Source organism: Oncorhynchus mykiss, chromosome 30 (genome assembly GCF_013265735.2).
Source record: "Oncorhynchus mykiss isolate Arlee chromosome 30, USDA_OmykA_1.1, whole genome shotgun sequence".
In the NCBI taxonomy this organism is placed as follows: domain Eukaryota; kingdom Metazoa; phylum Chordata; class Actinopteri; order Salmoniformes; family Salmonidae; genus Oncorhynchus; species Oncorhynchus mykiss.
In genome coordinates this window covers 31,731,651-31,944,991 of record NC_050570.1, presented here as the reverse complement: position 1 = coordinate 31,944,991, position 213,341 = coordinate 31,731,651, and the positions used below count along the sequence as shown (strand labels likewise).

At 41.9% G+C, this 213,341-nt stretch overlaps 4 protein-coding genes across 11 annotated transcripts; 3 read left to right on the top strand and 1 right to left on the bottom strand.

Moving 5' to 3' along the window:
- The first annotated feature begins 8,860 nt into the window (after nt 1-8,860).
- LOC110521720 (divergent protein kinase domain 1A) lies at nt 8,861-33,458 on the top strand. The gene is made up of 7 exons (XM_021599523.2): nt 8,861-9,538; nt 9,669-9,752; nt 27,873-28,007; nt 28,218-28,325; nt 31,430-31,606; nt 31,926-32,141; nt 32,375-33,458. The coding sequence occupies exons 1-7, from the start codon at nt 9,524-9,526 to the stop codon at nt 32,969-32,971; spliced, it is 1,332 nt and encodes a 443-aa protein (XP_021455198.1). The 5' UTR covers nt 8,861-9,523; the 3' UTR covers nt 32,972-33,458.
- Nucleotides 33,459-42,454: 8,996 nt separating this feature from the next.
- Nucleotides 42,455-47,971, bottom strand: LOC110521719 (60S ribosomal protein L5). The gene is made up of 8 exons (XM_021599522.2): nt 47,832-47,971; nt 47,132-47,201; nt 46,863-46,978; nt 46,344-46,478; nt 45,484-45,686; nt 44,461-44,638; nt 42,975-43,063; nt 42,455-42,618 (listed from the first exon to the last, which is right to left on the bottom strand). Exons 1-8 carry the CDS (start codon nt 47,832-47,834, stop codon nt 42,516-42,518), a joined length of 897 nt encoding a protein of 298 aa, XP_021455197.1. The 5' UTR covers nt 47,835-47,971; the 3' UTR covers nt 42,455-42,515.
- A 2,193-nt stretch (nt 47,972-50,164) lies between these two features.
- LOC110521718 (ecotropic viral integration site 5 protein homolog) lies at nt 50,165-145,209 on the top strand. Of its 7 annotated transcripts, none has more exons than XM_021599519.2 (20): nt 50,165-50,188; nt 78,186-78,445; nt 92,646-92,835; nt 100,202-100,423; nt 101,647-101,721; nt 102,199-102,324; nt 103,251-103,394; nt 103,741-103,830; nt 104,148-104,245; nt 104,444-104,504; nt 104,735-104,788; nt 106,218-106,250; nt 106,672-106,818; nt 109,771-109,902; nt 114,331-114,471; nt 114,667-114,825; nt 116,994-117,140; nt 117,773-117,868; nt 139,735-139,830; nt 142,361-145,209. In XM_021599519.2, exons 2-20 carry the CDS (start codon nt 78,267-78,269, stop codon nt 142,667-142,669), a joined length of 2,499 nt encoding a protein of 832 aa, XP_021455194.1. In that variant the 5' UTR covers nt 50,165-50,188; nt 78,186-78,266; the 3' UTR covers nt 142,670-145,209. The 7 variants fall into 7 exon arrangements, with proteins under 7 accessions (XP_021455194.1, XP_021455192.1, XP_036825279.1 ...); XM_021599517.2 differs by lacking the exon at nt 50,165-50,188 and adding an exon at nt 50,496-50,865; XM_036969384.1 differs by lacking the exon at nt 50,165-50,188 and adding an exon at nt 70,144-70,338.
- Nucleotides 145,210-148,706: 3,497 nt separating this feature from the next.
- gfi1ab (growth factor independent 1A transcription repressor b) lies at nt 148,707-160,660 on the top strand. Of its 2 annotated transcripts, none has more exons than XM_021599513.2 (7): nt 148,707-149,040; nt 157,426-157,638; nt 158,174-158,365; nt 158,700-159,109; nt 159,268-159,405; nt 159,517-159,682; nt 159,899-160,660. In XM_021599513.2, exons 2-7 carry the CDS (start codon nt 157,527-157,529, stop codon nt 160,084-160,086), a joined length of 1,206 nt encoding a protein of 401 aa, XP_021455188.1. In that variant the 5' UTR covers nt 148,707-149,040; nt 157,426-157,526; the 3' UTR covers nt 160,087-160,660. The 2 variants fall into 2 exon arrangements, with proteins under 2 accessions (XP_021455188.1, XP_021455189.1); XM_021599514.2 differs by having other exon boundaries at nt 148,707-149,073.
- Nucleotides 160,661-213,341: the final 52,681 nt, after the last annotated feature.

Genomic DNA, 213,341 nt, shown 5'->3' with positions numbered 1-213,341 from the left:
TACTGTCCGTAGTAACATGTCAAACGATGTATGGAATCAATCTTTAGGATGTTTTTAACATTAAACTTCAATAATATTCCAACCGGAGAATTCCTTTGTTTTCAGAAAAGTAAAGGAACGGGAGATACCTCTCATGTGAAATGTGCGTGACCAGCGCGTGACTGCTTGCAGACGTCTGACTCATTCCTCTCTCATTCAGTCCCACTTCACAGTAGAATCATCAAACAAGTTTCTAAAGACGGTTGACATCTAGTGGAAGCCTTATGAAGTGCAACATAACCAATATCCCACTGTGTATTCAATAGGGGCTGGGTTGAAAATCGACCAACCTCAGATTTCCAACTTCCTGTTTGGATTTCTTCTCAGGTTTTTGCCTGCCATATGAGTTATGTTATACTCAGACATCATTCAAACAGTTTTAGAAACTTCAGAGTGTTTTCTATCCAATACTAATAATAATATGCATATATTAGCAACTGGGACTGAGGAGCAGGCAGTCTACTCTGGGCACCTTTTCATCCAAGCTACTCAATACTGCCCCTGCAGCCATAAGAAGTTAGGACTAGTGGTACCCTCTATACATATCTTTGTTAAGTTTTATTATATATTTAGATTTTTTTATACAAATTCATTTAAAATTGACTTACCGAAATCAGTTGCCGTCCCTCAATTGTTCATGGATGATGGGTCTCCTCCTGGGCAGCTCACAGTAAAGGTCTGGCCTGGGTGGGTCTCGTCGTCTTTTGGTCAGATGAGAATTTCCCTCACGCTCCTTAAAATGTGCCACCAATTTTCCTCACAGACCCCAACTGGAAAGCTCCGCAGGCAGAATCAATCATCCTGTTCATTGACGCCAAATTGTTGTGGAAATGAATTTATAGAGATACAGGAACTCAATCTTAAATTAATCATTGTTTATTGTCAGCCCGCTGGAGAGGTTCCAACAAACTCAATGCACCAAGTACAAATGTCGATTAGGAGCTCTAACGGGGCAGTCCCGTTAGTTCCTTATATACTTAGTTACAGTGGGGCAAAAAAGTATTTAGTCAGCCACCAATTGTTCAAGTTCTCCCACTTAAAAAGATGAGAGGCCTGCAATTTTCATCATAGGTACACTTCAACTATGACAGACAAAATGAGAAGAAAAAAAATCCAGAAAATCACATTGTAGGATTTTTTATGAATTTATTTGCAAATTATGGTGGAAAATAAGGATTTGGTCAATAACAAAAGTTTATCTCAATACTTTGTTATATACCCTTTGTTAGCAATGACAGAGGTCAAACGTTTTCTGTAAGTCTTCACAAGGTTTTCACACACTGTTGCTGGTATTTTGGCCCATTCCCCAATGCAGATCTCCTCTAGAGCAGTGATGTTTTGGAGCTGTTGCTGGGCAACACGGACTTTCAACTCCCTCCAAAGATTTTCTATGGGGTTGAGATCTGGAGACTGGCTAGGCCACTCCAGGACCTTGAAATGCTTCTTACGAAGCCACTCCTTCGTTGCCCGGGCGGTGTGTTTGGGATCATTGTCATGCTGAAAGACCCAGCCACGTTTCATCTTCAATGCCCTTGCTGATGGAAGGAGGTTTTCACTCAAAATATCACGATACATGGCCCCATTCATTCTTTCCTTTACACGGATCAGTCGTCCTGGTCCCTTTGCAGAAAAATAGCCCCAAAGCATGATGTTTCCACCCCCATGCTTCACAGTAGGTACAGTGTTCTTTGGATGAAACTCAGCATTCTTTTTCCTCCAAACACGACGAGTTGAGTTTTTACCAAAAAGTTATATTTTGGTTTCATCTGACCATGACATTCTCCCAATCTTCTTCTGGATCATCCAAATGCTCTCTAGCAAACTTCAGACGGGCCTGGACATGTACTGGCTTAAGCTGGGGGACACGTCTGGCACTGCAGGATTTGAGTCCCTGGCGGCGTAGTGTGTTACTGATGGTAGGCTTTGTTACTTTGGTCCCAGCTCTCTGCAGGTCATTCACTAGGTCCCCCCGTGTGGATCTGGGATTTTTGCTCACCGTTCTTGTGATCATTTTGACCCCACGGGGTGAGATCTTGCGTGGAGCCCCAGATTGAGGGAGATTATCAGTGGTCTTGTATGTCTTCCATTTCCTAATAATTGCTCCCACAGTTGATTTCTTCAAACCAAGCTGCTTACCTATTGCAGATTCAGTCTTCCCAGCCTGGTGCAGGTCTACAATTTTGTTTCTGGTGTCCTTTGACAGCTCTTTGGTCTTGGCCATAGTGGAGTTTGGAGTGTGACTGTTTGAGGTTGAGGACAGGTGTCTTTTACACTGATAACAAGTTCAAACAGGTGCCATTAATACAGGTAACGAGTGGAGGACAGAGGAGCCTCTTAAAGAAGAAGTTACAGGTCTGTGAGAGCCAGAAATCTTGCTTGTTTGTAGGTGACCAAATACTTATTTTCCACCATAATTTGCAAATAAATTCATTACAAATCCTACAATGTGGAATTGTACAATTTTCTGGATTTTTTTTCTTCTCATTTTGTCTGTCATAGTTGAAGTGTACCTATGATGAAAATTACAGGCCTCTCTCATCTTTTTAAGTGGGAGAACTTGCACAATTGGTGGCTGACTAAATACTTTTTTGCCCCACTGTATATTTGCATGATTTAGCTTATTCATCATTCATAATTAATATTTGCTTCCTTCATGTGATGACCAATACTGGGTCATGCATGTGACAGACCAATACCTCACAAGGCTTCTTCTCTCTAAGCTGAGACCTTGAAACGGAGATATCCCTTTGTCTAAACAAGATTCTGGGCTTACTGCCAAATTGCAGATACTGATAGTGAGGATTCGTTCAATCAGTCACTTGCATGAACACAGAAATTGGTTAATAGAAAAGCACAAACAAAAATGTCCATCACACAAATACAGATGCCTTTAAAATAAAAAAAACACCAACTGGAACACGCAGTCGTACATGTCGATCCACAGCATCCCAAACATGCTCAATGGGTGACATACATGTCTGGTGAATATGTGGGCCATGGAAGAATTGGGACAATTTCAGCTTCCAGAAATTGTGTACAGATCCTTGGGACATGGGGCTGTGCATTATCAAGCTGAAACATGAGGTGATGGCGTCGGATGAAAGGCATGACAATGGGCCTCAGGATCTCACCACGGTGTGCATTCAAATTGCAATCGATAAAGTGCAATTGTATTCGTTGTCCATAGCTTATGCCTGCCCATACCATAACCCCACCGCCACTATGGGTCACTCTGTTCACAACGTTGACGTCAGCAATCCGCCACATGACGCCATACACGCTGTCTGCCATCTGCCCGGTACAGTTGAAACCAGGATGCATCCGTGAAGAGCACACTTCTTCAGCATGCCAGTGGCCATCAAAGGTGAGCATTTGCTGAACTGCAGTCAGATCAAGACCCTGGTGAGAACAACGAGCATGCAGATGACCTTCCATGAGACGGTTTCTGACAGTTTGTGCAGAAATTCTTTGATTGTGGGTTTGCACAGTTTCATCAGCTGTCTGTGTGGCTGATCTCAGACTATCCCGCAGGTGAAGAAGCCGGATGTTGAGGTCCTGGCTAGCGTGGTTACATGTTGTCTGGGGCTGTGTGAGCAGTTGGGACGTACTGCCAAATTCTCTAAACCAACATTGACTTGTGGTAGAGAAATTAACAATTATCTGGCAACAGCTCTGGTAGACATTCCTGCATTCAGCATGCCAATTGCACACTCCCTTAAAACTTTAGATATCTGTGGCATTGTACATTTTAGAGTGGCCTTTTATTGTCCCCAGTATAACGTTGCTGGGTTTTTCACGCTCAACAGTTTCCCGTGTGCATCAACAATGGTCCACCACCCAAAAGAATCAACATGGGTCAGCATTCCCATGGAACGCTTTCGACACCTTGTTGAGTCCAAGCCCTGACGAATTGAGGCTGATCTGAGGGCAAAAGTGAAAGGGTGCAACTCAACATTAGGAAGGTGTTCTTAATGTTTTGGACACTGTATTGCGGGGAATTATTAATGATTTACACAATGAAACAATGAGAGTGCAAGAATTGGCAGCAGTCAGTGCGCTTTCATGGAGAAAGGTGCCTAGCGCGTCTTCTCCACACAACACAAATTGTAAGCAAGCTAGTTACAGTTCCTCCTAAGGACATGATTGCCATTGGGAAAAGAGGGTGTGCTATCAGCTGATAACATCCACAGTTTTTATATGACTAAAGTCATACCATGACAGCTGTGATGGTAACAGGTAGTTTTGGTTCAATTTTATACATCCCGACAGATAATTTGTTCATTTGACCTGGTGGGATTTTTTTGTGTCTGTAAAATTAATTATGCAAGAAATGGCGGTGGAAATGCTTTTGTGCGGAAATATTGATTTCTATAACCATCATATTGAAGTAAACTTGGAGTCAAGCGATGACATGGTATGTGTTCCTCCGACTACGACTTGGTAAACCGTGCAGTTTATTAGGCTACAGATGAAATAAATGATGATCAAAGTGCGATAAATATCGAGAGTCTTATTCTGGTGACATGGTGATCGATGCCGTTTGGACAAATAAAAACACTTGCTCTTATCCATCATCTCATCATGTAGACTAGCCTACCCGCACTGTATCTGCGAGCTGTTGGCTAGAGGGCATGTGCCAAGACCAGAGTAGGAACATTTGCTATTTAACTCAGCAGTTGTGACAAAAACAAAATACGCTGGAAACACACTGAACCTTCTGTTTTTATTTGGTACATGAAAACTCAAGCGAAAAAGTACATTTTGTATGCACTACGCCGTCACACACTGATTTCAATCTGCAACAAGTCCGTTTGGTGGAAACACACCACTGGTGGGACAACGCACATATATTTTAGAATATTGGCATGAAATTTTGATGGAAACCTAGCTATTGATGTAAATCTGCTAGTTTAGCTAGCTCAATTTAGTTCCATAACTTGGTTTCCATTCAATTTGTAACACATTTTCATGCCAATATTCTAAAGTCTGCATAAAACAACATGCACATTTTCCCAACAGAGATGCGTTTGTATCAAAACAGACTTTCTGCAGATAAAAGGCTTTGCGTGATGACGTAGTGGACATAAAAATTACTTTTGCGGTTGAATTGACATGTACCGAATACAGGTTAGATGGATTTCCATCGCATTTTCAGCTCTACTGATGGTTTTGTCACAAAAACTGTTGCGTTATATAGTAAACTCTGGTCTTGGTACATGCGCTCTAGCCAACAGCTCGCACATACAGTGGGGGTAGACAACCTACATTATGAGTTTATTATGGATAAGAGCGATATTATTTGTATTTCTCAAACGGCAGCCAAGCATCGATCATCATGTCAACAGAATAATATCCTCCATATTTATTGGAAAGGCACATCAAGCTCATCACCTTGTACATTTATCAGCTGTGAAGTTCATAATTGATTTAAACTGTCGCCAAATAGAGCCCCACAGTGGAGGTGTCATAATACCCTTAAAACCTAGCAGTCAAACAGGGAAATGTGTCCAATCACTTTTCCACCAGTTATTTTTCCCATAGCCCTTATTTTAAGTGTTTGTAAAATTCCCTATGGGAAAAATTACTGGTGGAAAAACGATTGGAACCATTTCCTTGTTTGACCGCAAGGTTTTATTGGTATTATGACTCATATTGTGGTACCCAATAACTACATGGTTTCCCCAAGTCGTAGTGGGAGGACCACACAACATATCATTGCCTGACTCCAAGTTTACTTTGATATGATGGTTATTCTATCAATATTTGCACATAAAGGCGTTTCCGCCGCCATTTGTCGCATAATTAATTTTATATACATAAAAAGATCCCACTGTGTCGGACGAACAAATTGTCTACATATATAAAATTGTACAGGCATTTCATGTTTCCATCAGCCCAGTCGTGACTTTTTCCACACATCAATAATTAATCTGCATGAAATGGTTGGATGGAAACGTGATTTATGATTGTGATTTAACTCGCTATCTTTCTGCTGCACGTATCAGCCAACCAGACCCAATATTGATGATTATGTAGGCTAAATCAAGTGTTATCAAATGTAATGCTGCTGTGGCCATACTGTTTATATACAGTACATTTGGAAAGTAGTCAGACCAAATCAAATCAAATGTATTTGTCACATACACATGGTTAGCAGATGTTAATGCGAGTGTAGCGAAATGCTTGTGCTTCTAGTTCCGACAATGCAGTAATAACCTACGAGTAATCTAACCTAACAATTCCAAAACTACTACCTTATACACACAAGTGTAAAGGCATAAAGAATATGTACATAAAGATATATGAATGAGTGATTGTACAGAATGGCATAGGCAAGATGCAGTAGATGGTATCGAGTACAGTATATACATATGAGATGAGTAATGTAGGGTATGTAAACAAAGTGGCATAGTTTAAAGTGGCTAGTGATACATGTATTACATAAAGATGCAGTAGATGATAGAGTACAGTATATACATATACAGTGCCTTGCGAAAGTATTCGGCCCCCTTGAACTTTGCGACCTTTTGCCACATTTCAGGCTTCAAACATAAAGATATAAAACTGTATTTTTTTGTGAAGAATCAACAACAAGTGGGACACAATCATGAAGTGGAACGGCATTTATTGGATATTTCAAACTTTTTTAACAAATCAAAAACTGAAAAATTGGGCGGTAGTCGTTTAGCTCAGTTACCTTAGCTTTCTTGGGAACAGGAACAATGGTGGCCCTCTTGAAGCATGTGGGAACAGCAGACTGGGATAAGGATTGATTGAATATGTCCGTAAACACACCAGCCAGCTGGTCTGCGCATGCTCTGAGGGCGCAGCTGGAGATGCCGTCTGGGCCTGCAGCCTTGTGAGGGTTAACACGTTTAAATGTTTTACTCACATCGGCTGCAGTGAAAGAGAGTCCGTATGTTTTGGTAGCCGGCCGTGTCAGTGGCACTGTATTGTCTTCAAAGCGGGTAAAAAAGTTATTTAGTCTGCCTGGGAGCAAGACATCCTGGTCCGTGACGGGGCTGGTTTTCTTTTTGTAATCTGTGATTGACTGTAGACCCTGCCACATACCTCTTGTGTCTGAGCCGTTGAATTGCGACTCTACTTTGTCTCTATACTGACGCTTAGCTTGTTTGATTGCCTTGCGGAGGGACCATGACTTTTTGTTACGTCACAGCCTTATTCTTAAATAAAATACATTATTTTTTACCCTCATCAATCTACACATAATACCCCATAATGACAAAACGAAAACAGGTTTTTAGAAAACGTTGCACCAAAAAATTATAAACTGAAATACCTTCAGACCCTTTGCTATGAGACTGGATTGTGTCGAGGCACAGATCTGGGGAAGGGTACCAAAAAATGTCTGCAGCATTGAAGGTCCCCAAGAACACAGTGGCATCCTTTAATCTTAAATTGAAGAAGTTTGGATTCATCAAGACTCTTCCTAGAGCTGGCCACCCGGCCAAACTGAGCAATCGGGGGAGAAGGTCCTTGGTCAGGGAAGTGACCAAAAACCTGATGGTAACTCTGACAGAGCTCCAGATGTAATTTGTGGAGATGGGAGAACCTTCCAGAAGGATAACCATCTCTGCAGCACTCCACCAATCAGGCCTTTATGGTAGAGTGGCCAGACGGAAGCCACTACTCAGTAAAAAGGTACATGACAGCCCGCTTGGAATTTGCCATAAGGTACCTAAAGGACTCAGGCCATGAGAAACAAGATTCTCTGGTCTGATGAAACCAAGATTGAACTCTTTGGCCTAAATGCCAAGTGTCACATCTGGAAGAAACCTGGCACCATCCCTACAATGAAGCATGGTGGTGGCAGTATCATGCTGTGGGGATGTTTTTCAGATGCAGGGACTGGGAGACTAGTCAGGATCGAAGGAACGATGAATGAAGCAAAGTACAGAGAGATCCTTGAAAAAAACCTGTTCCAGAGCGCTCAAGACCTCAGGACTGGGGCAAAGGTTCACCTTCCAACAGGACAACAACCCTAAGCACACAGGCAAGACAACGCAGGAGTGGCTTCAAGACAAGTCTCTGAATGTCCTTGAGTGGCCCAGCCAGGAGTCCAGACTTGAACCATCTCTGGAGAGACCTGAAAATAGCTGTACAGCGAAGCTCCCCATCCAATCTGACAGAATTTGAGAGAATCTGCAGAGAATGGGAGAAACTCCCCAAATACAGGCGTGCCAAGCTTGTAGCATCATACCCAAAAAGAGTCGAGCTTTAATCACTGCCAAAGGTGCTTCAACAAAGTACTGTGCAAAGGGTCTGAATAGTTATGCAAATGTAATAGTTCATTTTTTTGTATGTATACATTTTCTTAAAACCTGTTTTTGCTTTGTCATTATGGGGTATTGTGTGTAGATTTATCAGTGGGAAACAATTTAATCAATTTTAGAATAAGGCTGTAAAGTAACAAAATATGGAAAAAGTCCTTCCACAAGATATTAACCCGACACAAATCTAGGGTTGCTACCAAGCCGGCTGGTCCTTCATTCTATTGGTCCGGTTGCTAGAGAAGTGACCCAGTTGTTCAGGTTTTTTTTGTTCTCCGTCTATGGATGCGACCCAGTCGTTCGTTCTAAATGTTCCATTTTCATACTGGCTGGCAACATTCTTTTTGCTTGCTAGCTAGCCAACTATGTCTAATTTACAGTCACGTCAAAAAGTGCAGCCAGAACATCAGCTGCATTTAAATTTGTTTAAGTTGTTTTACAGAGACACTTATTTGAATGCATCCATAACAATGAGGCATAGAATGTGTGCTCACTCGTCAGGACACTGTTGTTCAGAGGAGCTAGCCAACAACACCGCTAACACAGTCGCTTCAAACTGTAGCTGGAAAGACTGCAAACTATCTGCACTTTGTTTCGTTTTGACGCCGGCGGATTCATGATTGACTGGCTGAGAAACGCTTTTATCCTGTAAATTTAGATTATTTGCTAGGGGGCAGTTGATTAGTTTGGCTACTTCATAGATGTATGTACTGCTCTTACCTGTTTGGTCAATGGACATTGTGGAGTTTGACATAATCAAGTCTAAATAACATCCGTGTGAACAGTCGATGACCAAGCTCACCTGCCACTCACTTCACACTTCTAAGGGGTTGTGTTGTTTACAACATGAAAGGGGTGCAGGGTTCTGTGTTCTGGTTGTTTGACGTAAAGTAACAGAACGCGCGTGTTACTTTAACTTTTTAAACAATTTTGTCTGGGTTCTCCACGACTCACTATTTAAATGCTGAATTTCAGGTATATGTGGTAGTCTACCGAACAACAGCCTTTTGCTAACATTTGTGACAGTACTGCAATTGTATGCACCATTATCAATGAGCCCTTTTCCCATACAATCCCCTCCCACTCTGTCTAACCGTGTACCAAGACAACTGCGGCGCGCTGATAGCGTTCACGTGGATGCTGTTTGCAGCATCAGAGGCGCACTTCCCAAGACCTAGTTTATTTGACCGGGGATGATACATGATTTGGTAAAACGGACTATTATTTGTTAAGCACTGTGGTTAATTATTGCTACACCAGAAGGCAGAATAATTGTGCAGAATATACGATAATATGTATTTGTTCGCTTCTTATGGGGTTTTCTTTTCCCTCCGGCAGGTTAGTGGTGTGAGATGTTCATTATTTGCCATGGCAAGAGGTCTGTTTTCATGGGTCTGGCTGAGGAAGCCTATCTACATACAGGTAAGCCAATGGAAAATCTTTCCTATACTTTCGCGAGGATGGACCATCACCTATTCACTATTGGACGGTTGATTTATTCATGATACAGTATGGCACTTTCAACATTATATTTATATTTTGGACACAATTGAATGTACATTCATTTGCAATATTTACATTTTGGTAGACTATACTTTGTGGCTTTATATTATTGTCATTGCCATCATTAATGCTTGTGTGGTTGTTGCATCTGATACAAATGTTTCCTTTAAATTAAGTATCATCATCATCATTGATCATATTTGCAATATGGCACTTAATGCTTTGTGGTGCCCAAGAGCAGCAGTCATTGGTCAAATTCAGTAGGCTACTCACCGTTGCTGTAGCAACAGGGCTGATCATCCAGTGTTCACACAGGACAGGACACAAGGTTTTTTTTCCTCCCATGAATGCATTCAATCGTTGGTTCTTCTAGCTAAAAATATGTTTTGCTATCTTAGGTTGTAAGCCCTCTTATTTGCATTGTCCGAGTATGAGCTCCTGGTGCTGCTCTCGCTCATATTTACCTCCCATCAAAAATACTGTCTTTATGTTATACTCAACCCCATTCCCTTTACAGTGCACTACTTTGACCAGAGCCCTATATTTTGACCAGGGCCCATAGGGCTCTGGTCAAAAGTATTGCATTATAGGGAATAGGGTGCCATTTGGGACACATTCAATATGAGTATTAGGTCAACTTGCTACAGGCCTACAGGCCTATAATAACTGGTCAATGGTTTGCACATTTTTACAATTCTAGACAAATTCAGTAGATGATCTTAACTGTACAAGCAAACTAAGAATCATGACTAATTTACATATTCTTGGATTTCCCTTACCCCCCCAAAGTTAGGCACATTTTTCTCACAAGTTACTCGAGACCATGCAGGAGATCCAACCTTTACAAGGCAGATGGTGTTTTCTGTAAATTACAGAGCCCAAGCCTTATGTTGTTTATTTACATATGGTTCATGTTTGTAGTTATTTCCCCCCCAGTGATTAATGTATTTCTGTTAAATAGCACCCTGGTATTTTATTCCATAGCCTGAAACCCTGGCTTTATCATCTTATCTGTCTGCTGAGCTGTTCAGCCAGGAGTCCCACTGTGAGCTGCATTTGTTTTGCTCTCTGTGTGTGTGTGCGTGCTTGCGTGCGGCGTGTGTGCGTCTGCCACCTCAGTCTCATGGACCGTTTTCTAGGCCATTTTGCTTCTTCCTAATGAGGGCATAGATTGACTGGAACAGCTTCACTCGCCGGTTGGTAACTCCATAGGAAAAGCGATTTTCATTCAAACGTATATAAAACCCCAAGCAGGCATGTTGAATTCTTACTAGGATATATCGATTCCTTGTAATTATGTTTATCTATGCACCTCACCGTTTAATAAATGCGCTCCCCAGTAGCCTACAGAATTTCCAAGAATGTCACAAATAATTTAATCTCAGCAACCCGGAACCAATGTAAACGGCCACGAGTGATTACAAATCATTCAACAAATCCTTAGCATTCAAATGATTGCCTATGGTTGAGTCTGTTGTCTGACTTACTCCTCATAATAGTATCAGACATTGCACTGCATGCCGCTGAAGTTATCACCGTCATCCTGCTGTACATTTCACCTCCACATAGGCTACACACTGTGGAAGGCCATGGTTGTCAGGATCCAGAAAGCTCAGTGGTCCAGCCAAGTATTCCTAAAACTGCTCCATGGAGCCTGTCTGTCTGCCAGGAGACAGGGGTAATCCTGCCATGCTGGCTCCAGTTTACTGTGCTCAGTCATCCAGATCTGATATCCAATGCTCCTTGAGTCCTTGACGCTCAGAGTTAGACTCTGGGAATGACGCATAGGCTGCGTTCCAAATGGCGAAGTGGATATCACCGAACACGTAGCCCTGGCTGCGTGTCTCCTGTGATTTGTCACCTATCTGGCACAGTGTGAACGTGTGATCAAGCACTGCTCTATTTTTGTACGGCTATTAGGAATTAAAACAACAGATGCCCATTGCCCACCCACCAGTTTTATCCCTATGGAGTAAGAGAGAACCAGGTCTGATATACCCTTGTGGCCCGAGCCTACATGAATATGATTGAGGAACTGTGTCAGTATGAAAGTTTAAACGTTAAATGGATGGGTATATAAATAGGACATAGACGAAGGCACAAGACAACAAACATTAGAGAGGGTTATGATCATGACATTTGATGTTGGCACAGTTTAACAGTACTAACTAAAACACACGTACACAAGACAGAGAAAATGGTTCAAAATGCTAAATTGCCTGTTTTTGGAAGAATTTGGGTTACCAACACATTAGTCAGTTCTTCAATTGCAGTTGAACTCAAAGAGATGTGGGGGAGGTTTAAGGAAGAGCTGTCTGTCACGTCTAATCTTTCCACTGCTCTCTCTCCTCAGGGGAACACCTGCGTGCTCCCATTTCTCAATCTGCTCTTCTTTCCATTCTCTGCAGTGCATGACTCTATCAGCATTTGTTCACGAACCAATACAATGTCTGGGGTCTAAGCTTTTCCAGGTGGACTTGGTGGGAGCCTAAAGAAATCAATATTACTTAAGATGCAACATTTTGCTGTTATGACAACTATTTTGCTATTCTGTGCATGCATGCTTGTGAGTGTTTGCGTGCCTGTGTGCCTGCGTGAGAGATGAAGAGAGAGCTAGTATGTGTATTATAGCATGCATGTACTGTATGTGAGAAGACTGTAATGTACATATTCCATGTTCGTGGCCTGTTGAACCAACTACTCAGTATGTAAGTGAAAAGTGAACAACTGGCCGAAAACCTGTCGCATTGTTGAGTCAGTTTGCGGATGGGGGTGTGTCCGCATCCAGGAGGGGGTGATGGGGTCTTTCTTATTGCCTGCTGTCTGTCTCGGACTGGGATGAGTCAGATCACCCAGGAAGTGCATAGCTCCTTCACACAGCACCGACAGAGAGAGTGTTACATCTCCCAGAGCCTGCACCGTGCACACCGAGACTGTGTGATTCCCAAATGGAACCGTATCCCCTATATAGTGCAGTGCTTTGACGAGAGAGAGTCCATCCAGTACAAGTCAAGGGTTTTTCCTTTTCTTTAATTTTTTAAGTGTTAAACAAATCAAAATATATTTTAGATTCTTCAAAGTAGCCACCCTTTGCCTTGATGACAGCTTAGCCCACTCTTGGCATTCTCTCAACCAGCTTCACCTGAAATGCTTTTCCAACAGTCTTTAAGGAGTTCCCACATATGCTGAGCACTTTTTGGGTGCTTTTTCTTCACTCTATGGTCCAACTCGTCCCAAACCATCTCAATTGGGTTGAGGTTGGGTGATTGTGGAGGTCAGGTCATCTGATGCCACACTCCATCACTCTCCTTCTTGGTCAAATAGCCCTTACACATCTAAGAGGTGTATTGGGTCATTGTCCTGTTGAAAAACAAATGATAGTCCCAATAAGCCCAAGCCAGATGGGATGGTGTATCGCTGCAGAATGCTGTGGTAGCCATGCTGGTTAAGTGTGCCTTGAATTCTAAGTAAATCACTGACAGTGTCACCAGCAAAGCACCCCCACACATCACACCTCCTCCCCCATGCTTCACGGTGGGAACCACACATGCGGAGATCATTTGTTCACCTACTCTGCATCTCACAAAGACACGGTGGTTGGAACAAAAATCTCAAATTTAGAATCATTAGACTAAAGGAAGATTTCCACCAATCTAATGTCCATTGCTCGCTTTTCTTGGCCCAAGCAAGTCTCTTCATCTTTTTCCTGTCCTTTAATAGTGGGTTCTTTGCCTCAATTGACCATAAAGGCCTGATTCACACAGTCTCCTCTGAACAGTTAATGTTGAGATGTGTCTGTTACTTGAACTCCGTGAAACATTTATTTGGGCTGCAATTTCAGAGGCTGGTAACTCTAATGAACTTATCCTCTGGAGCAGAGGTAACTCTGGGCCTTCCTTTCCTGTGGTGGTCCTCATAAGAGCCAGTTTCATCATAGCGCTTGATGGTTTTTGTGACTGCACATTTTCCGTATTGACTGACCTTCAAGGGTTTTACCAAATAGGGCTATCTTCTGTATACCACCCCTACCTTGTCACAACACAACTGATTGGCTCAAATGCATTAAAAAGTAAAGAAATTCCACAAATTAACTTTTAACAAGGCACACCTGTTAATTGAAATGCATGCCAGCTGGTTGAGAGAATGCCAAGAGTGTGCAAAGCTGTCATCAAGGCAAAGGGTGGCTACTTTAAAGAATCTAAAATCTAAAATATTTTTTGATTTGTTTAACACTTTATTGGTTACTACATGATTCCATATGGTTTATTTCACAGCTTTGATGTCTTCACTATTATTCTACAATGTAGAAAATTGTAAAATAAAGAAAAACCCTTGAATCAGTAGGTGTGTCCAAACCTTTGACTGGTACTGTATATACTGTGTTCTATTCTACTGTATTTTAGTCAATGCCACTCCGACATTGCTCGTCCTAATATTTATATATTTCTTAATTCCATTATTTTACTTTTAGATTTGTATTGTTGTGATTTGTTAGATATTACTGCACCGTTGGAGCTAGGAACACAAGCATTTAGCTTATTACACCCGCAATAACATCTGCTAAATATGTGTATGTGACCAATAACATTTGATTTGATAAACCCCAAGGCCCAATGTAATGCATGAAAGTCAGTATTTAGAGGACAAGCAGCGTTCCAAAAGGCACCCTACTCCCTATAAAGTGTATTTTTTTGACCAGGGACAGTTAATGCACGATACAAGGGAATGGAGAGCCATTTGGGATGCACACTTGCTCTTTCCCCACTAGCAGTCTATGGGATCCTGTATAGGAGAGAGAAATGCATCATCAGAGTTGAAATTATAGCCCTCAAAACAGTGAGTTTTAAAGGCCAACCACATACAGTTGAAGTCGGAAGTTTACATACACCTTAGTCAAATACAATTAAACTCAGTTTTTCACAATTCCTGAAATTTTATCCTAGTAAAAATTAATTGTCTTAGTTCAGTTAGGATCACCACTTTATTTTAAGAATGTGAAATATCAGAATAATAGTAGAGAGAATTATTTATTTAAGCTTTTAATTTTTTCATCACATTCCCAGTGGGTCAGAAATTTACATACACTCAATTAGTATTTGGTAGGATTGCCTTTAAATTGTTTAACTTGGGTCAAACATTTCGGGTGGCCTTCCACAAGCCTCCCTCAATAAGTTGGGTGAATTTTGGCCCATTCCTCCTGCCAGAGCTGGTGTAACTGAGTCAGGTTTGTAGGCCTCATTGCTCGCACACGCTTTTTCAGTTCTGCCCCCAAATCTTCTATAGGATTGAGGTCAGGGCTTTGTGATGCCCACTCCAATAATTTGACTTTGTTATCCTTAAGCCATTTTGCCACAACTTTGGAAGTATGCTTGGGGTCATTGTCCATTTGGAAGACCCAATTGCGACCAAGCTTTAACTTCCTGACTGATGTCTTGAGATGTTGCTTCAATAATGCCATTATCGATCTACTGAGACCATTTATAGAGACCATGTATAATCATTATTAATCAGGAAGGAAGTGTTAAAAAAAGGCAATAACAATTTAGAGTGTGTCAGAAAGATACACACTCAGTGTACAAACATTAGGAACACCTGCTCTTTCCAAGACATAGACTGACCAGGTGAATCCAGGTGAAAGCTATGATCCCTTATTGATGTCACTTGTTAAATCCACTTCAATTGGTGTAGATTACGGGGAAGAGACAGGTTACAGAAGGATTTTTAAGCTTGAAGTAAATTCCAATTAAATCAAATTTTATTGGTCACATACACATGGTTAGCAGATGTTTTTGTGAGTGTAGCGAAATGCTTGTAATTTAGACATTGGTTGTGTGTGTGTGCCATTCAGAGGGTGAATGGGCAAGACAAAATATTTAAGTGACTTTGAATGGGGTACGGTAGTAGGTGCCAGGTTTGAGTGTGTCAAGAAATGCACCGCTACTGGGTTTTTCCACGCTCAACAGTTTCCTGTGTGTATCAAGAATGGTCTACCACCCAAAATAAATCCAGCCAACTTGACACAACTGTGGAAAGCATTGGAGTCAACATGGGCCAGCATCCCTGTGGAATGCTTTCAACACCTTGTAGAGTCCAAGCCCTGACGATTTGAGGGCAAAGGGGGGTTCAACTAAATATTTGGAAGGTGTTCCTAATGTTTTTTACACTCAGTGTAGATTGTACAGTACTGTAACTGTCTCTCTGTACCTAACCATGTGTTACCACGGAGAGCCATTGGGTTGTTGATTACTAAAGTAAGTATTCCAATTCCAAATTCTATGGGTAGAACACTCTGAGGATGTGCAAAAGACAGAGAAGATTGTTCCGTAGATATGGGGTCAAATTAAATTATATAATTGATTCAATGCTGGCTCATACAGAATACATAGATAATCTATCTCTCCCCTCATTCTATGGCCCTCTTCACCTTTGTCCAGTGATTTATTGTTCTCTCTGTCACAATGGTAAAGTAATCTGGGAAGAATGAGTCACCTGGCCTGTTCTCACAGATGGTAGCTTGACTAAAACAAACAGAGATGCAAGACCAACAGAGACTGGGAACATGGAGGAAGTCCTCTGAGTCTCCTCCCTCCCTGGTCTGTCACTGGCTACATCCCAAATGACAACCTATTCCCTATATAGTGCACCTATTCCTTATATAGCCCTATGGGCCCTGGTCAAAAGTAGTGCACTGGGCTCTGGTCAAAATATGTGCACTATATAGGGAATAGGGTGCCATTTTGGCCTGTATTCATGGATGCCATGGGATGCCAGGCTTCCCCAACAAAATTTACCAAGAAAAAAACATTTCAAATAATTCATCTTTTGTCTCTCTGTGTTTCATAATTTCCCTTCAATTCGCAAAAAGCTGAATGTATCTCAGTGGAGAAAGCAGCCAAGTGAGCGAACCAGCGCCCCTTTCTCTCTGTATGTGTAGGCCATCTATCTGATGCTGTCTGGTCCAAAAGAGTATGACATTGTTGCTGCCTGTAGCATTGAATACAGGGGAAGCCAAACAGTGTTGAGCTCAACTGTGCATGGTCCTGGTGTACTTAAAAAAAAGTGTCAAGGGAAGCCAGTTTGGATTTGACTTCCTCCCAATCACATCGCATCGAGAGCATACTTGTTGTGTGTCTCATTGAGTTGTTTTCTTCCGGTGGCTAGCTAGCTAGCTAAAACTGTCCCTTTCCTAAATTAGCCATGGGATGGAGATAGGCATTTGGACTTGTGGTTTTAGGCTACATAATTCTCCGTAATGGCCAACGATTTTATCCAACCATAAATTCATACATTGTTCCCCTGGCCTGAGAGGATGGAAGTTCAATATGTAGCTAAATATAGAAGGCTAATGATTAACCTCAGTGTCCCTATACCTGGATGGTTGTTGCTAACTTGCGCTTATGTGACTAGAATGACGTTGTAAGTAACAGACAACTTTTCAGGACATAGACGTGTCTTATATGGGCAGAAAGCTTAAATTATTGTTAATCTAACTGCACTGTCCAATTTACAGTAGCTATTGCAGTTAAAAAATACAATGCTATTGTTTGAGGAGAGTGCAACAACAACAAAACTTATCACTCCAGCTGGTTTGATACATTCATCTCTGAAGGTAAATAATGTACTTATATTCAGTAATCTTGCTCTGATTTGTCATCCTAAGGGTCCCAGAGATAAAATGTAGCATAGTTTTGTTTGATCAAATACATTTTTATATTCAAAAGTAGGAACTGGGTTTTACAGTTTGAACCCCTGCTGGGTCTTGAGCTACAGGCAGTCAGATTTGGGTATGTCATTTTAGGCGAAAATTGAAAAAAAAGGGTCCGATCCTTACTAAAGCTGCCCATAAAAGGAAGTTAGGCTAGCGAGCAAGCATTTTCGCCAGTAGCCTAGAACAACAAAAAATGTAAGTGTGTACTGTATGACAGAGTGGTAGAGTGTTTCGTCAACATGAAAGAGAGGAGGATGGCATTGGCGTTTCTCTACAATTAGGGTGAGTGAACATGTTTTTTCTACTTGCACAAACACACACGCACAAACACAAACAAATCAGAACCATGTACAGCCATATCATATTTAGCTTACTTTGATTGGACTAAATTGTTCTTGGTATCTTTTAGCATTGGTGATTTGATGATGTTAAAATGTTGAAGTTGAAATGGTGCTGGAATAGTGGAAGCAGCTCCTGTTTTCTTTGCGACTTGCGGAAACTCTGTGGTTTTAAATCATTAGTTGTTTAGTAGTCCGAAAATGTCAGAAACATTAACTTGCTTGACCATGCTGTAGGTCATGTAACTGTTTGTTACATGCAATATGCTTTGTGTAGTTCACCGGACAGATGTTGCTCTCCGGTTTTGTGATGAAACAAAGGTGTGGTTGAATTTATTCTGCCACTGTATCTTCTTATTGTCTCGGCCTTAGGCCTATATAACAATGTCGCAAGGCATATGAACTAACAGGTTATAACGCATACAATGCAATTATCTCAAAAACATAGGTTGTAATATGGAATTTTTTTCTGTCTGCGCTTCCCCAGGGATTTTATCCACGCACTGCTATTGTATGGGACACAGCCTTTGTCAGTAAACAGGTCTGTATTGACTCCCAGTCCCCAAACACACTCTGTTTCTCTCTCTTTCTCCCCTCTCTCCCTCTCTCTCCATCTTGCTCTCCCTCAATAAGAGGAGTTATCACTCCTTTCACATACATTTGATCATTTTTATAAGAACACCCAGCTCTTCTGGATATGAATAATACAGTAAGCAGGTCTAGGATGTCTGTTTGCTGTTAGTTCCTGAGGAACATGTCGAAAGGTTGGATTTTCTAGGAAGATCAAAATTCTATATTTATTTCCCCAAATGCATTTAGCAAACTGACTCAAATTTAGGAAGTGTTGTTTTGAATCATTTTCTTTTTCTATGAATCTCACGTTTCACAGCCTGACCAAACGACGTGTGTGTTATCTGTCTCTCACCTCATCTATTTTGCATAATTGTTATCATACTTAATCTTGCTTAAACTTGCATATTTCATGATGCCCCCCCCCCCCCCCCCCCAGTGATGGAGCTATTTATATCCATTCATTCATTCATTGGAAAACTAGACTACTGGTACTAGACCAGCCTCTCTTGCTTTCAACATTCCAAAATGCTACTGATCTTAAGTATTCACAAAATACTATTTCTAGTCATGTCTTCTGTAAAGATTTGTGCCATATTTCTCAACTTCACATTCGTACTTCCTTGGTAATATGATTTATCCTTATTGCAACATAAAGGTGGGGCAATACTTAGTCTACATATCCAAAATTTTCGGCATTTTATGATATTTACTCGTCTGTGCATGTTCAAATATGATCTAGATCAGGGCCAACTAAACTGGGGCTCAATATTCCCAGGCCCGCGATGATGATTCGTTTGGCCTGCCCCCCCCCCCCCCCCCCCCCCAAATATATATTTTTAGTTTAAGAAGTGGGGTCTCAACTTACTGTTGAGAGACTGCATAGTACACGGTTCCCCAACTGGCATTCCATGGGCCGAATTTGGCCCGCGGGTGGTTTTATTTGGGCCCCTAAGTTTTCTGAGCTAAAATTAATTGTATATCAAATATCATATGAACATGGCATACATAAGCCATGGCAACATGTGTAGAACTGCAGGAATTTGCATTTAAACTGCACAACGCTATTGAGGCGTGTCACGCCCTGGCCATAGAGAGGCTTTTTATTCTCTATTCTCTATTTTGGTTAGGCCAGGGTGTGACTAGGGTGGGCATTCTATGTCCTTTTTTCTATGTTTTGTATTTCTATGTCTTGGCCTGGTATGGTTCTCAATCAGGGACAGCTGTCTATCGCTGTCTCTGATTGAGAACCATACTTAGGTACCCTTTTCCCCCACCTGTTTTGTGGGAAGTTAACTTTGACTTTGTTCAGGGCACATCGCCCAAAGCTTCACGTTTTGGTTTTGTTCTTTGTTTTGTCTGCGTCTTTTTTAATAAAGAGAAAATGTATGCTTACCATGCATGGTCCAGTCCTTCAGCCAGCCGTGACAAGGCACATATCAAGTTATAAAAAATCTAATTTTTATTGGCCACCTACACATATTTTGCAGATGTTATCGCAAATGCAGCAAAATGCCTGTGTTCCTAGCTCCAACAATGCAGTAATACATGCAAATCCAAAAAAAGGAACTAAGAAATTAGAAATATCAGATTGAGGTTTTAAAGCTCCTTTTCTTGCAATTCTATACATTTTGCTTTGTCTAATGGGTATTCATGTGATAATTGAGTGACTCAAACATCACAACAAAGTCTATGGTCTAAAAAACCTAGCAAAAAAATTTTAGCTTACATGGGCAAGTTGATAAGGATATTTCAGACAAGTTATAAATAGTTCTCTCAGGTATGCAGTGACTGACATGACAAGAAAACTGATGATGCCCTATCCAAATTTTGAAATTGCACATTGTGGATTCTACTATTACAACTGTCAAAAGTAAGTTGGAAGACGGACTGAGTTCATTTAAAAAAAATATATATATATATATATATATATGGGGCTAGAGGAGGCGCATCCCACTGTTTGTGAACCGCTGCATTCCAATATTGATTTTGACAGACCATTTACATGTCTGGAAGTGTTCCAAAAGGATTTTGTTCATTCACTCAGCAGTGATTGCACGTTTATTTCTCTTGCTTGGTTAAAATACAATAGTCTAAAACCTCTGATTGGTTGAAAACAGACTCATTTAATCACGAAGTAAACCATGTAAGCAAGCATTACATTTTCTTTTGACTGCACGCTGCTGAGACATACCATTGTGATATGTTATGTTTCGTATGATATGTATCGATTTGTGCATGTTCATAATCCATTTTGCATATGTTACAAATTACAATTCATATGATGTTACAAATTGCAATTCGTGTGATATTTTACGAATTTCAATTCGTACAATATGTTGTGAATTTCCAATATCCATGATATGTTACACATTCCAATTTGTTGTGACTAACGTTAGCTAGGCTAGGGGTTAAGGTTAGGTGAAGGGGTTAAGGTTTGGGTTAATGTTAAAGGGTTAAGGTTAGGTTTAGGGGAAGGGTTAGCTAGCATGCTAAGTAGTTGCAAAGGAGCAAAAAAGTGGTAAGTAGTTGCAAAGTTGGTAATTAGCTCAAATGCCCATCCTTCCACCCCGACCAACCACCCTTGAGTAACCTTCTGTCTTATGCAACCATACCAAACCTAACATAGGATACTAATTTCAGTGTCTCGGATTTACATTTACTATGTTACGCCTAGTGTATGAGACCAGGCTGGCACACAGCAAGTTGTGATTTTTCCCTGGTGCACCCTGTTTTACCGCCGGACTACTTTTTACTTGTGGATGATGACTTCAGAAATGTAACTTGACATTGTGTTGATCAGTCTGCACAAATTTGGATTATAAGAATGTCAAGATGGCAGGAGAGAGAGCATATGCCAGAGCCAGGGCTGTTACATGACCATATTACCTCTACACCGGTGGTCACGAGTCATGACCGCAGTCAAATTCCACTCTGACCTTTTAATCACGGTGTCCCTGGCTTAATGTCCCTGGCTTCTCCAAGTTCTGATGCTGCTGATGGTCATTAGTAGCCTACCAAACTTGCTAACTGCCTGGTGCTCAGCACTCTATTGTCCCTCTAATCACTCTGACATGAATGCAAATATAAACAAAAATCTTCATGAACTCATGTTGCGCAACATTTCTATAGGCTATGCAATTGCGTGATGGCGTCTATTAAAGAGAGGACGATCCCATCAGCTAGGCCTACTATATTTATTCCTCAACTTTCCCACTAATAAGCACACTGCTTTGCTTTACAACAGAAGTATAGCCTATCTGGCTGGCATGAAAATGAACCACAGGAAAAGCATCCTCCATTCGCTATTTAAGTGCATAGATGACATGTCTTTTTTCCCCGGCTGCCCCTGTTCCGAGACAGGTAAATGATAATGGTCCATTCTAAATCAAAACTCATTTCACACATATATTATTTAGTATGTGTAAAAGATAAGATTAAATTAAGAATAGTCTGATGGGTGACAATATTAGTATTAATGAATGACATTATCACTTGTGAATGATTTCCTGCATGTGCAGTAAGGCAAGAAACAGCGCTTGTATTATTATAATATATTTTTTTGTATAGTCACACACCTCATGTAGCCTAGTCCTTTATAATAAAGCATTACCTGCATAATCACATTTGCGGTCACTTTGGAGAATGGTGTTTTCCATCTAATTGATTGCATTTTGGAACATTCACACTGCTGTGTGCTCATTGCTGTGCTCATAATGTAGAGAAATAAACTAATAGTTTATCAACATTTTAAGCTGAACGTTCTGTTTTGTTGCATCAATCTCTTTGGTGTTTTTTGGGGGAATATTTCTTTCTCGCACAGAATAGGTCCAGTTTTGTACTATGGGGGACAGTATATTGACAAAAGCTAGTGTTTTTGCTGTTTATTAGAAATACTCATCTTGTTGGCTGACGAAAAGTAAATGTGGACAGTTCCAGCATCTTCAATATGAGCCACGGAATTCGATAAGAAGCCGATGTTTCTGTCTTGATGTGTAGCCTACTGAGAGCTGAGATGCCTGTGAGAAGGACCCAATCACGTGACCGGCATTAGCTAATAAGAATTGAGATATCTGAGAGAGCCATGTGAGTGAGAGGTGCTTTAGAGCAAGGCGATTGGCAACAGGGAGAAGATAATTATAATTATTATATTCAGCCCAAGGGCACTGTGAGGTAAATTTTATGTTTATGTATCAAATCAATGCTACTTTCTAATAACTAATTAGATAGGATCAAACAGGTGACTGACTGATTATGGAGGAATCCTAATGTAACAGTACAAATTTAGACCGTCCCCTCGCCCATACCCGGGCGCGAACTAGGGACCTTCTGCACACATCAACAGTCACCCTCGAAGCATCGAAGCATCGAAGCATCGAAGCATCGACCCATCGCGCCACAAAAGCCGCGGCCCTTGCAGAGCAAGGGGAACTACTACTTCAAGGTCTCAGAGCAAGTGACGTCACTGATTGAAACGCTATTTAGCGCCCACGCTAACTAAGCTAGCCATTTCACATCCGTTACACCCTTTTGACCTCCCTCCTTTTTCCGCAGCAACCCGGGTCAACAGCATCAATGTAACAGTATAATTTTAGACCGTCCCCTCGCCCATACCCGGGCGCGAACCAGGGACCTTCTGCACACATCAACAGTCACCCTCGAAGCATCGTTACCCATCACTCCACAAAAGCCACGGCCCTTGCAGAGCAAGGGGAACTACTACTTCAAGGTCTCAGAGCAAGTGACGTCACTGATTGAAACGCTATTTAGCACCCACGCTAACTAAGCTAGCCGTTTCACATCCGTTACACTAACAATCACTGATCCTCAACTTGGCAGTAAGCCCAGAATATTGCTATGGGAACAACCGAGGTACCTCAGTTTCAAGGTCTCAACTTGGAGAGAGAAGGCCTTGTGAGGTATTGGTCAGTCACATGTGCGAGCCACTGGTAGTGATGAATTAATTATGTTAAATCATGCAAATATAACTTGCCTGTGTATAGCCGTATAGAAGACAACTGCAGGGACCACACCAGTAGAGTTTCTGATGGACCTGTATGGTGTGCAGAGTTTGTAACCTCTCCAGCTTGCTGATAATAAATAGGGAATCATTTTAAGATTGGCTTTAGGTGTCCCTGGTGTTGAATTTCCACCACAGCACAATGGCCACTGGCATGGATTTTTTTCAGTGGTGTAAAATACTTAAGTAAAAATACTTTAAAGTACTACTTAAGTAGTCTTTTGGGGTATCTGTAGTTTACTTTACTATTTTTACTTTACTACATTTTACTCCATACATTTTACTTGATACCCAAAAGTACTCGTTAAGTACTCATTATGCTTAGCAGGACAGAAAAATAGTCAAATTCACGCACTTATCAACCGAACATCACGGTCATCTCTTCTGCCTCTGATCTGGCAGACTCACTAAACACACATGCTTACTTTGTAAATGATGTCTGAATGTTGGAGTGTGCCCCTGGCTTTCCGTAAATAAATAAAAAACAATAAAATGGTGCCATCTGGTTTGCTTAATATAAGGAATTTGAAATGATTTATACTTATGTATATTTTTAACCAAATACTTTGACTTTTACTCAAGTATAATTTTACTGGGTTACTTTTACTTTTACTTTTACTTGAGTCATTTTCTATTAAGGTATTTTTTACTTTGACTTAAGTACGACAGTTAAGTCTGACAGTACTTTTTCCACCACTGGATTTTTTAGGGGGCATTATGGCCACACAAGGGGGATGCCGCCTGGAAATTCGAGGCATTGTTGTCAAATTGAGAATGAGAGACTGGGTGGCGCAGTGGTTAAGGGCGCTGTACTGCAGCGCCAGCTGTGCCATCAGAGTCCCTGGGTTCGTGCCCAGGCTCTGTTGTAACCGGCCGCGACTGGGAGGTCCGTGGGGCGACGCACAATTGGCCTAGCGTCGCCCGGGTTAGGGAGGGCTTGGTCGGTAGGGGTGTCCTTGTCTCATCGCGCACCAGCGACTCCTGTGGCGGGCTGGGCGCAGTGTGCGCTAACCAAGGTGGCCAGGTGCACAGTGTTTCCTCCGACGCATTGGTGCGGCTGGCTTCCGGGTTGGATGCGCGCTGTGTTAAGAAGCAGTGCGGCTTGGTTGGGTTGTGTAGCGGAGGACGCATGACTTTCAACCTTCGTCTCTCCCGAGCCCGTACGGGAGTTGTAGCGATGAGACAAGATAGTAGCTACTACAACAATTGGATACCACGAAATTGGAGAGAAAAAGGGGTAAAATTCACACAAAAAAAAAGAGAATGAGAGACTGATGAAGTGTGCAGCCTGCATAAAAAGAAAGAGCTCAGGCTCATGGAACTTTTTTCAAATCATCATTAGAGTCGCATCATGCAGTGTTCATGTTTTTGTTGTTCACACAATGTTCGCGGGTCGCGGGTCTGATGGACCCACAACATTATTGGGTTTTTAAAACAATACAGCGATAAAAATGTACATACAATTTCCGTACATCTCACTCAGTCATATACAGTATATATATATATATATATATATATATATATATATATATATATATATATATATATATATATATAGTTACAGCAGGCCAGAGTAGGAGAATCAGACACACACACATGCACAACATCACTCACACTTACTTGGGATATGTTGCCTCCTCTGGAATTGAGGTCTTACCAATGCCTTGCCCAGCTCCTCAAGAAAGAGCCGTCTCCTCTGAAGCTTTCTTCTGTTTTAATCTGGGTTCAACGCCATCCAGATGACAAACGCGTTGTATGCCGAGATGTCCAAGATGTTGAAGAGTATCACAAGTGGCCAGCGTAGGGTTCTTATTTTGCAGCTGTAGCCAGTCATTATCTTGTCTAAATTGTCCATCGCTCTTTTTGTGGCATTGTAATCCATTGTGATTTCTGGTTTTGATGTTCCTGGCCACAGATTCTTCCATCCCTATGCAGCATACTCATGAGTACCACATTTTTGTCTGGAACTAGAGACGTGTCGGCCGTGAACACAAACTTAGATTTATTGATAGGCCTGTTCCGTGTACTCAACAGCTGAGGTGGGAGCTCTGGCTTGTTCTTTTGTACTGTTCCTACCATCGTCAGCTTCCTCTTGAGAAGCTCCTGTCCCAGCTTGTGCAAATTTAAAAAGTTATCGCATGTGATGTTGTGGCCACGGAGTCCCTGTGTCACGTCCCGGACAACCCGCATCCCTTGGTTCTTCTCAGGGGCTCCTCCATCTGGCTTCCCCGTATACACTTGCAAGATCCACACATATTGTGAAACAGCATCACAGGCAGTCCAGATCTTGATTCTATATTTTGCGGGTTTAGACGGTATATGCTGCCTGAAGGGGCAGAGGCCCCTAAATGGCATAAGCTGCTCATCAACAGTAACATTGGGCCCAGGGTTGTAATACAGGGGAAGGTGGTCCACCAACCTGATTCCAGCTTGTCTTTCTGCCGCCGAGCTTGTCTGGTGTCTCGGTTACAGAAGCGGATAATCCTGAAAGTAATGTGGAAGTTCTCCAGATACATTGTTGCACTGAAAAGTTATCTACCAGTTTCTGCATCCCACAGGGATTCTGTGGATTCCCCAGGATCTGAAAACACCAGCAAAGATAAGAAACCCAAAGTATGCAGGTTAATGCGTTTGGTCCATCTCCTTCCATCTCTCTCACAAAACACACCTTCCCTCCGCCATTTTGCCACAACTTTGGAAGTATGCTTGTGGTCATTGTCCATTTGAAAGACCCATTTGCGGCCAAGCTTTAACTTCCTGACTGGTGTCTTGAGATGTTGCTTCAATATATCCACATGCCTCATGATGCTATTTTGTGAAGTGCACCTGTCCCTCCTGCAGCAAAGCACCCCCACAACATGATGCTGCCACCCCCATGCTTCACGGTTGGGATGGTGTTCTTTGACTTGCAAGCCTCCCCCTTTTTCCTCCAAACATAACGATGGTCATTATGGCCAAACAGTTCTATTTTTGTTTCACCAGACCAGAGGACATTTCTCCAAAGTGTACGATCTTTGTCCCCATGTTCAGATGCAAACCGTAGTCTGGCATTTTTATGGCGGTTTTGGAACTGTGGCTTCTTCCTTGCTGAGCGGCCTTTCAGGTTATGTCAATATAGGACTCGTTTTAATGTGGATATAGATACTTGTGTACCTGTTTCCTCCAGCATCTTCACAAGGTATTTTGCTGTTGTTCTGGGATTGATTTGCACTTTTCTCACCAAAGTATGTTCATCTCTAGGAGACAGAATGCGTCTCCTTCCTGAGCGGTATGACAACTGCGTGGTCCCATGGTGTTTATACTTGCGTGCTATTGTTTGTACAGATAAACATGGTATCTTCAGGCATTTGGAAATAGCTCTCAAGGATGATCTAGCCTTGTGGAGGTCTACAACTTTTTTTCTGAGGTCTTCTTCTGATTTTCCCATGATGTCAAGCAAAGAGGCCCTGAGTTTGAAGGTAGGCCTTGAAATACATCCACAGGTACACCTCCAGTTGACTCAAATGATGTCAATTAGCCTATCAGAAGCTTCTAAAGCCATTACATAATTTTCTGGAATTTTCCAAGCTGTTTAAAGGCACAGTCAACTTAGTGTATGTAAACTTCTGACCCACTGGAATTGTGATACAGTGAATTATAAATGAAATAATTTGTCTGTATACAATTGTTGGTAAAATTACTTGTGTCATGCAGAAAGTAGATGTCCTAAATGACTTGCCAAAACTGTAGTTTGTTAACAAGAAATTTGTGGAGTGGTTGAATAACGAGTTGTAATGACTCCAACCTAAGTGTATGTAAACTTCCGACTTCAACTGTACATAGGGCAACAGTCTCTAGGGTGCAGGGTAGAGTACCGGGTGGTAGCCGTCTGGTAACACTGGCTATGGTTCATGGCAGGGTACTGGTGACCATTAAACAGTCCTTATTAGCCTTATGAACATAGAAGATTGGTTGCAGGTTCTATACTAGAATGGTAAAATGTAATACATATTTTAATACAGGTAATCAGAATGTGTTGCTCGGTGTCAAGTTATATATATATATATATGGCTAAGTGTAATTTTATGATTACTTTGAAAAAAAGCTATTGTTTCAACAGCGCCTATTGTTTACCTTTTATATTTCTAAATAAATAATGTCTATTTGTTCAGTACGAAGGCCATCACTCAGATTATATTTTGTCCCACCGAACCCAAAAGTGTGAGCACCCCTGATCTAGATGCTGTTAACGTTTGTCTTCAGTCTTACTGTATCTGGGTCATGTTCAGTTGTATTATCATAAGATAATCACCCTAACTTCAAATAGGAATGTATTCAGATCATGATCTTATTATGTGATGAAGGTCATCACAGCTCTCTCTCCCCCTTCTCTCTCCTTTCTCTTTCTCCCCCCCTTCCCCCAGGCCCGATTCTCTTACCTGCACATGAAGTATATGTTCTTCTCGTGGCTGGCAGTGTTTGTGGGTAGCTGGGTGGTGTATGTGGAGTACTCATCCTACTCAGAGCTGTGCCGTGGACAAGCATGCAAGAATGCCATAGTAAGTTCTCTATTTCCTTATATGAAATTAGTAAATTGATAGAGCCACCTACTGGTTAAAAAAAGACTCATCCTTCAAATACAATATTCCATTGTCAGCTTCTATATTGTGTTGAAACCATCCTGCGAGTTACTATACAAAACAAACACTTTCTGTGTGTCTATTAGTTAGTTACCGTATTCAAACCCACACCATATCTATCTATTTCAGTGTGACAAGTACAGGAAAGGATTGATCGACGGCTCGGCCTGCACCAGCCTGTGTGAGAAAGACACGCTGTACCTGGGGAAGTGTCTCTCATCCAAGCCTAACAACCAGGTCAGATCTGCCTCTGATCCTTTGTCTGTTCCGGCACTAGCTGATATTAGTTCTATGGTAAATCTCAAACGTCTTTCTGTGATTTATCACGTCCTCTCTCCTCGCCTCCTTTCCCAAATGAGAGGGAAGGAGAAAATCTGAGGATCTTCTCCTCCAATCCACATGCATCTCCTCACTTCTTTCTGACATTGGGGAGGTGGTGAGGAGAGAGGACACGAGGAATCAATAAATTACCTTTAAGATTCACCCCTATTGTTTAGCACTACAGGGCCAATTGCAACCATCTATGGTCAGCAGATTATCGACAGCTGATCTCTCATCAAGGATCAGACCTTTTTTTTTTAAATGTTCACCTAAAATGACATACCCAAATCTAACTGCCTGTAGCTCAGGACCTGAAGCAAGGATATACATATTATTGATACCATTTGAAAGGAAACACTTTGAAGTTTGTGGAAATGTGAAATTAATGTAGGAGAATAACACATTAGATCTAGTAAAAGATAATCCAAACAAACAACACTTGTTTTCATTTTTTTTAAATCCTCTTTGAAATACAAGAGAAAAGCTATTAAATCACATTGGAGTTTGGGCGCAATTTAGAGTTTGGCCACAAGATTGCAGCAGTGTATGTGCAACATTTCATACTGATCCAATGAAGCATTGCATTACTGCACAAAAGTTTGTATGATGTCTGCCCAAATGTGCCAAATTGGTCAATTGATACATTTTCAAGTACATAACTATAGAGAACATACAACAATTATATGGTAATACAAAATTTAAGTTTACACACTCCCAGGAATGTCATAAATTATGGATAATTAGCTTCTCTACAGAAAAGACAGTAACCTTCATACATCTAGATGGCCGTGGGAGTGGGGCCAGACACAGCAGTGGTTCAAACTGTAGAACCAGGTTCCTCCATTTGATTATAAAAATCTAACGAAACTATGCTACATTTTATCTCTGGGACCCTCAGGATGACCTATCAGAGCAAGATTACTGAATGTAAGTACATTATTTACCTTCAGAGGTGAATGTATCAAACCAGTTGCCGTGATAAAAGTTTGTTGTTGTGCACTCTCAAACAATAGCATTGTATTTTTCACAGTAATAGCTACTTGGACCCTTCAGTTAGATTAACACAAATTTGAGCTTTCTGGCCATATAATACATGTCTGTGTCCTGGAAAGTTGGCTGGAACAACACCATTCTATTCACATTAGTGCACGTTAGCAACAACCATCCCGGTATAGAGACACTGATCCCGTAAAGGTTAAAAATCACCCACACAGCTGATCTCAATTGCAAACATCAATGGCCACCGATTTACCGCTCCACAACGCGGATGTCAGTGTTATCTTTTAGTCCCATAGAGAATGATAGAGGCCTCTAGTGGCCTAAAGGTCGTATTAGCATGGGCAGCGCCATTGAGGGCATCCACCATTTTAATGTAGTCAACTGGGTGGGACTTCCAACTTCATTGGCTGATCCCCCCTGGTGACCGTGTTGGAGTTATGTCCACCCGGTACAACAGGAGGGATGAGCCAATCGTTTAGGAAAAAAATGGACTACTTCAAAATGAAGAATGCCTCTGGCAGTGCCCATGCTGTCACAGACGCTAAAATGGTACCACGGCTCAAGAGAAGACCCAGAGGCAGGCAGTTTCGAGGTAACAAAAGTTTATTACAATAACAGGGATGCAGGCAAACAACAGGTCAAGGGCAGGCACAGGTCAGTAATCCAGAACAGAGTCCAAAAGATACAGAATGTTAGGCAGGCTTAGGCTAGGCAGAGTTCAGTAATCCAAGGCGGTGTCACAAGGTACAGAACGGCAGGCAGTATCAGGGTCAGGGCAGGCAGAATGGTCAAAACTGGAACTAGAGAAAAACAGGAGAATGGGGGAAACCGCTGGTAGGCTTGACAAGACGAACTGGCAACAGACAAGCGGAGAACACAACTCTAAATACCCTGGGGAAGATGGGCGACACCTGGAGGGGGGTGGAGACGAGCACAAAGACAGGTGAAACAGATCAGGGTGTGACAAATGCCACAGATACAAAAATCAGTCCTCTATTTAGCTATGTGTTTAGTCCTGAATGCAACCAAAACATTTAAGATGATTTCGCCCTCTGGTGGGTATTATCATCGTAACAATTTAATCCTAAAGTTGATTTATCTATTTGATAATCATTCCGTACAACTGAAAAAGTATTTCATTTATTTGTTTACCATGGCAAATCTACTATGGCAATATAGCCTCCCCTACACATTTTATGGATGGAAAAATCATGGTGCAGGATACATCTTTCATTTCCAATTTATGAAATCTATTAATGATTTGATTGTCTTAATAAAATATGGCCATTTCTGTTCGAGGGGAAAAGCAAATATTCCTTAACTGTAGGCTACAAATTGGACATATGGAAGGAAGTAAATCATGATTGAATTGTGGGACATTTTTTAAACAATTTGACAATCATTAATTACAATTGAAATAAAGGATTTCCTTGTTTATCTTGCCACAGCAGTGCCTTAGACTGCTGCGCCACTCGGGAGGCCCTTACTGTGACAATCCTACACATTTTATGTTTCCAACATATGTAATCCATTCATTACGATTTGTCTTTAAAAAATATAGTTATTTCTTATCAAGACCATGGGTCGGAAATATCCCTGCGCTGTCCATATTTGTGTAACTAAATCAAGTCAGTCGTGATGGGTTATAAAATCTATAACTTTTATCAAATTATATGTGTGCCATTTTAAAGTTATTTAAAATGGCACACATATACTATTTTGCAATTTGAGGTGATAGGTTTGAATGAAGTATAGGCCTACAACTCCTATATTCTTATAATAAGTATTTTATATTTATCAGCCTTACGGTTTCAGATGCTCCTGATAGGTTGTTATTTAATTGGGGGTGGGAATAAAGAATCTAGACAATGAGAGTTACAGCTTTTAAAGAATTTAAAGAAAACCAGCACTAACACAGTGCTCCATGGGAAGTTCTGCATCTTCCTTGCTATCCACCCAGAGTGACTCTGTGTCTGATAACAAACACCAGCCTGTTGTGGCTCTGTGTGCGTCTCTCTCAGGTGTACTCTGGTGGCTGGGGGGACCTGGAGGGGGTGGTTAAGTGCCAGATGGAGGAGGTTCCTCGTTATGACCCGGGAGCTGAGATGGAGCACAGGAAGGAGGCTTCGCCCTTCAACAAGCCCACCAAGGGAACCTCTGTGGAGAAGTTCAAAGCGATAGTCCTCAGCCACCTAAAGGTCAGAGCACTGTCATCTCATCCCAGTGTGATTCATTAGCCTTCCTGCTTTTCCACTTTATAAATGGTTTCATGTCGGCAACACTTATTTGAAGGCTAGTAACATAGGGACTTCATAACACATTCATAATTCATACATACTGCCTTCATAATCAGGGCTTCATGGCCGCAAGTTGATACTTTCGTTACATCACAGTATTCACATTCATGTAACTTATTGCAACCTTTTGTACGTGTGTTATGACTTAAGTGTCTAGTGTGTTCATTAATGCAGTTCTGTTATGAAGGTATCTCTTACCCTTATTCCTCTTCCTCTCCAGACCAAGGTGGGTGAACAGGCCAACCTTCAAGACCTGGTGAGCCTGGTTCTTTTCGTGGCCGACTACAATAAAGACGGCCTCATCTCCCTACCCGAGGCCCGTTCCATGTGGGCCCTGCTCCAGCTCAATGAGTTCCTTCTAGCGGTGGTCCTGCAGGACAGGGAGCATGCCCCCAGGCTCCTGGGCTTCTGTGGGGACCTGTACGTGATGGAGAAGGTAATCCAATAGGAACACCCATTTATGGATTCTAATAATGTTTTTGGGATAAAAATGTTCTCACACAACACAAAAATGAACACTAACAAATGGATTCCAATCATGAGCTTATTTATGTGATGAAAGTCATCACAGCTCTCTCCCTCCTTCTTCTCCTCACCCTCCTTCTTATACCCCGTCTCTCTCGCTCCCTCTCTACCCCTCTTTCTCTGTACCTGTATGTGATGGAGAAGGTGCCCTACGCTCCCCTGTACGGCATCAGCCTGCCATGGGTAGTGGAGCTGTGGATACCCGCGGGGTTACGACGCAGCATGGACCAGTGGTTCACGCCCTCCTGGCCCCGCAAGGCCAAGATCTCCATTGGCCTCTTGGAGCTTGTAGAGGACGTCTTCCACGGCACCTTTGGCTCCTTCCTCATGTGTGACGTGAGTGCAGCCGACTTTGGCTACAACGACCGCCACGACCTGAAGGTGATGGACGCTCGTCACATCGTCCCTGAGGCCACTTTCCAGGAAGCCATGAGGGAGCGGCGGTGCAACGTGGACGAGGACTGTCTGTACGGGACCGACTGTCGCACTTCCTGTGACCTCACCAAGCACCGGTGTACGCCAGAGGTGACACGGCCCAACCTGGCCAAGGCGTGCAGCTCGCTGAAGGAATATCTCCTGCGTGGGGCGCCGTCTGACATTCAGGATGAGCTGGAGAAACAGCTGTATGCTTGTATAGCGTTGAAGGGCTCGGCGGAGCAAATGGAGATGGAACACTCGCTTATACTGAACAACCTGAAGACCTTGTTGTGGAAGAAAATATCGCACACCAAGGACTCCTAATGAGGCGAAAATATAGGTACTGTACATCCCGACTTTCCACCCTTCTCCCAAAGTGTGCACTAGAACACTCCCGGTCATGTATTTGAAAGCATTGGTTGGAAACAAGTTTTCGTCATTGTAAATCCAGTACGGAGAGTGGTTAAAAGGGTGGAGAATCAGTACACATATGAGCACTACCGCTGCCTCTCTGTTAAACCGTCTGGTTTCACAATGCCTCAGAACTGGACTTGACTGGGAGTCTATGGCAGGAGTGGATGAAACAACCGCTGGTTTTAATTGGCAATTCTGTCTCTCACCATCTAGTATAACCCTTAGAACCTTCCCCTACTTTGTGGACTTGTGGAGTTCAAAGTGCAAGTAGCGCAAATGATTTAAACAAGTGAGAGAGTTTGGAAAATGTGCATGTACTCATCTAGAAATACACTGCTCAAAAAAATAAAGGGAACACTAAAATAATACATCCTAGATCTGAATGAATGAAATATTCTTATTAAATACTTTTTTCTTTACATAGTTGAATGTGCTGACAACAAAATCACACAAATTATCAATGGCAATCAAATTTATCAACCCATGGAGGTCTGGATTTGGAGTCACACTCAAAATCAAAGTGGAAAACCACACTACAGGCTGATCCAACTTTGATGTAATGTCCTTTAAACAAGTCAAAATGAGGCTCAGTAGTGTGTGTGGCCTCCACGTGGCTGTATGACCTCCCTACAACACCTGGGCATGCTCCTGATGAGGTGGCGGATGGTCTCCTGAGGGATCTCCTCCCGGACCTGGACTAAAGCATCCGCCAACTCCTGGACAGTCTGTGGTGCAACGTGGCGTTGGTGGATGGAGCGAGACATGATGTCCCAGATGTGCTCAATTGGATTCAGGTCTGGGGAACGGGCGGGCCAGTCCATAGCATCAATGCCTTCCTCTTGCAGGAACTGCTGACACACTCCAGCCACATGAGGTCTAGCATTGTCTTGCAGTAGGAGGAACCCAGGGCCAACCACACCAACATATGGTCTCACAAGGGGTCTGAGGATCTCATCTCGGTACCTAATGGCAGTCAGGCTACCTCTGGCGAGCACATGGAGGGCTGTGCGGCCCCCCAAAGAAATGCCACCCCACACCATGACTGACCCACTGACAAACCGGTCATGCTGGAGGATGTTGCAGGCAGCAGAACGTTCTCCACGGCGTCTCCTGACTGTCACGTCTGTCACATGTGCCTGGTGTGAACCTGCTTTCATCTGTGAAGAGCACAGGGCACCAGTGGCGAATTTGCCAATCTTGGTGTTCTCTGGCAAATGCCAAACGTCCTGCACGGTGTTGGGCTGTAAGCACAACCCCCACCTGTCAGGCCCTCATACCACCCTCATGGAGTCTGTTTCTGACCGTTTGAGCAGACACATGCACATTTGTGGCCTGCTGGAGGTCATTTTGCAGGGCTCTGGCAGTGCTCCTCCTTGCACAAAGGCGGAGGAAGCGGTCCTGCTGCTGGGTTGTTGCCCTCCTACGGCCTCCTCCACGTCTCCTGATATACTGGCCTGTCTCCTGGTAGCGCCTCCATGCTCTGGACACTACGCTGACAGACACAGCAAACCTTCTTGCCACATCTAGCATTGATGTGCCATCCTGGATGAGCTGTACTACCTGAGCCACTTGTGTGGGTTGTAGACTCCGTGTCATGCTACCACTAGAGTGAAAGCACCGTGTAGTTTTCACATATTAACTTTATATTTCTGAACTCAGAATAAGTTGAGCATCCCAAAAATAATATGATCAATGTGATAGAACATTTATTTTAATTTGGCGATTTTCACCAAGTCCCATCTAATAGAGCTCCACAGTGGAGGTGTCATAATACCCATAAATCCTTGCGGTCAAACAGAGAAATGGTTCCAATTGTTTTGACATCACTCATTTTTCCCATAGGGGATTTTAGAAACACTTCAAAATAAGGGCTGTGTTTCGTGATAACCATATAAATCTCTCTCGAACAAGGTGACTTTTATCAATATATTCGGCTGTATTTACACTAGGCTACCTGGGGCAGCAGTAATTGGAAGGTTGCTGGATAAAATACCAGAGCTGGCAAGGTAAAACTTTATCATTCTGCCCCCGAGCAAGGCAGTTAACCCACTGTTCCCCGGGCGTCGAATACACGGATGTCGTTTATGGCAGCCCCCTGCACTTCTCTGATTCAGAGGGGTTGGGTTAAATGTGGAAGACACATTTCAGTTGAAGGCATTCAGTTGTATAACTGACTAGGTATCCCCCTTTCTCTTCCCTTTCAGATTCTAAAATGCTAATTAGCATCAATGTAGACATCAAATTTTATTGGTCACATGCACATGGTTAGCAGATGTTATTTCGAGTGTAGCGAAATGCTTGTGCTTCTAGTTCCGACAGGGCAGCAATATCTAACATGTAATCTAACAATTCAACAACTACCTAATACATACAAATCTAAGTAAAGGAATTGAATAAGAATATATACATATACATATATGGTTGTACAATCATGGAGTGGCATAGGCAAGATGCAATAGATGGTATAAAATACAGTATATACATATGAGATGAGTTATGCAAGATATGTAAACGTTATTAAAATGGCATTATTAAAGTGACTAGTGGTCCATTTATTAAAGTGGCCAATGATTTCAAGCCTGTATGTAGGCAGCAGCTTGTCTGTGTTAGTGATGGCTGTTTAACAGTCTGATGGCCTTGAAGAAGCTGTTTTCAGTCTCTCGGTCCCAGCTTTGATGCACCCGTACTGAACTCGCCTTCTGGATGGTAGCGGGGTGAACAGGTAGTGTCTCGGGTGGTTGTTGTCCTTTGATCTTTTTGGCCATCCTGTGACATCGGGTGCTGTAGGTGTCCTGGAGGGCAGGTAGTTTGCCCCCGGTGATGTGTTGAGCACGCACCCTTGTGGGGGATCAGCGAAGTGGAGGTGTTATTTCCTATCTTCACCACCCATCAGGAAGTCCAGGACCCAATTGCACAGGGCAGGGTTGAGACTCAGGGCCTCAAGCTTAATGATGAGCTTGGAGGGTACTATGGTGTTGAATGCTGAGCTCTAGACAATGAACAGCATTCTTACATAGGTATTCCTCTTGTCCAGATGGGATAGAGCAGTGGGCAGTGTGATGGCGATTGCATCGTCTGTGGACCTATTGGGGTGGTAAACAAATGGAAGTGGGTCTAAGGCAGGGGTGGGCCGACTTTTTTGGCTCGAGGGCCACATCGGGATTTTGAAATTCAACAGAGGGCCACATTTTTGGGGGGGACCAATTGTTTGTTAAAATCAATTAGCCATCGCAGTGCTAGCTGTGCCACCAGAGACTCTGGGTTCGCGCCCAGGCTCTGTCACAGCCGGCCGCGACCGGGAGGTCCATGGGGCGACGCACAATTGGCCTAGCGTCGTCCGGGTTAGGGAGGGTTTGGCCGGTAGGGATATCCTTGTCTCATCGTGCACTAGCAACTCCTGTAGCTGCCGGGCGCAGTGCACGCCAACCAGGTCGCCAGGTGCACAGTGTTTCCTCCGACACATTGGTGCGGCTGGCTTCCGGGTTGGATGTGCGCTGTCTTTAGAAGCAGCGCGGCTTGGTTGGGTTGTGTTTCGGAGGACGCATGGCTTTCGACCTTCGTCTCTCCCGAGCCCGTACGGGAGTTGTAGCGATGAGAAAAGATAGGAACTACTAATTTTTGGGGAGAAAAGGGGGTCTTTTTTTTTTGTTTAAACACAAAAAATAATACTTTAAAAAAATCAATTAGCGGTGGCCTCCCAAGTGGCAAAGCGGTCTACGGTGCTTGAGGTGTCACTACAGACCTTGGTTCGATCCCGGGCTGTGTCCCAGATGGCCGTGACCAGATGGCCCATGAGGTGGCGCACAATTGGCCCAGCGTCGTCCAGGTTAGGGGAGGATTTGGCAGGCCGAGATTTCCTTGTCCCATCGTGCTCTAGTAACTCCTGTGGCGGGCCGGGCGCATGCATGCTGACACGGGCGAAATGTGTATGGTGTTTCCTCTGACACATTGGTGTGGTTGGCTTCCGGCTTAGGCCAGCATTGTGTCAAGAAGCAGTGTGGCTTGGCTGGGTCGTGTTTCAGAGGACGCACGGCTCTCGACCTTCGCCTTTTCCGAGTCGGTATGGGAGTTGCAGCCATGGGACAAGACTGTAACTATCAATTGGACACCATGAAATTGGGGAGAAAAAAATCGAGACATTCATAAAAAATATATATATAATATGTCTCGTGGGCTGGCTTGAAGTGCCCGGCGTGCTGGATACGGCTTGCAGGCTGTGCTTTCCCCCCCCCTTGGTCTAGGGTGACAGGTAAGGTGCAGGTGATATGATCCTTGACTCTCAAAGCACTTCATGATGACAGAAGGGAGTGTCCCCACAAGCCATCTTGAAGCATGTGGGGACAGCAGACTGGGATAGGGAGAGATTGAATATGTCCATAAACACACCAATTAGCTGGTCTGTGCATGCTCTAAGGACGCGGCTAGTGATGACGTCTGGGCCGGCAGCCTTGTGAAGGTTAACGCGTTTAAATGTCTTAGTCACGTTGGCCACGGAGAAGGAGATTCCACAGTCCTTGATAGTGGGCCGCGTCGGTGGCACTGTATTATCCTCAAAGCGGGCAAAGAAGGTGTTTAGTTTGTCTGGAAGCAAGATGTCGGTGTCTGTGACGTGGCTGGTTTTCCTTTTGTAGTCTGTGATTGTCTGTAGACCCAGCCACATACGTCTCATGTCTGAGCCGTAGAATTGCGACCACTTTGTCTCTATACTGACATTTCGCTTGTTTGATTGCCTTGCCGAGGAAATAACTACACTGTTTGTATTCAGCCATATTCCCTGTCACCTTTCCATGGTTAAAAGGGGTGGTTCGCGCTTTCAGTTTTGTGCGAATGCCACCATCTTTCCACTTTTTCTGGTTAGGGTAGGTTTTAATAGTCACAGTAGGTACAACATCCCCAATACACTTCCTGAAAAACTCACTCACTAAATCAGCGTATACGTCAATATTATTCTCTGAAGCTACCTGGAACATGTCCCAGTCTGTGTGATCAAAACAATCTTAAAGCGTGGATTCCAAATGGTCAGACCAGCGTTGAATAGCCCTTAGCAAGGGGAAATCCTGTTTGAGTTTCTGCCTATAGAAAGGGAGGAGCAAATTGGAGTCGTGGTCAGATTTGCCGAATGGAGGGCGATGTATGCATTGGGGAAGTTAGAGTAGTAGTGATCCAGTGTTTTTCCAGTGCGAGTGCTACAGTCAATATGCTAATAGAATTTAGGTAGCCTTGTTCTCACATTTGCTTTGTTAAAATCCCCAGTTACAATAAATGCAGCCTCAAGATATATGGTTTCCAGTTTGCATAAAGTCCAGTAAAGTTCCTTGAGGGCCGTCGTGGTATCGACTTGAGGGGGGATATACACGGCTGTGACCGAGGAGAATTCTCTTGGGAGATAATACGGTTGGCATTTGATTGTGAGGAATTCTAGGTCAGGTGAACAAAAGGACTTGAGTTCCTGTATGTTGTTATGATTACACCATGAGATGTTAATCATGTAACATACACCCCTGCCCTTTTTCTTCTAGGTGGCTGTACCGACTCCAACAGCATATCCCAAGAGACACATTTTCAGTTAAACAGAGTATGTTACAATCCCTGATGTCTCTCTGGAAAGCAACCCTTGCCCTTATCCAGAGACTGGACATTAGCGAGTAATATACTCGGAAGCTGTGGGTGGTGTGCGCGCCTCCGAAGTCTGACCAGAAGACCACTCCGTCTGCCTTGCCTCTTCTCCAGTGGCGTTGTTTTGGGTCAGCCTCTGGAATCAGTTCAAATACCCTGGGTGGTTCGGCGAAAGGATCCGCATTGGGAAAGGGGTATTCCTGATCGTAGTGCTGGTAAATTGACGTCTCGCTGATATCCAATAGTTCTTCCCGGCTGTATGTTAAAACACTTGAGATTTTTTGGGCTAACAAGGTAAGAAATAATACATAAAAAAACTAAATACTGCAAAGTTTCCTAAGGACTAGAAGCGAGGCAGCCCCCCCTGTCGGCGCCATTACTAGTTAATCATGCAAAACTACAAATCCCTGCAAGCTCCTGAACCTCTCTAGCTGACACCTTTGCAAACAGGTGGTCTCAATAAAAACTTGCACAACACAGTTCACAGTGTTGTCAATTTAAAGAAATGTAGCTAATTTATGAATTACTACATTTAGGTAACATTAAATGGTTAATCCAGAGATTCTTACCTTTGTCTCGATTCGGGAGTAATTGGAACCATTTCCCTGTTTGACTGCTGGGTTTTATGGGTATTAGGGCTGTGGTAGTCTATGCAGTTGTAACAGGCTCGCTCCCTGTCCCGCCTCGATTTTAACCACACCCCTTTTCAACTCCCAATTTGTTGAACAATGTTACCAGAACAGATAAAACGATGAGCCAGATGTTTCACCGGATGTAAAAATCTGAAGCATCCGGTTGACCTTTCCACTCTCCACCAAATATGGTGAAGAGAGGAAGCCCAGTGGCCGGCAGAGCGATAAGATGGAGCGAGAGATTTTGACCGACATTCTGCTCATTTTCTCATCAATGGAACATTTGATCTCAATACAGTTGGTTAATCAAACTGTGACTGTCAGGTATAAACAATTATTTACAATCGAGGGGGAGGGGGTAATTTTAGCATTTTCTCTTCATGTGTATAATGTTTAGATTAGATTTTATTAGATTTACTGTACATTTCTAGAAAACAATGTCATTGTCAACTTCTCCCTCAGCATCTTTATTTACATCAGCATTGACGTTTAACATTTATGGAAGTTGGTCAAATTTTGAATTTGAATTTTGACAATCATATTTTCTAGAATCCAAAGGCATGATAAATGTGCACATTAAAGACCCAGTGCAGTCAAATGTGATTATCCTGTGTTTTATACACTACCGGTCAAAAGTTGACACACCTACTCATTCAAAGGTTTTTCTTTATTTTACTATTTTCTACACTGTACTATTAAATAACACACATGGAATCCTTTAGTGACCAAAAAAGTGTCAAACAAATCTAAATATATTTTAGATCCTTCAAAGTAGCCACCCTTTTGCCTTGATGACAGCTTTGCACACTCTTGGCATTCTCTCAACCAGCTTCATGAGGAATGCTTTTCCAACAACCTTGAAGGAGTTCTCACATAAACTGAGCACTTGTTGGCTGCTTTTCCTTCACTCTGTGGTCCAACTCATCCCAAACCATTTCAATTGGGTTGAGGTTGGGTGATTGTGGAAGCCAGGTCATCTGAGGCAGCACTCCATAACACTCCTTCTTGGTCAGATAGCCATTACACATTCTGAAGGTGTGTTTTGGGTCATTGTCCTGTTGAAAAACAAATTGTAGTCCCACTAAGTGCAAACCAGATGGGATGACATATCGCTGCAGAATGCTGTGGTAGCCATCCTGGTTCAGTGTGCCACGAATTCTAAATAAATCAATGTCACCAGCAAAGCACCCCCACACCATCACACACCCTCCATGTTTCACGGTGGAAACCACACATGCAGAGATCATCCGTTCATCTACTACGCATCTCATAAAGACATGGCGGTTGGAACCAAAAGTCTCAAATTTGGGCTCATCAGACCAAAGGACAGATTTCCACTGGTCTATTGTCCATTGCTCGTGTTTCTTGGCTCAAGCTAGTCTCTTATTATTGGTGTCCTTTAGTAGTGTTTTTTTTGCAGCTATTCGACTATGAAGGCCTGATTCACGCAGTTTCCTCTGAACAGTTGTTGAGATATGTCTGTTAATTGAACTCCGTGAAGTATTTATTTGGGCTGCAATCTGAGGTGCAGTTCACTCTAATGAACTTATCCTGTGCAGCAGAGGTAACTCTGGGTCTTCCTTTCCTGTGGCGGTCCTCATGAGAGCCAGTTTCATCATAGCTCTTGATGGTTTTTGTGACTGCACTTGAAGAAATTTCCTGATTGACTGACCTTCATGTCTTAAAGTAATGATGGACTGTCATTTGTCTTTGCTTATTTGAGCTGTTCTTGCCATAATATGGACTTGGTCTTTTACCAAGTAGGGCTATCTTCTGTATACCACCCCTAACTCTTCACAACACAATTGATTGGCTCAAGAAGGAAAGAAATTCCAAATTAACAAGGCACATTAATTTAAATGCATTCCAGGTGACTACCCCATGAAGCTGGTTGGGAGAATGCCACTTAAAATGAGTACTGGAGCCTATTTCAGTCCAAGTAAAGCACTGACAATGGATTAGTTAAAATAGACCAATAACAGATAGTTTTCCCCTCCCCACTCAGACTCCCAGACCATCCTAGCAAAATTTTTAGCTTGAGAATTTGCAGCTAAGAAGCTATTGTTGTCTTTTTGACTGAAAACAATCATAGTAAGGTTACACAGAAATGATTTGAGTGAGATAAAAATGGCTACATTCGCCTTCAATATAAATCAAATCTCTTTCATTGCAAGCCCCCAGAGACCCTTTAGATCTGATGAGGTTAATATCAACCAATATATGATTTAATTCCTAAACCAGTAGGCCCAGGGTTATGAACACATGTTCATGGTCTATGGCAGGGGTATTGAAATCCGAGATGTCTGGAGAACCAGAGGAAGGCGTATGGAACGCCGTTTGGAACATAAAGCACATGGTCAAAACGCAATATTTTTTTTAGTGCTACGTAGGTGCGGGCACTAAATTAATACATGCTTTATGACCCAAACGGCATTCCATAAATTGCGCCTGTCACACGCATCTGCCCTCTCATTGGCTAGAATGAACACGCCTGCTTTGGACCGTTGAGGTCTTGCATTGCCATTGTTAGAGCGTTCACTCGAATAGATTGTCAATGTAGATAAGTAGGGCAAACAGCAGTCCCAGGTCAAAAACGGTCCCCAAATCGAAGGGACGAATGAAAAGCGGCAGTGGAACTGGTGACGAGATCCATATTTGAACACCACAAACAATTCAATTTAAACGGCAAAGTTCATGGCATAGTTGCTGGATAATAGCCAAAGTATTTGTATTTTTTAAACTCTGCAGCATGACAAAGTGTAGAATTGCAGTTTATTTGCTTTAAAACAGCAACATTCTCTCCGATGCCAAGAGATGTACCTTTAAAATGTTCCTTCTCAGGGCCCTAGACTTGGTTCGTTCGGCCATCCACATTCTGATTGAAGGGAACCCTAATGAATTTGCTATCACAAAAGGCGTCTCCGGCCTAAAAAAGAAGCTCGAGAACCCTAATATATATTTTAGGGTTCTCAATGTAACTTTCAAGTTACCCATACTGTTTTAAAAGTGGTTGAGATTGTATAGAATATATATATATTCTATACAATCTCAACCACTTTTAAAACAGTATGGGTAACTTGAAAGTCATTTTTATACTTTCATCGAAGCGTCTATAAATAAACATGCACAAATAACAGAGGCTGCATTATTTTCCAATATATTTATTATAACAAAGCATTGTTGCTCCATCATTTAGACCAGAGAGTTTAGCTGTCGGCAGCCTCCTGTTCCTGAGCCCGGAGGAAGCTGGCCTTCTTCTGGGCAACGCGGTCTTTCCTCTGGGCCAGAGAGAGCTTGGCACGGTTCCACCTGGTGACCAAACAGGGAGGATGGATTTCAGAATTACATGTTAACAATTCGATTTTTACAGTGTCAGGAAATATGAAGGGGGTGGCTGTCACATCAGTGAACTGCTTTAAAATACTGAAGGAAAATGACTAGGGGGGGGGGTTATAATTTGATTTCCATTCAGTAAGTAAACAATGTCAAAGGTAGAGTGGAAACGGAATTTGTTTACTTCCAGAATTAAATAGAATTGACACCGATTAGGTTCGTGATCATCTAGGCAAGTTTGCTATCAGGTTATAGATGTATAACATGAATAGCAACAATGCAGTGGCACTGCATTTCCAATAGAAAATAGCCAAAACTGCTCATCAACTCACCTCTTCTTCTTGACTTCTTTCTTAGGTTTCTTTTCATGGACTGGGTTCTCACGAATGCCAGCGTGTGCCTTTTTGTACATTTCCTCAACCTGCAGGACAAGTGTGGCAAACAAATTAGTATAATGTGGGTAAATGCCAATTCCAGCAATCAAATACACACAACTGTAAAGGCTCCTACTGAATAGCCAAAAATCTACTTCCCATTTTTAATACTAAACCATGCAAGTTTAACTCAGTATAGTTTATACTCTACCCTTAGTTTAAATATTTATACATCCAAATGATAGAAATGAGGTGATGACATTTTGTATTTTCAGTTGCATTTTTATTCTAGCACATGTATGACAAACTAATGAACTGTGCTGCTCTCAGCCCCGTCTTGAAACGTTGATTACATCAACCTGGGCAAATGAAGGACCAACTACAATTCGCTCAGCATCAAATGTTTCATCATCAAGCAGCACAGTTCCTACTCTGAAATCCAAATCGACCGCTAGTCACTTCTGTAGATCAGAGAGCAGTGGATAGTTGGGCGCAATATGGTGACAGTTTAAGTAAACGCTTAACCCCAAACCAGGGACCAACTCGCTGTTGGTGCACTCAGTTGTCACACGTGGCTGACAACACCAAGGGCAACTTCCAAAGTGATGAGGATTAAATTAACCCATTACTTCAGGACACACCTGACTTGAATTATGCAATTCATGTTCCACGTTTAAATAAAACAAGCATTCAATTCAAATTAACACATTTCTCCTGTTATTTTACATTCAAATGTTTATTTGGTGGGCACTTCATTTGATAGGCTTGTCAAGCCTCGAAAAAGGCCGGCCATGCATGTAACATAATTAGGCACACCCCATTCCTTCACATGAAATTGCACAAACTCCAAACATCTCAGTGAGTGTTGGCATAGGACTTTGCTCTCAACCTGGCAGCCTTGCTGGCTTTGTTGAAGCCACCATTGGAGGCTCATGTTGGCCCCTACAATTACTCCTCCCTTTGGGACACTTTTGCATATGGCAGAGGCCCCCCGTAAATGGAGAGCCGAGGGGAAGGGAACTGTTTTGGGATTCAGCATAACATTCCCTTCAGAATTTATTTGTGGAGAAGCTGATATGACCCCCCAGTATGCTTACAAGCATGAGGCCTAACAATTTAACAGAACAGTAGTTACTACCCACTCAGGTTCAGTGAAAACCAGATACCATCTAGCAGTGGTGTGAAGCAGTTTCCCAACTCCAGTCCTTAAGTACCGCTAACACACGTTCCTGTTGTAGCCCCAAACAAGCACAGCTGATTCAATTTGTCAACTAATCAAGCCTTCAGTTGAATCAGGAGTTTGTCCGATTGCTAAAACAAAATGTGTACTGTCGGGGGTACTGGGGTTCAGAAACACTTGTGTAAGGGAACTAATAGAGCCAGGTATTGGCAGGAATCTCCCCATTCATCACCACAATGGGTTCAGGGTGAACTTTGAACTTACCTTGTCAGGGACAACGCCATTCTTGATGAAGCGGGAGAACTGCTTCTTGTATGCATCCTCATCTTCCTCCATCAGGTAGCTCATATACTCTGACACATTGACGCCCATGATGTGCTTGCGGTGAACCTCCGCATTGAACTCTTTGCTCTCAGCATCATACCCAGGAAAGCGCTTAGTGCTGGGGGGGCAAACAATATCAGACTGAAAGAGGCTATCGAACAACCAGGCTCATTCAATATTATCAATGGCGCTTTTCCTGAAGATTGTCAGCACCAAGGCCGAATAGTTCCACTAAAGCCATATAAAAATGACTTCTTGCAGAATTCCAAGGAAATAACCACACTTAGACATTGGCACAATTGCATCTTTCCTATTACGGCGTAAAAGCATGGGCATCTCCATTTTGAGGTAGTCAATTTACCTTTTACTGAGTTGGCAAACAAACCGAAAGGGTGCACACTGCCACCTAGAATGTGTTGTTTGAACAGGTAAAAAGCTAAGGTTGCCAATTTACTGCCACCTGCAGTTATAGAACGTTTCCTCACAAGTATAATTCCTCACGGATCCCTCCTGGTGATGGAATTGTGTGATCCTTCCTTAACCCATAGGAAGTCAAAAGCCCTCAATGGCACTACCCATGCTAATACAGACACTAGAGCCCTCAATCTCTGTGCATTTAACACATTTGGATGGTAAACCAATGAATCATATTGCTCTGAGCAACATCTTGAAACAGGACATTTTACATCAAAATGAAGGAACTTCAATTTGCTCAGTCTTGAGTGTATCAAACAAAATATTGATCCTGATAACTTCCCGAAATACTAGCCTGGTCACAGATCTGTTTGTGATGTACATAAAAATGGCACAAACCAACCTGGGACCTGTGGCAGTATGCATCAAGAGTAAGAACACTAATCTATGATCAGTTTTGCCTTTTAAAATCACAATGAATAAGATTATGGACAGCACATGTACTCCTGGCTACAGCAATGTGTTCCTAACGCACAGAAGTGTAATTACCTGTGAGGGATGGACAGGCCTCCATCCACAGCCCCCTTCAGGGCCCCGAACACCTTGTTGCCAGTGCTGGTTCTGGCGAGCCCTGCATCTAGATAGCAGGTGAACGCACCTGGCTGACCATCAATACTCTCTACGTTGAACTCATCTCCAGTCACCTCTACCTGGCCCTCGTACACCTTGTCCAGGCCAAACTTGTTCAGCAGCTAGAGTGGAAAGACAAAAGGGATTAGAGAAATCTGTTGTATTATTAAAACAAGCTGACTACATGGTTTCTTGCTGAGCGAAAACTCTACCACAGGTGGCTAAAGAGGCAAGGCACCCACTCATGTCGCAGTCATAAGTCCATTTTAAACAAATCTGCTGCACTGACAAACCACAAAGTAAATACAAAAGCTGATTCTGAAGCAACACATTAAACAAGTGAAAATAAAACTGACAGACTGCTTTTTGACTGACCAACTGCCAATTGTTTACAGTGAGAAAACAGAAGAAAAGCAGGGTCGCCTTCAAAAGGATTGTTTGATAATTCAGATTTAGAACAGACATGCTTCTTTCTCTCATGTCTTACACAAAATCATGTAATCTCTAATACACAACAATTTTGTGCAAGCGAGAACACAACTCAGTTCTTTCAATAGCTTAGCAATTTGAGCACAAACTGTTCATACAGCATCCATCATACTTCAAGGCATTGAAGACTAAATGAGGTTTGAGGAAAGGGTACTCAAGAGAAATTATGACTTTTCACAAACTCCAACAGGGTAGAAACATAGAATACGCATTAGCTAATAAGACCCAGTCCTGAAAACTAAAGCAGCCGCCATCAGGTCAAAGTGGAGGTGTATGAGAGCTAATCTTACCCTGCGGGCCAGCAGCAGACCAGTGCAGTAGGCTGCTGCGTAGTTAGTTAGTCCTACGGCGATCCCGTACTTGGGTAGCTCGTGGGAGTAGGCGGCGCACACGATCATGTCCCCCTCAATCTTGGCGTAGGCAATCTAGAGCAAATACACAAGCAAGCATGAGAAAATCAAGGCATAATCGCATGGCCCATCAGTCAATCCCTCATGGCATGGGACATTTCCCATTACCTCCTTGATCATTGTTACCACATGGGTCATGTGGGAATGATAGGGACAATATAGCTGAAGTTGAGACTGCCGGTCCAACTGGACTAAAGCATAGTACTCAGGTGGCAACAGAGTTGTGGGTTTGACTAACATGGGCCACATTAATAATTGTCAAAAATAAAATGTTTCGGCTAAAAGCTCCTGCTAAATTATTAGCTACGTATCTGGGATTGGAGAAGGAGTATGTGGCCATAAGTTCTTTGTCCATTGTGGTAATTCCAGCTATATTTTCTCATGTGAATCCCATCTTACCTGGCAGACGATATCCCGGTTGGAGAAGCGGACGATCATCCTGTACTTGGGTGTGTTGTACTTGTTCTTATCTTGGATGACCAGGCGCTTACGGGCAAAGTAGTCGGTCTTTCCCTCTAAGCACAACAAGGATACCCAAGTCAGTCAGGTGGCGGTGCATCAGTGGAATGAATATGGTCTTTAGTGTGAAATTAAAGATCAAGACAGTCATGGAATTTTCAAGTTTAGACTCTTTCTACTTGAATCTTAAGTCCTAAAACCAGTCTTACCTCTCCTCCTCCTGAATTTGACCTGGTATCTCTTGAAGTACGACTTATTCTTCACCACTTTCACAAAACCCTATGGGAGAAGACAGTTTAGCTTATTTTTTATTTAAATAGTTAAGTTCAGAAGACATTCTTATTTACAATGACGGCCTACCGGGGCAGAGTGGGTTAACTGCCTTGTTCAGGGGAAGAACGACAGATTTTTACCTTGTCAGGTCGAGGATTCGAGCAAGCAACCTTTCGCTTACTGACCCAACGCTCTAACCACTAGCCTACCTGCCGCCCAAGGTAGCTTGCATGTGTCAACTAGCCAGCTACTTGTCAACACACGACGTATCCCTAACATTACACATGCTGCACTTAAAAGTATACTTTGTGGCCAAAGCGATCAGACATTATGTTGCACTGAATATTGGGCCTGTCATCGCTGATAGTAACAGCTAACTAGCCTAACAATGTTAGCCAGCCGTGCCTTTGCAGTAACACATAGGTAAGAATATCTCCACAGCGCTACAAGAAACATTAAATCGTGAAGGCGGCCATTAGGCCACGTTTGATAGACCCCGGTGAACAGTAGCCGGGCAGCCGGACAGAATCCATCTTCATCCAAGGAGTTTCAAAACCATAAAAACATGTGATTGCAGACAACACACGTTGATGTCTAACACATGTATGTAGGAATGTATTTTGGCAATTTACTAACCATTTTGCAGCCTTTTCTGTCTCCTTAGCCAGGAGCCTGGAGTCAAAGACTGGGGATTTCACTCCGCTGCACTAGAAAAAAGGAAGTTTGCAATGCGCATGTTCCGTAAATAGCGCGTCGCCGGATGTAGAAGAAAAGTAGGGAAAATTCTGCACTGCCCTCTACTGTACAAAACGAACAACGACAAGACCAGCTGATAAAATGGCTCAAACAAGAAAGAGTACGTGATCAAAAATTTGTATCACTATGTGATTTTTCTTTGTGGGGTTGTAATAAACCTTCCTACAACACAAATGACATCATTTTGTGACTGTACCATGCTGTGTGTGCATGCCTTCAGAAAGTATTCACACCCCTTGACTTTTTGGGCATTTTGTTGTGTTAAAACGTGGGATTAAATGGATTTCAATGTATTTTTTTTGCCAACGATCTACACAAAATACTACTCTTAGTTGAAGAAACATTTTAACATTTGTAAAATATAAATATCTTGATTAGATAAGTATTCAACCCCCTGAGTCAATACATGTGAGAATCACATTTGGAAGTGATTACAGCTATGAGTCTTTCTGGGTAAGTCTCTAAGAGCTTTCCACACCTGGATTGTGCAAAATTGGCCCATTATTGTTAAAAAAAATAATTCAAGCTCTATCAAATTGGTTGTTGATCATCGCTAGACAACCACTTTCAGGTCTTGCCATAGATTTTCAAGCAGATTTAAGTCAAAATTGTAACTCTACCACTCAGGAACTTCTTAGTAAGCAACTCCATTGTAGATTTTGCCATTTGTTTTAGGTAATTGTCCTGCTGAAAGATGAAATCATCTCCCAGTGTGGTGGAAAGCAGACTGAACCAGGTTTTCCTGTAGGATTTTGCCTGTGCTCAGCTCCATTCCATTTATTTTTTATCCTGAAAACCTCCCCCGTCCTTAACGATTACAAGCATAACCATAACATGATGCAGCCACCACTATGCTTGGAAATATGAAGAGTGGTACTCAGTAATGTGTTGTATTGGATTTGCCCCAAACATAACACTTTGTATTCAGGACAAAAGGTTAATTGCTTTGCCACATTTTTTGCAGTATTACTTTAGTGTGTTGTTGCAAACAGGATGCAAATATTCTTAACAAGCTTCCTTCTTTTCATTCTGTCAATTTGGTTAGTATTGTGGAGTAACTACAATGTTGTTGAACCATCCTCAGTTTTTTCCTATCACAGCCATTAAACTCCGTACCTGTTTTAAAGTCACCATTGGCCTCATGGTGAAATCCCTGAGCGAGTTCCTTCCTCTCCAGCACCTGTGTTAGGAAGGATGCCTGTATCTTTAAAGTGCCTAGGTGTATTGATACACCATCCAAAGTGTAATTAATAACTTCATCGTGCTCAAAGGGATATACATTTAAAAAAATGTACCCATCTACCAATAAGTGCTCTTCTTTGTGAGGCATCCAAAAACCTCCCTGGTCTATGTGGTTGAATCTGTGTTTGAAATTCACTGCTCGTCTGAGGGGCCTTATAGATAATTGTATGTGTGGGGTACAGAGATGAGGGAGTCATTCAAAAATCATGTTAAACACTCTTATTGCACATAGAGTGAGTCCATGCAACTTATTATGTGAATTGTTAAGCAAATATTTACTCCTGAACTTATTTAGGCTTACCATAACAAAGGGGTTGAATACTTATTGACTTAAGACATTTCAGCTTTTCATTTTTAACCAATTTTAAATTCAGGCTGTAACGTAACAAAATGTGGAAAAAGTCAAGGGGTGTGAATACTTTCTAATGGCACAATTTACTGAATTTTGTTTTCCTTATTGTAAGGTATCTACGTTTTGAGATAGGAACATTTTAATAAACCCAAAGGGTTTTTGTACAGAACATACAAGTGTCGTCAAATGGGTGTTTTTTCTGTTATAGTATGTGGTTTGTACTGTATCTATTGTCAGTCCATAACAGACATACTGTGCATGTATGGCGTAGGCAAGAGTCATACGTCAGACATTTTTTTTTAGGACAGACAAGGGTGTGGCTAACATAAGAAATATGATATTTATGTAAGTACTTCCACGTAAAACCAGAAAAGTTTGTTTGATGACATTTTGTTCAAGTGTGGATCAAAAAAAGTCAGCTCTGCCATTCACCTCATTCTCACCTGTCTTAGAAAAGGCTTAAGTGCTTCTTTAGTCTGAGCTGGACAGCTGATCGTGAACCTTTATATTGACATTTTCTGATTGACATTGTCTCTCTGTCACCCACTCTGAGTGTGGGATGTTTGCTGTGATCTACTCCGGGCAGCAAAATTCCAAAACGTCCTGTGGAATTGATACTGTTGTCAGAGACAGTTAGCCTCAGGTGAGTTTGTGCTGTAGTGATTGGCTTCCAGTTCTTTGTAGTTACTCTTGACTTTAGTAGACTACAGCTAATAGGAACATACTGTTTTACAGAGCAAATATATGTTAAGAAAACTTTTTATGAGATTAAAACTGATACAGAATTATCCAATGGGTCTACTATATTATCTGATAGTGTTTTAGCTTGTGTGCTGATAAGAAATGGCTGACATGAACTTGCATCATTTTTCAAAAACCTATAGGGCTAGCTAATGGAGTTTATGAAGAGGCCAAAAAGCTAACGAAGTTTATGTAGCTAAGTGTAGGGCAATACAATAAACAGTAGATAGCAGTAGTGTACTATTTTTTTCAGTTGTTAGGTTTTTGAGGTCGACTGACGTGACGCATGCTCTGTACAGTGGATGTAAACATTGGAGCTGCCCTTTTGTTGGCACGAGCGGGCTGTGGATTTGTGTAGGTTACACGTATTCGGCTCGATGGGCTGGACGGTGGAGCTGTTGCCTGGTGGTGAAATCAGCTAGCGGCAGCTAACAAGCAAACTAACACTCGGCATTAAATCAAATCTGAAACCTGGCTGTTGAACTCCTTACAGTTCAATTGCGCAAGACTGTGCAGTTGTACTTTGGTCCATGGAAAGTTCATATTGATCTCTGAGGATTGAAAAGGCTTCCAGGCAAGGTAAGTACGGTTCCGTTTTTTTTTGTGAGAGCAAGGAGCTGTTGCTAGCTAACGTTAATAGTTGTCAAGCTACTTTTCCTCTCCAGCCGGATAGGTTTCATGTTAGCTAGCTAGCTACAGTGTTTGGAAATAGTCTGGAGTTAATCATGCGTCTGGTACTGTAGGTCGCTTGAGACGGTTCTGTAATTCAGTTAGCTTTTTATGTCACTAAATAACGTTAGTTAGCTAACTTGCTGGCTAATCATGTAAACTGCATTAGCTAACTGGTTAGCTACCTAGCTTAGCTAACTAACTAGCAACTTCCATAGCTAATAAGCTGTTTGTTCATGAACTCATAATACATCGCTAGTTAGCTAAACTGCATGCAAACTATTTCCTGTAGCCAGCCAAGGAACTTCAGAAAGTAACGGTTACGTATGTGGACAGCAAACAAAACTCACACCTCATCAGATACTTCAAACAACACCCGTTATAAACACTTCAGTTACTGTTGCTTGTTACATGTTGTTACTGTAGCTAGTTACATTTGTAGTCACAATGGTTGAAGGAGAACCGTTTTTTTGCTTATCGTTTTAAGTTACTTTCAAGATAGCTGATGTAGTTTTAAATTAATCTGTTTCAAGTCCAGCACCAGTCAGTTTCCAGGTGAGTTCTTCAAATGAACAGTACCTGGCTGATCTGATCCGTTTACTTACAGCTGCACTAGGTTCGGACGAGCCCAATATTGGACGAAAGGAGCCTAACATTACTCCTTAGTCCCTTGCATGTTCTGTTTAAAGGGCGAATTGACTCTGGAAGCTATAACAGCCAAATACTCCATCTAAACGTGAATTGATTCTGAATTGCGGTACTGTTCTATAAACATAAATCCCTCTACTCCGTCCAGGTTTCAATCAATCAAGGCAGGAAAGCCATTTTTTTTTCATGTGCTACAGAAACATTGCTAACCAAACAACAGTGCTAGGTGCCTGGGTACATGAATTAAAGGGTAACTACACACACACAAAAAATCCTAGGTTTTTCCCAGACCTCAAAAGTGGTCTCCTAGTGGTTTTTAATTAAGTGTTCTTATGGACTTAACATCATATTTTGTTATTGTTCTATTAGTTTGACTTTAAAAAACATTAAAAAGGGGTGAAATCTGAAACCTGTGAATTGCTGAGTTGACAGCTTCATTTATCTGTTTCCATAGTAGAACTACAATTAGCCTACTTGCAGTACAGATTGTGTAAAAGTATTGCTTCTATCCCAACCTGGGATAGAGCCAGGGACCCTCTGAACACATCCACAACTGAAGCAGTCTTTGTAGAGCTAGTAAAACAACCACTTCAATGTCTCAGACCGAGTGACATCACCGATTGAAACACTACTAGTGCACACTGCTAACTAGTTAGCCCTTTCACACCAGTTAGCCTGATTGTGTGAAAGATCAATATGGGATCAATATGTCACTGTTTGTCATCTTTCACACAAGGCGCCTTTCTTATTTATTCATATTTTTTATTAACCAATCCACCCCACCCCCCCTCTTCGGGGGACACATATCTTGTTTGTTTTTTACAGCATTTATTCTACATATACAGTTGAAGTCGGAAGTTTACATACACCTTAGCCAACTACATTTCAACTCAGTATTTCACAATTCCTGACATTTAATCCTAGTAAAAATTCCCTGTCTTAGGTCAGTTAGGATCACCACTTTATTTTAAGAATGTGAAATGTCAGAATTATAGTCGAGAGTGATTTATTTAAGCTTTTATTTATTTCATCATTCCCAGTGTGTCAGAAGTTTACATACACTCAATTGGTATTTGGTAGCATTGTCTTTAAATTGTTTAACTTGGGTCAAATGTTTTGGGTAGCCTTCCACAAGCTTTCCAAAATAAGTTGAGTCAAATTTGTACTGTGTTGTTTTACATACATTTTTTACATTTTCTAATTATATAATATCCACAGATTGTGAGCTAAAGATAAACCTTTCTTACAAGTATTATTATATTATTTATTGACTGACTATGGCTTTCCAAATCACCCAACACTGCTATTTGTAAGGTTAATTTTAAGTGCATGTTGCGATTTTATTTAAACATTTTATAAACTGTTCCTGGACCTGTGACCAGAAACAAGCTACATAGGGGCAATACCAGAATATATGATCTAGTTATTCTGTTTCTTCACAGCAAAATCTAAAGAGCTGAGATTTTATATCTCTTTAGATTTTACTTATATATATATATATATATATATATATATACAGTGCCTTGCGAAAGTATTCGGCCCCCTTGAACTTTGCGACCTTTTGCCACATTTCAGGCTTCAAACATAAATATATAAAACTGTATTTTTTTGTGAAGAATCAACAACAAGTGGGACACAATCATGAAGTGGAACGACATTTATTGGATATTTCAAACTTTTTTTTAAAATCAAAAACTGAAAAATTGGGCGTGCAAAATTATTCAGCCCCTTTACTTTCAGTGCAGCAAACTCTCTCCAGAAGTTCAGTGAGGATCTCTGAATGATCCAATGTTGACCTAAATGACTAATGATGATAAATACAATCCACCTGTGTGTAATCAAGTCTCCGTATAAATGCACCTGCACTGTGATAGTCTCAGAGGTCCGTTAAAAGCGCAGAGAGCATCATGAAGAACAAGGAACACACCAGGCAGGTCCGAGATACTGTTGTGAAGAAGTTTAAAGCCGGATTTGGATACAAAAAGATTTCCCAAGCTTTAAACATCCCAAGGAGCACTGTGCAAGCGATAATATTGAAATGGAAGGAGTATCAGACCACTGCAAATCTACCAAGACCTGGCCGTCCCTCTAAACTTTCAGCTCATACAAGGAGAAGACTGATCAGAGATGCAGCCAAGAGGCCCATGATCACTCTGGATGAACTGCAGAGATCTACAGCTGAGGTGGGAGACTCTGTCCATAGGACAACAATCAGTCGTATATTGCACAAATCTGGCCTTTATGGAAGAGTGGCAAGAAGAAAGCCATTTCTTAAAGATATCCATAAAAAGTGTTGGTTAAAGTTTGCCACAAGCCACCTGGGAGACACACCAAACATGTGGAAGAAGGTGCTCTGGTCAGATGAAACCAAAATTGAACTTTTTGGCAACAATGCAAAACGTTATGTTTGGCGTAAAAGCAACACAGCTGAACACACCATCCCCACTGTCAAACATGGTGGTGGCAGCATCATGGTTTGGGCCTGCTTTTCTTCAGCAGGGACAGGGAAGATGGTTAAAATTGATGGGAAGATGGATGGAGCCAAATACAGGACCATTCTGGAAGAAAACCTGATGGAGTCTGCAAAAGACCTGAGACTGGGACGGAGGTTTGTCTTCCAACAAGACAATGATCCAAAACATAAAGCAAAATCTACAATGGAATGGTTAAAAAATAAACATATCCAGGTGTTAGAATGGCCAAGTCAAAGTCCAGACCTGAATCCAATTGAGAACCTGTGGAAAGAACTGAAAACTGCTGTTCACAAATGCTCTCCATCCAACCTCACTGAGCTCGAGCTGTTTTGCAAGGAGGAATGGGAAAAAATGTCAGTCTCTCGATGTGCAAAACTGATAGACATACCCCAAGCGACTTACAGCTGTAATCGCAGCAAAAGGTGGCGCTACAAAGTATTAACTTAAGGGGGCTGAATAATTTTGCACGCCCAATTTTTCAGTTTTTGATTTGTTAAAAAAGTTTGAAATATCCAATAAATGTCGTTCCACTTCATGATTGTGTCCCACTTGTTGTTGATTCTTCACAAAAAAAATACAGTTTTATATCTTTATGTTTGAAGCCTGAAATGTGGCAAAAGGTCGCAAAGTTCAAGGGGGCCGAATACTTTCGCAAGGCACTGTGTATATATATATATATATATATATAATTATGTTAGTGGCAAGAATTGTGTATATAATAATTTAAATGGAAAGACTCAGTGTTGAATCAAGTCTAGTTTTTTGTACCAGTTCATTAACCATGTGCCATAGAATCATTACTTTGAAAATCTCTTCCCATCTATTTTGCAACCTGTATGACGCAGCTGTCAACATTTTTGTCCTCAAATGAAACTGGTGTATCTATCTCTATACATGCCAATTATTTTAAGCCAATTTGTATATTTAATATATGGCAGGCAAACAAGTTCCCTACCTTCTCATTTTTCCACTTGCCTCCATTTTTGTGGTAATGCTGCAGTTGGTTTTAAGGTTGGCTTGTTTAGAAATCAAAAAGATTAAAAACAAGTGTCAATGTATGCGATGACTAGTTTTTTCTTAAGTCTGTAATCTGGATACCTATACAGTCTCATTGAAGATCTTGATCACTTTTCTAGCCTAGCTGGACTAAAACCTAATTATGACAAGTATACCATATTACGTATTGGATTGTTTAAAAGACAATGTCAAATCAAATTTTATTTGTCACATACACATGGTTAGCAGATGTTAATGCGAGTGTAGCGAAATGCTTGTGCTTCTAGTTCCGACAATGCAGTAATAACAAGTAATCTAACTAACAATTCCAAAACTACTGTCTTGTACACAGTGTAAGGGGATAAAGAATATGTACATAAGGATATATGAATGAGTGATGGTACAGAGCAGCATAGGCAAGATACAGTAGATGGTATCGAGTACAGTATGTACAAATGAGATGAGTATGTAAACAAAGTGGCATAGTTTAAAGTGGCTAGTGATACATGTATTACATAAGGATACAGTCGATGATATAGAGTACAGTATATACGTATGCATATGAGATGCATATGAGATGAATAATGTAGGGTAAGTTAACACTACCTTGTAGTTTACCAATAAAATGGGCGGATGGTGAAGTAGACATACCTGGTATTCACATCTCAAAAATATAAGGTTCACTCATACATAAATTATACGTAAACCCTAAATGGATAGGGATTTTCACTTTTTGATAAATAGCGTGCCCAATTTCAACTTCCTGCTACTCATCCCCAGAATATAAGATATGCATATTATTTGGATAGAAAACACTGAAGTTTCTAAAACTGTTTGAATCATGTCTGTGAGTATAACATAACTTATGTAGCAGGCAAAACCCTGAGGACAAATCATTCAGAATTTTTTTGAGGTCACTGTCTATTCAATGAGTTTTCATTGGGAAACTAGATTTCTAAGGGACTTGTTTGCAGTTCCTTCCGCTTCCACTGGATGTCACCAGTCTTTAGAAATTGGTTCAGGTTATTCCTTTGTGTAATGAAGTAGTACGGCCATCTTGAATGACTGTCACGTTATGTGTACTGTTTGAGAGTTGCGCAAGACCAGAAAGGTTGCGTTAGTTTGTTGTCTTCCTGTATTGAACACAGATAGTCCCGTATACAATTTGATCGATTATTAACGTTTAAAAATACCTACAGTTGTATTACAAAAGTAGTTTGAAATGTTTTGCAAAGTCACTACAAAATATCTCTAAAGTTACCTGTAAACATTGCGCAAATTGGAAGCTGTGTTTTTCTGGATCAAACGCGCCAAGTAAATGGACATTTTGGATATATATCGACTGAATTAATCGAACAAAAGGACCATTTGTGATGTTTATGGGACATATTGGAGTGCCAACAAAAGAAGCTCGTCAAAGGTAAGGCATGATTTATATTTTATTTCTGCGTTTTGTGTAGCGCCTGCAGGGTTGAAATATGCTTTCTCTCTTTGTTTACTGTTGTGCTATCATCAGATAATAGCATCTTATGCTTTCGCCAAAAAGCCTTTTTGAAATCTGACATGTTGGCTGGATTCACAACAAGTGTAGCTTTAATTTGGTATATTCAATGTGTGATTTCAAAGTTGAATTTTTATAGTAATTTATTTGAATTTGGCGCTCTGCATTTTCACTGGGTGTTGGCCAGGTGGGACGCTACCGTCCCACATATCCCAGAGAGGTTAACCAATGTTATTGCGGGTGTAGTGAAATGCTTGTGCTTCTAGTTCTGACAGTGCAGTAATATCTAACAAATTAAACAACATATACCCAATACACACATCTAAGTATGAATGAATTAAGACTATGTACATATGGACGAGCGATGGCATAGCGGAACGGACTAAGATACAGTAGAATAGTTTTGAAAAACAGTATATACATATGAGATGAGTAATGCAAGATATCTAAGCATTAAGTGAATGAGATACCGTAAAATAGTATAGAAAACAGTATATACACATGAGATGAGTAATGCCAGATATGTAAACATTAAGTGACTAAGATACCATAGAATACAGTATATAAATGAGATGTGTGTGTGTGTGTGTGTGTGTGTGTGTGTGTGTGTGTGTATATATATTATATATATATATTATATATATATATATAATATATATATATTATATATATATATTATATATATATATAATGTGTGTATGTAAACATTATTAAAGTGACTAGTGTTCCATTCCTTAAAGTGACCAGTGATTCCTAGTCTATGCATATAAGCAGCAGCCTTTCTATGTTAGTGATGGCTGTTTAACAGTCTGATGGCCTTGAGATAGAAGCTGTTTTTCAGTCTCTCTGCCCCAGCTTTGATGCATCTGTACTGACTTTGCCTTCTGGATGATAGCGGGGTGAACATGAACAGGTGGTTGTTGTCCTTTGATCTTTTTGGCCTTAGTGTGACATCGGGAGCTGTAGGTGTCCTGGAGGGCGAGTAGTTTGCCCCCGGTGATGCGTTGGTTGGACCGCACCACCCTCTGGAGAGCCTTGTGGTTGCGTGCTGTGCAGTTGCCCTACCACACGGTTATATAGCCTGACAGAATGCTTTAAATTGTTCATCTGTAAAAATGTACAGACAAAATCTATTTGGTCTCCTGAGGTTGAAGAGGCTCTGTTGCGCCTTCATCACCGCGCTGTCTGTGTGGGTGGCCCATTGTGGGGCCCCAGTGTTGAGGATCAGCGGAGTGGAGGTGATGTTTCCTACCTGGGGGCCCAGTTGCACAGGGTGGGGGTAGGACCCAGGGCCTCAAGCTTAATGATGAGTTTGGAGGGTACTATGGTGTTGAATGCTGAGCTATAGTCACTAAACAGCATTCTTACATAAGTATTTCTCTTGTCCAGATGGGATAGGGCAGTGTGATGGCAATTTCATCGTCTGTGGAACTATTGGAGCGGTAAGAAAATTGAAGTGGGTCTAGGGTGACAGGTAAGGTGGAGGTGATATAATCCTTTACTAGTCTCTCAAAGCATGATTACAGCACTGAGTTCTACAGAGCGATAGTCATTAAATCCAGTTACCTTTGTTTTCTTGGGTACAGGAACAATGGTGGCCATCTTGAAGCATGTGGGGACAGCAGACTTTGATAGGGAGATTGAATATGCCCGTAAACACACCAGCCAGCTGGTCTGCGGATGCTCTGAGGAGACGGCTAGGGATGCCGTCTGGACTAGAGGTCGACCGATTAATCGGCATTGGCCGATTTAATTAGGGCCGATTTCAAGTTTTCATATCAATCGGTAATCAGCATTTTTGGATGCCGATGACATTGCACTCCACGAGGAGACTGCGTGGCAGGCTGACCACCTGTTACGCGAATGCAGCAAGGAGCCAAGGTAAGTTGCTAGCTAGCATTAAACTTATAAAAAACAATCAATCTTCACATAATCACCAGTTAACTACACATGGTTGATATTACTAGTTTAACTAGCTTGTCCTGCGTTGCAATCAATGCGGTGCCTGTTCATTTATCATCGAATCACACCCTAATTTACCAAACGGGTGATGATTTAACAAGCACATTCGTGAAAAAAGCATTGTCGTTGCACCAATGTACCTAACCATAAACATCAATGCCTTTCTTAAAATCAATACACAAGGATATTTTTTTTAAACGTGCATATTTAGAAATTCATGTTAGCAGGCAATATTAACTAGGGAAATTGTCACTTCTCTTGCGTTCTGTGCAAGCAGAATCGGGGTATATGCAGCAGTTTCGGCCGCCTGGCTCGTTGCGAACTGTGTGAAGACCATTTTTTCCTAACAAAGACCGTAAGTAATTTGCCAGAATTGTACAGAATTATGACGTAACATTGAAGGTTGTGCAATGTAACAGCAATAGTTAGACTTATGGATGCCACCCGTTCGATAAAATACGGAACGGTTCTGTATTTCACTGAAATAATAAATGTTTTGTTTTCTAAATGATAGTTTCCGGATTTGACCATATTACTGACCAAAGGCTCATATTTCTGTGTTTAGTATATTATAATTGAGTCTACGATTTGATAGAGCGGTGGTAGGCAGCAGCAGGCTTATAAGCATTCATTCAAACAGCACTTTCCTGCGCTTGCCAGCAGCTCTTCGCAATGCTTGAAGCACAGCGCTGTTTATGACTTCAAGCCTAGCAAACTCCGGAGATTAGGCTGGCAATACTAAATTGCCTATAAGAACATCCAGAAGTCAAAGGTATATGAAATACAAATGGTATAGAGAGAAATAGTCCTATAATAACTACAACCTAAAATTCTTAACTGGGTATATTGACGAACTGGGAATATTGAACCACCAGCTTTCATATGAATTTAAACGTTAGCTTTTTTTTACATGGCACATATTGCACTTTTACTTTCTTCTCCAACACTGTTTTTGCATTATTTAAACCAAATTAAACATGTTTCATTATTTATTTGAGACAATGTATTTATGTATTACATAAAGTTAAAATAAGTGTTCATTCAGTATTGTTGTAATTGTCATTATTACAAATATATGTAAAAAGTGGCCGATTTAAAAAAAAAAATATTATATATATATATATATATATATATATATATATATATATTTATTTTTTAAAATTTATTATTTTTTTTAAAGAAATTGGTATCTGCTTTTTTTGGTCCTCCAATAATCGGTTATGGCGTTGAAAAATCATAATCTTTCGACCTCTTGTCTGGACCGGCAGCCTTGCAAGGGTTAACATGTTTCAATGTTTGACTCACGTCGGCCACGGAGGAGAGCCCACAGCCCTTGGTAGCAGGCCGTGTCGGTGGCACTGTGTTAACCTCAAAGCGTGCAAAGAATGTGTTTAGCCTTTCCGGAAGCAAAACGTCGGCCTCGGTGACGTGGCTGGTTTTCCTTTTGTAGTCCGTGATTGTCTGTAGTCTCGTGTCTTAGCCGTTGAATTGTGACTCCACTTTGTCTATACTGAAGTATAGAGTTGATATAGTGAGAGCTCAATGATTCTGAGTTGGGGCTTGCCTTATCTAGCCCAACGTTGTTACATTTCCTTAATCCACCATAAATGTCTCAATGTGTCGAACCTAACCAATATCTACAGGATGAGGTGGCCAAATATCCTGTTCTCTTGTGAGTACTAAGAACTGTTTGTTCTTAGAATAGAGGTTAAGGAGATACTTTTTTGAACCGGAGATACCTCGTTCCGAACATGCAAATTTCAGAGTACAGAGGGTGGGGGCAAGAACACAAGACCCGTGGTGGATTAGGCACAGAGTTGGGTGAAAACAGCAATTTACGCAACCAGAGTACAGGATTGTACATACCTATAATTTAAAGTAATGCTAATATACATTTTTTGCCCCCACACGCCGGCTCTGCTGTGTCTTAATATACACAGCAATGCTGTCCGACCCTAGTGCAGCTGTAAGCAAGCGGGTTAGATCTGCTGGCTACTGGCTGACAAACTCCTGTCATTGGCTGAGAGAGAGAACAATAGCTAACGTTTGCCGCCTCTACAGTACAACCATCCAGTTCTTTGACTGTTATTTCTCACTGTACACAATGTAGGTAGGGCCAGCCGAGGGCATAAGATTTTCCGTTCTCCTCCTCTTAGCTTGTTTACTTTTCATTGAAAGTAAGCACACCAAGGACTTTTCATCATAGGATGAAATCCCTGCTGAAATGTTTCCATAAACCCCACCATTTCCATCTGATCCTTGGAAGTAATCATCATCTAGCTGCACTCTCACTGTGCAGGAATCCTCCTCAACCCGAACCCAGCTCTATGGCTCCGTCCCAAATAGCACCCTATTCCCTATATTATGGTACACGATTTTTGACCCCAGAGCCTTATGCCAAAAGTAGTGTACTATAGGGAATAGGGTGCCATTTGGAACGCAGAAGTGTTGAAGATCCCCTTTCAACTTCATCCACTTAACTGCTGATCCAGGTGTGCAGTCATCTGTTGCTATAATGGGTGTTGGCTAGTAATGCTGTAGCTAGCTGACACTCACATTTCTCTTTCTCTTCCTGTACCATGAACAACTTCAGACTAAAAATGGCTCCCTATTATCTTAGACCTACCTAGCCTAGTTGATAACACTAGGAAACTACTGCCTTAGCACTGGACTCCTCATAGGCACACCTGTTTTAGACATTTGCGCTTTGTAATAGAGTCACATGCCGGGTCTGCTCTTCCGTCTCACAGTCCTGGCCAGACATTCCTGCCATGTAACCTCTTGGTGTTTTCTTGGATCGTTTGTTGGCTAGGAGGAGAAGTGTGACTTCAGATTCGAATCACACCACTGAGAGAGACTGGGCTTGTGGAGGACTGGCTTGTCTGTACTTGCCCTCTGTCAGACACTTTGGTTGTTTTTATGACAGAGCGCTTCCCCTTCATAATTGTCTAACCATATAGAGTAGACTATAGGTATGGCAGGCTCCACGTGAATCCTATGGAGTGATTTAGCAGGGCAACATTCCACCACCTGCCCATTCAGTTTCTGTGGCGTTTTTATTTGCTTAAGAACATCATAGTGTGTGGATATTTGTTGTCATAAAACCAGTTGAGTCACCACCATTGATAATGTATTCAGTGCTGTGTGTATTTGTATGTGTTTCTTGAAAGTTGTAAGGAGGTGCCCTCTTCCACGGTGTCAACATGGGAATACTGTTGTAGGCCACATGTAAATGATCTAGCCTAGGTTTTCCATTTGAGTCCCAGCTAACCGTATAACTCTTATTGCATTGTCCATTGAGGAAAGACGCTCAAGAAGGCCATTGATAATGCTGAATGTACACTGCACCAATCTGAGATGTCTTCTGTGTGTGAACTGAAAAGCCTTTATTCTCACGCCTGACAGACTGTGTGCCCTTTCTGGCAGCCCTCCTTTCTCATAGTCTCTCAGACAACAGCAAATGGAATGTATGTTCTTGTTCTCTGAAGGTGGCCCACATTAACATTCTGTTTTCTAATCTCCCTGCTGTGCCATGCTGTGATTTGAGTTCTTATCGTGTGGAGAGAATGTTTATGTGCAGGTGCAAGATAAATCATATTCCAGTTCTGTTGCTGATGCAATTGTACTTTTCTCACCCAGAAGTGACAGCAATGGATTAAAAGATTTGATTTTCCTCATGCCTACATATTGGAAAAAAAGTTACCATAATTCACAGGATATAACAAATTAGGAAAATAGTCTAATTGATAGCTGGATTTGGCTTATCCTAGTTGAGTTAGTCGTGCTACATTCCCCGAGGTTTGTCTATTCAGCTGCACTGCACTGAGATGCATTGCTCTTGACTGCTGCTGGCCTTGGTGAGTTTCAGTTTGCTGATCTCACCGGCAACGCTGTTTTGCTAAGAAGCACTTTTATTCAGACTTCACAATCTTGCCTTGCTGTGCCTTTCATTAGCCATGCAGAATGCTTCTCTCGCTGCATCCAAAATGGCACCCTATTCCCTATATAGTGCAATGCTTTTGACCTGAGCCCCATGGGCCCTGGTCAAAAGTAGTGCACTATATAGGGAATAGGGTGCCATTTGGGATGCAACCCCCCATTCATTCACCACTCTGTTCCTTGGCTTAACAAAAGAGAGAATGATTATAGACTGCACCCAACCAGGATTTATGTAGGGGGGACCCAGACTAGGCATAGGCCTAGCTGCTGAGAAGAATGTCAGTATGGGTAGCCTACCACCTGTGCACTAGTAGAAACCCTTTCATCAGGTTTTTAACCACATAGGCTTAAGGCGTCAGCATGCTTCAGTTCTGCTGCCACCAAACGGAATGAGTGTGCTCACATACTCCCTTAAAAGACCTTCGCTTGAAAAACGATAAAGCCGCAATAGTCCTTTTTGAGTTGTCCTTTTTGAGACGCCAAAGCCTGTATACACTCCCTCAAAATAGTCATAATTAATCTAAGAAACTCATGAAATCTATCGTTAATTTTGAGGGTTTTACCGGAGAGATCTTAGTCGGTCAATTTTACATCTAATTAAGTTTGGTGCAGTAATTTTCAGTGAAAATAAAAAATGTGCATGACAAGTCCTCTCTCATTCATCTCATAACAAAGACTTTATTGAAGAATCCCTACTGTTGACCAATCACGGACGAAAGGGCGTGGCTGCGGCTCCCTCACCGAAGTCCGAAACGAACAGAAACGTCACAATATATGGACTAACTGTACCAAACTATTTCGGCTGGGAAGCATGCAGACGCCTTTACTCCTGGAGTAGGTCCTGTGCCCGAGTGAGTTGCCTGCTAGAAGAATAGGCCTACTCCTCTTTTTGTGACAGGTCTATAGATTTTAGACAGTAAATCTTACATAATCTCAGTGGACCAGTTGTTCCTAGTATTAAAACACTGTATGCGAGATCATGTTCTAATTGTGTTCCCCTCCGCTGTTATGTCCCAGTGCACAGACACACCTCCACGACAGTCAGAATGTTTTTGATTTAGGTGCTCAGCAGAGAGACATAAGAGTGAGGTTCTCGCTGTACAGTACTACAATATGTGTTTGTTAACCCGGCACAAACGATCTGAAGCATTAATCCCTGGAACAGGCTGCTCTCTCTCTCTCTCATCTTCCTTCCCTTTCTATGTCAATCTCAGAGTAATCTTTTCTCCTACCGGTTAGTTCTGCCTGGCATAACACATTGGGGATGTGTTGAGGGAGCTTATCTTGCACCCTTGCATCCCCCTCTTGGCTCCCAGAGGGAGGCTGCCTCTTCTAACACTCTGTCCAAAATGGCACTCTATTCCCTACATAGTGAACTCTTTTGACCATAGCCCCATTGGCCTCTGGTCAAAAGCAGTGCACTAATTGTGTAGGGAATAGGGTGCCATTTTGGACAGAGTGTTAGAAGACCCTGGCTGGGTTCAAATAAAATGTTATTTGTCACATGCTTTGTAAAGAACAGGTGTAGACTAACAGTGAAATGCATATTTACGGGTCCTTCCCAACAATGCAACAATTGAGGTAGATATGTCCATATAGGTAGGGTTAAAGTGACTAAGCAACAGAATAGATAACCAGTAACATCAGCGAATGTCAGTGTTTTCCAACCTTGGTCCTCGCGTACCCCCAACAGTACACGTTTTTATTGTAACCCTGGACAAGCACACCTGCACTGAGTTGAATAAGGTGTGTTGTGAAGGACTACAACAAAACTGTACTGTTGGGGGTACTCGAGAAGCAGGGTTGGGCAACACTGGCGTATCTGATGAGTCAAGATTTAGTGCAAAAAAGGTCAATGCGGATAGTCCGGGTAGCTAGTTGTTAGCTAATTAGCAGTCTTACACGGAACCCAAACCGGCTGCGCACGTGCGCCATCGTGCATGAATTTATTTTGTCCCCCTACACCAAACGCGATCACGACACGCAGGTTAAAATATCAAAACTAATTCTGAACCAATGACATTAATTTGGGGACAGGTCGAAAAGCATTAAACATGTATGGCAATTTAGCTAGTTAGCTTGCACTTGCTAGCTAATTTGTCCAATTTAGCTAGCTTGCTGTTACTAGCTAATTTGTCCTGGGATATAAACATTGAGTTGTTATTTTACCTGAAATGCACAAGGTCCTCTACTCCAACCCCATCAAAGTTGCCAATCCCTAGACATACTCATTTTAAAGCCACTGATAAGGATAGGAATTGCCAGGGACCTCACCGTACGATATTATCACTATACTTAGGTGCCGATTCTATATGTATTGCGATTCGATACTGTGATTTTATTGCGTTTTGATTCCAAACATATTGCTCACTATATGTCTGTTGCAGAGAGATGAGACAGCAAGATGGAGAACAAGCTATAGAATGAAAAATAATGGTGTTCTAGCGCACGAACAGCCAGCTTGCGCTTTTTACATATTGATACTTGGATTCAAAGTATTAGTATAATTTTGTCCCAAAAAATAATAGCGTGTTTGTTTTGTAACTGTGTAAAAAAAGAGGTTTCTCTCCCCATCACTACTTACAAAACTATCTTGACCCATGAATTTCACACATGCTTGTATTTTTGAACATAAGAGTAATGAATCTAGTTTCCTGCAAGGTCAGAAGGGAGATTTAAAATATATATATTTTAGGCAGGTCAGGGATAGGGTGTAGCACTAAAAACAGTGGTGGTCGGTCTTGTTTCCTGTTTTTCAGTGCAAGGCAGGATAGAGGGCCTAGTACCGAGCTGGCACTACTGTACTGACTGGTCAGCTAAAATAACTATTTCTGTCTACTAGACTAGAGCCTGAGGGCTGTTTTAGACTAATTGTACAGTGGAGTTCACAAGCCTTTTAGCCAAGTCTAAAGTATCAGATGGCCAAGGAGAATGCCAGCCACATTGACTAATTTTCATCCCACAGAGAGAAGCAACATGTCAGAGCAAAGTCTGGTGACAGACCTTGGTGTCAGGTGTGGGTCACAGCTAGCACTGGCTTCCTGTTTTTAGACTGGAGAGGGACTCAACACTTGCCCAAAACTTTTGCAGACACAAACAGGAACTAGAATACACCGATAAATATCTGTCTGTTTTTGACCTTGGAAATACCACTGCCAGTTATAGGCTAGCACTTTACATAGCATGAATTAATAGGCTCAGGGAGTTTCAACTAACATGCATCTCTGGGCCCAACATCCCATGACTAACTGGACCTATTCATTGGATCATATAGGCCATTGACAAATGTCCTCCCACCATTCTATAAGACAGCCCAAACAGCTGTTTATTATTAAAGTAATGTATAGTATTTCATTGACCCTGACCTAGTTTAGTGATGCAGTGAGAGTCAGAGGAATACTTTCAATTGCATACTCAAGTCCTCCCCTCCACAAAACCCATTTGAGTAAGTCAGAGGTGAGGGACCTCCTGGCTTTCTCATCCGATGGGTTTTGAGAAGTGAGGAGAAAGGACTTGAGGAGTATGCAATTCAGATTCTCCCACACTATAGGGGTGCTATAGGCCTAAACCTGATGCTTGCACATGTCTGACAATGTCAGGACACTGAAGCACTTAAAGACCATGCTGTTGTTTTAATTAATAAACTAGCCCAATGACCTAGCGGATGAGAAAGAAATCAAACATCATCTGAGGCCCATTACAGTGGCTTGCAAAAGTATTCACCCCCCTTGGCATTTTTTGTATTTTGTTGCCTTACATCCTGGAGTTAAAATAGATTTTGGGGGGTTTGTATCATTTGATTTACACAACATGCCTACCACTTTGAAGATGCAAAATATGTTTTATTGTGTAACAAAACAACAAATAAGACAAAAAACAACTTGAGTGTGCATAACTATTCACCCCCCATAGTCAATATTTTGTAGAGCCACCTTTTGCAGTAATTACAGCTGGCACATAAGCTTGGCACATCTAGCCACTGAGATTTTTGCCCATTCTTCAAGGCAAACTGTTCCGGCTCCTTCAAGTTGGATGGGTTCCGCTGGTGTACAGCAATCTTTAAGTAATACCACAGATTCTCAATTGGATTGAGGTCTGGGCTTTGACTAGGCCATTCCAATACATTTAAATGTTTCCCCTTAAACCACTCGAGTGTTGCTTCAGCTTAGGGTCATTGTCCTGCTGGAAGGTGACCCTCCACCCCAGTCTCAAATCTCTGTAAGACTGAAACAGGTTTCCCTCAAGAATTTCCCTGTATTTAGCACCATCCTTCCTTCCTTCGATTCTGACCTGTCTCTCCCAGTCCCTGCTGATGAAAAACAACCCCACAACATGATGCTGCCACCACCACGCTTCACTGTGGGAATGGTGTTCTCGGGGTGATAAGGTGTTGGGTTTGCCCCAGAGATAGTGTTTTCCTTGATGTCCAAAAAGCTAAATTTTAGTCTCATCTGACCAGAGTACCTTCTTCCATATGTTTGGCGAGTCTCCCACATGCCTTTTGGCAAACACCAAACGTGCTTATTTTTTTCTTTAAGCAATAGCTTTTTTCTGGGCACTCTTCCATAAAGCCCAGCTCTGGAGTGTACGACTTAGTGGTCCCATGGACAGATACTCTGATCTCCGCTGTGGGGTTTTGCAGCTCCTTCCGGGTTGTCTTTGGTCTCTTTGTTGCCTTTCTGATTAATGCCCTCCTTGCCTGGTCTGTGAGTTTTGGTGGGCGGCCCTCTCTTGGCAGGTTTGTTGTGGTGCCATATTCTTTCAATTGTTTTATAATGGAGTTAATGGTGCTCCGTGAGACATTCAGTTTCATAACCCAATCCTGATCTATACTTCTCACAACTTTGCCCTGACCTGTTTGGAGAGCTCCTTGGTCTTCACAGTGCGTGCTGCTTGCTTGGTAGTGCACCTTGCTTAGTGGTGTTGCAGACTCTGGATCCTTACAGAACAGGTGTATGTTTACTGAGATCATGTGACACTTAGATTGCACACAGGTGGACTTTATTTAACTAATTATGTGACTTCTGAAGGGAATTGGTTGCACCAGATCTTATTTAGGGGCTTCATAGCAAAGAGGGTGAATACATATGCGCACACCATTTTTCTGTGTTGTTTTTTAAAATATTTTTTTGAAACAGTTTTTTTTACTAAAACCTATTTGGACTATTTATGTCCATTTCATGAAATCCAAATAAAAATATATTTAAAGTACAGGTTGTAATGCAACAAAATAGAAAAACGCCAATGGAGGTGAATACTTTTGCAAGGCACTGTATGTGACGGAGCTCCAGCTCTATATCCTTCCTCATTAAGCGACATCAAAATGCATGAGGTGTATGTAGGTGAATGTCTGCTCGGCTTCAGCTCGGCTCTGGCCTTCTCAGAACGCAGCAAATTGCCTCTACATAAATGATGGAGGTGGTCAGGGAAGAAAAGGAGTATGTAGGGATGTTAACCGTTCATCAGTTAGCCACCAAAAATACATTTGACCAGTCATGCATGTCGGTCTAGAGGTTAATTTTCATAATTTTGTGAAATTAAATTGGCGCACATATATTTTCGTTAGTCATCATGCATTTTATATTCCACGCGCACAGCATACAGAGCCTCGTTTGAGAAGCGGAACGGTTGACGGCGCGAGAGTAGCTCCGCAAAAAGTCTGTGGGGTACTGGAGTGGAACCTGCTTTTGTAAACTGTCATTGCGCAACAATTCTAAATGCAATTGCATGTTAACTTTGGCGACGGTTAATTGGAGCTATTTTCATTTCTCAATTTGTAATTAAAGCACGCCTCCAATTCGGATGCATCGGCTATAGCCTGTCTGTCTACCTGTGACTATCAGCGCGTCACCCACCACGTTGCAATGTGAGTTTGAGGTTGTATAGTTATTTGAAACCTGAATGTTTTACTTCACTTCAAATAATGAGACGTCTTACCTTGCTTCAGTGTAGCCTGGCGAAAATCCATCCATAGAAACGTGGAGGCAATTATTTAATAAAGACTTCCTCATGCCATTAACCAGCTTTTAATCACCTGTTCTATTGGTTTTCATAACTTTTATTTCGTTGTCCAGAAGGCAATCCTCATATTAGCAACCTATCATAATTGTTGCTATTCGATTCCCCTTAGAGATGTTTTACAATTTTATTTTATTTCTGTCACAAATGCTCGCATTAGGTGCACTGTTTGAGAATTGCATTTTGGGCGAATGTTTTGGATATTACGTTTAATTAGCTGCTTCATTACAGGAGTTGCATGTTCAATAATAGGTGATAGCCCTTCGACTGTAAGACGATAGACTTGCTATTGTTGCATGTTTCCATTTTAAGCTGTAAATGAAAAAATGTCCGCTCCTTGTATGCATCAGAGACGTTTACATGTGAGTCATTCAGCAGATGCTCTTATCCAGAGCTATTTACAGTAGTGAATGTACACGGTTTCATTCGTACTGGTCCCCTGTGGGAATCGAGCCCACAACCCTGGCGTTGCAAGTGCCATGCTCTACCAACTGAGCCACACGGGACCCAGAAGCGAGAGGTTTCAATCTCGCCAAAATAATCACAATGGCTCAAAATCGTAAACTTGTCACCTGCCTTCCCGCCTTGGGACGACTCCTATTGTTGGGGCAGAAACATAAGCATTTCGTCATTATATACAGATCTCTGATAGCATTTTCTGTTAGTCAAGTCATTTTACAATTTAGATTCTAATTTTTTTTTACAGTAAATTGAGGTTAGCCTTTTTTTGTAGATTTTTTTTAGAGATGTCAGTCTGGCCTCCTTACTACTGCGGATCAAAATGACAGGATATGGTTAGTGTCAAAACGTGACTCTTTGTGTCAATCTCATTGTGGCTGAATGTCCGCCTACGTATACAATTAACCTCTATTTGAGTCACTTGACAGTCAAATTTGCGTAACTCCCTAGAATGGGACCCTCCACAGCACTAGGTAGAAACTTGTTGCAGTGCAGCTGGGGATTGTAGGCATCGTCTCTCCAGAGGAACAGCTGTCTGTATTTTCATTCCAGCAGAATGGTAACAGCAGCTGCTTTTGATACATTTTGTGTCATGGGATAGGGTAGAGCCATGGGCTTTATTTTAATTTTATATATATATGAGAGAGAGAGGGATGCCGACTAATTAGTTGTTCTAAACACAACAATATTAGACTTAAAGCTAGTGGAAACTGAGTACAGTAGCTTTCGCTGTGTCTGTCTGTGTCTCTGTCTGTGTCTGTCTCTCTGTATCTGTCTCTGTGTGTCTGTATGTCTGTATCTGTCTGTGTCTCTCTGTCTTCGTCTCTCTGTCTGTGTGTTTGTCTCTCTGTCTCTGTCTGTGTGTTTGTCTCTTTTCTGTGCGTGCGTCTGTCTGTCTCTTTCTGCGTCTGTCTGTCTCTTTCTGCGTCTGTCTGTCTCTTTCTGCGTCTGTCTGTCTCTTTCTGCGTCTGTCTGTCTCTTTCTGCGTCTATCTGTGTGTGTCTGTCTCTCTGTGTGTGTCTTTCTGTGTGTGTGTGTCTGTCTGTCTGTCTCTGTCTGTCTGTGTGTTCATGCGTGCATACATTTTGAGTATCTCAGGAGGAGGAACAGCACTTTGACCCTGCCTGCCTTGAGTGTGATCAGCATATGACTCTGCAAAGTACCTTAAGACACACAGCGAATCTGCTTTGAGACTATTGTTCAGAAAACTGGAGACAAACTTAGAAGTTTGTCTCAATTCCCTGGAGTGTTACTGATCTTGTCTTTTCTGCCTGAAGTTCTTATCTAATGTTGGGCGTTTTCTCAAACCTGTTTTCCTTTTTGTTGATACTGACTGGATTTCTGCATTGATTGTAAAAACCTTTGGAATAGTAACACTCTTGACAGGTAGGAGTATCTGAGAAGATTTTAATAGTGTCATTTATTTTTATAACTGGGTCATTCCACCCCCAAAAAGCCCAAGAAAGAGGATTTTGACACCCACCATCTCAGATTGTTCTGAAGTCGTTTCTGTAGTTAGTAACAGATACGATTAGCATTCCTGAAACAGACAAAACATCTTCAGATTCACAGGGAATACATTACGTGGTATGGAGAAGCAAATCTACAGCTTCATACTACTTGTCAAACATAGGGAACTGATACTTTACAGTTGTTATGGTTTGTGGAGGGATCCGTGGGTGGCTTTTGATTTTTTTTTTTGTTGGTATTCCTTCATGTCTTACTCATTGGTAGGAAGAGTGCAAATCAGATGTTGGGTCCTACATTTATTTAATATTATCTGAATCCTGTAGACCTAAATCAAATTGGCCAATTTGAGTGTAGTTCTCCAAGATCAAATAAAGAATGCCAATCTCACCTGTTTCTAACTACAGAAACTATTTCAAAACATTCTGAGATGGTGGGTGTCATGGCTTACTGTATTGACATGGACCGACTCTGCTTCCTTGGTTCCATACTGTATAGTGTGCGATAGCCAACTTCTGTCGTTGTCAAGCCGAAGGCTACATAGATGGTGTTAAAAAGCGCACTGCTGTGCTCCGAGCACGCAAATTGGAGCATGGGAGGGTCGGCGTGTGAGTCCAAATCAAAGTTTGCGAAATCGAGAGCACTTCTTCAATGTGTACTCTGTTTGTACATATTTTGAAGCGTGCATCGACGTAAGCTTCAACAAAGTATGCAAATAAATATGACACAACCACGTAAAGAACGTTTCTTGAAATCGAAGGTGTCAGTTATTTGAGTTGAAGTGACAGAAAATACTCTCCGACTGCGAGATGATATGTTGCCTAGTCACATCTCATATGTTGCCTGACTAGAGTATTTTATCTTGATACATTAATAAATACATGCTGCGGTAATTTTGGCATTGTTACCTGCCTATAATACCCACTGTAGTTGTTTTGTATGTTGTAAGTCAATAGGGCTAGCTACTACTGTTAGCTAACTAGCCAGATAGCCAAGAATAATTGTTAGCTAGCTACCCACAAAGAATTGACATCTACCTGAGAAAATATTGTTTTTAAGTCATTTTGCCGGTTATAGTATTTGGTTAGCTACATTATTACAGTTCACATATAGCTAGCTGATAGTTATTAAGTAAAATGTTTGCTTTGTCTATATCTTGTTTCATCTCTCATGCCATTGTCCTGGCTAGAAGAAGCAAGGTTCAGTGAAAGGGTAAGTCAATAGGGCTAGCTAGCTAGCCACAAAGAATTGTTAGCTAGCTACCCATGAAGAATTGACAACTACCTTGCATAACATTAGTTTTCGATCATTTTGGGCTGTTTAACTAACGAGCTAGATTACGATTCGCTTAAGCTCAGCAAAAAAAAGAAACATCTCTTTTTCAGGACCCTGTCATTCAAAGATAATTTGTAAAAATCCAATTAACTTCACAGTTCTTCATCGTTAAGGAGGCATGAGGACTGCAGATGTGGCCAGGTCAATACATTGCAATGTCCGTACTGTGAGATTCCTAAGACCGCACTACAGGGAGCTGATCGTCCTCGCAGTGGCAAACCACGTGTAACAACGCCTACACAGGATCGGTACACCCAAACATTTGGGGGCAGAACTGCAAAAGCATGTGCGAGCAAGGAGGCCTACAAACCTGACTCAGTTACTCCAGCTCTGTCAGGAGGAATGGGCAAACATTCACCCAACTTATTGTGGGAAACTTGTGGAAGGCTACCCAAAATATTTGACCCAAGTTAAACAATTTAAAGGCAATGCTACCAAATGCTAAATGTGTATGTAAACTGCAGACCCACTGGGAATGTGATGAAAGAAATAAAAGCTGAAATAAATCATTCTTTCTACTATTATTCAGACATTTCACATTCTTAAAATAAAGTGGTGATCCTAACTGACCTAAGAGCGGGGCGGCAATGTAGCCTAGTGGTTAGAGCATTGGACAAGTAACCGAAAGGTTACAAGTTTGAATCCCCGAGCTGACGAGGTTCAAATCTGTCGTTCTGCCCCTGAACAAGGCAGTTAACCCACTGTTCCTAGGCCGTCATTGAAAATAAGAATTTGTTCTTAACTGACTTGCCTAGTTACAATATATGTGTGTATGTGTATATATGTGTGTGTGTATATATGTGTGTGTGTGTGTGTGTGTGTGTGTGTGTGTGTGTGTGTGTGTGTGTGTGTATAGATATACATACATACATACATACATACATACATGCATACATACAGTGAGGCAAATAAGTATTTAGTCAGCCACCAATTGTGCAAGTTCTCCCACTTAAAAAGATGAGAGAGGCCTGTAATTTTCATCATAGGTACACTTCAACTATGAGAGACAAAATGAGGGGGAAAAAATCCAGAAAATCACATTGTAGGATTTTTAATGAATTTATTTGCAAAGTATGGTGGAAAATAAGTATTTGGTCAATAACAAAAGTTTATCACAATACTTTGTTATATACCCTTTGTTGGCAATGACAGAGGTCTATCGTTTTCTGTAAGTCTTCACACACTGTTGCTGGTATTTTGGCCCATTCCTCCATGCAAATCTCCTCTAGAGCAGTGATGTTTTGGGGCTGTTGCTGGGCAACATGGACTTTCAACTACCTCCAAATATTTTCTATGGGGTTGAGATCTGGAGACTGGCTAGGCCACTCCAGGACCTTGAAATGCTTCTTACGAAGCCACTCCTTCGTTGCCCGGGCGGTGTGTTTGGAATCATTGTCATGCTGAAAGACCCAGCCACGTTTCATCTTCAATGCCCTTGCTGATTGAAGGAGGTTTTCACTCAAAATCTCACGATACATGGCCCCACTCATTCTTTCCTTTACACGGATCAGTCGTCCTGGTCCCTTTGCAGAAAAACATCCCCAAAGCATGATGTTTCCACCCCCATGCTTCACAGTAGGTATGGTGTTCTTTGGATGCAACTCAGCATTCTTTGTCCTCCAAACACAACAAGTTGAGTTTTTACCAAAAAGTTATATTTTGGTTTCATCTGACCATATGACATTCTCCCAATCTTATTCTGGATCATCCAAATGCTCTCTAGCAAACTTCATATGGGCCTGGACATGTAATGGCTTAAGCAGGGGGACACGTCTGAGTAGGTGAACTGATGATCTCTGCATGTGTGGTTCCCACCGTGAAGCATGGAGGTGTGGTGGTGCTTTGCTGGTGACGTAGTCTGGGATTTATTTAGAATTCAAGGCACATTTAACCAGCATGGCCACCACAGCGATACACTATCCCACCTGTTTAAAAAAATCTATTTAATTTATTTAACCTTTTATTTAACCTGGTAGGCTAGTTGAGAACAAGTTCTAATTTACAACTGCGATAAAGCAAAGCAGTTCGACACATACAACAACACAGAGTTATTTTTTAATATATACAGTGTATGCAAATTAGGTAAGATAAGGGAGGTAAGGCAATAAATAGGCCATGGTGGCGAAGTAATTACAATATAGCAATTAAACACTGGAATGTGCAGAAGATGAATGTGAAAGTAGAGATACTGGGGTGCAAAGGAGCAAGATAAATAAGTACAGTGGGGATGAGGTAGTTGGATGGGCTATTTACAGATGGGCTGTGTACAGGTGCAGTGATCTGTGAGCTGCTCTGGCAGCTGGTGCTTAAAGCTAGTGAGGGAGATATGAGTCTCCAGCTTCAGTGATTTTTGCAGTTCGTTCCAGTCATTGGCAGCAGAGAACTGGAAGGAAAGGCGGCCAAAGGAGAAATTGGCTTTGGGTTTGACCAGTGAGATATACCTGCTGTGGCACGTGCTACGGGTGAGTGCTGCTATGGTGACCAGTGAGCTGAGATAATGTAGATGGTTTGCGCTTAGTGGGAATATCATTTGTTTTTCAACAGGTCAGTGACCCAAAACACCTCCAGTCTGTGTAATTTTAAATGTTTTAAATGTAAAATGTATTTAACTAGGCAAGTCAGTTAAGAAAAGATTCACGGCTTACCGGGGATCAGTGGGTTGTTCATGGGAAGAACAACAGATTTGTACCATGTCAGCTCGGGGATTCAATCCAGCAACCTTTCGGTTACTGGCCCAACGCTCTAAACACTAGGCTACCTGCCGCCCCAAATGGCTATTTGACCACGAAGGAGAATGATGGAGTGCTGCATCAGATGATGGCCTCCATAATCCCCCGACCTCAACCCATCTGAGATGAGTTGGACCGCAGAGTGAAGGGAAAGCAGTTTCAAGTGCCTAGCTAATGTGGGAACTCCTCTAAGACTGTTGGAAAAGCATTCCAGGTGAAGCTGGTTGAGTGAATGCCAAGAGTGTGCAAAGCTGTCATCAAGGCAAATGGTGGCTACTTTCAGGAATCTCAAATATAAATATATTTTTAATGAACATGTTTTTGGTTACTACATGATTCCATATGTGTTATTTCATAGTTTTGATGTTTTCACTATTATTGTACAATGTAAATAATTGTTTTAAAAAAATTTTTGTAGGTGTGTCCAAACTTTTGACTGGTTTCATTAATTCATTCGGAACGCCTTCCTAATATTGAGTTGCACCCCCAGGGCAGCAGGGTAGAGTACCGGGTGGTAGCTGGCTAGTAACAGTGACTAAAGTTCAGGGCAGGGTACTGGGCGTATGCTTGCTAGTGGTGACTGTACAACAGTCTGATGGCCTGTAAGGTATTTTGCCCCTTTCTAATTTCCTCTATTTTTGCATATTTTTGATACTGAATGTTATCAGACCTTCAACCAAACCTGGTATTAGTTAAAGGGAACCTGGATTTACAAATAACACACACAAAGATTACATGGGTTCCATTTTTATTCCTGGCGAAAACCAAACACTGTATTCTACAGTAAGAACCTCATACCAACGGTCAAGTATGGTGGTGGTTCTGTGATGTTTTGGGAATGCTTTGCTGCCTCAGGACCTGGATGACTTGTCTTAATAGAAGGAACCATGAAATATGCTTTGTATAAGAGAATTCTACAGGAGAATGTCAGGCCATCTGTCTGTGAGCTGAAGCACAGCTGGGTCATGCAGCAAGACGATGATCAAAAACACAATCAAGTCTACCTGAAAATGGCTAAAAAGCAACCCATTTGAAGTTTTGGAATGGCCTCGTCAAAGTCCAGACCTAATCCCAATTGAAATGTTGCGGCAGGACATAAAACGAGCAGTAAATGCTTGAAAGCCCTAAAATTGTTGGGTGTAAGTGAGCAATTACTTTTTCACACATGGGCATTGGGTTTTGCATAAATTTGTTTATTCAGTTAATGAGATAAGAATGTAATTGTTATTTGTTCACTAATCTAATATTAGTTTTTGTTATTATAAAAAAAATATATCAGAAAGTAGAGAATTAGAAAGGGCTTTGATGGTCTCCGAGATGGTTACCATACTAGGGGTTGCAAACCCATGTGGGGACGACTGATATGAAAACGTGGTCCCGGGAGAATTTCCAAAATCCTGAGAAATAATAAATGATATATATCAGCAAAAGTTGAAACGTCCTCTCACTGTCAATTGTGTTTATTTTCAGCAAACTTAACATGTGTATGAACATAAGATTCAATAATTGAGACATAAACTGAACAGGTGCTACAGACGTGACTAACAGAAATTGAATAATGTGTCCCTGAACAAGAGGGGGGTCAAAATCAAAAGTAACAGTCAGTATCTGTTGTGGCCATCAGCTGCATTAAGTACTGCAGTGCATCTCTTCCTCATGGACTGCACCAGATTTTCCAGTTCTTGCTGTGAGATGTTACCCCACTCTTCCACCAATTTAGTGGAATTAAATTGGCGCGTGTACAGTATATTCGTTTGTCACACGTACAGCATATAGAGCCTTTGAGTGGAAAATCAGCTACTGCTGCAGCATCTTGTGGTGCTTTCAAGACAACTGGGAACTTAGAACAAATACAAGCTCAAATCAGGACTTCAGTGATCTTCAGGTCGGAAAGTCGTAGCTCAAGAACAGCGGTTCCCAACCTCTTTTGTTTACTGTACCACCAACTGAATTTTGCTCTGCCCGGAGTGCCCCCTCGTGTCTTTTACCAGTAGGCCTATGGTCTCATAAGTCTTCTCAAGTACCCCCTGTGTATAGTCCAAGTACCCTCAGGGGTCCTAGTACCCCTGGTTGGGAATCACCGCTCTAGAAAGACGCCGGTGTTTGCAAGTTTTTGAAATTCCGAGTTGGATGACTGTTTTTTTCCCCCCCAGTTGTCTTGAACACACTGAAGTCGGAGGTTTCCGAGTTCCCAGTTGTTTTGAATAAGCAGCATCAAACCTTCAAACCTTAAATTGCTTCAAAATAGCCTATTAGATCTTATCTCTTTCTACATTTCTAAAGGATATTTTCATCACATGAAACTACTTGCATGTGTATTGCCCTTTTGACAACTGTTTTCCCGCTTAAATGCATTATGGAATGAACATTCACACGCAGCCTACTGCCTTGTGTGCATTTCTGTGCTAATAATGTGAATAAATAATAGTTTTAACATTTTAAAGCTAAATGTTCTGATCTGTTGCATCATTCATTGCTTTTTAATAGTTTTTTTTAATGTATCCTAGGCCTACTGGTTGTATGAATTTGGGATCTATCGTCCCAGAGTCTGTTTTGGAATAGCCTCTTTCTTTCTCGACAAGCTGACCAATAGAGTAGGTAGCCTAAACGTTTCTATAATAGTAGATTTAGATAGGCTAGTGATTTTGCTGTTTGTTACTCGTCTTGTTGGCCGAGGAAAAGTAAACGTGGGCAGTTATTCTAACAGCTTCAAAGTGCACTTCAGAATTCGGTAAGAAAGACTGTACATCGTTGCATCCTCGACTTGAATGTTCTGTTAATATAAATAACCATATTCTAAATGTTATTTCTGTCATTCTGAGAATCGTGGGTGGATGCCCTAATGAGGTTGCACACCCAATGCATGTGGGTCCGTTAAATTATTCAAATGTAAATTCAAATGTTGCAGGTCAAATGTCCGCCGCCACATTTTCCTAACGGAAACCCTGCCTCACCACCTGAGGGCTGCCCGGCATGGAGTCCAGGATCCAGATGCAGATGGAGGTGTTCAGTCCCAGGGTCCTTAGCTTAGTGATGAGCTTGGAGGGCACTATGGGTTTGAACTCTGAGCTGTAGTCAATGAACAGCATTCTCATATAGGTGTTCCTTTTGTCCAGGTGGTAAAGGGCAGTGTGGAGTGCAATAGAGATTGCATCATCTGTGGATCTGTTGGGGTGAAATGGAGTGGGTCCAGGGTTTTTGGGATGATGGTGTTGATGAGCCATGACCAGCCTTTGAAAGCATTTCATGGCAACAGATGTGAGTGCTATGGGGCGGTAGTCAATTAGACCGGTTACCTTGGTGTTCTTGGGCACAGGGACTATGGTGGTTTGCTTGAAACATAGGTATTACAGACTGGGTCATGGAGAGGTTGAAAATGTCAGTGAAGACACTTTCCAGCTGTACAGCGCATACTCTGAGTAAGCATCCTAGTAATCCTTCTGGTCCTGTGGTGTTGTGAATGTTAACGTCTTTGGGTCTTACTCACATCGGCTACGGAGCGCATGATGAAACTACACACTAACACAGTCACACATCAGTGTGGTTTTCAATAGTCCTTTTTGTTCTCTGGCTATCCAGTGTCCATAACTAAAGCATTACCAAAAAGCCCAAAATCCATGAAACAGACAAGGAAGGAAGTTAAATTGTAAAGGCCTCCTCCAGTCCTCCTACAGCTCACATGAGTCCTTATCTCCTCCACAGGTGGCGACTGAAAAGGTTGCAGGCAAGCTGAGTTCTACACTCTCATGGGTGAAGAACTCAGTGTCACACACGGTCAGTCAGATGGCTAGCCAGGTGGCCACGCCGTCTAGCCAGGTGGCAACGGTGCCCTCGTCCCTGCAGACCACCACAGCCACCTCGTCCTCCACCTCCCTCTCCTCCTCGTCCCCCACTTCGGCATCGCCTGCAAAGCTCAGCCCAGATGAACTGGAGCTGCTGGCCAAGCTGGAGGAGCAGAACAGGTGAGGGGATCATGTCAAACAATCAATCACTCAATAACTGCCAAGTGTCAACATCATTCATGTTTCTGTTATGTCAGTCTTGACAGTAACTTAATTAGCACATCTCAGGTAACATTGTTTAGATTGGGAAGTTAGTCTGGCCAGCTATCTAAACTTGTAATAATCGTGGTCGAGTTACCGACCGGGGGTCCCCATGATTTTGTTAGTTACGCTCACTCAGATATCATATTAAAAATGGCTAAATCTTCTCTTATCCACATGGCAAAATGTGTAGAAATGTAGCAAACTTGCTTTAAAACTACAACATGTATCTATGCTCCATGGCAAAATGTGTAGAAATGTAACAAACTTGCTTTAAAACTACAACATGTACAGTGCCTTGCGAAAGTATTCGGCCCCCTTGAACTTTGCGACCTTTTGCCACATTTCAGGCGTCAAACAGAAAGATATAAAACTGTATTTTTTTGTGAAGAATCAACAACAAGTGGGACACAATCATGAAGTGGAACGACATTTATTGGATATTTCAAACTTTTTTAACAAATCAAAAACTGAAAAATTAGGCATGCAAAATTATTCAGCCCCTTTACTTTCAGTGCAGCAAACTCTCTCCAGAAGTTCAGTGAGGATCTCTGAATGATCCAATGTTGACCTAAATGACTAATGATGATAAATACAATCCACCTGTGTGTAATCAAGTCTCCGTATAAATGCACCTGCACTGTGATAGTCTCAGAGGTCCGTTAAAAGCGCAGAGAGCATCATGAAGAACAAGGAACACACCAGGCAGGTCCGAGATACTGTTGTGAAGAAGTTTAAAGCCGGATTTGGATACAAAAAGATTTCCCAAGCTTTAAACATCCCAAGGAGCACTGTGCAAGCGATAATATTGAAATGGAAGGAGTATCAGACCACTGCAAATCTACCAAGACCTGGCCGTCCCTCTAAACTTTCAGCTCATACAAGGAGAAGACTGATCAGAGATGCAGCCAAGAGGCCCATGATCACTCTGGATGAACTGCAGAGATCTACAGCTGAGGTGGGAGACTCTGTCCATAGGACAACAATCAGTCGTATATTGCACAAATCTGGCCTTTATGGAAGAGTGGCAAGAAGAAAGCCATTTCTTAAAGATATCCATAAAAAGTGTTGGTTAAAGTTTTCCACAAGCCACCTGGGAGACACACCAAACATGTGGAAGAAGGTGCTCTGGTCAGATGAAACCAAAATTGAACTTTTTGGCAACAATGCAAAACGTTATGTTTGGCGTAAAAGCAACACAGCTGAACACACCATCCCCACTGTCAAACATGGTGGTGGCAGCATCATGGTTTGGGCCTGCTTTTCTTCAGCAGGGACAGGGAAGATGGTTAAAATTGATGGGAAGATGGATGGAGCCAAATACATGACCATTCTGGAAGAAAACCTGATGGAGTCTGCAAAAGACCTGAGACTGGGACGGAGATTTGTCTTCCAACAAGACAATGATCCAAAACATAAAGCAAAATCTACAATGGAATGGTTCAAAAATAAACATATCCAGGTGTTAGAATGGCCAAGTCAAAGTCCAGACCTGAATCCAATCGAGAATCTGTGGAAAGAACTGAAAACTGCTGTTCACAAATGCTCTCCATCCAACCTCACTGAGCTCGAGCTGTTTTGCAAGGAGGAATGGGAAAAAATGTCAGTCTCTCAATGTGCAAAACTGATAGAGAGACACCCCAAGCGATTTACAGCTGTAATCGCAGCAAAAGGTGGCGCTACAAAGTATTAACTTAAGGGGGCTGAATAATTTTGCACACCCAATTTTTCAGTTTTTGATTTGTTAAAAAAGTTTGAAATATCCAATAAATGTCGTTCCACTTCATGATTGTGTCCCACTTGTTGTTGATTCTTCACAAAAAAATACAGTTTTATATCTTTATGTTTGAAGCCTGAAATGTGGCAAAAGGTCGCAAAGTTCAAGGGGGCCGAATACTTTCGCAAGGCACTGTATCTATGCTCCATGGAAAAATGTGTAGAACTCTTAAATGTAAATCTCACCGCTGTCTTGTGTGTGGGGGGGGGGGGGGGGGGGCTAAAATGTCTTGCTCTTCTTGATGAGTTCAGATTTTTTTGTGGCCCCCACCCGCTTCAAAGGTGCCCATCCCTGTTGTAGACCATTGGCAAAGCCATTGGTTATGTAATGTTAATTGTCCATCTAGCAATAGAATTGCATGACACCCAACAACAGTGAGTATAATATTAACTCTGGTTGTGAAGGCATGGCACAGTCATCTTAGTAAGAACAGCCAGCCACACTCTGTCACCTGAAGTTTTCATTAGCTGAAACAAGATTAGTGTGCATTTAGTCCCCACTGCTGTCGCTCCACTCTCTCTATTTCTCCCTTTTCTCCCACCACTCTCTCCTTCTGTCCCTCCTATGGCTCTCACCCTGCTTTTATAAGAAGTCTCAGTGTTGACATGGAAACGATGATAACTGGGAAGTGCAGCCGGTTGCTTGGGTTTATACTCACTGCTGTGTAAAGCCTTCTCAAGTATCTCAAGTGAAGAATACTGTATTCCGAGCCCTGTGAGATGTAGCCTTGGCTTTTACAGACCGAATGAAGGGTGGGTGAACTGATCTGTTTCAAGTGTGAGAGCGATGCTCAAAGTGGGGCTGAGACAAACTGTAGTAGGACACATCTGAAGGTGAAAATATCTGCACAATCTGCTGTGTTAGATGAGCAGGAAGTGAGAGTGATATTTGAAAATGTTTTTTCCCCCATGCTCTGTAAAGCTTGGCTATAGATTGAGAGAGAGACTTCTGCTTTCACTAGTGATGGATGATTCTTATCCTCTTCTAGCTCCTTTTGGCATCAGTCTCTCACTCCATGGACTGTACCACAAGGATGTCTCACTATATTTTATTATTCAACTTTTCCTTTTCATTGTCCTGGGCAGACCTCTAAGCACCTTCTTGAACAAAGGGTGGACAGAAGGTGTGGTGATGTAGAGGGGACTTCTGGGCTATTTGATCTTTGACCCAGATCTCAACCCCTGCAAGCAGGGCCACAGCTGGCCTCTTTCACGAGGCACATGTCCCTGCTGCCCCTCCCTTTTCTTCCCTCTTCCATCCCTCCCTCCTTCCCTGTGACTGACAACAATACCCTATCATCTGCCACAGCCCACAAAGACCCTCATGTCACCCTGATAAAATGTAGAGTGCTTGTTGCCCCCTTAGAAAAGGCTGTGTCAGGTAGGAAGCACGATTTTAAGCATCATTGTTACTGTGGACCGAAAAATGTCGTTGCTCATTAATGTTTTCAACAACAAACAAAAAAAGTTTTAATTGACATCCTTCCATTGAAAATAGTCATCTTTGAAGAAGGAAAAAGCAAATAATATTAACTGCATGAAGACTCATTCAGGCGTATGATATCCCACTGATATTGATGTTGAGATTTCTTGTTCCTCCCCTAATGAATGCCAAGATGAAAAACAGAAATGTACAGTGCATTCGTAACGTATTCAGACCCCTTCCCTTTTCCCACATTTTGTTACGTTACTGTCTTATTATAACATTTATTAAATAAACAATTTCCCTCATCAATCTACACACAATGCAAAGCGAAAACAGATTTTTAGAAATTGTTGCAAATGTATTTCAAAAAGAACAACACAGAAATACGTTATTCAGACTCGAGGCTGTAGTTTGCTGCAAAAGGTGCTTCAACAAAGTACTGAGTAAAAGGTCTAAATATGTATGTAAATGTGATATTTCTGTTTTATATACACACGCACACACATTTGGTAAAATGTATAACCTGTTTTTGCTTGGTCATTATGGGGTGTTGTGGGTAGATTGATGAGGAAAATTTTTATTTAATCCATTTTAGAATAAGGCTGTAATGTAACAAAATGTGGAAAAAGGGAAGGGGTCTGAATACTTTCTGAATGCTCTGTACATGCCTAGCTATCCTCTCTCTCTTTCTGACTGAGCAGGCAGGCACTGATGTGCAGCAAAAACTAGGCTATTATCTGTGGGAACTGACAGATTACTTTTGTATTTTGAAATCCATGTTTGGAGAAGGCCTTTGTACCGTGTAGAGTAGATAAGAGGTGTGTGTGTGTATGTGACAGGGACAAGAGTCCCAGACTCAGTTCAGCCAGTTCACCAGGCTGGTAGCTTCTCTGGATCTTCTACATAACAAAGACATAAAGAAAGCACCATGAGTCTGTCTTGGTAAGCAACACAAGGATTGTTACTTCTCTTTCTAGATCACATGGCTCTTTTCTTGTTACCAAGAGGCCACAACGGAAGACGGTGTAACTGACATGGATTATTTGGCAACAAACCACATCGACTCGTTTAAATAGTTCCTAGGAATCTTTGTGATTTCTGTCTCTTATTCTGGTTATGCTAAATGTAATGGAGCCTGTACTTAAACTTTTCAGTAAATCTCAATGGTTTGATGTATTTTGTTTTGAGCCGTCTGTGAGAACCCAGTATGACCTGTTTGTGTACTGGTGAATTATTAGCTGAGGAGCAGCGACTAGGCTACATTTGGAACTCCGCTTTCCTGTCTGCCACAGTGTATGTGCCAACTTACACTGTTCATTCTATCAACATTTGTGATGTATTTCTGAAAATAACATTGCATGAAATCTTCCATGGAGAGAGAAATTCTGCAGCATTGAAGGTCCCCAAGAACACAGTGGCCTCCATCATTCTTCAATGGAAGAACTTTGGAACCACCAAGACTCTTCCTAGAGCTGGTCGAACAAACTTTATGGTGGAGTGGCCAGACGGAAGCCACTCCTCATGCATCATGTTGTGGTGATGTTTTCCAGTGGCAGGGACTGGGAGACCAGTCAGGATCGAGGGAAAGATGAATGGAGCAAAGTACAGAGAGATCCTTGATGAAACCTGCTCCAGAGCACTCAGGACCTCCGACTGGGGTGAAGGTTTACCTTCCAACAGGACAATGACCCTTAGCACACAACCAAGACAATGCAGGAGTGGCTTTGGGACAAGTCTCTGAATGTCCTTGAGTGGCCTTGACTTAAACCCGATAGAACATGTCTGGAAAGACCTGAAAATAGCTATGCAGCTCCCCATCCGACCTGACAGAGCTTGAGAGGATCTGCAGAGAAGAATGGAAGAAACTCCCCAAATACAGGTGTGCCAAGCTTGAAGCATCATACCCAAGACTGCTGTTCTTTCTGCCAAAGGTGCTTCAGGAAAGTACTGAGTAAAGGGTGTGAGTGAATGCTTATGTAAATGTGACATTTCAGTTTTCTATTCGTAATAAATTAGCAAAAAAATCTAAAAACCTGTGTTTGCTATGTCATTATGGGGTGTTGTGTGTAGACTGAGGTGAAATAAGGCTATAACGTAACAAAAAGTCAAGAGTTCTGAATACCTTCCGAAGGCACTGTGCCACCGGTATGATGCAAAACTACTTGTTTACTGTTCTAGTTATGTATGGCATATGGCCAATGTAGGGAAAATGGAAAAGAAAACGCTGCACACTGCTGCTCCTGTTCCCAGGTGATATTTATTTACAACAACGTTTCGACCCTTAGGTCTTCAATTGGCATCCATATCCCAGGTGGGGGTGGAAGGTCCTATGTACCTAATATATAGGGGCAGTACTCATCTCATCACTTCCTGAAACAGGAGGTAAAAAAAAATGTATATCATAGTTTCACAATATTAACATTCAATGGGGCGGCAGGTAGCCTAGTGGTTTGAGGCTTGCGTCAGTAACTGAAAGGCAGTTTTTAAATTTATTTTACGTATATTTTACTAGGCAAGGCAGTTAAGAACAGCGGGTTAACTGCCTGTTCAGGGGCAGAACGACAGATTTGTACCTTGTCAGCTCAGGGATTTGAACTTGCAACCGTCCGGTTACTAGTCCAATGCTCTAACCACGAGGCTACCCTGCCGCCCCACTGTTCCCAGATAGCCAAGCCAGTTAAGACAACCTATCAAATAAAAATATATATATTAACATTCAATGATCTATATAAACGCTGGTGCTGACTAGGGGAGTAGAACACTTAAATGAGAGCCGCACACTCTAGGAGCTCAGATGCAAAAATGTAATGTCCAACGCTTCGACAGACAAGCTGTCTTCATCAGGGTATAATGAGGTGACGCGTTTATATAGTGTCCAAAGACACACTGGTGTCTGTAAACATGGCTGGGTGTGGCCTGATATTGGTTAATTCTCATATATTAAAATAGCATACAAAAAACATGAATGGATAGCGTACGGTCATGGATACAATTTGGCTACATAAGCCTACAAACATTTACAATGCATAGCAAAACCACAATAATCACAAGAATGGCTTCAGATCAAAGTCCACGTTGAGGCCGAAGGCAGCAAGGGTCTTTATATTAAAGATCCAGGCAGCCTCTCATTTTAACAATAAATTGTCGATGTAATCAGATTTAACCACTATCGCTCACGTACGGGGGTCTTTTAAAAACCATACGTGGGGGATATTTAAAAATGGGTTTCAATTGTGGGTCAGTATCAATAATGTATCAGTGCTTCCTGATAATGGCCTTAAATGCCTTCTCCAATGGTGAGTTTTGGGTAAAGCATGATGGAACTTTGACTTTTGGTTGAAGGCTTTAGACATTCAAAACAATCCTTGGCATGTTTTACCCAATTGTCTTTGTACCCCGTTTCCTTAAATCTTTGAGTGAGGTCCTTGGTCTGTTTCTGATAAGATGCATCAGAGCTGCATATTCTTCTGATACGACTGAATTGACTTATAGGGAGACTTTTAATAAGTGGACGTGGATGAAAGCTGTTACCTCTAAGGAGAGTATTTCTGCCCGTGGGTTTCCAATAGAGATCTGCAGAGAGGGAGGTTTTGTCGTTAATAACCATCACACCAAGAAAACTGATTTGTGATAGGTCATAGTTAATGGTGACGTGAAGGTGTTCATTCATGGAGTTAAGGTAAGCATGGAATTCCAAAAGATCTTCCTGGATAGATCAAGAAAATTCAAATATCTCAGAATTAGGAGAATATTGGAGAGAAAGGGGTTAAGGTCTGGATTCAGCACCACCTGTTTTTTAAACATTCCTAGATATAGGTTAGCATGATTAGGAGCATTAGTGCTCCTCATCGCTGCCCCTTTTAGTCTGGAGGAAAAAGTCTCCTCTGAAGAGAAAATAGTTGGAGGTTAGTACCAGTTCAGCCAAGTCCACAATACAATTAGTGCTGGGAATAGCATTAGAGGGACATTCATTGAGGTAGAACATGAGGGCCTCTAGGCCGCCCTGATGGGGGATGTTAGTATATAGACTGGTAACATCGAGTACACAGAATAGAATTTTCAGGTATATGGTCCACAGATTTTTTCATTTATTTTTTAAATCATAGTCTCTAGTAGACATGGGAAGGGAGATCACCCAGGGTTTCACAAAATGGTCTACAAAGGTAGCGATATTCTCTGTCAGAGATCCATTACTACTCACAATGGGCCTGCCTGGTATAGGTAGTGTCATGCGCTTGTGAATTTTGGGTAGAGCGTATATGACCGCTGTGGTTGGGCAGTCAACTTTCATAACCTCATATTCGGTCTTTGTAATTTCCCCTTCATTCAAAAATGTTGACAATTTATCATGGATCAGAGACTTGATTAGTAGGGTCCTATGGGAGTCTTTTGTCAAATTCATCATCACTAAGTTGTCTCAGTATTTCATTTTCATAGCCTGCTGTATTTAGTATCGCTATTGCACCAACCTTTGTCGGCAGGTTTTATAATCATACTGGAGTAATATTTCAGTTCCATAAGAGATTCTTTCTCTGCTTTGGACATATTGTGGAATACCTTATATATATATTTTTTTTCTTAGCCAGGAGATTATGTACATCTTTCTCAACTAGGCGGCAACATATTTCTCATGAGAAGGATTTATTTTAGGTGGTAACAATTAGAGGTCGACCGATTTTATGATTTTTTTCAACGCCGATACCGATTATTGGAGGAACAAAAAAAAACGATACCAATTAATCGAACAATTTAAAAAATATATATATATTTGTAATAATGACAATTACAACAATACTGCATGAACACTTAACGCACGAAAGTGCTGTTTGAATGAATACTTACGAGCCTGCTGGTGCTTACCATCGCTCAGTTAGACTGCTCTATCAAATCATAGACTTAATTATAACATAGGCTCGTATTTCTGTGTTACTAAGGTCATTAATATGGTCGAATCCGGAAACTATCACCTCGAAAACAAAACATTTATTCTTTCAGTGAAATATGGAACCGTTCCGTATTTTATCTAAGGGGTGGCATCCATTAGTCTAAATATTCCTGTTACATTGTACAACCTTCAATGTTATGTCATAATTACGTAAAATTCTGGCAAATTAGTTCGCAAAGAGCCAGGCGGCCCAAACTGTTGCATATACCCTGACTCCACGTGCAATGAACGCAAGAGAAGTGACACAATTTCACCTGGTTAATATTGCCTACTAACCTTCTTTTAGCTAAATTTGCAAGTTTTTAGAATATATATACTTCTGTTTATTGATTTTAAGAAAGACATTGATGTTTATGGTTAGGTACACGTTGGAGCAACGATAGTCCTTTTTCGCGAATCGATTATATGCAACACAGGACACGCTAGATAAACTAGTAATATCATCAACCATGTGTAGTAATAACTAGTGATTATGATTGATTGATTGTTTTTTATAAGATAAGTTTAATGCTAGCTAGCAACTTACCTTGGCTTCTTACTGCATTCGCGTAACAGGCGGGCTCCTCGTGAGGCAGGTGGTTAGAGCGTTGGACTAGTTAACTGTAAGGTTGCAAGATTGAATCCCCGAGCTGACAAAGTAAAAATCTGTCGTTCTGCCCCTGAACAAGGCAGTTAACCCACGGTTCCTAGGCCGTCATTGAAAATAAGAATGTGTTCTTAACTGACTTGCCTAGTTAAATAAAGGTGTAAAGACTTTTTTTATAATAATCTGCAAAATCAGCATCCAAAAATACCAATTTCCAATTGTTATGAAAACTTGAAATCGGCCCTAATTAATCGGTCGACCTGAAGTAACAATGTGATTTTCCTTTTTAAAATATGTATTTTCCCTTATCATGTCCTCAGGGCTGGAGTCAAGTTCATTGTCATTCAGGTGGTTATCCATGGGAAAAACATAAGCACGGTTTCCTGTCTGGTTACTAATATTGTTAAATAGATTAACATTGGCAGGTGCATAGGGAGCAACCCCATTACCAAAAAAGTTTTGGAAGTCTATAACTGTATCAAATTCCTTGGCCTGTGATGTTGGTACAAATGATAGTCCCTTACCTAGGGCAGATGTATCAGATCTACCAAGAACATGTATCTTACCTAGAACATGTATCAGATCTAGACCTGCTGGACAGGTTTATTACCGTGTCTTGCTCCGTGTGTCGAGCGGGGATTTTGGGTGTTGCCAAGATGTGTTGTGCCTAAGAACAGCCTTTAGCCATGGTATATTGGCCATATACCACACCCCCTCGGCCCTTATTGGTTAGGTGTATTCCCTCACACCCCCGTACAGCTGTGATGACATAGGGCTCTGCATTCAGCAACAGCCTTCTCACTTAATAGGCCTCTCGTATGATACTGTACCTGGTCTGGCATCTAGCTTACTGTTTTCCAGATTAGTTGCCATTGAAAGTGAGGTTATGTTTTAATTAAAGTAAACATTTTGTTTTTTACAACCACATCTTTCTTTTTTAATGTAAATGGGATGTTGTAGAAGGGTGCAGACACTTTTTGTTGTTGTTGTGATTTCACGTTTTTGAGAAATTTACCCCAAACAGCAAAGCACTTCCTCAGTATGGTGGCGCTGAAAAAAAAACATGAACAAAGGCTGCATAAAGACTCAAATACATCCCTTTTTTTAGAACTAACAAAGCTCTCACTATAGTGATGCAGGTCTTTTAGATGTTGCACACATGAAATTGTATCTATCTATGTATCTATCTATTGTATTCTGAACTTTACCCGCAATTTTATTTTCCCTTTTTGTGCGACTCGAGGGCAATAAAAAGCTATCCAGCTATTCCATTCTCCCTGTAGCCTGCTGCTACAGGTAACTGGCAAAATAATGGAAACGCAAACAAATCAAATGTATTTATATAGCCCTTCGTACATCAGCTGATATCTCAAAGTGCTGTACAGAAACCCAGCCTAAAACCCAAAACAGAAAGCAATGCAGGTTTTGAAGCACGTTGGCTAGGAAAAACTCCCTAGAAAGGCCAAAACCTAGGAAGAAACCTAGAGAGGAACCAGGCCAAGAGGGGTGGCCAGTCCTCTTCTGACTGTGCCGGGTGGAGATTATAACAGAACATGGCCAAGATGTTCAAATGTTCATAAATGACCAGCATGGTCAAATAATAGGTCTGGGACAGGTAGCACGTCCGGGGAACAGGTCAGAATTCCATAGCCGCAGACAGAACAGTTGAAACTGGAGCAGCAGCAGCACAGCCAGGTGGACTGGGGACAGCAAGGAGTCATCATGCCAGGTAGTCCTGAGGCATGGTCCTAGGGCTCAGGTCCTCCGAGAGAGAGAAAGAAAGAGAGAATTAGAGAGAGCATACTTAAATTCACACAGGACACCGGATAAGACAGGAGAAGTACTCCAGATATAACAAACTGACCCTAGCCCCCCGACACAAACTACTGCAGCATAAATACTGGAGGCTGAGACAAGAGGGGTCAGGAGACACCGGCCCCATCCGATGATACCCCCGGACAGGGCCAAACAGGAAGGATATAACCCCACCCACTTTGCCAAAGCACAGCCCCCACACCACTAGAGGGATATCTACAACCACCAACTTACCATCCTGAGACAAGGCCGAGTATAGCCCACAAAGATCTCCGCCACGGCACAACCCAAGAGGGGGCGCCAACCCAGACAGGAAGATCACATCAGTGACTCAACCCACTCAAGTGACGCACCCCTCCTAGGGACGGCATAAAGGAGCACCAGTAAGCTAGTGACTCAGCCCCTGTAATAGGGTTAGAGGCAGAGAATCCCAGTAGAGAGAGGGGAACCGGCCAGGCAGATCAGCAAGGGCGGTTCGTTGCTCCAGAGCCTTTCCGTTCACCTTCCCACTCCTGCGCCAGACTACACTCAATCATATGACCCACTGAAGAGATGAGTCTTCAGTAAAGACTTAAAGGTTGAGACCGAGTTTGCGTCTCTCACATGGGTTTGCAGACCATTCCATAAAAATTGAGCTTTATAGGAGAAAGCCCTGCCTCCAGCTGTTTGCTTAGACATTCTAGGGACAAATAGGAGGCCTGTGTCTTGTGACCATAGCGTACGTGTAGGTATGTACGGCAGGACCAAATCAGAGAGATAGGTAGGAGCAAGCCCATGTAATGCTTTGTAGGTTAGCAGTAAAACCTTGAAATCAGCCCTTGCCTTGACAGGAAGCCAGTGTAAGGAGGCTAGCACTGGAGTAATATGATAAAATTTTGGGGTTCTAGTCAGGATTCTAGCAGCCGTATTTAGCACTAATTGAAGTTTATTTAGTGCTTTATCCGGGTAGCCGGAAAGTAGAGCATTGCAGTAGTCTAACCTAGAAGTAACAAAAGCATGGATGAATTTTTCTGCATCATTTTTGGACAGAAAGTTTCTGATTTTTGTAATGTTACGTAGATGGAAAAAAGTGTCTTAAGGCTTTGGGCCACCACGGGCTGCCAGAACAGCTTCAATGTGACTTGGCATAGATTCTACAAGTGTCTGCAACTTCCTGTGTGGATGCACCCCATGCTTTCAATATACTTTGTGTCCCTCATTTACTCAAGTGTTTCCTTTTATTTTGATACCTGTAGAATGGACAGAGAGGTATTGCTCGAGTCGCTACAAAATGGAATATAACTTTGCTGATAATGTTTGGAATGAGACCAGTTCATGTGTACAATATCTACAGACCTGCATCACAATCTACACAACGAGGATGCAGAAGTGAATTGCTGTTCTGGGTATGTTTCTCAAACATGTAAAACCACAAACTGTAAAACCCTTGCTGGTGCCGTTCTAGCTGTGACAGTAACCCAGGCCTACCCTGACCCCCTCTCTCCTGACCCAAATATGGCTGTAACCCTACCCAGTCTGTGAGCTCTCCCAGTGACGTCACCATGCACCCGAGAGGCCCAGGCCCTTTTTCCGAGATCAGATTTATGGGCCTTTGTGTCGTAGGCCCAGACATAGCCTCTTCCCAACTGGCACCCTATTCCCTATGTAGTGCACTACTTTTGACCATAGCCCTTGTGTAAGGTAGTGCACTACAGGAGAATAGGTTGCAATTTGGGACGCACCCAAGGGCTCGTCCGCAGTGCACTGTATAGGATGATAGGCATGGTTCCCTCTCACAGGCCAGGGGCCTGTTCAGTGTTTCCTCTGCAATCATTTAACTGTGGCGCTGCGCCACGGCAAAATCATTCCCGCCACGCCAAAAAAAGATGTGACACATTTACTTTCCCTCTGCAAACAAAACGAGTAATGAATAGAAAAACCAGACAACCCCATAGTAGAATAGTTTGTCTATTTACTTAGTCATCTTGTTGTGCGTTCTAAGCGAGATAAATATTTATTTCAAGGCGCATTCAACCTGCAAGTGCCATGGTGAGGGAAACGTGCATTTTGACAAGCAGTCAATGCAATACAATTCCTAATGTAATGTGGGAAACCGCTGTTTTAATGGCCTTTTGTTAAAAAGAGCGCATTCCAGCTTAATATACGCAAACTGCACCGTTTTAAACCTGTACATTTTAGCATTGGCATGGTTAAGCACGTTCTGAAATGAGATTTTTTTTAAGTGGTCATGTTTTGTTCAAAATTAGGATCACATTGAAGTAATAGGTAAACAATTGTGCAAGTCCACTTTGTTTTCTGTCACCTGGGACCTTAATGCAAGTTAAAGGTTCATTTTAAATATCAGCCTGACTGAAAAATGTGTTTGGAGTGGACTGTAAAAATGCAATGTCAACCTTTGTCCTATAGTGATTATGTACCCATAAAAATGGTGATATATGACGCTATGGCCCCAAATCAGCTTAACTCACAGTTGGGCTATAGCCTGGGCAGATGCTAAGTGCAGGCAGTGGCAAATATTTTCAAATATTCCTTTCTGGTGGAGGAGCAGAACAGGTTTGTGTCTCTGTCTGCGACGCTTACATGTTGGAGCAGTGACTGTGGGATGAGGAATTACTGCAGTGAGCTAGTTTATAGGTCCACATCATGGGCTGGATAGAAGCAGTCCACCATCTTCTACCAACTGGATAATTGCTTTATTTAGCTAGCAAATAGATCCAAGTTGGCCAGAATTGAAATATATAGATCAGCTGGCTGCTGGCTACTCACTACTGCGTTGTTTTGTGCTTGAGACCTGTGTACATTTTCTGTAATGCCTGCTACAAGAAGTGAGTCATTATTGGTGAATCGCGATGTTGTCACCATGGGCGATAGACTATGCTGTCGTAATATCGCCCGACCCTAGTATTGACCCTGATGAAGTGATCATGGTGGTTGTTCAAGGCTTTACTATCTATGTTCATTGCATTTTTGGTTGAGGAAACAAGCAGAAGTGCCGTGACGGGATGTGTTGTCCTGTCCACCTTTTTGAAGAGATGCACTATAAGCCTTACTGTCTGTAACCCCATCGACCCTACATCCAGGGCTCAGAGCTGTGGCGGCAGCAGGCTTTGCTCCTATCATCGCTGGGGCTGCTGTTAGGCTTCTCCTTGGCTGTGGCTCTGCTGTCATAAAGCGGTACTACACCTCACTGCAATTTCTACCTTCTTAAATGAGCTTATCTGTTTTTAGCGCTGCTCTAGAAGTGCCAGCATGCTTTGGATAAATGTTCCGCAACAATTATTGGGTTACTTGCGTCAAGCGTTTACTCAATGTCCAGTAAACCCACTCTGCTTTCACTGCCCATATCAAATTATTGGCACCAATGAAAGGTTTCAGATTGACAGGGACATTGGCAGTTACGCTACATTGTTACCTGTGTCTATAATTTTGTATTTGAGCTGCGTTCACTTCCGAACATAGAATGAAATGTTCCCTCATTCAGTCCGAGTCTCTCATTGCAGATCTTGTAGGCCTAAGTTGAACGGTCAAAAGAGGAAAGAAATGCTTAAGCCTGTTGTGCTTGTCTCTTTAGGTTGCTGGAGACGGACAGTAAGTCCCTCCGCTCTGTGAACGGATCCAGACGTAACAGCGTCTCCAGCCTCGTGTCCAGCTCCTCGGCTTCCTCCAACCTGTCTCACCTGGAGGAGGACTCCTGGATCCTCTGGGGACGCATAGTCAATGAGTGGGAGGAGGTCCGAAAGAAGAAGGAGAAGCAGCTCAAGGTGAGACACTACTAGGCTATAGGTTCCTCTGGAAGAGTTACATGAAACTCTTTCGACCTGGGGAAGCTGATCCCAAGTGGCTCCCTCCCTCCTTTCCCTTGGGCTTAACCCTGGCCTTCTGTAAGGTGGAGGCAATATGGTGGATGTTCCCCATGACACAGGTGACCAACGGTTGTCTATGAGCCAATGTATGCTTCGGACTAACTGCTAACCTTGTGCATTAGTCGTACCATAATGAGATCCTGTTACTGTTATAAGACTGTAATGGCAAGCTAGTAACAAGTAACTAACACAAGTATTTGTAATCAATGAAGTTAGTCGACTTAGAAGCTGTTGTACAGTGCGGGCTATGTTTCATGTTGTAGATACTTTATTGTTCAGGTCTAATTCCAAAGGCCAGGTACGTCCCTCAGTGACCCCTACTGTGGCTGTTTTGTCATTGAACTTACGGTGTCAGTTCTGGTCTAGTTTTTTGTTCTCAGTGCCCCCTGCAAACTGATCGTGTGTAGTGCCCCTTTGCACTGAAACCATATCTATTCTACTATAGTTGCTACAGCAGTGGTTTCCACTAGTGCTGGCTGTCGGCACTTTTTCCACTTAAATTAACTAGGCTACTTTTCAATTCACTAGTCAGAAAAAAGTCTGCTGAGCCCTCCATCTTCTAGCAATCTATTGATAGGACGGGCGCCTGTCAGTCACAAAGTGAGCGATAACAGGGAACCACTGCTGATCCTGTCTTTGGTGCGTGTGTGTGTATGTGTTGTGATTGCAGTCAAATTTCTACATGAAGGGAGAGAGCATGAAATTGAAGACCACACCTAAATTACATTCTATTTGTTTTTGAGCAATATGATTGGCCATGCATTCAAGCACCACCATGCTCCCGCGAATCACTTCTCGAGCAGTACATGAGTTGATGCCTTTACACAGCACATGGGAGCTGTCCAGAGCAAAAAGAAGTGGCCATCAATCTACTCGCTGAGCTTATTTATTTGGGGGAAAGAGATTTACAAAAGTAAACCTTGAATAGTGAACATACAAGCACATACAGTTGAAGTTGGAGGTTTACATATATCTTAGCCAAATACATTTAAACTCAGTTTTTCACAATTCCTGACATTTAATCCTAGTTAAAATTCCCTGTCTTAGGTCAGGTTTGTAGGCCTCCTTGCTCGCACACACTTTTTCAGCTCTGCCCACAAATTTTCTGTATGATTGAGGTCAGGGCTTTGTGATGGCCACTCCCATAGCTTGACTTTGTTGTCCTTAAGCCATTTTGCCACAACATTGGAAGTATGCTTGGGGTCGTTGTCCATTTGGAAGACCCATTTGTGACCAAGCTTTAACTTCCTGACTGATGTCTTGAGATGTTGCTTCAACGTATCCAAATATTTTTTTCTTTCTTCATGATGCCATCTATTTTGTGAAGTGCACCAGTCCCTCCTGCAGCAAAGCACCCCCACAACATGATGCTGCCACCCCCGTGCTTCACGGTTGGGATGGTGGTCTTCGATTTGCAAGCCTCCCCCTTTTTCCTCCAAACATAACGATGGTCATTATGGCCAAACAGTTATATTATTGTTTCATCAGACCAGAGGTCATTTCTCCAAAAGTAGGATCGTTGTCCCCATGTGCAGTTGCAAACCATAGTCTGGCTTTTTTATGGTGGTTTTGGAGCAGTGGCTTCTTCCTTGCTGAGCGGCCTATCAGGTTATGTCGATATAGGACTCGTTTTACTGTGGATATAGATACTTTTGTACCTGTTTCCTCCAGCATCTTCACAAGGTCCTTTGCTGTTGTTCTGGGATTGATTTGCACTTTTCGCACCAAAGTACATTCATCTCTAGGAGACAGAACGCGTCTCCTTCCTGAGCGGTATGACGGCTGCGTGGTCCCATTGTGTTTATGCTTGCGTACTATTGTTTGTACAGATGAACGTGGTACCTTCAGGTGTTTGGAAATTGCTCCCAAGGATGAACCAAACTTGTGAAGGTCTACAATTTTGCTGATTTCCTTTTATTTTCCCATGATGTCAAGCAAAGAGGCACTGAGTTTGACGGTAGGCCTTGAAATGCATCCACAGGTACACCTGTATTTGACTGAAATTATGTCAATTAGCCTATCAGAAGCTTCTAAAGCCATGACATCGTTTCCTGGAATTTTCCAAACTGTTTAAAGGCACAGTCAACTTAGCGTATGTAAACTTCTGACCCACTGGAATTGTGATACAATCTGTCTGTAAGCAATTGCTTGAGAAATGACTTGTGTCATGCACTTGCCAAAGGTCCTAACTGACTTGCCAAACGATTGTTTGTTAACAAGAAATGTGTGGAGTGGTTGAAAAAAGAGCTTTAATGACTCCAACCTAAGTGTATGTAAACTTACGACTTCAACTGTACAAGCTGCCTACTATTGATAGTTTACATAAGAAAGCTACAAAAATACCTAGCATTAGTCTTGGCTAGCCTACTGTATCTCTTTTGGAGCGTTTTTTCTTAAAGGGGCTTCTCAAAATTACATACTTTAAAAACAAAAATGAATGCAACTAAAGCAATACAATTTTAAAGAATAGAGTAATGGCTTGCATTGCTAAATTATATTACACAGCTTTTTAATACGTATCATAATAACCAAATGTAGCCTATTAACAGCTGAATATAGAGAGAAAGCATGCCAACCTACAGGTCTCGCATGACCCCAATGCATTTAAGAACTACACCATGTTCGGCCCAGTAGATTTTTGGCCAATTGGCCTGACTGGGACAGTGAAGGGGAAAAAAGTGAATTTGATCAGTGTCATTTCCTGATAGTTGCTGGTTGAAAATACAATCTTGCATGAGAATGTACCAGAGGCCACTAAAATAAAGCTTGTTCGGCAAAATAAATCTTAACATTCCACCCCCAGCCTGGGGGAGCCTGGCTGGCTACTTGTGCTGCAGTGATGGTTGTCCTTCTGGAAGGTTCTCCCATCTCCACAGAGGAACTCTGGAGCTCTGGCAGAGTGACCATTGGGTTTTTGGCCACCTCCCTGACCCTTCTCCCCCGATTGCTCAGTTTGGCCTAGCGGCCAGCTCTAGGAAGAGTCTTGGTGGTTCCAAACTTCTTCCATATAAGAATGAGGGAGGCCACTGTGTTATTGGGGACCTTCAATGCTGCAGACATTTTTGTACCCTTCCCCAGATCTGTGCCTCGACACAATCCTGTCCCAAAGCTCTAAGGACGATTCCTTCGACCTCATGGCTTGGTTTTTGCTTTGACATACACTGTCCACTGTGGGACCTTATCGACAGGTGTGTGCCTTTCCAAATCATGTCCAATCATTTGAATTGACCACAGGTGGACTCCAAGTTGTAGAAACATCTCAAGGATGAACAATGGAAGCAGGATGCACCTGAGCTCAAATACGAATCTCATAGCGAAGGGTCTGAATACTTATGTAAATAAGGTATTTCTGTTTTGAAATTATAATACAAAACAAAACATTTCTAAACCTGTTTTCGCTTGTTATTATGGGCTATTGTGTGTAGATTGAGGAAAAATATTTATTCAATTTTAGATTAAGGCTGTAACGTAGAAAAATCTGAAAAGAGGGAAGGGGTATGAATACTTTCTGAATGCTCTGTATCTGCCATATGGGGCTAGTGTAGAAGTGGTAGAGAATCCTCATCAGTCATAACTGGGCCGTACCAACATGACTTTGGTATTTCACAATTTCCAGAGAAGAGGCCTAAGCTACAACACCTCCATGTGACCAGAGGTATTGTAAGACGTTGTCTAACTCATTTTAATCATCACATTGGGGCGGCAGGTAGCCTCGTGGTTAGAGCGTTGGACTAGTAACCAAAAGGTTGTAAGATCGAATCCCAAGCTGACAAGGTAAAAATCTGTCGTTCTGCCCCTGAACTAGGCAGTTAACCCACTGTTCCTAGGCCGTCATTGAAAATAAGAATTTGTTCTTAACTGACTTGCCTAGTTAAATAAAGGTTTAAAAAAAGTGATTCAACAAAGAGATTGATCAATTGACATTGCTATCTCCTCTGTTGACCAAGTTGAGTGTGAGCATACTACTTTTCTGTTGTGTCAACAAAACTGATATTCTCAATTTGTGACCTCTTTTCTGTCCTATCTTGCAAAATTTGAAATTGTGTTTTACATTGGATAAAAGTACAAAATGGCATCGTTTACTGCAGTTGAGGAACAATGGAAAAGTAATTCTGGTTTGAAAGTTGATAAACTTGTAACCCCACTTTTGAGAGAATTTCTAGTGAATGTGTTGATACACCTACTGCAGAACTCATCTTTGTCTACACCCATTCAGCATTGTTCACACCCTCTTAATCCTTAGCCCCACCCATCTCTTTAAGGATTCACATGCGAGGCCATGCGCTAAACGGAGCAATTAAGGTAGTGTAGTTCACATGTTCACGAAATACAATAGATGGCCGTAATCACACCCAGACACACCTGATTAACTTGATGGGTCATGTAATCATCTGGTGAAGTGGAGTCTTGTTTAGTTGTTTTGTTTAGACATGTAGCTAGCTAGCTAAACAATTAACCATAATCCCAACCCATACAGTACTAGAAATACAAACAGATTGTCATAGCTAGCCACCGTGCATGAAATGCTGTAGTATGAATCTACAGATGGCTAAAGCTAACCAACCAGGTATAATAGTAACTAGCTAGCTAGCATTAGGCTATAACCAGCAATGGAAATTGATTTTTGAGAGAGAAATAATATTACCACAGATAGCTAGCTAGCTAAACAGTACGCTTTATCCTGCTGCAATGAAAATACTTTCTGCTAAATTCAGGGCAGCAGTGTTAAGACCAGTAGCAACACTTTTGCAGTTCTCCATTGCTACTATATTTTTCAAAAAGCTTCGGTAGCAAGGATTATCTACACATACAGAGCTGCTCATGTTATAGACTGAAGCGTGGCTTCATTCCGAACTGACCTACGTGGCAGATCAATCTGAACTCATGTCTCTGCATGTCCAGCCCATCCATTATCTCAGCCAATCATGGCTAGCGGGAAGGTTCGTGTCTTTCTGTGGCTAAGCCAACTAGGCTCGTAATTTAACAATTATATTCGTATTTTCAGATGGCATGCAAGTTTGTTATTAAGACACATGAAAGTTAACATGTTCCAGAAAGCATTTCTGCAAATTAAAAAAAATGTTTCAATCAAATGCCTCTCCTGGGAAGCACTTGCGATATGTACCTAGCTTCCTGAAATAGGTCTCATTTAACCTAGTAGCGATGAATTCAATCTTATTACCTCTGATCCTGTTTTCCAAGAGTGCTCCAGACAATGACACAAATGGTACACTATGCCCTACGTAGTGCACTACTTTTGACCAGACCTCTATGGGCTGTGGTCAAGAAGAGTGCACTCGGTGGGGAGTAGGGTGCCATTTGGGACACACTGCTGAGTGAACATCAACCGGAGTCAGAGGAGCTTGCACCGTAATGTAGTGACAGGTTGAGCAATGGGTAGAGGTAGTTTTCCAGACGTATTAACAGCTGTATGCATTATTCATGAGTTTCCTCTTGCATCTGTGTGTGAGAGTAATCCAGTGGAGGCTTGGTGGGTGTGTGTCAGGGTTCCGTTAGGAAAATGTGGCGCCTTTTTAATTTACCGGACATTTGAGAAATTTACTGGCCCCATATGCAACCTGATTAGGGCATCCACCCACGGTGCTCAGAATGACAGAAATCACATTTAGAATATGGTAATTCATATCAACACAACATTCAAGTCGAGGATGCAACGATGTGCAGTCTTTCTTACCGAATTCTGAAGTCCACTTTGAAGCTGTTAGAATAACTGTCCACATTTCATTTTCCTCGGTCAATCTACTATCCCCCATAGTAGAAAAGTTTACATCTATTGGTCAGCTTGTTGAGAAATTGTCTATTCCAAACAGACTACGGGACAGTTGTGGGAGGATTGATCCCAAATTCACAAGGGGAGATCTAATATGCAACAACTAGCATGGGTTACTAATATGACTAAGATTGTGCCTTTGGCTACTAGACAATGAAAGAGTTTATATAAAATAATTGTCTCCACAGATACGGTCTAGATTTTGGCTAGGCTGCTTTGAAGCAAGGTAAGACATGCCTCATAATATGTAGTAAAACGTTCAGGTTTCGAACCATTAAGTATATGTTTTCAAAATGCATACTGCCTCCAGCTCATTGCAAAGTGGTGTGTGATGCACTGATGAAGCCTGCATTCTGTTGCCTTTGCATTTGCTGTTTGATATGCTGTAGCAACAGCTCTCGCGGTGTTTGACAGATTTTCCACTCAAAGCATCTGTATGCTGTATGCATTTCATAAATAAAGGTAAAAAATAAAAAGGTAATTATGATACATAACGAATATACTGTAGACTACACACGCACCAATTTAATTACACAAATAGACCGATAAGCATGACCAGTCAAATGTATTTACATCAATGAATAGGCTAAAAAGCATTATTTCGCAATGGGACTTTTTCTTCTTCTTCCAGACAATTGGCCGACAACCCAGGCAATTACCAGCTAATGGAAACCCTGGAGTGTGTGTGTGTGTGTGTGTGTGTGTGTGTGTGTGTGTGTGTGTGTGTGTGTGTGTTAATGCAGTGGTGGGATAGGGAGATGGAACGCAGAGGTGGAATGAATGAGCTGAGAACCACAAAGCAGGCTACATCTTTTCCTTCTAGGAACGTACAATAGGCTTACTGTAAGAGTCTATTGTTTCCATTACAAGGCTGGGACTGTCCAGGATGACCTCAGAGAAAGGGAGAGATCCCATGACCACACACACACACACACACTAAGAAGCAACTCATGCCAGTGTTCCCTGTCTGCAGAGGAAAGGTCCTAATCGAGTCACATCAGCAGTAATATGCAAGAACAACATTTCACTCTGCACAAGGCCTTGCTGACTAGATTATATTTAGTGGTGGAAAATTGTATTAAGATGACTGAGACTGACTGGGTTACATGCTGTGCTGTGGAGAAAAACACATCGGAGCATAGCACCACACAGAGAGACAAATTATTTAGTTTGTTCTGAGCACCGTCATAAGAAGTCTCATTCTATGTGGATACCAGTACATTACTTTGTATATAAAAACATGAAGAAAACAAGGCCTACATGTTTTCCTTCAAAAGGCTGTTCTCATGTTACATCAATGATTAGAGAAAGTCCGCAAAAACATTTGTATATATATATTTTGAAAGCGATCTATTGACAAGGTCGGATAAACTGCAAACCACACTTTGGTTTAGTTACTGCCACCAATTGGTAATATTAGCATTTTTGGACCAAAGCCAACATTGATTTATATGTTTCATCTCCCCCCAACAGGATCTGGTCAGAAAAGGGATCCCCCACCACTTCCGGGCGATAGTATGGCAGTTGCTATGCAATGCCCAGAACATGCCTATCAAAGACCAGTACTCTGAGCTGCTGAAAATGACGTCACCTTGCGAGAAGCTGATTCGCCGGGACATCGCCCGGACCTACCCTGAGCACGAGTTCTTTAAGGAGGACAGCTTGGGACAGGAAGTACTCTTCAATGTCATGAAGGTGAATGATTTATAGGTTTTTTTTTAAAAAAGGATTTCTAGAATCAAGGAGTAAGCTATGAGGGAATCCTCTAACCTGGAACTCTTCAACAGGGATAAAAAAAAATAATTTGGAGAAAGTGACTGGAATTTTGCAACCCTTGTTTTGTTTCAAACCAATACGCGCAACTGATTGCTTTACAGTGTGGTCTGGAATTGGTTTAGCGGTTAGCTCCTGCGCCTTCAGCACTAAGACACTGAGTATACCAAACATTACGAACACCTTTCTAATATTGAGTTGCACCCCCCCACCTACCTTTTTGCCCTCAGACCTGCCTCAATTCATCAGGGGCATGGACTCTACAAGTTGTCGGAAGCGTTCCACAGGGATGCTAGCCCATGTTCACAGTTGTCAAGTTGGCTGGATTTCCTTTAGGTGGTGCACCATTGTTGATACACACGGGAAACTGTTGAGCGTAAAAAAGCTGCAGCGTTGCAGTTCTTGACACAAACACGCCTCCCCCAATTGTCTCAAGCCTTAAAAATCCTTATTTAACCTGTCTCCTCCCCTTCATCTAAACTGATTTTAAGTGGATTTAAAACACATTACATCAATAATGGATCACAACGTTCACCTGGTCATGGAAAGAACATGTGTTCTTAATGTTTTGTATACTCAGTGTATAATCGTAACTGGAATGAATCCTGGACCATCTTTCGACAAATCTTTCCTGTCCGTCTCCAATTATCTGTCCTATCAGCCTGATCCCATATCCATTTGTGCTCTTGGCAGGATAGCACCAACAGACTGGCAATCAGCCGACTGTCCTATCAATAGAAGACGAAGAAGAATGCGTTAGAGTACTGGTTTTATTCTTCTCATGCGCCAGAGCCAGAATTGTTCTAGAAAAGCTGTTTCTCAACCCAATGGAGTAGTAATTCATTAGGTTTTAATGGGAGCCAGTAGCCCTGCTTCGTGCTGAATTGCTTGAACACAGGGCAGAAAGTGTTGAGTCCACAGTTACACCTTGACCCTGAAAAACCTTAGCTGGGACAGTTTCTCATAGACCCAGACTTGCATGCCAAGTGGCACTATATTCCTCTATAAAGTGCACTACTTTTGGTCAAAAGGAATGCTCCATGTAGGGGATAGTGTGCCATTTGGGATGCACACGCAGAGTGCTTAGCTCTCCTCATGACCATGGCTGAAGACTGATCCGAGGTCACTTCCTGTTGTTGTTGTAGGCCTACTCTCTGGTGGACCGGGAGGTCGGTTACTGTCAGGGAAGTGCTTTCATCGTTGGACTGCTGCTCATGCAGGTAATAATGGGACTAGAACACACACACACGATGTGCTATGGTCACATGTAACCTTCCACTACACACATCGACAGACTCATTATATTGACCAGAGTACATTTTCTTGAGAACTGTGTACTAGGAGTTGTGTGTTTTTCATGACCACTGGTAAATTGTGTGGTGGTGATTAACTTGTATTATAATGTCTGATTTTGTATTGTGTGAAGTTTGTATTTTTTTTAATTAAAGGTTTAATTACGTTGTGAGGTCTCTTAAAGGCTGGTTTCCCAGACACAGATTAAGCCTAGTCCTGGACTGAAAAACATTGTCAATGAAGAATCTCCATTGAAGGTATATTTTAGTCCAGGACTTGGCTTAATCTCTCTTTCTGTCTCTCTGTGTTTGTGTGGTTTAGATGGTGTATGAGGAGGTCTTTTGTTTTGCTAAAGGAAACTGTTTGTTGATCTTTGTGTTTGTTTGGTGGTGTCCCCTCACCAGATGCCTGAGGAGGAGGCGTTCTGTGTGTTTGTGAAGCTGATGCAGGACTACAGACTGAGAGAACTGTTCAAACCCAGTATGGCTGAGCTGGGACTCTGCATGTACCAATTTGAGTTTATGATCCAGGTAAGACCCGATATGGGTTCGATACATGAAAGAATTGCAAATCTTTTACAGAGCAATATCGACTTACAACAGCACGCTCCAAGACTCCTTACATGCTGAATAGACCGGGCGCGGGCTTGCTTCCGCGTGCGCCATCGGGCGCATGTTGATTTTGGCCATCCATCACAGACGCGATCGGGACACACAGGTTGAAATATCAAAACTAAATCATAACCAACTATATTAATTTGGGGACAGGTCGAAAAGCATTAAACATTCATGGCAATTTAGCTAGCTAGCGTGCTGTTGCTAGCTAATTTTTCCTGGGATATAAACATTGGTTTGTTATTTTACCTGAAATGCACAAGGTCCTCTACTCCGACAATTATTAAACAGATAAAAGGGTAAACCAAGTTTAGTTTCTAGTAATCTCTCCTCCTTCAGTCTTCTTCTTTGGGCTTTATTATGGCGGGTTGGCAACCAACTTTAAGGTGCATCACCACCACCAACTGGACTGGAGTGTGGACCTCAGTTCATCTTTCAATCACCCACGTGCGTATATGCTCCTAAAAACCAATAAGGAGATGGGAGAGGCAGGACTTGCAGCGTGTCAAGCGTCACAAATAGAACCTAGTTTTATTTTAGCACCTGACTACGGAGACACTCATTGAGACGCGAGCAGTTCGGATGCAATGATTGAATAACATGTATGTGTACATTTATTTTGCAACGCTCGCACATGTAGCGCGGTAAGCATGTCAGAATGTTAATTTATTATAACAATATGAATACAAATTATATAGTAATCATTTAGCAGACGCTCTTATCCAGAGCGACTTACAATTAGTCAATGTGTCATGATAATGTGACATCTTTATTCAAGATCATGTTTTATTCTATTCATATCTCCCTCTATCTCCGACCCACCGTTTCACCCCCTCCTTTAGGAACTTCTCCCAGACCTCCATATCCACTTCCAGGCCCAAAGTTTCCACACTTCAATGTACGCCTCCTCCTGGTTCCTCACCATTTTCCTCACCTCCTTCCCTCTCCCTGTTGCTACCAGGATCTTTGACATCTTCATGTTAGAGGTGAGTCCAGTTAAAGGTGCAATCCACGTCGCCCAACTGTATGCCAAAATTGGCTGCAGGGCTGCCATTTTGCTGATAAACTAAACCCAGATTGTCGCTTTTAAAGAACGTCTGATTTACTCATGTTTGACAGTCTACTTCTAGTCAAGTGAGTCCAGAATATTTTTTATTACAGCCAACACAAGGGTCTGTGAGGAAATGCAAGCAATTAGCGCCCACCGGTGGCCTTGGCATAAAGGACGCATTGGAATATCTTATGGACTAAACTTCAATTTCACCTTGGTAACGCAGTGTTCTGTGCGGTACTAGATAATGGAATGTTATGATAATGGAATGTTTGTCTCAGGGTCTGGAGATAGTGTTCCGTGTGGGACTGGCCATCCTACAATTGAACCAGGCAGAACTCATACAGCTGGACATGGAGGGAATGTTACAGGTATGACTGAGCAGCCATAACCATTACAATTACAACCCTGTCGGAGTTTTAATGCACACAATTATGCATTCAATTCAAACTTTTTTCATCCCAGAGGGGCAATTATTGCCGGCAGGCACAAGATATAGTCTGGTCCCAGATCTGTTTGTTCTGTTTGTGACAATGGCCGTAGGCATTGACAAGATGGCACAAACTGATCTGGGACCAGGCTATAGGATACAGATTGAAAGACAATAAACATACACTTGAAGTTTCTTTGTGTGAGCATGTCTGTCTCGTACTCACCCAATCGTTACGTCTCGCCTGCTCTGCTGTAGCACTTTCAGAAGGTCATTCCCCACCAGCTGGAAAGTGGACCAGACAAGGTCATCCTCGCTGCTTATAACGTCAAGTACAACGCCAAGAAGATGAAGAAGTAAGTACTACGCTTCTGCTCGCTCCTTGGACTCTAGGCCTGGTTACTGTAAAAGCACGTCTGTGGCTGCAGATGTAATCGATGTGTTCCTTGAGCTGTCATGGCAATGGTAGTTACAGTGTGATGGAGATGGGTGCTTGTCTCAAGTACACGTGTTGCAAGTGCGCTGTATTGATGCCGTATGACCCCTGTTTTCAGGTTAGAAAAGGAATACACTACAATCAAAACTAAGGAGATGGAGGAGCAGGTGGAGATTAAGGTGAGTGGTGAAGCAGTAGGCTATGTGTTTAGTTTGAAACATGTTTTAAACTTACCAGGGTATCAGTCAAGGCAGTGGTATTTTTCACTCTTATAGACATCAGTACGGGTCAATTTGATCACTATTAGCAGTTGATCACTATAACCGCGCTCCATACGCTGAGTTCACTGTACTTAAAACCCCAGGTATGTATGATCTTTTTCTTTGTGTTCTGTGTCCTTGTGTTGCAGAGGTTGCGCACAGAGAACAGACTGCTGAAACAGAGGCTAGACACACTGGAGAAAGTGAGTGACAAGAAGGAGGTGGAGGAGGGTGGTAAACCGGTTGAACCATGGCTCTCCTTGCCATCCTATGTCACGGCACCAGTCATAATAATAATAATAATAAGCCATATTATACCAGTGAACCTTTTTGCCAGGGCCATTCACACAACAAAACCATAACCCCCTACCATACATTAACCCATCAAGTGCTTGTTCATGCGTCATGTGTCTGTCGTTGTTCACTAAAGACTCGTGGGTCTTGTCGCTACTAACTGGCCTGTGCTGCTGTTGGGCTGTCTGTCCAATTTACAAGACAACACTAGAATTCTCACTCACTGACAGTGTATATCTTATTGGGTGAAAGGATCCTAGTTGGCTTTGGAATGCAAGTCTTACATTGAGATGCATGTCTCAGTCTTGAGATCCACGCTCAGGACCAGGTAAGATTAAGACCACTTTATTGGTCGATTGCACACAAGGTCCACTGTTGTGGAGTGTTAAGTGCCTTGCTCGAGGGCACAATGGCAGGCAATGGCATCTAGGATTTGATACCAGCAACCCTCTGGTTGCCAGCTCACTTCACATCAGACCCTCTGACTATAGCTGGCTGTGGCGCTCTAAAAGGCTACATTCAGTGATGGCTGTTGACTCCTGGGATGATGCAGAGCAGCACTGCATGCACGGCTGCCATTGTTGTGCATGTTGTTGGGATCTTCCGGTATGTTTGTCTGAGCACAAAGATACAGGCACTGCCAGGCCTGGTCAGAGTACCAGGACACAGTGCATGAGGCCTGGGCAGAGGACTGCCTGAGTATCTGTCCCAAACGACCAGACTCTGTCTAGAGGCATAACCACTCACTCACTCATATCACAGTATCGCTTCAAATCCAGTCGAAGGCTGCAACTTCTCATACCCAAAATATTAACTGGAATTGCTCAAAAGCTTCTAAAGTGTAACCATGCGGCACTTAAGAACCTAAAAAGGCATGGCTACATCCTAAAAATAAATGCTGCTTATAGCGAACTTCTTAGTCTCATTTTTCTCTTGGCCCTGTTTAGCCCTCGTCTTCTGCTTTGCCTGTGTGAAACTCATCACCATGTTGTCTGTCACCCTAACCACCTAATTCTCACTGTCACCACTTTACCCCCACAACCTTTTCACTACACCTCAAGACCATGTTCCTTTTCTACCTCCCATACTTGTAAAATAACCTGGACACTATGGGGCAATTGCTAACATCAATGCATGGCTGAGTGAACATTTGACTTATGTGGAAGTTAGGATTCACGTTGTAATTGGTTGCCAAAACGACGGAGGAAGGAAAATGAACATTGAGTTTCCCTTTATAAAAACCAAATCAAGTGTTTGTCTGTTTTTCTTCTGTTATAACTGTGTTCTTTGGTCTTTCGTTCTGTGCTTCTCTCTCTTGTGGATATTTCTGTTTTGTAGGAAAGTGCTTCCTTGGCAGATAGATTGATCCAGGTATAAACTTCATTTTCTCCTCCACTATCCCCCCCCTCATCCCTCTTACATTGTACTTTCCCATCTCAAATGTCTGTACTTCGATGTAGCTTTGCATGCTAATGATTTGACCTTTAAATGATAGCACAATAAATGTCCAAATTATTTTTTTTAAATACATTTATGTAAAATTAGGACATGGAAATCAGATCGCTTTGGTGAAATCTAGGATTCAAGAAGTGCATGTAATCAGAGCTATCATTCCGAGTCCACCAAAGAGACTCAATCTTAAACTTTTACAGAGAGAAAAAACAGCATGCGTTTTAAAACCACCAACAATCCTGCTTTATTTATATCATCTTTGATATGCCCACCCCTTCCGTTCATCCCACCCTCGTGGTGCTCCCTGCTCACACCAACGTCGGTTGGTTATGTCCTAAAGGGACAAGTGACACGCGCCCAGGAGGCAGAGGAGACCTACCTGGTCGTGCGGGAGCTGGCCACAGTCAGGCAGCAGAGCGAAGAGGCCACAGCTCAACTGGAGCTGGCACAGAGCACCATCAGGGAGCTCCAGCAGAGACCACTATTGGTAAGGAGTAACACAGTGCTCATGTTCCCGTATGACTCAGTTGATTTAGTCTGGCGATGACAATTCCAGGGATCACATTGACATACTACGAATGTATGCACTTACTGTACTGTAAGGCGCTTTGGATTAAAGCTCCTGCTAAGTGGCACATATTACAGTGCCACCTCTGGGAGGGATGATCATCAGCCCAGGCCTGGTCAACCCACCATCCATCAGGCTCGGATCAGTGGTCTGGTCTCCATGTCTGACTCAGGCACAGGATATTGAGATTGTTGAAATGTCTCCTGATCTGGTGCAACTATTTTGGCTTGTTGGTGTTCACTATTTTAATGGGAGGATTTCGTATAACGCCCTAGGTCAGATAGTCATGAGATTGAATAAGATGCAGCTTTTGTTTTAACACTGGATGCATGGGCACTGACTGTTTCTTCTGTCCACATTCATGTCTTGAGAACTAGCCATGTATACAGTGCCTTTGGAAAGTATTCAGACCCCTTGACTTTTTCCACATTTTGTGAGGTTACATCCTTATTCAGAATTGATGGAATGTTTTTTTTTTTTTTTCCCTCATCAATCTGCACACAATACCCAATAATGATGTAGCAAAAACAGGAGTTTCTCTCATTCTTCTCTGCAGATCCTCTCAAACTCTGTCAGATTGGATGGGGAGCGTTGCTGCACAGGTCTTTCCAGAGATGTTCTATCGGATTCGAGTCCGGGCTCTGGCTGGGCCACTCAAGGACATTCAGAGACTTGTCCCGAAGCTACTCCTGCGTTGTCTTGGCTGTGTGCTTAGTGTCGTTGTCCTGTTGGATGGTGAACCTTCACCCCAGTCCTGAGTCCTTGAGCGCTCTGGAGCAGGTTTTCATCAAGGATCTCTCTGTACTTTGTGCCGTTCATCTTTCCCTCGATCCTGACTAGTCTCCCAGTCCCTACCACTGAAAAATATCCCCACAGCATGATGCTGCCCCCACCATGCTTCACCTTAGGGATGGTGCCAGGTGTCCACCAGATGTGATTCTTGGCATTCAGGTCAGAGTTCAATCTTGGTCTCATCAGACCAGAGAATATTGTTTCTCATGGTCTGAGTGTCCTTTAGGGACCTTTTGGTAAACTCTAAGCAGGCTGTCGTGCCATTTACTGAGGAGTTGCATCCGTCTGGCCACACTACCATAAAGGCCTGGTTGGTGGAGTGCTGCAGAGATGGTTGTCCTTCTGGAAGGTTCTCCTATCTCCACAGAGGAACTCTGGAGCTCTGTCAGAGTTACTATCAGGTTCTTGGTCACTTCCCTGACCAAGGCCCTTCTCCCCCGATTGCTCAGTTTGGCCGGGCGGCCAGCTCTAGGAAGAGTCTTGGTGGTTCCAAACTTCTTCCATTTAAGAATGATGGAGGCCACTGTGTCCTTGGGGACCTTCAATGCTGCATAAATGTTTTGGTACCCTTCTCCAGATCTGTGCCTCGACACAATCCTGTCTCGGAGCTCTACGGACAATTCCTTCAACCTCATGACTTGTTTTTTCTCTGACACTGTCAACTGTGGGACCTTATATAGACAGGTGTGTACCTTTGCAAATCATGTCCAATCAATTGAATTTGTGATTATTGTGATGTTGCTATTGTAAATGTTTGTAGGCCTATGTAGCCAAATAATCTTTCAAGTGTTCTACTCCGCTAGCCAGCACCTCACCTAAATTGGTGTGCGTTTCTTTCGCCTCGAGATCAATTAATTTAATTTACCACAGGTGGATTCCAAGTTGTACATCTCAGACGCACCTGAGCTCAATTTCGAATCTCTTAGAAGGGTCTGAATATTTATGTAAATGTATTTGTTTTTTATTTGTAATACATTTGCAAAAATAGAATAGTAGATTGCTGGGGATAATTTTTGTTTTTTTTAATCCATTTTAGAAAAGGGCTGTAACAAAATGTGGAATAAGTCCAGGCATCTGAATACTTTCCGAAGGCACTGTATGTATATCCTGTGTTGACAATGTTTACTTTTCACACTTAATCAAAATATGTACGCTGCTTAGCAACAAATTCACAGTCTATAAAGTTGACAGTAGAGATGGATTCTCCCCACCTCTTCACTGCAGACCACAAACTCAAAAAGTCTCTTTTCTTACTCTATACAGAATGATCCTGTTTCAATGCATTACTTCAAATTGGGGCATGCTGTTTGCGCAGTGCAATCACCTTTTGCAGTCATTATCATACTCCTGGAAAGGATTCATGAATTTATAAGGAGGTGCTGTGGGTGTATGCAATGTGGAGTCAGAGCTGTGTGTGTGGTACCCCAGTGGGACCCTCTCTTGGTGCTAAACAGACCCTTTAATATTGATGAGCTGATTTAGTGAAACGTGTTGTGATGTCTGCACTGCGGTGTTTTACATAATGTGTTCTCTTGCTCTGACAATGAGCTGCTATACCCATTAAACATTTAGAATGATTTGGGAGAGTGAGCCTAATTTGCTACCCTCTGGAAATCAAGGATGAAATGGAGGCGCTATACTGCTTGGTGTATTTGAGGGGTTGTTAGTGGTATGCAATTTAATAAGTTAGATAGCTACTTCTAAGTTCCAGCATAATAACTATGCATTTCTCATGTTGATTGCTCAAATGTTTTTTTTTTTTTTTTTTACAATACTATGTTCATGTATATAAATATATTAAATGAAAATATATAACATTTATATTGTAATTGAATTTTAAGTAGGTCATTTGAATATCCAGTGTTATTTCGAGATTCTAACGCATTCCTACTCAGACTAACCTAAAGGACACTATTGGCCAGTTTCCAGGAGACCGATAAAGCCTAGTCCTGGACTATAATGCACCATAAATGGAGATTGTCCATTGACTAATTTTAGGTCTGGGGAAACAATTTCAAAAGGTGTATCAAATAATATGTCTTCTTCACTCTCTCCTGTTCCTCCCTCTCCTTTCTGTAGAAGGGCATCCCCTGCTACACAGAGGAGTCTATCCTGCAGCTGGAGAGAGAATTGGTTCAGGCCAGGCTAAAGGAGGCAGAGTCCCAGTGTGCCCTCAAAGAGATGCAAGACAAGATCCTGGACATAGAGAAGGTGTGTTACCTGGCTCAGACTGTCTCATGAATTCACTCACTGTCACAGTGCTGCCTAGTTTAACTCCTCTGTCAGGCATTCCACCTGGAATAGGTAAACATTGTGGGATATTGCGGATAGAAATGTCATGACTAGAGCTGATGTGATTCCGTGAGGCATGTTTGTTCTACATTAGGGATGCAAATTTCATAAAATGATGCTGCCGACTAACTGACCCCCATTAACCAGTTAACAGATGACATTTGTTTTGTAAAATGATGTGACAAACAGAAAATAATATGCATGCCTACAAGGAACTAGGCCTGGGACGATACCAGTACTGCAATACTCGTTAGTATCGTGGCAAAGAAATAAAATGCAAAGCGGATTTAACTTTGTTTCCAACATTAGGGCGGTTTTCCTCAAACGTTGTCTTCATCCAGAGTCACATTTATTCACAAACATCCACACCCCTATCCCCAGCATGACCTCAAACTGCACCATTTTGTTTCTGTCCGTTGCCCATGCACTTTCAACATTTAGATAATAAAGCATTTGGCCTTTCCATTGTGTTAACGATGGAGGATAGGTAGATTTTTTTTCTTCTTCCAGTTAAGTATATGTTTTTCAAGATTGACGAGAAAAGTATTGTCCAACCCATCGAGTGTCTGACTGCACCCTCAGTGAGAATTGTGTCTCTTGTATAATACCTTCTATACATTAGTTTATACTGGATTAAGCGTACATTTTTCATTATCTGTAAATATCGTAAGTAATGTTCAGATGTGAAAGTAAGGCGGTGTGGTCTGGTACGCCGTTCCGTCCAAAAGAAGCAGTGTGGGTACGCCGTTCCGTCCAAAAGAAGCAGTGTGGGTACGCCGTTCCGTCCAAAAGAAGCAGTGTGGGTACGCCGTTCCGTCCAAAAGAAGCAGTGTGGGTACGCCGTTCCGTCCAAAAGAAGCAGTGTGGGTACGCAGTTCCATTAAAACACGAGCCTATCACAATAATGAAAACAAAATGTCTAAAACTGTTGGCTATTACACCATTATTTATCGCTCCCATATGAGGCATGAAAAATGAGCGAATGGACTTGAAAACATGCGGTAGGTGTATAGCCTACGCTCTAAAATGCGATGTGGTCCAACAAGAACATTGACATTTTGCCAAGGCAGAGATAAGTGGCCGACAGGAGACGCGCAACGACAGCTGTGAAGGCATTCATTCTGGTCTAATGAAAATCGGCAAATGTCATGACACTTTTTGGTGTTTTTTTTGTCACAGGTGTCTCTTTCCATTCACCACTGTTTGGAGGCAGGAAATAAGTTGCGAGTGGATGAACGTGCGTGGGTAGCCTAGTAAAGGAGCCTGTTTGAAGTGATTGACAATTAGATTAAAACATCATGACTGGTTGTGTTTATGCCACAATAAAAGGTAATACATTTTAAAAGTTAAATGACAAATCTTTATGACCCACAGAGATGCTATTGAGTTAATAGGGATTCTAAATATAGTTCTATGATTAGGCCCCATGGCCGGCCTGCCCATTAGGCAGGATTAGAAAGTTGCCTAGAGTGGCAGTTCGACGAGGGCGCAATTTTATGAGTTAAAGATGCACCTCCAACAACACATAACACCTTACATTATTCTGCCCCAAAACAATAAATTCTCCCACCCAGTGGCATGAGGGCTATTTAAGTGAGCGCTGATGCTGCCCCATGATAAGTAGTGCCCACTTGGCCAAAGGCAGGGGCTCAAAATATTTAGCTTGTCCATGCCCAGCGTTCCTTGCCAGGGTGATGTTGGGAGAAACTAATGCTCCCTAAAATGTATTTAATATTGACTAAATTATGCAGCCTACGTGTTGTTTTTTTTGTAGCTCATAGACTGGAGAACAAATGGATTACAATGTCACAAGACACTTTTTCAATCATTAACTTATTAATGAGGAGAGCGTGCAGGAGAATGTAAACTAAAAAGGCAAGTGGGCAGCATAATGAAACAGGGGTGGACAGCAAATGGTTCCCAATTCATTTCAACAACATTCCTTCATATTAATTCGACTTCACTAACAACAAGGGCTTTGTTGGAGCCTATTTCTTCCTATTCAATAAAATAAGAGTTAGGCCTACCTGTTTGACAGAAACAATCATGCTATCCATAGATTTGTCATTAATCCAAATCCTCCAATACTGGCACCATGCACTCCTTAAATACACTACATGACCAAAAGTATGTGGACACCTGGGCATTAATATGAAGTTGGTTCCCCCTTTGCTGTCACTGATGTTGGGCGATTAGGCCTGGCTCGCTGTCCGCGTTCCGATTCATATCAAAGGTGTTCGGTGGGGTTGAGGTTAGGGCTCTGTGCAGGCCAGTCAAGTTCTTCCATACCGATCTCGACAAACTGTTTCTCTATGGACCTTGCTTTGTGCACGGGGGGCATTGTCATGCTGAAACAGGAAAGGGCCTTCCCCAAATTGTTGCCACAAAGTTGGAAGCACAGATTTCCCTTCAATGGAACTAAGGATCCTAGCCCGAACCATTAAAAACAGCCACCGACCATTGTTTCTCCTACACCAAACTTTGCAGTTGGCACTATGCATTGGGGCAGGTAGTGTTCTCCTGGCATCCACAAAACCCAGATTCGTCCATCGGATTCCCAGATGGTGAACTGCAATTCATCACTCCAGAGAACGCGTTTCACTGCTCCAGAGTCCAGTGGCGGCGAGCTTTACACAGCTCCAGCCAACGCTTGGCATTGCACATGGTGATCTTAGGCTTGTGTGTGTCATAGGCCTGTCCAACCCAGCTCCTCTTTAAATATTAAATTTCTCCTTTTTTGAAATGTAACTCTTGCAGGAAAGCTTTAAAGTGTTCAAGAACCATATGTTTTTTTTTCCCATCATAGAGCCTGTGCACAGTCCATGTAATAAGTTGGATTCATTTGGCTTTGACTTGTATATAATCAAAGTTAACCTTGTCTGTTCAGTCTATTTTCGAAGAATCAAATAAAACATTTTAACAGGCGCTATGCCTTTTTACGGCTTTTAAGCTTCAACTATTCTTCTTATGTACCAACAGTCTGTAGATTGTTATTGCACATACATTGGAGAAAAATTGCAACTTAAGTATTGTGGTCAGTTTGCATTACCTAGTAAATTAAAATATAGTGGCTGGTGGGGGTCTACACACCTCAGAGAAATATGTTTGATGCCCTCCCAGTCACCTCCTCCCAATCCCTTGGATAGAGCCACCAATAACCACCATTGTGTTTTAGCTATAATGACAACAAGGAATAATGACTCGACATCCTCTCTTAATCTGTCCCGAACTCTTACAGGTTTACAAGTCACAAAAATAAATCAAATTACATTGTAGTATAGTTAAATCATAGCTAAAAAGGTATCCCATTTCCTCGTCTTCCGGTAAGGGCAATATTCAAATAGTTCTACTCGTTCTGTGTTCTTGCTGGTCCAATTAATCTTCTAAAGTTTGCAACTTTTCCAAAATGCTAATTCCGTTATCTTCGTTCATGCGCACGCCTTGTTTGTGCGTGTCTGACACAATAGCCTTTACTTTCTTTTTGAGCAAATCCACTTTTGTAATGAGATTGTTGCAGTGTATTTTGTTTTGGTGTGCATTGAGAGTTTCCCTGGATCACCTTTAACTGTTTATTACTGTCGTTTGCGTCTCCAAGTTGATCGTCGTCTTTTCCTCTGGGGGAAGCCATGGCTTGTTGGATTCATATCGCCGCGCCGCTTTACCATCTGATTGGTTCGCTGTTGTACAAAACCGACCACTCACACTCCCAGTTGCTTGGGAATAAGTTGATTTAGAGGCTTAATATTCACTCCCTATGCGTCCTATCGGTACACGCATGAGCCTCTCCTGCCAGCGTGATTTAAATTTAAAGTGGAGACTGCATTCACAGTGTCGACATAATTAGAAATGACTTTGATATTTTATTTGATCGCGGAATCTAACGTTTCTGCTTCGTGTTTTTATTTTTACCATGGGAAGAAATATTGCGATACTGGTATCGCCACAGCCCTACAAGGAACATAATCAAGAAACATTATTTTGGGGGGACTTTCATTCAAACATGCAACAATAGCCACGAAGCAATATTATGTAACATGCAACTACTGTAATGAAGCAGCCAATGTGAAGGGATTTTCAAACATTTGCCAAAATACAATTAGCGGAAAACACTGTTCTAAAACACTGTTCTAAAAAGCGCACCTGGTGCAAGTGATTTCATGTGACGGAGATAAAAGTCTGAATAGAATCTACATAGAAAAATATTATCTGTAAATTGCAAAATGTTGCGCCCTGCTGAACACATCCCTGGTATTTTACTGTCCCTATCCAGCATACTCCACACCCTGAATTTGGGTCTTCTCGGTGATTGTTTTGGTTGTGACTGTTTGTTTCTGTCTCTCTCCTCAGAGGAACACGTCTCTGCCAGATGACACCAACGTAGTGCGGTTGCAGGAGGAGCTGATAGCAGTGAAGCTGAGAGAGGCTGAGGCTGTGACTGGGCAGAAGGAGCTCAGACAACAGGTCAGAGACCTGGAGGAGCACTGGCAGGTAAGGAACAGCTAAATATAGTATAATATAGTATAATTTTGAGGGAAGCTTAGGCTGTGACTGGACTGAAGGAGCTCAGTTGGTAAGGAGGAACATCTATTATCCACACCATATAAGGTGAGGACTTAGCTATTTTAGTTGCGTGGAGTCCGAGCATCTTTGGTTGATTGCGTGCGTCTCCACCTGCTCTTACAGCGTCACCTGGCGCGTACGGCGGGCCGCTGGAAGGACAGCCCTAAGAAGAATGCTATGTCTGAGCTGCAGGACGAGCTAATGAGTGTCAGACTACGGGAGGCTGAGGCCCAGGCAGAGCTCAGAGAGTCACGACAGAGGATGATGGAGTTGGAGACACAGGTCAGAGGGCACACACACAGCTAAGCCTTTGTAGAAATATTAGTAGTCTACCTGTATCTTGACATGAATGTGTGTGCCCTGTTTACAATGTATATTCGTCTATCCCGCCTACACTAACACATTTGCACACATACACACACACTCTTACACTTACACAGTGCATTTGGAAAGTATTCCAACCCCTTGACTTTTTACATTATCTTAGATTACAGCCTTATTCTAAAATGGATAAATAATGTTTTTTCTTATCAATTTACACACACTACTCCATGATGACAGAGGTTTTTAGAAATGTTTGCAAATGTACCAAAACGTTTTTTTTTGGTACATTTACATAAGTATTCAAACCCTTTACTCAGTACTTTGTTGAAGCACCTTTGGAAAGTGATTACAGCCTCAAGTCTTCTTGGGTGTGACGAAACAAGCTTGGCACATCTGTATTTGGAGAGTTTCTTCCATTCTTCTCTGCAGATCCTCTCAAGCTCTGTCAGATTGGATGGGGAGCATCGCTGCACAGCTATTTTCAGGTCTCTCCAGGGATGTTCGAATGGGTTCAAATCCGGGCTCTGGCTGAGACACTCAAGGACTTTGAGAACTGTCCCGAAGCCACTCATGTGTTGTCTTGGCTGTGTGCTTAGGGTTGTTGTGTTGGAAGGTGAACCTTCGCCCTGAGTGCTCTGGAGCAGGTTTTCATTAAGGATCTCTCTGTACTTTGTTCCATTCATCTTTCCCTGCCGCTAAAAAATATCCCCACAGCATGATGCTGCCACCACCGTGCTTCACCGTAGGGATGGTGCCAGGTTTCTTCCAGACGTGAAGCTTTGCATTCATGCCAAAGAGCTCAATCTTGGTTTCCTCAGACCAGATAATCTTGTTTTTAATGGTCTGAGTCCTTTAGGTGCCTTTTGGCAAACTCTGTCATGTGCTTTTTACTGAGGAGTGGCTTCTGTCTGGCCACTCTACCATAAAGGCCTGATTGGTGGAGTTCTGCAGATATGGTTATCCTTCTGGAAGGTTCTCCCATCTCCACAGAGGACCTCTGTCAGAGTGACAATCGGGTTCTTGGTCACCTCCCTGAGTTGGTCAGTTTGTCCAGGTGGCCAACTCTAGGAAGAGTCTTGGTGGTCCCAAACGTCTTCCATTTAAGAATGATGGAGGCCACTGTGTTCTTGGGGACCTTCAATGCTGCAGAAATGTTTTGGTACCCTTCCCCAGATCTGTGCCTCAACACAATTCTGTCTCGGAGCTCTACGGACAATTCCTTCGACCTCATGGCTTGGTTTTTGCTCTGACATGCACTGTCAACTGTGGGAACTTCTATAGACCGGTATTTGCCTTTCCAAATCATGTCCAAACAATTGAATTTACCGCAGGTGGACTCCAATCAAGTTGTGGAAACATCAAGGATGATCAATGGTTACAGGATGCACCTGAGCTCAATTTCGAGTCTCATAGCAAAGTGTCTGAACACTTATGTAATTAAGGTATTTCTGTGTAGTTTCTGTTATACATTTGCAATTATGGGGTGTTGTGTGTAGCTTGATGAGGAACATGTTTTATTTAATCAATTTTAGAATGAGACTGTAACCTTACACAATGTGGAAAGTCTAGGGGTCCAAATACTTTCCGAATGTGCTGTACATACACTCACCCATGCTACTGCCATACTGTTATTATTATTGTTACATTTATTTATCCTGCTACCCGTCCATTTTTGTAAATGTGGAGTTGGCACTGACCCTGTATATAACTTCCTTTCTTATTTGTTTTATTAGTCATACTTGTTTTATATTGAATACTGCACTATTGGGCAGTGCTTGCAAGTTAAGCATTTCACTGTACATGTGACAAATAAAACTTGAATTTGAGGGTATTCAAATGTCCCCTTTTATTGCATTATCAAATCGCTAGGGGGCAGCAGAAGTACATATTTTTAACTGTCAAAATATCCGTAGCTCCAGATGTACTCGTGTAAGGCGGTAATGTATTCCATGTTGAAGAGGGCAGACATTTTAAGTCACTACTTTCTATTGTAGGCAAATAATGATTCAAGATATAGAAATGGTTTAAAATGGGTGGCTTCTTGTGATATAGCAGTGGGGTTGTGTAGTGCATAAACTGCCCCCTCCCAAAATGTACCTTCCATATCCCTCCCTCCCCGCCTGCAGAACCAGATCCATGGCAACCAACTGCGTCGGGCGGAGCAGGAGGGCCGGGGCTTTCAGGAGCGTGTGACTGTGCTGACCGCCCAGAACAAGAGCCTGTACGTTCAGCTGCAGGAGATCAAACGCAAACAGGCGGAGATTGAGTGCAAGGTAAGAAAGTTTGCTGTTGGGATGACTAGAACTGGCTGGTGAGGTGGCTTTTCCACTGATACCCTATTCACACTACTGAGCCGAACAGAGCTGAGCCAACTGAACTGAACTGTGCTGGCCTGGTTATGCTGCATAATGCATCCACCGTAGAATCTGAAACCATGCCAGAAAGGACAATGAGAATATTTCTCCATCACTGGTTTGTTAAGTTGTCAAAAATCATTATTTTATCTGATCTGTTGCCTCCTGTTAAGATCAGGTCTTCAGGTTCTGAACAGGGAAGCAGTTTGTTTTGCTTTTGACTTCTTAACATCTCTGTGCTGGTGAAGGTGTTAAGTGTGTGTGTGTGTGTGTGTTAAACGGCCCTCTGCAGCTCAGCAACACCCCATTTCTCTCTGGGATTTCCTCAGGAACCATACTAAACTGTAATAAAAATGTTTCCCAGGAGCTTACAGTGTGGTAATGGCTGTTAACATGTCTTTGATAACACTCTAGAAATATTACTTCTGCAGTGGTAATAGGCTAACTGACATAAATGCAATAGGCTATCTTTTCTACAATGTTGGTGACACTCACTCTTTTTCACGTTCGGTGACACTCTGGCCTGACAGTGTTTTATTTATTTGTTTCAGAACAAGGAGGAGGTGATGGCGGTGAGGCTGAGAGAGGCTGACAACATTGCTGCTATGGCTGAGCTGCAGCAACAAATCTCTGAACTGGAGATACAGGTACAGTACTTTACCCTGGCCCCCCTCCGAGTCACATTAGCCTGGCTAGTCATTTCAGCCTAGTCATGGACTAAAGAGCACTTTGAATCTCTATTGAAAGTACTTCATAGCAAGTTTATTATAGTAAACAAAAACTAATCATGGGGGGAAAAAACAATATAGTAAACTGAAATAAAATTATTAACAAACCTGTTTGAAAAACTAAAACTAACTCAAATAAAATACAAACCATCATGAATTATGTTCATTCAACTTCTACGGTTTTCAAGCTTCTCAATCTGGCGGGTAAATGCCGCCAGGAGATGGCGATATTTCAAAAAGTCCTTGTTTGTGCATCACAGGCTATCACTAGCCGAAGGGGGGGGTGCTAAGTAGCTAATTTGATTCTTCTTACATGGACTACTGACGTTAAAAAGCATTGGGTTGGTGTAAACATGTGCGAGAATTCCATTCCACTATATTTTTTGCACCATTCTCGACACTATTCCTTTTAAAGGGGGGGTCGAACTTCCTGATTTGGCCTCGGTTTCATTTCTCCTCATTAGGAAATGCGACTGAGAACGAGATTTGGAGGCATGCTTTCATGTTGGTGTGTGTTTATGTTTGAACGTGGGAAGCGTTTTGTACTTTCACTCTGCCAGAACAGTACACAGTTAGTCACTCACCCTTCTCGATAACTTGAAACAGTCTAACCAGGTCTTGTGTCTGGAAGTAGACTAGCCAGCAAGCTAGCCAACTTCTTTCGTATATTAGCTTCAGTCGGCGGTGGTAAAGTTGGTTTGACTTTGGATAGCCTATCTGTGGGGCTAGTTAGGGACCGTCAATAAATTAAACAATGTAAATGGGACTTTTTTTTAAAATATATTTTTTTACTTGTTTATTTAACTAGGCAAGAACAAATTCTTATTTACAGTGACTGCCTACCAAGTGGCAAACGGCCTCCTGTGGGGACAGGGGCTGGGATAAAAAATAAATATGTAGGACAAGACACACATCACTACAAAAAGAGATCTAAGACAACACATGGTAGCAACACATGACAGCAATACCACATGGCAGCACCACACCATGGTTAGGAGCACAAACAACGTTGTTAGGCACAGACAACAGCAGGACCTTTTAACTGTGTCCTATAAGGAGCATTGGTGGCAAATCTGATGGTCGAATGGTAAAGAACATCTAGCCGCTCGAGAACACCCTTACCTGCAGATATATCAATTACGTCTCTGTAAGCTAGCATGGGTAGGATGAACTTCTGAATCAGTGTTGGTTTAGAAGCTGGGGTGAAAGAGGAGCTATTACGATAGAGGAAACCAAGTCTACATTTAACCTTAGCCTGCAGCTTGGATATGTGCTGATGCATCAAGAAATCCAGTCAATTGATTGACAAGTTTTTCTAACACTTTTGATTAACAGGACGGGATAGAAATTGGCCTAATACAGTTAGGACCAGCTTGTGCTCCCCCTTTAAATAACGGACGCACCGTGGCTGTCTTCCCAGAGGTCGAGAAGGGCTCTGCGATGATGGGGTCTGTAACCTTAAAGGAGAAAGGATCTGACCCAGTTGTTTTTTTAGGGTCGAGTTTATTAAGGAGCTCCTTTAGCACCTCAGACTCAGTGACTGCCTGCAGGGAGAAGCTGTGTAGTGGAGCAGGAGGAAAAGAGGGAGGAGCATCAGGGCTAATTGCATTAGAAGGGCTGGGATAGGATGTGTTGGATGGGCAAGGAGGCGTGGCTGAGTCCAATTAGGAATCCTGACGTAATGAAGTGGTGATTTAAAGAGCTCAGTCATACGCTCCTTGTCAGTAACAACCACATCATCAACACTAAGGGACATGGGCAGCTGTTAGGTGGACGGTTTATTCTGCAGGTCTTTCACCATTTTTCAGAACTTCTTGGGGTTAGACCCACAGAGAGAACTGCTCCTAAAAGTAACTCACGTTGGACTTCCAGATAGTCTGAGTGCACTTATTTCTAATTTGCCTGAATGACAGCCTGAGTATTTGTGTTCTTGAGGTGGAGTAACTCTGCCAGATCACGGTCGAACCAGGGGCTAAACAATTTTTTTTATGGGGGTGCGCTTGTTAATTAACAATACCACTGAAAATATCAAAAAGGAAGGTCCAAGCATCTTTGACAGAGAGAATTAAGCTGAATAAGCATGTCCCAGTTTAGGTCACCTATTAGGACAAATTCAGACTTAGTGTAAGGGGCCAGGAGAGAGCTTAGGGCAGGTAGGTTACAGGCTGGTTGTGATCGTGGACGATAACACCAAGCAACAGTCAACAGAGATATTTGAAAGCTTAATGCTTAAAACCAGCTAATCAAATTGTTTGAGCACTGAAGGTGATCCTTGGTAAAGATGGCCACTCCACCACCTTTGGAAGAGCTGTCTTGTCGAAAAAGGTTATCACCAGAAAGGTTAACATCAGTGTTCAGAACACTCTTTCTCAGTAATGACCAACACATCTGGGTTGGACCTGTGAAACCACACTTTTAATTGATAAATTGTAGGTAATAAGCTTCTAGTGTTAATGTGCATAAAATCCAGGCTTTAACGAGAGCAGAAATCAGTGAAGCGGAAATCATCAGAGCACAAGTCATAATTGGGGCAAGCAACAGTAGACGTGACAGGGTGTACATGCACATTGCTGGATATTGTCAGCAGTAATACAATCAGGGCACGGCGGATGACAGGGAGAGCTTTGTAGTGTTGCTTTATGGCATTTGAATGTGTATCATCTGGCACAGCAGTTTCATCAGGTAACTGGGGGGGGGGGGGAGACAGGCCGACCGACAGACAGAGACACACACAGACAGAGAGACAAACAGACAGACAGACACAGAGACAGAGTACCAGATGGGGATACCAGAAAGGGAGCACATTGCCGGAAGGTATCAAAGCAGCAAGCAATGGGAGTAGGTGTCACACCCGCTTGGGAGAAGCTTTTGTCGGGAGGCTGAGTAGGAGGAGAGGCGTTCAACTTTTACCAGACAGGCACGTGGTTGGCAGATAAAACGTCTGAAATGAAAAAGCTGAACAAGGAAAAAATGGAAGGCGACAAAACCAAGAAGCTGGTAAAAACGCTAAATTCCAACAGCAATTCATGTAAAGAGCGAAAAAGTAAACGCAGCGTACCAGCAGCGTCCTTAGCCATGAGGATTGTGTGGAGTAATTTCTGTCTCGTTAAATGCTTTCAATATTTGTATATGAATTTAAACAATTTAAAAGTTTGTTTTTTAAGTTGTTGAAATGTGGTGGCGCTACTGACGTTTTTAATATATTGTCCTATATACATTGTGTTATTTACTGATGGCCCCTAACAAGCCCCATAGGGATATCGAATGTCAAACCAAATTGACCATGGGCATTACGATCGGGTTGCATGCAAATGCGGTCCAAATTGATTATTACTTATTACCAGCTGTGGGCAGAATTGAACCCAACCCATGCACATACCATTTTTTTCTCTAAATATCTCGCAAATCTCTGTTTTGGACAAGACTATGTCCAAAATTATCCTTTTTACACATTTCTCAATTTTACACTAGAATAAATGTTTCTGACTCATTGATACCACATAGGCCATTTTCAAAAGGAGAAGTTGCTTATTACTTTCAGTTTCTCTTTAAATCCAAGTCACATTGAGGTTGACCTTACCTTAACTTGTGAGAGCCATAGGGTTCTCATTTGAACAGTTGACCACAGCGGGCCCAACGTGTAGAACTGTCCTGATGCTCTGTCTAACCATTCATAATCACCGTGTGCAATATGGTTTTGAAACCCTCCGTAATTTCACTTTCAGAGCACCCCAAAATTATTTTACAAATACAAAATATATATAGATATTTTGTGCACTGTTTTAATACAAATTCCCACAAAGGTGTGTTGCATTGCATTTCCTGAGCTAATGTAAATTCGGGAGGGAACAACAACAAAAAACTGTCGGCTCAAAGCTGTTTTAAACAAAAATCCTCTGTGGAAATCTGTGGTTAAACAGTGTATCTAGTGTAAATTGTTTCTAGACTTGACCAAATCACCTCCGCTAATCAAAAGGGACGTGGAATGACTCCAATGTAGCATTGGAGTCATGAAGGGCTAAACTAACCTAAGACCTGACCCATCACCTTATGGGTGGCAGGTAGCCTAGCGGTTAAGAGCGTTTGGCCAGTAACCAGAAGGTCGCTGGTTCCAATCACCGAGCCGACTAATCTGTCAATGTGCCCTTGAGCAAAGCACTTAACCCTAATTGCTCCTGTAAGTTGCTCTGGATAAGAGCGTCTGGTAAATTATGACAATGTAAACGTAAATTACTGCCCCCCAGTTGCAAGAAGTGACATCCCAAAAACACACACAAAAAACTATACAACCCAAATTGCTCCTAGCATGCTTTCTGTCCCTAACACTAAAACGCTATTATTTTCATACAACTTAAATTAAATAAAAACTAGCAAATCAGGTCTCAAAACGAACTGAAACTAAGCTGAATTCAAATTAAAAAACAAAAACTAAATAGATATAAAAACGCAAAACTATAATAACCTTGCTTCAAAGTCCATGACGAGGCTTAACTTTTGTCCAGCCCATAGCGACTTCTCAACATAAGCCACAATTCAACACTCCGTACCCACTCCAACACTCCGTACCCACTCCATCATCATCATCTGAGCATTTTGGCTTACTCTTGAGTTCACCAGCACTCGACACAGAGACGCACCATACATAGGCCTACAGAAAGTTGTACAGATTAGAGCCCTTATCTATGAGCGTTTTCTTCATTGATGTGAGGAAGAAGGTGGGGTGATTTAAAGCGAAAGCTTTGAAAAAGGCCTGCTTACTGCAGAGGTGAGGAGTGCGCCAAGAAACCGTGATCATCTCCAGAAAGGCTAGACTACAAGAGTCACTTTCCTATCATCATTTCATATCATACCAGCCATGCTCATGCCTGATTGAGTAGTCATTAAAACATGGCACCCTCAGGGGGTTGCCGATTTTTGTTTAACTCAACTATGTATTTGGAGATTGAAATCAACCTTTCTCTGAAATAATTGAATTGAATCAGATTTTCTGCCAGTAGAAAACAACCTATGCATTTCCTGTGCTAGTGATTTGTCAGGTTATGAAGCCTCGGTGTGGGAATCTTCCTACCGTGCTGCAGTTCTTTATCTAGTGTCCTGAGATTGCTGTTGGTGTCGCCTGTGTGTGAAACTACACCCTAAACAACACTATGTTAACTCTTAATTCACTTTGGATAAAAGTATTATTGCATACATTTGTTCGTAATGAGAAAAACTATATCCTTGAAAATAGAGCTGACTAGTTTCAGTGATAGTATCATCTTCTGTGATCTGAGAAGAAACAGGGGAGGTTGACAGTGATTGCTTCAGTATTTCCACCAGCTCAGTCTGAAGAAACATGATAATACAGAAGCTTTGATGTTTTAGCCCAGCAAGTACACTCGTTGGCGTTTCAGAAACATTGCTGACACCTGTGAACTAGGGTGTCAGACTCTCTGTCTGCTTTCTTCACAGCGTCGGCCCACACACATGCACCCTTTAATATACCGACAATTGACCTATACTACAGAGTTAACACATCCAAAAATGATGTACAAGAAATTGTCTTATGCGTTGTTAAAGGGCGACTGCACTTCCTGATTTGGCCCTGTTTTTCATCAATGCTCATTACGAAATGCTAGCGGCCATGACTGAAGGCAAACTAAAGTAGTCTTGGGTGTGTTTTTGCTATTCAATCACAACAAACAAGGTCAGGAGTGAGTACAGCGAGGTAAGCGAAGCTAGCTTTGCTATGAAGAGAACTGAGTTATGAAATTGAGGACAACCCTCCTGACTGACTTGCCATCTCAAGATGGTCAGCTAATTCAGTTATATATCTGTAGGCTATCTGACAGCAGCTAACAAGCATAGCTTGGTGATACCTGCAGCTGGCTATCCTATCTTGCTGGTGTTTCTATGGCAAGAAGCAAGATCCAGTGTCTGAAATGTTTCAACGTTCCATCACATCATGTAAATACATGTTACCGTGGAAACGGTCTTTCCTGGGGGACAAATTCCAGAACTACTAATATGAACACTGCACAAACATCGCCCAGCTTGAGTGTCAATAGATTTATCTCCCAAAAAATCGGTCTGTTACAAAGAGGGCTTGGCTATATATTTATTTTTTACAAGATATTCCAAAGGACTGTATCGCAATAAAAGAGTGTTTGTCCACTTCTTCTCATATTATTTTTTTTAGTCTTGTCTCTTTTGCTCCTTTTGTGCTGTGTGCACCTTCCTGTTTACACACACATATCAAGCCCACCCACTGCCACTCAACAAATATGAGAGATCACTTCTTCCTCTTATACAAACGGTTTCAACTCGCTATTTGCTGTTTGGTCCAACAATCGGTCATATTGACACTGAAACACAGTGAGACATTATCTTACTGTAATAGATGAGAAGTTAACCTTTCTAATGATACGCTTTTTATGTCTCAACTCTTCAAATTGTGCGCAGAGCAAACACTACTAAAATGGGAGTATCAATGAACATTTGATTCTGGAAAAATAATAGTTTGTCATGCGGCATTGCAGTAACACGATCTGCTAGGAGTATTTTAACCTAGCAGTTTAGTCTGCATTTTATAAATGTGCAATATGCATAAAACGCAACGTAAGGAATCATTCTGAAAAATACGGTACGCCACATGATTTAAACATCTGCAGAAAGTGGACAGGCTAGCAAGCTGTTCAAACAGTTGGAGACGGACAGAAGGGTGTGTTCATAATATATCATCTGTTATACCTTGTTAGCAAGCAAATGGATACAAGTTGGATAAACTTGAAATAAACTCAGCAAAAAAAGAAACATCTCCTTTTCAGGACCCTGTCTTTCAAAGATAATTTGTAAAATCCAAATAACTTACAGATCTTCATTGCAAAGTGTTTAACTTCTCTAGGGTAGAGGGCAGCATTTGGAATTTTGGATGAAAATCATGCCCAAATTAAACTGCCTTCTATTCAGGCCCAGAAGATAGGATTTGGATAGAAAACACTATAAAGGTTCCAAAACTGTTAAAATAATGTCTGAGTATAACAGAACTGATATGGCAGGTGAAAACCTGAGAAAAACCCATTCAAGAAGTAGGATTTATTTTGTTGTAGTTTTCTATTCAATGCCATTACAGTATCCATTGACTTAGGACTAAATTGCCGTTCCTATGCCTTCCACTAGGTGTCAACAGTCTTTAGAAATTGTTTCAGTCTTGTATTCTGAAAATGAGTGAGTAAGAGCAGTCTGAATGCGTGGACCCTGCCTTGTCAGAGCTTTTTCATGCGCGCGACCGGGAGAGTGCCTTTACCTTTTATATTGACGACGTTATTGTCCGGTTGAAATATCGATTATGTAGGCTAAAAACAACCTGAGGATTGAATATAAACATTGTTTGACATGTTTCTATGAACTTTACGGATACAATTTTGATTATTTTGTCTGCCTGTTGTGACTGCGTTTGAGCTTGTGGATTACTGAGGAAAACGCGTGAACAAAAGGTTTTCGGATATAAAGAGAGACTTTATCTAACAAAATGAACATTTATTTAATAAATGAATGTCTTCTGAGTGCAAACATATGAAGATCATCAAAGGTAAGTGATTAATTTGATCTCTATTTCTGACTTGTGTAACTCTTCTACTTGGCTGGTTACTGTTTGTAATGATTTGTCTGCTGGGCTATGTTCTCAAATAATTGTATGGTATGCTTTCGGCGTAAAGCATTTTTAAAATCTGACACCGTGGTTGGATTCACAAGAAGTTCATCTTTAAACCTATGTAAAATAGTTATCTTTTCTGAATTTTTATAATGAGTATTTCTGTATTTGAATTTGGCGCTCTGCAATCTCACTGGATGTTGTCCAGGTGGGACGCTAGCGTCCCACATACCCTAGAGAGGTTAAAAATTATTTCCCATGCTTGTTCAATGAACCATAAACAATTCATAAACATGCACCTGTGGAACGGTCGTTAAGACAACTTAGAGACGGTAGGCAATTAAGGTCACAGTTATGAAAACCTATGACACTAAAGAGGCCTTTCTACTGACTCTGAAAAACACCAAAAGAAAGATGCCCAGGGTCCCTACTCATCTGTGTGAACGTGCCTTAGGCATGCTGCAACGAGGCACAAGGACAGCAGATGTGGCCAGGGCAATAAATTGCAATGTCCGTACTGTGAGATGCCTAAGACAGCGCTACAGGGAGATAGGAACGCACAATCCCTCCATCAGTGCACAGACTGTCCGCAATAGGCTGAGAGAGGCTGGACTGAGGGCTTGTAGGCCTGTTGTAAGGCAGGTCCTCGCCAGACATCACCGGCAACAACGTCGCCTATGGGCACAAACCCACCATCGCTGGACCAGACAGGACTGGCAAAAAATGCTCTTCACTGACGAGTCGTGGTTCTGTCTTACCAGGGGTGATGGCTGGATTTATGTTTATCGTTGAAGGAATGAGTGTTACACCGAGGCCTGTACTCTGGTGCGGGATCAATTTGGAGGTGGAGGGTCCATCATGGTCTGGGGCGGTGTGTCACAGCATCATCGGACTGAACTTGTTGTCATTGCAGGCAATCTCAACGCTGTGCATTAGAGGGAAGACATCCTCCTCCCTCATGTGGTACCCTTCCTGCAGGCTCATCCTGACATGACCTTCCAGCATGACAATGCCACCAGCCATACTGCTCTTTCTGTGCGTGATTTCCTGCAAGACAGGAATGTTCGTGTTCTGCCAAGGCCAGCAAAGAGTGGGGTAACATCTCACAGCAAGAACTGGTAAATCTGGTGCAGTCCATGAGTTGGAGATTCAATGCAGTACTTAATGCAGCTGGTGGCCACACCAGATACTGACTGTTACTTTTGATTTTGACCCCCACTTTGTTCAGGGACACATTTTTCAATTTCTGTTAGTCACATGTCTGTGGAACTTGTTCAGTTTGTCTCAGTTTTTGAATCTTATGTTCATACAAATAGTTACACGGTAAGTTTTCTGAAAATAAATGCAGTTGAAAGTGAGAGGAAGTTTCTTTTTTTGCTGAGTTCATAAAGATTAGTTGGCTACTCACTGGCACGTGGGCTTGTGCTTCAGACACTGTTTATGAGACCGGTGTTCATTTTCTATTGCCTGCTACAAGAAATTAGTCATTATTTGTGAATTTGCATTATGCATGGTTCTGGTTAAATGTGAACAAAAAAGGCAATTTCATAGACTTGAAATCCAGATCAGTGATTATTGCAAAAAAAAGCAGGTTATACTATTTTTGGTTGGTGTTGTGGTAGGTTTATAATTTATTTTAAAATATAATTTCACAAGCTCTGAATTTGTTGGATTATTCCCTACTGTTTGAAATATAGTATATTTGACCTTTTTAATTGTAAAACAGCATATTTAGAGAACATTAAACAAATCAAAATATATGTTTGAAAATATGTAGTTTTATAGCCATATCACCCAGCTTTATCAAATATAACATTGTATGCTGTAAATATTGTATTGATGTGCTTCCAAAGACTGTATGCCTACCCTTACCTAGCAAATACAAATGTGTGTAGAGTACAACCAGAACAAGAATAGCATTCTATTTCTCTAGTTGGCCAAATCTAAGGACTTAGCTGTCTAACCACACACTGAAATGTACCACTCTCTGGGTGAAGTTCTGGTTTTAAGTCTCCAATGGGTGATGATGTCCCTTCCATCTATACTTCATGACCAAAAGTATGTGGACACCTGGTTGTCGAACATCATTCCAAAAATCATGGCCATTTAATATTCAGTTGGTCCCCACTATGCTGCTATAACAGCCTCTAATCTTCTGGGAAGACTTTCCACTAGATGTTGGAACATTGCTGCGGAGACCTACTTCCATTCAGCCACGAGCAGTAGTGAGGTCAGGCACTGATGTTTGGTGATTAGGCCTGGCTCGCAGTCGGGGTTCCTATTCTTCCCAAAGGTTTTCGATAGGGTTGAAGTCAAGGCTCTGTGCAGGCCAGTCATGTTCTTCCACGCTGACAAATCATTTCTGTTTGGACCTCGCTTTGTCATGCTAAAACAGGAAAGGGCCTTCCCCAAACTGTTGCCACAAAGTTAGAAGCACAGAATCGTCTAGAATGGCATTGTATGCTGCAGCGTTAAGATTTCCCTTTACTGGAACTAAGGGGCCTAGCCCGAACCATGAAAAACAGTCCCAGACCATTATTCATCCTCCACCTAACTTTAAAGTTGGCACTGTGCATTCGGGCAGGTAGTGTTTTCCTGGCATCCGTCAAACCCAAATTCATCCGTCAAACCCAAATTCATCCGTCAGACTGTCAGATGGTGAAGTGTGATTTATCACTCCAGATTACACGTTTCAACTGCCCCAGAGTCCGATGGCGGCGAGCTTTACACCACTCAAGCCGACGCTTGGCATTGCACATGGTGATCTAAGGCTTGTGGGCGGCTGCTCGGCCATAGAAACCAATTTCATGAATCTCCCGAAGACAGTTATTATGCTGATGTTGCTTCCAGAGGCAGTTTGGCACTCAGTAGTGATTGTTGTAATCGAGGACAGACTATTTATACGCGCTACGTGCTTCAGCACTCGATGGTTCCATTCTGTGATTTTGTGTGGTCTACCACTTCACGGCTGAGCCGTTGTTACTCCTAGACGTTTCCACTTCACAATAACAGCACTTACAGTTGACCCGGGGCAGCTCTAGCAGGGCTGAAATTTGACGAACTGACTTGTTGGAAAGATGGCATCCTATGACGGTGCCACATTGAAAGTCACTGAGCTCTTCAGTAAGGCCATATAGAATATAGAAAACTATTACAGGTTATAGACAGGTGCAGTCAGGTGGCAGGGGGGTATGAGTGCATGTCATTTCATCCTGGATATGACAGAGTTTGCCTCAACCCATTGGTCTGGCAGGCAGAGTTCAATAACTAGAGGCAGATGTGAGATGCAGGAGGATGACACTCTTGTCATACAACTTTAGGCTACTGACCAATTCAATGGTGGAAGCGTTGCGTCGGCCAGTAGCCTACAGAGTGAAATGAGAAGAGTGCAATTGTTGCATTGATGTAGATATTCTAAACAAAGTGTTCTAACTCTTCCAAGTAACAGTTCCATGTAGAATAAACCATACTACACATAATACTGTAGAAGCAGTGTTCTGCTAATACAGTGCCTTGCGAAAGTATTCGGCCCCCTTGAACTTTGCGACCTTTTGCCACATTTCAGGCTTCAAACATAAAGATATAAAACTGTATTTTTTTTGTGAAGAATCAACAACAAGTGGGACACAATCATGAAGTGGAACAACATTTATTGGATATTTCAAACTTTTTTAACAAATCAAAAACTGAAAAATTGGGTGTGCAAAATTATTCAGCCCCCTTAAGTTAATACTTTGTAGCGCCACCTTTTGCTGCGATTACAGCTGTAAGTCGCTTGGGGTATGTCAGTTTTGCACATTGAGAGACTGAATTTTTTTCCCATTCCTGCTTGCAAAACAGCTCGAGCTCAGTGAGGTTGGATGGAGAGCATTTGTGAACAGCAGTTTTCAGTTCTTTCCACAGATTCTCGATTGGATTCAGGTCTGGACTTTGACTTGGCCATTCTAACACCTGGATATGTTTATTTTTGAACCATTCCATTGTAGATTTTGCTTTATGTTTTGGATCATTGTCTTGTTGGAAGACAAATCTCCGTCCCAGTCTCAGGTCTTTTGCAGACTCCATCAGGTTTTCTTCCAGAATGGTCCTGTATTTGGCTCCATCCATCTTCCCATCAATTTTAACCATCTTCCCTGTCCCTGCTGAAGAAAAGCAGGCTCAAACCATGATGCTGCCACCACCATGTTTGACAGTGGGGATGGTGTGTTCAGCTGTGTTGCTTTTACGCCAAACATAACGTTTTGCATTGTTGCCAAAAAGTTCAATTTTATCTGACCAGAGCACCTTCTTCCACATGTTTGGTGTGTCTCCCAGGTGGCTTGTGGAAAACTTTAACCAACACTTTTTATGGATATCTTTAAGAAATGGCTTTCTTCTTGCCACTCTTCCATAAAGGCCAGATTTGTGCAATATACGACTGATTGTTGTCCTATGGACAGAGTCTCCCACCTCAGATGTAGATCTCTGCAGTTCATCCAGAGTGATCATGGGCCTCTTGGCTGCATCTCTGATCAGTCTTCTCCTTGTATGAGCTGAAAGTTTAGAGGGACAGCCAGGTCTTGGTAGATTTGCAGTGGTCTGATACTCCTTCCATTTCAATATTATCGCTTGCACAGTGCTCCTTGGGATGTTTAAAGCTTGGGAAATATTTTTGTATCCAAATCCGGCTTTAAACTTCTTCACAACAGTATCTCGGACCTGCCTGGTGTGTTTCCTTGTTCTTCATGATGCTCTCTGCGCTTTTAACGGACCTCTGAGACTATCACAGTGCAGGTGCATTTATACGGAGACTTGATTACACACAGGTGGATTGTATTTATCATCATTAGTCATTTAGGTCAACATTGGATCATTCAGAGATCCTCACTGAACTTCTGGAGAGAGTTTGCTGCACTGAAAGTAAAGGGGCTGAATAATTTTGCACGCCCAATTTTTCAGTTTTTGATTTGTTAAAAAAGTTTGAAATATCCAATAAATGTCATTCCACTTCATGATTGTGTCCCACTTGTTGTTGATTCTTCACAAAAAAATACAGTTTTATATCTTTATGTTTGAAGCCTGAAATGTGGCAAAAGGTCTCAAAGTTCAAGGGGGCCGAATACTTTCGCAAGGCACTGTATAACAATGTGCAAATATTATACCTTCCTGTATGGTCTACCATATACAGTGCATTCATAAGTATTCAGACCTCTTGACTTTTTCCACATTTTGTTACTTTACAGCCTTAATCTAAAATTGATGAGGGGGGGGGACAATTTAATCAATCTACACAAAATACCCCAAAATGACAATGCAAAAACAGATTTTTTTAAATCATTTAGCAAATTAAGAATAAATACATTTAAATATTACATTTTACAAAAGTATTCAGACTCTTTACTTTGTTGAAGCACCTTTGGAAGCGATTTCAGCCTTGTGTCTTCTTGGGTATGACACTACAAGCTTGGCACACCTGTATTTGGGGAGTTTCTCCCATTCTTCTCTGCAGATCCTCTCCAGTTCTGTCAGATTGGATAGGCAGTGTTTTCAGGTCAACTATTTTCCTGTCTCCAGAGATGTTTGATCGGGTTCAAGTCCGGGCTCTGGCTGGGCCACTCAAGGACATTCAGAAACTTGTCAGGAAGCCTCTCCTGCGTTGTCTTGGCTGTGTGCTTGGGGTTGTTGTCCTGTTGAAAAGTGAACCTTCTCCCCAGTCTGAGGTCCTGAGCGCTCTGGAGAAGGTTTTCCTCAAGGATCTCTTTGTACTTTGCGCCGTTCATCTTTCCCTCGATCCTGACTAGTCTCCCAGTCCTTCTTGTTGAAAAACATCCCCACAGCCTGATGCTGCCACCACCATATTTAACAGGCCATCAGACTGTTAAATACTCACCACTAGCCTCCGTCCAGTACCCTGCCCTGAACTTTAGTCACCGTTACTAGCCGGCTACCACCCGCTATTCAACCCTGCACCTTACTGCTGCCTTATGTACAGTACATAGTCATTGAACACTGATCACTGTAATAATGTTAACATTTACCCACTTCCTATTTATATACTATATTCTTGTCAAGGCTCATACTATAACTGCTGTACACACCTTTTATATTAATATACTGTCAGTAATGTCTATACACAACATGATATACACTGAGTATACCAAACATTAAGAACATACTATTGAGTTGCACCCCCCCCCCCCCCCCTTTGGCCTTACAAAAGCCTCAATTTGTCGGGGCCTGGACTCTACAAGGTGTTGAAAGCGTGGGATGTCATTTGGGTGGTGGACCATTTGATACACACGGGAAACTGTTGAGCATGAAAAACCTAGCAACGTTGCAGTTCTTGACACAAACCGGTGTGCTTGGCACCTACTACCATACCCCGTTCAAAGGCACTTAAATCTTTTGTCTTGACCATTCACCCTCTGAATGGCACACAAACACAATCCATGTCTCAATGCTTAAAAATCCTTATTTAATCTGTCTCCTCTTCATCTATCTACACTTCGAATTGGATTTAACAAGTGACATCAATAAGGGATCATAACTTTCACCTGGTCAGTGTATGTCATGGAAGGAGCATGTGTTCTTAATGTTTTGTATACTCCGTGTACATATACACACACCTATCTGGTACTGGGTCAGACCTCCCTTTGCCTTGAACAGCCTGAATTCTTCAGGGAATTCTAAAGGGCGTTGGAAACTCCACAGGGATGTTGGTCCATGCTGACGCGATGGCATCACGCAGTTGCTGTTGATTGGACGGCAGTACATTCATGCTCCGAATAGCCCGTTCCATCTCATCCCAAATATGCTCTATTAGGTTGAGGTCTGGGGTCTGCACAAGCCACTCAAGTAAACTGAACTCGTTGTCATGTTCCAGGCCATGTTTTTCCACTCCTCAATTGTCCAGTGTTGGTAATTGCGTGCCCACTGAAGCCACTTATTCTTGTTTTTAGCTGATAGGAGTGGAACCCGGTGTGGTCGTCTGCTGCAATAGCAAGCTGGTTACATCCTATGGTTAGCTAGCAAGGTAGTCTCCAAGTGCCTGCCCTATATTGACCTTAAATGCCAATGGGCTACAGTTAGCTGTTAGCAAGGTATCTAGTTAACGTGAGCTATGCACATCTTCCTCTGACATGCTACATCACATTACACGTTAGCTTGTTGTATTTAACTAGCTACAGAATCATTCCCCTTTCATCTGTGGTATCATAGCTAACCTGGCTCGCCAACATCAAATAATGTTTTATAACCAAAAATAGCTACTAGTAAGCTAGTACCTGTTATCTACTTATCTAACATACTCACCAGAACGAGTGGTTTGACGGTTGACCGGCAGCAGAAGAGTCAGATGTAAATCCATTCCTCGCCATCTGGCAATATTGTTGAAATGCATTGGAAGATACGTTTTATCTAGCTGTGTCCAGTCCAGGTGGTGCTTGTACAGGCAGACCATCTATGGGAGGAAGGATGTCAGCGTTACGCTGCAGCTGAAACCCGGTCCCGACTGAGTCCGAACGCTCCTTGGCGACAACACCAGGCTCCAGAGCATTGAAGCTGTAAAACAAAAATAAATACATTACAACCTTGCACAACATCAATTTACCTCCCAAGTTTAGATAAGAAGAATAACCTCATACAATGCAATGAAAATGATATTCACCGGAAGTGCTTGTACTGCTTGATCTGTGGCAACGGCCTGAAGTAAAGAGTCAGGTGTTGTTGAATGCCATAACTTTCCACCAGGACCGTACCATCCTCCAGTCCAACCAGCTGTGGGATGTGAGATCAATAAAAGTAGTGCCAACCATGTTGGAGGTCAATTAAATAATCAAAATGTGTTGTTTATGCTTTACATACCAAGTGTTGCTTTTCCATCAAAGTGTTTGTGTCCTGGGTGGCATCCTGGTTATACTATTGCATTATCCTCTGCGTAGTTGTTGAAGTTCACAACTCGCTGCAAGTCATCATGCTTCAGGTGTAACCTGTGCTTGCTTGGGCCAGCTCTATTTTTGATGGGAGGCATTAGACCATTCTCCTTGTATGACTGTTGGAGGAGAGTCAGGCGTGTTGTACTGATGCTGAAAGACAAATTCCAGATACAAATATTTTAGCATTATTATACAATGGATGCTAAATGGCATTCTGAGAACATCACTACACAGTTCATACACATAATGTTAGCTAGCTAGCCAGCCATCTAACTTCAGCTGGCTAGCTAGCAGCAAGCTTTACCTAGCAATACAAACCAATTTGGCATAGCTAGCTAAAGTTAACCAAATAGGTTCAATGCTAGTTAATTAGCTAGCTAACATTAGGCAATAACTAGCAATGCGAAATGGCATTCTGAGAACATCACTGACGGATGTAAGGTAATGTTAGCTAGCAAGCCAGCCATCTAACCTCAGCTAACGTTAGCTAGCTAACAGCAAGCATTAACTTGCTATTTTGTTTAGACATGTAACGCTAATTAGCTAAAATATTAACTAAAATCCCAACTAGCAATACAAACCGATTTGTCATAGCTAGCTAAAGTTAAACATAGGTTCAATGTAAGAATATTCCTGGAAATGTGGGGTAGATGCAACATAAGACAAAAAATGTGAAAGGGTTGAGTGAGAGAACTAACTAGTGGCCACAAACCTCTCCAAAGTGTGCGCAGTTCCTAAGTAATTCCAATGCACTTTTATGACTCAAAGTAGAGTCTTCAACTATAAGGTGCTTTTTTGAGCTATCCTTGTTATGCCGTTGAGGAAATAGGACAAGCACACCATTGTTTGGAATATAACGATGCATCCCCGCCATCACACAATTATTGTTTACACCATCGATAAAACTGTCCATCTATAAATCGCTATCTGGTTCTGGCGGGCATTATTTGAAAGCTAGTTCTATTGCCAACATGACTAGCTAAATTGTAAAATACGATCTTTGTGTTAGGCTTTCACGAGGCAATACGGATAGTAATTTTGGTGCGCATAGAAAAGTAATGAGTGCATTCAGGTGTGCGTTCCGCAGCTATTTTTCTTCACAATAGACAAACGTTCATTCTGTCCAGAACAACTCAGGGTATGACGCCATGTACAGTTACAAGATGACATCAAACAAAGTGATAATAAATGTTGACTTTGTATAATGGCATGAGTTTTATGAAATGTAAATGTGAAGTCCCCATTTGGACTCGAGGGTGTTTGGCTTGCTTTAATTACATCAAAACTGTATTTATTATAATCCTCAACATCACACCTTTCTCCCACTCAGGCAACAAAACATTTAGCAAAAATTGCCAAATTAGCGGGAGGGATGGGGGCAACTTTTTGTTGCATGCGGTGATCAAATTCAGAACGGCTGTCAGTCCAAACCCAAATCAAATTGTATTGGTCACATACACATATTTAGCTGATGTTATTGTAAGTGTAGCGAAATGCTTGTGTTCCTAGTTCTAACATTGCACAACAATACACACATCTAAAAGTAAAAGAATAGAATTATGAAATATAAATATTATGATGAGCAATTGACTAAAATACAGTATATACATATGAAATTAGTAAACGCAGTATGTGAAGTGACCAGTGATTCCATGTCTATGTACATAGGGCAGCAGTCTTATGGCCTTGAGATAGAAACAGTTTTTCAGTCTCTCGTCCCAGCTTTGATGCACCTGTATTGACCTCCTTCTGGATGATAGCGGGTTGAACAGGCCATGGCTCGGGTGGTACATCGAGTGCTGTACAGTTGTCCTGGAGGGCAGGCAGTGTGCCCCTGGTGACGTGTTGGGCAGACCGCACCACGCTCTGGAGAGTCCTGCGGTTGTGGGCGGTGCTACAGCCCAGCAGGATGCTCTCAATTGTACATCTGTAAAAGTTGTTGAGGGTCTTATGGGCCAATCCAAAATTGTTCAGCCTCCTGAGGTTGAAGAGGTCACTGTTGCGCCTTCTTCACCACACTGTCTGTGTGGGTGGACAGTTTCAAATTGTCAGTGATGTGTACGCCGAGGAAGCTTTTCACCTTCTCCACTGTGGTCCCGTTGATGTGAAAAGGGGAATGCTCTTTCTGTTGTCTCCTGAAGTCCACGGTCAGCTCCTTCGTTTTGTTGAGGGAGAGGTTATTTTCCTGGCACCATTCCGCCAGGGCCCTCACCTCCTCGCAGTAGGCTGTCTCGTCATTGTTGGTAATCAGGCCTAATACTGTTCCGTCATCTGCAAACTTGATGATTGAGTTGGAGGCGTGCGTGGCCACGCAGTCATGGGTGAACAGCGAGTACAGAAGGGGGCTGAGCACACACTCTTGTGGGGACCCTGTGTTGAGGATCAGTGAAGTGGAGGTGTTGTTTCCTACCTTCACCACCTACCTCCACCACCTACCTCCACCACCCGACCCATCAGGAAGTCCATGACTCAGTTGCATAGGGCGGGGTTCAAACCCAGGGCCCCGAGCTTACTGATGAGCTTGGAGGGTACCCATACAGCACTGTGAAGCGCAGAACCTGAACTCTGTCATTTATAGCATGTTACTGGAAAGCCACTGCATTCCAATTTAGGCGCTAATCAGTGCACAAATCTGCAAATTTCAGCTTGTGTACGGGCAAGAGTGTAAATGGTTATTTAGTGTCAATAGACTTTTTTTAAACCAACATCCCCTCTATATTTTTACACACACACACACACACAGTGTGGTCTGAGGTTTTGTTACTAGGTTCTTCAACAACAACACTGCATCAACACCAGCGTTCACCACTACCGAGTACCGCCCCCTCACTCTCGCGGGTAATGCAATGAAACCATTATTTGCAACTTATGATCATGTCAATCTTCATTTATACTAAGTTTCTTTTTGATTTAATGGTCTTCGAATATGTGCATGGAAGCTAATAGTTACTGCAGTTGGTAGTTGCCAGACAGACGTTTACCAGCTCTTGAAGGTTTTGAATAACCACTTTGTGTTAATCAGAGCCCATGCCATGTGGTGCCAGTGGTGAACTCTTGGTCTGTGGTTTGAGAACCTGGTTGCAGCTCTAAAGGTTGTGGGTAGATGCCCCGTCTTACCTTTTCCTTCAGTCGCTCTGGTTGTAGGCCCAAGAGAAGGAGTGCAAGAAAGCAATGACTGAAATTGTTGTCCACTGCATTTAACACCTCACGCAAAAGCCACATCAAATGTGTCTGATGGCATGCTATAAAATGAGAGGTTTGGGCTTTGTGAAAAGACTGTGATCATGAGCCGAGCTACAGTACAAGGCACTTTTCCCCCCAAAAAAGTAAAGAAAGCAGGTCCTATCAACTTAAATAGTTATTGTTTGGTGTGTTAACCCAATAACCAATTGGAGGGTGGTTCGCACACAAAAGTCGCCTCTCCAAATAGTAATGCATGATGTGTAGCTTTGGTGAATTCATCCAATGAGTGCTGCCTCACTTCTGCCCACTATACCTTGCAGTTTTTCCCCTCACCATTGTCGTACTCTTACCTTGAAAAAGCCCCCGCAGTTGCCTGCCTATCTGATCTTCCTCTAACCAACACGTCACTCTTTCCCACCTACACTACGGCCCGCTGATGGAAAGTATTCACAACACGCCAGTGATATCGCCATTTATTTATGGTATTTTTATATTGGTAGAATTTCACAGTTCTAGGTTTGCGAGGAACTTCCAGTACTAAACTACCATAAAAATATATGTATCAAGAGGTAAAACGCTCAGTCAATGAAACCGAATGTATAGTAAAATGGACATCAGGGTTTTTACATTGCTGTTGCAGTATAAATGTAACTGTATGTATATGTGATCCATGGTAATACCACAGCTCGGCTATCTTCTTGTCAAGAGAAGAAACCACTTCCTATTGTGAGTCGAAGACACTCTGACAACTAGAACCAAAGGTGACATGTTGGAAGCCTATCTATGATTTGTACTTCTGCATGCTTGATATGCTCACAGATTTCCATGTATATTTAAGAGAGAGGCTTTAGCAAATTCATTGGTTATTAGAGGTTCCTCATAGTGTTTTCTCACTGCTCTCTTGGTAATTACGTCTGCAGTTTTATCTGTAAATACATGGTGGTTTGCATTTACCAAAAAGAATGACGTGTTTGTCATCATTGCTATTGTGTGTGAGGAAACTGGTCAAAAAGTCACATTTCCTGTCATAGTATCTGTGCTTGTTTGTTTTTAACCGTAATAGCGTTAGTGCAACTATTGTTATTTGGATGGGACATGTGCCACAAGATTGTAGAGAGCATGACACTGAACACGAAAGAGCACTCACTTGGCTGACAGCTAGTTTGACATTGAGCGCAAGCAACTATTGTTAGTGACTTTTTCCAATTAAGTGACCCTGTTATGGACATGACGTGTCACAAGATTGCTTCTGTGCAATCTAACGCTCCTCTATCACAGCCATATACAGTGCCTTCAAATCAAATGTATTTAAATAGCCCTTCATACATTAGCTGATATCTCAAAGTGCTGTACAGAAACCCAGCTTAAAACCCCAAACAGCAAGCAATGCAGGTGTAGAAGCACGGTGGCTAGGAAAAACTCCCTAGAAAGGCCAAAACCTAGGCCTTGTGTTTTAGGTTAATGACCTGCTAAAAGGTGAATTTCTCCCAGTTTCTGATGGAAAGGTTTTCCACAAGGATTTTGCCAGTGCTTCGCTCCATTCCATACATTTTTTTTATCCTTAATAATTCCCCAGTCCTTAATGATTACAAGCATAGCCATAACATGATGCAGCCTCCACTATTCTTGTAAATATGGAGAGTGGTACTCTGTGTTGTTGGATTTGAACATTTCAACTTTTCAATTTTTCAATTTGTTTTGTAAACATTTTGGGATAACATAATTCCACTTTGACATTATAGGGTATTGTGTGTAGACCAGAGATGACAAAAAAATGCTTGATTTAATCCACTTTAAAAATTCACGCTGTAACAACAAAATGTGGAGAAAGTCCAGGGGTGTGAATACTTTCTGAAGGCACTGTAAACCAAGATTGCATGTCAAGAGGACAAACAAACAACAATGCCACTAGCCAACAGCCGTAGGACAACAACCACCTACGGGGGAGGGGGGAGGTGTTGTGTAGACCTGGAGGGATGCAGTCAGGCGAGCCATGGCTGTGTCCCAAATGGCACAATATTCCCCATACATGGCTGCCCATAGTCTCTGGTCAAATGTAGTGCAGTATATAGGGAATTGGGTACCATTTGGGATGCACCCACGACTTAAGACATTTGATGTCCCTGGCCACAGTCCCTAACCCCCTCGCCACAACTTGGCACCTGGTGATTCACACAGCTGAGTACGAGGAAGTCTTATTAACTGCCTCTCCCTTATCATTAGCTAGCTCTGTCAGGAGAGAGGGGGGGGGGGGGCTCAAGAAAAACACAGATTCCAGGAAGAACAGCTGCTTGCTTAGATCTCACGTTGTCAGCAGCTTATCAGGATCCTAGGCCTACACCCTCAACCTCTCAACCCTGACCTGACCACAGGAATCGAGAGCGTTGTATACATTTTGAGGTGTTGGGTCAGACAGAGGTGGTTCTCACCTCACTACCTCAACCACCCCACCCCTGCGTTTTACATCTTCCCCATTTTCCCCCTCCCCTGTTCCCACGTTGCAGGTTGTGGTTAGCCTGAACCCTTCAGCCAGTGACAATGTGTCTCTCTCTCTCTCTCTCTCTCTCTCTCTCTTATAAACTAGGCTTTAGGCAGGAATCATTTTAGGTTTATAATGGGGTATGTGTGTCTCCTACTGCTGCAGCTGTCTGCGCTGAGGAAGGTAAACAGCACGTGTCATGTTTGACTGTTACTAGGCTCATCCCCAGGGCCCAAAGAGGAAAACGATACCAACGACTTTATGTACCTTGTTAGTTTAGCTAGGCCCCCCCTCCATCTTTTACAAAGTCAACAGCCACTCTGTACATATCTTCTAGGATGCTTCTGTTATGCAAGTTTTCCAATGATATAGCTCTAGTGTCTCTTGTCTGGTGGTAGTTGTCTACCTCCCTCGCAACCCAACCTGCTTATCAATTTGCCCTTGTAACAGTTCAAGGATTCCAACATTTAAATCGTCCACAGTGTCACAAACGTATTATCGCCTCTCCAGTGGTCTTGTGCTTAGAGGAACAATGATAAGCTATGCTTTGAGAAATGTTTCCTGTTTGTTTCTACAGAAAGAAGAAGGGAAGGTCCAGGGCCAGCTGAACAACACAGACTCCAGTCAGTACATCCGAGACCTGAAGGACCAGATAGCTGAGCTCAAACATGAGGTGAGCAGTTACAACAGGGGAATACTGAACCAGGGGAATAACAAACACCGCTTGTACCTGTTGTTTTCAGAGATGATTTTGTTAGCTATATTTCTCATGTTTTTGCTCAGATTTGTCTATTTTGAAGCCAACTGTAGAAGTGTAAACTACGCCCATAAGCTTCCTGCGCTGAGGGTGTTGATGTACCAGCACACACCCCTCTCCTGTAACTCTATTATTTGAACGCTAAAACCGACTCTTTACCATACTGAGAGAGCAGTGTAGGACCCAGATTGAACGGAATGGAGTCTCATAAACTACTTGTGCTCCTCTGTGTACACCACAGCTGGCTATTGTCATCTGAATAGCTAGATCAAGGATTTGAAGGTTATGAATTTCATCACATAAATAGACATCTACAAGATCAGATACAGGTTTGCCGGTTTGACTTTGACACAATCACTTCAGCAGAGTGGGCCATCTTTGATCAGAATAGTGTCCTTCATATAATACAAAGACCTGATCAGGCCTGAATGTAGGATTTCTCTTGTAGGATTATATATGCAGAACATGATGCATCCTTTTATTCTGTGTAATGTATGTGCACGGTATTGTGATATGACATTTGGCACATTTTATAAACAACTCTTATATGTGAAAAGAGTTGTAGAACCCCAACCCCCCCGAAAGAAAATAACAGAAAAGAGAAGTAGAACAAAGCAACCTGTTTTCTTCCAGCAAATCAATGATTTACCAGGGAGGATGTAGTCAGATTTTTATCTCCTCCTAAAAAAAAAAAGAGGACAACAAAAGGCTGGTAGGCTTGTGGTTGAACTGAGCTGCACTAAATCATGCATTGTGTCGCTCTGGGTCTCCTATCAAGACTGTGCAGCCAGCCAGCCAGCCAGGCAGTCAGTTAAACAGTCGGTCAAGCAAGCCGAAAAACAGTCAAGGTAGTCAGTCACAGTCAGTCAGTCAACCAGGCAGTCAGTTAGCCAGGCAAACTGTCGGTCAGGCAGGCGTGGAGGCAAACAGTCAGGCAGGTTGATCAGAACAGAATCCCCGACCCCACCTCTCCTCTGGGCTGTACTCCGTTGCATCCCAAATTTCACCCTATTCCCTATATAGTGCACTATTTCAAAAGTATTGCACTATATAGGGAATTGCACTATATTAAAAAATATATATATATTTCACCTTTATTTAACCAGGTAGGCAAGTTGAGAACAAGTTCTCATTTACAACTGCGACCTGGCCAAGATAAAGCAAAGCAGTACAACAAAGAGTTACACATGGAGTAAAACAAACATACAGTCAATAATACATACAAATATATAGAGAATAAGATGCCATTTGGGACACAACCAGGGATGTTGGTGTGGTCAGGGGGTGCTGAAGAATGGGTGGCTGTGAAGCTGTGAATCATGCTTTCTGAAGTGTTGTTGGTGACAGGTTCTGAGTGACAAGAATTGACCTCATAGCCATGATCTGGATGTATAAACCCCTCCCCTATAACCCCATGACCTGAGATATCTAATCCTGGAGATGCTACAGTTAGCAGGACATACTGACAAGACTACTGAATTAGTTTTTATTTGCACAAAGAATATGAAATATGGTTATAAGAATTTAAAAGACAAAAAAAGTAGCATGATAGGTAAAATATAGAGACATATATATTCTAGTTATTCCATTTTTGTCGGTGGGTAATTATTAGGCCCAATTTCTGCATTTCTTGGTGACTGCAGAAGAGCAGAAGTGAGAGCAAAGGCTCAGTGTAGACAGACCAAGGCAAGGAAGAAGGGGTAAAAGTGTGCCGCCCACAATTTGCTATTTCAATCACACATTCTCATAAGAGTGCTGGGTTTACAGTCAGCCACAGAGAGTTGCTCGAAACCAAAGTTGACTAATCTCTCTCAGGATCAAAAAGACGTCTCAAATGGCTCTTGGCTTTTAGCCCTTAACTTTCTTTGCACACTTGTGTCAGTCAAACTGTAGTTTCAAATCACTGATCTCTGTCATAAATTAGTAGTTTTTTAAAGCCCTGGTATTTGAGGAAAGTGACATGTACCGGTAAAGGAACTAAATTGAGTCATTTCTCTAAGTGGGTCTCTCTCCCTACATGTCTGTCTTTGTGAGGCAGGTTGATCCAGGTGACTTCTACGCAGGGCAGGTGTGGTCCAGAACAACATTTTAACCTGACCTATCTGACCCACCTTTCACTAGTTTCGCAGCCCATACCGAATATATGATGTGTAATTGTTTTGTGGAAGGGAGGAGCATGATCAGTGAATGAACACACGTCTACCAATGAGTGTGAACGTGCCTCTTGCATGCGTTTAGAAATCCATCTCCTCCCATTGTCGATATTTCAGAACTGATGTTTTCATTAGTGTTGACCTCTTTGTCTTTGTTGTAGTTTGTGCATGTGATTTCCATAAAGAGCAACAACTCAAATGTTCTCAGGGGCTTTTCCCGTGGCAATGTATGTATCTGTCCCCATTACACTCCGCATGCGCCCCTGTTAAATGCCCCTCATCTGTCTCCACAGATCCACTGCTTAAAAGGCCAGAGGGCAGGCAGCATGTCCAATCAGCCCAGTTTTGACAGGATCCGCATCGTCAATCACTACATACCAGACGACGAGTCGTACCAATCCTCAGACGAAGACGCAGGCAAGACCCCCTCCCACCTGGACCCTCAACAGAGCAGTAGCAGCCACACCAGCCTCATCAGGCTTCACCCCTCCCTGGATCTGAATAATAGGCTGGGGGATACAGACAGTGAGGGGGATGATGATGGGGAGGGTCTGGTTCTCTCTGTGCCTCCCAACAGCACCCACAAACACACCACCGTGTGACCCGGTAACTGGGTCATGGGCACCATCGCTAGCCTCCTGGAGGCTGATCAGGGCTGTTCTGATCTAATGCAGTGGGGCAGAGGTGGTGTCCATGGTAGCAAGCCACACTCCTCAGGAGCATGACGTCTACGTCAGTTTTGGGACTCCAACGTAGGGAGCTTCTTGGAATGGAATCTTTGGAAGCTTGGAGTGGAACATGTCATCTTTGTCATCAAGTGAAGTCATCGCAGAATCACATCTGTGGTGGAGTTGGTTGTTTTCTTTGTGTTACTCAGTTTGCTTTATTCTTGTTTTGCCAAAACCAGATTGAGGAGGATCGTATCAGTGAGTTGCTCTGGTCTGATCCCCAAGTGGATGGATCAGAGAAGGACAACATGAAGGCTCTTTAGCTTCCTGAGCTCCACAGAGCCAGACTGACCACCAGGGGAGTGGATGGGGGTTACCCCATCTAGGCAACCAAGCTACGGGCTCTCCCTCAGTTCCATAACACCAACCATGGTACAACAGACACAACACACAGAGAGACTGTGCAATAGAATGTTTTACGCTTTATGGTGACGATGACACTTCATTCAATCAGTTTTAATTTTTTTTAGCAGATTTTTAAGTGAACCATCAAAAATGTATTGAGCCATTTTGTGTCTGTCTTTATCATACGGAGGGAATGATGTACTGGAGAGTGATGTCTCTATTGAACATAGTTAAAGAGCCCCAGTAACAAACATTAACTGTGGCTATGTCCCAAATGGCACCCTATTCCCTATATAGTACACTACTTTTGACAGGAACCCTGTGGGCCCTGGTCAAAAGTAGTGCACTTTAAAGGGGATAGGGTGCCATTTGGGACACGGATATACAACCTCCCGTATCCGAAGGTCAATGGGAATCCAGTATCTGTGTATATACAGTATATGTAAATAGTTTTTTTGGGGGGGGGACTTGAAAATATGTATCTAATGAATTATTGCATATCTAATGTTTATAATGTATTGTATTTTTGGACTGAAAGTGACATATCACTCTTAGTGTGGTCAAGACCCATGGATAACTGATTAACAGACATTTTTTCCACAAACATGGGCTGCGTTCCGATTCTCTACCCTTCTCCAGAAGTGAGCACTCATTCACCATCCCTCATACTTGTTAAATGCATTGGATTGGTGCAAGCATGGCTAAAGGGGAGTTTCCAGCATTATTTCTTGCACCAATGCATTTCTTTTAAATCCATGCAGGGGAATGTGCGAGTCCACACTCCACGAGGAGGGTAGAAAATGGGAACGTAGCTAATCAATGTACTGTACGTGTTTTCTTATCTCATACTTATCTTCTCTGGCAGGATGATTTTCCCTTTGGAGGAAGGACTGATGTAGGATCATTGCATAATTTCATAGATTAGAATACATTTCAGCATGCTGGTTAATGAAAGCATGTACCTAACTTAAGTGAACCAACCATCTCAGATTTAGAGGGCTGATTTTAAAGTACTGCTCTTTCTAAGGTTGGCATCCTACCTAGTCTGTTAATAAAATACAAAAATTACGGGACATAGTGAAAAGTATGAGGACACAGATCTGTGATCTGAATCTTGTATGAACACCAATAACATTAAACAGAGGTATTGCTATGTTCTTTTGCACAAAATGAATGGCAGTCCAAGCCAAGGGAACATAATATACTGCATTCTGGGAATCAAGTTAACATAAGAGTGAACAACACTTCTATCTGAAAATACTAAGAAGATCATTTTAAATGTTAGTTAAATGGTCAACTATTCCCTATACAGTGCACGACTTCTGACCAGAGCCCTGGATGAAAGTAGTGCACAATGGAGGAATAGGGTGCCATTTGGGACGCAACGCATCCCAAGACATGTCCTGTTTTGTTTCCTATGTGAACGAAGCAAAGTGCATTGTGTCAAGTGTTACCAAAGTGTAGGAGCCGTTGTATAGGCCTGGTACCAAATCAGTTTGTGCTGTATAGCCTATAACTCCTGTGGCCTTGGAATGACAGATCTGGGACCAGGCTGCAACTGTAAACCGTAGGCTCTGCCTGCCAGAGAAATAAGCACCACTCCATTTCATAAGGGATGAATGACATTGATTCATTATCAGGATTATCATAACACTAAAACAGACAGCCTCCTTCCTCTAGGTTGAAAAATGCCCAGAACAAGGGAAAACTGATAATAGCTAAATTTGGTCATTTTTGACCGCAGTGGCCCTTTAAGACATTAGAACCACAATGTATCAGCTAAGTGTCTTTCTATTCAGAATGCACTGCAATCCTCTCACTCATTGTTCAGATGGGTTTTTGTGATACTGTTGTGATATTACCTGGTTAAGTACTACGATAGATGGAATCCATATTTGGAGAGGTATTATGATGCAGTCTTGGCACTTTGAGGGAATAAAATGCATTTTAGAAGAGTATTCTACATAAGGCAGCCAACCGTTAACACTATGGAATAATACTTATCACACTCATGTATGTGAGATTGATGTGTGTGACGTCACAAATAAACTAACTATTTGATAACTGTTTTCAGTGTTTTTAGTTCTGTTATGTTAATGTTCTAAATGGTGATTGCAGATGTACTGTAGTAGTCACCATGGTGAAGCATGTACAATTCCTTTCTCACTTCTAGTGCAGTATCATGTCATTGGTTTCCAATTTCTAAAATAACCTCAATAGTTTTGGGTTGCATTAGTGATGTGCTATTTCCGTGTGTGTGTGTGTGTGTGTGTGTATGTATGTATGTATACATACATACATACATACATACACACAGTTGAAGTCAGAAGTTTACATACACCTTAGCCAAATACATTTAGATTCAATTTTTCACAATTCCTGACATTTAATCCTAGTAAACATTCCCTTTCTTAGGTCAGTTAGGATCACCACTTTATTTTAAGAATGAGTAATGTCAGGACAAAAATAGAGAATTATATATTTAATCTTTTATTTCTTTCATCACATTCCCAGGGGGTCAGAAATGTACATACACTCAATTAGTATTTGGTAGCATTGCCTTTAAATTGTTTAACATGACTCAAACGTTTCGGGAAGTATACAGTGGGGCAAAAAAGTATTTAGTCAGCCACCAATTGTGCAAGTTCTCCCACTTAAAAACATGAGAGAGGCCTGTAATTTTCATCATAGGTACACTTCAACTATGACAGACAAAATGAGAAAAAAAATCCTAAAATCACATTGTAGGATTTTTAATGAATTTATTTGCAAATTATGGTGGAAAATAAGTATTTGGTCACCTACAAACAAGCAAGATTTCTGGCTCTCACAGACCTGTAACTTCTTCTTTAAGAGGCTCGTCTGTCCTCCACTCATTACCTGTATTAATGGCACCTGTTTGAACTTGTTATCAGTATAAAAGACACCTGTCCACAACCTCAAACAGTCACACTCCAAACTCCACTATGGCCAAGACCAAAGAGCTGTCAAAGGACACCAGAAACAAAATTGTAGACTTGCACCAGGCTAGGAAGACAGAATCTTCAATAGGTAAGCAGCTTGGTTTGAAGAAATCAACTGTGGGAGCAATTTTTAGGAAATGGAAGACATACAAGACCACTGATAATCTCCCTCGATCTTGGGCTCCACGCAAGATCTCACCCCGTGGGGTCAAAATTATCACAAGAACGGTGAGCAAAAATCCCAGAACCACACAGGGGGACCTAGTGAATGACCTGCAGAGAGCTGGGACCAAAGTAACAAAGCCTACCATCAGTAACACACTACGCCACCAGGGACTCAAATCCTGCAGTGCCAGACGTGTCCCCCAGCTTAAGCCAGTACATGTCCAGGCCCGTCTGAAGTTTGCTAGAGAGCATTTGGATGATCCAGAATAAGATTGGGAGAATGTCAGATGAAACCAAAATGTAACTTTTTGGTAAAAACTCAACTCGCCATGTTTGGAGGACAAAGAATGCTGAGTTGCATTCAAAGAACACCATACCTACTGTCAAACATGGGGGTGGAAACATCATGCTTTGGGGCTGTTTTTCTGCAAAGGGACCAGGACGACTGATCCGTGTAAAGGAAAGAATGAATGGGGCCATGTATCATGAGATTTTGAGTGAAAACCTCCTTCCATCAGCAAGGGCATTGAAGATGAAACGTGGCTGGAACCTGGCCAGCTCTGTCAGGAGGAATGGGCCAAAATTCACCCAACTTATTGTGGGAAGCTTGTGGAAGGCTACCTGAAACGTTTAACCCAAGTTAAACAATTTAAAGGCAATGCTACCAAATACTAATTAAGTGTATCTAAACTTCTGACCCACTGGGAATATGATGAAAGAAATAAAAGCTGAAATCAATCATTCTCTCTACTATTATTCTGACATTTCACATTCTAATACTAACTGATTTTTACTAGGATTAAATGTCAGGAATTGTGAAAAACTGAATTTAAATGTATTTGGCCAAGGTGTATGTAAAATGTCGACTTCAACTGTATACATGTGTGTGTGTATAAATATATATACACTGCTCAAAAAAATAAAGGGAACACAAAAATAACACATCCTAGATCTAATTGAATGAAATATTTTTAATAAATACTTTTTTCTTTACATAGTTGAATGTGCTGACAACAAAATCACACAAAAATGATCAATGGAAATCAAATTTATCAACCCATGGAGGTCTGGATTTGGAGTCACACTAAAAATTAAAGTGGAAAACCACACTACAGGCTGACCCAACTTTGATGTAATGTCCTTAAAACAAGTCAAAATGAGGCTCAGTAGTGTGTGTGGCCTCCACGTGCCTGTATGACCTCCCTACAACGCCTGGGCATGCTCCTGATGAGGTGGCGGATGGTCTCCTGAGGGATCTCCTCCCAGACCTGGACTAAAGCATCCGCCAACTCCTGGACAGTCTGTGGTGCAACGTGGCGTTGGTGGATGGAGCGAGACATGATGTCCCAGATGTACTCAATTGGATTCAGGTCTGGGGAACGGGCGGGCCAGTCCATAGCATCAATGCCTTCCTCTTGCAGGAACTGCTGACACACTCCGGCCACATGAGGTCTAGCATTGTCTTGCATTAGGAGGAACCAGAAAATGCAGAAAATGACAACTGGTCAAAATAACAAAATAGATGCAGGGTTGTCAGACCTCAAATAATGCAAAGAAAATAATTTCATATTCATTTTTAGATGAAGAGTTCAGAAATCAATATTTGGTGGAATAATGCTGATTTCCAATCACAGCTTTCATGCGTCTTGGAATGCTCTCCACCAGTCTTTCACATTGATGTTGGGTGACTATGCCACTGCTGGCGCCAAAAATTCAAGCAGCTCGGCTTTGTTTGATGGCTTGTGACCAACCATCTTCCTCTTGATCACATTCCAGAGGTTTTCAATGGGGTTCAAGTTTGGAGATTGGGCTAGTCATGACAGGGTCTTGATCTGGTGGTCCTCCATCCCCACCTTGATTGACCTGGCTGTGTGAGATGGAGCATTGTCCTGCTGGAAAAACCAATCCTGAGAGTTGGGGAACATTGTCAGAGCAGAAGGAAGCAAGTTTTCTTCCAGGACAACCTTGTACGTGGCTTGATTCATGCGTCTTTCACAAAGACAAATCTGCCCGATTCCAGTCTTGCTGAAGCACCCCCAGATCACCACTTATCCTCCACCAAATTTCACACAGTGGGTGAGAGACCTGGAGAGACCTACAAGCCACAGTGTATTATTTGAGGTCTGACAACACTGCGTATTTTTTGTTATTTTGACCAGTTGTAATTTTCTGCAAATAAATGCTCTAAATTACAATATTTTTTGGGGGGGGGGGTTGGGAGAAATGTTGTCAGAAGTTTAAAGATTAAAACAAAAAATTGTATTTTACCCAAACAGATACCTATAAATAGTAAAATCAGAGAAACTGATAATTTTGCAGTGGTCGCTAATTTTATCCAGAGCTGTATATCCTTATAGTCAAATGCATTAGGCATACTTGTTTTCTTTAGAATTCTTTTAGATTTTTTTTTGGGGGGGGGGGGGGGGGGGGTAAAATTGTACAGTTAAATCGTACAACGGCCATTGGATAACACATAAAATAATTATACAGCACTTTGTGGCCCTTATTAAACTATATTAATTTGTATATGCCAATTTGACGAGATTCACTGTAGAGCTTAGTTTGATATAGCGCTGTCAGTAGGTGATGCTCAAACACGATTCCCCTTTCTTTCATCTGCATAAATCTAGAAGTGCCTGAAATAACATTCAGGAAGTAAATCATTCTGCTGCTTTTAGGAGAGCAACTTTCAGAGCTGCGTGTCTAGCAAAGCAACTTTGTGACAACAACACAAGATCCTTCAGCGGCACTGGACCCGGGTTGTTCTGACAGGTCTGAGAAGCTTTTCATTACGCTTGAACTCTGGTATGTCTTGAACCTGCTCTGTGACTTGTCAACCTATAAATGTTTAAACCAATGGTATAGTATACCGCCTAAAGGGGACGCACATGGGGATAATATTACAATATTTTTTAGGTGGGTGCTTATATTTGTCCTATTTCACACATGTACAAGTGTATTAATATGCATGTGTGAATTGGAAATGTGTTGTTGTTTTGTTGCATATCCCAACTCTCCCTGAGACACCCTACGATAGTGGGGTCATTATCAAAGTTCTGACATTATCAACGGCGCCCGTGGAGCAATTAGAGTTAAGTGCCTTGCTCAAGGGCACATCGACAGATTGTTTACGTGGTCGGCTCAGGGATTCAAACTAGCTAGATAGGCTACAACATGCACACTTTTAGTCTCATTATTGATAAGAACACATTTGAGCCTTTTATCTTAACATGTGGATGAGTTGCATCACGCTGTCCCAATGTATAGCCTAGCACATGCTGTTTCATTTTTGTTGACGAAAAAAGTATTTAATTTCCTTTATTAGAATACCCTGAAGCTGGCTGTACATTTATGACTCAGTAACGTTAGCTAGGTTTTTCATCCAATTGGCGAAAGATGTTCTTGCGAATATTTGTTGTGTGGTCCTCCCGCTATGACTCCAGAAAGCGTGCCGTTTATTAGGCTACAGATGAAATAAATGATGAACTTCACAGGGTGGTGGAAGTGCACGTTGATGTGCTTGATGCTGATTTCCGATAAAAATCGATGGTCTTATTCTGGTGACATGATGATCGATGCTTGGCTGCCTTTAATAACCATAGTAATCTCATTATGTAGGGAGGCTACCTGCACTGTATCTGGGAGCTGTTGGCTAGAGCATATATGCCAAGACCAGAGTGGGCACGTTCGCTATAAGCCATCAGTAGAGTGGAAAATGTGATGGAAACCCATTTCACTTTTTATTCGGAACATGGAAATGTAATGTGCACTTTATGCGCACAGCCTTTTGTCCGCAACAAATCAATTTGAATAAAACACATATCTGGTGGGAAAATGCGCATGTTGTTTTATGCAGATTTGAGAAAAATCGCATCCAAATCTGTCGCCAATTGGATGGAAACCTAGCTAGTGGCTGCATGTAATGAACATAATGGCCTTCACCTCTGTTGAAGGAGTGTGTCAAACTTCGTTAATCCTCTCCTTTCATTTGAAAATGCGTGCTGGATCCATGGCACAATACAACACGTGAAGCAGACTGAACTATGTGCATCCAACCTTTTTATGTGGGTAAAGTAGATGTCGGATAAAATGACAGGCCTGACAAAACAAAATACACTAAACCAGGTGGGATCTTTTTGTGTCGGTAAAATGTATTACGCGAAAAATGTTGGTGGAAACTATTTCATGCCAAATATTTATATAATAAGGCCATCAAATCAAAGTCAACTTGGAGTCACGTGATGACTTGGCGTTTAACGCTCCTTTCCAATAAATATCGAGAGATAGATGTTAGGCTGCCATTTGACAAATAAAAATAATCGCGTCATGTAGGCTAGACCGGCACTGTATCGTTGAGCTGTTGGCTAGAAAGCACGTGCGAATACCCGTGTGGGACTACTCACTTTATAGGTTTGCAACACAATCTCACACTCAATTTGTGCAAATATGTATCAAAAGTATTTCTGCTGATTTTTTTTGTGTGGCTTAATTCGTGTGAAAATAAAACATGTTTGTGTAACTTAATTTTTTAGGAAAATACACACATTTTTGTGCGACTTAATTCATAGGAAAATACATTTTTGGGTACAAAAACTTTGGAACATTTTTCTGAAAGTTATTGGAGTAATGCATTTTGGACACTGCCTTTTTTTGTGTCCCACATTTATATAAAATAACAAACGTGTTAACAACCCAATATTGTTAATCAACCATGTTGTAAAAACTGTATTTGTCTGGTGCTGTTGTTGTGGTATTGATATTTGATTGGGGAATGGGGATACATTTTCATAATGGGAAATTAATTCATCAATAAATGTGGGGAAACAAGGAACTGCAAAAAAAAAGTACATTTGGTTTAAATTCCCCTGGTGCAACTGCATGGCATTTGCAACTATAAGGAGTCTGGACTATGATCAATTAAGCCATATCAATGCAGTTAAACAGGTTCATGCAAGATCATGAATTATGTTGACTTAAACTTATGGCACTTCCAAGGCCATTTCATGATGATTATTAAGGTCATGTCAATCATGTTATACACTTAGGATATTGTAACAAGGCATATGTCAGCATTGTAGGCCTACTGCCTCAGCCCAGAGGTCTACTAGGCTTTCATGGCAACAGCTGTTAGAGCTCACTTTACCATGTATGAGCCCTGCTTGGAGTCCCTGTTGCATCTTTCACTTTCTTCCGTTACATTGGTGACAGCATTGGGATCACGTCCAGCTCACGTCTAGTTATGTGATTTATTGGTGGGAAGCGTTCTGTTTTTCAACATTGTGTTGGGTGTAATTACATTGATATATCTAGTGAACAACAGATAAGCAACAATGGGCATGATGGATAGAAGTAATCACTACAGGTGTGATCAAGCCTTACATCAAAGTTGCCTGAAGCTGAATGGAAAGTGCTATGCCCTGACCAGTTATTCAGAAGAAAATCCTCTGTTGCTGTGTAATTTACATACGTTAACTTACCAGTGTGGCTCCAAAACCAACACATTCTACACATTTACAAACTGCCTGTTTAAAGTGTTATTATAACCATGGTGTTCTATATCAAATAACCTGACAATGATCCACATCATATGGGTAGGCAAATCATGTAAGTGTGTTATGCAGCAAAACACAAATATCCTTTTTTAGGATGCAAACCAGTAATATGATCTGTTGATCCATCCTGTTCTGATCTAATGAGATGGATGTAGGATTTTGGTTTTTTTTTGGTTGTAGAACTCTTGGTTCTCATTGGTGAAGACTGAAGTCAAGTTAGGGGTTATATGTCAAACTCTCCTATACCACTTTGCCCAACATGTTATACCCCAGAGGTTGTAAATAAACAATGTTTAAGGTGATATAACTTGTTTTATTATAGGGCTGTGAAACCCATAGCTTCAGTCTGAATAGCTTCAGACTGAACATTTCTCACTGGAAATGTTTGTTGACATTGAACATAGCTTAGGGTTATTATGGTATTTAATTCATTTCAGACTCTCCTATGCCACTATTCCTAACATCTTCTACCCCAATAGGTTGTAAATAAACCCTTTTTAATACTTCTTGTGGATCGGGACCCTTCATCTCAATTTCCGCCTAAAATGACATCCCCAAATCTAACTGTCTGTAGCTCTGGACATGAAGCAAGGACATGCATATTATTGGTACCATTTGAAAGGAAACACTTTGAAGTTTATGGAAATGTACAATTCATGTAGGATAATATAACACATTCGATCTGGTGAAAGATCAAACAAACAAAAAAACATGCATTTTCCATATTTATTTATTTTTGCATCATTTTTGAAATGCAAAAGTAAGGCCTTACATTTACCTAGGAAGATGGGTGTAAGTTAGATGTTGTCCACAAGAAGACAGAAGTCTGTGTGTAAAGTTTGATACATTCAAGAATGAGAACTCTACATAATATTTTGTATCACGTTTCCCAGGTGTCCTTCACAAATGTACCCAAGAGGCTGAATTGTTCAATTTATACATTTCCAAGTACATAACTATAGAGAACATCGTGAAAATGCTATGGCAATAGACAATTAAAGTTTACACACCCCATGAATGTCATACATGATGAATCATTAGCCTCTCTACATAAAAGGTACTAACCTTCACACCTCTAGATGACCGGGTGGGGGTGGGGGTGGGGCCAGAGACAGCAGAGGGGTCAGACTGGAGAAGCCAGTTCCTACATTTGAATGAGTGGGGGATGGAGTACTTGAATGTGGTGTCTTCTAAATTGGCTCCCGCATGTCAGCTTACTCTCTACCACTATTGCGGTACAACAACAACAACAAAATCAGTTAGAACTCAAGTTTACTATTACTTGTTTGATTTAACCTTTATTTTAGCAGGGGGGTGAGCGCTGCATCAATACATCAAATATACAACACATATCTAGAAGCATATACACTTCAAACGTTTGGGGTCACTTAGAAATGTCCTTGTTTTTGAAAGATAAGCCCATTTTTTGTCCATTAAAATAACATCAAATTGATCAGAAATACGGTGTAGACGTTAATGTTGTAGATGACTATTGTAGCTGGAAACGGCTGATGCGAGAAATTGGCAAGAAACTGAAGTTCTCGTACAACACTGTGTACTACCCCCTTCACAGAACAGCGCAAACTGGCTCTTCCCAGAATAGAAAGAAGAGTGGGAGGCCCCGGTGCACAACTGAGCAAGAGGACAAGTACATTAGAGTGTCTAGTTTGAGAAACAGACGCCTCACAAGTCCTCAACTGGCAGCTTCATTAAATGGTACCTGCAAAACACCAGTCTCAATGTCAACAGTGAAGAGGCGACTCCGGGATGCTGGCCTAGGCAGAGTTGCAAAGAAAAATCCATGTCTCAGACCGGCCAATAAAAAAAAAGATTAAGATGGTCAAAAGAACACAGACACTGGACAGAGGAACTCTGCCTAGAAGGCCAGCATCCCGGAGTCGTCTCTTCACTGTTGACGTTGAGACTGGTGTTTTGCGGCTACAAATACACGACAACTAGATTCACACAAAAGTCAAGAGCTGGCTATAACATGAGTACAAAAAAAGTGAGTGCGTGTATATGTGTGTAAGTGTTTGTATCTGTGTGTATTATAATTTCCCACCAGAAAAATGTTTCACCATTACCCAATCAAATACCTTCATCGATACCACCAACAACAACAAAAAAGCTGTATTTTTTCTCCAATCTGGTAACCCTCATACAATTCGACATAGCCTTGTATAAAATGCATTGTGAAAGAAATGGTGTAATGTACACAACAAAGTGGAGCCTTGTAATAAATGCATTATGAAAAAAATGGTGTAATGTAGGCTCCATGAAATATGAAATGCATTATGAAGAAAATCATGTAGGCCTACTGTTGCATACACGACTGCATGTGCACCATTAACGCAAGGTAGCCTAGTGGTTAGAGCGTTGGACTAGTAACCAAAAGGTTGCAAGATCGATCCCCAAGCTGACAAGGTCGGTCTGCCCATGAACAACCCACTGTTCCTAGGCCATTGAAAATAAGAATTTGTTCTTAACTGACTTGCCATGTTAAATAAAATTTTGTGAAAACAGTTTTGGCATTGATAAAAAAAAAACAACAACGTAAGGCTACTATTATTATAATTATTTTGGTGACTACCTGGTTGATTGACAATGTTGGGTTGTTAGCATGTTTGTTTTTATATATAAATACATTTGGGGCACACACAAAAAGGCAGTGTAGAACACCATTTCCCATCATGCATTGTTCTAACAACTTTCAAAAGATTGTTCCAAAGTTTGAAAGAAATCTTTTCACGCTAATTAAGCCACACAAAAACGCACAAAATCTGCTGAAATACTTTTTGTACATATTTGCAAGAATTGAGTGTGAGATTGTGTTGCAGCTAAAGGTAAAATGTTGGTATGAAAACTCAGTAGAAAAATCAGTAGAGTTAAAAATGTGCACATGGGAATTTAATCTCAAAAGGTATTTTTTAAGTGCACTACATCACTCACAGCCTTTTATTCGCAACAAGTTGCCTACATTTGATGGAAACACATATCTGCCTAAGGTTCTTCGAAAAACTTTGAGGAGCTTACAAGAACCCTTTTTGAACCCCCTGTTCTATTTAGTGTGGTGAGAAAATCATAATATTGTTTTTATGTGGTTTTGTGAATATTTGCATGGAAATCTGTCAGTTGGATGGAAACCTAGCGAGTGTCATTGATTCAACCCTTACATTTTGGGATTATATTGAACATTTCAATAGGCAAACGATTCGTGTTTTAAAAACAAAGAAGTTAGCATAGTAATTAGAAATATTTCAGCAATTATATTTGTTTGTAACCTACTCCATAAAATAAAATGTGCCTATTACAGAAAACCTTATGCACATAAAACAGCTGATAACCCATAATTACAAAACATCTGGAAAAATACACCAAGGACCTGTTTCATAAACGGTGCATAGAGGTCAAACAAATGAATTAGATGACTGGTTATTTAGTTTGAATGGGGACACACGCAAGAAACGCTCTACCAATGCTCCTTGTGTGGAAAGAGTTTTACCAAGTTGGGGGGCCTGATTATTCCTGAATGGAGGGGATAACACCTACCACTGCTCCCATTGTGGAAAGAGATTTAACTACAAAACATTGAATGTATAGGCCTGCTGCTGAATAATGATACATGGCCTCATAATGGATGTTTATTCATATAAACAAACAACAATAACTGATAGGCCTTGCATTGGTGTTGCCAAAGGCATTCATAAGATTGTGGGTGGCCTATCGGATTTAATAACCTCAACTCTTAGATTTGTTTGTGCTATTATGTTAAATTAGAAGTCTATATTTAATTGCATTCAACGTTTTTCCATTGAAATAGGCTAATGTACTTATACCTTAATGATTTGCTTGGATTATGCTAAACATTTCAAATAACGTTTGTGGTTTGATGAGTTGAATAGATTTTCTAGGCTGCTATGTGAAAGAGAAAGTCAAATTGCACCACAATTTGGGCAATGTTTAACTCGCGTCAGTGTATCTTATGTTTTTATCGGTAGCCTGTCTTATCTCCTCCAACCTAATGCAAGGTCCGGATGCAGCGGTGATGTTTCTAATCGACAGAGGGCATATGGCGCTTTGATTTCCTGCAAGTCACTGTTTTTTCTACTGTATCATGGTCTGTAGGACCTGCCTGCCTTCCTGCGCCTGATAGAGTACTTCTGCATTAACTGACAGAGAATGAACTGAAAACATGCTATGTCATATGAGCCTGGTCTTAAACAAAAATGAGTGACTATTAAATGTTTGAAGTCTATTGCTGTCACCACTTTATTGTCTCACTTCAAAGTTCATAAACGAATAGGCCTAATCAATTATTTAGTCTTTGTAGCCTAAATGGTATCTGCTATAGGCCCGGCAAATCGTACCAACATTGCTATTTCGTTTTTCTTTATTTGTTCTTAATAATTTAATTACGTTGTCGTATTTTCTGCGTCATTTCAAAGACAATACAGGCCTATACATATGTTTTGTATGTTAATAATTTCATGTGAAATGTTTATCAAATGAATAGGTCTGTCATGTTTGGACATTGAATTGATGTATTTTCACTGCACCAATACAACAATTTAAATTATTCTGAATGGCACGGGCCAGCGGCTGGTTGAAACATTCTAAATGTGAAGTACAGATAGTCACGGTCCCACTGGTTGTCTGGCGTGTGAGCTCCAGCTGAATGCGCTCGCTGCATGCCTTATTGTTCTGTGGGTAATTGGGCCAGAACAGGTCATCAGCGGTCCCACTGTGCAGACAGGGAACAGACGTATCTGTTTACTCACTGAGCATATTATAATAATGCAGGAAATACGAAACTCCGGTGGCACCGCAGGCAGACGTGTGCAGTTGTCTGCAGTTATCAAATATAGCCTGTATGTATGGAGACACCGACCAAATTGATGGTTGAAAATACACTTGTGAAGGACGCAAAACAATTCAATACCGATGCAGTGTTATCATGCATGAGTCTTTTAACAACATTTCTTCATTCTACAAAATGCTATAGCCTATATTATAAACCTATATAATAAACAATAAATATATTCTGTGACGTGACTATTTAGTCACATCCACGTCCATACATCGCCTACTATTCTCTGATTCTCATTCTCATTCATGTGCAATCGATGACGGTAATATATGGATCCTGTACCATTATCAAGCACATTCTACATGTCTCATGATGACGAACGTGTGGCACGGTCCATAGCAACCCTGACTGACTGGCACCCTGGTGCTGCATACCGCGTTTCCTCTCTCCCCTGTCCTGTACTGCAGCTAGGGATAGGGAGGGATTAAGTAACACATTGATAAAGCAGTGTATCACTTATCCGGATTGATATGGGTTGTAATTCCCCCAGTAGAGCTACAGGCTGATCCGTGAGATGGAGCTGCCTGGGGAGCAGTTGGTTCTGGAGGCGGACCAATCATAGCCCCCCGAGCGGCAGCAAACTGAGGAGGAGTTTCCTGTAGCTTAGGCACCTGTCCCTAAAAGGTCCCCACAACACCTGGCAGACGGGAGAGGGCGTGTGCGCATGCTTCATCCCCAGCTAGAACTCTCTTAAAGTTGACCACGCATTGTCAACCAATAGTCTTCTAATCTTTTCAGGAATAAAACAGCAGCACCGCATCCCAGGAACAGAGGAGCAGATTGCTGTTGGATCGCCAGTGATTTTGGATATTAGCAAAGGTCGAACAAGGAGAGTGAAAATGCCTCGGTCCTTCTTGGTGAAAAGTAAGAAGGCGCACAGCTACCACCAGCCCCGCTCCTTTGAAGATGACTACAATCGACTGGATACTATCTTAGCTCATATATGTGCAGGTATGTGAATGTTATCTCCATGTTAATGTCTGGATGTTGTGTGAGGTGTACATATTTCATACAAATGCACAACCTCATTCGTTTTTCTGTAGCCTAATTATGTTGGTATAAATATACACTTTTATTTGTATTTTTGTACTAATTATTAGGCTATATTTTGAGGCATGGCTTCATTCAAAAGAACCTGCAATATATTATAAATATAAGACTATGATTTATAATTTAAATTCTAGCTGTTAGTTGAAAGAGATATATAGCCCATGTAGGCTTATCCTGTATGCAAATCGGAATGTTTACCTTATTTTGATAGTTACGTTGACCTCAATATAATGAATTTGCAAATCCTATCGTTATTCTTAATAACATATAATTGTGCTGACATTTCTAGGCTATTATTAACGTTATTTATATTATGTCTTCTAAGAATAATTATTAAAGTGTTAGGCTATCATTATCAAAGTTGTATTTTTGTCGTTATACTTGTAAACTAAGGCTACTTTAATAGGCTACTTACTGCTCGTTGTAATTAAAACAGAGAATAGTAAGATTCCAGAGGACTTGGATGCCTTGACTGGCGGCGATGCCATCGGCGGGTTCTCCCCGGACTCTCACCTGGCTGACACGGCTGATTTCTCCAAGTCCCCGCTCAGCTGTGGGGACAGTGTGTGCGGTGCAGCCTCGGATTATGAAGACTTCTGGCGGCCTCCATCGCCCTCAGCATCTCCAGGTAGAGATCTAGTATGTGGTGCATTAAACTGTAGGTCTTTAGATACCTGAATATGGGAGATAGTAGCAGGCGCAATGATCCTCTTCATACTTTTATCGGAGAAAAAAAATATTTGAAAAGTAATTTGATGTTTTGTGAAAGCCTCATTTTACATAGGCTAAGTTAAACAATCATCATCAGACATATCACATCGAAAATCAACATGAGTTTACTTTAAACTGAACGTTTGTGATTACAATTTCACCATTTTGATGACGGGACATCCTGTTTGCCTGTCTCCATCCTGAGTTAAGAACAGCGCGCTAATCAATTATATTTATTTGCAACTCAACAGTAGATTCTGATAAATCCCTGTCTCCCTCCGTGGACGAGACACAACCCTTTGCTGTTCCATTCCGGCCCTATGCATGGAACAGTTACTCTGGCTCTGACATTCGGCATCTGGTCCAGCAAAGTCTCCACCACCAGCACCACCATCCCATGGACCTGGACCGGAGCCCAGCTCTGGGTTACTATGGTGACCGGGTCATCGAACCGACCCTCTTCGAGGGAAGCCCGGTACCTGAAAATTACAGTGATTACAGGGCCGCTGCCTGTTTGTTCGATAGAGCCACCGCACCCGGGGTTGGGTTGTACTCGGAAGGGAACCTGCAGGGGAAAAGCTCAGAAATCAAGGCTGAGTCTGACCTTCTGTGCTCACGGCTCATTCTGAATGGTGCCTACAAGTGCATCAAATGCAGCAAGGTAAGATAATATATGCAAATGTGGAGGATTGAAACATCTTATGCTTGCAATGACATGCTTGAGGATTTGTGGTTGTGGACACACTTTTTCCGGCATGATGATCACTATCTTTATCAACCTGTCACCATCACCCTCACGAATTTCAAACAACTCTGCAGGTGTTTTCGACTCCCCATGGGTTGGAGGTTCACGTTCGCAGATCACACAGTGGCACGAGGCCCTATGGTTGTGATATATGTGGCAAAACCTTCGGACATGCTGTCAGCCTCGAGCAACATAAAGTTGTGCACTCTCAGGTGACCATTCTAGAATCTAGACTATTCTCGTCTCGTTTGTCACTGATTATTCAACGCAAACAAGCAATATATGTCCGATTTAGACTAATATTTGCCTGTATACTTCCACAGGAAAGAAGTTTTGATTGCAAAATCTGTGGTAAAAGCTTCAAAAGGTCGTCGACTCTCTCCACGCACCTCCTCATCCACTCGGATACACGGCCTTACCCATGCCAGTATTGCGGGAAGAGGTTCCACCAGAAATCAGACATGAAGAAACACACATTCATCCACACAGGCAAGTATACGTCAGAAATTGTAGTGTATTAATAAACATACCTCGATGCAACACTAAATATGTTCATTGCGTAAACGGCCACCTTAATGCGGCTAATAGTGATAAGTCATGCCTAATTGACCTGACCGGATACAATAAAATAAAAACAGCTTGCTTGCCTATATGGTTTGGCTAATAAAGGTGACATGACGGTTAATGTGTACATTTGTCATGCAGGTGAGAAGCCGCACAAATGCCAGGTGTGTGGGAAAGCGTTCAGCCAGAGCTCCAACCTCATAACGCACAGCCGGAAACACACCGGCTTCAAACCGTTCGGATGCGACCTCTGCGGCAAGGGATTCCAGAGAAAAGTCGACTTAAGAAGGCACAAAGAAACCCAGCATGGACTAAAACCCTCAAACTAAAATCAAATAATGGACACCAAACACTATTCAACAAACCACTTTTTTTTGGAAACCGGAAATAAGCTAGTTATCCATTCCTCAAACATGTTAGACTAAGACATACTGGTGGAGTATTGTAGAGGCTTTTGTGCAGTATAGGTTAAGACAAAACCGGTTTGAACCAGGGAGGGACATTATCTGAACCCAAAATATTAGTACAAAATAACCGGATAGGCAATATAACCACCAAGAAAGCGCAAAAACAAAAACAACAGACGAACAATTTCCAACGGACAGTTGGGAAAACAGCCCTTGTCTAAAGAATGTCACTTTGTTTTCAGTTGGACGCCATGGATGCTGGCACAACAGTCACTACAACAAGGCTATGTGATTTAATAAACAAAAGGTTTGTGCTTTTATTTTATAAACCAGAAATGTTTTCATTTTTTTCATTTTCGTTCTTCCAATTCAAATTGCACATTTGTATTTTATATCAACCAGACTGTATATCCAGATGTTGTTTACTATCATGCTATACCTTATTTATTGATCAGATTATCATTTGAATAAAATATGAAAACTGTAATCCAACATATTTTGAGAGTTTTGTTTATTTTTTATTTTGTTTCGTCGCCTACTGCAAGGTGTTTCAAGCAGCAAAAGCCACGGATTACTCAAATACATATAGATCACTGTCAACCCCAATACATTTTTTACTCAAATTTTAACTCAAATAGTTATAGTAAATTCAACTCAAACTCAACTGAAGTCATTATTACTTCAAATGTTTGTGGTACTGACTAAAAACTAAATAAGAAGTCATATGAACTCTATTTGTTTTTCCAGCATGCCCTGCAGGTCGATTTCTTGGAATTGTTAAAAAAAAATAGTTTTTGCATGTACATTGAGTGATTGATTGATTAATCGTATGCTACACAAAGATAAATAACATAACATTTTCTAAACTAACCAGTCATTTAGTTAGAATTTTTTGCACCCTTTCCTGAAATGGTGGTTCCTATTTAAATGGCTCCTCCCACTTTTCCCAAACCTGGCAGTCATTATAAATGCAGATTGCTGGTGAATCAAATTAAACTGATGGCTATCCTAACTCAGCTTGGATACCAATAGGAATACACATCACTTTGCAAGCCAGTGATTTGCAGGTAGGGTAACAAAACGCTGGTAGATTTCCTATGCAGGTTTTCCAGAAATCCTTATTGTAAGATTCCTGGAAATCTTTCAACCAGTTTTTATTGAGAATCTGGGAATTCTGGGAAAGATATTGGAATTTTGCAACCTTTCTTCCAGGCCTTATGTGGCCTGTAAACTATGAATTTCAGGCAACTTCATTAGGGTAAAGATAGGTCTCAAAATATGGCCTCATGAAATATGTCATGTATTGTCATAAAGAGTTAAATTAAGAGTTACATTAAATTATACTGATAACATTCGCCTAGGAACTCACTTGGTGAAGGCCACAAGACAGAAAATGTCAATAACCATGTCTCATGCCATTAACAAATACGGTCATGGGTGGTAACTACAATTCATTCACTCGAAAAGGCAAGGCATACTGGAAAATTATATTAGTGAGGGCGTTACTCAAAATGTTCAAAATGATTCAACTCAAATGTGGGCCCCCTACACATTGTCACAGTGACTATCGGTTTGAGTAATCATTTTTTATTAACTGTACTCAGATATAGATGGCTTCTTCAACAGTTTTGAGTAATGGCAGCACATTGGGGTTTACCTTGTAGGTCATTCTGAATTCTTAGGACTGCCAATGTAAATATTCTTAACTTATTTATCATTCGAGTTCAGATGATCTGCATTCGTTATAGTAAATCTTTGGTCCAAATAACACATATACATTAATAGACAGAATACAACCACTTGAAATGCATCTGTCTTGGAGGGGGACCTGTGATATTGTTAATATTAGGCAAATCATTGAATTGAATAGTTTAATCCATTATTGTTATATTTCCACTCTGTGTAGGGATTGTCCTCCTGGTTAACCTTCAGTGAATTTTCATAGAAAACATTTATCTTGTCTATTCATTGAGGTGTGTAATATTAATCGAAAAACTTGACTGAGCACAAATTGATTTGAAGTCTCTTTTAATAAGACTATGTGAAAAAGTACCTATTCAGCGGCCAGGTTTATTTTCCACTCCATGTAATAGGTCTTTAAAGTGCTTTCTTGCCGTTGGCTATTTTACTGGAAATCTGAGAGGAGACCACAAAATAAGTCGTATCACAAAGGTCTTCAAGTGCCTTCAGACTGGAAGGTTTCTGTTCTCCCATTATTCATTAATCAAAACATCTAGTTTTCTTCTCGTTTTTATCTGATCCACGAAGTTTTTTAAGGCTTTAGAGTTGACAGCTTAGTCATCTATTTAGCAAATATTTTCGGTTTGAATAAATAATTAGATGCTTAAAATATTTAGTTAACAGTTATAATTTTAAATCTAATTTTAAATTATATCCAGGCTTAAAACCATTTTTTTATCATGATGAAAGCAATAAAATATAATTTTTACATGGTAATTGGCATGGGAAAAATAAACTCAATTTCTCCCAGACCTAGGGTACATGATGCTGCTAAAAAGCTCCTATATATCTGTCTCCTATGTATCTGTCAAAAGCTCCTATATACATTTGGTTTGTTTTTACCAAGGCAGTAAGGAGTCTTTTGTTTAGACCTCAAACATTGCCTGAGCGTATTAACCGTTAACCTAATGCTTGGTATGAGGCTTTGGCCACTGTGTATAAAGCTCAGGTTGGGCACCTAAACCACCGCTGTCCGGAATACAGCTTGTTGGCGCAAGAGCATGAAAAGTGACTCAGGTGTATGTGTAGGCTACTGATATCCCTTCAATTGAGGACAAGACTAATTAATTTAGTCAAACAGTTGTCATTCGAAATTTGCTAACATAGAAAGAAATAGACGATGGGGAAAAAACAAGTTGAATCGACGTTGTTGCGATGACTTTGAATCAATGGGGACAACTAATTTGATTTGCAAAAACGAATCAACATCAGGGCATTTCGTTTTTTCCCCACCCAACTTTTAACCTAAATCCAATGACATGGCGAATTTATTTAGTTGATTTCACATTGAATTCACGTTAGTTGAGAACTGTAAATCAAACTGGATGTTGAACTGATATCTGTGCCCATTGTGAGGACACATTATAAAACGAGAGAATGAACAGCAACAAAAACAGCACAAAACAATACAAGCTACCCAGTCATACAAAATGGAAAGTTAATCATAATCGAGAACGTTGTAGCCCTTTCCTGCAGTCAAATGATCTAGTGGCCTCATGGGTTGAATGTTATTCATTTGTTTCATAATTTCATAATTAATAAACACAATTGTTTAAAAGACAACAAGTGTTTCTATGTCAAACGGGTTTGTTATTGTTCAGTCTTCTGCAATCTATATAAAGTGTAATATTGGGATGCAAACTCAAAATTGAATACATATCACCTCTATATCTGACATGGTACAGGTGTCTTCTTTTTTTTAAAGCCCATGTGTGTGAGGTGTACACTTTTTTTCAACTAGATTTGTATAAAACTACCAAGAAACCCTGATTTAGCCCACTGCAGTAAATAAATAAAAATTTGATGTATATATTCCTTTAGTCAACATTCTTAGGCCTGACATACTGTATAGACCTATTTTAGTCAATTAGACAATATGCCATATCTTGGGAGGGCTATAGTCTACATCAATGTTATAATTTCATCTCCAGACAAAATTAAATCAGGAAGTGCTTGTTCAAATCAAATCAAATTGTATTTGTCACATGCACCGATTACAACAGGTGTAGTAGACCTTACCTTGAAATGCTTACTTGCAAGCCCTTAAACAATGTAGTTCAAGAAATAGAGTTAAGAAAATATAGGTCCTGGATGGCAGGAAGATTGGCCCCAGTGAGGTACTGTGCCGTACGCACTACCCTCTGTAGCACCTTACGGTCGGATGCAGTTGCCGTACCAGGCGGTGATAGAACCAGCCAGGATGCTCTCAATGGTGCACCTGTAGAACCTTTAGAGTATCTGGGGACCCATGACAAATATTTTCAATCTCCTGAGAGGGAAAAGGTGCCCTCTTCACGACTGTCTTGGTGTGTTTGGACCATGATAGTTTGTTGGTGATGTGGACACAAAGGAAGTTGAAACTCTTGACCCGCTCCACTAGAGCCCCGTCGATGTTAAAGGGGGCCTGTTCGGCCCTCCTTTTCCTGTAGTCCAGGATCAGCTATTTTGTCTTGGTCACATTGAGGTAGAGGTTGTTGTCCTGGCAGCGTGGTGCCAGGTCTCTGACCTCCTCCCTATAGGCTTTCTCATCGTTGTTGGTGATCAGTCCTACCACTGTTGTGTCGTCAGCAAACTTAATGATGGTGTTGGAGTTGTGTTTGGCCACGCAGTCGTGGGTGAACAGGGAGTACAGAAGGGGACTAAGCACGCACCCCTGAGGGGTCCCAGTGTTGAGAATCAGCGTGGCAGATGTGTTGTTGCCTACCCTTACAACCTGGGGGCGGCCCGTCATTAAGACCAGGATCCAGTTGCAGAGGGAGGTGTTTAGTCCCAAGGTCCTTAGCTTAGTAATGAGCTTTGTGGGCACTACAGTGAAGACCCGTCATACAGGGCAGGTGGGGCAGAGCCTGTTTTGAGCACCACATTTGTTAAAAATGTGTCACATATCAGTTTGCAAACAATGTAAAATATATATATATATCATTGAGTTAATAAAGCCACATACAAACATGGTCTCTTTTTTGTTTTCTTGAGTAATGCAGCTCCAAAATGCATGTATTTCAGCCCAGTTCAGTGCTTTCTGTGATGGTGAGGCAAGCCAGAAGAAAATACGGAGTATTGCGCCATGATTGGCTGTGTTCTGTCGCTCATGGGGAAACTACATCACGCGAACTCTCAAAAATTCTAGCCCTTTGGGTGCTGACAAGAGTTACATTAGAAGAGCCCATCCAAGAAGGCTCAAGGTCATTGGCCACAGATAAAATTACGTCAAATCAATTTATATGTACAGTAGCTTTGATTGAATTGATCATGTTAACATCATACTTTCACAATCTTAGCTATCAGTCATCATCATGAATAAAGTCGACAATCTACTGGCAAATCCTTTTCAATCCACGTCATATGAAGATAAATAATGAAGAGAAATTATAGATAAAACGTATTGCGCTCATTGGACATTAACATTACAAAACAAGTTGGAAATCGCATATTCAACAATGAGTGGTTTCGAAGGAAGTGAGCACAGCACAACAAGGTGAGTCTAAAAAATGTCTTGTATGCTGCTGCATAAATGATGTAACATGCCAGGGAGATATGTATACTGTAGCTAAGAAAGTAATACTAAGTGTATGTTGTGTTGTAAGCTGTTAGTAGCCGATGTGCCTGACGCTAATATTTTGGTCCCTTTTCCCTTATTCATTTCGGTTACTGTTCTGACTTGGTGGTGCACATGCACATGTAGCCTATGGCCTGTTTTAGAGAAATGTAATCATAGAATATTGTAAGAGCTTTCATTGACTGCTTATATGTCCCCATTATTTATCCTATGGTTCTGACTTGGTGTACAGGGAGAATATTGTAAGAACGGGCCATGTTCTGAATTCTGATGCTGTACATTTCAAAAGTGCTGAACTAATAGTTATGTTGACAAAGTCCGTCCTAGCTTGCTCATTAATGTCTTAATCAAAATTATGGATAGCCTCTTATCCGCTCTTCACTATAGTTTGTACATCTAAATTGTCAGTTGAAACCACATTTGTTTAAACAAGGTAGCCTTATCACCTATGTTTTTTTAAAGGCAGTAAATGAGGCTGAATTAACTGTTTCGCTGCCAGACAAGGCTCCTTTGATAGCCAGGTGTTGCAGTGGAAAGATGTTGGGCTGCTGTTTGTGGGCACCGTTTGTCCACGTTATAGGGCAATTAATGTATTGTTAGTGTTGTGTTGTGTAATGGCTTTGCTGGAAAGCATTATAAAGAAAAAATAAAAAAATGTGTTTGCCCCACCAAGATTTCTATGCTAAAATCGCCACTGGGGCACTATGATGTTGAACGCTATGAACAGCATTCTCACATAGGTGTTCATTTTGTCCAGGTGGGGAAGGGCAGTGGGGAGGGCGATTGAGATCCCAAAATCTGTGTATCTATTGGGGCGGTATGCGAATTGGAGTGGGTCGTGGGTTTCCGGGATGATGGTGTTGATGTGAGACATAATCAGCCTTTCAAAGCACTTCATAGATACCGACATGAGTGCTACGGGGCGCTAGTAATTTAAGCAGGTTCCTCTACTACAGGGTTCCCATTTGACCTGCAGGTGATTTTATTCCCCCCCCCCTCCATGTTTTCTCAGCAAAAAAATAAATACAGTACATTAGGAAAGTATTCAGCCTCTTGACTTTTTCCACATTTTGTCATGTTACAGCCTTCTTCTAAAATTGATTACATTGTTTTTTTCTCTCATCAATCTACACACAATACCCCATAATTACAAAGCAAAAACAGGCTTTTAGAAATGTTTGCTAATAAAAAATAAAAAACTGAAATATCACATTTACATGTGAATTCAGACCTTTGCTGAAGCAATTTGGCAGGGATTACAGCCTCGAGTCTTCTTGGGTATGACGCTACAAGCTTGGCACACCTGTGTTTGGGGAGTTTCTCTCATTCTTCTCTTCTGATCCTCTCAAGCTCTGTCAGGTTGGATGGGGAGCGTTGCTGCACAGTTATTTTTAGGTCTCTCTAGAGATGTTCGATCAGGTTCAAGTCCGGGCTCTGGCTTGGCCACTCAAGGACTTTCAGAGACTTGTCCCGAAGTCGCTCCTGCGTTATCTTGGCTGTGTGCTTAGGGTCACTGGCCTGTTGGAAGTCCTGAGTGCTCTGGAGCTGGTTTTCATCGCTCTGGAGCTGGACCTCTGTACTTCACTCCGTTCATCTTTCCCTTGATCCTGAGTAGTCTCCCAGTCTCTGCCGCTGAAAAACATCCCCACAGCATGATGCTGTCACCACCATGCTTCACCGTAGGGATGGTGCCAGGTTTCCTCCAGATGTGAAGCTTGGCATTCAGGCCAAAGTGTTCAAACTTGGTTGTAATAGACCAGGGAATCTTGTTTCTCATGGTCTGAGAATCTTTAGGTGCCTTTTGGCAAACTGCAAGCATGTTGTCATATGCCTTTTACAGAGGAGAGGAGTTTCCCTCTTACCACTCCACCATAAAGGCCTGATTGGTGGAGTGTTGCAGAGATGGCTGTCCTTCTGGAAAGTTCTCCCATCTCCACAGAGGAACTCTGGAGCTCTGTCAGTGACCATTGGTTTCTTGTTCACCTCCCTGACCAAGGCCCTACTCCCCCGACTGTTTAGTTTGGCCGGGCGGCCAGCTCTAGGAAGAGTCTTGGTGGTTCCAAACTTTTTCCATCTAAGAATGATGGAGGCCACTGTGTTCTTGGGGACCTTCAATGCTGCAGAAATGTTTTGGTACCCTTTCCCAGATCTGTGCCTCGACATAATCCTGTTTCTGAGCTCTACGGACAATTCCTTCTACCTCGTGGCTTGGTTGTTTGCTCTGACATGCACTGTCAACTGTGGGACCTTATATAGACAGGTGTGTGCCTTTCTTCAATCGTGTCCAAACAATTGATTTTATCACAGGTGGACTCCAATCAAGTTGCAGAAACATCTCAAGGATGTTCAATGGAAACAGGATGCACCTGAGCTCCATTTCTAGTCTCATAGCAAATGGTCTGAAAACCTATATAAATAAGGTATTTCTGTTTTTTCTCTATTGTGTGTAGATTGCTGAGGATTTTTTTTGTATTTAATCCATTTTAGAATAAGGCTGTAAACATAAGAACATTTGAAAAAAGTCAAGGGGTTTAAATACTTTCCCGAAGGCACTGTTTTTATGTTTTATTGTTGGACATAAAAGACTGTAAAAACACCAGCAAATCAGCTTGAAGTGATATTACTTTTGGAAATCTGTTCCAAAGTATTCCCACGCATAATAAAGAGATATCCGAATGTATATGTGATCGTTTTGGTTTGAAATAATTGTTTTAGTGAAATATTATATCTGTTTGTTCCTCTTGCGGTCAATTTACAGTCTACAAATGATTTGTAATTATATTACGGCCTCCTGACCATCCACTCAAGAACAAATCATCCCGTGGCTGAATCTAGTTGATGATCCCTTCTCTACTAACATTGATTGAAATCACTGACTCACAAGGATTTTACACGCCTCACTTCCCACAAATCTTACAACGTACAGGCCTGCAAAAATACTGAATATTTTAAACCCCCTGACGAATAGACTGAGGAGTACAGGAAAATGCCTGCTTATTTAATGAGGGAGAGAGAGAGGCCAGAGGAAAGGAGTATAGGCTTTGCTTTCGGGCCAACAACTATAGCAGGTAGAGCTTACTTAAGAAATAACCTGTGAATTATTTGGGGAAAGACCAGGACTAGCCATGATAGTGGTATGCTACTGTGTATAATAATGATTTACCCTCTCCTTTATCCACTTGCAATAATCAAGGGGCTCTATTCAATCCACATCGCGGAAGTTCAGTTTTACAGCGCGATTGAAATTTAAAGGCAAGGTTCCCGCTTAAGCGGAGGCTGCATTCACGGTAAACGCTGCATACGTCTGCTCAATCGTTACCTTTACATTTCTATTACGGAATGTGTAACGCTTCAGCAACACAGATTGAATAGAGCCAGAAGATTGTTCAATGTTTTAGAAATAGCCAACGGAGAAGGGACCAATTGTGGAGCTGCATTGAGGGAAAGATAATTTATTAAGTGTGTACTAACTACGAATGTCATAGTAAAATAAAAAAAATAAATACAAAGTAAACTGTCATTACTGATCCTATTCTAGACAGCTGATTCTGTCATCATTTGCTAAGTGACAGGAGCCCTCTCCAACAGGGCGGGTGTATGTATGATCTATCCCTCTACATCTGATCTGAGCTGTGTCTGGTTCCATGGGGACTTCTGGCAGAACGAACAGTAGGCAGCTAGCTAGTACTCTATGAAGTGGCTTTAACACCCGGAGGCAGCCTGAAGCTACAACACTATTTAATGCTCCCATCCCCATCGTCATAGCTACACAGTATAACCCAGCCCAGGCCTGTGCCCCTAACACCAAATGGATTCCTTAGGTATTAGTTAGTGACTCAGGTGACCAAAGTCACAGGGCTTTAGTGTCAGCCGGGTCAGGTGGAAAGTGTCATGGGCCGACTTTGAGCGATCGTCAATTTGCAAAGCACTACGTTGAAAGCCTACTGTGAAGAATATGTAAGTCACACGATTTCCTAAATACAATGTCTTTGGGAGACAGAAAGTAATCAATGTTTCGCTCTCCGCATAATGCTGCCATAGTTCAAAATGCTGTGACATATGTTTGCAACAGCAGAAAGCATTGACAATAACTGAGTTACCTATAGTAACTATGCCTATAAGAGACAGGAGAGCAGTCCTCCATCTTTTCGGCCGAATGACTGACTGTTTGGCTCTAAAATAGACTCAGTAACTCCAATCTTTTGTGGTTTACTCTGAGAGGAGACCGAGGAGGCTTTTCAAGCAAAGCCTTCAAATGAGCCATTAGTCTGGCCAGATTTTTTCTCCAAGGCCTCTGGCTGCTGCCTGGGCTGAAGTTTTAAAGCATTACCCCATTGCCCCCAGGCATATCAAATATGAATAGAAGAAGTCCTGAAATGGTCCAATCGATTCGAGCTGGCGAATAATCAGAGCACTGCATTCTGTGGCTTAAATCTAGGCCTGCTCTCTCTCTCTCTCTCTCTCTCTCTCTCTCTCTCTTTCTCTCTCTCTCTCTCTCTCTCTCTCTCTCTCTCTCTCTCTCTCTCTCTCTCTCACACACACACACACACACACACACACACACACACAAATACACACACACACACACACACACAGTATACTACACACACAGCTGAGATAAACAGCTGAGACATCTGAGATGAACGAATTTCATCTCTCTTGACGAACATAGTTGTTCAATTAGAGAGTTGAGAGTTGAGTGCGGTGGTTTTGGTGGTTTGGGGCAATTTATTATTGATGTCAAATAACACATGAAATATAAAAGAGATACATTTTAAGTCATGCTTTGGTTTTTGATAAAATTCTTTGCATCTTCCGCAACTACAAGTAAAGAGCATAGTGCATAGCGGTAATACACTGATTTGGAGAGACTAAACAGCCTCCACAACAGCAAAGTTTTGGGTTCAAACACTGTTCCTTCCTAGCATATTTTTCTTCCCTTTCCATGTACATATAGAGCCAATACATAAAGTGTCCGGCTGTTGTCCGGTACAGAGTACCGGCACCTATACATTTTCTATTGCTCGAGTACACTTCAGGTACCGTGTAGACTAGAGCGCATCCCTCAATCTGCAGACCCATAGACAGACATACATCACCTTTCTCATCAGGGCCTGTTTGGACAGATCACAGCTCAGCTGTCTGTAGACCAGCCTCCACAATGCTACCTACCTCATAATGTCAACAATCCAGCTGCTGCAGCCGGTGGAGAGAAAACAAATAAATCACACACAGTCATCAGAGCCTGTTTACAGTTTACAATCACTTTAGTGCAATTATCACAAGTAGGCTATGTGGTACATTTTCACAACTCTAAGCACAACAATCTAAACAGATCATCAAAATGGCTCATGTTTCAAAACTCTAAGCACATTTTCAATTGACTAAGTCACTTGTTTACTGTTCCAAATCACTCTTTGAAAGTACATACTAATTCAATATACACTGAGTGTGCAAAACATTTTGAATACTTGCTCTTTCCATGACCAGGTGAATCCAGGTGAACGCTATGATCCATTATTGATGTCACTTGTTAAATCCACTTCAATCAGTGTAGATGAAGGGGAGGAGACAGTTTAAATAAGGATTTTTAAGCCTTGAGACAATTGAGACATGGATTGTGTATGTGGGTGAATGGGCAAGACAAAAGATTTAAGTGCCTTTGAACGGGGTATGGTAGTAGGTGCCAGGCGCACCGGTTTGTGTCAGGAACTGCAACACTGCTGGGTTTTTCACACTCAACAGTATCCCGTGTGTATCAAGAATGGTCCACCACCTGAAGGACATCCAGCCAACCTGACACAACTGTGGGAAGCAATGTAGTCAACACGGCATGCTTTTGACACCTTGTGAAGTCCATGCCCTGATGAATTGAGACTGTTCTGAAGGCAAAAGGGGGAGTGCAACTCAATATTAGGAAGGTGTTGTTAATGGTTTGAACACTCAGTGTATGTATCTGGTTTCCACAATACAATATTCACATGACTTTTTCAATTTGTAATTTTATTTATTGTTTTAGCAAACATTCTTGCATTCTTGCAATTTATGGATGTGGCTGTAAATACTACATGATCATCCTCCATCAGCCAGTGTGCTTCAATGGGTCAGGGCAAAGTGGAAAGAGTCACTATGCGCTACCAATGGAAATGATGGTGTATAATACAATGCACTGCTGAAATACTTTTGTTGTAAATTACAGTATATTCCACTCATTCTCTAAATTTCATTGATACACTCACTGTAAGCTGGGGATTTTAGTTGGTGATACTGTAGCAGTTAGAGTAACAAGTCATGTATAAAGGTTTATGTTGTGCAATGGGTCAGAAATGGCATACATATACCTAGCCAAATTAATTCAACTCCACGATTTACGATGGAGTTGAGCAGCGACTAGTTTGGGAGGACTGGACCTCCGACATCACATAAAATGAAGTTTTTATCAAAAACTACGGATTTCAGCAACCAAAGAATAGCATAAACAGGATATTCTCCTGTTTATACGAACAATAAAATGGACATTCATTTTACCCACTGTAGCTGGTTTTAATTGTTAGATCTTGGCAAATCACCCAACAGGTCAGAGAGAAAGATAAGGTAACTCTTCCTCACCTGCCACCCCCTCCTCCCCCCTGACTGGAGAGGTAGGAAGGGGGACAGTGTGGGAGGGAGGGCTTATATGGGGGAGGCATTCATTTGACTTAGCTTTGTAGTAAATGTTAGACCTTGGTTATCCAACAAGTCAGAGAGAAAGAGAAAGTAACTTTTCTCTTCACCTGCCTCCTCCCCCCTGACACGAGAGGTAGGGTGGGGGAGGGAGGGCTCATATAGAAGAACGACTCTGACTTCTTTTGTTACAGGGGGTTATTCATTATTCACCTGATCTAAAAAAAAAAAAGAAAAAAAATTGACTGAAGCCAACTGCACAGCTGTCATCAAGCAGCAAGACTAAGGCACAAATTATTCATGATTCTGGAAAGATAAAGGGAGGTGAATGAGAGAAAAATAATAACAAGAGACATGGCTGAACCAGGCAGATGACAGGCTGGGCAGGGTAGGGTGAGTGGGAAAGGTGGCATCTACAGGGTAACAAGAATTCTCTGCTCTGAGAGGCTTGGGTCACCTCCATCTTTACTGGCTTACACTGGAGTGGGCTTTATGCACTCTGATAATCAAATTAATTATTTACATCTCCATGCAATACAGCAGCCAATTCACATTATACAGCAGTGCTTTTAAGTCTATATCCATGTTTTTAATGTCATATATTGGCATACATACAGTGGGGCAAAAAAGTATTTAGTCAGCCACCAATTGTGCAAGTTCTCCCACTTAAAAATATGTGAGAGGCCTGTAATTTTCATCATAGGTACACTTAAACTATGACAGACAAAATGAGAAGAAAAAAATCCAGAAAATCACATTGTAGGATTTTTTATGAATTTATTTGCTAATTATGGTGGAAAATAAGTATTTGGTCAATAACAAAAGTTTATCTCAATACTTTGTTATATACCCTTTGTTGGCAATGACAGAGGTCAAACGTTTTCTGTAAGTCTTCACAAGGTTTTCACACACTGTTGCTGGTATTTTGGCCCATTCCTCCATGCAGATCTCCTCTAGAGCAGTGATGTTTTGGGGCTGTTGCTGGGCAACACGGACTTTCAACTCCCTTCAAAGATTTTCTATGGGGTTGAGATCTGGAGACTGGCTAGGCCACTCCAGGACCTTGAAATGCTTCATACGAAGCCACTCCTTCGTTGCCCGGGCGGTGTGTTTGGGATCATTGTCATGCTGAAAGACCCAGCCACGTTTCATCTTCAATGCCCTTGCTGATGGTAGGAGGTTTTCACTCAAAATCTCACGATACATGGCCACACTCATTCTTTCCTTTACACGGATCAGTCGTCCTGGTCCCTTTGCAGAAAAACAGCCTCAAATCATGATGTTTCCACCCCCATGCTTCACAGTAGGTATGGTGTTCTTTGGATGCAACTCAGCATTCCTCCAAACACGACGAGTTGAGTTTTTACCAAAAAGTTATATTTTGGTTTCATCTGACCATTTGACATTCTCCCAATCTTCTTCTGGATCATCCAAATGCTCTCTAGCAAACTTCAGACGGGCCTGGACATGTACTGGCTTAAGCAGGGGGACACGTCTGGCACTGCAGGATTTGAGTCCCTGGCGGCGTAGTGTGTTACTGATGGTAGGCTTTGTTACTTTGGTCCCAGCTCTCTGCAGGTCATTCACTAGGTCCCCCCGTGTGGTTCTGGGATTTTTGCTCACCGTTCTTGTGATCATTTTGACCCCAAGGGGTGAGATCTTGCGTGGAGCCCCAGATTGAGGGAGATTATCAGTGGTCTTGTATGTCTTCCATTTCCTAATAATTGCTCCCACAGTTGATTTCTTCAAACCAAGCTGCTTACCTATTACTGATAACAAGTTCAAACAGGTGCCATTAATACAGGTAACGAGTGGAGGACAGAGGAGCCTCTTAAAGAAGAAGTTACAGGTCTGTGAGAGCCAGAAATCTTGCTTGTTTGTAGGTGACCAAATACTTATTTTCCACCATAATTTGCAAATAAATTCATTAAAAGTCCTACAATGTGATTTTCTGGATTTTATTTTCTCATTTTGTCTGTCATAGTTGAAGTGTACCTATGATGAAAATTACAGGCCTCTCTCATCTTTTTAAGTGGGAGAACTTGCACAATTGGTGGCTGACTAAATACTTTTTTGCCCCACTGTATACTAAGCTTTTAATTTCCACAAATCCTTTTACCTTGTCTACAGTAGCACCATCTCTAACTCCATGTCATGTAGAGGTCGAAGACGCTGCATCTCAGTGCTAGAGGCGTCACTACAGTCCCTGGTTCGCATCTAGGCTGTATCACATTCGGCCATGATTGTGAGTCCCATAGGGCGGGGCACAATTGGCCCAGCATCGTCTGGTTTGGCTGGGGTAGGCCATCATTGTAAATAAGAATTTGTTCTTAACTGACTTGCTTAGTTAAACAAAGGTTAAATAAAAAATAAAAATATTGTGGGAAGATTTACATCTAAATCCAATATGTGATTTGCGATACGTGTTCATAAATTTCAGAGATGCTCGTATGTAAGATAAAGACAGCTAAACACCAGCTAAATACTAGATGGACGCTAAACACTAGATTACCCTCTCCCAGCTTGATGTGACACCTCCCTGCCTTCTCAAGAGGAATGGGAGGCTTTACAGACAGCCTACTCTGGGTCTGGGATGTCCCATGTGCACATGATGTGATCTAGACTTTCTGAAGCCCTTGTTTTTTTCAAGCATGTTTACATTGCAAGTCCCCTGTGTGTGTGTGTGTGTGTGTGTGTTCATGTGTGTGTGTGTGTGTGCATGCATGCGTGTACGTGCAGGAGGGCTAGCCTGAGGGCTGTCAAGCCAGAAGAATGGGGTGGCCAGTGCCCGCAAGCAGGCGGTGACATCACATCAGAGCAAGGCAGGCAAAGGCCAAATGAGAGCGGACGTTTTTGTGGAGCATCATGCCTTGAAAGCTTTCCATTAGTCCTGCAGGGAGGGCTGAGACGGGGCCGAGAGGGGCCCTGAACAGCATGGCTCCTAAAGGAAAGACCTGACCCTGCCCCACTAGGCTGACTGATAAAAAGGTGCGGTCGGATTCTAGTCGGATCCCAAATGGCACACTATTCCCCATATAGTGCACTACTTTTGACTAGATCCCTGGTCAAAAGTAGTGCACTATGAAGGGAATAGGTTGCCATTTGGGGCACATACTCTGACTGACTGCAAGGTCGTCTGCTCATTTAATTTAAAGACATGTTTATCCGCTTCATTTAGCATTACATATCACTACACTATTTGGATGTGAGCTGTCACTCACTCAGTCTGAAGAAAAGAGGGGGCTGGTTTTTCTGCTCAGCATGCAGTGCACTACTGTAGTCTACCATATGTATCAGTCAGATTCCTCAGCTCTCACTGCTGCAGACACTGACAGACAGGCCTCTTTTCACATTTATGCTCATATTATATTCTGCGCCATCATGTTTCACAAAGCATAGAGACAACCTTCGTCAGATGGGCCATTAAAAGTGTAAAGCGAAGAAGCTTTCATTTCTACAAATCCTTTTACCTTGTCTACAGTGGCACCGTCTCCAACTCCATGTCATGTAGCCTTCGTTTCATCTTGATTTTAAGTTCCGTCTAATGTCAGGTGACTGTGGTGCTAAAAGGATTACATTTGGTTACAAGGGTTGATGACAAAGTGTTTCTCCAGGAGATAAACACGGCATGGAAATCCAGAACACATCAAAGTGTCAGTCAGGGAGGAGACCTTAGAACACCTTGCATTTGAAAAAAAGGGTCATTCTTGAATTGTGGTGGTAATGCTGCCCCCTGGTCTTTGACATTGTGTAAAACCAATTTAAAATGACAAACGATAATTGTTTTGTTTTATTAAACTGTTATTTAATAAGAAAACATGTGTATTTCCTTTTACTGCGAAACATCATTTTTTTAAGCATTTGTTTCTTCCAATGATGATGTGTCGAGGTGTAGTACAATTTTTTTTTTTTAAATATACTGACTAAAAATCTAAAAGCAATGTGACGTTTTGGTCCCATGTCTCATGAGCTGAAATAAAAGATCCCAGAAATGTTCCATACATAAAAAAAGACAATTTGTCTCAAATGTTGTGTACAAATCTGTTTACATCCCTGTTAGTAAGCCTTTCTCTTTTGCCAAGATAATCCATCCAACCGCAGACCGCGTTGTGATGTTGAGCGGTGTGCTGATGTCAACGTTGTGAACAGAGTACCCTGTGGTGGGCGTGGGGTTATGGTATGGGCATGCATAAGCTGTGGACCACGAAAATAGTTGCATTTTATCGATGGCAATTTGAATGCACAGAGATACCGTGACGAGATCCTGAGGCCCATTGTTGTGCCATTCATCTGCCGCCATCACCTCATGTTTCAGCATGATATTGCACAGCCCAGTTCCCACTAATATCCAGCAACTTAACACAGACATGTAAGAGGGGTGGGACAACATTCCACTGGCAATAATCAACAGCCTGACCAACTCTATGCGAAGGAGATGTCTCACAATGTGTGAGAAAAATGGTGGTCACGCCAGATACTGACTGGTTTTCTGATCTACGCCCCTACTTTTTTAAAGGTATCCGTGACCAACAGAAACATATCTGTATTCCCAGTTATGTGAAATACATAGATTAGGGACTAATGAACTTATTTCAATTGACTGATTTCCTTTTATGAACTGTAACTCAGTCAAATCTTTGAAATTGTTGCATGTTGCATTTATATTAATGTTCAGTATATACAGTCTATTGTTTTGAATGCCATGAAGTAATAAATAGCATTAAACAGTGCATTCAGGAGAAGTATTCAGACCCCTTCCCTTTTTCCACATTTTTGTTACATTACAGCCTTATTCTAAAATGTATTAAATAAATTCTTTCCCTAATCAATAAACACACAATAACTCACAATGACAAAGCGAAAACAGTTTTTTTAGAAATGTTTGCAAATGTATTCAAAATAAAAACGGAAATACTTTATTTACTTTACTAAGTATTTAGACCCTTTGCTATGAGACACGAAATTGAGCTCAGGTGCATCCTGTTTCCTTTAATCATCCTTGAGATGTTTCTACAACTTGATTGGAGTCCACCTGTGGTAAAATCAGTTTGGACATGGTCACTGGTCTACACAAAATACCCCGTAAAGTCAAAGTGGAATTATGTTTTGTAAGAATATTTAGAAACTAAATACAAACGAAAAGCAGAATTTTCTTTTTGTCAATAAGTTTTCAACCCTTTTATTATGGCAAGCCTAAATAAGTTCATGAGTAAAAATGTGCTTAACAAGTCACATAATAAGTTGCATGGACTTACTAGATGAGGGAAGCAGCTCAGGGATTTCACATTGAGGCCAATGGTGACTTTAAAACAGTTATAGAATTGAATGGCTGTGATAAAGAAAACTGAGGATGGTTCAACAACATGGCAGTTACTTCACAATACTAACCTAATTAACAGAGTGAAAAGAAGGAAGCCTGTACAGAATAAAAACATTCCAAAACATGCATCCTGTTTGCAACATGGCACTAAAGTAGTACTGCAAAAAATGTGGCAAAGCAATTCACTTTTTTTCCTGAATACAAAGTGTTATGTTTTGGACAAATCCATTACTTAGTACCACTCTCCATATTTTCATGCAAAGTGGTGGCTGCATCATGTTATGGGTATGCTTGTAATCGTTGAGGACTAGGGAGTTTGTCAAGATAAAAAAGAAATGGAATGGAGCTAAACACAGGCAAACTCCTAAAGGAAAACCTTTATACCAGACACTGGGAGATGAATTCACCTTTCAGCAAGACAATAACATAACCTAAAACTCAAGGCCAAATCTACACTGGAGTTGCTTTCCAAGAAGACAGTGAATGTTCCTGAGAGGCCAAGTTGCAGTTTTGACTTAAATCTACTTGAAAATCTATGGCAAGACCTGAAAATGGTTGTCTAGCAATAATCAACAATCAATTTGACAGAGCTTGAAGAAATTTGAAAATAATAAAGACTCACATCTGTAATCACTGACAAAGGAGCTTCTACAAAGTATAACACAGGGTTGTGAATTCTTAGCTAAATTAAATATTTATGTATTTCATTTTCAATAAATTTGCCAAAATGTCTAAAAACATGTTTTTACTTCGTCATTATGGGGTATTGTGTGTAGATGGGTGAGAAAATATAAATTTAATACATTTTGAATTCAGGCTGTAACACAACAAAATGTGAAATAAGTCAAGGGGTATGAATACTTTCTGAAGGCTCTTTACATGTGTTTAAATCAAATGTGTCATTGGTGTTGTCATTCTTATGTAAAGAAACATATAATTACGAGACAAAACAATTAATGAAATAACAATTCATGGATGTTCGTATGAATGATTAACTCTGGTAACTCTCTGGTGACTCTCCTGCTGGTAACACCAGTGACTATCAGTAACACCAATGACCTTTTTGTCTATGTAAGTTATTATCAAAGTTCCTACAAATATGCTATCAACACAAACAAGCATTCAGTGTTGTTGTGGTATCTTATCCAAATCCTATTGCGTTACTTTTGTTAGGTATGGACAACTTACGTGCAGCAAATAAGCAGAAGCTGTACAGACAATGCAGGGAAACTGCAACAACAAAAAATGTGCCTTTTCTATGTCAATTGGTGTCGAGTGCTAAATTGTAACATATTCCTTTGCATTTTCTGTTTTAAGATGTAATAAATGGTTGAATTTATTTGGATTGGTTTTACATTATGTGTGGTGTGTAACAGCATAGGTTGTTGGTATTTTCCATATGTTACAGTACCTAATTGTAAAATCATTAAAAAGTAAACATTTTAAGGACACAATTATTACATTTTGATGACTCACCTTTAATTATTGATGACGTTACGGCAAAACAAAGGATAGTACAAATAGAAACATTTTGCGCAATACAAACATACACACATAAGCTGATTAAGTTCAAATAAATGACAATCAAAACCTTTCTTCAAATCACCATGACCCTTTATCTCCTTGATTAGATATGCAAATTGATTGACAGAAACAGCATTATGGAAAGCCAGAATTGTAATTTAAGGTGTGAATAAAACCAATGGCAAAATGGCAGCACAAGTATTATTTGAATGCATTTATTCAAATAAATAAAATTAATTCAGCTATATTTCATGTTGGTTAATAATGTTAAATAGTTACCTAATATTGTACAAGATGTTTTGGTATAGAAACATCTATTTAAACAATTATGCAAGTTGAAATGCCACCGCAATTCAAGGACGACCCCTTCTGTAAGAGTCAGTGCACTAGCTTGTTCATATTTCATAGCATAGGTAATACTGGTGCTCACACACCACTTACAATATGTCATCTACAAGGGGAAATGTCTGGGGTTCATCCCAACCTAATTGAACAGCACATTTCATTTCCGACCTTAACTCACAGAATCTGATAGCACACACACATTTGTCAGAAAAGCACAAAATTGTTTTTCCCAATGTTCCATTCAGCCCCACTCACATGCCTCTTTCTCTCCATATCTGTAAAAATCTTGTCTATGCAAACAGCATGTGATTTTCAGAGAGAGAGACAGAGAGAGAGAGAGAGAGAGAGAGAGAGAGAGAGAGAGAGAGAGAGAGAGAGAGAGCGAGCAGCAGATGTTGCTTTGTGATACAGTGTCCCACTTAACCAGGCCTGATTGCAGCTATGAATCTCTTTAAAAAATGTATAAGATCCATTTCGCCAGGCGTGTGTGTGTATCCAAATAGGAGAGAGAGAGAGAGAGAGAGAGAGAGAGAAAGACAGTAAGTGTTGGGAGCTTTAAGAGTAGAGAGAGAAACAAACTGGAGGAAAAAAGGAGAACAAAATGACAAAAGATTTATTCTCAGCTATTTATAAAATATTAATGCAGAGGCATTCAAGTAAAGTTACTTTTTGTGTTCTGATTTAATGAATGATTTGAGCGGTTACGATGCATGCGGTGCGGGGGAGACACAGATGCTGGGGTAGCTGAAGCCTGGTCTAATGGTCGTTCAGGGGGCTGTGTGGTCATGTGTCAGACTGAGGCAGGATCAAAGCAGCGTAATGCCAGGGCCCAGGCAACGTGGGGACCAGAGTGGAGCGGAGGGGATACACATGGCCGGTAAGTACTTCCACAGCCCTAGAGGCCTTCTCCTCTCTGCGTTGGCTCGTGCAAAACAGGAGAGAGAAGAGAGCCCCAATGAAAACCAGCTGCCATGTTGGGTATAAGTCACCCACGTGCATGGATGGACACGCACGGATAAACACACACACGCAAGCATGCACGGACACGGGCAAAAATCACAAAACACAATGACAAAATACCATAAAGATCAATGTATCAAAATAAACTAGAAAATACTTGTATTTTGAAATGTACTTATTTAAAATACATGTACTTTGTAGTTTAATGTACATACACTACCGTTCATAAGTTTGGGGCCACTTAGAAATGTCCTTGTTTTTTAAATAAAAGCAATTTTTTTTGTCCATTAAAATAACATCAAATTTATCAAATTGGCAGCTTCATTAAATAGTACCACCAAAAACACCAGTCTCAACGTCAACAGTGAAGAGGCGACTCCGGGATGCTGGCCTTCTAGGCAGAGTTGCAAAGAAAAAGACATATCTCAGACTGGCCAATAAAGATAAAATATTAAGATGGGCAAAAGAACACAGACACTGGACAGAGGAACTCTGCCTAGAAAGCCAGAATCCCGGAGTCACCTCTTCACTGTTGAGGTTGAGACTGGTGTTTTGTGGGTACTATTTAATGAAGCTGCCAATTGAGGACTTGTGAGGCATCTGTTTCTCAATCTAGACACTCTAATGTACTTGTCCTCTTGCGCAGTCGTGCACCGGGGCCTCCCACTACTCTTTCTATTCTGGTTAGAGCCAGTTTCTTATTTCTGTAAAGGGTGTAGTACACAGCTTTGTACAAGATCTTCAGTTTCTTGGCAATTTCTCACATTCTTTTTACATCAGCCGATGTCACAAAGTGCTCTACAGAAACCCAGCCTAAAACCCCAAACAGCAAGCAATGCAGATGTAGAATCACTGTGACTTGGAAAAACTCCCTAGAAAGGCCAGAACCGAGGAAGAAACCTAGAGAGGAACCAGGCTCTGAGGAGTAGCCAGTCCTCTTCTGGCTGTGGAGATAATAACAGAACATGGCCAAGATGTTAAAACGTTCATAGATGGCCAGCAGGGTCAGATAATAATAATCACAGTGGTTGTAGAGGGTGCAACAGGAGTAAACCTCAGGAGTAAATGTCAGTCGGCTTTTCATAACCAATCATTCAGAGTTAGAGACAGCAGGTGTGGTAGAGAGAGAGTCCAAAACAGCAGGTCCGGGACAAGGTAGCATGTCCAGTGAACAAGTCAGGGTTCCATAGCCACAGGCTGAACAGTTGAAACTGGAGCAGCAGCATGTCCAGGTGGACTGGGGACACCTTAATGTTGATGATGTGGTTGTTACTGACAAGGACATGGCTGAGCTCTTTAATCACCACTTCATTAAGTCAAGATTCCTATTTGATTCAGCCATGCCTCATTGCCTGTTCAACATTTTCTCATCTCCCACCCCTTCAAATGCTACTAGCCCCACTGTTCCTCCCTCTTTTTCTCCTGCCTTGCTACAGTTTGAGGTGCAAAAGGAGTTCCTTAAACTTGACCCCCAATAAAACATCTGGGTCAGATGGTTTAGATCCTTTATTCTTTAAGGTTGCAGACCCTATCATCGCCAAGCCTATCTCTGACCTTTTTAACCTGTCTCTCCTCTCTGGGTAGGTTCCCATTGCTTGGAAGGCAGCCACGGTGCGTCCTTTATTTAAAGGTGGAGATCAAGCTGATCCTAACGGTTACAGGCCAATTTATTTTTTGCCCTGCTTATCAAAAGTGTTGGAAAAACTTGTCTTTTTTGATGTCTATAGTATTCTCTCTGGCATGCAATCTGGTTTCCGCTCAGGTTATGGACGCGTCTCTGCAACCTTAACGGTAGATGATGTCACCATTGTCCTTGATTCTAAGCAATGTTGTGCTGCTATTTTATTTGACTTGGCCAAAACTTTTGATATGGAAGACCATTCCATTCTTGTGTCTCTGAGGGATCTTTGGCCTGGTTTGCTAACTACCTCTCAGAACATCTGCTGTCTCAGCCACTGCCTGTCACCAAGGGAGTACCGCAAGGCTCGATCCTAGGCCCCACGCTCTTCTCAATTTACATCAACAACATAGCTCAGGCAGTAGGAAGCTCTCACATCCATTTATATGCAGCTGATACAGTCTTATACTCAGTTTGCCCCTCCCCAGATTTTGTGTTAAATGCTCAACAACAAAGCTTTCTTAGTGACTAACAAGATTTCTCTGCCCTTAACCTTGTTCTGAACACCTCCAAAACAAAGGTCATGTAGTTTGGTAAGAAGAATGCCCCTCTCTCCACTGGTGTGATTACGTCCTCTGAGGGTTTAGAGCTTGAGGTAGTCACCTCATACAAGTACTTGGGAGTATGGCTAGACGGTACACTGTCTTTCTCTCAGCACAAATCAAAGCTGCAGTCTAAGGTTAAATCTAGACTTGGTTTCCTCTATAGTAATCACTCCTCTTTCACCCAAGCTGCCAAACTAACCCTAATTCAGATGACCATCCAACCCATGTTAGATTACGTAGATGTAATTTATAGATCGGCAGGTAAGGGTGCTCTTGAACGACTAGATGTTCTTTACCATTCAACCATCAGATTTGCCATCAATGCTCCTTATAGGACACATCACTGCACTCCATACTCCTCTGTAAACTGGTCATCTCTGTATACCCGTCGCAAGACCCACTGGTTGATGCTTTTTTATAAAACCCTCTTAGGCCTCACTCCCCCCTATTTGAGATACGTATTGCAGCCCTCATCCTCCATATAAAACACCCGTTCTGCCAGTCACATTCTGTTAAAGGTCCCCAAAGCACACACATCCCTGGGTCGCTCTTCTTTCCGTTCGCTGCAGCTAGCAACTGGAACGAGCTGCAAAAAACACTCAATCTGGACAGTTTTATATCCATCTTCATTGAAAGACTCAGTCATGGACTCTCTTACTGACAGTTGTGGCTGCTTCGCGTGATGTATTGTTGTCTCTACCTTCTTGCCTTTGTGCTGATGTCTGTGCCAAATAATGTTTGTACCATGTTTTGTGCAGCTACCATGTTGTGCCGCTGACATGTTGTGTTGCTACTAGAGGTCGACCGATTATGATTTTTCAACGCCGATACCGATAACGATTATCGGAGGACCAAAAAATTTGTAATAAAGACAATTACAACAATACTGAATGAACACTTATTTTAACTTAATATAATACATCAATAAAATCAATTTAGTCTCAAATAAATAATGAAACATGTTCAATTTGGTTTAAATAATGCAAAAACAAAGTTTTGGAGAAGAAAGTAATATGTGCCATGTAAAAATGTGTGCCATGTAAAAAAGCTAACGTTTAAGTTCCTTGTTCAGAACATGAGAACATATGAAAGTTGGTGGTTCCTTTTAACATGAGACTTCAATATTCCAAGGTAAGAGGTTTTAGGTTGTAGTTAATATAGTATTTATAGGACTATTTCTCTCTATACCATTTATATTTCATATACCTTTGACTATTGGATGTTCTTATAGGCACTATAGTATTGCCAGTGTAACAGTATAGCTTCCGTCCCCCTCCTCGCCCCTACCTGGGCTGGAACCAGTAACTCATCGACAACAGCCACACTCGAAGCAGCGTTACCCATCGCTCCACAAAAGCCGCGGCCCTTGCAGCGCAAGGGGAATAACTACTCCAAATCTAAAAGCGAGTGACGTTTGAAACGGTATTAACGCACACCCAGCTAACTAGCTAGACATTTCGCATTGGTTACACCAGCCATTAGGCTGATAGGCTTGAAGTCATAAACAGCGCTGTGCTTGAGAACGCACGAAAGTGCTGTTTGAATGAATGATTACGGGCCTGCTGCTGCTCAGTCAGACTGCACTATCAAATCAGACTTAATTATAATATATAATAAACACACAGAAATACGAGCCTTTGGTCATTAATATGGTAGAATCCGGAAACTATCATTTCGAAAACAAAAGTTTATTATTTCAGTGAAATACGGAACCGTTCGGTATTTTATCTAAATTTTCTTGTTACATTGCACAACCTTCAATGTTATGTCATAATTACGTAAAATTCTGACAAATTAGTTCGCAATGAGCCAGGCAGCCCAAACTGTTGCATATACCCTGACTCTGCGTTCCATGAACACAAGAGAAATGACACAATTTCACCTGGTTAATATTGCCTGCTGAACTGGATTAGTGATTATGATTGATTATTTTTTATAAGATAAGTTTAATGCTAGCTAGAAATTTACCTTGGCTTCTACTGCATTCGCGTAACAGGCAGGCTCCTCGTGGAGTGCAATGGTTAGAGCGTTGGACTAGTTAACTGTACGGTTGCAAGATTGGATCACCTGAGCTGACAAGGTGAAAATCTGTCATTCTGCCCCTGAAAAAGGCAGTTAACCCACCGTTCCTGTAACAAAAATATATTTTTTTAAATTGGAAATCGGCGCCCAAAAATACCAATTTCCGATTGTTATGAAAACTTGAAATCGGCCCTAATTAATTGGCCATTCCGATTAATCGGTCGACCTCTAGTTGCTACCATGTTGTTGTTGATGGTTCCCAACCAAACACACACACACACACACACACACACACACACACACACACACACACACACACACACACACACACACACACACACACACACACACACACACACACACACACACACACACACACAGTGTACAAACGATTAAGAACACCTGCTCTTTGAGACTGACCAGGTGATTCCAGGTCAAAGCTATGTTCCCTTATTGATGTCACTTGTCAATTCCACTTCTGTCATTGTAGATGAAGGGGAGGAAACAGGTTAAAGAAGGATTCTTAAGGCCTGAGACAATTGAAACATGGATTGTGTATGTTTGCCATTCAGAGGGTGAATGGGCAAGACAAACGTTTTAAGCGCCTTTGAAAAGGTATGGTAGTAGGTGCCAGGCACAACAGTTTGTGCAACACTGCTGGGGTTTTCACGCTCAGCAGTTTCCTGTGTGTATCAAGAATGGTTCACCACCCAAAGAACGTACAGCCAAGTTGACACAACTGTGGGAAGCATCCCTGTAGAGTCCATACCCCGACAAATTGAGGCTGTTCTGAGGGCAAAAGTGGGGGGTGCAACTCAATATTAGGAAGGTGTTCCTAATGTTTGGTACACTCAGTTTATACTGGAACAACAAACAATGTTGCGTAGTCATAGCAGTAAAGTGTTACCCCTTTACCTAATCTTGTCATTGTGACTAGGCTGAAGGCAGCTGAAGGCATGTGGGAAGCAACAGCAGTGTTGCAGGAGAGGAGGTATATCTCAGGTCACCGCTATCACATAGCCATGTATATTTAATAGGCAGAACAACAAGAAGATAATTATTGTGTAACCTGACCAGCTAATAGATTCATCATGGCTCTGCAGGGTTACACTCCAGGATTATGTTTTTGTTTATCTCTCCTGAAAACAACCATACAAAAAATATATATATATATATATATTATGATATATAATTAATGACGTTATTAATGACATTTACATAGACAAGTAATACAGGGTTGAAATAATGTGTTTATAACAGCATTTTATTTGTATGGTCAATTATATGCAGCAGGGGTATCAAACTCCATGGAGGACCTAGAGTCTGCGGGTTTTAGTTTTTTTTCTTTCAATTAAGACCGAGACAACAGGTGAGGGGAGTTTACAGAGACTGGGGAATTTGTCAGGCTTGACTAATTAGTGACCATAATTCATCAATCAAGTATAAGGGAGAAGTGAATACTCTCAGACACTCGGCCATCCGTGGAATGAGTTTGACATGTGATATACAATATACATACAGATTTAAAATACATACAGGAATACAGTACACACATAAAGTGCCTTCAGAAAGTATTTACACCCCTTTTTCTGTCACACCCTGATCTGTTTCACCTGCCTTGTTCTTGTCTCCACCCCCCAACAGGTGTCTCCCATTTGTTCCCATTATCCCCTGTGCATTTATACCGGTGGTTTCTGTTTGTCTGTTGCCAGTTTGTCTTGTCTCGTCAATCCTACCAGTGTGTTTTTCCATACGCATGTTTGTCTAGTCCCTGTTTTCTAGATCTGCTGGTTCTGACCTTTTCTGCCTGCCCTGAGCCCGCCTGCCATACCATTCTGCCTGCCCTGAGCCCGCCTGCCATACCATTCTGCCTGCCCTGAGCCCGCCTGCCATACCATTCTGCCTGCCCTGAGCCCGCCTGCCATACCATTCTGCCTGCCCTGACCTTGAGCCTGCTTGCCTGCCGTCTTGCATCCATCTGACTCTGACCTGGTTTACGAACTTCTGCCTGTCCTCGACCTGCCTCTTATCTGCCCCTTGTATATTAATAAATATCAGAGGCTGCCTCCTGTGTCTGCATTTGGGTCTCGTCCTATGTCGTTATAGTACGAACTGGCCATGACTAATCCAGCAGATTCGGACCAGCTCCGCAACACTGTCTCCCTGCATGGAGCCACCATTGGAAGACATGTGGAGCTACTCCAGAACCTTATGGAAGGACTCCATACTTTGGCTGAACGCCATGACCAGGATTTCAAATCCTTACTGAAGCAATTCCATGCACTATCTATCAGGCAGCATGCCACAACGGAGACCTCCCGGACGCTCAGTAATCCCCCTACCAGTGGGGATTTTGTCCAGCCTACCTCGGCTTCCCGAGAACCCCACTTACCTCCTCCGGAGCACTATGCTGGGGATCCTGGAACCTGCCAGGCGTTTCTTCCCCAGTGCTCCCTCATCTTTGAGCTGCAGCCCTCTTCATTTCCTTCGGATCGTTCGAAGATAGCGTATGTCATAACGCTGATGTCTGGAAGGGTGCTCACCTGGGCTACGGTGGTTTGGGAGCAACATTTGCCTTTGTCTGGAGGATTTCATGGCAGAGATAATAAAGCTCTGACAAAGGCTGTGAGGCCGATACGTTAAGCTTATTAAAGAGCAGTGATACTATCAAGGGCAGTGTGCGGGTTTCTTATTTTTTCTCATGGCAGAGGTGAGGAAGGTGTTCGATTCTCTGGTGTCTGGGAGAGAGGCGACCCCGAAAGCTACCTCTGCTGCGTCAAGACTCCCGTAATGTGGAAGACTATGCTGTAGACTTTTGCACGTTGGCCGCCGAGAGTGCCTGGAACCCAGAGTCCCTGTTCAACACCTTCATTCGTGGATTATTGGAAGAGATTAAAGACGAGCTCACAGCTCGGGAGTTTCCCTTGGACCTCGAATTCCTCATAGCCTTAACCATAAGGATCGATGGGCGATGGAGAGGAGGACTGTTCTTGGCCACACTCGCACGTTCACGGCTGCTTTCTCGCCTCCGAAGAACCAGGGAAATCCCAGATGCCTGCATTCCCGAGAGGAACCGAAGTCACCCGAGCCCCCTCTGGAATCATCGGGGACGGGCAACTCGTTTACTCCAGAGCCTTGTGCTAGTCTCCACCCCCCACCAGGTGTCTCCCATTTGTTCCCATTATCCCCTGTATATTTACACCGGTGGTTTCTGTTTGTCTGTTGCCAGTTCGTCTCGTCAAGACTACCAGCGTGTTTTTCCGTACTCCTGTTTTACTAGTCCTCCGGGTTCCGACCTTTTCTGCCTGTCCTGATCCTGAGCCTGCCTGCCGTCCTGTACCCATCTAACTCTGACCTGGTTTACGAACTTCTGCATGTCCCCGACCTGCCTCTTGCATGCCCCTTGTCTATTAATAACATCAACGATCCACACAAAATACTCTAATGTCAAAGTGGAAGATATTATTTTTACATTTGTAAAAACATTATGAAAAAGAAAACATATCTTGATTTAGATAAGTATTCAACCCCCTCAGTCAATACATGTTAGAATCCCCTTTGTCAGCAATTACAGCTGTGAGTCTTTCTGGGTAAGTCTCTATGAACTTCACACAACTGGATTGTGAAACATTTGCCCGTTATTATTTTCAAAATTCTTCAAGCTTAGTCAAATTGGTTGTTGATTATTGCTAGACAACCATTTCAGGTCTTTTCATAGATTTTCAAGAAGATTTAAGTCAAAACTGTAACTCGACTACTCAGGAACGTTCACTGTCTCCTTTGTAAGAAACTCCAGTGTAGATTTGGCCTAGTGATTTAGGTTATTGTCCTGCTGAAAGTGAATTAATCTCCCAGTGTCTGGTGGAAAGCAGACTGAACCAGGTTTTCCTGTAGGATTTTGTCTGTGCTTAGCTCCATTCCGTTTCTTTTCTATCCTGAAAAACTCCCCAGTCAACTACAATGTTGTTGATCCATCCTCAGTTTTCTTAGCCATTCATCTCTGTAACTGTTTTAAAGTCTCCATCGGCCTGATGGTGAAATCCCTGAGCAGTTTCCTTCCTCTACGGCAACTGAGTTAGGAAGGACGCCTGTATCTTTGTAGTGACTGGGTGTATTGATACAACATGCAAAGTGTAATTAATAACTTCACCATGCCCAAAGGGACATTTCATGTCAGCTTTTTTTTATTGTTACCCATCTACCAATAGGGGCCCTTTGTGATGCTTTGGAAAACCTGCCTGGTCTTTGTGATTGAATCTGTGTTTGACATTCACTGAGTCGAGCAGTGAATGTCAAACACAGATTCAATCACAAAGACTGGGGGATCTTACATTTGTCTGTATGTGTGAGTTAGTCCACCTCCTAAGGATCCACCCCTTTTTTCAATTTTCGCCTAAAAGGACATACCTAAATCTAACTGTCTGTAGCTCAGGACCTGAATCAAGGATATGCATATTCTTGATACCATTTGAAAGGAAACACTTTGAAGTTTGTGGAAGTGTGAAATGAATTGAGGAGAATATAACACAGTAGATCTGGTAAAAGATAATTGTATATTTTTGTACCATCATCTTTGAAATGCAAGAGAAAGGCCATAATGTATTATTCCAGCCCAGGCGCAATTTAGATTTTGGCCACTGGATGGCAGCGTTGTATATCCAAGTTTTAGACTGATCCGATGAACCATTGCCTTTATGTTCAAAATGTTGTATCAAGAGTGCCCAAATGTGCATAATTGGTTTATTAATAACTTTTCAAGTTCATAACTGTGCACTCTCCTCAAACAATAGCATGGTATTATTTCACTGTAAAAGCTACTGTAAATTGGACAGTGCAGTTAGATTAACAAGAATTTAAGCTTTCTGCCAATATCTATGTGAATCGCATTAGCCTATGTTAGCTCAACCGTACAACGTGGGACCCACCGATCCTGTAGAGGTTTTAATACATTGCTACTCCTGAACTTATTTTGGATTGCAATAACAAAGGGGTTGAATACCTATTGACTCAAGACATTTCGCCTTTTCATTTTTTACAAATATAATTCCACTTTGACATTATGGGTTATTGTGTGGAGGTCAGCAACAACAAACATCTAAATTGAATCCATTTTAAATTCAAGCTGTAATACGTCAAAATGTGGAAAAAGTTGTGTGAATACTTTCTGAAGGCACTGTACATACAGTACCAGTTAAAAGTTTGGCGACACGCACTCATTAAATTGTTTTTCTTTATTTTTAATATTTTCTACATTGGAGAATAATAGTGAAGACTTCAAAACTATGAAATAACACATATGGAGTCATGTAGTAACCAACAAAGTGTTAAACAAATCAAAATAGATTATATTTTTGAGATTCTTCAAAGTAGCCTCCCTTTGCCTTCACAGCTTTGCACACTCTTGGCATTCTCTCAACCAGCTTCACCCGGAATGCTTTTCCAACAGTCTTGATGGAGATCCCACATATGCTGAGCACTTGTTGGCTGCTTTTCCTTCACTCTATGGTCCAACTCATCCCAAACCATCTCAATTGGCTTGAGGTCGGGTGATTGTGGAGGCCAAGTCATCTGATGCAGCACTCCATTACTCTCCTTCTTGGTCAAATAGCCCTTACACAGCCTGGAGGTGTGTTTTGGGTCATTGTCCTGTTGAAAAACAACTGATAGTCCTACTAAACAGAAGCCAGATGGGATGGTGTATTGCTGCAGAATGTTGTGGTAGAAATACTGGTTAAGTGTGCCTTGAATTCTAAATAAATCACCGACAGTGTCACCAGCAACCCCCCCCCCCCCCTCCCCACCCACCCACCCACACACACCATCACACTTCCTCCTCCTTCACAGTGGGAACCACACATGCAGAGCTCATCCGTTCACTTACTCAGTGTCTCTTAAAGCAAAGGCAGTTAGAACCAAAAATCTCACATTTAGACTCATCAGACCACTTTTCTAATGTCCATTGCTTGTGTTTCTTGGCCCAAGCAAGTCACTTCTTATTATTCGTGTCCTTTAGTAGTTGTTTCTTTGCAGCAATTTCGACCATGGAGGCTTGATTCACACAGTCTCCTCTGAACAGTTGATGTTGAAATGTGTCTGTTACTTGAACTCTGTGAAGCATTTATTTTGGCTTGAATCTGAGGGGCAGTTAACTCTAATGAACTTATCCTCTGCAGCAGAGGTAACTCTGGGTCTTCCTTTCCTGTGGCGGTTCTGAGAGCCAGTTTCATCATAGCGCTTAATGGTTTTTGCAACTGCACTTCAAGAAACTTTGAAAGTGCTTGAAATGTTCTGTATTGACTGACTTTCATGTCTAAATTGTAATGATGGACTGTCGTTTCTCTTTACTTATTTGAGCTGTTCTTGTCATAATATGGACTTGGTATTTTACCAAATAGGGCTATCTTTTATATACCTCCCTTACCTTGTCACAACACAACTGATTGTCTCAAATGCATTGAGAAGGAAAGAAATTCCACAAATTAACTTTTAACAAGGCGACCCCTGTGAATTGATATGCATGCCAAGTGACTATCAGTAAGCTGGTTGAGAGAATGCTAAGAGTGTGCAAAGCTGTCATCAATTCAAAGGGTGGCTACTTTAAAGAATCTCAAATATAAAATATATTATGATTTTTTAAAATACTTTTTTGGTTACTACATGATGTGTTATTTTATAGTTTTGATGTCCTCACTATTATTCTACAATGTAGAAAATATAAAAAAATAAAGACAAACCCTTGAATGAGTAGGTGTGTCCAAACTTTTGACTGGTACTGTACATATACTTCCATGAAACAACCCAAAATCCCCTCTCTCCCCCTTTTCCTTATTTTCTCCTTAGTGACCTCTTAGAGAACAAACACACAGAGTGAGTGGACCATTTACCAGCCAGCCATCTATCTCAGCCCTCAACCCAACCCAGTGTGAAGAAACAGGCCCCCAGGGCCCCCTAACAGACTGACTCTCCCTTCTGCTGCTTGTCAAGAAAAACTGCCATGTTTAGGTCCTCTCCCTCAGGTCCCCAGACCCACTTCAGCTGCTGTTTACTGTGGTTGGTCTGGACTGAATGCTGCGTCTGATTTCAAACACAGATATTCTTCTGATATGCTAGCCTTGATTTGCTTCTTTCAATGGATGGTGGTTCCCATTTTATCTCAGAGTACTGTAACTTAAAGAAGAGAAGTAGTAATTGAGCACAGAGTAAATTAGCAGGAATCTCACAGTTTTCTCTCTGATTTGTAGTTCCTTTTTTTAAACCAAAGGTTAGCTAGTATGTGTAGAAATTTCCCACATAAGAAACATGACATTTTCTGAAATATCAGTCTCTACTTTTGCAAAATGTTACTGCAAAGTTGCATCACAAAAATGTGTCAAGTTCCCTTGAGTCAAGTATGAACCCATAGACCACATTTTCTTAAGAATCACCAGCTTCATATGAAGTGCTTTCTTGTACTTCCCAAATTGTGCTAAGGAGTCTACACACTCCTCTACAAAACCCAGTCCACATTCCAAAACACAGTCCACAAGTGAAAGAAAATTATCAAACATTTTCCAAATTAATAAAAAAGAAAATGAACAAATACAGTTGAAGTCGGAAATTGACATACACTTGGAGTTGGAATCATTAAAACTCATTTTTCAACCACTCCACAAATTTCTTGTTAACAAACTATAGTTTTGGCAAGTCGATTAGGACATCTACTTTGTGCAGGACACAAGTAATTTTTCAACAATTGTTTAAAGACAGATTATCACTTATGTTCATCCTCACAATTCCAGTGGGTCAGAAGTTTACATACACTAAGTTGACTGTGCAATTTAAACAGCTTGGAAAATTCCAGAAAATGATGTCATGGATTTAGAAGCTTAGGATAGGCTAATTGACATACCTGTAGATGTATTTCAAGGCCTACCTTCAAACTCAGTGCCTCTTTGCTTGACATCATGGGAAAATCAAAAGAAATCAGTCAAGACCTTAGAAAGAAATTGTAGACCTCCACAAGTCTGGTTCATTGTTGGGAGCAATTTCCAAATGCCTGAAGGTACCACATTCATCTGTACAAACAATAGTACGCAAGTTTAAACCTCATAGGACCATGCAGCAATCATACCGCTCAGGAAGAAGACGTGTTCAGTCTCCTAGAGATGAACATACGTTGGTGCGAAAAGTGCAAATCAATCCCAGAACAACAGCAAAGGACCTTGTGAAGATGCTGGAGGAAACAGGTACAAAAGTATCGAGTCCTATATCAACATAACCTAAAAGGCCGCTCAGCAAGGAAGAAGCCACTGCTCCAAAACCGCCATAAAAAAGCCAGACTACGGTTTGCAACTGCACATGAGGACAAAATGTTACTTTTTGGACAAATGTCCTCTGGTCTGATGAAACAAAAATATAACTGTTTGGCCATAATGACCATTGTTATGTTTGGAGGAAAAAAGGGGACGCTTGCAAGCCGAAGAACATCATCCCAACCGTGAAGCACGGTGGTGGCAGCATCATTTTGTGGGGGTCCTTTGCTGCAAGAGGGACTGGTGCACTTCACAAAATAGATGGCATCATGAGGTAGGGAAATTATGTGGATATGTTGAAGCAACATCTCAAGACATCAGTCAGGAAGTTAAAGCTTGGTCGCAAATGGGTCTTCTAAATGGACAATGACCCCAAGCATACTTCCAAAGTTGTGGCAAAATGGCTTAAGGACAACAAAGTCAAGGTATTGGAATGGCCATCACAAAGCCCTGACATCAATCCTATAGAAAATTTGTGGAGACCTACAAACCTGACTCAGTTACACCAGCTCTGTCAGGAGGAATGGGCCAAAATTCACCCAACTTATTGTGGGAAGATTGTGGAAGGCTACTCAAAATGTATGACCCAAGTTAAACAATTTAAAGGCAATGCAACCAAATACTAATTGAGTGCATGTAACCTTCTGACCCACTGTGAATGTGATGAAATAAATAAAGCTGAATTAAATCATTCTCTCTTCTATTATTCTGACATTTCATATTCATAAAATAAAGTGGTGATCCTAACTGACCTAAGACAGGGAATTGTTACTAGGAATTACCAGGAATTGTGAAAAACTGAGTTTAAATGTATTTGGCTAAGGTGTATGTAAACCCTGTTATTGTAAAAGAGAATAGAATATGTTTCTAAACACTTCTACATGAATGTGGATGCTACCATGATTGCAGATACTCCTGAATGAATCGTGAATAATGATGAGTGAGAAAGTTACAGATGCACAAATATCATACCCCCCACCCCTCAAAAATGCTAACTTCCTCTGTTATTGTAATGGTGAGAAATTAGCATGTCTTCGCGGGATGATATTTGTGCGTCTGTAACTTTCTCACTCATCATTATTCACGATTCATTCAGGACTATCCATAATCATGGTAGCATCCACATTAATGTAGAAGTGTTTAGAAACATATTCTATTCTTATTTACAATAAAAGTGACTCCAAAATTATATTATTTATCATTCATTTCAATTGGGAACATAATCATCTGAAACACAACCAAATCAACGAGCAAATGCACCTAACAAGTTTGTAGAGTCACAAGCTTGATATTATCATTGCATGCTAGGAATATGGGACCAAATATTACACTTTGGACTACTTTAATACACATAAGACAATCTGTCCCAATACCTTTGGTCTCCTGAAATGGGGGGACTATATACAAAAGTGTTGTAATTTCAAAACAGCTCACCCAGTATGGATGAACATTTCCTCAAGTTATAGCTGACAGTCTGCACTTTAACCTTATAGTCATTGTATCATTTCAAATCAGAGCCAAAACAACCAAACATTTGTCACTGTCCCAATTTCTTTTGGAACTCACTGTATATCAATTGTTTTTGTCCAAATAGCTCTAGCTTGGTGGCAAATTATTGATGCGCAGCTTTGCTCCTTTAATATTTTTTTGATCCTGACAAACTCCCCAGTTCCTGCCAGTGACAAGAATACCCATAACATGATGTTCCCACTTCAATACTTGAAAATATAGAGGGTTTCACTCTGTGTTGTGTTGGATTTGACCTGAACCTGTAGTTTCTAATTTAAGCCAAAAAGTTAATGTATTTGCCGTGTTTTCTTGTTGCAAACAGAATTGATGAGTTGGAGTAGATTTCTTAACACAGGCTTCCTTTTCACTTTGTCATACAGACCAGTAATGGGGAGTGAATGCAATGTTGTTGAGCCTCTGTATTTTCAAGTATTGTGGTGGCAGCAATAGCATCATGTTATGGATATGCTTGTCACTGGCAGGAACTGGCAGGCCAGGAAAAAAGTTAGAGGAAACCTGAAAACCCGAAAAATCTGAAAACTTCACCCTTGGATATAGTTTTATTTTTCAGTGGGGTAATTACACACATTTTAATGCCAAAGACACACTAGAATTGCTTTCCAAGAGGTGATGGGTGTTCGTGAATTGTCCAGTCTCAGTCGTGACTTAAATCTGTAATTTTGTAATGTGGGTGAACTTTACCTTTAACTTTGGGGCGTAAAGACACACACAATCAATACATATTTTTATTTTAAATGAATTTGGAAAGTGTTCCATCATTTTTCTTTCACTTTGAAAATGTGAAGTAGGTTGTGTAGATCGGTAGGAAGAAATCCAATGTAGTTGCTATTTAGAATTCATTTTAAAATTTTAAGGCAGGTAATTGTGAAAACTGTGCAAGGGGTGTGAGACTTTTACTAGCAACGGTATAGGAAGAATTGTGTGTCACTGTCAGGGAAGATTTTAGGAATAGGTTTTGAAGAGCAAGACTAGTTTTGACAAGGATAATAACAATAATAACACTTGCATAGCACTTTTCAATGCATGTAACAAAGTGCTTCACATCATAAAATAATCAAATAAAATGACTAACAAAGACAGTAGGAAGGAGAATGAAAGAAGATAGACGATTAAATCTTTCATTGAAATCATCTTTATCAAAGTGTGTCTTCAGCAGAGATTTAAAAAGAGATAAAGTGAGATGCCCTAGTGGACTGAGATAATGGAGCTCCGGACCTCACAAGGGAACATCCAGTCCATACCAAAACAATTTAAGGGAGGGGCTGTGCCCCTGTGTGGGAGCAGAGGACAGCTCTAAGTGTGTCAATGCGTTTGTGGGCATTTCTGTGTACTTTGTTGAAGGCTACCGTGCCATGGTACGCATGTTGTCTGGCCCTTTTTTTTATCGACGTCTTTCAACAGGCCTTAATGCTGCTTCATCCAGCAGAGTAGAGGGAGGTGACAGCATCCAAGGCACAGGGACAAAGGCCCAGACGATGAAGCAGGTTTCACTGTTTCCTGGACACTAGCATTTGCCTGTTTGCCTGTTGTCTGGGGCCGCTGGGGGCTAACACACACCAACAGATCCATACTGACTGCCGCTGTCACTGTACCATGCTTCCTCGACCAGCCTCTGCTCTGCTTGACTGTTTGTAAATCGGCATTTTGCTGACAATTACCAGTGTTGAGTTGTTCCCCAATCAATACAGACAGAGAGGGGACCTTTAATAGACAGGGAGGGAGACACTGCTGGCTGTCTGCTGTGTCTCTGAGAATGACACCCTGTCTGGCTGTGATCAATAATCGACTGTGTGTCTCGACTCACAGACATGGGCCATGGTCGAGGCCTCTCTCTCTGCTATGGTGTTCATGGCAACTCAGGCATGGTTACCCCCGGCGACGGAGCCCCGTCTCCCGAGCAACTCTCCAAGGTGGAAGCGTCGGCGATGTTACATATGAACCGGCTGTCAAAGCAATTTTGTCACCCCCCCTCCTCTCTCCCTCTTCCAGTGTATAGAGATGCTGACACACTGAGTTTTGGGGTTATACTGTCTTGTTGGAAGTGATAGAGGCTTTTAGCCTTTTAGAAAAAAAATTATCTTCATCCGTTTAAGTGCTCGCTCAAGTGTTAGATTTTCTATTTCACCTGTCACAGACATCTCCTGTCTACTCTGTTTTCCGTTTCTGGTCCACTAGTCCTCCCTTATTCCATTCTCTATCGAGGGGCAGAGTTACATTCTCTGAAATATCTTTCATTTAGCTATTGTTGAGCAATATTCAAATCTGCATTTTGAGCATGTGTGCCAATATATTGCAAAAAAAATAAGAATATACAATATAACATAATAATACAGTAGAAAATGTTATTTTTCAAAACATTTCAATGACTATGCTGATTGGCTCTCCTGCTATTCTTATGTAAATACGTCAGTTGCCATTCCTAGTTTGCTAAATAAAAGTCTATCATCAACACAAAGTGCTGTATTTCAGTACTGCTCATCCTGGCCCACGGGCTTCCTATCCACTGGCCTCCTTTTCCAAGCAGTGATGTGAGAAGAGAAGGCTGTAGCTTGGTGGGGCGGTGGTTGAGGTGGAGAGCTGTAAGTGGCATTGGCCAGGCAGATCACATTCTCCTGGTGATCATTAATGTTTCAGGTTGTGCCAGAGGGTGAATGGTAGAGTCACTGCACAGCCAGAGACAGAGAGATACCCTGCCTGCCTGGATCGCTTTCCTCTAACTGGCGCAATGTCATCTGGGAAGAATCCAAACGATACACAGTATACAGCTATAGCAACCAAACCTATTCCACCTTTTGACTGTTTCAGGGTAATCCATTTGTCTCTTTTCAATGGACCGTATTACATAATTTGACAGCCACAGCACTAAAGTTTCCAACAACACAATATGAATGATATTTACAGTTTATTACACAGAACTACAAATACGATTCAACTTTTCTGCAGCTCATCTCACTTATATCTTACTCAGTGTATTCCACGTGTCACATCCATCACATCCCTTGAGATGTGTATTTGTATTTATTATGGATCCCCATTAGCTGCTGCCAAGGCAGTTATACATTTGAAGGACATTACAGTACATTCATAACAGATTTCACAACATATTCAGTCTGTGCTCTCAGGCCTCTCTACTCTACTACCACATGTCTATAACAAAACATCCATGTGTACAGGTGTGTATAGGTCGTATGTTATTGTGCGTTTGCATGTTTGTGTCTATGTTTGTGTTGCTTCACAGTCCCTGTTGTTCCATAAGGTGTACTTTTATCTGTTTTTTTAAATCTAATTTTACTGCTAGCATGAGTTACTTGATGTGGAGTAGAGTTACATGTAGTCATGGCTCTATGTTGTACTGTGCGCCTCCCAAAGTCTGTTCTGGACTTGGGGACTGTGAAGAGACCTCTGGTGACATGTCTTGTGGGGTATGCATGGGTGTCCGAGCTGTGTGCCAGTAGTTTAGACAGACAGCTCGGTGCATTCAACATGTCAATACCTCTCAAAAATACAAGTAGTGATGAAGTCAATATCTCCTCCATTTTGAGCCAGTAGAGATTGACATGCATATTATTAATGTTAGCGCTCTGTGTACATCCAAGGGACAGCCATGCTGCCCTGTTCTGAGCCAATTGCAATTTTGCAAGTCCCTCTTTGTGGCACCTGTAGGACATGCCTTGTTGATAGTGCTGTTAAATCAAATCAAATCAAATCAAATGTATTTGTCACATGCACGTGGTTAGCAGATGTTAATGCGAGTGTAGCGAAATGCTTGTGCTTCTAGTTCCGACAATGCAGACTTCTCCCCATCCTAGCTACCTATGTATCAATAGATTTTGAACATGACAGTTTACAATCCAGGGTTACTCCAAGCAGTTTAGTTTCCTCAACTTGCTCAATTTCCACATGATTCATTACAAGATTTAGTTAAGGTTTAGGGTTTAGTGAATGATTTGTGCCGAATAAAATGCATTTAGTTTTAAAAATATTTCGGACTAGTTTATTCCTGGCCACCCATTCTGAAACTAACTGCAGCTCTTTGTTAAGTGTTGCTGTCATTTCAGTCATTGTGGTAGTTGACGTGTATAGTGTTGAGTCATCCACATAAATAGAAACACTGGCTTTACTCAAGTCATGCCGTTAGTAAAGATTGATAAAAGTAAAGGGCCTAGACATCTGCCCCGGGGAATTTCTGATTCTGATTTTGCTGGAGAGGCTTCCATTAAGGAACACCCTCTGTGTTCTGTTAGACAGGTAACTCTTTATTGACAATATAGCAGGGGGTGTAAAGCCATAACACATATGCTTTTCCAGCAACAGACTATGATTGATCATGTGAAAAGCCGTACTGAAGTCTAACAAAACAGCCCCCACAATCGTATCAATTTCTCTCAGCCTATCATCAGTCATTTCTGTAAGTGCTGTGCTTGTTGAATGTCCTTCCCTATAAGCGTTCTGAAAGTCTGTTGTCAATTTGTTTACTGTAAAATAGCATTGTATCTGGTCAAACAGATACTAAGGGTTGGTAACAGGCTGATTGGTCGGCTATTTGAGCTAGTTAAGGGGGCTTTACTATTCTTAGGTAGGGGAATAACTTTTAAACAATGAACAATCATCGGTCACAAATACAATAGCCAGAAGACTCTCATTTCCATGTGTTTTAACATATTTCATCAAGCCACTGAGCAAACTGATTTCTATTCTCAAGTCACAATTTTTTTTAATCTTATACATTGTTCACCATATTGCTCAAGTGCTTGGCTCCACATAAAAACCCCACAGCTCACTTTGAGAAAACAGTGCTCTCTAGAGGTAGAGTTTGGTCATAGGTTACTACTGAGCTAAAAGCTACTACTGAGCTAAAAATCCTCTACACCTGATTTACTTTCCCATTTCCCTCTTTCCCCTCTCCTTTCCAGATATTTCTTAGACCTACAGAGATCCTCTGTAGCTCAGTTAGTAGAGCATGCCATGCATGCTACGCCAGGATAGTGGGTTTAATTCCTGGGATCACTCATACTTCAAATGTATGCATGCATGACTTTCAGTCACTTTGGTTAAAATCGTCTGCTAAACGGCATTATTTTTTTCATGTATTGTAGTAAGAAGCTTTGAGGTCACAACAATCATCAGCCTCCAATTAAAGATGACTAAATCAGAGTCAACACAAGGTCCCATTTCCTGTCTCTGTGTGTATTTGCTTTGTGGCTTTTGTTCAGAGCTTTGCTTTCATCAAAACGCAATACAGAGAGCAAACCTATCCTAACCAGCAGCTGCCGGCTAAATCCTATCGTTCAAACACGCTCCTGGCTAACCCTATCTATTTATTACAAATAAGGACCAAGGAGAGCAGCCCCTCAACTGGCTACAGCCGTGTGTGTGTGTGTGTGTGTGTGTGTGTGTGTGTGTGTGTGTGTGTGTGTGTGTGTGTGTGTGTGTGTGTGTGTGTGTTCCTGTCTTTCTATCTGTCTTTCTGGGGCAGCAAGCTGATATTATATTACTCGGCTAGAGCCTTCCAGACAGTTCTGTTGTCTGCCGTGACCATGTAGCACTGCTTTAATCCGATGACATCTCAGGCACATAGGGCTTGATAAAGGTTTACAGAGGGCTCTGGACAGTCCACCTCTACCAGAAGTCATTTTTAAACTGCAACAAAACTATCTGGTGTCCTTTTTAGGCAGTCATTTAAATATTATTAGTATTTCTTCTGTATTCTGAATATTCAAACTCTTGATTTTTGGACCCCACACTAATTGTCAGTCAGGACAAACGCTGAGGATGGCTGACCAGCTGCAAGATGTCATCAAGAGATAGGTAAGCTAACATGCCAGCAGCATACCACCCTGCATACCACTGCTGGCTTGCTTCTGAAGCTAAGCAGGGTTGGTCCTGGTCAGTCCCTGGATGGGAGACCAGATGCTGCTTGAAGTGGTGTTGGAGGGCCAGTAGGAGGCACTCCTTCCTCTGGTCTCAAAAAAAATATGTCTTTCAGCTGGGATGTTAAAAGGGTGTTCTGACTCTCTGTGGTCATTAAAGATCCCATAGCACTTATTGTAAGTATAGGAGTGTCCTGGCTGAATTCACAATTTGGCCCTCAAACCATCACGGTCACCTAATGATCCCCAGTTTACGATTGGCTCATTCATCTCCCCTGTAACTATTCCCCAGGTCATTGCTTCAAATGAGAATGGGTTCTCAACTTACCTGGAAAAGTAATAAATAAATGCTAACAGTGGCTCATATCAGAATGATAACAACTAGCTATGATTAATATGAACTGTTCTCCAATAATATGATGTGTCAGATGCATAACACTGTCAAAACTATTACTTTGAACTAGCTGTCTCTGTGAGTGGTGGTGACGTACAGTGAGAAGATATAGTGGAATACGGTTTGAGGCCAGAGGACTGTTCCAGAACACTGGGTTGACATGTATTAATCAGGGTGACACGGCAAAATTGGTGGACTTCATTCAAGATGAGAAGAACCAGGTAAATGCATCGATCACCATCACATGTCCTCCTATGAAAGGTCCTCTCAGTTTCTGCCAAAAGAGTCATTCAATTCAAAGATATCCTCACACCTTATTTCTATATATTTTTTAGCTTGTGTGTTTTTACACATTGACAGTACAGTTACGATTTATCGTTAAATCCCAGAGGTCGATAATAGGGAAGGCAGACGCAGTCACACTCCAGTCTCCTCTGTGACAACAACAGCAAGTCTACTAGTACAGGCCACTTCGCTACCTTGCCACCATGGACATATAGAGTGCATTCCAAATGGCACCCTATTCCCTACATAGTGCACTACCTTTGACCAGGGCACTATGCACAGTATAGGGTGCCCTTTGGGGATGCATACATATAATAATGATCGGGACTCTGCCACTACCCAGACAGAGCTTGTTGTTGCCTGTTGACCTGAAGGTGTCAGGACTGAACCAGCCGATATCCAGTCGGATTTCTCGCTCCACTGATGGTAACCCTGTTTGCAAAGGCTCTTCTTTAAGTGCCCTTGGTTGTCCCACCTCCCCACGCCTCCCTCTCCTCTACAGCCTACACTTACATGAGCATTTGTCAGGATGGTTTTTCTATGTCTTTCAGGAGCTAAAAGAGCCTCAGAGGGTTTCTGGCTTGAAGAAATTGAATTGACTCACAAATGAGAAATTTGTGGCCTTAAACTTCGATGTCAAGGATTCTCTAACCGTAGTGAAGGGATATTCGCTTTGAAAAGAGAACATGTACTAAAAAAATGTAGTTAATTTTGATGAGAGTCATGAAAGGGTCTGTATTCTGCAAGGACGTCAACTAAGCTTTATTGATCGATGTGAAGGGCTACGGTGCTCATTTGCAAGCCCACATGCAACCAACATTTTGTATACCCCCCATGCACTTGTGCAAATGTTCTTTATCACCAGCTGGAGCTTTCTTTCCAAATTTACATAGTAGATACAGAAGGTAGCCTAACGGTTAAGAGCATTGGGCCAGTAACAAAAAGGTTGCTGGTTTAAATCCCCGGGATGACTAAGTGAAAAATCTGTCGATGTGCCCGATGTGCATTTAACCCTAATTGCGCCGGATAATAATAATAGTGTCTGCTAAAATGTAAATGACTCAGGAGTCTTCGGTTCTTTCATCTGACTCATGGCATAGTGGAGTCTATGGGCTGTAGCCTCCTGGCTTCCATGGTGGCCGAGATCCTGAAGAAGAAGAAGAGCTCCTCTACCTGTCAGGCCGCTATGGCACACCTGGCCAAGGTAAGCTAAGCACTGTGAATTACCTTTGACAGAAGTGGCTAGCAGGAGGCTAAACAGTGGGTAGATAAACATGGCATGGCATCAGAGTTAACAGTAATGTATACATCTGCTCTCTCAGGCATGCAGCCCAATGGAACTCATGCTGGTTTTGCTAGGCCAAGTAGCTGACCTTCATCCGGACCCTCATCGCAGATACCATCATACTTATGCCCCGCATCTTCAGACAGGTAATACCGAGCAGTGGTTGAGCTGCTACAGGTAACACTATGCATTGTGAAGTCAATCTGCTGACGATGGTGTCTGCTGCCCTCTACTGGACATTACAGTAACTTTCTCGTGATGACCTTTTTCTTTTCAAATATATATTGGTATATTCCCCCAAAACAAGTCAGAATGCAGTCAAACAACCTATGCATAATGCATTGCTTAAATTGCTTTTTAAAAAACGTATCATTACCTCTCCTAGTGCTACTCATCTTGGTGACTTTTGAACATCTTATTTTCTCTCGTAGTGCTGCTGTGGCTAATTGTATCAGTCACATGCGCCGAATACAACAGGTGCAGACCTTACAGTGAAATGCTTACTTACGAGCCCCTAACCAACAATGCAGTTTAAAAAAAAATCTGGATGAGAATAAGAAATAAAAGCGACAAGTAATTAAAGAGCAGCAGTAAAATAACAATAGCGAGACTATATACAGGGGGGCACCGGTACAGAGTCAATGTTCGGGGACATCGGTTAATTGAGGTAATATGCACATGTAGGTAGAGTTATTAAAGTGACGATGCATAGATGACAACAGAGAGTAGCAGTGGTGTGCAAGTGGGGGGTGCAATGCAAATAGTCTGGGTAGCCATTTGATTAGGTGTTCAGGAGTCTTATGGCTTGGGGGTAGAAGCTGTTTAGAAGCCTCTTGGACCTAGACTTGGCACTCTGGTACCGCTTGCCGTGTGGTAGCAGAGAGAACAGTCTATGACTAGGGTGTCTGGAGTCTTTTACAATTGTTGGGGCCTTCCTCTGACACCGCCTGGTATAGAGGTCCTGGATGGCAGGAAGCTTGGTGATGTACTGGGCCGTTCACTCTACCCTCTGTAGTGCCTTGTGGTCGGAGGCCTTGCAGCTGCCTCACCAGGCAGTGACGCAACCAATCAGGATGCTCTCGATGGTGCAGCTGCAGAACATTTTGAGGATCTGAGGACCCATGCCAAATCTCTTCAGTCTCCCGAGGGGGAATAGGTTTTGTTGTGCCCTCTTCATGACTGTCTTGGTGTGCTTGGACCATGTTAGTTTGTTGGTGATGTGGACACCAAGGAAATTGAAGCTCTCAACCTGCTCCACTGCAGCCCCGTCAATGAGAATGGGGGCATGCCCGGTCCTCTTTTTCCTGTAGTCCACAATCATCTCCTTTGTCTTGATCACGTTGAGGGAAAGGTCGTTGTCCTGGCACCACCCGGCCAGGTCTCTGACCTCCTCCCTATAGGCTGTCTCGTTGTTGTCGGTGATCAGGCCTACCACAGTTGTGTAATCTGCAAACTTAATGATGGTGTTGGAGTCGTGCCTGGCCGTGCAGTCATGAGTAAACAGGGAGTACAGGAGGGGGCTAAGCATGCACCCCTGAGGGGCCCCTGTGTTGAGGATCAGCGTGGTGGATGTGTTGTTACCTACCCTTACCACCTGGGGGTGGCCCGTCAGGAAGTCACAGGATCCAGTTGCAGAGGGAGGTGTTTAGTCCCAGGGTCCTTAGCTTATTGATGAGCTTTGAGGGCACTATGGTGTTGAACGCTGAGCTGTAGTCAATGAATAGCATTCTCACATAGGTGTTCCTTTTGTCCAGGTGGGAAAGGGCAGTGTGGAGTGCAATAGAGATTGCATAATCTGTGGATCTGTAGGGGCAGTATGCAAATTGGAGTGGGTCTAGGGTCTTCCAGAACAGCTGGTGCTCTCATGCATGTTTCAGTGTTATTTTTCTCGAAGCGAGCAAAGAAGTAGTTTAGCTCGTATGGTAGGCTCGTGTCACTGGGCAGCTTTCGTCTGTGCTTTCCTTTGTAGTCTGTAATGGTTTGCAAGCCCTGCCACATCCGACAAGCGTCAGAGCCAGTGTAGTACGATTCGATCTTAGTCCTGTATTGACTCTTTGCCTGTTTGATGGTTCGTTGGAGGGAATAGTGGGATTTCTTATAATCTTCCTGGTTAGAGCCCCGCTCCATGAAAGCGGCAGCTCTAGCCTTTAGATCAGTGTGGATGTTTCCTGTAATCCATGGCTTCTGGTTGGGGTATCACTGTGGGTACGACGTCATCAATGCACTTATTGATGAAGCCAATGACTGATGTGGTGTACTCCTCAATGCCACCAGTGGAATCCCGGAACATATTCCAGTCTGTGCTAGCAAAACAGTCCTGTAGCTTAGCATCTGCTTCATCTGACCACTTTTTAATTGATCTAGTCACTGGGATGCTTCCTGCTTTATTTTTTTGCTCGTAAGCAGGGATCAGGAGGATATCATTTTGGTCAGATTTACCAAACGGAGGGCGAGGGAGAGCTTTGTATGCATCTCTGTGTGTGGTGTAAAGGTGGTCCAGAGTTGTTTTCCCTCAAGTTACACATTTAACATGCTGATAGAAATTTGGTCAAAAGGATTTAAGTTTCCCTGCATTAAAGTCTCCAGCTACTAGGAGCGCCGCCTCTGGGTGAGCGTTTTCTTGTTTGCTTATGGCGGAATGCAGCTCATTCAATGCTTTCTTAGTGCCAGCCTCTGAATGTGATGGTATGTAAACAGCTAAGACAAATACAGATGAAAACTCTCTAGGTAGGTAGTGTGGGTCTACAGTTTATCATGGGTACTCAACCTCAGGTAAGCAATAGCTCGAGACTTCTTTATATATCTTGCACCAGCTGTTATTTGCAAAAATACATAGTCCGCCGTCCCTTGTTTTACCAGATGCTGCTGTTCTATCCTGCTGGTGCAGCGCATAACCAGCCAGCTGTATGTTGATAGTGTCGTCGTTCAGCCACGTCTTCATGAAGCATAAGATATTAAAGATTTGAATGTCCCGTTGGCAGTTTACTCTTCCGTGTAGGTCATCTATTTTATTGTCCAAAATGTGCATGTTTGCTAGCAGAATGGAAAGAAGTGGGGGTTTATTCGATCGCCTACGAATTCTCAGAAGGCAGCCGGTCCACCTGACCCTTTTTCTCTGCCTCCTCTTCACTCAAATCACGGGGATCTGGGCCTGTTCCCGAGAAAGCAGTATGTCGTCTGCCATACGCGTCGGCCTAGTCAGACTTGTTAAAGGAAAAAAGGATTCTGCCAGTCCGTGGTGAGTAATCGCAGTCCTGATGTCCAGGAGTTATTTTTGGTCATAAGAGATGGTAGCGGCAACATTATATACAAAATAAGTACCAAAAATAAGTTACAAACAACGCAAATAAACAAACAAAAAAACGTAATCGGTTGGGGGCGTGTAAAACGTCTGCCTTCTATTCCGGCTCCATCTTCACTTCCCTGGGTAGGCTCTGGCTGCTCTACATAAGGTGGAGGATGCGTACAGTCTGAGCCGTTGCTGCTCAGCCCTTGCCAGGTTCATGGAGCCATTCCTGGAGCAGGTGAAGAGGAGGGACAACCGCAAGGATGGTGGCAAAACTTCAGACAATCAGCTAAAGACTGAGCTTCTATCTGAGCTTCTATTCTAGCACACGTTTGGGGGGCATTCCAAAAAAAGGCACCCCCCCCAAAAAAAATACTCATCCACGGCCACAGATTCATTGAGCAATTATTACAAGAAGAGGGGAAAGCAGCACAACCTGATGAGTTAGTATTTTGCAATACTATTTTGAATTTGAATAAATGCTGCATTTACTAATAATGACCAACACAATTCCCCTAACAAAAAAATATTTAAGTTTTTGAAACTGCAGTAAAAGTGCAGTAACTGCAGTCAACTGTGGTATTTGGATGCAGTAATTTCAGAATAACTGCAGTGGTCTAAGGCATCTCATCTTAGTGCTAGAGGCGTCACTACAGACCCTGGTTTTATTCCAGGCTGTATCACAACCGGACGTTATTTAGGAGTCTAATTATAAGGATCAACGCTGGTAGAGATGAGAAGCAGGTACAGGGAGTGAACATTTAATTACTAACGGACATGGAACAGGACAGGACAGCGTCTGGACAAGAACACCTAACAAAATTAACGCAGACACAGGGAACAAACGGGGAAGCAGCCAGGCAATCAACAAAGGGAAGGAGTCCAAGTGAGTCCAGTGTGCGCTGCTGTGCGTAATGATGGTGACAGGTGTGCGAAATGAAGGACAGCCTCGAGCGCCAGAAGGGGAGAGCAGGAGCAGGCGTGACAGTACCCCGCCTCTAGAGGTGTCACCTGGCGTCCCACCTGGGCGTGCCTGATGAGGCATGGGCACAGGACAAGCCGGCTGGGGCGTAGAAGCCCGACGAACTGGCACAGGTGTGGGAGCCTGGCGAACTGGCACAGGTGTGGGAGCCTGGCGAACCGGCTCAGGTGTGGGAGCCTGGCAATCCTGCTGAGGCGTGAAAGCCAGACGATCACGCTGAGGCATGGGAGCCTGATGGGCCGGCTGAAGCATGACATGGGGTGGGCGCCTGCCGAGCCCACCGAGGCAAGACAACCTCTTGAGCCAGCTAAGGCATGGAAGCCCGACGAGCTAGCTGGTTCCCTCGGCGAAAGCACCCGGGCCCAAAACTCCCTGAGTTTTGGCTTCTTTTAGTGGTGTGCATTCTATAAGTGTCGACGCTGGTAGAGACGAGAAGCAGGTACAGGGAGTGAACATGTAATTATCAACGCACATGGATTGGAACAGGATAGGACAGCGTCTGGACAGGAAGCAGACCGGAAGCAGACCGGGAAATCAACAAAGGGAAGGAGTCCAATGAGCACTGCTGCGCATAATGATGGTGACAGTTGTGAGTAATGAAGGGCAGCCTGGAGCCCTCGAGCGCCAGAGAGGGAGAGCGGGAGTAGGGGTGACAGCCATAGGGCGGCGCACAATTGGCCCAGCGTCGTCCGGGTTATGGTTTAGCCGGGGTAGGCCGTCATTGTAAATATGAATTTGTTCTTAACTGACTTGCCAAGTAAAATAAAGAATCAATTGCAGTTATACTGCACTCTAACTGCAGTTACACAGCAACATTACTGCAGTAAAAAACAGTGTTATTTTGGACTGCATTTATACTGCAGTCTGACTGCAATCTTTTTTCGTAAGGGTCCAATCAAAATAGAAGATTGTGAGAAATACTGTAGCCTACCATTATTATATCCAACCCAAATCCATTTGTTACCACTATTATGTATCCCAGTGGTTTGCAAACTTTTTGACTCTCGACCCCCAAAAAGGAGTGGTAGACCTACGAAACTTGCTTCAGAACCAAAGAGTTGTGTGTTAATTCTCATAACCTGCAGCGTAAGTTCTTCTAAACCTGCAACGAAAAGTCAATTTCGACAAAGGCTGTATCACTTCTAGACAAAACCAGTTCTGCCTGGCAAAAACGTAGTAGCCATAGGCCCAGGTTTATCATCCATATAAACTCAGCAAAAAAAGAAACGTCCCCTTTTCAGGACCCTGTCTTTCAAAGATAATTCGTAAAAATCCAAACAACTTCACAGATCTTCATTGTAAAGGGTTTAAACATTCTTTCCCATGCTTGTTCAATGAACCATAAAAAATTAAGGAACATGCACCTGTGAAACAGTCGTTAAGACACTAACAGCTTACAGACAGTAGGCAATTAAGATCACAGTTATGAAAACTTAGGACACTAAAGAGGCCTTTTTACTGACTCTGAAAAACACCAAAAGAAAAATGCCCAGGGTCCCTGCTCATTTGCATGAACGTGCCTTATTCATGCTGCAAAGAGGCATGAGGACTGCAGATGTGGCCAGGGCAATAAATAGCAATGTCCGTACTGTGAGACGCCTAAGACAGCGCTACAGGGAGACAGGATGGACAGCTGATCGTCCTCGCAGTGGCAGACCACATGTAACAACACCTGCACAGGATCAGTACATCCGAACATCACACCTGCGGGACAGGTATAGGATGGCAATAATAACTGTTAGAGTTACACCAGGAACGCACAATCCCTCCATCAGTGCTCAGACTGTCCGCAATAGGCTGAGAGAGGCTGGACTGTGGGCTTGTAGGCCTGTTGTAAGGCAGGTCCTCACCAGACATCACCGGAAACAACGTTGCATATGGGGACAAATCCACCGTTGCTGGACCAGACAGGACTGGCAAAAAGTGATCTTCACTGACAAGTTGCGGTTTTGTCTCACATGGGGTGATGGTCAGATTTGCGTTTATCGTCGATGGAATGAGCGTTACACCGAGGCCTGTACTCTGGAGCAGGATCGATTTGCAGTGGGAAGGTCCGTCATGGTTGTGGTTGTAAGACTGGTTGGACAAAACACCAAATTCTCTAAAATGATGTTGGAGGTGGCTTATGGTAGAGAAATGAACTTTTATTGTCCCCAGCACAAGGTACAGTGGCTTCCGAAAGTATTCACCCCCTTGGCATTTTTCCTATTTTATTGCCTTTACAACCTGGAATTAAAATAGTTTTTTTTTGGGGGGGGGGGGGGGGTTTGAAGATGCAAAATATGTTTTATTGTTGAAACAAACAAGAAATAAGACAAAAAACAGAAAACTTGAGCGTGCATAACTATTCACCCCCCCCAAAGTCAATACCTTGTAGAGCCACCTTTTGCAGCAATTACAGCTGCAAGTCTCTTGGGGTATGTCTCTTGCTGGTTCCATTTTTCTGTTCTCTGTTTTTTTACTTAACAAATAAGGAATACTCTAAATGTGCACTTATAAATCATAACAATTTTAATCGAAATACAGCTGTAGACAGAAGTCAAAGATCAAACATCACACATACAACTGATGTCTCTCCTGAGTTCTGCAAAATAGGAAAGGGCCCAAGTTATTGTATTAAGCCCGAAGTCCAGCCCTAGTGATGTCATTGCATACGTCATTATCTTCTACTCATAAGACCAAGCCCATACATACACAGCTATACAAACAATAGTTTCAGTGTTATCTAAAGGCTCAGCAGTAAATGTCCACTCCTCAAGTTGATTTATAGTGGTATGTCTGACCCTATCATGACCCCAAGTTGACCTCACCACTCTATCAGCTTGGCGCATCTAGCCATTGGGATATTTGCCCATTCTTCAAGGCAAAACTTCCCCAGCTTCTTCAAGTTGGATGGGTTCCGTAGGTGTACAGCAATCTTTAAGTCATACCATAGATTCTCAATTGGATTGAGGTCTGGGATTTGACTAGGCCATTACAAGACATTTAAATGTTTCCCCTTAAACCACTTGAGTGTTGCTTCAGCAGTGTGCTTAGGGTCATTGTCCTGCTGGAAGGGGAACCTCCGTCCCAGTCTCAAATCTCTGGAAGACTGAAACAGGTTTCCCTCAAGAATTTCCCTGTATTTAGCGCCATCCATCATTCCTTCAATTCTGACCAGTTTCCCAGTCCATGCCAATGAAAAACATCCCCACAGCATGATGCTGCCACCACCATGCTTCACTGTGTTCTCGGGGTGATGAGAGGTGTTGGGTTTGCGCCAGACATAGTGTTTTCCTTGATGGCCAAAAAGCTCAATTTTAGTCTCTATTGACTAGAGTACCTTCTTCCATATGTTTGGTGAGTCTCCCACATGCCTTTTGGCGAACACCAAATGTGTTTTCTTATTTTTTTCTTTAAGCAATGGCTTTTTTTCTGGCCACTCTTCTGTAAAGCCTAGCTCTCTGGAGTGTACGGCTTAAAGTGGTCCTATGGACAGATACCCCAATCTCTGCTGTGGAGCTTTGCAGCTCCTTCAGGGTTGTCTTTGGCCTCTTTATTGCCTCTCTGAATAATGCCCTCCTTGCCTGGTCTGTGAGTTTGGTGGGCGGCCCTCTCTTGGCAGGTTTGATGTGGTGCCATATTCTTTACATTTTTTAATAATGGATTTAATGGGGTTCCGTGGGATGTTCAAAGTTTCAGATATTTTTTTATAACCCACACTGATCTGTACTTCTCCACGACTTTGTCCCTGACCTGCTTGGAGAGCTCCTTAGTCTTCATGGTGCCGCTTGCTTGGTGGTGCTCCTTTCTTAGTGGTGTTGCAGACTCTGGGGCCTTTCAGAACAGGTGTATATATACTGAGATCATGTGACAGATCATGTGACATTTAGACTGCACACAGGTGGACTTTATTTAACTAATTATGTGACTCTTGAAGGTAATTGGTTGCACCAGATCTTATTTAGGAGCTTCACAGCAAAGGGGGATGAATACATATTGCACACACCACTTTTCCATTTTAATATATACAGTGCCTTGCGAAAGTATTCGGCCCCCTTGAACTTTGCGACCTTTTGCCACATTTCAGGCTTCAAACATAAAGATATAAAACTGTATTTTTTTGTGAAGAATCAACAACAAGTGGGACACAATCATGAAGTGGAACGACATTTATTGGATATTACAAACTTTTTTAACAAATCAAAAACTGAAAAATTGGGCATGCAAAATTATTCAGCCCCTTTACTTTCAGTGCAGCAAAGTCTCTCCAGAAGTTCAGTGAGGATCTCTGAATGATCCAATGTTGACCTAAATGACAAATGATGATAAATACAATCCACCTGTGTGTAATCAAGTCTCCGTATAAATGCACGTGCACTGTGATAGTCTCAGAGGTCCGTTAAAAGCGCAGAGAGCATCATGAAGAACAAGGAACACACCAGGCAGGTCCGAGATACTGTTGTGAAGAAGTTTAAAGCCGGATTTGGATACAAAAAGATTTCCCAAGCTTTAAACATCCCAAGGAGCACTGTGCAAGCGATAATATTGAAATGGAAGGAGTATCAGACCACTGCAAATCTACCAAGACCTGGCCGTCCCTCTAAACTTTCAGCTCATACAAGGAGAAGACTGATCAGAGATGCAGCCAAGAGGCCCATGATCACTCTGGATGAACTGCAGAGATCTACAGCTGAGGTGGGAGACTCTGTCCATAGGACAACAATCAGTCGTATATTGCACAAATCTGGCCTTTATGGAAGAGTGGCAAGAAGAAAGCCATTTCTTAAAGATATCCATAAAAAGTGTCGTTTAAAGTTGCCACAAGCCACCTGGGAGACACACCAAACATGTGGAAGAAGATGCTCTGGTCAGATGAAACCAAAATTGAACTTTTTGGCAACAATGCAAAACGTTATGTTTGGCGTAAAAACAACACAGCTCATCACCCTAAACACACCATCCCCACTGTCAAACATGGTGGTGGCAGCATCATGGTTTGGGCCTGCTTTTCTTCAGCAGGGACAGTGAAGATGGTTAAAATTGATGGGAAGATGGATGGAGCCAAATACAGGACCATTCTGGAAGAAAACCTGATGGAGTCTGCAAAAGACCTGAGACTGGGACGGAGATTTGTCTTCCAACAAGACAATGATCCAAAACATAAAGCAAAATCTACAATGGAATGTTTCAAAAATAAACATATCCAGGTGTTAGAATGGCCAAGTCAAAGTCCAGACCTGAATCCAATCGAGAATCTGTGGAAAGAACTGAAAACTGCTGTTCACAAATGCTCTCCATCCAACCTCACTGAGCTCGAGCTGTTTTGCAAGGAGGAATGGGAAAAAATGTCAGTCTCTCGATGTGCAAAACTGATAGAGACATACCCCAAGCGACTTACAGCTGTAATCGCAGCAAAAGGTGGCGCTACAAAGTATTAACTTCAGGGGGCTGAATAATTTTGCACGCCCAATTTTTCAGTTTTTGATTTGTTAAAAAAGTTTGAAATATCCAATAAATGTCGTTCCACTTCATGATTGTGTCCCACTTGTTGTTGATTCTTCACAAAAAAATACAGTTTTATATCTTTATGTTTGAAGCCTGAAATGTGGCAAAAGGTCGCAAAGTTCAAGGGGGCCGAATACTTTCACAAGGCACTGTATCTCAAGGCCATCATACTGTTAAATAGCCATCACTAGCACCCAGCTACTCATCCCTGCACCTAGAGGCTGCTGCCCTATATACTGTACAGAGACATGGAATTACTGGCCATGTTAAAAAAGGAACACTAGTCACTTTAATAATGTTTACATAATGCTTTACTCATCTCATATGAATATGCTGTATTTTATTCTACTGTATTTTAGTCAATGCCACTCCGACATTGCTTGTCCTAATATTTATATATTTCTAAATTCCATTGTTTTACTGTTAGATGTGTGTATTGTTGGGAATTGTTAGATACTACTGCACTGTTGGAGCTAGGAAAACAAGCATTTCACTACACCCGCGATAGCATTTGCTAAAATATGTGTATGTGACCAATACAATTTGATTTGATGCTCGAGGCACATTAGTCCAAAAATGAGAAGGTATCAGACATGACCCCAGAGAAGCAGTATCATTATTTGAATTGGCTTTGATAGTAATAATGATTCATTTTGACTTAACAGGTACTGCAGTGTGCTCTGGTGACCTGATGGAGAGTCTTGCGGTCAGTATTGAAGAGACAGAGGAAAAAGGGAAAACTGGGACTGCTGTCTAACAGAAACGGCCCAGTCATTCATTTATTGTTGCTGTATTTTAATTGTAATGTTTTTTATTCTTATTCGGGCTATTTAATAAATACACAATCAACACAAAATGCTCCCTTGTCAAAAAATCCTATAGGATTAGCGATTATTCCAATAGAATCCTATAGGATTCTCGCAGTTCTGTAGGACTTTGTGTCACCTGTGTCAGAATCATATTGGACCACTTTTTTCCTATTGGGAATCAAAAGTAATCCTATTGGACCCTATATGACTCTCGCAATCCTATAGGATTGTGTATCACCTTTATCAGAACCCTATTGAACTACTTTTTCCCTTTTTGAAAGCAACAGTAATCAGATTGGATCCTATACGTTTTTGATAAATATTGTAGGATTGTTTGACCCCAATCAGAATCCTATTATTCCTTTTTTCTTAACGGAACCCATTAAATTATAGTTGGTTGAAATGAGTTCCAGTACAATATAACAACATTGCTAGGAAACAACACTTTTATTTTAATTTCTGTTTTATTCACCTGTAATAAAAACGACAGCCCTTTAAGAGTGACTGAAGGCGTCACAGCTAGCTCAGAGGGGCGCTGTTTCGCTTGTTCGGAGGGCTTTATCTGACATTGACGCCTCTTTCTGCCCGTGCGCGTTTTGGTCAAA

Coding starts and splice junctions, on each gene's coding strand:
- LOC110521720 (XM_021599523.2), top strand. Junction 28,008..28,217: donor AAGCATGCAAGAATGCCATA/GTAAGTTCTCTA, acceptor TATCTATTTCAG/TGTGACAAGTACAGGAAAGG. Junction 31,607..31,925: donor TAGTCCTCAGCCACCTAAAG/GTCAGAGCACTG, acceptor CTTCCTCTCCAG/ACCAAGGTGGGTGAACAGGC.
- LOC110521719 (XM_021599522.2), bottom strand. Junction 46,479..46,862: donor ACCGGGATATCGTCTGCCAG/GTAAGATGGGAT, acceptor TATTTGCTCTAG/ATTGCCTACGCCAAGATTGA. Junction 44,639..45,483: donor GGCCTGTCCATCCCTCACAG/GTAATTACACTT, acceptor TTGCCCCCCCAG/CACTAAGCGCTTTCCTGGGT.
- LOC110521718 (XM_021599515.2), top strand. Junction 102,325..103,250: donor AATTTGAGTTTATGATCCAG/GTAAGACCCGAT, acceptor CCCCTCCTTTAG/GAACTTCTCCCAGACCTCCA. Junction 106,819..109,770: donor TCCAGCAGAGACCACTATTG/GTAAGGAGTAAC, acceptor TCCTTTCTGTAG/AAGGGCATCCCCTGCTACAC.
- gfi1ab (XM_021599513.2), top strand. CDS start 157,527: ATGCCTCGGTCCTTCTTGGTGAAAAGTAAGAAGGCGCACAGCTACCAC. Junction 158,366..158,699: donor ATCGCCCTCAGCATCTCCAG/GTAGAGATCTAG, acceptor GCAACTCAACAG/TAGATTCTGATAAATCCCTG. Junction 159,110..159,267: donor AGTGCATCAAATGCAGCAAG/GTAAGATAATAT, acceptor ACAACTCTGCAG/GTGTTTTCGACTCCCCATGG.